Source organism: Centruroides vittatus, unplaced genomic scaffold (genome assembly GCF_030686945.1).
Source record: "Centruroides vittatus isolate TY-2023 unplaced genomic scaffold, ASM3068694v2 contig_796, whole genome shotgun sequence".
NCBI classification, from domain to species: Eukaryota; Metazoa; Arthropoda; class Arachnida; order Scorpiones; family Buthidae; genus Centruroides; species Centruroides vittatus.
Genome location: NW_027122513.1, coordinates 517,248 through 752,387, shown reverse-complemented (window position 1 = coordinate 752,387; position 235,140 = coordinate 517,248). Strand labels below are relative to the sequence as shown.

At 28.6% G+C, this 235,140-nt stretch overlaps 3 protein-coding genes across 8 annotated transcripts; 2 read left to right on the top strand and 1 right to left on the bottom strand.

Moving 5' to 3' along the window:
• Positions 1–2,472: 2,472 nt before the first annotated feature.
• Positions 2,473–3,435, bottom strand: LOC136981815 (uncharacterized; the record flags this gene model as incomplete). The annotated part of the gene is made up of 1 exon (XM_067278186.1): positions 2,473–3,435. A coding segment is annotated over exon 1 (963 nt), but the record flags the coding sequence as incomplete, so codon positions are not given.
• Positions 3,436–3,722: 287 nt separating this feature from the next.
• LOC136981814 (uncharacterized) lies at positions 3,723–6,941 on the top strand. The gene is made up of 2 exons (XM_067278185.1): positions 3,723–5,011; positions 6,890–6,941. The coding sequence occupies exons 1-2, from the start codon at positions 3,723–3,725 to the stop codon at positions 6,939–6,941; spliced, it is 1,341 nt and encodes a 446-aa protein (XP_067134286.1).
• Positions 6,942–22,294: 15,353 nt separating this feature from the next.
• On the top strand, positions 22,295–213,495 carry LOC136981825 (neurexin 1-like). Of its 6 annotated transcripts, XM_067278199.1 has the most exons (20): positions 22,314–22,415; positions 51,465–51,568; positions 69,170–69,999; positions 166,845–167,155; positions 167,234–167,260; positions 184,327–184,485; positions 185,120–185,272; positions 191,933–192,230; positions 193,443–193,778; positions 200,403–200,620; positions 200,827–200,935; positions 204,157–204,353; positions 204,428–205,001; positions 206,906–207,025; positions 208,210–208,388; positions 208,457–208,628; positions 209,381–209,631; positions 209,710–209,815; positions 211,826–212,480; positions 212,929–213,495. In XM_067278199.1, coding segments are annotated over exons 3-20 (4,599 nt in total). In that variant the 5' UTR covers positions 22,314–22,415; positions 51,465–51,568; positions 69,170–69,266; the 3' UTR covers positions 212,930–213,495. The 6 variants fall into 6 exon arrangements, with proteins under 6 accessions (XP_067134296.1, XP_067134297.1, XP_067134300.1 ...); XM_067278200.1 differs by lacking the exon at positions 212,929–213,495 and having other exon boundaries at positions 209,710–209,806; positions 211,826–212,548; XM_067278194.1 differs by lacking the exon at positions 212,929–213,495 and having other exon boundaries at positions 211,826–212,548.
• The last annotated feature ends 21,645 nt before the right edge of the window (positions 213,496–235,140 follow it).

Below are 235,140 nucleotides of genomic sequence, written 5' to 3'. Positions count from 1 at the left end.
TGAGAGAAATATACTTTACCGGAGTTAAGAACACTTTCACCCGGAGACTCGACACCTTTTCCGGAAGTGACCCAAGGAGCTTGTCTGCCGAGACGTGATCTCTAGCTCGTCGAGAGCGACAACGTATTATGACTCCCGATTGTGACGGCGACCCGGACGTGACACACGCTTTCTTCACAGGGGTTTGGAAAGGATGGACGAAGATAAACGGAATCGAGCGATGTCGCTACGCTTGCATTATCGCGATCAGCTGTTGATGAGGATTGTGAGCTTCACGGTTAAGGGTATGGTTAGGTTAGGGGCTACGACTAATCCAGAGTAAAGATCGGTTCGTTCTGCACTAACTAAAGGGTCATAAATATTGATGAGAACCATGAGGTCACCAAGCGTTGTTATGCGTGGCTGTTGATGAAAAAAAGAGTGTCTGATAACAGGTAAAAAACATCTTACACATCTGTAAGGTTATATAATAAGAATAATGAAAAATCACAATTTACACTCTTAATTCTTTTTTCACTAAGTACCTCTAAATTATGTTAAACACGTTTATCAGAGAGATAATGAGAGACATTGGAGTTAAGGCTTGAGAAATTTCTTCTCACCTTCCCAAACTTTACACAAAATACATTATAAGCGGGAATAAAGGACAAAAGTGGACATGTGAATATTTTTCGAAATCTTCGATGGTAAGAACTCTTTCGTTTCATTTTTTAACACATCTTATTCTCGTATCGTAATTTACTGTTTTTTCTGTTTATAGACATTCCGAATACGTTCTTCGATCACACACACACACAGACACAACATCACTGTAGCACGAAGATATAACACCGTTTAACCTTTACTCGAATTCTCGCACTCACGCACTTACACGTCAAGCGCCACGTTCTGTGTAATTCGACACAATGAAACAACCCGAACACTCGCTTCCCACAAATCCAACCCCTGGGTCCTCGTCCCGGGAAGTGGAAACGCCAATTTTAAATATTAAAAGACTAAATTGGCGGCCGAAGGGGCTCTGGTATCACACATCTTGCATGGATTAAATAGAATTTCAGACATTAGCATCAATAATCGTTTTGTGATAAATTTTTCTGTTAAATTTACTGTGGTAAGAAATTATCTGCGCACAAATCTCGCTCGTATTTTAGTACTGTTAACTCTTACCTAAGATTATTAATTAATGCAAAAATCAGTTTTTCAGGCAACCTTCCTTCTCCGATTTTGCGATTGTCCAATGACAATCACGGAATGTAATGAAATCGTATTATGAGAAAAAATAATAAAATCGTTTTATTATTAATTAATAATTATTTTTGTTGTACTTAAGAAAATATTAAATATTAAAAAGTATTAGTGTTTGTAAAGTTAAATAAGATTAAACTAACGAAAATCAATGTGATGGAGAGATACGACGCGCTTCTATATCGATGACGTAATACACGTAACTGAGGAGCGAACGAAAAGAACCAAGTTGAATTAAGTTGGAAAAAAGAGGGTGCATCATAATCGAGAAAATTCTAGTATTGTATTAATCTTTAAAATATCAGTATTAAATCTGTCATAAAATCACGATGATTTATGTTAATCCTGTTATCCTATAAGAATAAAATACAATATCAATATAGCTCTATCGTTGAAAAAATTCGCTTATTTTTGCCCACTTCGAGTTTTGCTTAGTGGAAATGGATAAAAAGTGCGCAAAATACGTACGGGAATGCGGTATTACAGCACCACTTGTCTAAAAGACCACTTTTTGAAGGAACCGTGGGTGGTCGCTATAGACAGGTTTTACTGTAGTCATAAAATTACCCAACATTAAAGGAAAATAAAATAGAAATAAATTAAAAATATCACAAAGCACTCAGCAAAATATACATATGCATACACTTAACACCTTATTCTTGCCGAGAAATATAAATTTAAATTTATTTAAAACAAACAAACGTTTTCAGCCTGATTCACAGGCCATCTTCAGGTTTAGAATACATTTGAATTAAAAATTCTATCATTGGAACACAAAATTCAAATTCAAAAATAATAAGATACATTTAAACAAAAAAATTAATTAAATAGACAACATAAATACCAATAAAACTAAAATATATAAACATGCAAGAAACGAATATATAAGTATTAATAAATGCAATATTAAGACATTCAATAAAACTGCTATAACTATTGGTTAGAGCCCTTATTAAACTTCCTAACCATGAACTTCCACGCAGAGGGTAGACTTTCTGCGTCCCTCGCATTTAGACAGCCTTCTTGTAATCTACTCCTATAAATCTGCAACTTTTCTGCTGTCAATGCCAAAGATGGAGAAGATAAAGGGTTTATGATGGTCGCCTCATTCCATTTAACTATAGCTCCTGGCGCTTGCGCCATTTGGGACAAAATTGTTGCATTAGACCTCTTTCTGATGTTATAACTATGCTCCTTGATTCTAAGCCCTAAACTTCTAGTGGTTACTCCAATGTAGTCTTTTTTAACGCCCAATTGCATGTTCTCATATGGAATTTTATAAACTCCTGCTTTCTCCTCTGATTTTATACCATCCTTATCATTCCTGAGGATTTTGTATAAATTAGGCGCCCTTTTTAAAAGCATTCTCGAACCTTTTTTGTGTGCAATCTCCTTCATGACTGCATTCATACTTTCATTATACGTAAATTTTACGTTTCTATTAGGAGCATTTTTAAAAAACCTTTTTTCGATGTTGGCTTCATATTTCCTAATTATTCCCAGAATCGTACTTTTTTGGTAACCTAGGGCCTTGGCTACGTCTATTATTCTATTTAATTCTTTCCTCCTGTCTTGTACTCTTTCACAATACAAAAATGCTCTTCTTATTAAAGCTCTGAAAGCCGCAATTTTATATTTATACGGATCCTTGGATTGGGAGGGAATATACAAAGGGCTGTGTGATGGTTTAATAAAAACGTTAGTGGACAGGTGGCCTTTTTTGAATGTAATATCAATGTCGAGAAAATGCAGATTCAAGGAACTCTTCTGTTCCAATCTTAAAGTAAGGCCATCACTGTTATCGTTGATCTTATCCAAAAAATCCTTGATTCTGCTGTTATTTCTCCATAATATAAATAAGTCATCAACGTATCTGCTAAAATACATGATATCATCCTTAAAATCATGAAAAACTCTTCTTTCCAGCCTTCGAACCACCAATTCACATAGGATCCCTGAAAGCGGGCTTCCCATAGGGACCCCTCTTCTCTGTCTGTAGACCTGTCCATTAAAAGCGAAGCAAGATTCACGGCAGACCAAACTAGCCAAACTCTCTACTTCTTCAGTATAATTAAGCAATTCTGAGTTATTACAGTATAAGAAGTCCAATAGCGCCTCCTCACACGATTCTATCCTAACCGACGGATACATGCTCTCATAGTCGAAAACAGTTGCAACTTCATCCTCCATTAACGCTAGAAGTACCAGGAAGGATCAGGAAGCTCCTAGAAAAAGGCCCAAATTTTGTTCCAGTGGAGGCTATGAATTGGGAAACCTCAGTACAGGAAATTGAAAGGGGCATTGTTGGGCTAGACGATTTAGAGAAAGAGTACTTCAGATGGAAAGCAGTCCTTAACGACAGGCAGAGGGACCGAAAGCAAGATATTGGAGGTAGTGATATCCGGCTCACTAAGAATTGATGAAGGCAGAATGAATTGGTGTTGACTAGGGCCGATAAAAGTAAGCAACTAGTCATCATGAAAAGGCGTACATATAACGAAGCACTAATGGATTATATCGAAAAGACAGAATGTGAAAAGATCAACAGCAATTTTATTGGAAGCTTGGATAGAAAGGTCAGAAAACTAGAGGTCTCTAAACTTTCCAAGGTTTTGCCTTTTCTCAAGAAGTGTAGGAACCCTAGGCCTGGAACACCTAGGTTATTTGCTTTCGCTAAGGTGCATAAAACCGGTAAAGAAATAAGACCTGTAGTAGAGAAATGCAGGGGTCCCACGTTTGTGTTAGAGAAGAAGTTGCATGAGTATTTATCATCGCAGCTGGACACAGATACTCTAGTTGCACGTGATCCTATGAAAGTGGTTAAAGATCTACAGAATATAGCGTTAATGGAGGATGAAGTTGCAACTGTTTTCGACTATGAGAGCATGTATCCGTCGGTTAGGATAGAATCGTGTGAGGAGGCGCTATTGGACTTCTTATACTGTAATAACTCAGAATTGCTTAATTATACTGAGGAAGTAGAGAATTTGGCTAGTTTGGTCTGCCGTGAATCTTGCTTCGCTTTTAATGGGCAGGTCTACAGACAGAGAAGAGGGGTCCCTATGGGAAGCCCGCTTTCAGGGATCCTATGTGAATTGGTGGTGCGAAGGCTGGAAAGAAGAGTTTTTCATGATTTTAAGGATGATATCATGTATTTTAGCAGATACGTTGATGACTTATTTATATTATGGAGAAATAACAGCAGAATCAAGGATTTTTTGGATAAGATCAACGATAACAGTGATGGCCTTACTTTAAGATTGGAACAGAAGAGTTCCTTGAATCTGCATTTTCTCGACATTGATATTACATTCAAAAAAGGCCACCTGTCCACTAACGTTTTTATTAAACCATCACACAGCCCTTTGTATATTCCCTCCCAATCCAAGGATCCGTATAAATATAAAATTGCGGCTTTCAGAGCTTTAATAAGAAGAGCTTTTTTGTATTGTGAAAGAGTACAAGACAGGAGGAAAGAAATAAATAGAATAATAGACGTAGCCAAGGCCCTAGGTTACCAAAAAAGTACGATTCTGGGAATAATTAGGAAATATGAAGCCAACATCGAAAAAAGGTTTTTTAAAAATGCTCCCAATAGAAGCGTAAAATTTACGTATAATGAAAGTATGAATGCAGTCATGAAGGAGATTGCACACAAAAAAGGTTCGAGAATGCTTTTAAAAAGGGCGCCTAATTTATACAAAATCCTCAGGAATGATAAAGATGGTATAAAATCAGAAGAGAAAGCAGGAGTTTATAAAATTCCGTATGAGAACATGCAATTGGGCGTTAAAAAAGACTACATTGGAGTAACCACTAGAAGTTTAGGGCTTAGAATCAAGGAGCATAGTTATAACATCAGAAAGAGGTCTAATGCAACAATTTTGTCCCAAATGGCGCAAGCGCCAGGAGCTATAGTTAAATGGAATGAGGCGACCATCATAAACCCTTTATCTTCTCCATCTTTGGCATTGACAGCAGAAAAGTTGCAGATTTATAGGAGTAGATTACAAGAAGGCTGTCTAAATGCGAGGGACGCAGAAAGTCTACCCTCTGCGTGGAAGTTCATGGTTAGGAAGTTTAACAAGGGCTCTAACCAATAGTTATAGCGGTTTTATTGAATGTCTTAGTATTACATTTATTAATACTTATATATTCGTTTCTTGCATGTTTATATATTTTTATGTTTTAGTTTTATTGGTATTTATGTTGTCTATTTAATTTTTTGTTTAAATGTTTCTTATTAATTTTGAATTTGAATTTTGTGTTCCAATGATAGAATTTTTAATTCAAATGTATTCTAAACCTGAAGATGGCCTGTGAATCAGGCTGAAAACGTTTGTTTGTTTTAAATAAATTTATATTTCTCGGCAAGAATAAGGTGTTAAGTGCATGCATATGAAATAAATTAAAATTGAAAAGTTATTTTAATTGTTCTTATATTAACTTTAAAAAGTTAAGATTTTTGTTAGTTTTGCGTCAGGGAAGATGATTTTAAGTTTTATACACACCATACTTGAGACTGCATACCTAACAGTAAATATAAGAAACTAAGGGTGGAGTTATAAACACCGTAACGTAACCGTATCCTGATCGGATCCCAAATAACTATTTGGAATCCGATCAGGAAGGCTGTAAAGCCGAATTCTTTTTCTTCTCATGCATTAGACTATTGCGGCCGATTTACTGTTTCTCTTCAAGATCGTTTACTTAGAAGACGTAGGAGAGTAACTCTCCTACGTCTTCTCATCCTCCTCCTTCCTGCTTTCCTTCTTGTTGCCAATTTTTAATCTGTTTCATTATTTTTCTATTTGTCATTCTATCGATATATTCAAGCCATTTCATTTTCCTCTTTGATGTTCAATCATTTATTGTCTATATGTTACATTTCTTTCTCAGATCATCATTTCTTATTTTATTCAATCGTGTTTTGTTTAATACTTCACTCAATATTATCATTTCACAAGTGTTTAACCACCCAACAATCCGATATTGTAGAAAATACGAGAAATAAACCGAAATAATTAGAGAAAAAGAAAAAAAAAATTAAAAATGCACGCGTATTACTGCGACTTTCTCCAACTTTTCCCGTTTAACAATTAGAGTGCCGCCAAACAGAAGCAGTTATCTCTAGGAAGAAAACGAAAAGGGATTATAATGGAAGTTCTGTATCTATATTTTGACCCCGGTAAGACCATTCTACAATTTGCTATAGTCATTCCTGCTATAATCGGCTTAGCTACATCCTCAACTAAGACCGACTTTGATTTGTTAACTCCTTTTCCGTTTAGGGTAGTCAGAAATTTCAGGATTTAGAATTTATTATTACTATTTATTACTCTTGGGACACTAAGAGGGCCTTTTAATCATACCCATTCGTGGTTCAGCCCATTTCACAATGGAGGCGCCGTGTGGGTGAGAGTCGGGAATAGACACATTCAGAACACTTTCTGTGAAAAATTGTCTGAATTCGATCTCAGGTCTCCCAGCGATGATGAAATTCTTCATTATTACAAAAAGAAAATGTTTCAAGTATAAAATCTGAATTTGGTGTTCAGAATTTAATTAAAATGCAGAATTCAGTATATATACACGTATATATAAATTTATTTTTAAGATTTTAGACTTAAGATTTCAATTTTAGCAAAAACTTAGGAAAAAATATCCATTCTGAAATGAGATTAATAGCTTTTTAATTATGTAAAAATTTCAATTATTAAATTTTCTCAAAATAAAAATTTCTTGGCCAATGAAATTTCAATTGATAACGCGAGTATTTTGGATGACGTAGTTGATTTCGTTGTTGCTTTCTTCAGGAGTTCTAGATGCTTCGCTTTGATCGTATTCGCTGAATCTGTCACGTGGAGTAGAGTCAGCTTTCTGTCGATAATACCTTTCATCAGTCATTTTTCTTCTGTCGTTATTGAAAGAGAGAAATTTTACTTCTTCTTTGGGAGGAGCCGAGGGAGCAATGTTACTGGGCATTCCTTTTTGTACATTTCGATCCTTTCGTAAATCATCCTGCTGACGCGATCTTCCTCCACTCGAACATCCTGTGCAATTTCCAAATTTTACTACCAAAACTTGTTCGTCTTCAGGATAACTGTTTAATTCCGAATACGGTCGCGCGATCAACATTTTATCTTGATATCCCGGAAAATTGTTAGCAAAGCTGCAACACGGATGAAGGATTAGAGGATTTTCTGCTGTTCCCAATCGACCGGATTCTTTGCCCATTCTTCTTCGATTATCATCTTTGATGGTTCTCGTCTTTCTAATATATATTTGTTCATCATCCGAGTCGTCAATTTGTGATTGCCTATTTTTATAAATAGTACGATTCTGAATAATTTCGCAGTCGCGTGCCTCAGAACAGCGATCTTCGATTTCACGACTGGGTTTTGCAATGAGCAGTTGTTCTGCTCTTTCGATCTTCTTCGGACCCGTTTTCGTTCGCGGATGTCTGACCAAAATTGTTGCTTCGTATTCGTCTTCCGAATAAGATTCGCTCTCGGAAGGAGATGATTCTTCGACTATTTGAGTCATCTCTTTATAAATTTGGGTCGAAGATATTTTTCGAGAGATTGGTTCCTGTTTTCTCGATGCCATTTTTTCGAACTACGTGTGAATTTTTCTACCTGTGTTTTTACAAAATCCTGTATCGAATGCTGATGGAATCGATTCCAGGCTATTGTAGATTCTTTTTTAATTAAATTCGTTTGTGTTGTAACAATGCGAATTTTGAGTTGCTTATTATTTGATTTTTATTGTTTTGATTAATTTGTTAATTTTTAGTAAAATAATCGACCGAGCGTTGAGTGGCAGCATACCGCTCTGGAGGATCCGAGATTAATGTTGTGTAGTCAGAGTCGGAGTCATCGGAGTCAGATGCTTTTGGGCGGAGTAGGAGTCGGTAAAATTCTTTCGACTCCGGCAACTCCGACTTCGAAGTTTGGTATTGGTAAAATGTGAAGTAACAAAAATACTTTTTAATTAATTAGTATTTAAAGAAATTTCTTAGAAAACGGACATTTCGATAAATTTAGATATCAAAATAATATTAATCCACAAAGGCCATTTTATATCTAAATGTTATGCGTATCTCATGCAACATGCTCTATACTTCCAGAAATAGCTTTTATTAATTTAAGGCCCATCAGCGGCCGAGTGGATAGAACCATTGAAACAGTAAAAGTTACATATACTGTAATACAGTATCGCGGTCGACACACGTTTCCGTTTGAGAGTTTAAAGTCACAGGATTTAGCCATTACAATGTCGTCTGCACTTCAAAATCCTACATTTGGTATTACTCAGATAGCAATGGTTTCTCTAATATTTATTTAAAAAAATCTGTATACTATACAAGTATTGACACTTGTATAGTATACAGATTTATCTCGTATACTATACAAGATCTGTATACTATACAAGACACTTGTATAGTATACAGATACACAATCGTAAAGTTGACACTTTACGATTGTGACACTAATTAGAATGGTGTTATACCGTTGTTTGACTCTATTCATCTAGTATCTAACATTTAGTGATTTGTATTTCTGTATGTTGATCAATGTCCACAGAAAAAATAAATAAGTAAAACATAACATTTTTGTGAATTTGTTAGTGATTCCGTTTTCATAAAATAAATCATTCAATCATTTTTTGACAAAAGAATTTTTCCAATTAGAGTTCTGTAAACTGTTTCTAATTTTACATCCCCTGTAAATCTTGCTCCACCTTTCAGTTCCCCCGTATATATTGTAGTATCCATCGAAAAAAATTCTGTGAATATACAAAAATTTGTATGCAAAAGTTTCGTGACATTTTGTTATCGATAACAATAATAAAAACTCTTGTTTATTTAATTTGTTCTTTTATTATACGTATATTAAAATTTGTAGTATTTAGTAATGTGTTTATATTTAGTAAATAATATTAATTGTTTAGTATACCCATGTGATCAAAAAGCATCGAGAATGGTTCAATAATACGCAATATTTGAATTTATTCATTAAAATTTATTTCGTCTCCTTCAAAGTGACCCTCCTTACTTATGCCAACTTTTTCCAATACTCAAAATCGTTTCCGTGAAACCCCTTCAGGACTCGTAGCGAATTTAGTTTTATGCCATCAATCGATTCAAAACGACAACCACAAGGCAGAAATTTTAATCGAGGAACCAGGAAAAAGTCACATGATACCAAATCGTGTAAACGGAGCTCACGGAACCGTATTTGCTGAATTTTTGACCAAACATTCACGAACAACAACAGCATTTTGAGCAGATACATTATCGTGGTACAAAATCCACCAGTTTTCTCGCCACAAATGACACGCAAACTACGCAAAACACTTAAATAATATCTTTTGTTGACAATTTGGCCAGTCGGAAGGAATTCATGATGCACGCACGATACGACAGTGATATCGAAGAAACGACAGCACGATACGACAGTGATATCCAGAGACGATATCGAAGAAAACAGTCAACACGACCTTGAGTTTTGACTGACTTTGACGGTCTAGCTTCACTCTTTCGAGCTTGAATGGAGCTCGAAAGCTGGAGTGCGAATATATAATAAAGATCAATTGACTGTTGAGCTGTTTCGGTGTCAAAAGCGTAGATCCATGTTTCATCACCCGTAATTATGCGCCAAGAGCGATTCGCCTCGAGAAATCATTTCCTCGGCCACTCGAACACGTTGTTCTTTCCGGAAAAAAATTCAACGTTTTCGGGACAACTTTGCAAGCCAAATGATTTTCTAAAATTCAAAATCCAAATGATACTGGAACATGTTTAATAATGTCCCTAATTGTTAAACGACGATCGTTGAGCGCAAAATCTCTGACTAGAGCGACGTGTGTTCGTCAGCTGAAGTGGATGGTCTACCAAAGCGTGGTTCATCTTCGACGCGTTCTCTGCCTTCCTTGAACATCTTGTACCATTCGAAAGGCTTTTTGCAACATTTCCAACGTTTTTTAGCAGTAGTTCCTTTGCGAAAACAAAATTTAATGTACGTTCTTTGATCAATTACACTCGACGTTTTGAAAAATCGCTGGTGCAAAATTCTTTACACACAAGATATGCGTGTAAAGATTTTTTATGTCAACTGTGGCGACGAAACTTTTTCAGCTAACTTGTAAGTCGTAATCGAAAGTTTTAATCACCGCCAAGCACAAACTGCGCGTCTAAAGAATCCATATACTGTCCCAGCAGCAACTCAACGATCGGTTTTTTAGGACAATTAGTCGTCAAAGAACCGATTACACCACTCACAAATAGAATAAGACGACGTGGCACCAGCTGGCCTCTACAGTAATGCAACTTCTTTTGTTTATACCGCGATGACACAACTCTGAAGGAATTGTAGTACCCTCACTCGGTGTGAAATCCATCATTTTGTGTAGTTTCAATGATAGTGTATCTATATATTCGCACTCCAGCAAATCGGGAGTGCTGCCATTGTTTCTCTCTCGCTTCCAAGATTTAGAGTACAGTAAATTTTGAATTAAAAGTTCGTCGTAAGCTGCATATATTTTGAGGGTAGTTATATGTTTATTAAGTAAAGCCGTGGTCTGTGTGTGTGTGTGTGTGTGTGTTGTGTGTGTGTGTGTGTGTCAGAATTTATTAAAATAGTTGACAATTTCTTAGGAAATGAAAAAGATTTTACGTTTTCCACATAAACCGTTATAAATTATATCCCTACAAACAAGATTTTAAAAAACGCAGGAAAAATAAGCTTTTTTTTCTGTATTTATTTATTTAATACAAGAAAAACATAATTATTTCTGCATTAAAAAAAAAATTGAAAAACACCCAAAACGACTTTCGGCATTTCTGTTAATATTATTTTTCTTTGGCTTGTTTTTTGTTGTAGATGCTGATCTGAAGTTTTAATTAATTACTTAAAAGCCCAGATACTTACAACATGCACGAATAATATATTTTTTTTTTTTGTGTATAAATTATCAAAAAATCATAAAAATTAATGTCTGAACGACTTTAAATTCTGAAACTTTAAATGAATGTAAAATTCATTTTGGTGATTTGATATTTATTAATTTGAATTAAAATGTGGAAAACTGACATTAATTCGTGTAAGGTTCTAATTTTTATTAATTGGCATCATTTATATTTATCGGATATTGATGACATCCTTTTTCTTTTTAAATATTTAATAGACTAACAGAAGAGGAAAAAACACGTGCAGATGGCTAATATTAGTAAATGTATTAGATAGGATTATCTTTTATTCAGATAAGATGTACTAGATCTGGCTGAGAGATAGATACATTTTTAATAAAGATATGTTAGTTTTTCCAGTGATACTTAGGTGAAACTCTATCCAATGGGAACAGACTTTTATATAAATAAATCTGTGATAATACATGACCAATGTCGATTTCTATGTCTTTCTTTCTTACAATTTTCTTCATCAGAAATTTTGTTTAATTTTTACGTCTTTAGTTTTCTTATTCTTTTAGTATCCATTGTTTTTAATCGTGGATAAAATCCTCACACTAAAATTACTTAAATTAAATATTTCATATAGCCTATATTTAATAATTAATTACCAAATATTATTATTTATAAAATTTTTATAAATTAATCATTTAATTAGATTGGAATTTTTAAAAGGAAAACTTTAATTTTTAATTACATTTAGTGTTTAAAGTCTCTCGCAGAGGGCACCACGTTCTATGTATAGACGACATACACAATACATTCTTGTAGAAAACGAAAGCAGTGAAAGTGCTAATTTGTGTTTATTGGAAATGACAGGAAAATGCCCAAAGCGACTTTCAGATAATATTGACTTTGTCTCTTTCATCGAAAGCTTTCATTTGATAAAAGTGTAATTAAACACCGGTCACAAGTGATTCGGAAGCAAAAATCCCCGGGGATGCTCGTCTGGCAAAATACTCTGTCTAATTCTCAATACAACTATTCTATTTCACTATTAATAGCTATTATTCGATAGCAAAAGTTTTCTAATTCAATGATATCGTTATTTTTCTAAATTTTCACACTACAAAAATGTTCAAGTTCAAATATAATTTAAGGTTTTTTCTTTAAAAAAATACTTATATAGAATTCCTCCCAAAAAGTATCAAAACAAACACGATATAAAAACACAAAAATAATTATATTATAGTGTCCATTCATTAACATTGCAAACAAACCGAGGAACACAAGCTAAATGAACGTGTTTACTTCGGTTATTTGCTGCATTAATAAGCGTAAACACAAGCATTGTCTAGAAGATTTTCCTGTGAAATACGTGCATTAACGTCTAAACAATCAGGGAGACACGCACAATAATACCGTAAGAAAACAACATAGCGCGAGCATCGATATCACGAAATATAATAAATACGCGTATCGATAATACAAAACAAATTACAAAGATAGCTTATACACATACCACGAATAGTTGGAGTGACACACGCTGTACCTCCACATCACAAACTAATTAGGGAGAGCATTCGAGGATTTTTTTTACCTATTTAGTTTACAATATGAATTATAATAACATCGCTAATAATGATACGATACCATTATTGATGTCGTAAACCAAATTTATTAAACTATTTCTCCATCCAGTGCATGTTTGCGAAATTGCGCGGTTTAATACTCTCTTAGTATTCTTCAACACCGCAATTTGTAATAAAAGAAGATAAAAGGAAAAGCGAAATTACGATTAGAAGTGTTAGATAAACGCACTCCTTTGACACATTTAGTGCAATCGTTGCCATTTAGAGGAAAATTAAAAGATAATTTAATATCGAAGTTGATTTTTTTCTTCCTGCGCTTGATCGAATTTAGCTGGGTGTAAAAAATCTAATAATAATAACACAAGAAATAATCTGCCCGAACGAATTATGGGATATCTCAATCAAAAAGTGCAACCCTCTTTCTCGCGGCCACACAATTACATCTATTGTTTTCTTCTGTAATTTGTTAAGGAAAGTAATCAATATATCAAAAATCTCATTCGCATCAATATGCAAATTTTCATTCTTGAAAGAAAGATCTTTTAATGTGTAAAGATTTTATTTTGTTTTTATTAATTAATTATATTATATGCCATAATCTCTCGTAATCTCATCTCTTATATTTTTTTTATGTTTAGATTTAATATCCTTTCATTAATAATTTTTATTGTTTAACATCGGAATAATTTAATAATTGTAAAATTTAGTAATTTGATTGTCTAGTAAGGCTATAAGTCAACGTAATGTTTTCGAAGGTTCGTTAATTATTTTAAAATTTTAATTAATGGAAAGCGAGAAATCGTATAATTTATATCTTGAAATGTTGAGATTATTTAATTATAAATTTGAAATTTATGTTATACGTCTCTTGTGCAAAAATAATTATTAAAGAATCGTAAAGTAATCAGGCAAACATTACATTACAATATGTTTAATATAATTTTCGCCAGTTCCATAATACGACAAAATAAGTCAGAAATTTAAAAATATTGGTAAAAAGTATTGAATTAATAGACATTTTTATACTTCCAAAAGTTTTATTATGTCGGCGCCTTCCTGAAAATATAAATATGAATAAAATAAATAAATACATAAAATGAGCATCGTCTTCTACCAATTCGATTCTTGGTCTCGTCCATAATTTCACAATTCAGTCAAAAAGTTCAAAGTTAGAATATAAGTCTATTCAATTCTTTACTTAAAAGAAGCTATTTTCCACCCAGAAACACCTTTTGTTAGAAGATTGCTCAAGTTTTTCTCTACTCTCTGCCAAATTTTTATTAAAAATTCGCTTAAAAAATTTACAAATATGGATGCCTTCAAAATTTTTTAAGTGGAACCGGATGCATAAAAACGTTTTTATAGTAAATCTATATAATTTAATACATAGTTGATAAATGTAATAATTCATGTTGAATATATAAATTATATAATACTGCGTATGTATACAATACATTTATATATAATTACGGGGAGAGCGTGGATCAGACGTTATAGCATCGTCTTTCCATGTAAAGGTTTGAGTTCGTCGTTCAAGAATTGCTTACTACGTTCTGTCTTATTCGATTTTGGTACACTCGACCTGTTGTCAAATGATTAGTGGAACAATTCGACGGATAAAAAACTCCATTTTAATATCGTTCACTGAAATAAAAATCTTTCGACCATTTTTATTCGTAGCCTACCGATTAATATTGCTGTGTTGTGTGTGTTTAGTTAGCTGAAATACATCTGCTTAAGTCCTGTTGCTATTTACAAATTTATTTACTATAGAATTTACATACAGGAGATATATATTACCAAATATCTTATTTAATATAATACTGTATCAATATATTTAATTTATCTTCATATCTGATATAATACGAAAACTGCAATATATATGAATATCACATAATTTGAATTGAATTTTATATTATGTTTACTTCCTGTACTATTATCTCTCTAGCAAGAGGAATTTACGTTGATTCTTTGTTAGAGAAGGAAGGAAGTGGTTCATATGCCACGAAATAACTAATTATCTGGTTAATATATGAATGAGTAATAAAATACAAGTTTAATGTTATTATCAAGCTTCTATATTGGCTTTTAAACTGAGGACTTTTAGGGGAATATTTTCAATTAGACACCAAGAGACTTTTTCGGGTGTTTTCCTTAAATATGCCTTAGAAGTCAATATAGAAGCTCGATAAGATGAAATTTCAAAAGAGGGAGAAGAAATATAAATATAGTCAATGAATATATCATATGAAATATAAGCGTAATTGCACCCCAAAAATAAAATAAACAACACAAATTTTTGGTTTAATTGAAATTTTTTTTCTTTTAAGACGATTTGTTATTTAGCACTTTCATAATTCTTGTTTATAAGTTATTTAAACAACCGAATAGATAATTGATATTTTTTCGAGAAACGAACTAGCTTCAGCTGTTTTTCTTATTTAATTCTCACATTTGGATTCGAGAAATATATTTAACGAAATGAAAGTTATTCTCGATTCCACGTTCAATAAATTTGTATTTAAAGACGAAATCATCTTCCATCTGGCTTTTCTCTGTTACAAATAACAAAATATTGGAGTTGAATATTCTTTTATGCGAATTCGGGATAATGTTTCTGAAAACATTGTCTCGAATTTTCGCGCATTGTTAATTTCGCTAAAGAGACACGAGAAGTCAAACTCGCCATTTTTCATCGACGATTTGCTACAGGTTCTCTCTTCTTTCCAGTTTAGACGCCTTCGGGAATTATTTTTCTTCCTCCTCTTAATGGTCCCTATCCAATTTTACGCCTGCATTGCTCAACAAGTGAAAGAGAGATTCCGAGACATTCCACCTGATCCGAGTCCTCCCTGCAGACTATTATGGATGAACGTATACCTTTTAATCGGATGCGATGGAGAAGAAACTTCCTCCATCCCTCAGATTGAAGCTATAGACTCCAATCACCTATTCGGCGGTTCGAGTCTTTTTCCTCTCGTTTGCTGATTCGAAAATTCCAACGGGAAAAGCTTCAACTATAATAATTTAGTTAAAGTTTTATCTAACAGAATTTACAGAAGTTTGAATTAACTGTAATTTTTTTGTTTTTCCTCGTCGACATCGTAACTTAATCATTAATTAATGCTGTTTAAAGATTTATTTCTAAACTCCATCGTAGTAAGTGTCATAGACTGATTGGTACGCTTGGAAATGGAGTCGGTCGATGTGATTCTGAAGGAATAACACGACGATTTGCAGGAACATAAATCATTCGGCCGTGTCGAGTTTCGGAAGTGTAGTGGGTGGCGATGTTTATGTCGTTCTGGCAATCTCCCCCAGGGATTGGGCAGGTGACGACGTCAGCTGGTTGTGTCGACGGACAGAAAGAACAGTCGAAGCTCCTCCGGGGTTTGCAAGCGATTGTCATACGCACGTGGTTTGTTACCAAACATTTCCTTGGTCTGTCACGAGTTTTGACGCCCGCGGTGTTCTACGGATAACAACAACCGCCTAAGCAATCAACCGGCCGGAAATAGCTGACAATCTGCCTTGTTGCAACACAAAACGAAAGAATTTCATTCATTATTTTACCTCTTCGATGTTTGTGTTTATGCTAATTCTCTTGTTTATACTTTTTTTTTCGCGTGTCAGAATTTCAGTCGCAAATGACTTTTATGATAAATCGATCTTAACAACGAAAAGCGAAAATAATGGCACAGTCCATCAAAACTTATCATTTTTTTATCTCCGATTGACAAGCTACTTTTATCGATATTCCTATAAAAATTATTTAAAACGTTTAACATTTAATCATTTCAGTTAATTATTGTATAGAAACGAAAAATAATTTGATTAAAAACTAAACTTTTATTCTTTTATTGACTGCCAAAAACATTAACAGTAAACAATTATTCAGTTTAGTACTGTAAGCAATACGCTTAATCAGCAAGTAAATTTAAGCAAGGATGTTTTTTAAATGTAAAATGGATTTCTATTTTTTTAAAAATCAGCTTAAACGCTTATATTTTTGTTAAACAGTTTCTTTACAAACCGAAACGAAAATATTTTTGCATTATTTATTAAACGGTATTTTTTTTGTACTGTTTTATAAACAAATGAAAACAATTATAATCCAAGATTATAGTCGAAAAGGAAGAAGGAAAAAAAAATTCCATGCTTTGTTTACGAAAACTTTTCAAGTTTTAAAAATAATATTTTTGCTGTAAAACCGATCAAAGAATGCGCATCTTGTAAAGTATAACCGTATCAAATTTGCATGAAAATGAAAGAGTTTCGATTTTTATCTTGAATAATAATAAAGTATTTATAAACGTTTAAAAGAAATCTAATTATTTTTAATATAACAGATTATGAATATAATAAAAGTTTAAAACTCGAATATTTTGTCTTCTTTCCCTTCACATTTGCCATTCAGTTTTTACTTTTTTGTGTATTTATTTTCAGACTTTTAATTTCTAACAATTTATCCTATATTTTCTCGGATTTTTACAGATATTTAAAGTATGGGAATAAAAGTTTAAAAAGGAAAAAAAACTTATAAGAGGAGCCTCATTAAAAAGAGAGAAGTAAAAAGTGAAATGATTATCCTGTAGGCAAATTACTATTATTTTATAAATGATTTAGTTTTGCTGAATGATTATAGAATCACTTAATAACGATCTATTATCTTAATTCCTCAGACGTTTATTAATACGTTATGAAGAGCAATTGATATGTCACACGTATCCATCAACGCCATATGTTGGACTAAGCGTGTTAACTGACTACAAAAGTGATAGTTTATCATTCTGCATTTGTCGTATTTAGTATTTCTTTCGTTTTAATACGAAAAGATATCTCTTCTTTTGACTCGTATATTCAATTATTACACAATGTAAAACGTTATATAACGCACGATTTGATTAATATACACTTTTGACATTCTTATAAATTATTATTCGAATATTCGTTGGTAAATTTTTCTCTCGTTAAGAATAATTTTCTCATTTACAAATTAGAAACAGATTTTTGTTTCTATAGCAAATTCGATTGGGTTCATAATTACTGTTAGTTTGATATTGTACGCGAAGTGTGATGCATTCTCGTGAGATTTTCCATTCCGTCTTCCGCATCGAGTAAATTAAAGTGTCAGAAATGTTAATTGAAGTGGACGATGTGTTATCAAGCGCAAAATCGCAACTATGCTTTGACGACTACTGCAATTTTACTATTGAAATCTTCGATCTGACTGACAGACAGACTCGAATATCGTACTCCTTTGTTCCCGTATCTACTTACGTTGAACGTAAACATATTCTATAACCTCTATCTTTTAATTTTAAAATAATCGAATTTATATAAATACATTTCTGTTGATATTATTTACTTTTTATTATTGACATTTTAATTTTTCAAAAAGAAAACCAAGGCAATTTATGTTGTTTATTTTTTTTAGTAGAGAGAAGAAAGGAAAAATAAGAAAATGGAGTTTATAAAATGATGAAAGTGCAGTATGGAAAGGACAATCAATGTTTAAAATTACTGATAATGCTAAATATTTGCTCATAACTTTCTCGGAAACGAATAATTCGTGATAAATGTCACTAAACGTTTTCCTTACTTCGAAGAATGTGGAAATTTAATAACCAAAAATTTAATTTGAATAACAAATTTACTGAATTATATTTAATAGAAATAATTTTTTTTTGCCTTTAGTTTATCCATTGAAAATTCCATTTAATTTAATAAAAGTTGAATATGAGTTTAATCTGGAATAGACGGAGGTTTGCATAAGGTGAAGGACCTTTCATTAATGCCGTTTTTAAAAGAATAGAAAATGAATGTAGCAATTTAGTTGGCGAAACGAAAGTGTTAATGCAATTCTTTAATAATTTACATAAATCTTGCAGTTCATTACACGTGATATAAGAAAATTCTGAAAATTGTCGAATAACTGTACTACTATTTACTGATTTTATACCTGGTACCTGCTCCGAAATACGGAATTATTTGTTATAAAACTCTACTTTAACGCGTGTTTCTAAGACCTTAAATACATTTTATGTACGCAACATCGAGCACGTTTCGATTTTCAGATTCTTAGAAGATTCAACAAAAGAAATTAAACGTAAACTATAAATAACTCTTTCGAGAACGAGAATAAATCAACCACATACCTTATTATATTTTGTAATTTCGTTTTGTTTGTCGAATCGATGCTTTAGTGATCCATTCGCAAAGGTTCCATAAAACTGCCCGCTCGCAATCTTACAACTTTTTTCAATTATGTCTGTCCTATCAACTCTGACTAATCAATTATTTACAACCTCCAGTGGTTTGACCAATCATAAACCTCGCTTATAGTGGCGAGAAGTATTTGTAACGTCTGCTTTTGCTTCGTCGTACCGATCAAATTTTATGGATTTCAACGGCAACAAATAGAAAGAAAAGTCGACATGGGAGTAAATAAATAAATAAATAAAAATTTCCTGATGCTCGAACTATAATTAAGACGGGGAGGGGAGGGGGAAAAATAATATTTCTTTAAGTTTGAATGTTATTTTTTGATGTAGATATCCGGAAATTATTTTTGATATTTAAAGGAGGTTTATAAAAATAAACGATGATCATTTTTGAAAATTTAATCTCAATTTGTTATTTTAGAAATTGTAATTTTCGTAAATTTAATTCTAAAAAAGGGTATTAAAGAAGGAGAAGGGAGAGGGGGAGGAAAAGATGAGAAAGGAACTATTACGAAGACGATCATTAAACAATAGGGGATACTTATACTTTGGTTAACTATTAAGAATAACAGGGATTGTATGACGTCGGCATAAACCTAATTACTTTAGAGACGTCTAATCAATGGTCCGGAACAGATAAGGCGAACGAGTAACCTCGGGAAAAGTCTCAAAGGTTATATGCTTCTTAATCCCATATTCCTGGCGGAGCGAAACTTTCTTTTCTAATGTCAACTTCAATCTTAGAATTTTTGTCCACTTTACGATGTTCCATTTTGCCATTAATTATCACTCACCCGATTGCACATGCAATGAATCAGGTTGGTATGCAATCTTACGTCATTTATTCACTCCACTGCTTCGGCAATGAATCACGTTTCCTTATGTCACTCGCACTTCGCGAGAGCAATGAATCACTTTTAACTTACGAAAAGATTCCAATGGATTTTTATTAATAGAATTCGATGCTTTCAATAAATTCGAAGTCATGTGAGTCTTAACTTTTCCCTTTCTCTCTGGCGAATTTATGTTCGACGACAGTTTTTGACCGGAAATTTCGTTTCTGTACGTGTTTACTTTAATTGAAACTCCTTTGTAAACTACTCGATAGCATCTAATGAAGCTTGGATGCAAGAATTAAGTCTGCAGAGACGTTATTTGTCTGCGAATCTTTGTTTGACGGCGCAGATACGTGAGTGCTTCCTGCACATCACTCTCATCCCTTTCCACTTCCGCCTAATAAGCCGTACTGGATCGAGAGCGTCTCTGATTTCCGGTATTGGCCCGACTAACTAGATTTTCCATTGCGTCAACAATGCATTTCCATCCACGTTGGATTACGTAAGATACAAAATTCGACCTCATACAAAATTACAAAGGAGACAGAAAACACTCTTCTAGATTAATTACTCGATTTCGTGCAGCGTTAGAAACCTTAATATTATTAAAATAAGAAGAAAAAGGAGGAAAACTTTTCATATTAGAAGAAATGAAAGTTTTCTTCTCAGTCGTCATCACCTGATTGCTTTCAACCACCGAAATTCAATTCTCCGTTTGGAAGTGGGAAAAAATTGAAGAAGTTTTTCTTTCTCTCGCCAGTGTTTGTTATTGAAATCACTTTTAATGTTTTTCATTCTTTCGTTCAATTGATCATTTCATTAATAGAATCTCAAATTGATCAATCTTTTCTTATAGATTCGGTTGGAGAATGCGTTATGAGTTATATAAAGCTACAAATATTTGCAGTACAAGCTACAACCAGAGGTGCCTTTGGCATACAATTTTTTCCCACTATATTTTTGCAAACATTTACATTTAGACAGGATTCTTTTTCTTCCAGTGATAATAAGTTTCTCTATAAACTTATATCTATACGAATTTTCATATATAGAAGAGCAAAATAGCTTTCTTTCTTTCTCGTATAGTTCGAGGAAGAATTTTTATTTTTTTCCTCCTGTAAAAAATATCAATAAAGATCTGCTTAAGAGTGAAATCCTTAACAGAGAACCAGATTCACCAGTAATTATTAGTAAAATATTTGTAAAATTCCGTTCATTACGTAATATTTGGAAACATCGATAACTGTTGCATAGTTAGGAAGCTAAACTGATTAAGTACCATTCTGAGCAGAACTTAAACTGACAGTTGATTGATCGATGGATTATTAGACAAATTTCATCCTGCTCTTTCGTTAAAAAAAAAATATACCTAACGGCTTCATAACGATCTATCGATGATTCGTGTCAGGATTCCCAGGCAGTTATAAGAGAATGATTCAATCAATTAATCAATGAATCCATAGCTAAATAACTATATGGAGAGAAAAGTAAACATTACTTACAAACTAAATTTATAGTAATTCAGATAGAAATATATTATCTGATGTAATGTGGTATTAGAAAGACGATCTGCGAAACGAAAGCTACAGTAAGAGCTTAGACTTTCGTTCTAATGAACAGATAAGGGGCAACTTTAACAATTTTTTTTTCAATTGTTAAGATTTGAGTTTTGTTCTTGTCCAATCCTCTTAAAATAGTCGAAAGAATCTTATGTAAGGCAGAGATCATCCTCTTTGTCGTCGGCTTAGTTTGTGCTCCAACAACGATCGCTTACTGTTTCTTAGTTTCCTTGTTCGGAGCTCACTAAATACACCAACCAGCACAATAAACAAGCCAAATACACACACACAACAATAAAATGATAATGCACAAACGTGAACAAATCTACACAAAGCGTGTTAATTTCCTACTCTATAATACAATCGACTGATAACCGAGATAAAAATGTCTCTTCTTAACAATAAAATAAAGCGTATTTATTAAATTCTATCGATAAATTAAAGAAAATATATAAAATTAAAAATTTTTTAAAACCCTATTTAAATTATTTTCGATAATTATAAAATTATAAAGTAAATCTTAACAAAACGTATAAAATGTAAAATGTTTTTAATATAGATACAAGCTTTCAGATCCAGTAATGTATGGAAAATTAATTTAAACAAAATAATAAATATTTATAAGAATATAAAAAGTATTTATTAATAATATATATATATAAATAGTTTCTAATTTCGGTAAACACAATAAATTATATCAATTTAATAAGAAGATATTTGAATTTTTTAGACGAAGGGAATCAGCACAAGATGTCTAGTAATGATATGTTGTGTATTTTCCTTAGTAATCTCGAGAGATGACTGGTTTAATATCATTAATTTTCTAGAGAGAGATAACCTTTTTGGAAACGATAGACGATTGGCGTGTTAAGAGATGGCGCTAAGAGTACGAAATGTACATATGTACGGATCGATCAGGTAGTAGCCAAGAGAAAGCACAGACCAGAGATGCCATTCAGTGGTGAGCTGTGAGACAGCCTCGTATGCATTCTTATTGAAGAGGATAGTGACATCCACTCTATCGGCTGACCAGATGTGACAACACACAGGTAAGTTTCCATAAGTTCTGGAAAAATTTTACAAACCAAAATAATTATCAAATATTCTATCATTTTTTCCTTCTCTTTATAAAAGCATAAAATTGCTTTTTATATTATAGAATTACTTACTTTTATTTTTTTTAAAGAAAATTTAGTGGGACAAGAATTAAAAAAAATACACACAAATGATGCTAATTATGATAAATGTTTATAATACAGTTTCGTTTCTCGAACACTTTTATAAAAGAAATGACATTTTTTCTTCGAAAAATAATAAAATTTGAAATTTGAATTTCTTCAAAATTCAAGAATTTCAATACAGAAATTTCAAAATGTTTCTTATTAAATTCAACCAAAAGAATTTTAAAAAAATCAATTGGGATGTTTTAATTAACAGAACATTTGAAATACTTTAGTTTTTCTAATTTAGTAATTTACTTGTTAGGTTAGATATTATAGAAGATAGTCGTAATGAATTGTTCTCACACCGCTAGATGGCGTCCGTAATGGTAATCGAACCCGGTATTTCCGCTCCAACAAATTTAATTTTAATTGATTTGCCAATTGTCATTCAAAATCCGTTTGAATGGCTTCTACACCAGACGATTTTATTATTGCAACAATGATTATCGAATGGCGATGATCTTTAACTAGTGTTGTACCGACTTGTATAAAGGAAGAAAAAAGTGTGCTCCTTTCTTTTTCACAGAGTAATTGCCAGAATTTGTAATTACATTTACTACTTTATAGAAAGTATAATAAGCAGTTTATATTTGGCAGAGTGTATCACCTTTAAAAGAAACTTACTACATTAAAGTTCTCATAAAAGAGTTGGTATGCAATAAATGTGCTTATGTATGTATGTGTATATATGTATATATATATATATATATATAAGGAACACATTCCTGCCAACAAGAATTTCACTTTTCCGGATGCAGAAGAGCCTGTCTCCCGTTGCTATAGCAACGATATTTTCAAGAATGCAGAAAAATACCTCTCTATGTTCGCGCTAATTTGAATACTTAAACGTCTCGAGGAGAATAGAAAGATTTCCTACGATAGTTGATCAACTGTTGATTCTCTCCTCTTTACTTTATTTGTATATGAGCATTAAAATGCAGTATGCCAGGGTAAAATTCTTTTTCGGGGATAGACCGATAGATTAAGTGGAAGATGTATTAGCGCATAAGGTTTAATACTTTGTCATCGAGTATCAAACTCGATAAAAAGACGTCGAAAGTTGGCGTTGCCCACGTGAACGTGACAGTTTTCGTGACAATAATGCGCCTGATCGATTTAGCTACTTGACAATGTAAAGATTCCCTATACATTATTTGTTCGCTTCGTATAAAGTCACATTGTCTCGCTTGTTTACAGTGTCGTTGCCTGGTAAACGATGCCAATTTTTTCTTTCTTTTACGTACTGAAATTTCTGGTTGTAATAAATTTTCAAAAAGAAAAAAACATATCTTCAATTGGTTTAAACTAGACGTCTGTTCTACATAATTGCTACAACAAACATTCGTGCCAGATTTAATGTTTACTATATGTAACGATATTAACATCGTTACGGATACAGGAGAAGTAATTTACGTAATAGAGCCATAAAAAATAGCATCAGTCCTTTTCTTAATATTTCAATGACAGTTTCTTTTATTTCATCCATATGTTGTACAAATAACTAAATCTGTCAAATTATATCATAGATCATAAGTTCGAACGATGTTCCTTCCTCGTTCCATGAAATGTGGCGTTCGATAATTACTTTTCTGTATCAGTCATTTATCAAAAGCAGCACAAGCTCTCAAACTTTTCTCTGCATCTGTATCGGTAATTTGTTCACAAAACAACAAAGTTGTTGCAAGAAAAATTGTTACTTTTAAGAGTCAATTTGTTCTGGGTTGTATTTCTTTCGTGGAGCCAACCCGCTCGTGTATTACGTGAGAGAATGTATATATAACTCAAAGTACGGCAAGAATCATCGGATGAAACTTACGCTTTCGTGAAAAAGCAGGAAAATAGGTCGAGATGGAAAGAAATTGATCGTCGTTCTTCTTTTCTTTTCCACATAGATACAACAATCCTTGACCAGAGAAGGAAATGCACTACTCCACTTTCCTATTCACTCAAGATTTTCTCCGTATTGCAATTTTACTTCTAATAAGAAACGTTTCGCTAGGTAGATATTATATATATTATATATATATATATATATATATATATATATATATATATATATATATTCTTTTATATTCCAATTTTTATTTTATATTTCTGTATTTGGAAAAGCAAAAGAAAACCGCAATTTAAGTAGGAAGGTTTCTTAACAATGTAGTAAAAAAAAAAGAAGAGGAGGCATGGAAATCAAGTCTGAGCAATTAGGAGGTAGCTAGGCGGTGCTGTGACATGGTTGGTGACGTCTCGGCATCATTAGGAAAGCTGCACCCGGCGTTAGACTTAATGACCAATGGTCGGCTAGTCAGTGCTTAACTGCACCATTCACTCGAAACCACGGAATGCGCTCCGTGCCGAGAACAGACCGACTTTTGTTTCTCAAACAGTTTATCTATAATCACAATGATATTTTAATGGCAGACTTAAATCTCCTTCAGAAAAATGTTGGAAACGATAGAGGAAATGCCTTCGCGCTTTCCGATTAACGAAGAGTTACTCTGTACGGGTACAGTTAAACCTTTAATTATCGAAAATTTACGCGGTCGACTGTATTTATCTTTGTACACTATTAAAGACAAACATTATCGCCCTCAGAAATGGCTAGAATGGCAAATATCTCGCATGTAAAAATTATATGTTTGCATGTTCTCCTGACTGTACCATTTATAACAAGGTCGTTAAGCTAAACACGGAATACAACTGAAATACGTGCCGCAACTATATTTTAGGTCACAAAATGTGATCAATTTTGTCCATTTTCTATCCGGAATTTCCAATATCGGTCTTTAATAATTGAGTCGAAAGTATTCATTTTTATAGCTCTTTTGTGTGTTTTAAATAAGAGGAAATATAAAGTAAGTTAGAATTGCTCAATTTAAAAATTTTATTAGTAGAGGAAAAAATATTGGAAAAATCTTTTTAATATTAAAACAGTTCGACGAATCGCTCCTAGGATTTTATTTTGAAATAGTTTCATTAAATTTAACCAAAAGTTTTATTCAGTTCTGTCATTTTTCCTCGTAAAATTCCCTCCCCTTTCCTATATAAATGTACGTAAAAGACGGGGCGTAGTCTTCGAAAAATAATCTGAACTCTGACCCGTTTCTGTCAATAAAATATGAAGTTAACAGAGCGAGCACTCAAACAGACGGTCAGAGATAATGAAGCGAAATGTCCACTTCCGAGCACATTATCCTGATTACCGACAAACTTAATGTAATAGGAACGAATTGTTGAATTTTATATTTAACTGAGAAAAGGAAAGCGAGAAGAATAGAAAATGCACTTTTTTAATAATCGGTGGCCATTGATCCCGCTAAGAAAATTGAAAAAATATACACATAGAAAATCTAAAAGTGGAAATCTTAGCAAGCTTTATCCATAAATAAATGTTGATTAACAAAAAAGCTTTAGCATCACCGGAAAAAAAAAAATACATCATAAAATGAAACAGTAAAGATCCTTGCGCCTGTAATGGTGTCTTTGCCTCAGAATTCAAATGCATTGTCGTGAAATCATCTTAGCAACAAATTTAGAATCGAAAGCAAGCATTAACATGCCACTTTATGATTGTGAGTTATTGTTATACCAAATCGTAAAATATATATTTTATTTAAAATAACCATAAAAATTTCATCGGATTTTACATAAATATATATATATATAAAATTCCATTAGTTATCTTATCCATTAACTTCCGCTGCCGATTTTTAAGGACTGTATTAAATTTCTTTAAAATAACAGAATTAATGAGATATATGCAAAAATATATTGCAGTTTTATTATTTTTATATTTTTTTAACATTCTAAATTTCTAAATTTTATATTAATTTTTCATTATTTTTTTCTTCACATTTCGACAGAAAAAGTATTAAATATTCTTTATTTATAATAAGGACATAACTACAATTAAAGTTTTCAGATATTTCTAGAATATATATTTTATATATATGGGAAATTGACAGATCCTTATTACTTTTTTTCGATAAAAATTCTACTGAAACCTTTTGTTGCATGAAAGCTACCTAAAAAAGAAAAGAAAAAAAATCAAATGAAACATATAATTTTCATAATAAATATAGCATTCGTGTAACTGAGTGAAGATATTCTTCTCTGAACAGGTATTAAATAACGTCGAGTACAATTGAACTATATAAATGAATATTATTTTGGGAGATTATAAAAACCGAAACTCAGAACTTAGACGAGTCACGCACATCATAAACAGAAAATCGATGCCCCTTGAGGTCATATCTGTCATTGTTACAGTTGTCCACAACGTCCAATCAGATAAATGAAAGATTCGTCTGTGTTGTTCGTTTTTGCTAACTTGGTCAACTCCATCACCTGTAGAATTTCCAAGTATAATTTTTGACAAGCGAATAGGTCTTACAGCAGAAAGTACTCTTCCAATGGCAATGTTCAAACGTTGCTGAAGTTTTTAATACCTATTTCATCTTTCTTGATGTGTTTATAAGTTGTTTTATCTGGAAAACTCGACTATGTCACGAAATATGTTTTGAAGAACATAGAGATTATATAATATTCGGGAATTTAAACTATATTATTTTTTCAGAGCTTAAACTGTTCGTTTTAAAACAGTATATTTTATGAAATATTTATTATTTCTCGACATTGTAGTTGCAAATTTTATTTATAATAATTGAAAATTCAACTTTTGATAGAAGATAACATTTACAAAACTGAAATATTTTTATTGTTTTTAACTCTTGCTTGTTAATAATAATGAAATTCGTAAAATGACTATGTAAATTCGCTCGAAAAGTTTTCAATTTTGTTTTAAGATTCTTGTTATATTCTTAATGAAACTTCTGAAATTGATATATATATAATGTTATAAGTTTCTCTATTGGCAGGCAAAAATTTAAAAGAAACGAGCAGTTATTTATTGTGACATCGTCTCAATGCCAGGTTGCAATTTTTAATCCTATTTTTAATTTATTTAATTTAAAATATATACTCTCCACTTCAAATTAGTAGTGACTTGCCCCTGTACATCATACTTTTCCTTTGACAATACAGGCGTGCCAGATTGCAGCCTGATATATATAAAATATATATCAAAATTTAAATTATATAAATTTGCACAGTTTGCCAAAATTTACAGATTAATTCTTATATTAATTTGCATTATATTATTAATTTACAATTACTCGAATTTAGAAAAATCATTTAAAAACTCCAATTTATGAAAAACATTATACAAAATATTTAAGAAAAATTTATCGCCTTATATATATGTATGTATTTTTTCCATTAGAATTCTGAGATAAAAATTAGTTTACGGAAGCCATTCTTGTTCCATTCCGAAGCTATACAAGTTGATGTTTATTTAATTATTGAAACTTATTTATTAACGACTAAGACTAAAATTTATAAGAATTCTTATAAGTTGTAAATGTAACACCAAAAGTGGTTTTTTTCCCCTACATAAAGACAGTTAAATTATTAAAAAATACTATTTATGCACAAGTTTCATATCAATCGCACGACATCACGACATTTTGCTTTGAAATTCGGATATTATTGCATGCAGAGAGATTTAATTATTAAACTGTCAGCAACGTTCCTTTGATCTATGTACTCTTAGGACCTTTTAATAAGTCATTTCTATCAATAGATGGTTTGAGAAGATCCCTTGTGTCCTGCAGCCATGCGGATCAGCGATCGACTGAGTGACACTTCTGCTCTATAGCTAACTATTGAAACATTCAGTTTGGGATATGCCGATATATAATTTTAATATTTATATAAATAGGTAAATTTCTGTCTTATCGTACAATTTTATTACTCTTGTAAACAATATAATTGTTTAAATGCTACTTTTAGGCGGTCTTTACAAGATAGAATCTATGTTACTATTTATAACGCAACCTTCGCAAAAATCGATTGTTCTTATTTTAATTTTTCCAATGAAAGTTAAATGAGTAAATATTACATAAAAGTGGTTATATGTATAAAATAATTTAAAGTGTGTAAAATTCAATATTTCTTCAATTTTCATAACTTTTATATAAATTTTTATAACTCAGGAATGAGTTATTATAGATGAAAAGTAGAGAAATATGGCATTGGAAATTCGGCGATTATCGTTTAGAAAATAAATTTATTTTTTCTATATTTTATGTATAATCTGGATAAAAAAATGGTTATAACTGATATCGAAGAAACTCGATAACCCAGTGGAAGAAGAGATATATGCAAAGATTCATGGCAAACTATGGATATTTGCGTACAGAAATTGGTAAATCAAGACTTATATCGAAGATAAACAAAGAGGACAAAAAGGATATTCGAACAAATGCTCCAATGGGAACCGGAGACGACAATCATGTGATTCATGGGGTTTGGCTCCTATCCAACGATGCGGACAATGTCACCTGAGAGATGAAATCCCCTCTTCCGAGAGAAAAGTGAGAAAAACTTCGTTTTCTAGTCTAAACTGGTTTTTGATATATTGCACCGATTTAAAAATCGATTGGATGAGTTATACGAATTGGAAATTTATTTTATATTCCCTGATATTTTTGCATCTAATCCTGTTCTAAGAAAAAATCTCCAGAGAAACTATTATGGAAGTTCATGTAGAATATGCAAAGAATGACAAAATTTCTTTCGAAACTTTAGATTTATTTTGATAAAGATAAATTATCGAGATGAAAAAGAAAAGTTTTCATTGGAATGCCATAAAACAGATTTATAATTGTTACTTGAGTTGAGCTAAATTAATTTACTTTTTAATCAGAATTTATGAATTTTACAATATTGGTTTATTGCCTTAGATATTTCAATTCTTCCCTATCAATAAAATGATCCACTCTTGTTGTCATGGTGACAGACTCCATCGTGGATGTCTCCACTCGGATACGGCGCCACTATCACAACTTTCCCGCTAAATAGAAGCAAAAAGAAGAAGAAGAAGAAACGGGATTTTTTTTTCACTTTTTCTAAATCCTTTGTTGCTATTTTTATAGCACCTGAAAGAATACCGATGCACGGCGCTTAATAATGGAAGTAATGATAATAAGGCTGATGAGCCAATAAAACGATAAAAACGGCCAACAGCGGATTTTCATTACTTCAAAATGATTTTTACAATATTAATCAAAATGTAAAGAATCCGAAGAATTTTAATGAATAGTACGTATCAATTTTTTTCCATAGTATCGCACGCGATAACCGATACGTAACTTACCTTATATTGTAAACAGAGATTGATTTTGTTATTTATACGGGATAATGATGACTATGATAATAATAATAATAGAGTATATTGGGCGTTTCTTCTTTTCTATAATTAGAACAGAAAGTTATCCTTCTTCAAAGACAAATAGTTACTTCGATAGAAAATGAATAATTCCATACGACATGGAGAATAAAAGAAGGAGTATAAGTCCATTCATCTCTCAAAAAGGCGACTTAAAGAGAGAAAATAATTGATTCGTTCTCCGATTATAGTTTCTGTTGAAGTTTTTTAGTCACTATTCTACTCCCACTGACCTTTCTTCTTTCTCTGGGATTAGTCTATTGACTATACGCCATAAATCAGGATTAGCGGAGTGGAAAAAAAAGAAAACACTCCTCCTACGTCCAAAAGTCAAAGTAAAAATTGCAATCTAGACACTCTTAAGTTTACACTTAATAATTCAATATACGATCCGCTTTCGATTGTCGAAAACTTTTCATACTGGCGATATTTTAGGCTATGGGGATTTCAGTCCGAACTTCTCATAGTTGTATTGTTAAGTCGTCGATGATTGCACTCGTCCCAAAGAGGATATAGAGTTTTGCCTCAAAGTTAGGAAACAGGCGACTAATTTGTCGATTGGAGTCTTGTCGAGAGGAGGAATGATGTTGCTCGTTGTTAAGGTTACTGCGCCGAATCTCTACTAATGATCCTCGCCAAGGGAACATCCCAGGCGTTTTTCTCTTGTCTGTGGTGACATTGTAATCAAATACATCCGATTAGCTTTGATGCCCTCCATAAAAAACTTTTAAAATTGTCTTGCCTTGAATAAGTGAAAATGATCAAGATCCCATTTTACTCGCTTTTTCCTACTCAAAAGAAAATTATCATCAACATTTCTCAATGCTAATATCAAGATTTACAAGTTTTATTTCTCCATTAATCAATTCCAAAATTTTAAATCGTTTAATCATAATCAGTCATTAACAGATTTTAAAATTTCGATTCCAATATCTTAATATTATTAATTTCATATTTTTAATGACATTTCAATTTTGTCGCTATCGTTATTCAATTTTTCTAACATTGACAGATGTAAACTTTATCAATTTTAATTTTAATTTAAAATATTGAATGTGATAGCCTGTATGTAATTAGAAAATTGGAAATTTGGCAGTTTAATAGTCGATATTTGTAAAAATCGATTTCAATAATTTATAATGGTGATATTTTTGACAGAAATATTCAGTTTTTGTGTAATTTAACAACTAAGTTTCAGTTAAAATTAAGTATATTTTGGGCTTTTAACGTTATGTTTTATTTATTTATGAGAAATGTTAAGAATCTTTTACACGAAAACATATTAATTTAAATGAAAAATCAATGATATTTTTGTTGAAATTTAGTAATTTCAAACTTAATATTTATATCGATTTTGATTGTTTACAATAATTCCGTCGGGCAAATAGAAGGGGCAGCAATTGTAAATAGATTTTTAATGTTTAAATCTTTTCATAAAATTTAAGTTTTAGTAGTTTAACAAGAGAGTAAAATAAAGGAATTCAGGATATATTTAAAAGATTTGTCTGTTTAGTAATTTCAAAATTAAATAAAACACTAATAGAAATGCCAGAAGCTATTTTTGTAAAACGAGTTAATTTAATCGATTAAGACACTTTGTTTATGTTTAAAAATTTAGCGAAACGATCAAAAAGTACATTTAGAAAGTAAGAAAATTACGATTTAAAAGATGTTTCCCTCTTCAACAAAGTATTCCGCAAAGTAAATTTTTTTATAGGAGCATCTGGCCAGATAAGACCAGATGTACGATAAGTGTGTCTATATGAGAGAGAATAGATTCGAAAGTGGGCCATAAAGGGGAATGTGCTGACGGTTAATTATCCGCTTCATCCGATAGGTAATTAAGGAAAGCGCTGTTCCGTGACGTCATACGTCATCCAGGATAGTTTTGCCGGACAGGCGCAGCAATTGAAAGCGTCAGAAACATCTGACGGACCAGAAAGGGTTCATTGCTTGGCACCACTCTTAGCTGGACTAAAACACTATGAGTAGTGTATTGATAAATGCAGTCCACGTAAACAAACCTCTATCTTTTTTTCCTGTAAACTGACTCGAACTTCGTGGTTCTAACTTATTTAAAAATTGTTTTCCTACCCCTCTCTTTTTCTCTCTACATTTTTTATGTGAATAGGATGATGGGAAGTGATGGCTATTATGGTAGACATTTCATTTCTTCCCGACTACTCTGGAGAGAAAAATTTTCGAAGTAGAAAATGTTCTCAATCAAAATGGGATCGATGTCATTGTCACATGATAGAAGGTCGCAAAGGAATTTCGAAACTTGGTACATTCGTCACGTGACGTCCAGTATTTCCTGTGAGATTCGAATGTTTCTCGGGATTCGGTAGATAGTGCGAGTTAAGCTATCATAAATCAAAATTATCGTTTTATCTAAGATCTTTCCAATAGAAGTAAGTCTCACTCCTCTTTTTTGAGAGAGACTAAAATAAAAAAATATATATATATATATATATATATATATCTAAACTTTCTTTAAGTGATTTTTCTTTTTCGTTATATTTTTCTTTACTAAACGATATATATATATTTTATATATTAAAAAATTAGCTTGAAAATAATAGAAATAATAGGGAAATTATTTTTCTCCGATCGGACTTTTTAAAGTCCGATGTTTAAAATGTAAATTATAAAATTAAAATTCTTTTTGGGAGTCAAATGATACAGAATTATATATTTTCCAATAGAAATTCCGTTATTGTTTCGACTGTCAAACGTCGCTCAATTTTCGTAATTACGAGTTTATCGGATAATTATTGGAAAATTGAAATGGTGAAGTTATTGGATAGAGATTTGGGATGCGGTGCGACACTTGTGGATTGAAGAAGAGAGAAAACAGTTGAAAGTCTGTATAAAGGAGCGTTCGGAAGAGAAAACCGTTTAAATTTACGGCCGGACGAGTAGAATGCCGTGCTTGACGATGTGTCGACCAACGATAAAACGAGAGAGTTAACCCATCCGCTAAGCCGTTATCTTGACTTTCTATCAAAACTCCGATCTTAACCCGTCACTCTAGCTTGATTTTACGGTCTGCTATACTGCAGGCTAGTTTGTTTATCTTCTTGCGAAGACCAAATGCAAGTTGCCTCTGACCCGCTAGTGAAAATCGTGCTGTTGCCTTGGTGATCATTGGCATTGCTCTCCATCTTCTCGCTTGCTTAGTTCCTCCTATAAAGCTGCCGTTTTTGCAATTAAGAGAGTTGCGATTCCGCATTTATTCAAATGAGCCATTCTGGATTATAAATGGCTTGTTGCATACGTTAGTTCAATAATTACTTGTTATTCTATTAATCCAGATAGCTAATTATATAAGATTTGAGTTTTTATTTACCGTAATTTCGATGATGTTTAACCGTAGAACAAAAAACATAATTAATATTTATCGATATTTTTGATAAATTTTTAAATATTATAATAAATTCGCGGAAGAACATGGAAAGAAAAACGCTAACAGATTAAAAATCTTTAGTTTTTAAGGATAAAAAGGACGAATTTATGAATATTAGAATTAATTCTGTTTGTTTATTTAATTTAATTCAAAAATATTTGAAATTAAATTAATTAAAATTTTAGTATATTAAATTAAGAAATGTAAACGGCAACGAAACATACAAAAATAAATTTTAATATTTAAAATTCCTGGACAAACAAATTTTTAAATTAATTTTATCATTATTTACATGAATGATGTTATAACTTTTTCGGTAAAAATTAAAACTAGAAGAGTTACATCAGAGCAATAACAACAGCAACAAAGATGTTAGAGAATAACAACAATTATACCGCGCAATAATAATAATAATAATAATAACAACAATATTTATACTAGAGCAACAATAACTGTTACTGTGTAAAACAAATGCTTCTATTTTAGAAAATTTTAATTATATTTTAGATTATTATGCTGATATTTCAGATTTATTTAATCTTTCCGTAATAAAAACTATAATAATTACCTCAAAACAGCAGCGTAGTTATGTTTATATTTGAGATGTAACATAACTTAATAAAGTTTTGGAGTAGAATTCATTAGAATAACAATAATAAATATATAACTATAACTATATAACTAACTAACTATATAACTAACTACTACTATATAACTAACTAACTATATAACTAACTACTATATAACTAACTAACTTTAATATCTATAACTTACTGAGCAATATCAGCAGCAGCAACAATGTACTAAACAATATTAACAATAGTAATAACAACAGCGTACAGAAACTGCAATAATCACCAAATTTACGCTTATGTTTTGTTAACTTTTTAATTGTTTAACAATTTTAAAGCTTGAAAAAAATGATAAATTGGTTTGAAAATGGGTCTTATTAATGTTTTGCATGAACATAAACATAAAATATTATCAAGCTCTTCTCTACGTCGGACATACAACAGCTGGACAATTGCTCGAACTGAATATATAAATGACAGATATGGGGTCTTGACTGTGACATAATACATCTGCAACAAGGATTTCGCTGAAACTGTCAGAAAGTTTGCGAAATTAGCATTCGTTAATTCATGCAAATGGTAGTCTGATTAAATTATATTTAAATCACATTTGAAACATTACAATTGTACATTCGCACGCTCTTAGCAATATTTAATCTTTTACTAATTGAGAATTTAGGAAGAAAAATAATAATAAAAAGCCGTATTATTGTATTTTTTATTATTCGGATAGAATGAAAACCTCTATTCAGAGATTAAAACTGAATTATAGAAAACATTCTCTAAAGATATACAACCGTTGTTAGGTTTTTATATATTTATGAAGAGTGCTTATGGTACGTTTTCTGTTTTTCTTAGCATTTTAGAAATTATATCGATACTTGTCTTGTGAGATTTACAAGCTTTCGAAAGGAAGTAGATATAAATTATCCAATTCGCCTATTTCATCTTTCATGCTACGCAAACAATATCTTACCTTTTCCTTATTTCCCTAATAAAAAATTTAAAAAAATAACCATAATTATTAAAAATGTAATGTTTTGTAATTATTAAAAATGTATAAATTAATTATTAAAAATGTAATGTTTTGTAATAATTTTCGATATTATTTTCTTTTATTATTATTATTATTATTATTATTATTTCTGTTTTGTCCTCTGGGAAAGACAGAAGAACGCCCATCCGGATGCACAGAATTCCTTCAGGACTACAGACTTAATTATTGCTTCCTGGATTTTCCGGATACGCTGCAGTTCAAAGCAGAAGAAAAAGAATGGCGAGAAGGACAAACAAAACAAAAAAATTAAATATTCTCTATTGTATACCACAATAATATTATTTTGCCGAGAAGAACAACAACAACAAAAAAATTACGAAATTCGACTAATAAAATATAAAATTCATCTATTATCAATTTATGAAGATGATGAAAGAAGTAAAAGGGAAGTTGGTGCAACGGTGCAATGCCATAAGAGATTGAAATATTGTAATAAGCCAGTTACATAAATGTCCAGACAATAAAAATTTCCATCCCTTTCTGATTTGTTGTCGGTCTTACATCGTTCTCGCCATTCCATAAAGCGTTCATAACTCGTCCCTACAATTGAAGAAGTCGACTACGAGCAAGAAGCAAGAAAGCTTTGCTTTTGTTGTCATAGCAACGTGGTTTTCGAATCCCCGTGGCGATGGATGCTGCAGAGTTTTCTTATCGTCTCTGTGCAGGAAACAGTCACAAATTGGACAACGTCTACCATATATGGTTCTCTATATGAGAATATCCTCCACCTGCGCTTGGCCAGATCCATTTTTCTAAAGCCATTAACTTTCATTTTCCTTTCTTTTAATTTTTATTTCCTATTTCAATAATATATATTGCATTAATATTACATTTTAAAATGAAAAGTAAATATTTGTATTAATATTTCATCACTAAAACGTTTAAAACGAATAATATTTGGCTAGTAATTTACATATATAGGTGGGATCTATCTAAGAACATTACGTCGAAAGAATAAAGAAAAAAATCTTCCGAAAAATTATCCATTTAATAATATAATAAAGTAGAAAATTCTATTAAATCAATAAATAATTATTTAATCATTCAAGAACTTTTCTCTTTAATAAAATGCAGGAAAAAATATTTTTAAAAAAATAATAATTCGTTTATCAATTTTTATTAAATTAAACAAATAAAATATTATTAAATCAAAAATTTCGATAGGATAATTAATTTTGATAAAAGAAATTTTTATTTTTTTGTTAAAGATAAATGATTTTTCTGCTTTATTATTACTTTTTCCCCCGAAAGAATCGCAACAATAATAATTCAAAGAGATAAAGTTCGAACAATTTTCCATTAGCATAAATTATTTTATATTTAGAATCGCATAGGATGTGTAACCATGAAATTAAATTGTAGAACAACGACGAAATTACGACTCGTTACGATGTGTTGATTATTAAATGCATCCGCAACCTTTGATGATACGGAATAAACTATTAATGCAGAAATTTCTGATAAAGTTTATTAAACCGTGCGACATTTTCCGATTTTCTTGCAATGTTTTTTAGAGTGATTTTAAAAAAAATAATAATAATAAAATAAAATTCTTGGGAGTATATGAATCAATACTCGTAACGTTCATATATTTATATATGGAAAAGAATCTAGAAAATTTTCTGAATGTTAAAATTTTTATGCAGTTTTTGATACATTATTCATTATACAAAACAGAATTTTTTTTAAAAAAAAGCGAGAAAAAGATATTGTAATTCGAGTGATTTAACTAGAAATGGTATGCTTTTTTTAAAAATCATTCTGCATAAAAATATTCGTTTTGCCTCATTAAATTAAGAAAAGCAATGAAAATTTCCATTTAAAGATATCCTGCAGAATTAATAAAATAAGAAACCGAGGTTTTTAAAGTTTAAAATCAATTTTACATCAATTCCAAAGAAAAAAATTCGTGTGTTTTTTGTACGTTTTATATGGAGAAAATATTGAGAATCTGAAAAGAATATTTTCAGTTTTAACCAATGGACGAAGAAAAATAAATTAATTTATAATAAACTCGGTACGAGAAAACAATAAAAAGAATGAAAAATCGGACACGTGATGCATATTTTATGTATCTGGTAGGTTGAAGTGGGATCACAAGGAACAAAATGGCCACAGGAGGACTTTCAGTTTTAGTCATCAAAATTTTCAATGAGAAAAGAGACAGACGAATGAATATTTGAATAAGAATCGTCACGTAAGCTTTGTGTTTTGGTATCTGTTCCCGTAGTGACGGTGGACCATAAATGTCACTGTGTGCTCCATCAGGTTTCTATAAGTGAGCAACACAGTCCAGATTCTGTATGATGGACGACTCGGCAGTGGCAGATGTTCCATGGATTTTATTGAGCAAATATTAACTAATTACAACTGGACATTGCGTGATGTTTAGTACAAACCGTCCCTACGTAACTTTATTTGTTCATGCAAAAATATAAAATTGTGAAAGTATATAAATATATAAAAATAAATATAGATGGGTGACTCGGTTCCAGTTTATATTTACGAAAGAACATTTAATATTTTTCACAATATTGATAGGAAAATATTATATATAATATTCGTAATTCTTTTTTTCATTTGATGAAAACGAAAAATTTCTCAATATAAATACACGCCAATGCATCATTTCTTAAAAGGATTTGTCATATGATGGCACGAAATGTCTACTTGGAAAAGAAGATGAAAAAAAACGATATCTAAAAACAACTCTTGCGAGTTTTTAAAGCAAAAATATTGATTAATTAAAATAGAAAAAGTTACATAAGTTATAATAAATATTCTCTAAAATACCGTTATGGTAAATTTAAATTTACACACGTCTTACCAGATTTATGCGCTTCGAATCGTTGAAAGATTGATAAAACTTGGTGTTAACGTCTTGTAAAAGATTGAATAAGATACTATTATACGATTTTTATTTACAGTTATTCTGTAAAACACCTCGTAATCCTTGTTATACGGTTTAGAATAACATAGAAAAGTCAAAATTTACTTTAAAGAGTGGTGTATCATTGCCAAGAAAACATCTATGTTGGAATGATTAATATTTTTTTCAGAAGCAGATGGTCTTTCTCAACACCGTGTTGTACAGAAACTGTGGAATAGTTTGTTCGGAGTTTTTTTCTTTTCTTTTTCGTATCGGAGGAAAAAATATATATATAGAAAAATCGTCTTTCAATTGCATCAACCAGATCTTCTTCAATTTCCTGTATTTGTCGCTCCCACAACAGAAATCTGGAATTGGATTGTTTCGATAATATATGAACTCGTTCTTTACATTTTTTTAAAGTGCAAAACATAGAATATAGCTTTATATTATTATAGTTTTACTAAATAGTGATTTTGGTTTTAACGCTTTTGTTCCGTAGCTTTAAACTTCTCTTTGATCTTTTTAAATGTAAAACAGTAAAAAACATAAATTGAACGGCATATAAAACGATTCTTATCTTGAACAGAGATGTTATAAATAATCTGAGTTAGGCACTTTCAATAAAACTTCTTCAGATCCTACATAAATTGCATCAGCGGTTCCTCTCCTGCAGAAAGAAATCATATAAATGGACTGGGAGTGCCAGGAAGTGGCACTTAATATTTACAGGATAAACTTGGTGTAAGGAAAAAAAATCAATTTTTATCGTAAAAAAGTTTCATATGTTTATAATCTTTAAAAAAATGATCATTTATTGTAATACTCTATTATATCGAGTTAAAGGTATTACGATTTAGTAGAATTTATTTATTTATACATTTATAAATGATTATTATTTAAAATTAGTAAGAAAGTGGATATTTGTGAAGCATTCCGCGTTTAAATTATACATTAAATCGATATTATTGCTTAATTAAGTAGGCAGTTTGATTACTGCTTATGAAGATTGCCGATGACTTGTCATAATTTATGAAAGAGTTTATGTGCCTTTGATCTGAGAGCCGTACTTTCTTTTGCTGTCCTAATATCGTATTTCCTATTAGCACATCCGGTTTGGAAATTCTCCAGAGATCTAAATTCCCGATTGCCTGACCATGCGACGGCACGGAGGAAGACATTCGTTTTTCTTTGACCCACGTTCATCACAATTTATCCCTTATATGACAATGAACGGCGATTCACCCAGCTTATCGATCATGAAGAAGGTCTTCCAATGAAAAAACGGAAAGTTCTAGATGTCTCTCGATAAATTTTAGTGAGATATTCACGCAACTTCGTCACGATTTATCGTTACGGAATCGAAAACTCTATCGGAAACATTAGCAAAAAGAAGAGAAAAATATTATGCGATCGTTAGATCATCAATCAAGAAATTGAATCCTAAGCATAGTTATTTTTATCAATTTAATCGATACAGATTTTTTTTACTTGAGTTACAACGCTTTCAACAAATTATAGCAAGCACTTAATAATACATCATTTGTAATTATAATAACTATGAAAATACGTTTATGCAATAAATTTACACCGTAGAAACTATTAAAAAAAACATGAAATAAAACTCAATCTAGTTACATTTCTGTTTTTCTAACTACAAATGTAATTGTGCCGAGGGTAGGGTTATATTATGACAACGTTTTACTTAATTCAATAATAATAATGTCACAGGTAACTTTATAAAGATAAAAATTCAACCATTGAAATCTATGCGCTTTTACAACATTAAGTATTCAAGTTTGAAAGCAAGTATTTTTAGTGGGAAACGCCCTCGGCGATGCCATCTGTCAGTTAGCTACTCGAAACAAGTTTTGAATTTTAAATGAATGCAAGTTTGTAGCACTATTCAGTTAAAATACGTTGCGTGTCTGAGGATTCTGAAGATGAAATCTCTTTCTTCATCTTCTTCCTCTTTTTTTTCCATCTTTATCATCATTTTCTCCAGTTCAAAATTTCGTGAATATAACTAAACGATGATGATTTTACAAGTTGTAATTTTCAGATTTCTGTACATGCTCATTTTTTATGTTATATCTTGTCTTAATATAAGGTGTGGAAACATAAATTCTTATCTTTATTACACGATGAAGATCATAAAAATTTTTTTTTCATATGAATAAATTATAACGAATTATAATGATATTTTTATAAATTCTAAATATTACGCTGCTTGAATATATCAAAAATAATATTTAAATATAAATTTAAATATTTAATAAAAATTTAAACAGGAAAAATAAACGATGTGAAAATGTGAACTTATTTCTCTTTAATTTTACTGAAAAAAAGGGTAAAAATGTTTATTTTATTGCTTTTAAATTTATTGTTTCCTTTATTTGTACGAATTTTTTTTATGTACAAATTAAATTTAAATTTTTCTCATTTAAAAACGAGAAAAATTTAAAGTTCCTCTTTACTCGATGGTTAAGCAATTGATTAATAACAATAAAAAAGAACAGTAATGTGTATTGCTATTATTACGAATTTTCGTATTGCTATCGCAAAACAAAATGGCAATTATCATATTATCTTTTCTTAAATTGTTATTCTATTCCTTTTTTTTTAAATATTATTATTAAACATTTTCTTGTTCAGTTAAATGATAAAAATGAATGGAGAAGAGAAACGGAATGAAAAAAAACGAAGAGAAAACAAATAAATTATTTATTATCATGAATATTTTCTAAACTAGTTGTGCATTTGTTCTATATATTTTCAAAAATACTTTCAAAACAACTAGTTTTAAATTAAATAAAATTTATTGTTTAAACGAAGAATAAAACACAGAGAACGTATGAATACATCCGTTTCGTAATTAAGATTTACTCTTTCTGATGAAATTCTAAAGTAAACAATGTAAATAAAAACGATTCTTATGAAAAAAGTAGATAAAAACGGAGGAAAAAAGAGAGGAGTTCTAAAGGATGAAGTGGAAAAACTAGAACAACTGTTGAAGAAATCAATAGAAACGGTTCATATAGTCGAGGCTCATGTTTCAAATTAATGGTAATAAACATTATTATAATTTAGTTATTTTTAAAACGAGAAAAACAATTTATGTAGGAAAAAATGCACTTTTTTAATATTCTTCTTTTACATATAAAATATATGTAACATATAATATTTACAGTGTCACTGGCGTGGACTTAAGAATTTAAACTATTAGGGAAGACAGATGCGTGCCATAAAGGAAAAGAAGAAAAAATTCTACACGAGAGTAACGATCTAAAGAATTATTGGCTAAGAACCAAATAGATATGATTAAATTTAGAAAAATGACATAAATTTCCCTCTCGACTTTTTACCATTATTTCTGTAATTAAGTGACGAAAAAGATACATAAAAAGAAGAAGAAGAAAATTATATCTCTTAATAAATCTTGCATTTTACTCATTATGTTTTATGTGTGTTCAGAGCGGTGCGAGATTGAAATTAAATCAGGATTCCCATAAGGATAGGTTATTTTTTTATGAATTGTATGATACAGGAGGGAGTTAAAGTAAATTTTCTGAAACAAAAATTGGCTGCGAAACAAGACACAAAAAGAAAGAAAGAAAATTATTCAGAATGTCGAATGCTCTGTACGTTTAGAATCGCTAAATATATTTTCCTTCTTTTTCTTTCTCGATCGATTAAATTGATATTTAAAAGTATAAATGAATATCAATTTATTCATTTTTCTGAGATAAAAGATTGTAGCGGGAGGATTCATATTTATGTTGTGACAACTTGGTCTACTTACATCAATCCGTATTGAATAATCAAAATCATTTCCGTACATTAAGTTTACCTTCCGAAAACAGTGGATAATTACTCTTTTCTCGTTAACTGAATGTTAATTAAGCAGTAATTGTGTACTAATTGAAATACAATTAAGGAAGTACCTGACGAGACTCCACTTTTGAGTGCCCGATAAATCCTGTTCGATTCTCTAATTAGTAATACGTATATACATCAGTATTACATAAATTATTCAATGTTCTCCTTGGGTTTCCTCTTACCTACATATATCTAAACAATATAAATAAATATATATATGTTATCGAGTTGTCAAAAATGTCAGATTTTCTTTAGTTTCGGTACAGCATAGATTCACAATGTTATCATATATGTGCTGTGCAATATGCTGGAAATGTCATTTACTGCTGTCAGTGCCGCTTCTTTTCCAGATTTTATTGTCATGCAAGAAAACAATCCGATCAAGTGATAAAAAATTGATATATAGGTTTTGGCATTTGACACGTACTAGATACAGTTTGACTTAAAAAAAATGTTATTATTATTTTATAATGTAAAAATTTAAACCGTGTTAGTTTATGAATAATTTATGGTCATAAATAATAAATCCTTCATTGATGTGTGTAAAATTTTATCTTAATGTTTGTACAATTTTTCTAAAAATAATGATTTTCTTCAATATTTCTCTTACTAATTACAGAAATGAAGATGCAAATTGATGTTTTCATCGATTATTTTTATTGGATCGATTTTAAAAATTTCTTTCCTTATGTTTTTATCAATTTTTCAGGATTCAGGATATATTATACAGCTTATAATTGTTTAAACGTTATATTATTTCATGCCATTCCTTATAAATTTCCTAATAATTGCTCCTTATAGTATCAACCTATAGAAATCTTATATATAATCCTACGCATGAATCCTTCCTATTAATGCCCGAAATGTATAGAAAATAAGTTATAATCATTTAAATTATTTTATCAAAGCATACCGTTCCTTAGATATAAACTATTAAATTTATAACAAGATGTAAGGTATGGAATCGCCAAGACGCGCGATTCCCACCTGTTTGTTATAACGAACTGTCATAACGGAAAAGTCGTTAGGATCGGCCGTTGGAAACGACCGTTAGGAACTTCCGTGGGAAGAACCGTTAAGTTTCGAATCGTCAACCATCGGACGATTGGCCGGCGGGAAGTGACCGTTGGCGGCCGTTGCGGGAACATTCAAATTTGATTGGAGCAGGGTTCGAACGCCGTCGACTATTTAAGTTCGTATCGCGATCGGCTGGGATGGTGTGATCGTATCGGAGGTGATCGGATCGGATCAAGGGAGATCGTCGTTATCGAGGTGCTAACTAACTCTCTCGTTTGAAGTTACGTGTTTGTGTACGAACTTGTTCCTGACTCGGAGGTTTTGTTAATTACAAGTCTGTTTGTTCGTAAGGAGTTCTTTCGACGAATTTGTACGGGAATAGTCGGTTGTTGTTCAGACTAGTGTTTGTGCATAATTAATTGTAACTCTAATTTGGATTATTTTGTACATTTACTGTAAATATAAAATTTGTGTTTTTCGTCAAACCGACTGAGTGGGTTATTTTGAACATTACTGGCGCAGTCTCGACAGGATATTTTGGATACTTTGGATTACGTTGGATTATCCTGGATTATACTCCAAAGAATCGGAAGAACTGAGCTACGACAGAGAAGCAGACGGACGTACAGAACATCACCAGCAATTAGACCCAGGTAAATTTTTTTGTTTCTCGCTAGCACACAGAGATGCCTAGACGCGCGAAATCGCGGCAGCTAGAGGCTAGGGACTGGGAGGATGATGAGCAGGAAACGTCGCGTAGGACAAGCGGGTCAGGAGACGACCTCGAAGCTCTGAAGTTGCGGATCGAGCTCGCGAAAATCGAGGCGGCAAGCAAAGAGAGAATCGCAGAAATACAGTTAGAACGGGATAGGTTAGCACACGGGTCCCGGAATAGTGAGGACGGTCTCGGCAAAGCGAGTTTTGACGATTACGCCCGTAGGGTAAGGGGGGCTCTACCGAAGATGCCGGAGGAAGAAGAGGCAGTGCCTTCGTGGTTCCGCTTGGTAGAGGTAATCTTAGAGACTTATGAGGTTCCGGCGGAAGCACAGGGGAAGATAGTGCTGGGCGCATTGTCCGAAAAGTGTAGAGCGTCGCTGGCTAGATTGCCAGCGGAGAAAATTAAACATTACCCTTCCCTGAAGGAATTCGTCCTTGAGGAGCTGAGGCTCTCCCCCGCGGAATACTTAAAGGGGTTTAGGCGGGCAGCGCGCTTCCCAGAAGAAACGTGGCCGCAGTTTGCGTCGCGCCTGAAGGATTTATACGGTTACTACGTAGACAGTAGGGAGGTGCGGACGGTAGAGGACCTGGTAGAATTGACTGTGGCGGACCACCTAAAGACGCTATTGCCCCCCGAGGCGAGGAAATACGTCATACTGCAAGAAGGGAACGGGTGGAGCAAACCCGCGGTTCTAGCTAAGCATATAGAGAAATTTGCAGAAGCGACGGGCGGCGAACTAACGTTAGACAGGGAATCTGGACGGCAGCGGGAACAACAGGGGAAACCGTCAAGGGAATCGAAGCCCGTGACACGGGGCGCGCCCGAGCAACACACGAGGAATAGTTGTCACGTTTGCGGTAAAATGGGGCACTGGAGGAGGGACTGCCCCAAGCGGAAGCGGTCCAGCGAGCCGGACCGGGCGAGGTTAGCACCTGCAAACGAGCCATCCCGACCGAACGAACGTTTAGTGGCAAGAGTGACAACGTACGACCAACCGGAAGCCGACGATTCGCTACGCAGAGTTAAGTTGGCCTGTGGCGGAAGTTGTTTGTCAGCTATAGTCGACTCGGGAGCCGAAATTTCAGTTTTGAGGAAGTCAAGGGTACCAGCGGTGACAGAAACGAGGGGGAAGACACGGTTAGTGGGAGCCTTCGGTCACCAGGTAGAGGCAGGCTTAGCGTCAGTGCCGCTTGGATTGTGGGAGGAAGGACGCGAAGAAACGCCAGGATCGGCACGGGTGACGTGTGCGATCACCAATAGGTTAGGGAAAGCGACAGACGCCCTCTTAACGGAAAGGGACTTCCGAGCGCTGGTAGAAGCGAGAGAGAAAGCGGATTTCGAGGCAAGAAAAAGGGAATTAGCTGAGGAGCAGAGTATATTAAGTGCGGTAGTGGGGATGTTCATGGAAGCAAGCGAGGGGGTTAAACGAGAGCCGCCCGACGACAAAAACTGGGGGATGGTCATAGGACCGCTTGACCAGACACAAGAGCGGCAGCGGAGGGCGCAGTCTGAGCAAAATAAAGCAGGGGACGCGACTCCTATTGCGAGGAGATATTCCGGTAGCGAATCGGATAGCCGAAGCGAACGACCCGCCGCGAACAGGAAACTGGAGGGCGAGGACGCTGATGAAGGGAGGCCGGGAGTCAGAGCAGTAAAGAATGGGGTAGCTGGGACGCCTCAGGGTCAAAATTGTGGCGTCGGGGAAATAATCGACTTGGGAGATATCGGCCGGGAACCCGCGACTCAGTTGGCGCAACACGCCGATGACCAAAGACGAGCGATCGGGGAAACTAGCGAACCGCTGCTAGGGTTACCGAATACGACACGGGATGAACCTCTGGATGCTACGAAGGAGTGTTATTCCGTGGACGACTTGGCCGGATTGATTGGGCAACAGGCGAACGTGATCGTGGCGACAGTCACTCGGGTTCAAAGAAAACACAGCGGTGAAGAGACCCGGAGGTCTCGGGCCACGGCGGGCGCGGCCAGTGGCCAATCGGAACTACCCACACACGTGCTAAGTCCGGAGGGAGGCATATCGCCGGTCCGGAAAACGACGGACAACGGGCACAACCGAGCTCGCGGTAAGAAACCCAAATTCCGTGAGAAGGGCCGAGCGACATCTGGTGACCCACAAAACCGGATGACGCGCCGAAGGCGACGGGGACGACCTCCTCGTAGGGGGACCCGCGCGGATAGGTCTCGGGGATCCAAGGGGTCCTACACTATCGCGAGGCATCTCTGTGCGCGGGTTATAGCGAGTTTGCCCGGTTGTACCGGAGGTAAGGGTCAGTCCGCACGAACGGACATTTGTAAAATTGCTGAGTGTTGTTGGATCAAACAGGCTTGGGCTAAGCTCAGTTTGATCCTTGGCCGCGGAGGTGTAAGGTATGGAATCGCCAAGACGCGCGATTCCCACCTGTTTGTTATAACGAACTGTCATAACGGAAAAGTCGTTAGGATCGGCCGTTGGAAACGACCGTTAGGAACTTCCGTGGGAAGAACCGTTAAGTTTCGAATCGTCAACCATCGGACGATTGGCCGGCGGGAAGTGACCGTTGGCGGCCGTTGCGGGAACATTCAAATTTGATTGGAGCAGGGTTCGAACGCCGTCGACTATTTAAGTTCGTATCGCGATCGGCTGGGATGGTGTGATCGTATCGGAGGTGATCGGATCGGATCAAGGGAGATCGTCGTTATCGAGGTGCTAACTAACTCTCTCGTTTGAAGTTACGTGTTTGTGTACGAACTTGTTCCTGACTCGGAGGGTTTGTTAATTACAAGTCTGTTTGTTCGTAAGGAGTTCTTTCGACGAATTTGTACGGGAATAGTCGGTTGTTGTTCAGACTAGTGTTTGTGCATAATTAGTTGTAACTCTAATTTGGATTATTTTGTACATTTACTGTAAATATAAAATTTGTGTTTTTCGTAAAACCGACTGAGTGGTTATTTTGAACATTACTCAAGAATTACATCTACTGTACAATTTACGCTTTATATATGTTCGATTATAAAGGCACGTTATAGAATTTTTATATTGATTCTGTAAAAGTTTTATTAAAAAAATAAAATAAAATAAAAATATTTCGAGAAATTGAATTCTTTTAAATTTCCAGCAAGACTTATAGAACATTTAAAGTTTTATAAAAAGAGAGAAGAACCTCATCTAAAAATGTTTATTCTGAAAAAAGCAGATTAGAAAGTTATTTATGATAAAAATGCCTTTTGTAAGACTTCTTAGAGCGGAGTGCTTTACTTGTCATGGTCAAAAATGAAATCTGTTGGTTAGAATTTCGATCGATATTATTTTGTCCAAGGTAATGTGATTTCGGAGAAGGGTGTCCTTCACTTCTCCTTTGAATTCTTTGTGAGATGTTGGAAAAAAAGAAAAAAAAAAAAAACAGTTATCGCGCTAATAAAACATTCATGGCATGATTTGTTCTTGGTATTTTCAAAGTAAATAGTTTCGGAATAAAATGCTTAGAGATTATTATAAATAAAATCGGATAAATATTTGCTTTCTTTTAGTACATCCTATTTATTTTATTTCTATAAAAATTTCATTTTAAATATTTAATTCAGATTTTTATATTTTTACTTGGAAAATTTAGAAATTTTAATTGATTTTTCTTTTAAAAATGTATGCTGTACGTAAGTTTATATCTAGCTGTGAAAGGATTTTGATTGCAGTAAGCGTTAGAAGTATTGATAAGCGTTTCCGAAATGAAGTATAAAAGTAAAATATTGTCTCAAAGGATAAAGTATTCCATATCCTAACTAATATCCTCTTTGCAAACATTAGAAATCCAGAAATATACTTATAAACATATTTATTCTGAAAAGATAGGTAAGCATTGATAAGTCAAAAGGAATCCTTTCGGATTTTCAAAGCTTTGATATCAGTTAAAATGTATTTTGTTAAGAATACCCGAAAATAGCGATTTAAAAAGTTATATATAAATTTTCACTAAGATAAACTGGGCTTTCGATAAGCGTAAAATATATCTAAGTGTTAGGAAAACCCATTTTTTAAAGCATATTTGAAATGCTTAAAATTAAAATTTGACTTGTAAATATAAATTATATATATATTTTTTAAATTTATTAATGATTACTTTGCAACTTTACAATTATTTTGAAGTAAAAATAATTATTATTTGAATACATTTATAATTACTTAAGCAAATATAATTTCGTGAGTTTTATTTTATCGAATAAAATTGTATTCCTGTTTTAAAACAAAATATAATTCTTTTAATATGCTACAAACGTAACAAGAAAAAAGTAATGCTTTTAATTAAATTGCTTTCACCTCTATTTGTCTTTGGTGTCACCTTATCAGTCAGTCTGGTACCATAATTAATATTTGACTGTGAAATTCTCACACGCAATTTATATAAATTTAAAATAATATGCCTAAATATCTTTATTCATCGATTTCGATTACGTATTCACTTATCGATTAACTAAATTGTTATCAATTTTATAGCATTAATAAATTTAACTATTCATAAATTACACACCAAGCGTAGGATCTCAGACAAACTGTGCAAATAAAACTATAAAAGTTCATATAAAATTTTATATTTTATGCTTTATTATTTAGGAAAATTAACAATAATTAGCATATTTTCTAATTTATAGCAACATTTCAGATATTTTTTAATAAATAAATTTAATTTTTTACAATATTAAAAACTTACTTCTAATTCAAAATTTCAAAGATCGAGATCAGAACACACGTTAATTATTAAATATTAAATCTAGTTTATATAACATATATATATATTAATGCTTAAAATAATAAAATTTCTATTATATTATAATATAAAATTTTAATTAAAATAGATATGTATTATTTTTTATACACTTTTAAATGTATAAAAATGAATTTAGATGCATTAATTCTTTAAAAAATGATGATGAATGATAATGTATTTCATAAAATTTTTATTTAAAATTCTTTTACTCATAAATTTATTCGCTTGGAATCAATTTGATATATATATTTTATAAAATTTTATGTATTAATAACATTAAAGAATATTTAACGATAAATAATTTCCTAACTCAGAATTCGTAACTCAATTTTTTAAAATCAATAGTCCACGTTGCGTTACTAAAAAGAAATATATATATATATATATATATATATATCATTCATTGTCAGGTTATTTGGTATCTAAGGGTATTCCATATCACTCATACGTTATATTGATACAAATAGATTTCATGAGGAACAAATGATTGGAATCACGCAATATTTTTCGAAACTACATGCAATACATTACCTCTACAAATGATAAATAGAATTCAAATTTCTTCGCTCCTCTTCATTTTAGTGTCGTTAAAAATAGAAATTGATGTTTCTGATAAGGCAAAATATAAGTAAAAAAAGAGGAGAATTATGGAAGTGATTAGCAATCGTTCATTGCAGGTTATGATATTAGAGAAGGAGAAGTCGACGATCTTTTGGGAGAAGAAAGAACAAATAGGTTTAGTGAGATTGTAGATCTGAGAGATGGCCGAGTAATAGAGCACGTTAGGATCACTTCCAGACAGTAAATGTCACACAGTTGAGATATACTTTGTCTCAATTGTATCCTTTTCTCTTTGCATTTCGCTATTCTCTATCATCATTTATATTATTGCATTATATATCATTTTTCACAAAAGGAGTTGGAAATATGCTAATTGAGTCAAAGATCAAGGATGAATTACATAAGTCATTCGGTACCTCTCTTAATATAATTTACCAAAGACGTTAAATTAATGGCCGACAATCAAATAATTGTTTCCTGTAATATTTAATAACAACAGAATCATTTATAAATATCGATAATGCAAATGGAAAAGGATATTGTATTCACCACATAATTTTCTTAAAATATTTCCAATTGACATTTGGTAAAATTTACTTCCGTTTTCCTTTACTTTTTTAAAAATGTTTTTAAATTACCGAAACTAAAATAAATAAAAATGAATTTTATAAAGTTATTTTTGTTTTTAAGAAAAAGACAAAAAAAAATCTATTTTCGTATTTCATCACTCATAATTTAAGCCGGAATTTTGTTTTATTATTTAAAATAATAATTTACGTAAGTATATATATATAAAATAGGTAAAATACACTTATTGATTCACATTCTGTTCCTTGAAAATGATTTTAAAAGCAGCTGTCTAATTTTATTTCCAGTCGTAACTCCAGATAACATTTCTTGGAAACAACCTGATTTTACATAATGAGTCCACGTTTGCTATTTTCTGCTACTTTGTTATTAAACGAGGATATTTTAAATCGCATTCGGCCATTTTATAGCTTATTCGATGTTTATTTTATAACTCTTTCTCTCTGTTTTATTAAAATTAAATTTTTTCCAATTTTTTTAAACGTTTGACTTTAATCTAATCATTTTAATTTATTCAAAAATTCATTCCCGAACAACTTAAAAAAACTGAAGAAATTAAAATATTAATTATTATTGTGATTACTTTTTAATATCGAATATGAGGAAAAAAACAACAACATTAAAAATTCAATACGTGATGGGAGGGTGGAGAAATTAATTTGAAAGATAAAAAGCAATTTTGACGAGCTTCAAATATTTGTTTCTGTATCGAGTTTCTATTTAACAGGAGAAAAAAATATCGAATGTCCATTATCTTCTGACAAACCAAAAATGGAAAGAGTGACTTGGGATTGGTAAACTGCGTGTTTGGTTTGGACGTTGCTCTAATGAGGTCCATCGGGACTAAACTTAGTTTCGTCGAAGCAAAACGAATTCTGAGCAATACAGATAAGAAGCACGAAGTTTTCACGAATGACCGGTCCTACCAATCGATCATCAACGGGGACTTGATGTATTTGAAGAGTTAAGAGGGTGTGAAGATGCGAGCCGTCATTTCGTCAACCTTCAAACTTCCATCATTGACATTCCATCTCGACTTTTGCTTTCAAGATATAAATGCACTTCACACGATATCTACATGTAGGAAAAATCGATTTATAAGAAATCATACAGATTTCTCAGAAATTATCTTAATCTATTTCGATAATTACCCGATTTTAAATGATTATAATCGTTCGCTAAATGGGTGATGGTTGATCGAAGGAAAACCATAAATGACACATGCAGCTTCAAAAGACCTTTTCTGATTTTTTTAAATAACATATTGTACTAAAATTAAATTTTACGTAGTAAATATAGTATTTTATATGACATATATTCGTACTTTTAAATAGAGATTATTTGAAAAACATTTTTTTTTTAAATTATTAATTTTAGAAACAACAGCAAAACAATGAATGGCACAATTCTCATATTTAATCTTGTTTAAACAGAAAAACATACAAAGATAGAAATATTTAAACAATGTAATATGCGAAAAATCAAATTGCCAAATAATTTAATCGATATTAAGATATTATTTATTGATTCTAATCAATTTTTTTGCATTTTTAACACGATAAAATGCATTAAAAACTTTTAATTTTTATTAATTTATAGAGATATTAGATAGATATATTTCTGGATGTTATATCTCATGAACCGCTTGAAATATTCATCAATTTTTCTATTATATTCGATTATAGAGAAAGAACATCCATACTTCTATCGAATCAAATATACACAGTACTGTACGTGTTTTCATGGATGCAGAATATTGCTGTAAACGCATTTCTGAATAGAATTTTTATATTAAAAAATATATATAAAAAAAAAAAATTCTTTTTCGATATTTTCTGAACATTTTTTTTTTCAACATTAAGATCTTTATTTTAAATTTTACATGATTCTTTATAATATATAAACTTTTTTCTGTATTTATTATCATTGTCATTGTCAACGCTTGATCTTTTGAATTAGTATTATTGATAGATCTGTAACATCCGTCGTTACTTTTTAAATTTATTTAAAGGATAACCGAGATATAAAATATAAAATTTTCAAAGATGTAAAATGTTGCAGAATTTAATAATGATAATTTCAATAAATAGACGGAAGAAAATTGTTTTTATGATCGGTCATATATATTTTTTCTGTAAAAATAATCAAAAGCGATTGTGTTTTCAGTTTAATCACATTATCGTGGAAGTTGAGAGCCAAAAATAGAAGTGGATCAATAAAAGAGGGATGATGTGATTTCAGGTAGATCCTAACTGACAGGTGTGGAACAGGTGAGATACCTATAACTTGACTGTCGATTAACTTTGATAGGATTATGGTTTTATTATGTTTCTATATAAAAAAAAATATTTTGAACATTTCAGTGTTAAGCTACATCTAACTACGCGGCTCTAAATTATATAGACTACACTCGTACATAAGTACTTTGATGAATCCTACAGTCTACCGAGAACAATTGCAGTTTCGAAATGAAATACTTTTACTGAAACATGATCTAAATGCTTTAAATTTTTGCTTATCTTTCACATATCTTAATATGTAATATGAACACGTGTAGTATAATTTTGGTATGGCTAAATTTATACACTGTAAAACCACATATACATTTGTAACTGGGTTATTTGCGTGCTGGTATTTTTGCATGTATTCGTTTGATGTTTGAATCGTTTATGATTTGAATTATTAACGTTAAAACAGTTTATAAGTTTGTGAACAAAATTTAAAACAAGCATAAATAATTATAAGAAATTTTTTTTTAATGTTTAAGTTTAAATTATTTAATAGTTTTACTTGGATACTGTTCTACAATGTTTATTTGTCAAAAATTCCTACACGAAAAAAAGATGTATAAATAATTTTCAAAATATTATCAAATTAAAAAAAAACACCTTTAAAATCGTCGATTGCCTTCTTAAAAATCTTAAATACAATTAATAAGATTTATTCGTACATTCTTTGTTAAAATAAAAGCAAAAATATTGTTAATTTAATTTTTGAAACCAAATTTGCCGGAAACAATGGGCCGGCTTTTTTCGTGGACGAGCCAGTTAGCATATAAAATTATCTTTGTGGAGAGGCGGTTCTGTTAGGAATGCTCATTAACAGAGGAGAGTGTCAAACAGGTTCTTCTTTCTCTTCCTTTCTGGGATAATGCAAAGGAGCAAGAAGCGTAGAGCCTGGAGCCGAATGGCGATTATGATGCCATATACTCCGGTTGTCCGGGTATCAGTCGTCTATCATAAGTACTTCGGTTGCCGATTTTACAACTGACAGTTACGGCTGTTTTTTACGATCGAACTCCTACAACCCGTCTTAAGCCTAATTTCAGTTCCGAGTTAGAACGAGGATTATAGATGTCGAGAGGGAGTACTTTTATTACCCGGAGATTTTTCTTTTCCTTTTTGTGCCCCTGAGGTGTCGATAGTCTTTTCCAACTGTAATACTTTTATCCTGCTATGCTTCATCTAAAGAATCCTTAATGTTTCAAAAACTGTTCACCTTTCAAGGAATTTAGGCCTTATTTGTAGGTTTGTGTCTGATATTCTTATATATATATATATTGTGAAAATTGATTTTTTTTCTTTTACTCAACAATTGCACGTCTAAAAAATTTATTTTCCTCGGTAAATAATTGATTTTCTTATTTTATATATAAATTTTGATTAGTGCTTATAATTAAATTTTTATAAGCATTTAAAAAATCTATAAAATATTTTTCCTTATTTATTAATATAGATAATGTATTTATTTATTTATAGAAGGAGACAAATTATATAAATACTCAAGAAATGATGTGTGATTCTAAATTTTTAAATTGTTCTTTTAACCAATATAATATATTGACTACTGTTATAAATAATTTTCCTTCTACAACTACTTTATTTACTTACTTTTCGAAATAATTGTTTTAAACAATGTTTTGTAAATTTTAATTAGAAATGTAGATTAACTATAAGAAATTTAATTTATCGACATTCTTCTCTTTTATTCGATTCTCGCATTAAATAACAATCAAAATAAACATCTACACAGAAATTCCCTTAAATATAATACTGCACCTTTAATTTTATCTTACCACAAGAAAAAAAACAAACAAATTTAAATATATTTTACTGAAAAACGTTAAATACTTTCTTACAATTTCTATATAAATTTTTAAAAATATATATATTATAAAAATAATTAAAATAAATAGCGATCGAACTAAACATATTTATAAATTATTTTAAAACAAAATTCCTTCGTAAAATAGTTATAAAGTTATTGATTGCTGTGACCTTTACATAATTTTTTATTCTTGTAAAAATTATTTACACAATAAATCTGTATCAGAATTTTCTAAAATAAGAAATTCTTCATGGTATGAGGTACAGTACGTGTTTAGGAATTTTTTTTTAAAGGAAAAATCAATTTGTAAATACTCCACGTGTATATTAAATGAAATAATTTTAAAAATTACAGATAACAGGATATGAATAACTAATCAAGTTATGATTGATTCGTCAGTCTAAGATAATTTTACATGTAAAGTAACGGAATAAAGAATTAGTCTGAAATCTTTAAAATTTCATAGCTTACCTTTAAATATTACTAAATAAACGTCGTACTAGACTATAAATATTACATGCTTACAAAAAAAGAGATTAAAAAAGATTATTATCAACTATATATTATATTTTTATATTATATGATATCAAAAAATGCAATGAAAATAAAAAAATTTACCGAATAAAAATTTTTTAATATGTAAAGAAATTATATTTTAAATTTGCTTATTATGTATGTAATTTTGTTAAAAGTATACAATTTATATACATTTTTTCTCTCTTGAAAATGTCGAAAATAAGAATAAAGTTCACTAAAAATATTCTGTTTATTTGAATAAATTTTTAAAAAATATAAAAGGTATATTTGATAAAGGAAAATACAGTATAATAGGTCATAAAATATAAGTTACGTCAATATGAAAATATAATTTTTATTCACACATTTAAGGACTTAAAAATGTCTATGAATTCATGAAATTTCAAAAAAAAAAAAAAAAAAAAAAAAAAGTTTACACTGATCCAATAATTTTCTATGAATTTATTTTATCATAAAGAACTTTATAAGATCTATTCAAAGCAAAATTAATATTTATACATTAATAGGGACCAATAAAGTACACGATACCTTTAAACGTTTCTCTAACGACATCCATTATCTTTTTGTGGCAAAACTTTGGCAAAATATTCATCTATTCCATTCTTTAAACATATTATGAATTCACCAACATTGAATTACAAGCCGTTAAAGAATTTATAAGGAAATTTCCTGCAGTTACCATAAATTACGGGCAGAAACGAGATATCTTTATCGTGTGACCATAACTGTTACAAATCGGCTTCCCTTCGTACAGTCAATTATAACTCGGCCAAGTAAGCAATCATTTGAGAAAACAAAAGATAATATCGTATATAATGAGTGAATGGAAAGTGGAAATCATTTTTATGCTCCCCCTCGTTTAAAGACTAAAGAAAAATACACCATTAAGAAACTCATAAAGGGAATGAAGTGGTAGAAGCCTGTTAATAAAAAGCTTTGTAATAACTGAATATTGTAGATAAAAAGCTGTTTAGCTCTAAAAATATATATCTTAAACCATAAGGAATTTAATAGCAGTGCATGATCTCTGAGTTTGGTTATCGCTTCTTCTACCATGCATCATTTCTCTTTAAATATAACTTTGATAAGCATAAACATATACCTAAAAATAATTGTTCATTATTCTCACAAGATACTTTAAATTGTAAATTTTTTGGTCGACTTTAAACGATTAATGAAATACAAACTAATTCGATAACCGGCAAAGTCATTAATAAAAGTAAAGAAGCCCGTGTCCATTAAACACTGATCCATTAATTTAGCTGTCGATCGAGTAATTAGTCAACGTTTATCAGTCAAAGTCCATCTAAGTAGTCAGTTTGATTCGAGTTAGATTGCTTTCTCGGCTTTTTAAATGTTTAAGATATTAGTACAGAATATTAATTTAGAATAAATATACTAAAATCGATATTTTCGACGCCATCGTATTCTCATAACATGCATTGAAATGAAAAGAATAAGAAAGAACAGAAACGGGTTTCGTGTAACAGATACTTCTTTATTCAGGGAAAAAATCAATTAAAATAAATATACCGACAAAACGACGGCCGAGTTTTTTTAACAGTTTTTAGTGCTATAAGTAAGTCTTTTGTTCTAAGTATTCCTTGTGACGTATATTAACGTAAAATAACTGCATAGCTTCATTTATTATTATTCCAGCAATATCAATAAAAATAAACATTTGAATTCAGAACGTGAAACTACGGCGTTAAATTTGATTTCAATAAATTCTTTGTGAATTTGGTGCATTTCTTGTTTATTAATTTCGCACAAACATTTTGTAAATAGAATAAAATAACTAGTTTTTAAATAAGAAAATTTGATTTATGTTATTGATTTGCCTTTCAGTATTTCCTTTTTTTAACTTTATAAAACGCGATGTAATAATGATAGTTTGTCTAATTTTTACGTGTAATTTTTGCGAATAGAAATCGTTACCATGATCTTTGTGATGATAAAACATTTTGATTAACTCTGGTAAGAGATCGATAATTTAAAATTAGAGCAGTGATTTCGGAACATGTAGAAGTGGACCTTAGCATGAGTTAGTATCGACTGCTGGAGGAGAATCGATGACAAAGATTCGACATAGTTGGTCCGAGTGACAGCTAGTCAATGGAACCGAATAGAAAGAAAGAAACTGGAAGGAACCAACAAACAGATTTTCTCCAGACGAAGTTCTAAAGAACGTTTTCTTGGACAGATTCGAATACTTTTCTAGGAAATACGGTTATCATCGCGTCACAAACGTTCTGTTTTCAGAAAGATGCTTTTCAATCTGTCAATAATATTCTTTATAATGTAACACGGTCTAATTTTGTTTTTATTTTTTAATTTTCTTTATATATTGAAAATTTTTAAAATATTTTTATTACTTTATTCCGTATATAAAACGAAAATTTTCTGAAATAATTTGAAAGAAGAAAATTAATCTTTATGATTTTAATTACGAGAAATTAAGTAAAGTTACATTAAAAATTAATTAAAAAGTTTTCTTTAGCCGAAACATAAATAATTTTTAAATTAATTAAAAGAATGGTAAAGAAATATATTAAAGCATAAGAGTCTAGGTCTACGTATAGAGAAGATATATTCCCGTTTTGTATTTTATTAATCATCTCAATTCCCAGTTAATATTACGTAAGTAAAAGAATTATTGATTTATATAACTAAAGTATAATTTACTCGGATTACTACAAATGTTCGGATCCTTTATGTTGCTTTGATTCATTTACTAGTTTGAATTTGGATTTCGTCGATTAATCATTTTGAAGTATCGTTCTGTTTACTTTTTGTAGATTGCAGACAGGCTAAAGAATTGAAACTTCACTCTTGCCATTTCTGCAAACCACTTGTTTTCACCATACAATCTCTGCAATATTACAAACATATACATAATCAAAAAATAAATAGATGGAGAATCTACATGTCCAAATAAATGATGCTCATTCTGAGGACCTTAATCTTCTCAAAATTAATTTTTGATAATTCGCAAGAGTTTTCAGAACATTAGCAATGTTAAAATTATTTGTGAACAATTTTATATTGTTGTAAATAACTTTAATATTGTTGTAAAAAGATTACTTCCCCCCCTCTCTCTCAAGATGTATTTTGTTTACAACACATTGGCCGTAAATTCGTTATTAATTATTAGCATATTTAAACAATTTAATATTTTGCAACTTGAACACAAACTATATGGTGTATTTTCTCGGACACATGGCAAATTTCATCACTAAGTTTTCCTCAGTTGATTCTCCGTTTTACGTTTTAATAATAATAATTTAATATTTATTTATAATTAATATTTATCCTGGTTTCCGGATTTATATCTGAAAGTATTCCATTTGTTAGCTTTACTTGCAGTGTTGTTTTTGAACATTTTTATAGATTAATTATTTAAAGACAAAGTCCTTCCCAAAATAAGGAACCACCATTTATTGTGTTCTGGACATTACATTTTTGGCGACTGACCTTTCCTTTGAGGCTACTGTTTGGCGGCCAGTAGCCTCAAAGGAAAGGTCAGTCGCCAAAAATGTAATGTCCAGAACACAATAAATGGTGGTTCCTTATTTTGGGAAGGACTTTGTCTTCAAATAATTAATCATAATTATCGCCATCGACGAAGATTTACAAAAATATTTTTATAGAATAAGGGGTGTATTTTTTTATTTTTACCTCTTTCTGCACTGGGCACTAAGGATGGTTTTTTCATGTCCATCATGAATTCAGCCAGGCTCACAAAAGGCAGTGAGGTGGTGAGAGATGGAACTCGACATATTCGGGACAGAGCTTCCTTAAGGAGTTGCTAGTTCGGATTCGTTTCACTTGGTACGCCTTGATATAGTAATATGTATTAATATTATTTAATATATTGTCAAGAAGTTATCCATTCATTTTTTACGTGGGAAAATTTATTAAGAAAACAAATGTTTTGTATAATTCTGACGTCGTGGAAAGGTACACTTTAAATTTGAGACTAATTTATTAGTGTAAAAGATAAATTAACGCAACTCGCGAGTACCACTTTACCTTTTAACTGACTTCGAACGTCGCGTGTTGACAGTCGCGTAAAAAATGACTTAGTTTCTACCTTCATAAAAATGAAAAAATAAATAAAATTGTACGTAAATAACGTTATTAAATTGTATTTTGGTATATTAGTTAAAAGCAAGATAAAATATCTGATTTCTCAAACGAAAATATTTGCATATCTTTTTTCTGTTCTTCAAAGATATTCTGAAGTCATGCTGTTGACTCTTATTCGATATTTAAATATATTTCGTGTCACTATTTAAACCGTTTACTATTTAGAGGATAAAACGTGTTTCTAGTCGAAAAACCATTCCTTCTTAGATTGAATCGTGATATACAAGCCATTTTTTTTTTACCTTATCTCGAAGAGTTCTGGGATCACACTGTTGGCACTCATGCTGCACCTGTAGAGGTTTCATTATGCTATTTATACTGTATGCTTTTCTTTCTATAGAATGAAACTTCTTTCTGGTCTGAAAACTTTCCTTCGTAGATTGAACCCAAGATATATAAGAGCTATTTCCTATGTTATTTGGAGGTGTACTGGGATCAAATCGTTGGCATTCATGTAGCAGCTGCATAGATTCAATTTCACTATTTATCGATTCTTATTTAAGGAAAGAAACCCCTTTCTGACACGACGTAGATTGAGTCGAATTATATAAAGCTATAAAAAATTCTCATTCATTTCCTTCAATGAGGATCGTTTAAATATCAAAATAAAATATCTAACAATAAGGAATAAATTCCAATAGTGTGATCCCGAACATCTCCGGATAAAATGAAAAACGGTCCTAACTTACACCAAAGCACACTATGGTTGAGCTGTTTTTTCCGCCAAAATAGTTCAATTCTATAAATAGGGATTGGTTAAGCAATGAAATGGAGCCAGTAGAAACACAGCACGAGTGTTATCGATGTGATCCTAGAACACCTCCGGATAAAGTGGGAAACAGCATATATGTTCCCCACTCAATGTACTGAATGACGGTTTCTGTACAGAAGAAAATTTCATGTCCAAAATAGAAAATGGTTAAACCTTTTCTGGAGATATTTACGAAAGAAATATAACATTCAGATAATGGACAAACAAGCTAGGTAATAAATTAATAATTTGAAATAATAAGCTTAAGAAAATATAGATTTATATGAAAAAATAGATAAAAAAATATTGTAGCGTATGTAATGCAATGTCATTCAAGCAATGTAATTGTATTTTGAGTTATTACATCGAAGAAAAATAACTTTTATTTTAATATAATTAATTTTATGAAAGTTTAGTAAATAAATAATAAGATAAAATGTTTGTAATTTAAAAAATGCAAAAGCAGATTATACTTCTTTGGACGAAAAATGAACTGTCTTATGGATTATAGGGATTATCGTGGCCACCCAATAGGATATAGACATTTCATTTCGTTCATCCAATAATTATTTCAGATCTGTTACATTGATTGAGATGCTGCTATTTTTAAAACGGCCGGATGGCCGAGGCGGTTAAAGATAGTCTACCGTTCTGGGAAAACCTGGATCGAATCCGGGCGGATCCAAGGAATCCAAGAGATTTCTTGAATCCTGGCGAAATGAAAAATCCAAGTAAAATTCAAAGAATTTTCGAGAGGCAATCTGTTTTAAGTACTCGTATATTGGGCTCCTCCTTCATCACCCGGCCTTTCCCTTCTGGGTTGAATACCAGTAATGGATACGATTAAAAATGTCTTCTTAGTGCTCATAGGACGGAAAGAGTTAAAATGAAAAAGTGCATATTTTTTATGTAAATTTGAAGTCATTCTTCAGTTCAGCTTCTTCAGATTCTCATTGTAAAATTTGACAAATGACCTGAAATTAACGTAAAGGTGGCCACTATTCCAACTAAACGAACAGATTGCTATTAAACATCATTGCAAATATTTTTTCTTTATTATCTTCTCGGGTAAAAATTATTAAACGATATTTTAAATTTTCATATTTACTCCAAATTAATATGAAATTGTATTAAATAATAATTTAAAATGAAGTAAATAAATTAAAACAAATGATGTCATTCTAATTCGGTCTTGTGGTAAAATGGTGAATAATTACATTATCGTTTATATATATATAATAGACACTATCATTCTTATTTTAAATAAATATAATTATTTTGAAAACAAAAATATCGTACAGCAATATTAATGAAACTTCATTGGCAGCTGACGTTTAGCAGAAGAAAATAACTGTTTATTAGATATAACCTTTCATTGAAACGGTAAATATGGTTGAAAATAGATCCTGGCGAAGGAAAAATCCAAGTAAAATTCAAGGAATCTTCGAGGGGCAATCTGTTCCAAGTATGTCAGGCTCCTCCTTCATCACTTAATGATGCTTTAAAATTAACTCTAAATATGATCACACGAGAATCGATGCGCTCAAGGAGTGTTATTTGGCGGGAGAAGTTGTACTAATTATGCTATTTCATTCCAGTTTAGTTTCGGCCTTATACGAGTAATATAAACAGCTGCATACTATTATGCAAAAATAAAGTAAAGATTTTAAAATAGAATCTTTTAATAATGTTTTTCCCAATTTTTATACAATTTTACATAAATTCTTTTTCTATACCTTTCAAAACATCATGAAAAAAAAACGAATAATTACGAACTCAATGTTAGTTTTTTAATTATATATAATAATAAATTTAATTATTAAAATTTTTAAAGCTTAATATCAATAATATATATTAAATGCTAATTTATTTTTAATATCATGAAAAGTAAATTATAATTATAATTTTATTATTTATATGAAAAACATATAAAATGTTAAATAACAGTTTTATATATAAACGACGTATTTCGCTATATATTTTATTTGTTTCTGTAATAAATTATTGACGAATAAATATTAATTAATAATTTTTATTTTTCAATTTAGAAAATTTAACTTCTAGAATATATTATTCATTTAATTCATTGCGAAAGATTAGAATTTTCTGAAATTTTCTTCTTTCTTCATTTTAATAAGGGAATCATCGATCATAAACGAATTTAGATTATTAAATTAAAATATAAATTAGCATTCGAATTTTAAATTATTCTTATTTTTATAAAAGTAATCGGGGGATTACATCTAACTTATAGCATTTTTATTGTCAATTTTTCTTATGCTTATACTTTGCACAGAATCATTTGTCAATGTCTGGAAAAGATAGCAATTTCGAATGGTCATTCTTTGAAAAACGGCTTTTAAGTGTTTTATTCCATGTTATATTTTATTCTATATAATTTCTAATTTCTTTTTATTTGAATGTAATATTAATTGCAATTACATAAGAATCATTATTAAACTTCTTTGTGGTTTTTAACCGATTTTATTTTAATATTATATCAATACTTAATCGTTTTGTGTTAATATAAAATTTACGTCAATTTAAAAACTTTTCATAATAATTTATTACATTATTCAATTTGGAATGATTTTTTTTTTAAATTAAAACCTGAGCTGTTAATTGGCTTGAGATCGTTTCTATTAAGCAAAAATTTAATCAGTAAAATTAATGAATTTTTATCATAAATGAGCTTTTTCTAAAATTTATCATTATTGGTTTAAATTTTTACTGATTATTTAAATTTTCCAGTATTTTTTTATTTTTTGTAGCAACTTCTTGTCAGTTTTTCTTATAACTTTTATAATTATTCCCTGAAAAATTATTCTGTAATTATTAATTATCCTTTACGAAGTTTAAGATTATTAAAATTCTTAGATTTTAATTTAATCTTAAGAAAGAACAATTAATTCTTCTGTATTATTAACAAAGTTCAATTTTTATAATTGATTACTAAGACTTATTTATTGCACATTATCTTAAGCAATTATCTTAATAATCCAGTTTTACTTATCGATTATAGCATAATCAATTACTAATCCACTAGATTAATAATGGAGTTTGTTATTATTAATACAAGATTCTTAATACTTTATCAATTAACTAAACATAGAGAAATTATTCTCATAAACTTGAACATTTCTTTATAAGTTAAAAGATTAATTATAAAAATTTCTTAGAAACACTTTTTCCCATAATATTATTTCTACTGTATAAAATTCATTTTATAATATTAATTATATGCAATCGAATTTAGTGTTTACAATATTGGAATAAACAACTCAGTCATTATAGAAACGAACTTGGATTTTCCAAGCTTAAGAGAACTTGCAAGTTAATGAGAAGTTGTAATACTAGTTTGTTAAATTTATATTAAAATTCATTAACTTACGTGTATTCTTGTTTTTCTTAATATATATTTAATTTTCACATATTTTAAACGTTATCCTTTATTAAAATCGTGTAATATTTTTAAATATATTTTTTTATAGTTTAGAATGAAAAAATAGTAGAAACAGTAAAAAAAATTCTTAAAAAAATATTTAAAAACTCAACATTTCCTTTATTGTTTAATGGATTTTTAATCAAATATTTCAATTTAATCCAAGATATATTCTTGAAAAATGGACTAAACACAAGTAAAGTGGAAAAATGTTTTACTTGGGGAGTTTTTCTAGATAACAGAAAAGATTATTTTTTTTTTGGAAGCAAAGTTTTATCGACTATTGTATAGTCAAAGCCCGGGGCTTAAGAATTGATAGAGGTATGAAGAATAGTCGTTTATTGGAATCAATGCTCCAGTTTTGCCATCGTCGCGGCCAACCACAAAGAAGGGAAAAGTGCCTATTCACTTTAACATTTCCCGAATCAGGTGATATAGCAACTGTAATTACACAACAAAATTAATTAGTTTCAACTTCAAAGTTGTCTTATTTGCTTTATCTGATCAAAAAAGACACGATTCTCTAGCAAGAAGTGACTTTTTCTTCGCTCAGAAGATCCTTTTGTTCGAGTCGTGATGTTGAGCACACCCAACAGATGCCATTAACTCGTCTATCCACATCATATAACCTCACAAAAAAGCTGATTTTCTAACTACACAAACATTTAATAGAGCTATTTGTTGAAGACGTGACTCTTGACGAATCCGTCGATTTAGCAAGGAGGAAAAAAATGAGAGAGACGAGATCATATCATTTTTTCTGTAAAAATGTAAAAAATTATACAAAAATCGAGTAAACAGTTTCATCTTTCCAAATCATTTTTTAAATAATGAATTTACATTAAGTTCGTTTTTTTATTTTTTAAATAAAACATATATTTTTGATATCATTATTAAAAAATTATAGAGTAGAAATCTATTTAGGAACCCAGTAATTATTTACATATATTTGAATAATAAAAAAGTAGGTTTACATATAGCGTGCCACCTTTGCAGATTAAGATCTATTATTTAAAACTTAAACCATACAACTCACGAAAGGGTTTGTTCCGCTTCACAACCATCGATAGACGAAATTCTAAACAAATCTCGAGTTTCTTGGCAGCCATCCTTATGCAGAGCTAAATCTTTCCCAGAGGGGAAATATCTCATTGGAAAAGATATTTTTCTCACCTTCACTGCTGAACGATCAATGACACTTTCTTCAAACCTGTCGAATAACTCGAAATCCTAAGGATTATCACAGGAATCAAATCTATAGAAAGTCGTTATCTCTTAAAAGTCTAGACTTTCGTTATCAAATAACGTAGCAAAATAACACGTTTATTTCTGTCATTTTCATATGTTTATACGTGAAAATTAATCTATATTATACTTATTATAAAAATACATTGTATTTATCTTTAATAATAGAATCAATAAATATTTTAGTTTCTACACTAGACAACACAGACACAAAAATTATATTAATCTCTGGAGAGAGTAGAAAAGAGACGAAATTATGTTAAAATTTTGCTATAAATATAAATATTTGTCTGCAAAATATATAAATTATAATAGTGATTGGTAGAAAAGATAAAAGAACACGAAATTAGCTTATATCGCTATTTTTCATTTTGTTTTTAACGAATCATTTTAAGATAATCGTTTATCAAATTAACCGTTTAAAACTCTATTATATCTAATATCTTATTATAGACAACAATAAAATCCTGTAATCAATCTGTGCAAAAATATATTAGAAAATCCACAATGCTCTTTGTCCGTACTACTTAATTAATGCTATTCATTGGTATCCTCAGAATTATTTGCTTTTGGATTCCTTCTTAAAATAGCATCTATAAATTATCCAAATTAAATTAAATCGATTTAGAATATATAAAATGCTTTAGGAAAATTCTAGCTGCTTAGAAAAGTAATTTACAAACTCCGTGGAGATCATCAAGAGGATACCTTTTTTTCATTTATTTTTTAATTGCCTCCACTCAAATAATAGATAATAATTAAAATATATTTGTTCTATATTTAAATAATGTAAACAAAATATTTAATTTTTAAACGTGATAAACGACTCGACATTATATTTAATACGTAAATATTTATTAATACGGGTTAGTGTTACTAATTTTATATTTATATTAATTTATATTTACCTTTGATGCATCCGTAAATTTTACTCTTTGTCGGTATATTTTGAGGGTAAAGCTAATAATAATAATAATATGTTACTATTATTTATTCAAATTTGAATTTTCTCCATGATCATCTTCCAATATCATATTTGTTTATATTTATTCCTTTCATACATTTAATTTCTTTACATTATTTATTATTTATTTTATACTTTTCATTTGATTAATTTTAACTTTAGGACGATGTTTGGATTTTTTTATTTTTTTATTTTAGGAAGAAAGGGGATAAATTAAAGAGGGAAATAGAATGTATTTTTCTATGTTTATTCAAATAATGGGATTATTGATTTTGAAACGAAAGTTGAAATGGAAAACATATGCTTTCGGTTGTTTTATTCGAAACATTATAATAAGTTTTTAATGGCTTAACGATGGTCTTTCTCACCATTCCTATTAACCAAATTCTTCCAATACGACAGAATCGGGACAAATTCTGTTTCCTGTTCGGTTCTAATTGACTTTCCTTGTCAAGATGACTTATTACAGCTGCAACTAACGAAGGACAAATAGAAAAAATAATCACTTTAAAGGTAAATTGGTAGTATCTTCTTAAAAGTATGACAATAAAAAAAATTCAGTTTCTGTCTCCGTTCTAAATTTTTTTAACTACAAAATTGTATTATCGTGTATTGTTGCCTTGAATGACACGCTTAATTTCATTTGTTTTCATGTTTCAGTAGATTCGAATGAAAATCCTCGATACTTTTTCAAATTTCGAATTTTATAAATAGTTTTAGCATCTTTTGTCATGTGTTAAACACATCTTTTGTCATGTGTTTAAATCTTTATTAAGCGTTAATAATTCTATAAGTAGGAATATATTTAATTAATTAATATTTGATGACATTAAATTCTTTTCTTTTCATTTAAACGTAAGACATATTTTTTTTTGGTATTGAAAAAAAATATATTGTATAAAATGCCTAATTTTACACATAATTAATTGAAAAATTAATTAGCGTAAATTCCTCTTACCTCGTTTGTAACATTAAATTGCGTGAGGAAATGAATTTTGTTTATTGTTCTTATAGCGAGAATAGCAACAAAAATTGTAGCAAGAATATAAATTTAGCAAAATATCTGATGAATGATTACTTAAGTCTTAAACTTTATACATCTAGAAGAATTCTGTGTTCAAAACGATACACATCTTCACGTAACAATTCGAAACATGAGATTTTTATGTTCTGCAATATTAATAAATATATATTCATACTAAATCAACCGAGATAACATATCAATATATTTGTTTTATCTTGGATGATTTAATATTTCTTTTCTTTAAATAAATGTTATATTATCACGCTTTTATTTTTCGTAAAATATTTAAAAATAGCATGCTATTTTTTAAAAAATTTAACGAAAATTATTTTAAAAATATTTGCAATAATTAGTAGAAATTATTTTTAAAGTTTTTCAAAATAATTATCTTTTATGTTTTGATAAATTTTGCAATAATTAAAGTATTCTTTATAAAAAAATGATGATTTTTTTACCGTTTAAATTACTCTATTCTAAAACGCACGAAATTCGTGCGTTTAATAAAATATAATATTTTATTTATTATAATATATTTATAAAATATTTATAAATTTAAGTTTCTAAATTTCTTATAAACTTAAATTTTTAAATGCTCGTATTTATTATTATTTAAAAATCCGAAAAAAAAAGTTTCGACAGAACAGTGCTTATTAATTTCATTTTTATTTATTAATTTTTTTTATATTTGAGCTTATTTCTTATTTTAAAAAGTTTTCAGTTAATTAATTTGCTAAGCGATTAATATTATTTTTATCAAATTAACATTTAATAAGGCAAAATACACTCGAGGGTCTTATAATAATTAATTAATTGAATGAACCAGTCCAATATGACGCATCTAATTATTTTATAACTAAATCGTTATTATCTCTACATTTTTAAGCGATGAAATTAGTAAAATATAGTAACCTATCGATCGTATATAGTAGATTATAAAATAATGTAAAGATTTTTATAATTTAAATGAACTCTGTTTTCATTTTAAACGTCGTGTTTAGAAATTAAATTTGTATTTTCTAATGTCTCATAATTGTTAAATCCATCTAATGACTGTATCATTAAGGACATGCTATATTGTTACAAATTATTACTTAAAGATAGCGAAGTATAAACTTCATTAAGCAGGGTTAATTATTCAATATATAAACCATACACCAATGGAAAGAAATACTTTAAACATTTTATTCTTAATTATTTTCAATATTTTTTTTTGCGTGGAAAAAATATTTAATGCAGTGATTTAACCAACTACTTTAATAATTATTAACGTCATTGTAAAATACCAGTTTTGTTCTCTGTTCTTCCTGTTAACATGTTTTTATCTACCATTAACGATGATTTATTTCTTTAAGGATTGATATTCTACAAGGTAGTAACCTTTTATACTTTTCTCCTTTTTAAATCTAATTAATGGGTTATTTTCTTCCAAAAAAATTTATGTATATATATGCACATATTCATAATTTTTAGTTAATTTAAATTTTTTTAAATTAGTTAGAAAAACAATTGTGTCTGTATTTTAAATTAATTTATTTCGATTCTGATGAGGTTTTAAAATGAAATTTATTTCAATTTAAAAGAAACGTAAATTGAAATTGAATTTTTAATATAATTTTTTAGTAATATTTGCACGGTTTTTTCTATAAAGAATGGTTTGATATTTATGAAGTAATCGATTTAAAACTACTTATTTTATCAGATAAATCTAATTTAAATATTGGTATTTTTTACAACCAGAAAAACTTCTAAGAAATAACCGTTTGTTGATTTAATTTTTAATTCACATTTTTTCTTAAAAAAAAAGATAAAGAAGACAAATTTAAAATTTTAATAGAATGTGCATTATTTGCTTGTATGACTTTTAATAAATTTAGGATTAAAAATATATTATTACTTTATCTTGAGAAAAACAGATTTTATATAAAATAGAAAGTGAATAGTGGAGGCAAAAAATAACCGGAAAAAAAGAGGATAGCGGAAAAATATAAAATTTTGATATCCTGAGTGACATTGGAAAGTAAGAAGCGTGTTTGTATTAAATAGTGAGACTCAGTTGGACATTTGTCGACTGGTGAGTGCCGGTTAAGTCGTCTTGCGATGTCCACATTGAAATATGGAAAGTACTGAAGGATTTCAAATGCTTTGAGACGAGTGATATAAGGCGGAACAAGTAGAAAGTGGGGTCAATTTTTTACAAGTTGAGAGGTGACAACTCTTAAAATCCCCAAAGACGCAATTCTTTTGCTTTCGATGACAGCTTGTCGATCTGGTATTTTTATACCATATTGCATTAATATGAAATATAAAGCTTCTGGAAATGCTATACCATGAACAATTCGTCTCTTCAATTTTTATGAATCGACGTCCGAACGAGACCTCACATATATTTTCAATTCTCAGCTCTAACGTTATATGGAGATGTATGTACACGCCCAATCGTTTAGATTATCTTATATTTTATAAATCAAAGTTTGTTAAATAGTATTATATAAATAAAATGTAAACGTAATTTATTGAAGCAAAAGATACCTTTAAATTCTTAACTATAAATCCATAAATCTTATTGAATAGCGTGGAACATTTACCGCCATATTCTTTTTGGTTATATACTCATTAAAATCCCCAGTAGAGTAAGAATCTGAGGGATGAAAAAAAAAGAAAAAAATTCTAATTATCTGGCCCTCTACCAGGTGTCACGTCCATCGATTTCGCGCTCCGTCGAGCAAAGTACTATTCGCTACCACCCTTCAGTCTCTGCCACTTCAGTAATTATTCCTTTTTGAAAATTCAGCAAGAGTCAGTAGATAGTCGTTTCTGTCTACGTATCCGAAAACTTTATGAGAAACTTTCGAACAGAAAATTAACCAGCGATGTCCTGGTTAAATTTGATGGTCCGATTTAATCTTGGAAACAATCTTGTTTTGCGATTATACATAATTGAGAACATTTGTTATTGCGAAAGAGGAGAACTCGAATCGCATTTTGGATCATCTCTTCACTCTAGCTTTTCTTTCTTAAATTCTATTTTAGTTTTACCTATAAAACATTTTAATAAATTTTATTTAAATATATATATATATATATATATATTGCTGCGCATATTTATAAAAATTCATTATTGAAAGCAAGGAGAAATTTCACAAACGGAAAATAATTAGCTTGATTGTATCTGTTATATTTATCCGTAGTTATTAGCGATGCATTAATTGTAGCTTAATTCTTAACTGGTATAATTAATTAACAATAGCAGAATTTAATTTGAAAGTTAAAATTGGGAAAGCGCAGTTTTGCCATATTAGAGAAAATTCAAGATTAGTTTTCATACAAGGGAAGAATGACTTATTGTAAAATTCTAGATGAATTTTATCAAATCCTTTTTAATTTGTTTTGCTAAGGATTACTCGGTTATCCTTATTAGACACTCGTGAAAGTTCGGATTACGCCAGCAAAGTTTATCTTTAGTCGATATACAACTTAATCTTACTTAAAGGAAATGATATTTGCAATTCAATTATTTAATAAGATACAGAAAAATGTATTCTCTCGACAAAGAATCGTTTTATTTTTCGTAAAATAACACAAATTTATTATTATTAATTTAATTAATATATACGGCATTATAGCTAAATTTATTTTAATCATTTTATTTCAGATAAACTAATAGAGAATTATCTTAATTAAAGATGGAAGACAAAATGGGCTTTAGAAGTCCCCCGAAAGTGTTATGTCGAAAGACCAGATGAGTTGACATGGCTGAGGGCAGGTGGACTTGGCTCTGGACTCTGTTCCTGTGCCTCCTCCTGCAAGGTGATACCATAGCATTCGTCTTAGAGGGGTCTCCTTCTTCTTACGCGCGATTCAAGAAGTGGATCTCCGGTCTAAATGGTTCTCTATCCTTCGAATTTCAAACACAGGAACCTAACGGTTTGCTGTTATATACGGACGATGGCGGTGCCTTCGACTTTTTCGAGTTAAAACTGGTTGAAGGTACGTTGAGACTTCGTTTTAATCTCGGCGGTGGTGCTTCGATCATATCCGTGGGTAGAAATCTTCACGATGGACATTGGCACAGAGTGGAGATTATTCGCAACATAGAGGAAACCCAATTGAGAGTAGACGACGATACGCAGGGACGAATCTCTCGAGGACCCGAATATCATTTTGGTAATTATACGACCAACAGCTTTGTATATTTTGGTGGGATGCCTAGTTGGTATAGTTCGAAACCCAATCTACTTGCATTACCGTCAGTTTTATTCGAACCGACTTTTAAAGGAAGTATAAAAAATGTTGTGTATGCGAGTGAAGAGGGACTTGCCAAAGAACAAGACATGATTGAATTTAAAGGTGTCAGATCCAACCAGTTGGATGCCTGTGAACATCACGACCCCTGCCAACACGGGGGTATTTGTATAAGTACCGACAGCGGAGCTATCTGTGATTGCAGAGCTGTAGATTACGAAGGAAGTTTCTGCGAAAGAGGTAAGTTATTTGGCTTTTAATTATAAAACTTCAATTAAACTAAACATTCGGTTCCCGCACTTTTAAATTTGATACGAATAAATTCATTTCATACGTGAGAAGAGATGACTATCAATTCATTCAAATAATTTACTAAGAAATTTGATAACATGTAAGATAATTTTGGAGTTTACACAATGAAAAATATTTTAAAAATTAAACGAATTAGTAAATGTATATCGATTACAGTAGTAAAGAAACCAACTATCCTGAAAAAATTATTTTTAAAGTTAATTACTTTGAATTTGAATATTTAATTCATCATAAATCACGCAGCTTACGTGTCATGAAATATTAAATATTGACTTTAAACAAATAAAACTAATTGGACTTAATTCAATATTATTAAAATACTAAAGTTTTAATTAAGAAATATTACTTTTTAAAATAAAATAAAATAAATATACAAATCAAGATATTAATAGATAATAAAACCGATTAAAATGATAATAAATGTGACGATAAAACTATAATCTCAAATATCAAATATTTTGTCGCCATAAAAATGGCGACAAAACTTGAAAATTTTGAGTGCTGCTAAATGTCGGAATGATAAAAAAATAAAGAATTTCGATTGAAAAGAGATATGCGCGAGTTAGGAGAAAAGTACAAAAAAATAGAAATACGAGGTGTTTGGAAACGAACGTTATTTTCCTTTTAGAGACAACTTTCTTGACCACTAGACAATGACGTATATGTAACTGTATCTATAACTATCGATCTCTAACGGTTTCTTACCCGCAAAATCTAGCTGACAGGGATTTTCCAGACAGGTGGACATTTGTCACAAAGTCTCAGAAAAGACTACAACATCCATTGGAAATGTAAGAGTTGTCCATTATAAAGAAGACAAGGTTTAAGAAATGAATGTATCTTGCAATCTCTCTTCAGACATTTTCATAGCTACTTTCACTTTTTATCTTATTGTTATTAATTCTATTGTCTTAGATATAGCTTAAGTTTGTCTAAACAATTTAAATAATTATCTGACGTTAAAACTAAGGATTAATTCTCTTTAATAATGTTAAATTTTTCCTTAAACAAATATTAGATAATTAACTATTTAGGTTGTGGTTGATTTATTTTTTAAAACTGATAAGTTAGATGTTAAAGAGCGAGATACTTAACTGAAACTCGCATGTGCTCAATTAAGAATTTAATGAACTATTAAAGTAGTTTAAAAAACTTTATTACTAAACTTTTAATGTTGCGTGTTTACAATGTATTTTTTAAAAATTGTAGTTTTAATAAGTGAGAAATTTTTCTTCTCGGAAATTTTCAGACTGAATTAAAATTTTGTTGAAAATTTTTCGGGCTCGGTTTCAGAAATCTGTGTTAAACTTTAGCTATTTTTTCCCCATTTCCTTTCACAGACCTAAATCTCTGAATTGTTTCTTTTGTTAAATATACTAAAGTTTACTTTTTGGTAGGTTATAACAAAATTTTAAACATTTTTTTTTTTTTTTTTTTTTTTTTTTTGCTACAGCTGAATCATGAATTGTTTTCTTATATATCAAAATTCTAAATCCTTTTCCTTTTCTATGACTAACGTTAAAACTCTGAATAAATTTCTCTTTATCATTCACATAAATGGGATTATTCATAAGAATTTTTTTTCATTAATTTCGTTTTTTACTGCCGGAACTTATTTTAACCATTAATCACTTTGAAACTCATTTCTAACATTAATAATCTTTATTACAATTCTCCAAATGCTTTCATTAATTTTTTTGAAATCAATCCTATTTAATCATAACACGGATAAAATTCCCTTTATAAAATTAGATTGCAGATAATAATAAATACAGTTACACTATGTATAATGAGAGGATCGCATCGAAAGCTACTTCATCGTAATGAATATACTCGAATTATTGAATATTCGTTTCTGACGTGCTTCAATAACAATGAACTAGAGCCATCACGTTATTTTTAATGCTTCGATATTTCGTAAATCATCATTTTGTAGTTATTTATAACCAGTTATTTCTATTATTCGTCAACACGCCAATGATACTCCCAAAGGATAAGTACAATCTAACTGTTTCGTGATCGAGAACACCAACTCATCTACCTTTCACCTATATAAGCTTATACTTAAGTATACGACTGACTGATGTGTTTGTTTCTAGTTATATTCCTCGAATGAAATTCTGCATCGTTATTACTAAAAAATGATTTAATATAAAATACTCAAAACAATTTAAAATATCGAATTTTAGATACTTATTATAAAGAAAATTATTATAAAAAATGAATAGGCTTTCATTCAGTAAACAAAAAATACATATTTTTAACGTTTCAGTATTGCTTGAAATGGAAGATTACTATAATATATTTTAATAATTTATATTTTTGTCATGTTTGTATATTAAATTCCCATTCAATGGGTAGAAAATCAGGAAAGCCCATAATTCCCAAGCTCACCTAATATCCATCGTACCTTCTTGTCCACCTGGAAGAGATTCATTTTTCAAATGTCCTGACTGGAAATGCGTTTCTGACGACATAATCTTGTTCCCACCACCAATCCTTGCTTTGGAGAGTATCAAAAATGCATTCGATGACGTCAACCAACGATCGATGCTTAACCAAGAGGTCAGTAGTAGAGGCTCTTGCCAGCACCTGGCTTGCCACTCCACCCCATATTTCGTCCTTTCTCTTACTACACCCCTATTTACTAATACTATTAAATATAAACATGTTTTTGTCGAAGCTTTATTTTTTTTGAATATTTTAAACCAAACTTTAAATCGAAAATTTCATTTTGAACAATTTTATACAAGGTCGATTACTAATGTAAAAATATTGCTCAAAGAAATTAATTTCGCCATATCTGTTGATCAGTTATATAAAAATGAAGAAGAAATTATTACAATAAAGCAAAAACAACTGTAATTTCCTATAAACATACAAATACGCGTATTAAGCGTTTAATTGTTCTTAATAATCGCCGAATTTCCAAAATTAAATAGAAAATAATTTTGAGAAAAGACATAGCTTTTCTATATCGAAATATGCTAATAAATTGGTATAATAATTCTTTATAAATTATTATGTTTAATGGAAAAATATACTCTGACAACAATAATTTGATTTCTGGATATTTGATGAAATAGAGAAATTTGTAGTTAATACATTAACCAATTGCTGTAGCGTGAAACATAGAGAAATAGTTTTAATTTGCAGATTATCTAATAATAATTAGCAATGAAAATTTTCAAACGAAATAAATTGAATTTTCTAAACTGTTATAGCGCGTAATGCCACAAATATTCCCAGGATAACAGAAAGCCGATTTTAATCTATTTTAATCACTTAAGCTAAAGACATGTAACACCCGGACTGCGGTTTTCCAGTCCAGTTAATTCCTCAACAAATCCAAAATAGCGCTAACGAACCGGTCAGGAGGCTGCATCTACTCTTATCAGTGAGCATTGAGCGAAAGAATCCCCAACATCCCACGAGATCTGGCAAAACAAAAGAATGCAAGAAAACTGAAGAATCAATAAGAACCAGGGAAAAAGATTAGTTTTAACCGTATGGTTCTATTTCAGTGTGTGTGTGTCTGTAGTGTGTGTGTGCGTGCGTGCGTGTGTATGGGGGATGCTGGCTTCAGTCGATGTCCTTCCAAGCAGTATTTATGTCTAGATGATGTTCCGGTATACATTTAACGATCGTTACAGCAGTTAAGTCTAGCGCCGTCTCTTGTCAGCATTCCTCCAGGGAAACAGTTCCCGTAGGATGTTAGGATACGGTGTAAAGCTAAGAGGAAATCCAGTGGTTTGCATTTTAACCACTACATTTCAATTCTGGCATGTAACTTTTCTCTATTCTTTCCTTGCAAATATTTCCATGCTGTTTGATCTTATCATTCTTAGCCTATTAGAAGCTTTACTTTGAAAAAAAAATTAAAAAAACACGTTCGCTTTATAATTTAAACGTGTTACTAATATAACTTTAAATTTGAATATATGATAATATTTAATTCGTTTCTCTATTATTTTTAATGCAATTTGAATTGAATACCTTTTACGTTTCGACACTATCAACTTGATTACCGAGTTTCAAATATTAAATAAAACATTGAGAAGCTAAATTAATTTTAAACAATTAAAACCATATTAAATTTCTACATTAAACTTTTCTTTTATTATGAACAATCATCATTAAAATAAAATATGAAATTTTAATTATCATTCATACAGAAATAGCTCTCTGAAAGAATTTAATATTAACTCTCTTGATGATAATCTTTGAATTCTATTAAAAATATATCTAGCATCACATCTCGAAATTGCCTTTATGATATGAATTTTAAAGGGTACAAGATTCTTTTTAATAGAGGTGAGATAGGTTCAATTTAGATAGAGATTGATTGCAACGAGATCAGATATGCCTGACTAGAGATTTTCTTTCTGTAGTTATTCTTTCCCTAAACATTAAAAAATAATAGCAATATTAATAATTGTCTTCTGTTGGTTTTGAGATAAATAATTAAAATCATAAAGTCAAACGAAATATTAAAACTTCAGAATACTAATTAAATACAAGTTTTTTAAAGTAGCTATAAAGAAAGAAAATCATTCAAAATAATATTCTTTGATCCGGAATGTGGATTGTTTCTTCAAGGTAAACATGTTCATTAGTGATAACTTATCGCCTTTTTTCCCTATTCTAAATTTAATGCGAAGGAATGATAGTTATTTGAATAAGAAATTTGTTAAATTATCTGTTCTTAACTTAGTTATTTTTTAAAAAAATCGGACAAAAGAACAGGGAAAAAATAAATGAAAAGACTACCAAACAATACAAACTGACGTTTGAATGCTATCAAAGTTAAACTCATTAAAGTTTCTTCTGTAAATGTGCATTATTACCTTTTGTTTGAAACACTTTCTGAAATTGTCTGCTAAACATTTTCAGTATGTTGTGTGACTTGAAACCTTTCACGCTTCAATGATATAGAACAAAACTTATTGATATTTTTCACGATAACTAAGTTTGAAATAATAAAAATTGTGCGAAAACTTCCGAGAATTGTTGGGTAACTCTGTTAAGAAGTTCTTTAGACGTAAATGAATAGAGTTATGAAACACAATCTCCTTATGTGTACTAACTTCCAAACTTTATCGATCCGAATCAAATGAATGTTGACAGAGGACTGATTACTCACCGCAAGTTCGGTAAAAATTTTTAGGCAATCACCACTAATCTCAGACTGACATCATCCTGCATGGTGATTGATGATAGCAGTCGATGGATTTTTCTTTTCAGGCGTCGTAGGGTCACGTGTTTACATTGAGGCTTTTGTCAATGGACGATAATCTCGGACTAATTGTCAGGTCTTTGGAGAAAAATGATTTGTTGTTGCGATGGAGATATCAGAAAGGAGACGGCAAGAAAAACAAAGAATATCTCATTTAGCAGAAAATTTTACCAATGGCCAACGATTATTAATGACCAGTAAATATATTCTTAAATGCCCAAATTATTTTTCCATGAATTTATTTAGTAAAAAATTAATTTTGTATGAAACACGAGTCATCGGTTAGAGAAATCTATCACACTTCACTTACACAGCTTGAATAGATAATTCATTCATTTGTAATGATCTTATCCTCTAGGAGAATTATTTAATTAGTTATCGTTTTATAAACGCAATCCATGAATGGATTTCAATAAGCGGCATTGGCTAATTGTACCGAAAACATTGAGAGAATATCAGCACTTTTAAACAAATGCTAGAAATTTAATGATTTCATATCGATTTTAAATTAATATATATTTTGATTTAAGCTTATTTAGGTAAATTATCTCCAACGGATAATTTCGATAGGGTTCTGTCAGGCGAGTTGTTTTGCAGTACTCTTCTAGATGAGTTGAGACGATGAATGTCTGATGATCATTTTATTAATTGAAGCTATACTTGGAACACTTAGTAAATGATACATCTAATGTAATTATCCGGTAAAATAATTAAAGAATTGAATTTTACAAACTGGGAAGGAAGAAAATAATATTACTTCACTTAACGTTCTCTTTATTAATTCGAAAATGAATAATATTTTGATTCGAATTTCGGTAAGGAGTTACAAGGAAAAAGAAAACATAAAATTTCTTAAACACAATTTGAATACGTGTAAAAATTAATTTAAGCAAAACTTAAACGATTTATTAAAAGCCTGTGAAAGAACTTAAAATATAATCCCTGTGTGCTAAGTCACTAAGACATATTTTGTATTATATGGCACTATGTTGGTGAGATTCACATTTTTTTGGTCATAGGTCACCGTCTTGTTTGGTCTGCTACGTCTCTGTATGGCACGGTGTCTCCTCTCGTCCAGCTTTTATTCGTGTTACATATAACTGTATATTTCTGTGCATCGTTAAATTCATTTATTTGCTTCATTTTCCGACAAAGCCTTTTCTTTGAATGTTGATAATTATGCTTGAGTTATGTTTCTTAAATCGTATAATTTGATAAAATAAGGATATATCATATAGGAATATAATTTACAGAGATGGACAAATTAAGTTTTTCAAGTAGTCATTAGGCAAAATGTATTTTGGTCCAGACCCCTTTTCAGTTGAAGACTATTCTGTACGATGACACTGGATCTGTGTGCAAAGTCAAAAAGAAAATACAAATTTTATTTTCTCCATCTCTGTAAAATACATCACCGTATGCTCTCATTTTATCAAATTATATGATTTAAGAAACATAACGATTAAACAAGAAGGTTCAAGTATACGTTTGAGTTACGTTACAAATTAAGAATAATTAAAATATAAATCATGTATTTTTTTAAAATAAATACAAGCAGTGAATTAAATTTTCATTAGCATCAATTACCATTATAGTTAATATTTTGCTAGCGTACTAAAAGACAATTTTCAAATTATGCGACTGGTAAGGTCTCATTTAGTGTATAAAATTTCCAAGTTGAGATTTGAAAATTGTATTGCTGCAATGTCATATTATTTCAAACATGGCATCCATTTATAGAGAATACTTGGGGCTGTATTCTCTACTGAAATAGAAGACACGCCCGGAATATTGAGAATCAATAATGCCACAGAAAATTCACAAAAGAATAAAAGAAATAATACAAAACAAACAGGCTGGCTTTTTGTTAAATTTAAAATTTAAAACATTTAACATTCGGTTCGTTAACATTAAGGAAAAAACCACCAGAATTAAATTTTAATAAATAAATTTGATAATAGTCGAATAAATATTGGTAACTTGTAGGGGATGGTAATGAAATATAAGACAGTAAATTGTCTGAATGAAACAATGAAAGACCCAGTCTTGAAGTAGTCTCGAAGGATGTCGAGTAACAGTGTTATCAGATGCATGCAAATTGAAGCTTGAAGGATGAAGCCATAATGAACAAGAATAACACTTTTGCAAAGACGGGGAAAGAATATTATAAACGTTACTCTGACAATAATAAAATGGTAACGTTGCTACAACTTCTTTTCCTTTTTTTTTCTGAAGTGGATGAATTTTTTTTGGGGGTAGTGGAATAATTGAAATTTTAAAAATATAAGTAATGCCGATAAAAAAAATGTTCTCTCTCTTTTGATAAATTATCATCATTATAATTTTTGTTCTTGTACCGATGCTATTGACGTAGCTATCATTATCGTAATTGAATGTTAGGAAATTTCTATCGAATGCATCAATTAAGTTTAGAATATTAATCGTGGAATAACTGTTCTTATTTTCTTTTTAAGTAAAATAATCAAGGCAACAAATCGCTCAACAGTTGGAAAATATTAAGTCTGAATTGTTAAGATTCTATTCGTTTAGTAAGATTGAACAAGCACGTGAAGAGCTAATCAACTTTCGTTTCTTAAAAATTCTTAACTCGCTAGATAGAGGCTCGTTAAGGTTCATCATTTCTTTTTCTCACTAGCTTTTGCATAATTCATAAGTCCTACAATCTTCTCTTTATTTTCCAGCCTCTTACTACTACTTATTCATAAACTGGACACCAAACGTCGAAGAGAAAGAAACTTCTATTGTTGCTGCAGAATTGAAGTTGAATGACCTTTTGTAAATACACACTTTTTCTTCTTTTTGATTTCTCCCCCTTCCACGTGTCTTTGCAAGGATTACCGACACATTTTAAAAAATTCTTTTTATAAGACTTTCCGTATCTCTTGTAAACAAAACACAATTAAGAGTTTGAAAAATTTTAAAGTAGTAATATTATTTACTTTATTGAAGAACAATTTAATGTATATAAGTAAAAATTACTTAAAACATTCCAATTTATTCTTTAAAAATTAGAGCACAGACAAAATTTAATAAAACTTAAATTTTCATTTATTCTCTTTAATATTTATCATCAATTTTCTTGATTTAATATTAAAGAATTTAAAAATTTACGCTTATATGGAAGCGTAAATCTTAAAATTTATTCCTAAAAAGAATTAATAAAGTGATTGCGATTATTTAGAATGTTTTTAGTTGACTTAATTTGCATGAATATTTTATGTAATTAATATATGACTTTTTAGTGTTTTTAAAAAATATAAACACAGAAAAGTGCTTTCATTGATTTTTTTTAATTCAAAATTTCTTTATTTCTTTTCGAGATTAGGGAGCCAATATATTAGTGTTTTTCTTTTAAAATTTAAATTTTTTCTAGGAATAAACTTTTGAAATTTCTCTTCATAATAAAATGCGAATACTTTTATTCTTTATGAAAATTTCGTTCTGGAAATATTTTTGTTTGAAATTTATGTAAAATTTCCGATAAAGTTTCCTTTTTTTCTTGCTGTTATTTTGCCCTAAAAACTACTTTTAAAGTTTTTTTTAAAATAAATATAAATATATTTATTATAAATTCTAGATTTTTAAGAGCAATTTTATACACAATTAAACTACTTAATATATAATATTAAAATACTTTTAATGTATTAATTAATAAGAAAAATAAAGACTTAATCATTCTAATGCTTGATATTAATCAATAGTTTTAAAAAAATGATTTAATAATAAAAAAAGAAGATGCGTTTTCAACTTTCATCCTCAATTACTTCCAGTTTCTTTTGAAGAAATTAGCGTTTATGGTTTTAGTTATTAAAAACCATTTTATCACCCGAAAATTCAGACTTTCCTTAATTAAAAAAATGAAGATTAACCGAGAAAAAGAGCAAAAAAAAAGTGTATTTAATGGAGAAGAAGCTTCAGTTTTCTTCGAGTCGATACATCTTTTGTGAAGAGAAAAATCTTAATTAAAGTTTTAAACCTGTAAATAACCGCTTTAAGAGATTATAAAAATCTTCTAACATTTTTGCATATTATGAAAATCACTAAAAAGCATTCCTTGTTCTCAGTTTTTATTTGTTTTATCAGTTAAGATAGGAAACTTAATTAGATATATCTGTTAGTTGTTATTTATAATTTGAAGATTTTTGGACGGTTTCTTATATTTATATTAATTAATTTATCTTGAAGAAAGTCTTTAAATGTGTTAATTTTAGCACAGAAAAAGCGTTAAACTAGTTTCAAATCTAGTAATTAGAAAGAAAAATATAACTGACGCCTTTTTACATACAAATCTTTTTAAAATCTTTTTATCCAATTAGACATTAAGTTAATTTGATATAAGTTAAGTAGACAGAATACGCGTCTTGTAAATATTATAAAAAAGTAAATAAAACTTTATTAATTTTCTATAGAAAACCTTGAAGAGGTTACAAATGTTGAAAAGTAGTTTTGGATGAAAAACGTTCTTAACTCGAGATGAAAAGGAATTGAACCAAGTGATAAAAGATAATAAAACAATGATAAAGTCTATTTTATTTTTTCGAAACAATAAAAAAAACTTTTGGTAAAATTTATTAGTCTAGAAGAAAGATATAAAACCATTAAGGAACAAAATAGAACGAGTTAACTTTGATAATTTGATTATCGAACTTAAAAATACGTCGATAAAAGTATTCGAATAGGCTTTGGAGACAAAAGTTGATAGAATAATTTATAAGAAATCTCACATAAACTGAGAAGAAATTGTAGCCATTGCATGAAAAATGAATTAACAATATTTAATCATTATAAAAGCATTTTACTTTATTACAAAATCTGGTTACTGTATTCTTTTCCAAAGAGAAAAAGCATATTTTTAATATTAAAATTAATCTTCAAATTTATCAAATTGAATTATTTTATTCTTTTATTTTACATTTTAATTACATTAATTAAAATTTATACGATTTTATTCGTTTTAACAAAACAATGACACCGCAGAGAAATAAATTCTATTTAATTATATATTAAAATAAATTTTAAATAATTAAAATTTTCGTTTTATTTAAATGTCTACTTAAGAATACGTTTAGAATTTTTGCGTTTAATTTAGATATAATCAGTGAACATCTTATTTTTTCTTTTAATAATTTGATATAAATGTTTAAAATATATAAATGAATATATATGTACTTATAATCCTGTACCTTAAGCGCCTATAGCGTGAGTAGAGTGAAAATATCTAAGTTCCTAGAAACATTCGCGTGAGATACTAAAAAAAGCACTTTTCTTTAGGATTAGACTTTAAAAAAGAATTTAGATTTTAGCATTAATTAGAGAAAGAAGTTTTGAAGCGTCACGAAGAGAATCGTGATGCGTGTTATATATAAGCAGCTTATTCAAGAGACAGAAACTACAGATAATTCATTTTCTTCCAACAACGTTTTGATGGTCACTTAATGAATACCTCTTCGAAACAGATTTTGAGTACTAATGCAACTCATTTAAACCAAAAACTTTACAAAACTCGAAAACTGTCTTTTGTATTTAAGAATATCATTATTCAACTCCATGTATTCGAATTTCATGTCTCGCTTATCCTGTTATGACGGTGATATACTTTAAAATCTACATGAAAAATATAAAATTTAATCATGTTTCCCGCTCGTTATTTATGTACTGTACATATTTCTTAAATATAAATATGAATAAAATGATAGATTATGCACAGAACCACCATGAAGGAGCCCCTTAATGCTTCCTACCCCTAAATATATAAATTAATGTTATTTTTGTTAAGAAAAAAATAATAAAATCTTTAATACTGGTTTTTATTAATAAAGAAACATTTTATGTATTTCATTTGTTAAAAAAAAGGGTTCATTCTACCCAGTCTCCATACAAACTTTAATGGATTTGTAATCGTTATAATTTTGAATACTTTAAAGATTTATTCATATTTATTTAAATTTATTTAGCTTTTAAGACATAAAATTAATATTCCGGATATATTTCTAAACACATCTTAATAAAAAAATTTAAAATTATTATTTTAAATGTATTAAATTTGGTGATACTTTTTCAACATTTAATAGTGAAAATAATAAAAAAAATTATGTGAAAAATTCCATTTTATAATATGTATTTTTATGTTTAATCATATGACGTATTGAAGATTTACAGATATATAGAATATAATCCTGAGTAATATTTTATCAGGTTAAAATTTAAAATTGCTTCAATACATTTTAATATTCTTTCGGATACGCTATTGCGTTTTATTCAAGCCTTAGTTTAAACCAGCGGTTTCCAACCTTTTTCAATTAGCGTACTCCCCGTGGCATTTCCATCTTCCCAACGAGCAACGCATGCGCAAATCTCACACTGCATGTGTGTCGAGTGTCACCATTTTGAATTTTATTTTGACTCGGTCCCCTGAGTACTTACAAGTCTGGTTTTTTATATGCGCGCATGATATGGGCACCTAATACTCTGTGCCAAATTGCAACTTCTGATATGTACTCCTTCATACCTCTAAGCTGGTAACACAGCAGGCAGTACGATTTTATAAACAAGACAGTCTTGTCAATAAAAAATTAATAAAAATACTGAATAAATAATGAAAAAAAATTACCGCTTGTAGAGAAAATCTGGAGAAACTAGCTATGTCCTTTTCCTGGCTAACAATAAAAAAATACTTTTTCAAACAACACGTAGGGATATTGTTGAGAGATAATAATAATAACGATAACATACTCCACCATTAAAAGTCCGTAGCATAATCACTAATCACGCATAATGGTACCCCCATTACTACTGACCGACTGCGCGACATTTATTGATCTGTTGCATTGTACAGTACAATCGGTAGCATAAGTTTTTATTTCTATTTTTGCATTTTGAAATGTATAATAAAGTTTGTGATTGTTGCAAGGAACATTTTTTACCTAATAATTTTTTAATACTATTAATTTGTGATACATAATATAGGCCTATTATTTTTTCTGCCATAATAACTAACTTTTTTCTGTACCCCTAAACAACCTATCGCGTGTACCCGGGTTGGGAATCGCTGGTTTAAACGAAAGTTATAAAGAAAAAGCCGAATTTAAAGATATTTACTCAGAATTGCATCAATATATCAGGATCTACAGATGAAATATTTCTATGAGGAAGATTTTCAGTATTAACATCGCTCTAAAAATTCAAATTTCTATATTTTCTGTCTATGTACTCGTAGTTATTATATTTATGTCTTAACACGAAAAAATTTATGGTGAAAATTCCAATTTGAACGATATTTTGCCCATAACTGTATAAAAACGTATCGAATTCATAGATATAAAAATAAATTCCTGGATCGTTTTAAGATCTTAACAGTAGATAAGACGGTTTTTTTATTGGTGACAAATGACAGCACTAAGCTTTTTTTACGAGTTAAATTCCTTTAAAAGTTAAAAAGTTCAGGTAAAGCATTTAAATGCTTTTTTTTAAATTTCGAATAAATTTATTGGAATATTCATTAAATATTGATTATAAATAATAATTACACAATAAATTAAAAATTAATTTTAAATGATTTAATAGGGAAAAAAGGTACAAAAATGAAAAAAGTTAATGTCAAACGTCAAGATGATACTTTGTCATTTACATCTAGGAAAAATAAAATTAATATTTGCTATTTTTACAAATTAGATTACGTTTAATTATTATATTTTTCGGCTCAAGGTTTAGCATTAACTGTATTGTAATAAAATTAAAGAATTTTAAATAGCTCTTATAAATTAAGGATAAACTTTCGGTTTTCACAATTAAAACCAAACTTTTTACTTAATTATAATTAATTTTTCGATCGAAATTTGTTATTTTAGTGAGTGGAACATGTCGATAATTGTTTAAAAATTTGCAAGAGAAGCTATAAAGCTCCTTTGATGCAATTCGCATATAAATGACTTATTATGAACCTCTGGGAGTTTGTTACATTTGTTTTGCTTCTATTGTAGAACTTTACACATTATTAAACTATATCAAAATTCTAAACAAATTATTTATTTACCTTTCTGACATTTATCGTTTGATAATGCTTCTAAACAAAAACAATTTTTGTCTTCCTCGAGATTACGAATTTTGTGTTTGCTTGTTTATTTTTTTAAATTATTTAGTAATTTTCAGTTAGAATCGATCCCGAGAGACGTAGAAAGAAACAGAAAAACCTAAAAGTTATCTTGAACTTTTGTTTGTCTCGAGGTGTAAAATTCCTATCCCAGTGAACTATGAGGTCTGTGTAAACAATCAACTTCTACTTGATCTTCTTCTTTTTTATTTTCTGTAATTTTCTTTTCTCTGCTGTTATATTTTTAGACATTTTAAACATTTATTTATCTTATTTTTAAAAAATTTAACAGATTTTTAAGTGAGAAATTATTATATTTTATCTAAATTATCATGATATTTAAGTTTCTCTTTTTTCGGCTTCAATAAAGTAGAGTTTAGAAGATGTGAAATTGGATATAAACGATTTAAACGAGAATCTTATGTTGAAATAGCTACATTTATAAAAGAAAACACCATAAATAATAATAAACAAAAGTTGCAGCTCCATTAAAGAGAGACAGAAAGAGAGAGAAGCCTGGAATAGACAAACATCATAAAAGTCGAAAAGCAAGGTCGTAGGTCTGGAACCGTCGACTTTCTTATGACCAATCAACAATCTGGCCACCTTTAGCACTCCCGCACATCACCTGGTAGCCACACCAGTGACTGTTATAGCCTCTCACAGAGGATATAAAATACACTAAACAAGTTAGGCCCGAAGCGGATAATGAAGCTGGACCATCAATATAATGCTGCATACTGCATCTTCTTCTCATTATCAAGACTGGAATAAATAAATTTATAACAAATAAACTAACCGAGTGAACTTATACATGACAAAATGTAGAAAGTTTATCTCATCTCAAGTTATTGCTTGTTTAGAATACCTTTACGATAATACGAAGAATCTATAAATTCTCCATTTAAAATTTGTTATTACATGAAAATCTACATTTTAACATGTTATATTATAGTATATCATATATATATATATATAACGGTGAGAAGAAAACTGCACAAAGATAGCCTATTTTTATGTTCATTTGCAAGTAAAAAAAATTAAATCTGATCCTAACAAATGTGATTACCAATAACAAAAAGAGCCAGTAAGTTTTTATTAGCAAAAAAAATTACTTCAACGTTTACAAAAGTTACAATTATTGCAAAGACTGTTCGATGTTCGTCACTGACTCTCAAGAGGGTCGTTTCGGACCGCATTTTCAGTTAGCTTGCACCGTGCAATCACCTTTTACTCTTTATCTCGTCTCTCTCTGTACGACGAACAGGTTTCTTTACAATCGTTGGGCCTCTTTTATTTTTGTACTTCATTAAAGATGGAAGTTAATTCCATTGCAGCGTAGACATCCCTCGCGGGATTAATTATGTGGAAAACTTTTGACAAAATACTAACCATTTTCTAATAAATAATAAAATGAAGACGTCTCTCTCAGGAAGAAAGTGTCCCTCTTTAATAAAATTATCCTGGGTCAATTAATAAATGGATTTAAGTAAAATATTATTCAGGTATACTCGTTGAATCTGAATCACGCCTATGAAATTCAGATAGCTAGAAATTTAATTTAATTTTATTTAAAAATGCAAAATATAAAATATTATATTAATTAATTAAACAATAAAAATAGATTATTTCAGTTTCAAGTTTTGACGATTTATCTTTGTTTACTTGTGTATTAGAGAAAAATCATCAACTTAAAAATTTAATACATTCTTTTCTAACCTGTTTTTCAGCTTGATAGATCATTAAATTCGCATAATTACAATGTTCCAGAGAATATATAATGAAAACAGAACTTTAATTCTGAGAATAAGTAAATTATGGTAGCAAATTCCATTAGAGGATGTACAATAAAAAGAAGAGAAATAGCAGCATAGCTCTTCCTTTTCAATCGAATGAGTTCTGGCAGAAAGAGAGAGAGAGAAAAAGTCGACACTGCAGATGATGCTTGTCTGCTATTTCTTTATGGCTCACCATGTAATATGTAGAAGTGCTTGGAAAATACTAATCAGAACAAATCTGCACCCAGGAAAAAATATTCATTTGATCAATATTTCATACAATATAATATTAGAGTGGCAATGTATATAGATAAATGTTATTTCTATATTTATAATTATGAAGAAAAAAGTTTTCTAGATAAGCTTTAAGGAGAAATAAAGAATAAAAAACTCTTATCTTACAAAAATGACTTTGTTATAGATTTTAGCAAGGAAAATAGCGTATTTTGCCAGCAAAGAAATGCAACGTTCTTTTTATCGAACGATTAACGAAGAGCAAGTAACTGGCGTGAGAAAAATTGACGAAAATAACAGATGCACAAATCCAGATTCTATTTCTCAACCAACTAATGGCAGTCAATATTCTTTTGACTAGAAACTAGAAAGAGAGTTTTAAATTCGACATGGCCAATGCTTTTACTCTTTCTCTCTTTGATGTCTTTGGGCAGATTTCTAATTATACAAAGTTAAAAGTTAAGTAATTACATTTAAAGAAAATTTCGAAATTAAATTACAGCAAATATAACCGAATCGATTTAAAAACACAGGAAATGAATATATGTATATTTTTTCAAATTAGAATAAAAATTAAAATAGAAATAAAATGTTGATTATTTCAAAATCAAAATATCGAGGCTTTTTTATTTATAACTATATATATGTATAGTTATAAATAAAAAAGTAATCTTTAACAAAAGAAATAGCTTGATGAAGTGTCGTATCCAACTATAGCAATATAATGGAGCTATATATGAAAAATTTACAAGTATCGACATTGTAATAGTGCGGACGTTTGATATTTGAAAGACGTCCATTATATCAAACGTCCAATTGTTGAGAATTCTTTCTTTCTTCATACAGGTCATCTTGTAATTTATTCATTTGTTGTTCTGTATGAGGAAAATTTCTTGAAAGGTTTTTTATCGTCCTGAAACAGTTTTTGCTAATATTTTTTTAATTGAAGATTTCTTTCTATTAAAAATAAAACGCAATTAGAGCTTTATCTATTGGGATAATATTTAAATAATTCTGTCTCATTTGGCAATATAAAGTAATTTATTGTAAATATAATACACAATACACACAGTAATGTAACTAGGAAGGGATCCGGCTCCTCCTTATTACTCTTACTTTTATAAATAAGTTGTCTCCCTTATCTTTATAAACAAATATATTAAGAAAAGATCAAATAAGTACACGAAAAAGATTTGAGTGTGCATTTATACAACATATAATATGTATATACAATATATGAGTTTATTCGTCATTGTGGTTACATCTACAATGGTACAAGGATAAATATAGCTTTGCATGTTCTGACTCGGTCTTCCTAATATCGGTTCTAGTTAAACTACTGAATATACATAGAATACAATGCATAAGCCTGTACTGTACAATACGTAGAGACTTATTATATATGTAAGTAGCTACACAGTTTAGAACGTTGAATATAAATTTGCCATGTGAAAGTTAAAAGCAGATATGTCTTATGACTTGACTTTATAAAGAAAAAATTGTAATGTGTATAAACCATAAATTTAATATTTAAATTAAATAATTATACGATTTACATATTCTATTAATATTATATTTTACACCCACATAAAGTCTATTTTTAATCTTTAATATTAATTTTCTAAAAATGATTTTTTAAACATTAATTTCTCGTTTCTAACAACTAGAAATCCGAATCTACTGGATTTTACGATTTTTACAAAAAGTAAATAAAATTTTATAGTTTGTAAGGTAGTAGAAAAGAGCTATAAATAAATAAATATAATATATATATATATATATATACACACTTTATAAGTTTTGGTAAATGTTAAAAGTTCAAAATTAAAATATATTCTATTCATATTTAAAAAAAATAAGTTATAGGTAGTATCTTTGAGACTGAAAAGTTGTATAAATCTGCATTAAGATAGAAATTTTGAATGCAACTTTTAGAAATCTGTAGTTGTACAGTATCTAAGACTTTTGAATGGTTTAGATGTTGAATGAATTCTAGAGTTATATTTATAAGGAATAAAATACGTTTATGGAGCCAACATTAGTCATCCTATATATGGAATATTTAAATCTGTTATGCCGAATTTATTTTATTTAAATGTCTATATTTTTTACAGTATAAAAAATTTAAAATTGAAATATTTATAAGAGATTTTATTCCATTCTGTAGAAAGGTTGCTTCTTTTTCGATCTTAAAGAATTTTCTTGGATTATAATTGTTATTTCTCTGTTATTAAAAACTAACATAACATTATGCTTGCGGGTATATTTGCAATAATTATTTTGGCGTTCGATAGGGATCTTGGTGGCAGATACTCAGCACGATAGAGAGATCCTTGACAGATCTATTGGTTAAAAGCTATTCAGCCGAATTGGCAAAATAAAAACTTAGTTTTAACTGCTCGGAAATGTCACGCGTCATATCCGGAGAGGCAGTAAAAAGGTCTTCTACAACAGTTATCTTTATCAGCAAAAATTCTTCTCTCACACTTCAAGTCACGCCTTGTGCAGTTCGTTAGAATTCTCGGCGATCGGATGAGTAGGTGGCTGTAAGAACTGTCCTAAGACCAAATCAATCGATGTTGGAACATTCAGGCAAACACGTCAAAGAAGCGCTGACTCGGTGAAAACTCCAAAAGAGAAGAACTTCAGTAATTGCTTACGTTGTGGGGTATTCATGAAGGAACCGCTAGACCCCAACTTCTTTAGCAGCATCCTTTTCCAATCTTTCCAAAAACCTTTAAATATTCATGTATTGGCGTTTTGTTTATCTTTGGGGTACCTCTCTATTGATTCTTCTTTCGCTCCGTAGAAGGTCATCAACCTTTTAAGATGGATTTTGCTAACGGTTTCACTTTTATGATAAAAAAATAAAAAGAAAAAAATTATTTTATTCACTGAGATTACTACTTTAGAAACATTCTACAAAATTAACTTGTTTTTATTTTAATCAATTAATCTGAACGGCATTTTCGTAGAAGAAAAAGAATGTCTTTGCTCCCATCCTTCAAACTCATTTGAATTCATCAAGATATAAAGGATAGATTATGCAGCAAACAGAACATAATGCATTATGAATTCCTGATGCCCGTTTTTTCTCTATTCTGTTAGCAATTTGGATATATTTTTTTAATTCGCGGCAAGATCTAAGCCAGTTAGAATAGAAAAACTGTAGTTTTTCGATATAAAAACGATGTTTATGATAAAGTATTAATAGAAGTTATTATCACTGTACTAAGGTGACGTGCAAAAAACTAAATAAAAAAAATAATGCATCTTAGAAGGTAATTATATTGCAGTAAAAGATTGTCGAAAATTTTATTTTTGGAAGATGTCAAGAAATGTCAAGAAATTGCTTTACTTAAACGGACCTGCTTAAAGGATAAATTTACAAATTAACTCAAAGAATACTATTAAAAATTAAAGCTCCACTTGACTAATGGATGATGAAGATGAGGTATACTCGAAAATAAGGAGAATAATTTATCTTAAACAGTAATTATAACGCTTTTTTCGTAAATTGATGAAGTCCTAAATTATTTAACTTATTTTAATTTTTTAAACGTCGCTTTTAATTTTTAGATTACTCAAAAATTTGTGTTTATTTTTAAAATTTAAATTACCGATGTAACGATAACGCTTTGAAGTCCAATTAATTTACCGTTGTGAATACTTAATGCGAGTTAAATGCTACAAAATATTCGTAGTTACATATTTTATTGTAAATTATTATAAAAGTATTTTTCGATCAACTTTAATTATTTTTATTCGTAATTATTTTAGAAATAGTTTAATAAGAATAGAAATTGCTAAATATTGTTCTATCAAAAATTATTCAGTAGTATATCTATAAATCAGATTTTAAAAATATAAAATTCGTATCTTAATCTTCTTGGTTTTAAAGATGATATCGAGTGTTAATTGCTGTAAAAGACGATTTCCGATTTATGATAAGTTCTGGCTATCCATCTCAAACGATAATTGCTGCATTCAACAGTAGTTACTTTCTTAAGTTGAAAAGTTTTGATGGAAGCGATTGACTTTGAGGAAAAGAATTGGTTTGAAGCACACGTAGTTAGGACCAAGCAGCTGCTGCGCTTATTGTACTCTTCACCACTCTTGATTGGCAAAAGGGGTTCTTCACTTTTTTAGCTTTTCCATTCAACTCGGGAACTGTGTTTAATTTAAAATCACAACGCCTTGCCTTTTGCTAACTAACCACTCCTTTCGTTATTCCTATTCTTTTTTTTCCCTTCTACTGATCGATTTTTCTTTTTCAGCCACATCTGTTCTCCTTCTTCAACGTCCATTAAACCAAACCTAGCGAAAAAGAACTAAGAATATTTAATTTTTCCGAAAAGGGTCTACTTCTAGCACCTGGTTGCCACCACTTGAATTAGTTCTTCAGAAACAAAAAAGATGCTGACAATGGGTTCTTTCTTTCCACTCATTCGCAGTTTGTTCTTTTCCTCTTTTTCAAAAGAACAACTCGAAATATGTGTAATAACTCTCGCAAAAGTTCAGGATTTAAACATTTTTTTCCTCCTTCATTTTCCTTTTCCTCCGGTTTCCGCACTCGAATTTTATTAATTTGAAAGAGAGGGGAATGAAAAAATTAAAAATATTATTTGATACGAAATAATAGAGAAAGAATTTCAATCTTTGGAAAGTTTTATTTTTTTTATTCTTTCCGAATTTTAATAATAAAATTTTTTCCATTAATAAATAAAATTAAATTTCACTTTAATAATACATTTTATGCGCATTTTAATATATTTTAAATACGCTTAAAGAACGGGTTTTGTATAGTAAATTTGCAGATAATTAGCAACTGAGCAATGTTTAATTGTGTCTTGTCATTTAATCATCACCTCGTTGACGATTGGACAGTTGGCCATCTTTTAACGAGTCCCGAGTCGCGAGGTTATTTAACCGATGACACTTCTACATAGAACATACGAATCAGTGTTAGATCTGTGCTAGACATTGTTTAAGCTAATGACTCTCCGAGGAATTCTACATTACCTCTACCCATTCAATTATCAAATATAACCATTTAGAACCTTTACAATAACTTTCTTAAACTTTGTAATTGTTTCACTTTCTAACTTAATTTATATCTTTAATTAAAAAGAAGATACGGAAAGTAGTAGTTTATCTGTGAATACGTTGGATTTTATGCTGAATGTAAGAAGAAGAAAAAGAGGAAAAAATTTACCATCGTACCTCAGGGGTTGGTCTAGTGCACGAAACAACAAGTTAGGGTATCCGGATGCCATCTGCAGTAGACATTTTTTCGATTGGTAGCGTGACAGCGCTTAAAGGCAGCGTGCTACAATCGATGAGAACGTTAGAAGTGGAGTTCTTGTAGACCCCGACGAGCTATTGACTCGAAGAAACGGGAATTGGGAACTAGAAATGCATCTCTGCACATACACTCTTTCTCATTGTCGTCACTAAAATGGATTCATTGTTGTAGGCTGACTCTTATTGGATTCACTTCAATGTCTCTTCTACGGGCATAGGAAAAAAAATCCTTTATTTTATCTCTATAATAACTTTCCGAGAACAAAATTCAATTGACTTAAAAATTTTAACCGTTGAGAAATGTTAACAAAGTAATAATTATGTAAAAAGCTCAAAGTATCTTCATTCATTTTACTGAATGTAAATATAAACAAGAGTAGATTTTTCTTGAATAATTATAGCCTACAAGATTATCCATTCAAGGTAAATTTAGCGTAATATATTCAAAGATTGATTTAAATTATAATTAAATTGCATACAAGCAGTAAAATTAATAATTAAAGAGTTATATATAAAAACATTTCAAAAATAAAACTGAAATAAGAAGATCTTAGGGTATTATTTTGGATCTTCTCATTTAAGTAATCAAAGAGAAATATAATATTTTTAATGAGAATTTCTGTACAATTTTAAAAATATAGTTATTAAAACAAAAATTTAAGAATCTAATTAAGAGAGTAAGCAAGACAGTTAATGGAAAAATTTGCTAATAAATATTGATTCTTAAGATAATTGAGTTCATAAATATCAATATTCATTAGAAATTTGCATATTTTAATCCCCTAAATTGCTTAAACTAAAAAAAGGGGGAGGGTATTAAAAATAAAAAGCAATAAAATAATTTATAATTCGGTGATTCTTTGAAAGAAAAATAAATCTTACAAACTCATCTTCAAATAAGATTATTTATCTGTCGTATAAATATTTAAAAATTGTTTTCTTACAATTTTCATTGTACAAAATTAAAAACTTCATCCTTTTACGTAATATGTACAATTAATTACTAATTAAATATGCTATAATCTAATGTTTATAAGATTATAATTAAGAATATAGCTTAAAAATAAAAATATGAAAACGGTTATTAACTTGTCATTAAGTAATATGATCAAAAATAGCGTATTAAAAGTTAGATTAATTTCCTTATTTTCACTATTAAAAAAATATAGAAAAAAATAATATTACATGCATCAGGGAATTTAATACAAAAAGCAAAGTCGTTACAATCGTTAATCTTCGTTTAAATCTTTTCCAAAAATTAAACGCATGAAGAAATATTTATTAATAACAATTTAGTGTAAGAAATATTTATCCACTTTAATTTAATATGTTTAATCGTAATAAATATACGTTTATGTTTAATGTTAGAGTTTTAAAGAGCAGCAATACGTTAGGAGCGATGTTGAGCCATTTCACATGGCTTAAACAAAATGCATGTGTTTTGGGTTTACAAAATGATGATAATTATTATTTATTTTAAATTAATATTTTCGTTTAAATAAATACATTCATTTTTACAAGAATAGCTCAAAATTTTCTTTATTCAAAAATTAACAAATCGTCACTAAATGTTTTTAATTTGTAATGAAATTTTGATGATAAAGTTGTAGAAATTTTTATTTATATAATTATTATTTTAAAATTTAAAAATTTCTGTTATTAATACAGAATTAATATATAAAACTTTTGATGGATTATTATTTTTGCTATATAAAATGGTTCTCAATGTTTTTGAAAATTCGCATATCTTAGAAAGGCATCGATTCAACAAGTTGTAAAATAAGAAAAAATTCCTTGATCCCAACCAAATCAATGTGAGCACTTTGGTTTTAGGGCGTATTTCCATTAACTGCACTTTAGAAGATACTTTAAACTTCCCGAAATGCCGGATATTTTTGATAGAATTCGTGTTCTTGTAGATTTTTCGGGAATTGTAAGTACTGATCTGTGTATGTGCATGTGCAATCGATTTTTAAAAATATGATAAAATGTCATATTTCGTTGAAAAACTCGAGACTTATCTAGAAAATGGTCTTAGGCAAATATTTAGGAGATTGATGGACGTAATCTTGCATATTGATTATAATTCATCGTTTTCTCCATAAAGTCTACTAGTCCCAACATAGTCTGATAATCTTTGAACAAAATGTTACTGCAACAAAAAAATAATTTTTATATTAAAAACATATTTAACATACATTTGAATTATGTAATTTTTATTGCAAATGATGAAATAAATAGAGAAAATCATATCAAAAAGTCACAAACTACTTTTGAATTATATGATATTAATCATATTTTTTCGATGATATAATGGAAATATAACTGATAAATTTATTAATGCCATCAACAGTAGAAGAAATTAATTTGAAACTAACGTATTTTTCTATGTATTTTTTTTTATTAACTGCAATAAACCTACGAACCATATCCGTTGACTGTGTACAAATTGAATTTTAAGAGCTTCAATAAAGATTCTAGCAAGGACTGTAGGCTATAGTTGAGATAGCATTTTTAAATAAGGTTACAGGAATTAAATCAGAGCCAACAACTTTTGTATAGATGAGATTTATAGTATTTTTGTATGTCTACAAATAAAAGTGGGGATGGAAGAGTATATCTGCCTTTATTAAATTTTTTTCCTAAAATCATATAGGAAGCGATTTACTGTTTCAAATTTAATTTTGAAACCCGATCAAAACACAAACTAAAACAGATGACTTTATTTATAAAGTATATAAATTTGAATAATTTAGAAATTTAAATATTTTAATGTCCTGAAATTATTTTTAAGATACATTTTCTATCAAAATTTATTTCGTAAACATGTTGATGAGAGATTTTAGCGAAGTGCAAAATGTAATTTTTCTTCAAAAGCTGTCTACATGATAAATGCCGTAAATTCGTAATGGACTCCAGTCGTGTCGACATCGAATAACATTTATTTGACAAATATTGAGCGAATCTACGACAAAATCTGGATAATGTTTGGTTAGATTTAATGAATTACAAAGATAAGTAAATGAATAGTTACGAAAGATACCTATCACGTTAAAAAGATATGAAAGTACAAGGAACGAGACAACCCAGCTGTATTAATAATTTGGTGACATCTACTATTGGTAAATCAATATTTTCTCGACTTATTTAATAACTTTCTCCTAATAAATGTTTAATTTTATTATCCAGATGTATATTTATGACTTTACACAATAGATAAACTCGAATTATCGCAATCGTAAGTGAATATATTCAAATATTTATCTTTAAGAGTATCAGCTAAGCTGAAAAAAATTTTTATATTAAAAAGTGAATGGTATTATAATTTCTCACTTGAAAGTTGACATTAAAGAAAGGAATAAAAATTGAAAACAGCTTTATTTACATGAGCTGCTGCTACCTGTTATAAGCATCGATTGGATGAAAGGATAAAATTTATAGTAGTTACTGTAATACGATCTATTTTTCAATGATAATTATCCAATTTTTTTACATTTCTGTCTTTTAAATTTTAATTTTATTAACTATGTAAAATTTTAAATTTGACACTATGTAATTATATATAGGCCTATAAATATATACTAAACTATAGGCTTATACTTTAAATTCTGAAAATATTTTCGATGCTATTACCGATTTACAATAAAAATGTTTAAAGGTTGAGTATAGAGATTATTAAAACATTATTTTATACGATTTAATATTGTTCAAATAATATAATCGTCATATATTCAACCATTGAATCCGCTTTAGGATAGAGTTCGAATTCCTCAATAATTCTTCCATTATTTTCTATGCTTTTTTCTATGCATTGCAAGAAAAGTTTTAATCTCATTATTCTATCTTTCATACGAAAATTTTCTAGGTCTTTTCTTATGTCGATTTAATAAGACTCACAGAATAATTAGGGTTCAACTTAACAATTCAATACTTTGATTAAGTATATCAAGTACAAAATAAGATGCCAGTGAAAAAATTATTTTTTTATTATTAAATATAACATAAAAACAAGACTTTAGCTAGTTAAACTAACATTAATATTAGACTTAAGACAGTTAATTTAATATTAAGCAAACCGTAAAATATTTCTAGTGATACTTGATAATTTTTTAAAATATTTTTTTCTGTCTTAGCTCATAAGATAATCATTTTTTTTTTCTTTACGAGATTCATTTTTCCTCGTCACCTGTTTTCAAAATAACATTTTTTTGTTTTTTTTTGTATGGGTCGAAGCAATGTCTATTTTAATTTTCTAAATCATTAATTTTCTCACTGTACCGAATTTTTATCACATGAAAGTAAATACGTATAATTTAAAACGGAAGAATATTTATGGGAAATTTAAAAAATAATGGCAAGGATCGAAGAAAATTTTAATACTTAATCTAATGCATTCAAAAAAATTTTAAATGCAAATATATTTTTAAAATTTCTGAATTAACTTATGAAATTCAAAGTGATTTATAAATTACAAAGTACTTTCTATTTTTATATTTTCTTTGTTATCGATAATTATAAAAAAGCAACGTACATTTTCTTCCAGGAAATTTTTGAATCTAAGATCTTATCACTCTTATTGAAAAGGATGAATAATCTTGTCATTTTAATAGAGTAATTCAATCGTCTTGTGACTCTATATCTAATCTGTCATTAAGAAATGAGTCCAGTACGCCCAGAATCTAGCTACTTTTTCTTTTCTTTTTTTAGTAGAATTTGTTCAAATACTTTCTTAAGATACCTGTCAAAACCAATCTCTGTGTTATTATCTCCAACAACTGTTTGTCCGGTAGCAACTTTCTGTCAAATCCTCGACCTGATTGCTTCTTTCAATTGTCTCGAAATAACTAGAGTTATGTTTCCACTAAACATTTCTTCAGAAAACATTTTATTCCAATGGTTACTTTTTCTAATCAATGGTAGTTGCTTTCTACTAATCACTATCTTCTAGTTATTACTCGTAACTTGAAAACCTACTTATTACAGATGAGTTATTCTACTTACTTTTTCTTTTATTTTTTAACATTAAAGTTACTTAATGTTGGTGGATTCTACCAAATAGTATTAGTCACATAAATACTTGAAATATTTTACATTTGTCGCTTTATTTATTTTATTTTTATTTTTTTACTTTTCTGAAAGGAAACGAAACGTATACAGTTTAAAATTTTGTTTTATCTTTCTATTGATGTCTGGTAATGTATTTTTTTAGTTTCTCCATGAAATAAATATATAAAAAAGCGATATAATGTACTATTCAATATAGTAAAATTCTTTTACATCATAAATTCTGTAAGGATACTGAATATTTCAAACTATGTGGATATAAAGCTATTATATTGAGGATGTTTACTCACAGCAGTAAAAATTTTCGGAGAATGGTTTCAAAACCATAATCAATATAACTATATTCTAGCGAATTTAATATCTACTACTATTGAAATGATATTAATCACCTATCCTCCTCTATCGTGTTAATTTATATGACAACATTAACAAAATATCTTTGTTATTTCTTAGTTTATATATTGTTTGATTACTTAATTATTAAGTTAGATACCGTATAGAATCCTAGATTAGTTGTTATAAGGTTTCCTACAATATCAAAGTGGAATTCAAGTCGAACAACTTGGGATCTTAACAATACTCTCATCAGCTTGGACTACTACTAGTTGGAGTTTCTGCTAAATTAGTTGAAATTCGATTTAGCAGGTAAATTACATTTATGGTAATTTATTTACATTTAATTCAATTATCACAAGTTATCAAGAGATTTTAATTACTGGATGTAACTGTCAAACTCGTCTTGTGTGATATAATCCCAAGATGGGTTGTTGACTAGAAAGATACATTTGAAAATAAAGGACGAAGTAAAATCTAAATATATTTATTTATTTATTACATAAATCTGAAACTAATACAATTTATAAAAAAAGTATTATGTTAACGATTTTTGATGTAGCAATACATAATAATGCCTCGTCGTGTCATATTTTGCTTCTCTTTCGATACTTCTTTCCTTTTTTTTAAAATGAATTTTTTAAGTTTACTTTCTTCAAAAATCCATTATAAAATACGCTGTATTAAAATTTGTTTATACAAAGTATAAATTTTAAAATCTATTCAAAAATAATAATAATTGATATCGATCTCATGAGACTATCAAGTGGAATAAATCGTTTAAAGCGTCTTCTTATATAAAAATTTATTTTTTAAAACATCTAAACTTAAAACTTATTTAAATAATAGATTTTGGAATATGTAATAAAGTAACTTAGATATTTTTATACGTCTATATTGATAAATTGATAGACTTAACTGATAAGGTGCCAAGTTTTGTGAATTTGATAGAATTCGAGCATCATTTACACGATAATCTTTTCAAAATCGGATTATAAATTATTAAATAGAGTTAAAGAACTGGTTTATAAGACGTTTTTATCTTATAGGAGATCATTTCGAGACAATTCCTCGACTCTATATTCTACAGATTGAGTCGTAACCAATCGAAAAAGAATTATGAAGTAGTGAATTACGTCAGATACACGAAACAAAAATTTTAAAATCTGTTATAACAATTCTCTATTTTTATTTAAACATCGCTGTTTCTCTATCAACTGCAATTATAAATTTATCGGATTACATTATTCAATATTTGTCTTAATATATTATGTTTAAGAGAAGGAAAAAATTGTAAAAAGCTTTAAGTTTATTTACTTATGAGACATTTAAATATTTAAATTTTATTAAAATAAATCTGAACAAAAATTAATATATATATATATTTTTCTTCAAGACACTTTTTAAATTTGATTTTATGATACTTTTTTATTCTATTGGAAAAATATGGATAACAAATACCACGATATTGTAGCTGAACAGTAACGCTCCAGGGTAGGAAGAGAAGTAAAAATATGAATAAACATGATTTTAAACATGCAATATTTTAAAATTCTGCTAACAGAAAAATTAATTTTCTTCATACAAAAATATATATTAGAGTCTGATTATAATTATAAGTTAATGAAATTTAATTTAATAATTTTATTAGGTTTTTCTCTGTTATTAAGTAATAATTAATTTATATATAAATTTAAAATTTATCTAATATTTTTTTCAGGAATTGAAACTATAAAACTCTGTTCACGTTTCTTTCACTATAGAGTGACGGGGGGAAAGCATCAGCAATATATCACCGGGAAAATATTCTTATTCAAAACCATAAGTGAATAATTATGCATAGATATCAATGTCAAACATTTAAAATTTCCAATTTTTGTATACGTATATATTTCACGAATGGAATAAAAGATAGAATAAGTATAATTCAACTCTATTGTATTTGTATCTCATGTCTATTCATTTCACGGGGATAGTCTGGATAGCAGAATACATTTTACATTTATGCGATCATGCGTTGTAACATGTCCATTGCATTCTCTTCACGTCTTTCGAACACACTTTTAACATGGAAATACTATACATTTGGATCTATCTACGTATTGGATGCGGTGCTTGCTTCTTGGATTCAAGTTTTAAATATATATACGTCTATTTAGCATTTAGGTTCCATTTACTTGATTCGTTCCCCCTTTTCTTTTAATTTTTTTTTTAGTTTATATTTCGGTTTTAAACAAATTGAAATAACACAGGAGAGTCGAACATTTTGTTTCCTCGGAGATTACTCACTCGACAGAGTGGATAATGCTCTACCAATTTCCCGAAAACTTTAGATTATAATTAAACGTAATTCCTTGGAGGGCAGAGAATCTTGACGACAATTAAAATCTCTTTTCTCGTTAGAAGTCAAAGTTTCCGTTTTGAAGTTACGGAAAGTGTCCCAGGGCATCGTATGACGTAAGAGAACAGGAAATAACCGCCCGTTCACCATTTACTTGGTGCATTTGATCGATTATACGCTCCGGGTCGCGTGAGAAACCCGGTGAGTGAGCGAACGGGGAATTTTAGTCGAGGTCCCGCCAGGTAAAATTAAAGATTCGAACACACTAATGGACTATTAAAGAAGATAAACCGTTGCAAATGTTAATATTAACAAAATCGTTTTCGCTTCCACGATACTATTTTGTCAACTATCAACTCCGAATCGCGTAATTAAGAAAGTAACGACTTCATTACGCTTTGATATCTATCCAATTTTACACTTACCTCGATAACTTTATATCGCAAGATAATAATATAGATAACTTTTTTAAAAAAAAAGTGGTGCCTTCGAAGTGTTTTAAATGAATTTACTTCGTGTTCGATCATTTGGAGATTAATAAAATAAATGATTGAGTAGAAGAGGTACAGTACAGTACGTAATATAATTAATTCATTTTTCGCTTAAAAACAAACCCCACAAATAAAAAAAAAACATGTAAACGCTTTTAGAACAAACAATGGGACACGCATCGGCCTTTAATATATGTGAGGCGACGTTGTTTGTCTGTTTTCCAATTTTCGTGTTTTATACATTGCCGACGTGACTTATCATCTCGTCAGATGGCGCTGTCATCTCTTGCGGTAACGATTTTGCAGAAATGGCGACGCTTAAGTGACGATCGGGACTCTCCCATCGATCCTATTGACACTGCTTCCAGGTGTCGCTGCTATCGGTAGCGACATCTGCTAGTTTGCCGACAGGGTGTACATTGATCACACATCTCTTCCAATCTATAGTCTTCGAAAATCAGCTTCTTTCAGCAATATCACATAGCAAATATATCGGATTTCTATGAAATTTTCCATCTTATTTAACTTGCACCGACCTCCGATATTTTTCTATACATAAGGAATTTTTCTTTTTCTCTTGCCAATCGTGCTAAGAAATTTCAATTATTTAGCTTTTGTATAATAAAACCAACTCGAAAATTTATATTTTATTTACCTAATATTTCTATTTTATCGTAATTACTTTGCTATAAATAAGAATAATTATTGAATAATGTATAAGTAATAAGCCATTAATAATGGATATATGAATAATACATAAGTAGTAAACAAAAATTTTATCTTCAAGATTTATTAATTCTTGGTTCGGTACTCGGTGAATCTCTGTAACCTTATCACAATTGTTGATGGTTTTTTTTGTAAAGTTTTATCAATTTTCATTGTTTTTTTAATTAATTATAAATATTTTATTTTTCTACAACTCCCCACTTTCGTAGTTTGCCCAATAAAATAAAATTATTTATTCAGAAAGTTACAAAAAGAATCTTAAAACCAGGATATTGTATTAAGTAAATAAAATTTTTTTTGAAGAATTTTAAAATAATTTAAATTAAAATTAATCCTGATATTAAAAATATATATTATCCTTAATATTTTATTTAATTTTATTTGCTACGCCATTTTTTAAATTGTTTGCACTTCGAAGTATCATCGTTCATAATTAAAAATTAACATATACATATGAATATATACATTATACTGTATATATAAATAATGTAACAAAAATTTCCGTACAAGAATATTTTTTTAATCCTTTTGTTTTCTTTTAAATTTGTTTTTATTGCATTGTGCAAAAAGATATTCTTTCACGCAATAACTAGAGGCAAAGTTCGAATTTATACATCAATATTTTTCTACGTTAATGTTTGCATAATTCAATATCGTGAGGGTTTTTAATACACCCTCCATTTTTTCCCCTTATTTCGTTCTATAAACAATTAGTAATTGTTGTATTTGTTTTTCTATTTTATTTAACCTCCCTAGGGAAATTCGAGACCGTGTTTAATTGTGTTGGGTCTATAAAATATTTGGAAAATCTAATACAACTTTAAGAGTTGATATTAACTTTTATACGCTTTGGAATTGGAATTCAGAAAACTCATTCAAAAATATTTTTATTATTTATATCGAGATTGAATTTTTTAATTGTGATTAGAGTATCAAAAGATTGATTTAATTTTCAGGAATATACTCTAAAAATTAAATAAAACCAGTCATTTTTGTATGTTTTTAATTTGAATTTTACAAACCTTAGCAAATCGTTATTCATTGCATAAAATTCCTTAAAGCCTAAATAGGTCTGCAAGTAACAATAGTACAGTAGTTCTATATATCTTGATTTAACATTGTTTACGTCCTGCAAATTATATATGAGGGCAAGTTTTTTTACTCAAATTATTTAACAAGTGTAATATTTTTTTACATTTATTGTATTCGGTCTGGATGAAATATTTTTTCAATTATAGTTAATAGAACAAACATGCTTAATTTGAGTTTAAATATTTTTTTATGTTTTAAATAAAATAAAATACGGAATAACTTTACACAATATATAAGTAAATATAGATATAGTATAAAGATATATATATGAAAAAATGGAGCATAGTGAAAGCCATCGATTGTGTCATAATTGTCCTCATAGCGGAACGGGTGACAAGTCAAACACTGTCTTATATTTGCTCAGCACTTGTAAGGTAGATGTGAGTGGTCCCATACATCTCCTTGTGTAATTGGTTGTGCAGAAAAGACAGAAGAAGCATATTGCAAACGGACAATCTGGCTACCATTGCTCACCTTTATTGAAAGAGTAAAGTTAATATATATATAAATGCAACAGAATTTTATAAAATTATCACCAATAGCTAATGTTATTTCAATTAGAATAGCATGTATTAATATACAATAAATACAATTTTAATGAATCTTATAAAAATACACAAATACAATAATGTTTGTATTTGTATAAATAATTTGACGAATAAAAAAATTTAAATATTTATTTTAACATCTTTCATTCATAATAAATTAAAAATCAAATATTTATTGTGTGTTTATGCAACTTATGCAGTTTAAATATATTTATTTTCGTTTCACTAAATATAAAATATTTGTATCGTCTATAGAAAAGGGGTATTGAATATAAGACATTTAGATACATTTTATAAGTTTTATACCAAGAAATGTATCTTTTCATTCGATATAGAGAAAACCGATTTTATTTTTTTATCTAGTATATCCATTTATAAGTAAAAAAAGAAGACTTGCATCTAAACAAAATACTATACAAATCCTGTATTGATTTTGTTCTTTCATCCATGTTATTTCAACAACCTATTAAATAAAACTATCGCCTATTCAATACGCCCAAACAAATAGAACACTCTTTATTGATTAACATGTTTTGTATCATTACCCATAAGAACCATTGTGCAGTTTCCTTCCATTAAACCAAGAAAAAATTATCCTTTGTATCTAGTAAGGGTGTGTCTGATACAACTTTGAATTTTGAAACTTAACGTTATTTGCCATATTATAATGCAGGTATATATGTAAGAACTTCCTCGAATCGTGATTATTTTAGCAAAAACTTTTATAATAATAATAATAATAATAGGTCAACTTATCATGAAATTAACTTAAATGGAGTAAAAATTGAAGTTTCGGTAGAAACTTTAGCTTTATTATAAAGTAATTTTATATATATATAAGTTCGAATGATTTTCTGTATAAATTATTATTATCGTGATTATTTTTCAATCTATAAAATAGATGGAATACCTTAAACGAATTTGTAAACTTTCGGCATTTCGGGATGGATATACGAGATGAAGAATTGGAAGTGGGAGATAGAAAATCCAATTGTTTCTTACGGAAGTGATAAAGGAAAAATCTAATGTCTGGATGAAGCGATGTTTGATTTGAAGTGTGGACACGCTCTACATGGATATTCTTCTTGGTTCTGGGAATTCTCGAAGTCAATTTCCTTCCTTATCGGAAATGATATTACGTTCTAACTGAAAAAAATTTTTTTCTTATTTTTCTCTCCCATTCAATTAAATTTTTCTTTTTTCTGGTCGCTACTGATTGCAAATATTTGTGAAAAACTTGGAAATTTAATCCAGATATTAAATTTATGAGTCACACTCTAGTAAAATATTTTTGCAACTTTTCCTCCATTTATTTATTTAAAAAAACTCCTTATCTTTGTATAATATTCTAAAAATTCCGAATGCTATATTTTATCATTACCACGTTGAAAAATCTATAAAATGAATCATTTCTCAACCAGAACGGCGGCGAAACAAATCCTTAGAGTAATAACATGTAAAAGTGATTTTAACACTTTCTCGGCGGTGGGATTCATCCGACGAACTTTTATTAATTTTAGCAATAAAAATAGGTAATTACAAACAATACTCGCTTCACTGGACCAAAATAAGCAATAATACGAATGAGCAGAACAAGGTTTGCGAGCGAGAAATGACAAAATTAGATTAATTATCATAATGAATATTATACATCATTCGTAACTATATTTACTCCTGTTACTCACTTTTATGATTACCGAATTTACAGTGTTTACGTTATAAACTATGATAAACATTCTAGTTGAAAGTAAATAAAATTAGTTAATTGACGAATGTTAAATAGGTAGAAAGTATATTCTCTTAAATATAAGATAAATCGGCTACAGTTAACTACATCGTATCTCTGACTTTTCAATTTTAATACAACATTTTTATTAAAAAGATTTAAATTTCTATCAGGGCTTGAAAATATTATTCAAAGAAATAATTCTCATGCAATTTGGTACTCATTGCCTAGTTCAAGTGAGTCTTTTCTTGAAGTTTCTCTCTTGCTTTAGTTCTCGCCATCTTGATGATTGAAGACTTCAGCCGATCATCCGTCACTGTCTTCATGCTATTGGAAAACGCTTATTTCTCTACACAAGACGAAAACATTGGAGAAACCAGTTCTTTTGAGCGAAACACCCAACTAATTGTCTTCTTTCTGTAATATATCCCACGTGGAAACTTTTAAGAAATTCTTTACAAGTCCAATGAAAATATACATTAGTGCCTTTCTTCTATCCTTTTTTATCTCAATTTTTTTTTCTCAAATAACTTTTATAATTGTTTCATTTTATATTTTATAAATCTATAAAAATTTTGTCTTTTTATTAATGTATACATATATATTTTATTTTGGAAAATGAATTACTATTCTTGTTCGATATTTAATATTTATATAATTATATTTTCTGCGATATTATTATTATTATTTGAAATAAAGATATAATACTGCAAACATTAAATTTATTATAAAATGTAAATAAATATGAAGAGAAAATGTAACTTTTATTAACGGAAATTTATATCGAATTTTTAAATTTTATTAAGAATTTTAAAACGATTTATATTACTTAAAATTTTTGAGTACGAGTAAATTTAATAAATATAATAACAATTAATTCTAGACATTTAATTTCATTAGCAACAAGACACGGCTAGAAGAAAACTCATTTATCTATTCTTGTATAAAATTCATTATAGATACAAAGCGGAATCTGCAACATCATAATTAAACTTCAAGAGAAAATTTAAGAATTCCTACAATGTTTAAGTTAAGAAAAAGAAAAAAATCTAGTAAAGTAAAAGGGGGAAAAAAAAGAGGATAGAAAAATTCGCATTACTAACGCCATTATTTTAATGCTACGGCTATTAATTATCTATATATTGGCAGCAATCAAAAGCAAAATAATAGCCGTACGAATGTTTAAAAAGGGATAAACGACGTTAACTTTAGCAGCAGCATTGAATGTCCAAACAATTTTTCACTTTATACAGTTTACGCGATAAGAAGAGTAAAATCATTCAAAAAAGCGTACAAGCGTAACATGTTGGAGGAATAAAGAAGCCTGTTTACGATATTACTACCTCTTAATAAGTCTCTATGTTAAACAGACTATTCGTTCCAGAAAGTAATCTATTTATATTTGTCTTTCTTATCTTGCGTGCTCTGCAAAGGATATAGACCATAATAACTTAACCCGCATCGATCCCTTTAGTCTGGAAGTCGTGATCGTTAGCATATCGAAAATAATGATTGGCCACTGTTTCTATCGATTAATATGAATGTTTACTAAATCGATTAACCCTTTAAAAAACGCAAAGTTTAAAACTCGCTGTTGGAGCTAACCTATTTATCACATTAAATTTTATACGGCTTAAGATTTTTATTAGTGGGAATTACAAGCACTTAATCCGTATATGAATTAGTTAAATTAGTATATCATAGTAACCTCTCATAACATCTGGATGTATAAATGGTTAACAAAATGAAGTTATAACATAGTTAGATGTAATTAATTAGTAGAGTAATAACACAATGGACAGTATTTAGATATTATTCATTACAATTTGTATAGGTCGATTTAGCAATTAAGTGCTTTATGTGCGATATGGTGTAACAGCGTATAGTAAACTTGTTACGGATGTTTATAAAATTCAATTAAATATTTATTCTATATGGTTGTTTTCGCTAGATAATTTTATGTCTATCGGAGCATGATCGTTTGAACGGTAATGACACATTAACTTTTGTGCAGTTTTCATGCTTGGCTTTACCATACTGGAAATATAGCCAGCAGCCTGACGAAAACTACCTCCCTTCAACATCTTTTATATGAAATTCCATCGGGAGCACATCGTGGCCTCTAGAATCTTTGTAACAATTTTTCTCAATCAGGAATATACCGATCCAAACGCATTTTAGCTAAATCACCCTCCTCGTTTATCTTCATCTTCATGTGTATGTCCAATGTCTCCTATATTTCCTCCATTTTCGATTGATCAATAGACATTATCTGAAATTATTATTAGTTTTTTTGTTTTCTTTAAAATGTATTTATTTTTTTATATGTAATATTGACGATAATAAAGTTCTTAAAATTAAAAACGCAAGTTGGATAATAAAAATTAATTTTTTATTAAATAAAATTTTAAAAAAATTATATCGAGTCGTTCCGGATAATTTATATTTTAAATACTTTTTAAGTAGATGACTCTATTCCGGTTTTAATTAATTATTTTTGCTACGAGCTAGGATGAGAAGAAATTTCGAAAATAAATTAGGTTTATTCTTTCTCAAAAATAAAAATAAAAATAAAAAAATAAGTAATGAAAATGAGTACGTTAAAAAATTATGATAATTATTATTATTAATTATATTTTTAATTTTTTAAAAAGATAAATAGCTTAGAGGCATCCATTATTTTTTAAAGTTAATTATTATTAAAGGGATCATTAAAACAAGCAGATCGCTTCGACATTTTTAACTATGTTTTTCCTTTTTTAATAGCTTCTTTCGGTATAAACTGCGTTAGAAATTTAATGAAAATTACAATCAAGATGCTTTCCGAATGAAAGAAAAAAAAATAAATAAATTTCTTCTATAGGAAAACAGAAAAAAGCATGTCCTAACCGATTTTTATTCTTTAGAAAAATCTTGCAACGTCAGCTTCGGGTCGTTAAGTGTAACAAGCTTCGTCTTTGCGGGTGTCCAGCCAATTAAAACCCTAACAAATTGATCCAAATCTGATGAATAACGAAACTTTCACAAACTGTTGATTTTAGCAATTTAATCTAAACGATCTGCAACATTATCAGATTTTCAAGAAGCCGATAATGTTTCTGTTTTAAACCATTATACAAGAAAATAAAAACCTTATACAAAAAAGCATAATGCATATCAGACGGAAACTTCATAGAAATTATAATTAATAAAATTTAAAATTTAAAACCTAAACAAAAACAAAATTTAATGAAAAATACAATTTCAAGTACAGTATATAATTTTATAATTTATTTTTTAATTTACAAAAATACAAAAAGTTTTAATTAATTATACTTGTCTTTTTAGTTTATATTAAATTCTAAAATTCTCGTAAAAGAAACTACATTTGGAAAATTGATTCAATAATTTTCCTTTATATCCGGCATTAGAGGAAATGTATATATATATATATATATAATAAAACAACTGTCACACGAAAGGACCAAGATATGTGGATATGTTTGCCGTCATTCTCTATGAATGAAGGAAATAACGAAATGGAATGTTGACGGAAATAACGAAACCTTATCTCTGGCTTGGTCCGAAGGATTTGCTCAGCTGCAAAGTCGAGTATCTTCTGTTATCATGGGTATTCCACCTGTTTCTCTATTCGGTATGTGTTTCCTCAGATGCGAGTGCTCTTGGCGTTATCTTTGAAAAGTTTCCATTCTATACTTAAACTACTTTGGTGCCATCGATTTACTATTTCATGTATTTTCATACCTTCTATGAGCGAAAGTGCTTCTTTTAGATTGTTAGTGACATAGAAGAGACACTTTATTTTGTACTAAAATGTAATTTATCTAATTATATAAATCGTAGATCCTACCGAAAGCAATTTGAAGGTTCTTAGTTCGGAACAACTCTTAAACGGAATCCAGAGCGGGTTTATAAATTCTTACGAAATCTTAGCTTAGCAAAGGATAAAAAATACATTAAATAAACACGATCTTGTCAGTAATAATAATTTTATCATCCAGTTAATAACGATATTTTCAATTGTTTGTAAGTGATAATCTTATCATTTATGAATTTGTTTGATGAAAGAATATTTTTAAAGAAAGAATGGCTGATAAGAAAATGAAAAGAAAAGAAAAGTTAACGTCTTTTATCTGAGTTTCTGAAAGAGATAACATTATGCTTATAAAGTGTAAAATGTTAAATTCGAAACGAGGAAAAGCTTTTATTTAGGTTTATCGCGAATAGATACTCGTTTTTTACTTAAAGAAAAAAGAAAGATAAAAAAATTATTTTCTAGAAGAATATCTAAGAGAATTTAAAGAACATTGAAAAGAATGTCTTCGTACGTAAAAAATTAACATTTCTCTTTATTTTTCTCTATTTGCTTTTGTCATCTATTTGCATGCATCACCTGGCAAGAAATATGCGATTTAGATTCCATTTTGTTCTTTTCTTTCACCGCGATTCTATTGCAGAATAACACCTTTGTTATACTAAGCCTCGGAAAGAAATAAATACTCCTTTTATTAAATGAAAAAAAAGGAAGAAAAAATATAAACTTTATCAATACATATCTAATTTTGCAAAATAATTTATTAATTGAAACTAATTCTTAAAAGAAAAGGAATTATGTTTTCCTTCTATGTATTTACAGATTAAAAATATGTATATTGCAAATAGTCTGAGAAAGGAAAGTATGCAGTGTATATGAAAAATATTATAGTAAACAAACTGTGATTTTTTCCAAGATTTATTTGACTTTTAATGCACCATCTGAGGCCAAAATGGAAAAGAGTAAGATTACTTCTGATAAATTTCTGTCATGTTTTGCATTTTAAAATAAAAGAAACAGTTACTTTCTTTTTACAAAACATTGGAGCAAGAAACAAACATTAAAGCAGAACAAACTGTTTTCTGACAGGATGGAATATTTGATCAACTACTGCAAACAAAAGTGCTGCGAATATTCTTTCGAGAACCATTCAATTTCCTACATTTTTTTTTTCTTTACGTTTTTTCCATTCTTCCTCCTCTTTCTCTTACCATTGGTTGGACGCATGCGTATCGAATACTGATGAATTTGTAATCTTATCACTAGTTGAATTTTTCTCTTAACCGTAGGTTAACCAAAATCTTAACCCGAGTTAAAATAAAAACCGTCCATCAATTAATTCGGATTAGCAGCGTAATGGTTTCTCGCTCTTCTCTGCTCGATGTTTAAGAACTTTATCATTTTGCAGACGATAAGACTTTTGATGAATGGCTTGATTTTGGCAAATCTCCATTCTTTGATATCTACATTACCGTGTAGGATCTAGTAAATGTTTAAATAAAATTCCTATCCGACACTTTAACGATTTACGATATCAAGTATTTTGTATAGAAACCATAAATACGCACGTAGGCTTATATCTAAAATAGAAAAATAATGTTTTTTCATCGAGTCGAAAAAATATTATTGAATTTAAAATAGAATAAATCGACTGACATTGATATTTTTACATATTATTTTCATTTACAACTGGAAATATTATTTTTTGAATAATTTTACAAGCGACTTTAAACGAGAACAAAATAAAATGATATTAAATTATAATATTCTTTATAACACCTTTTCATTTCTAATCTAGTTTCTTTTTATGTAAAATAATGTTTAAATTTAATATAAATAATTGTTAATTATATTTTTGCTTATTAAAAAACTAATTTTGATTTAGTTTACATTTAAATATTAACAAATTCAGAATTGTAACTAAATTAATTTCGTGATTTAAATGTGTTTTTTCCTTTTGATTTTTATCTTTTAAGATAAAATAATTATTACTCTTATCAACCTTTATTTTATTTTTTTTATTTCTTAATTAAATTTTCTTAATTCTTTGAACGAAAAAAATATTTGCTAAAAATTAAATTTGTGTTTTTTTAAGAATAAGATGTATAGAAAATACCATTAATAATGTTTAATTAATAAAAATAATTATTTATAGATCATTTCTTCAAATTGCCAATTTAAAATAACATTTACTGCGAAGAACACTTTCGTTTCAAAATGTATTTATTATGAATTTTAGAAGATATTCGCTTTAATTACTATCTTGGATTTGTCTCGGTTCTGTAATCACAGTAGGTCTTTTATGTAGATTTAATATGGACAATACACTTATTTTGTTAATAAATATGCAGAATCAAGTAAGTGCAACATTAAGGAACTGAGGTAATATCTTGTATGAGTGATGTTAATTCGAAAATTGTTGCTCTTTCTCAAATCTCTTTTGAGGGTTTTTTTTATTTTTTGGTTTGATTAAGACCAATTCTCCGTTCTTACAATTCGTTTACCATTACTTAAACATAATTCTCTTCCATCTTTGGTAAGCGGAGGAAACGTTTCGCCTCTACAACCATTACCGCCGTTCCCCGCATCAATGTACTGTACAACAGAATAAGCGATGCTCCTCTCTATGGAGATTACACGTCCATTTTCTTATGTCCTTCGGTCCAAAGACAGACGGCCATCAACGTGATAACATCCTGGTAAGTGAATTAACTGTATACATTTTCGATTCACTAGTAGGATAATGTTTGAAGCGTAGCAGGCGGTCGGGCATATGTCGAAGAATCTAGCAAAAGACATTAGCTTTGATAGCCTCATCTCGGTGGATGCTGTAATGCCTTTTTTTTTTAAAGTGACATTTCTCTCCTTTGTGAAGTATTTCGACAGTCGAGGTAACGTTCATTTTGTTCTCGTTAGCTCTCGGCAACACGTGACCTATCATTACGAGGATGCTTCATTGTATCGAAATTTGTCCTCTCATACTTGCATCGTGATTATGAAGTTCTTTATTTTCTGTGCGTGTAATTTACATGTTCTTATCTGCCATCTTTATTCGTAGTAAATTGAAATGCAAATTCTTCTTCTCTCGGGTTTATTTCTCATTTCGGTTTACTTCGATTTGCTCTGTTGATTGGATTAAGTTAAATGATTTATTTATCAGTATTTGTATCTAGACGTGATTATAAATGGATCTCGGAATGGTTAATTGAACTTGATAGCTTCTATTTACCATCATTAAATTTGTCTATAAGAATTCTCCTCTCTAAAACACACAACAAGTCTGTTGAAAAAGTAACGTTAATGAACTGAAAATAACACAAGATTTTATACGTTATTAATATATTCATCTGATTAGTTTATGGCCGGGGTGTCATTTTAATAATAATAAAAAAAGTAAAAGAGAAACTAAAATAAAAGAAAGAATTTTTCTCTGATATTATTAGCATAGTCTTATGTATTCTATTTTTGCTATGAGGAGATTAATTGTCGGAATTAATAAATCTGAAAGCATTCAAGTGAACATGATTAATGAAAAGGCTGCTTTTGAAGTTGTGTCTAATCAATTAGAACTGTTCTCACCTGATCTATGAATAAAGTATGCGTACAATACCTTATCCAGGTCGGTATTATTGTTTGCAATTCGAGAGATTAAAATTGAAAATAAAAACAGTTGCTAACATCGATCCTTGAAACTGAAGATGAAAACTTTTTTACAAATTAGAAACAAATCAATTATATAAAGTGAATATAGAAAAAATATAATAATCTTAAGGAATAATAGAAAAAGAATTTGATTGAAAAAGTTCCCGTGAACGTAAATACAGTTCTGTGATATATATATAGAAATCGACAGCATTAAAGATTTTAAAGAAGGTTGCCTTAAATAAATTCAATATAATCTTCTTTCCATATGTTTATTTCTTAAAATAGTTTTTTGAAAGAATCTTCATAAATTTCATTAATGCCTCATTCACATTAATTTAACTTATATTTCAGATAAGAAGACGAGATAAACTTTTCCAAATTTCTCACAATTCGGCTGTGTTCATTCTGTATATTATTTTCAAGATTGTAATGAAAATAATAATATTTTATCTTTATTGATTGTAGCCTATGCATAAAGTGTAATAAATATTTAGTTACAAGATCTAGTTTATAAATGACTGAAAATCATACAAATCGTTCGAAACACAAATGGAAAGTTAGAAATTTAAAATATACTTGAATTAAAATCGACTATTGTTTACCGTACAATATTTTACGATAAAAGATAATAAACATAAGCCAAATTTATAGTCCTGAATTTATCTAAATAGGTTATAATCTAGAATCATATCAAGAAATATAAGTATCGATTTCATTTCGTTAACTGCGAGAATGGTTTGCAGAGCTAATTTACGTTCATGGTTTCGTTAGAGAGATCTCACATCGAGATAAATTCTGATGTCGTACATCAAAACCTATAAACTCTTTGCTGGGTTCCGATAGAGACTTAGGAAATGTTCATAGTTCACTTATCGTAGTTCCGATGCCACAGAATAATAAATTATACAATGCAATCATTTAAACTGCAGAAATCAGTTTAAAAAAATTAAAAAGTTTAATCAGCGTAATCAACTCAAATAATATTCTAACGACTTATTCATATAAAAGTTTATCTCTGAACTTTCTTAACTTTTAAATTGATTGAAATGATTTTGTAAACTTTATTATGTTGGAAATGATTCATAGATCTCAATAATTTGTATATCTCCTTTGATCTGTTTGCTTTATGAGCAACTTTTAAGGACTAACTAGATGATTAGTTTGTATAAGCTTTGTTTCGATTCATCAGAAGTATGGCTCCTTAAGATTTCGTGTTTATTGGTTTTCTCGTTAAAACATGTTTTGAAGAAGATTTGAAGTTAATGAAGTGCTTCATTCAATTACTGCTTATTTTATTATTCCCATCCTTGAAAAATTTGCAAATATTCACATTAACTAATAAATTAATAGAAATAATTTAAGTAAATAATTTTAATTTTTTTTTATTTATTTATTAAGAATTCTTTAAATTTGTTGAAATTAAACTTTTTCAGTTTAAATTTTAACGTCGAAATTTTCAATTTTTAAAATATAAATTAAGTAAATTCTTATGACATACGACATTATTCTTAATTAGAAGTATGTAATGCAGATAAATCTAAGAGTAAAAATGAAACATGATTAATTTTATTAAAATTAATGTATGAAAAATAATAACTGATTTATCAGAAATTAGTAAATAAATTAAGATAACGTAATAACTGAATTATATATCCTACAGTAGCTGTATTTTTGTTCAATGTGTTAAATTAGTCATTTCTATTAAGTAAATTGTTTGTTATACATTGCATCTTACAAACTTAAATAATAATTTAAATGTAATTTTTAAATAATTTTCTTAATTTATATGATTTAAATTACTAATATTGAAATCACCAGTTTTCATTTACTGTCGCAAATAAAGATTAATTTAATGCAAATGAGGATTTAGGATTAAAATTAATCTGAGTTTATGATTTCTCATATCTGACTTTTGAGTTTTATAAATAATTGTCATTTTTTCATCCATGTGTATATAGATGAACTGTGGGAAGAATAGCTTTCCTCATTAAGCCAACCTAATGAGTAGTTTTTGAGTCTTTAATGATAGCAAAAGTAACAAAAGATATATAAGAGAGAGAATGAGATAATTTCTCTTTCACTTTTTCTGTGGTTCCACTTCTATTTGTCATATATAAATCTTGTCCTTTATAGGAAAAATATATTAAGTATTTTATAAATCATTAAAAACCAACGTTTCTTATCATTTTATATTTATAACAATTTGATGAAAGGGTTGAAAAGGTTAATATTAATTCTATTTATTTACAGAAAATTCAAAATAAAAGCTAAAGATTTCAAGAAATCACTTAAATATCTCAACAGAAAGTACTTAAACAGTTACTATTCGAAATTCGAATCACTATAAGCATGCCAGGCAGAAACAGGCAATCACAATCGTGTTTAAAGCTTTCACTGACTTGACTAACACATTACGTTTGCAATGTGAATGGAAGGATTAGTTTTATTGGGTTCCAAGTGGTCGCTTTATGACTCTAACCGTTAACTCTTAAGACCTATCTAACGTGTCCTGGAGGATTAGCACGCGACTGCTTCTTAGAGAATGTCAAATTTCGTTTGATGTTAATTTTAGAAGTTTGCAAAGAAAAAAAACAATTCACTTTTTATTGAACCTAAGAAATTCGATTTTTCCTTATCGCAAAAAAAAATATATTCAAAATAAAAAACATTCAAAAAGTTTTAAATAACTTGTATCTTCTTATAGAAACATTTTTAAGGAATAAAAATCACGAGTTTGCATATTTTTAAGAAAAATGGGATAAACACCGAAAGAAACTCTCGTATTTAAGTTTCAATTTGGATCAAGCACTGTTATAAAAGGGTGTAAGATAGAAAATATCATTTGAAGGTTTTATCAAAGAGTCTTATAAGGAATTCCAAGGATGTACTGCTGATAAGCAATATAACCGATATCTTGGGAACCCCAAATTATGTGGTTATAACAACATGAGCGTCTTCGTATGAAAGCTTTTATTTCGTTTTTTTTTCTATTTTTGTTTAGATCGATACAACGGAGCAATCTTTGCCTTATTTATTGATTTTTTTCGTATGCTATCAGTTTAGTATTTATAAATTTCCTAGAAATTTATTTCAGTTTATCAGTATTACTTTTTTGCAACTTTAAGTTCTTAAGTTCAAGCTTAATCTGATCAAAATATATATTGGTATTGGTAATGTTTAAAAGATAACTACTCTTAAAATAATATTTTTAGTATCGTAAAAATCAATGCTTTTTCAAGTGTATAACAGTTACTGATTTTCATAATTTTTAATACTTGAATAATTTGACTTCTATATATTCATACAATTTGCATATTAAGTTTTCTCTATCTTACATTAAATAATTTGTATTTATAATGTTTTTTTTTAATTATAATAATCGATACTATGAATTATTTTCTTGATCCCAACAAATTCATTTTATATTTAGCTTTATATAATGTTAAGTAAATCTTAAAAAATTAAAAATAATATTTTTATTTAAATTTGTACATACTTTAGCTGAAAAAAGTAATTTTATATAAAAAGACGTTTATTGTATTTACAATTATTAATACTTTAGTTATGTAAATCTTTCAGAAAAAAATAAATTCGAATTTGTTTTTAATATTTATCAATAATTTATTTTGATTAGGTTAATGTTACCTATGGTTCCAAGATGGCGGCTCGTCTGATTCCAGCAAGGAAACAGTGGGGACGCACGTTCTAACCTAACCTAACCTATTCTAATAATTTTGTTGGTAATAATTATGGTAATTTATTAGAGTAGGTTAGGTTAGGTTAGGTTAGAACGTGCGTCCCCACTGTTTCCCTTCTTCTATTTGCTGGAGTCAGAGATGAGCCGCCATCTTGGAACCATAGGTAACATTAACCTTTGATGATTTTACTAAACAAAATTAAATAAAAAATATTCGTTTACTAAATAAAAGAAAAGTTATACTTTTATTTGATTTATTTATTTTCAGTTTAAAATATTTTATTTCGTAAACAAATTAAAGAAACGATATGTAATATATTTCCTAACACTGTTTAATCTGTTAAAGGCTACACTAAACAACTAAAAGCTATTAAATTCGTCATAATGTAATACCGTAGAAAAGAAGTAAATAATCGTAAATAACTTATTTAATCAAAATTTGGAGAAAAATTTATACAATTTATTATGCTTTAAACTAATTTTTTGAGACGATTTAAGTAAAGATCTTTTTTTAAGACTGTAATTATTAAAAATTGATTTTAAAGTTGTTAATTTTTTTCATAATGTGTCTTGTTTATTTATGAAAACATAAATATGATCATTAAATAATGTGGAAATAAGGAATAAATATGAAGTAAGGGATGAAAATGTGTTAAGAAATAAGCATTTAATTTTCCATTTATAAAGTTAATATTTATTTTAAAAATTTGATAAAAATAATTTTTTGTACAATATATAAATTTAGGCATCTCTATTATAAAATATTTACAATATTAATTTAAAGTTTGTTTATATAGCTCTTTTCAGCCTTTTAGAAAAAGGAAACATGCGCAAAATTCTCTATATTTATTAAAATAATAAAAAAAAACACTGATTTTCAACAAAGTTTATGGTAATACCCTCCGTTTAATAACGTTTTCCTATCCAAATATTAGTAAACTCTATTAAACATTGCAAAATATTTGCACATTATCCAAATACAATCTTTTTATCTTAAAAGTTCTTTATTTTTTTTTAAGACTCTATATGTATATTTTTGCAAACTTAATGTTATTTAGAGAGCAACTCTTAGTCTATATACATAATTTTTTAAGATAAAATTAGATATAATGTAAAGTTTTTTTACTTATATTTTAAAACATTTAGTTAAAAAATAAAATATAAATTTAATAAAACAATTACTTGAAATATTTGCTTCGCCTTTATATTTTAAAAGAGCTTTATAAACGTAATTATATTTGCAAATGTCGGCATATTAATAATTCTAAAATTAATATTTAAAACTTGTTAAAATTACCAATCGAAATATTATTTTTAAAGATTTATTTTACGCATTGGCGGAGACGAAAATGGGAATAATTGTATTGAATTGTTTATTCTCATTCAAATTCATTAGGAATTTTACGTAAATTTAAACATCATAATCTCTGGAAAATCATTTCTTGTCAATTATAGATACGAGAGATCTATAATCAGTAAATGCAACAATTGGCATTCATAAATGAGTGCAAGCGTATTATTATTATCATATGGCATAAGTGATTTATTATATTAATAGGATTCTTGCCTGTGTATATTTGATAAGCATATGTCTAACATTCCTGTAGGCCGTGCTCCGTGTGATGAATGATCAAAGCAACTCCTACTGATGAGATTGATGCTGCGATTTTTCAAAACAGAACAGAAATGATGTAATATATAAACTGCATTTTTTCTTGAAAAATTCTATGATATATTAATATTTAAACCAAATTTAATGAGAGATTTTACCAGTAACATTTGTTGACATTCGTCATTAAAGTCGACTCGCTCGACCGCATGGAATTTGTGTTGATGCTTGCATACATACAAATAACGTTAACAATGTAAATCCAGTTTAATATTTACATAACAGTAACGATTATATCGTTTCTACTCAGCAATAAATCTTTTTTGCTTCAATTTTTCTTCCTTTTTTTCCATGGACATGACATTTCTTTATTACATATAAGCTTAGAATAAAAATTACTTTATGCTATTTCCGTTCGGAAAACTTTATTTTAAACGATAGATAATATTTTTAAAAATTTTTAAACAGTTTAATAACAAAATTCTAGAAATATTTTGCATTAAATAAGGATTTAATCGTCTAAAAAATAAAAAAAAATTCTAATATTTTAATTTTAGAAATACTTTTCGTAGAAAATGAATAATCTTAAAATAAAATATTCTTAATTAAAACATTTATTTATAATATTTTTAAATTAAAATATGTATACGTTCACTTAATACTAGAATGCATTATAATGGCTACAGTTATGTTATTCATAAATTAAACTTTAAGTTGAAAATTAATTACGAAATATTTGAGTTCAGAACTTGATAAAAATAAATAAAAAATTATCTATTAAATTATAAAATTATGTAATTTGTCTGCTATGTGGAATACATTTAATTTTTCTCATATTTGTAAATTATATAAAATATATTAGCAAACGTTTACAGTTTATCGATTATTTAATTAAAATGAATAATTAGACATTAAAATTATGCATTTAAATAATTGGAATGTATTATGCATATAATTTATTCATAATTAAATTTAATTTATCTGAATTTAAAATTAATCTGGAATATTAAAGTTATTTAATTTTATATTTTTGATGTCTAAAAACAGAAATTATTTAATTTATTACGAATTATTTTATTTTTTTAAATTAATACTTTAAACATTTTTAGTGTAATTTCTTTTAGAAATTGAATTTTTTATGTTTCTTTTTAATATATAAACTGCATAAAAAAATTAAATAAACCGCCTTCAATTACTTAAAATTGGAATATATATATATATATACAGTATAATATTTAATTATATGAATAAAATAAATTAATAATTAAATTCAATCGGAAAACTAAATAATTATTTAAAATTGTTGAGAATTGTTTGCATTTTACGGTATTTTGCGATGTTCGTCGTTGAATTCTAAATTCATACGACGTTTAAAAGTGATGTAAAGCTACAGTTAATCTTCACCAATTGCTATAAATGACAAAATTAATCTATATTACGAAATATAACTTATTATTATCATAACAATCTTAAACAATTAGTTTAATTTAATTAGAATAAAACTTATTGGATTGTTTGATTTAATTTCATAAATTTCTCTCGAATTTATTAAAATTTAATTAAATTCATTTTTCTCTCGCTTTATTTTGCATTTTAAACATATATTTTAATTGGTTTCGGGTATAATTATAAGCAAATTTTTGTAGGTAGAAAAATATCCTTCTATCTATACATACAGACATACAGTACAGTAAGATATATAGTAGATTCGTAATGTATATTAGGAAAAATTCTATACTCATTATATTAATTGAATATAACTTACTTTTATGTTAGACACGTTAGAAAGTCAGAATTAAAGATAATTATATGTATTCTTTTGGCCTTATTATTGTGATCGGAATTATAGAAGAATAAATTATTTATTTTTTCTTTCGCTTATTTACTTCTTTTTTATTAGAAGCGGTAGAGTTTGATATAATTATGCACTGGTGATAAAGTTTAGTTCACTTAGCAGTATTTATTGTGATAATGGAATATAATTAATTATGTTTCTATTCGTGGAGAATTCCGGTGATATAGAATACTTATAATCCATATAAGCAGTGCTTTTTCTATAGATAGCGCGATAATTATATCTCCATATTACAGTAATTCTGCTAAGTGAGTTAAATTTATTCAAGTATATAATTAATTGTCGGCAAAATAGTAAGATGAAAGTAAATTTATTATTTGTTCTTATCTGAAATTTTAATTAATTATCAAATTGAAAAGTTTTATACAATATTTCTGGCTTGAACGGTGTTACTTATTCTGCAAAATTACACCACACAATTCGCACGCACTACGTACCAGATTATATTATAAAATGGAATACAAAAAAATAAACCATTCTTTTCTTCAAAAGTAATCATCAGTCAAGCAAAGGATTTCATTTAACTGGATATTCCCATTCTTCAATTTTTATCCTTACGAATTTATATAGTCTGAGAGCAAAGTCAAATTTTTCGACGTTCAAAAGAAGTTCTTGATCAAACCTATAAGAACTGTAACGTTTGAATTTAATTCAATGTCAGAATTCTGTATTCAAGAAAATATATATATAGAAGAATTCTATATAAATCTCTTTTTTCCATCAGATAATATTTTAGCAATATTTTGGATTTGAGACTGCTGAAAATAACCTGAGAAAGCGGCATTGTCAAACGATGATTTGCTTTCAGATTCTGTTTGTTTAACTTAATTTACCACAGAGTGCAAATTCTAAAAGAAATCTCTGTGGAAAATGCTTAAATTAAGTAGCAGCGCGAATAAATCGTAGCAGTTTTTGAAGAACCAACAGCGTAGAGAAAGAGAATTCGTTGAATATGAATGAAAAGAATAAAACACAAGTATCAGAATTAAAATTCTTATTAGTAAACAAAACGGTACATTCAAAACTTACAATAGGCATAAATTACAAGATTTAGAAATGAAAAATGGAGTTAATAAAAATAACCAAAACTCAAATTTGCAATATAAAATTTAATATTAGAAAACATTGTTTAATTTAAAATGGCCACACATCCAAATAAAACGTTGTAAAAAAAATGCGTATAAAACGTTAGCTTGTCATTCTCCATTAATTATAATGTCAAAATTGTTTTTTTTTTCTCTTAAACTTATCGAATAACATCTCCCATCAATAATTAAAATACATTTAAGAATATTTTAAAACGTGATAAACAGCATTCGAACGATAGAAAAAAAATATTATTTTTCTCAACATTCTTTCAATGAATATTACAGAAAGCAGCTTAATCTTATTTATAATCCTGTAAAGTCAAGAAAGACCTTAATTAGTTTCTAGACAACTTAATTAGAAAATCACAATTCTAAAGAATAAAACTGTTTTAATCGCATTCAATCTTTTATCGGTTTAAAGATTTCTTATAAAATCAATGCGGCTTTATTCCCGTATTTAACTTTAAATATTAACTTTATTTTCCTGCAATACAACGAAATGAAATAATATATTTGGTTTCATTTTAATATAATCGATTAATTACATAAATATTTATTAATAAATCTTTATTTAGAATTTTAAATCGGAAGCGATGCTTGTTATTTTTGAATTAGTTATAAGGTTAATTCAAATTCTTAACAATATGCAAATTTCATTATTCTCTTATCTAAATAAGCTTATTTCTTTCTTTCTTTCTTTTATTTTTCATCGAATTGTAACGTTATTATTTTTTTATTTCAACGTTTTAAAAATTTAATTAGTGAAGACAATTGTATTCTTCGTTTTTAAAGAGAAAATTATCATTAAAATGTATAATATTTATTTACATTTTTTTATTTGTGAGTTTATACGATTTCATTTAGTTAGAAACACTTACAGGTTATATATATTTTAAACGAGTAATCACAATTATTGTGTTTGATTTGTATCATAAGTAGTGTGGATACGAGTGTAAATATGCTAATATTTTAAATAAAAAATTATAGTTTTATTATTTATCAAACATTTTAAAATTATCTTTATCTTATACATTTTAAAGCAAATATTTTGTCAATAAACACTTCTTAAATTGCCTAATTTAGCATCCAAGTTTACGAGAGAATCGACTAAAGTATCCAAATAAATAAATAAGCATTTAATGTGCATATTTTTTGAAATATGCAGAAAATTTACAGAATTTTAATTCTTATTCATTTCTGTTTACATAATTTATTTAGACAAAATATTGTTTTCGTGAAAGATTCATGTTTAGATGTTTGAAGTAACTTATCTTAAACATGGCTCAATTGGATTTAACCGATGTGTGTGTGTCTACACGTTTGTGCATATAATTGGTTGAATTATAATTGTAGAAAAATGATATTCTAAACATATAATTTACGTGTTGTTTATACTTATATTAATAAAGTACATAAAATAATAAATAATTTAACAAATAGCTTTAAAATTTCGAAATCGTAATAACACTTTCTGTTTAGTTTACTTAAATAGTAATTAGATTTTATTTTATTTAAAATAATTGGTAAATTTTGTTTAACTTTACAACTTTACATTGATTTAATTTACACATAAATAATTAAATTTTTATATATTATTGCAATTTTCTTATTTTTGGTACCAAATTTACTAACAAAGTATGAGAATTTGAAGAATAAATTCTGTAAATTGAGTATTCTTTGAGCATTTTTATCTTTTAAATATTGTCATAGCCAATGAATTAAGTCGATAAAAGTTTTGCAAGTACCGAATAACTTCTTTAATGAAAACTAAATCAGAATGACCGAGATGTTAACCTCAAATTATTTGATGATGCTGTGCTCGCTTACAAAATGAAGTGCATTACATCTACGGGCCTTTTTCCTTCAGATTAAACTAGTTGACTAGCTAGTTGCAACTATTACAGGTCATGAAGAGGTAGTCGGGGATCGGATTTCGGCTATATAAGCACGTAGTATAAGTCAACAACCATACTTTGTGCAGCCAATATGACGATTTAACAGTACGGTTAACGACGACATTTTCATGTTTCTCTCTAGTAATAGTTATTGTTATAACCCAAGGTGGAAGGAGAACAATAAAGCTACCAGGATAAGCTTTAGTGCTATGAAATAAGGTAACACCGTCTTATAAAGCAACCTACTTCTATTATATTGCTGTCGAAGTATCAAAATCCTGATTGTGCCAGAACGTAACAAGTAGAGATAATTTACGTAATTTGAAAAAAATTCTTATCTGTTTAATTTGGATTTAACTCAATGCTTTGAATTATATAATAAATATTAAACGATTTAACTAGATTAGGTTATATTTTTAAGCTAAAGTTTCAGAACTCGTGCGATTATCTCGATCATTTCTCTCTTTTATTTGAGAATAGATCGATAGCCGAGCAAGATTATTTCTTGATTATCAATATTCAATCTTTATTCTGCAAATCGATGTGTATCTATACTTCTATTGGAATCATAATTGACTGAAGTAAGTTATCTGGCAAATCAAGTCTGCAAGTAAGTTCTAAAGAAGTTCGTTTTTCTTTTGTTTTAAAAAGCCTTTTTCTAACAGAATGAGCTAAATCTCAAGTTTTTAATTCGTATCGTATTTTTACTCAATAGTTTTGTTTATTTCTAATAAAAATTTATTAATGATAGAAAAAAGTTTGTTACATGACAATGAATGAAGTTTGCAAGCAGCTGACAAATTGTTCTGAAAAAGTCGAGGGTAAATTGAGCGTAAATTAGATTCCAAACATAACTTCCGGAATAGTCATCAAGAAGTTTCAATTTATCGAGACTAGAGATCCAAGTAGAGGTTAAAGTTGTTAGAAGTGGGAAAGTATGTCATGGATCCACTCTTACGGTGTACTGTACCTTAAATGATACAGCGAAACAAAAGAATACTTAGGACAACGAAAGTTGTCGTATGCTTTCTTGGATGCGGTAATGTTGAGTAAATCCCCAAGGATAGCTGCAACCAATGTCGTCTTCACGGTCGAGTGCACTGGTCTAGTATAATCTGGTTAGAGAGCCAAGGCTTTGCTTCTCTGTTGAATTCTATTCGTGTTTTATGTTGTTGTCTTACTCCTTCTTACAGCTATTGGATTGTTTATCATTTTTCTTTTCTATATGCTAGTCTTTTTAAGATATAGTTATTTTTTATGTTTATTGTTTGTTTATATTCTCTTTGTTTCTTAATGTGATTCGTTCTCTCGTGTTGAAAATTCGTGTAAATTGAAGTATATTCGAAAATTTTTACTTCTTATAAGAAATTGAAATAGTTTTAGTAACACTTTATATCAATTCAGATTCTTTAATTGAATTATAACCTCAATCTTTTACTAAGAACATCTGAAGGTGCTAGCGAAGTTTATCTTGCTACATCTTGTTTTGCTTGTCTGTTTTTACAAGCCTGTTAATTGGCTTCACTGTCTGGGTTTATATTTCGTATATTTTTGTTTCATTATATGTCCTTTCATCTTTAATTTGCTTAACATTTCTATATGCGGTTTTCTTTAATTAAAAATTCTTTTAAATATGCTAAAGAAATATATATTTTTAAAAATTTATGTAAATTAAACCGACTTTTATCATTTTTAAAATTAAATTGCGTTAATTATAAATACTAGTGGTGATCCAGAATAGCTTAACCATCGGTTCTATTAAGATATTTCATAATTTTAAAAATGTTTTTAATAAATTAATTAAAACATTGAAAATATTGTTTACCAATGTCTCGAACCCTGGCGAAGTGAAATTAAATATCCGTATACAAACTGAAACAAAACGATAAATAGAAAGTCTTTTGAGAATATTCAAATGAACATATCGACAAAGGACGGTTAACCAAACAAATCAGATAAGATACAAAAAGAATATTATAATCAATAATCATAGACGAGGGAAAGAGAAAAGGGGGAAAGCAGTCTGAAGGACGTACCACTCTCGAAACAACTCTTCCAAGAATTCAGTCAACAATAAAAGATCTATCTGCAGCTGGTTTGCTTTATTGTATCCTTGTGTCACTCTCAAAATAAATAGAGATAAGCCATTGTCAACACAAATTAAAGGCATTCCGACATCGAAGGGTTAGAAAGATATGAATGTTTGCACTATATAAATACAAATTGTCTAGTGCAGTATCTACAGAGACTATTCTTGATAATATGCTTTATAACCGTGATGGAAAAACATAATTGAATTTAAGTAAAAGTTGTTACGTTCACTTTCTAATGATATTTTTCTATGAAAAGAGTAAACTTTGTATTGCAAAAATTATTTTTCGTTTCGGTTGAAGTCAAGTTTTCTTTGTATTATTGGGAATATTTTTCTTAACGAAAGCTTGAACATAAGTTAATTCGATAGTGAATTTTCAGTTTTGAAATGAGTTAAGTCTGAATTAATCCAAACAAAATTTTAATAGATAAATTGATAAGTAAAATGCCTTCGTTACAAAAACTTGTTTGTATGTTTCTATGATTACCTCGTACAAATCTGAGATTTTTTTTAATAATTATGATTCTGCGATAAAAAATATATATTGTATTTATGCTAAAAAGAAGCTAAGCTTGAGTTATATAAACGGGTAAACGGATAAAATTACATAATAAGGTTAGAAAAATCTTCGGAAATCGGATTTAAGAAAGAGTATCTAAAAGTTATTTTTTTGGCAGAATAAGAAAGATGAAAGTTAAGAGAGAAATGGAAGAACATTTCTAGATCACATTCGTTGATTTCGATGACAGAAATCCGCTCGAAATGACTTTTTCCTGTTTCTAGAACTAAAGATGTGTTGGAGAACTTTGGCCTCAGTAATGATGCCATTACAGTGATCTGTGCAAAGACATCACCTTTGACACATAAAAAAGGAGAATTTCTCATTAACCATATCGAAATAAAACCAAACGTCTCCATCATCTACAGTGCTCAATGAGAAATTGTCAAATATAACTGCGAAGTTTAGGAGAGCATTATGCTGCTTAGTTATTAATAATGTTGATTAGTGTCATAAATTAAAATACAGTACATCCTGTAAATCTAGAATGTGTTTATTTTGCATTAGCATTTAATTTCATCGCATGAGAAAGTTTGATGATTAAACATTAAATATCATATTAATAAATAAATTTTTTTTCCTATAAAGATAGAAATAAATATAAATTTATGTTAAAGACGAATATAACGAAAAATTATTCAATATTTATTTTCAATTTCACGTTTAAACATAAATGCGAATTAACCATTTTGATAAGTATCTCATTATTTATTCACACGGTTGACATATTACAATATTCATATGTCATAGCTACAGTTTTCCATAGATTATAAAGTTATTAATCACTTTAGAAGCAATAAATGCGAAATGTACTCCGTGAACTAGAAAAGATGACCTTAAATTGCGAATTAATCTTCTTTTATGACGTAATCGGGTGGGGTAAATCAAATCATGCCAAATTAGAAATATATTTTAGCATAGAAAAATAATTAACAGTTTAATTAAAACTTCAATAAACAATTTAAATTATATTCTAAGTAGTTACGCGAATATCGTTTAAAAATTTATCTATATTATAGTATAAAATTTGTATATTTAATATATTCGGTTTTGTACGATATTAGAGTATATATATATATATTTTAATGCTGATTTAAATTTTATATTAAGGAAACATTAAAAGTTGTTCCAACATTTTGGCAAGACGTGTGTAATCTTAAATGATTTACTGTATTACTCCATTGATATATACACGTATAAAAGAATTGTCATTTTAGATTATCGAAGAAAAAGTCATTGAGACAGAAACTCTCATTTTCTCTCAAATAGACGACACCTTTTCTAAATAGACCTATGTGTAAGGTAAGACAATTCGCTTCTTCTTTTTTTTATCACACTTAAGCTATCTTATTTGTCGCACAAACTCGCGTACGACGTCAATGTCATTAAAAAAAAGAAAGGCATAAAATTTATGACAGTAATTAGTTGACTATTTTAATGATGTAGTTACAAGTTCGTTTAGTTTGTCGTCTTTTCAGCTGCTCTTCAGACACGAAAAGATTATTCGAGCGTATTTGGTGATGAAGATAAATGACATTTTGCTTTTGCATCACCCCCTTCTACCATCTTTTTTTTTAATACTTTCCTTCTACCACTCTCCTTATCTTTCGAACATTTTTAATTTACATATTCTGGTCGATGACGAGGAAAACTATTAAGTTCTCTTAAAAAATTACGACATAAATACCATATTTTAACTATTTATATATTAATTTAACGAGGTTTAGATATGAAATTTTATTATTTTAGATTATTTTAAAACAGAAAAACCCAAGTTTACATTTAACGAGACTCGTTCATTAAAATCAGATTATGCCAGGGAATGGGAATAAAGAGAAGAATGACAGCGATTCTGATTGTAAAAAAGAGATTTAAAATATGAAATATATATCAAAAAGTATAAGTATGACTCGGGGCGAATATAAATTCTAAGATAGAATAAAGTTAGATGAGCAGATTCTTATACAAATTTCAAGAATGATGCATCATTTCTGAACAGAATTAATTTCTAAGTAGCGAGTTGCTATCGATAACTTGGAAGAAAATATTTAACAATGTTTATTCAAATTTATATTTTACAAACTTTGAACAATTTTTTAAAGTATTTTCAGCGAAGAAATGTATAATATTCAGCAATATATTCATTGCCATGTAAATATCAGTACTATACAAACAAATGCATAGTGGCATATCCTGGAGTCATCTTAAAGAGGAAGTTAGTGCATAAAATTTTTTTTTTTAGATAAATATAAAGGAGATATACATATATAATTTACTTTTTCTTTACTTAACCATCGGAAAATCACAAATTTTTAGTTCAGAGCACTTGTAATCTCTATTTTCTTTATATGATAAAGTAAATTCTGTTGTCAATTATATAATTTATAGAAGTTAATTATTGTCTGTTCGCCATCAAAATTTATAAATTGTTTTATAATGCTCCAAAATTAAATAACAGAATTAATTAACTTTTTTAAAAAAACTAAACAGTTTAGATATTAGAAAAATAAAAAGAGATAATCATTTTTTTGGAGAAATCGAAGTAATTATGGCTGGAAACTTTATTTTTCAAGTAGATAAAGGTATAAAATTTTTACGAGCGATAAGGAATTTGGTTATGTATAATTTATCGTATAATTATCAAATATTTTCTTCTTGGAAACTCAATTTTTCCCGAAGATAAAATGAGGAGGAAATTTAAGTAGGTTGAAAGGGAATGGGCATAGGAAAAGTTCGATTTAGAGGATAGATTGTGACAAAATGACTTTGAACCGAAAGCGCGAAGCATTTGTCACACAGAAGTTGCTTGTAAGCCTATTCTTCCGATATCATCTAAACGGTTCCTTTCTTTCCATTTTCGGCATCCATCAAACGACATATGCTTTGACATTATCTGGAAATTAGAATGACGAATGTTACTTGCACTGACCATCCTTCAATCTTTACTCTCTTCAATATAACATCGAAAACATCAGACCTTTGTCTTCAAATCGAATACATGTTTTTATTACGTATTAATATAGTTTTTTCTATATTTTGCACCTTTTCAAATTTAAAAAGAAGGGGGAAAAACTGGGCAAAACTTCCACCAAACGGTCGAAGTTTAATCATATAAAGTGCATTTTTCTTTCTTCATATTTTTTCATCTAAATATTCTAGTTTTTATATTTTATAACAGATTTAGAAATTCTATTTTTAAACTGATTTAGAAGCGCTTATTTCTTTTAACCGTTTCCTTTTTTTTAAAGCAAATCATTTCTGTTTCGGTTTTACGTCTAAAATGGAAATTCCCGTCGGAAATTTGAATCTCTGCAAAAGACAAAAATAATATAGTTGTCTGGTTTTAAAATTGATTTATAATGTAAAGTTATACAGAAAATAATTCATTTTGTGATGATCAATCTTTAGTTTTTCTTACTCATTATTAAAATAATTTCAGAAAAGAGTCTGAAAATATATATATATATATATGTATATATTTTTCTTTTCAATTTAAGCTTACTACTTGATTTATTCTCTGAAATAATAGTTTATTTTTAAAAATATTTGGACGGTATAAATTTTTAATAATTCTGTCTGCAAAGTTTATTTCTTTTTCTTGTTTTCTACGGAAACATTTCATTACAAGTTTTTCTTTTAAAAAAATGTATATAAATTTTATTTTTCTGTTCTAATAATGCAATAAATATCAATTTTTATGAAATTCAAACATACGTTTTTAAGCAAAATTCAAATAAATAACGCTTCAATAATAAATTAATTTATTAAAAAAATCAATTAAGCTTACTTAATATATTAAAAAACGTGTTTTTTTATACATTAATATATTAATTATGTTTATGTAATTTGTTTAAAACACGATACGTTTATGTATGTAAGTTATAAATTACGATATATTATCGATTATTTTCATTTAACTTGTAGAAAATGATACGTTTCTGTGGAAAAAATTCATCTCGTTTGCTCTTATACAAAAAGAGATCACGTAATATTAATACTTACATACTGAAGTCCATAGAAAAAAAATTAATATAATATGGTTTCTAGCTTGCACACACGGTAAACATAAACATAAAAGAGGAAGAAATGATATATTGTATAGACCTATAATTTATACGTGAAATATCATTTTTCATGTGGACGAAAAGTGATATTTTGTAAATTTATCATGCCACGACATAATTTTCGAGATCTAAATATGTATGGCATAGAAAAATACCAGAAAAATCGTTACATTTATATACTTAAATTGCATAATAACCAAATGTTTATTGATAAATTTTTATCTTTATTCAATTTTCACAAAGTAAACTAGCGTATTTTAAATATTTTATAAGAAAAATTATCGTGTAAAAGCGTATTTTTTTATCTTTCTGGCACAAGGCAAACACGCGTATAAACGATTAAACATTTTTACATAGAGGCTTTAAATAACCCGTTTGAGTAATTAATTAAAAGCCGAATAAAAAGCAGAGTTGTAATTTAAATCGTTCCGGCTTTTATACACGACAAAAAAGTGGATATTTGTGCACAGCAGTAGCAGCTCCCTAAGGGTGAAGACGTAGGAGTATGGAGGTTAAACGGACCTCGGCGGTTAGTCTTCCTGCTCTCTTTTTAGACCTTAAGTGACGGATTGTAGCGTCATTAAAATCTCATCGATCAGTTGGGTCCGGTCACATGACTCGAATCTTGGCTCAAGGTTGGTTCTGATGGAAACCACTCGGCATCACGTTGAGAACCGCTGGGTTATTATAAGAATAAACGGACCACCGCCGGGGCGTCAATATACTTGATGGCTTTTGAATCGAATGGAGATTACCAGGAAAATTATCAAACGTCTCTTTTCTAAAATTAATTATAAAATTTCTTACGAATTTTAAGCATTAAACAAACTATTATTATTATTATTATTATTTATTCGGTGCGCTCGAAAACCTAAGCAATATATTAAATTCCAAACGAGATATAAAAAAAACCGCAAAAGATGACTTACAAAACATTTTTAAGGATTTCTTTCTCCATTTATTATCATTGCTGTAAATTTTTTTCTATTTTCTTTTTCACTTTAGCTGGATTGTAAATCTTAAGATGTGGTTGCTAGGATACGTTCCTTTTATTGTGCTCTGGTGACAACTGACCTGTCCGATTTTCGACGTGTGCGCACCAAAAAATATTGTTTTTTTTTCGTTTCTTTGTAGATGCACAAAACTTTCGCTCGGTTTGTCTTGTCTGAGATATTCTTCGATGTTTCATTTATCTTTGGACTAAATATTTCTTCTTGTCAGGTATTTTATTCAGCATAAAACACTATATATATATAAACGTACGAAAAAATATAGAGTTTAAATTTTATATCATTTTAATCATTTTTCATATAATTTTCCAGATGTTTGAACGTTATAATGCTAATAATATTATTTGTAATATTAAAATGTTTCCAAATTTTTTCACGTTAATTTGATTAATTTAATTACTTTTGAAATATAACTTTGCTGTGTTTTCTAATCAATAATACATACAGTATTCAAATAAATGTAAGTAGAGTCATTGAGACGTTCAGATAAAGTCAATTATACGTATTGACTAAATGTTTTTATATGATTAATTAGTCTAATCGACGTTTTTATACGTAAAATAATAATAATAAAAAAACTTTTTCAAAAATTTTTCTTTGATAAAGTAGCTTTGTTGTATTTTAGGAGTTTCACACTAATTGGCGTTTAGAGTTTTGTAGTTTTCTAAACCCTAAACATAATGAACATCATTCGTTCTGAAGTCTACTTCTTGGAATTTACGAATCCATCAACTTGTAAAACTTATAATGAACGTGACTGTTGTAAAAGGTATCAGAGACAATCTTGGATGACTCTCTTACAGAAGCAAACAACATACGAGTAATTAAGTTTGTTAGTTTGCTTGTAGCGTTTTCAAGAAGCGGCATTTTAAGTACTTTTTCAATCTTTATCGATAACAGATCTCTTTCCTTATTTCCCTTCCCCTATGCCATTTTCATTTTTTTTTCTAAAATTAAAAAAATATATATATATTCTAAAATTAATAAACTTATTGCTTCTCTTCTTCGATCATTTTTAATTGATTTTTCTAATCAAAAAATATAATCCAAGATTCGAATGTCATTTAAACAGCTTTAATTATAAATTAGAAATTGCATTATGGCAACAATAATTTAATTAGTAAATTAAACACGAATCTCATTTTAATACTCGATACATTCAACTTCGTTAAATTTTAAACCATTTTAATTATTTTCTAATTATCTCTCTTCGATTTTTGAAGGTTTTTAAAGGGAAGAACACTGTAAAAAGTATTCTTTCATAATAATAAAATATTCTTAAATTTTTCTTCTCTTCTTTTAATGTTAATCTGATTAATTTAAACATTTCCTAATTGCTTCAAGTATGAAAACAAGATTAAAATAATAAATAGCTCCAGGATGTAAGGATGTTATTAAATATTCCATCTAGGCAATATCCAGTTAATGTTGGCCAATATTTTAATATCGAATACGAAGAATTATTGTTACTTTATTACTTTTTTTGTAAATTATAATGATAAAACCTGGCCACAGATTATTTCTTTACATACTTAATTTATTAATTGAATATGTTGAGTAAATAATATTTCATTAGGTGCTAATGAAGATAAATCATTGGAATGAACAGAAATAGCTCATTTACTAAATGTAATATGATTAAAAATCAATTTTTTTAAAATCATTTTTTAATTTTCTGCCGGTTCTTTATAATTATTGCAGTTGCTTAATCGTTTCCAATAATGAATAGGAATTAATTCCTTTTATAAAAAATATAGTTATAATACGAAAGAATATATGCTACCGAAATACATTTAGTAAGACTGATATAAAATTAATTAACTGGAAATACGCTATAGTGTTACAATGAATGTTTAATCAATTTTAACGTAGTTAACTAAATACAAATTAGTTAAATATGTAATAGTTAAAATAATAGAATATTATGTAAATTATATGTTAAATATTTCAAAAATATATCTTTTAAATTAGTATTCAGATGTATGAGTATTTTAAAGATGGTTTTAATAGTTAAAGTAAACACTATTTAAAAAAAAATAACCAAGAAGAGCAGCTTTAAAATGTAGCTTGAAGGGGAGAAAAATAATTACTGTATTTATTCCTTGAAACAGCGCAAAATAAAATTGCAAGTAGCCTAATGATAAATGATTTTACAATTGGTGTCATTTTTTAATAAATAGGAAAACTGAATAAATTTTATCTGAAGTAATTATTGGTTATTATAAAAACGATGATGAAAGATAACATAACTTAATTTTACAAGGCTGGACCTAAGTACAGTACATACAGAAAAGAGTGTAGTATATCTTATTATTTTTTTGTTATTTTTCTCTAAATTGAAGTTAATTTTCTGTTAGAGATAAAATTTCGTCGTTATTCTCAAGAAAATTGAGTCCTACTCCTAAAAAGTCGCGAGTTTCCTAAACGAATTCCAACCTTTCAAGGCATTAAGAGAATTTCTTATTGAGTGATTATTCGACCAGGACAAGAATCTGCCTTTCAATACGTGGTAGAATATTCCATTCAGGAATTTATTCCTTACAAAAACATTAGGAAATATTCTGTACTTAATAAGTGCAGTTTATGTTTACAGAGTTTGCTACACGTAAAAATTAATTTTGAACGTTCTACGTAAATTTACAAAGTAATACATCGAGCACAATAGTGATTACTAAAGAACTAGAAATAACAAATCCATCGGTTCTCCGTCCCTATTTTAGTTTTTGGCAAAAAAATCAAAAGGAAAAAATTAGTTTAAATTAACTGTATTATCTCAATACAAAATTATACGTCCCCGAAAGAAAAATCCTTTGCATTGAGGATGAGTTTCAGGGAAATATTTATTTCAATTAATCGTGAAATGTAATGCAATAAATCGCAATTTTATGATATTTTTTAAAGAATAAAGATCGTTGCAATAATGATTTACCTACTCCATAAAAACATTCAAAAATGAGAATATTTTTGCACTATAAATAGGGTCTATCAATATTTTACAAATATTTCGCATTTATCCATTTCTCATATCCAAATAAAATTGTAGAAGACTTTATAAAGATGGCCACGCACCACCAGAAGATTTATGTTTGACGGTGTTGACAACTAGAAGTATATAACAGAAGCAATTTGATAATGTTTTCTCAAAAGCAAAGATTTACTTTATACTTTCATAAAGACTGAGAAAATTCAAAATATTTGTTTTTGGAAAACAAACATTTAATGAACTATAACAATTCGTCTTATATTTATTTACAGTGTATAATTTAAATATAACTTTAAAAAAAACGATTTTTTAATGATGTTTTATAGGCAACATACACTGCTCAAGTTAAGAATTAGGTATCAAAGATTTAATTTTCGACATTAATTTTAATTATAAATAAATATATTACTTTTTTTTGCTGTATTTTGTAATTATTGTTAAATAAATTTACAAGAGTATGATGAATCTAAAAAATGGTCTAATAATCGGATATTTATATAATTAATTTTAATTAATATGCGGAACTTTTTCCTGGTAAATTTATTTTATATTCATACATTTACCAATTCTTTAAAATCGTAAAGAAATATAATTTATTAGTCTTTTGTGTGTTAATTTTACTGTTTTTACTTATATATACAATAATAAGACCGCATTTAAATGAAATATTTGAAGAATTATAAGCTTGAATTAAAATAAAATACCTTAAATATCAATATATTTATAGAGTTTTCAGTTATAAAATATAAACTAAAATTGTTATAGTTTACCCATATTGTTTTGAAATTTTATATAAAGCAGATAGATTTATATTTTTATTTTTCTTCCACGATAATCTCTTTCAAGTTGCACAATTTTTACAAAATATAAAATTTAAAAAAAACATACTGAAGTAAATATTTAAGTGATTAAAAACTTTTTAAAGTCTAGATATATGTTTTAAAATATATATATATTTTATAAGAAAGAGAAAAATGATCTGCATCGAGCTTTATGATTGATAACAAGAACAGTTTCTTTTTACAAGTTAACAAATCTAAAGTGTTATAATTGCAGAAAAAATCACTTAGAAAACAATATCTCTCTTTCCAATTCTTGTTTGATCGTTACTAAAAGAAACCAATTTTCGAGCTTTATTATATAAAAAAAATTCTCCAATTTTATATAAAAAAAGAGAGACTAGAATAGAGAAAAAGAAGAGGGTTGTGGATAGTTTCGGAACAAAATATCATCGACTACTCAAAGTAATAATAGAGATTGGAGGCACATTAGCCGTCGACCAGGAAAATCCATATGAAGAAAAGAAGCAATGTTTCAACAAAGTTATTCTGTTCATATTTATGAAAATATGAAAACAGTGGATCGAGAGATGATGCGGAAACTATTAAAACCATAGCGTTTAGATAAATATTCCATCTCATCCGGATTATTTTTTTCTCCTATCGAGATAACTAATAACGGTTCTTGGTATGATTTATTCTTGTCTGCATATAACCGAGATTGATCGACTTCATCCATAATATAATATAAAAATTGTCGTCTTAATTTTAATTTTTTTTTTTATTTTATAAAATTTTAAAGTCGTTTTAAGCCATTAATATACATTTTCTGAATTGAATTGCTGCCTAAAAGTGATAAACTTAAAATTTTTCTTTCCTTATCTTATCTTGGCTTTGATTTCCTGTAAAAATGTTTGTCCGATGGAAAGTAAATAATTTATAATAAGAATAAATTCTGCATTTTATATATATAATTCAATTATAATTTCAATTTTAAATTTTGAAAAATGGAGAACATATTTTAAATTATGATACAAAACACCACTTTGTTTAATGAAGAATAATTATAACAGGTATAGACCGAATGTAAACAATGTATTAGATAATTATTTTTTCTAGCTAATTTGTTGGTATTCTCTTTAGGAGAAGTAGAGTTGTGTGCATTTATTGTTGATAGAGATCGAGCTCATCTTTACGTAAAGATTCCCAATAGTCTCCAACGGACCATTGTTTTCTTGCATAAAATATTCTTATTTAATCTTTCAGAAAAGACATTGCTATCAATAGTAAGTTAGAGCAATAAGATATACGATGTATTTAACAGAAAGAATTAATGATGATGTCAACAGTCGATAATTTATGTGATTCTAAACGGTTTAGCATAATCTATTCATATCTTTGATTACATTAAACAGCTAGCTAAATCGTAAGGTGCGTAGCAAAATTATAACGCTAATATATTAAAATAAGGAATTAAAGTTAGTAGAATTACAAAAATATAGATTTATTTACGAATAAGAACCTCTTGAAGTGCGATCAAGAAAATCCAGACTTCGGTATAGGACAATTTAGGATGCTTAAATGTTTTTAAATTCTGCATTTGAATCTTTTAGCATAAGTTCTGCAATATAAAATTATAGTGTAAATTAGACAAATTTTTTATAATATATTTATCAGAATGTTTGTTAAAAATTTATAAGAAAAGGGATTTTAAAAGAAATTTTTGGAGGAGAAACCGATAAATTGGAAAATTAAAACTTCTATTTCTCAGTTTATTAGTTTACAGAAACTAAGATGGAGCTAACGATTGACAAAAAGCAGCAGCAGTCCGACAACTTATGTTGGAAACAAGTCAAGTCCAGATGAACAAGTCTGTCTTAACACTACCTTCAACCCAGCCTCTTCTAACTTGCAGTCCAAGTACCACTCTTGCTGATTTTGCTGTTGGAGTTAATCTTAACATGTTTACTGCTCTGAACGGCAGGAGGCGGAGTGCGTCGCGCTGTTTCACCCGTCCTCCCTTGTTAACGTTGCCAACTCGTTAGTTGTTCCTTGCCAACATTTTTTTTCTTTCTTTCTCTTTCTTTGTCTATCGACCTTTTTATGTTTGTTACTCTTTAGATGTGGTTTGACACTTGAGGTCAACGATCTTTCCTTGTTTAATTCAACTGTTTAATCGATATAAACAAATCTTATTTAGACTTATAGAATCTGTTCTGATTTATAAAATGTCATAATCTAATACACTTCCATCGGACTAGAGTTTCTTTAAATAAATTATACTTATTGTAATGATAGAGTGTACAAGAAGACCAAGAATTGGATACGGATCATTATCGGAGAATTTAATAAAATAAATTAAAATTTTTCAGTGAAAATAAAATTTACGGTAAAAATTTAAATTTGTGGTCATATATCGGCGTGGAAAACAATTCTTCTGCCACCGTAGAGATCCAGATCGGAATCCACAGGGAATTCGAAAACGAATAAGGGATTCGTTCCTCAATCCACAATGGTCAATCCTCATCACGTATCAAGTCAAAACGTAAACCGGATAGCTTATTGTGCTCTATAAAGTCTAAAAAATCTCATTTTTCCCTAAAAAAGTAAATTCAATATGAGAATTTAAATTTTTTGAAAGAAATTTTTAAATTAAATTATTCCTTTTGCAGTTTAAGAATGATAAAGCTTATAAATAAAGAAAACTGTTAGACAATTACAGTTTTTTAGTTTCTCCTAAGCAATTTTTTATCCATTTTAAGACAATATAGCAAGAAGAAATTTTTCTTAATGGAGAAACGAAAGTGCAATCAACACAATCAGCAACAAATGAAACTTCCAGATATCTTCTCTCCTCAACTGTGAAGTCTGATACATGTTGTCGATTAAGTCTAAACGACTATCCAGAATGGGAACTGTAGAAAAACAGGTTGACCCGTGTTTTTTATTTTTATACGACATGTTCTTTTAAGTTACACCTATAAAATATAGATAAGAAGTGCACACTTTTTTTCAGATTGAAACTTATCTAGAGAAGGATGAGATCAGGAAATTATTTAAAATGGCGCAACGATAACGACGAGGGGAGGGAATAAATTTAGAACTCCTGACTTTCGATCGAGATACCTGTAAAAGACAAGACCAAGAGAAAAAATGTTCTTATGGAGGTTTGTCCCACTTGCTAATCGACTAACGCCGCATCCATCTTAGAGTTTCTGGTATTGACGTCAACAGCCAGTTTCTCGTCTAGAGGGTTCTCAATCATTTTTAGAGTACTTTACTCTAGGTAACAAAAAACTAATCTGAACTGAAAATATCCACATGAATTCGTATAAAATGGGATAACAATATACTAAGCTTAATACAAATCCCAATATCTCCAAGATATCCCGAAGACGAGAAAAGAGATGTAAATATTAAAATATTGAAGTAAGAAGTGTAAAGTTTGTTCGTACATTAAAACTATCTTTTTTTCTTTTTGCTTGAAAACTTTTTCGTTTAAATTTACCCGATACCCGGTAGATTAAATGAACGTTAGATATTACCGATTTGTCCTAAGATGGTTGAAATCGTGGCAACAACGCTCCCGTCAACCAGAAAACCCTATTACTCTCAGCTCACTTCACTTCATCCTGTTTATCGATTGGTTAATGCTTCGCATCGTACTGTTATTGTTTTTCAAATGAAATCCCTCAATTTTTCCATCCTTTTGTCCAGTGTCGGTATTATCTAGTGTCTGTTAGATATATAATTAAGCACTTGAAGAGATCCCTACTGACGTACACAAAGTTGTCATCGAGTTAGCTTGTTAAGAACGACTGTTTTATTTATTTGATCTCCATTCTACAGAAACACTATATATATATATATATAATTCGGAATTCATCTCAGAAATATCGCCAAGTTTTTAATGAATCGTAAATTTTGTCTTAAAATCTTGAATTAATTAATGTAATGAAAATATTTAATTTGAATTTTATTAATTAAATAATTCCATGCTTTTAATACTTAAACACTTTTTATATATTCATTTCTTTTGTTATTTTTTTTTTAAATTCTCGGGAAAAATTACTGGAGAGAAATAACGATCAATGAAAGATTTAATATTTATTTAAAATTCTTTCAACAATGCATTAACTTATCTGTAAATTTTTGGGCGAAGTAATCTTTGAATTTATTTGTAATTTAAGATTAAAAAAAATTATAGAAATGCATTTATTAATTTTTCAATTTTGTTTAAGTTTTCTAAATTTATTAATTCTCATATTTTTAAAGAAAAAGTTTTCATATTTAAACATATTCCTAAAGAATATTTTTAAGTTGAAAATCAGAAAAATTATTAATTAAAAATAAATATAAATTCTAAAAATGTGTGTTTATAAATTTAATTTAAAAATATTTTGGGGTTGAATTCAAGATTTTGTAAAACGAGTTTGCATTCATGTTATTTCAACATAGAAAACCAAAAAATACATTTTTCTTCTTTTCATATGTTTACCTTTTCTTAACAATTCAGCATCTAAACCTCTGAATTCTTATTATTCCACATCTTCAGTTCCATGTTTCCCAATACAAGTTCAGTATATTGTTTGTATTTCTTATTCTTGGTTACAAACATCTCCACCTGTCAGGGATCATCTTTATTCGAGTATATCTTGACCTTCTCTGAATATACATGTCATTATTATAGAATTTTTCGTATTCTTCCATTTGAAACTATTGGGGATCCAAACTTTCTAAGAGTTTTCTTTAAAACATTCGATTGTATAGACACAGATAAGTATTATAGATACGAGAGTAGCAAGAAAACCACTAAAAATTCCACCATTAGGTTTTTCTATTTTGGAAAATTATATTTTATAAAACTTAGATTATTTTTATAGTGTATTTATTTAAAAATATATATATAAATTTTAATGTAACTTATTATATTTAAACTTATTTTTTACGGTAATTCAATCTCGGTTATTAACTTTACAATTTGGTGTAAGGAATTGAACATTTCCCTTTTCATCTTTTTGATTTATTTAGTAAATAGAATTTTTTTTAAAAAAATTACACAAATAACGTTGGAAAATTGCTTTATATAGGAAACATATACAAGCTTAAATATTTTTATTTTATATATAAATCACTGTTAAACATTAAAAAAAAAGATCAAATAAAATTCAAATTGTTACTTCATCTACGATCAGAGGTTATATCTTACTATTTTCTATTTAGTTTTCTCTTGAGAAAGAATCTTGTACACTTTTTTCCTGTGTTTCGCAATTGAATGCTTCGAAAACACTTTTTTTAATGGCATCTGAAGTTTTTTAAACTATAGACTTTTTCTTAAATTACTGAAAAAAAAGAATTTTATTTTTCAACGAAAAGAGAAAAACTCTAACTAAATTTTCGAAGGGAGCAAAAACAAAATGTTCTTACATTTATAATTCTTAATCTCTTATCAAATTTAGACCATAAATCGTGGATTGAGAAATTTATAATAAATCTGAATCCTGCTTCAATTTGTTATCGTTGTCTTTTCTTCTTTCTTTTTTTTTCATTTAAAGTATTATCAACGAAACGAGAGAATTGTCAGCTTCGTACTTTATCGAGTTTTGTTACTGTTCTAATTATCTAAATTGCTAAACAAATTTTCTCTTTGTTATCTTATTCGAATAAAAAAAAAGTAGTCCAGTAAATAGCGCAACACTAATGCAATTGCTAATAAAATATCTAACAAAAGAAAACTAATGAAATAGCTTATACATTATATCATCTATTATTTACTTAATTTTCTATCCATAATTTATTCATTATCGTTACGAAAATGCCGAATATTTGACGGAAATAAAATACAATGTAATGTACAGTACAGTACGTTATATTGAATATGAGTTTAAATTTATTCAAATTTTATTGGTTAATGCAAAACAAGTTAATGAAATCGATCAAAATTCTCACCCAGAATCAATAGCAAGAGATTTAATAACATTATTATTTCTTTAAATATAAATACAGTTTATATATATATATTTAACTTCGTTTATCCGTTTAGCGAGAGAAATGCCATTCAAACGGGAGATGAAATTAGGAAACGGGTCTTACGTAGCATTATCTTTTGCATTTTTAAAATTTTAACGAATATCAAATGCGATAATTTTATTTATTTAAAATTCCACATTTCGAGAAGAATTCTCATAACGTTGAGATTATTTTTTATTAATAAATCGCCCGTCTGTGAATTATAAAAGTTGAATTTTTTCATATTTTTTTACGTGGAAATTTCTCTTTCAAATCTTCTAAACTCTAAAAAATTCAATAAATCTCTTCATTTTGATTGCTCGATGTTTAAATTTAAAATAACCAATAACACGTTGGGAATATTTATTAAATGAATAATAAAGAAGAGAAAAATATAAGAATTAAAACTTGTATTAATTTTATAAAAATTCGAATTGAAATGAAAATAATCCCTAATTATTTTTGTGTATTTATTGTATAACGCGCGACTTTAAGAACAACGTTATAAACTATTAATTATGCCTAATTTTTAAAAATTAATCTTATCAACTCGAATTATGACATTAAAAAGTCAAATTTAAATAATTAATTAATGGATTTGCTTACTCGTTTGATATTATTCCAGAATTAGATTTAATTTACTTAATGAAATATTCCACGTAATTTTAATAAGCAGAAAACGAAAAAAAAATATGAATCATTTTTATAAAATTTTATCGATTAATAAATTAATTTAACTTTAAAGAATATTTAAAATTTGCTATTTATAGAAAAATAGAAAATATTTTTCACTCGTTCTTCCGTTTTCTTAATTATTGTTTATCTATGAATGGCGAGAAAACCGCAAATTTCCTAATCGAACGTTATTCAAGGAAATCAAATTTTGCTATTCTAGGAATATTTATTATTAAATTCATTTAATATTAAATATGTTCTTCAAAGCTGTATCTTATCTTTTATTTTCGACTTTGTTTCACGTTAAAACAAAGAGGAAGTGGACAACGTTACGTGATGGAAAAGGTGAATGCTCATTTCTGGATCTTTGCCAAAATAGCAAATTTTTTGACACAGAGGAATGTATTTAGTTTCCATTCAAAAACCCAAGAAGAAAAGAAAGAAAGAAAAAGAAGATAAAAAAAAAAGAAATCTGCGCCTTTTCCAACTTTCGTTTCGGATCAATTTGTTCTTTCAATCGGATCGAAAATTCGGTCGCAATTACTAGAAAAGATTCTTTTTTAAAAAAAACTCAGAAACAGAAGCTAAATAATATCATCGTGTCTTGCATTTTTTCCCTTAAATCTGTCCACCATTAAGTCGTTATGATTTTTATGTTTTTCTTTCTAGTTTGTTGATAGTTACAGGAAAATTTCTTTAATTGGAAAGACTTAAAAAAATCTTTATTTATAATGATTTTAAAATAATTTTAATACTTGTTTTTTTCTTAAAGAAAATCAAAATATATATATTTATATTTTATAACGGTTTAATTTTGATTCTGTCCAATGATTTTATCAGGAAAATATAGGTCACTTACAAGGTTTTATATTTGCAATGTTGAATTTTATATGAATTTCTAACTCTATTTCGAACAATTTAAAATATTTTTTTTTCGTATTTTTATGAAAACCTGAAAATTTATTCTATTCGAAATGTATCCGAGTTATATCAAATTTTTCAACGTTTACAAAGTTCTATAATATTCTTCCAGAATAATATCAAAGTTTTCACATCTTCTTAACTTAATCTTGATCTATTGGGTTAAAAATTTCTATGTACTCGTATATATATTTCAAATCTTATCGAAAAAATGCGATATATTATCATTTCTTTAATATGTGAATGAGATAAATTTATTTTTATAGAAATATTTTAATTATTTGTAAGCGCAGCTTTGTGTTATTCCGTAAAAAATTACTATTTTTCCGCTGTTAAAGATTTATTTTTTTATTTTGCTTTGCTTTAGCTTCTTAGTTAATATCTCTAGTAAAAAATAACGACGATAATCTGTTAAAAGTATCTCTCGATTTGTAACAACAATCATTTGTTTGATTAATTAGAAGTGTCTTATCCGCAGAAATCATTCTTGTTATCGTGCTCACACCTTAATGGATTAGTCATGTCCGATTCCCTAATCATCAGTTTGTGGCTACTCCGAACTATCAAATGTTTGCCAAATGTATCTTATAATAGCTATGGTTCCTTTTACTCGATGCTTGTTTCCGCTCTTCAGAAAAGATTACTGCATTAAAAAGTATACTTTGTGCACAACTTCTACAAATTAAAATCTTAAATTAATTCACTAGTCGAATTCGTAATTTAGTTTCGATGTTTAATCTGTCTTTACTGGCGAATTTTGATATGGGGAAATTGGATAATTGATAAATCAAAAAGGAAATAGGAGTAAAATGTGATAAAAGTAGAAATCTTTATATCACGTGATGCCTTCCTCGCCCCGTTTTGTCGGGAAAACTGCCAGTTGTGTACACACTATGCGAGTTTTAATTATTTCGCTTAGTGTGAAATTAAATTTTCTGCAATTAAACAATGACCTGCTGCTTGCCTGTGTTGCTGTACGCCATTCCACTATATTCCATTTTTGAATTTGACATGTATCACCTCAAAAATCCCATAACTTTGTGTTAAGTTTAAGTGCATTGATTATACGATTCTCGGCGATTTAAAAACAATTTATAAAGTACAACTTTCCATGAAAATAACACACTTACAAATTTAAAATAAAGAATTATGCCAAAAAATATTTTCAAATAAATAAATTCTACGTAATTAGTTTATAATTTTCTATTAATTATATCTTTATAATTACAAATCTGAATCCAATATCTCTTAGAATTATAAGTATTTCTGTTGAATTGTGTAAGATTTTTTAAAAATAAAATAACGAATAAAACAAGAGTATAGTTTTATGTACGATAGAGTTTTTATAGATTATAAACTATAATTTTGCGTGTTCCACCCTTGCAATATGTATAAATAAATAAGACATTCCGTCTATGTAACTTTATAGTTGTAGAAATAATTAATAACTTAAGCAATTCTAGTCGTATATATATTGTAAAATACATTAATTTTTAAATACAAAAATCCGCATAAATATTAATCCACTAACTTTACTCAAATTAATCCAAAATTCATGTAAATTTAATATGTATATTACTCAATATAGAAGTAAGGTATAGGTTTTTTTACACTTATTTTATTGATGAATACACAACTGAGTTGGAACTTAAATATGAGATAGGTTGGATTTTTATGGAAAAACTTACATATTTTGTTTTAATTTATTATTTATTAACGACTTTTATGTCTCGATATGCCATCAGCATGATTGTAAAAGTTGGGTCGAGTATCCGATTTCTTGTCTTGTCAACAGATCTTTCAACATAAATTTTATATAGAATTTCAAGAGCTATGCATTTAAAAACTAAAAATTTAATCGTGTTAAAAATGTAATGTTTCGTCTCCATACTAAAATATGTTTTGTTTAAGCAAATATCAATTCTTTTCATTTTAAATAAAAAAAAATTATTTTATAATTATTCAAGTAATTATATACATGGAATGTAATTAAAATCATAAACCTTATTTTAATAATAATTATTAAAATGTATATATATATTTATGACATTTAACTTTTTAAGGTATAAAAACAAATTTAATTTATGAATTTTAATATAATAATGTAATAAAAATTTTGAAAAATTATATTTATTTAATTAAAAATTTGAATATTAAAATCAAATATATTCCTTTTACAAACAGAGAGATTTTAATATTCTAATTTTTAATTAAATAAATATAATTTTTCAAAATATTTATTATATTATGATATTAAAATTCATAAATTAAATTTGTTTTTATATCTTAATTAAATGCCTATAAAACTAAAATATATAATAGACTATATATATATATAATATATATATATATATATATATATATATATATATATATAATTAATATTAAATAAAAATAATTTTCGAAAAGTTTCAAATAAATGAATTAAAACTGTTAAAGTTTTCCAATATGATTTTAAAGATATTTTATTCATTTATTTGCAGTAAGTTTTGTCGTTTGATACGAAAGGTGTCGTTAAAAGATAGGAAGATAATATGTAATTTGTTGTTTTGTTTTAAATATTTATACTAGAAATGCACTAATTTTAGTTAGAATATTATAAACTCAATTTGCTGCCAGAAACCAAGAAAGTGAAGTGCAAACTAAATAGCTCTCTTCTACTTAGTATAATCTTTGACTTATATAATACATCATGTCTTTAATATAGCAGAACAAATCATACAATATATTCAGAACATTAAAACTATTAAATTAAAACTTCTCTCAGTTGGAAATATCTTTGGAAACCTTCCTACTCTTAAAATATATACGTTCTACTAGGTAATTTACGTATTAAACTTTCCAAATGGATGTAAAGTAACGTAACATTTACCGCATATGTATAGCTTTGACCGAGTGTTGTTGACGTCTCTCTATGTCAACAACATGTATCTGGTTTGCATTAACCGACAAATACTGCTTTTCTATTCTCTCTGAGGAAAATGAGATGCTGTCTATTACGCCAAAATACATAAATTACGTATCTGAGCAGATCTACATAGCTTTGAAATTCAATGAAAACAAAATTTTTCTTCTTCTTAATCAATTTTTGTTTATTTAGATCGAAATATTGATTGAATTAATCTATTAATGATCCAGTGAAATAAACAAGAAAGTTCTCTTTGGTAATTTCTTTAATAGAGGCTATAAATTATTGCTCTGTACTTAACTGATGTCTACTACTTCTACAAAAGTTAAGTTTACGTGATAAAAACAATTTTTATTGCATTTTTGTCACCACTTAAAAGTGGAGACAAAGAAAAGAAAGGTGTAGCAATAGGTTACGCCTCAGAGAAGGTGATAAATAACAACCCTAGGAATTTTTAATTCTCCCAGGAATGTAGAGCATTTATATGATTAATAGAAGCCTATATGTATACATACATATATATATGTGTTATATAGTACAAGCAATTTTTTGATTCAAAATTATATATAATTTTTAAATTACAAAGATTGGAGTTTATATTATCGTAAATCAAAAGTAAATACGTAGTCTTAAAAGACAAAAATCAATTAATTTTCTATTATAATCACGCTATTATCAATTTAGTAAATTTTCGTGGCTTAGTAATGAAAACAGTCAATTCTTCATTCTTTTGTAATCTCCGGCAATTACATTAAACACGAGATATTCAGAAAATAACTAATTACTAACCACTTGAAGCTTTAATGAAAGGTCATGCACAAAAGTAGCGAGCTTTTCAGGTTTTTCTTTGCTATTTGTAGGAACACGATATCGAAAATGTTCATTGTGTGATAAACGAAATAGCGTGGGAATTGGCATATGTTACGATGAATCTAATATGTAACAATAATTACAACATATACTTTTTAATAAGTTACAACAGAGTAAATGTTTTTCATGTTCAAATTAATGCAGAGTATTGCTTAGAACCGCCTTAAATATAAACTATTAAATATCTCTTACTGTATAAAAATCATTGATATGGAGGATACTGTTATAAATATCATTAATATAACATAATGCAATCTCTTCTAAGTTTAAAACGTATTATTTAAAATAGCAATTACTATTCTAGCCCGTTCTGATAATTAAAGCATTTTGTTTATGTATTAAATTGAGATATTTATCTATGTATTTTAGCTGCATACTGTCAATTATATGTATAAGTATAGTGGCAATTTTAACAATAATACAAATTAGGTTATTTTTATTTTTGTACTTCCTGCTTTATTCTATGAACGATAATAGTAAAGCCTCATTCGACTGTCCAAGAATATAGTAAAAATACGTTAGAGATGAAAATATTGGCTACAGAAAATCTAATGACCGGTGAAGAAGAGCAATATTTTGTGTTTTAAAATAGAGTTGGTCCAGAATGACCCGATCACCTGCATAAAATCTCACAGGTGGATGACGGTTTGATTTTCTCAACTCGAACGTAACCGTAGCAGAAGTGTTGATTGTGAGGACGGAAATCGATCAAAATTGAGAGAGTCTAGAGAATCGCCAGATGTCCAAGACATTGTATGTTCTCTCCTAGGTAACGCCCTCTTACTCCTCCTCTTTCGACGTGGCATTTCCCAGGAATATTTTCGACAAAAATGGCAGTTGCGACATCGAAAGTTCACTAGTTGATTGTGTTAGGGGACTGCGATACGTGACAAAGTTGGTTACGTTTATAATTGCTAATTCAATATGGATGTACCGTTAATCAATACACGAACTTTCTAGTTACGTAGAGTGAAGCTTGAACAATAGTCGTGTATAAAATTAATCGACTTTTGCTGTTAAAAATGATTCCTATAGATTGTAGTAACTTTATTTTTAGAGTTTATGATGTAGTATGGATTTCCACGCTTTAATATTTATTTCGAATATGAAACTCGAGAACGAAGAAAATAACACAAAAAATACGGAAGATGCATTCTTTCTTACACCCAAAAGTAATAAATAGAATCGTCGAAGTGAAATCGATTCAATTACGAATTTCATATGAAAATTGTTACTAATTTATCCTTAACCTTCTGTTGGATCTTCCGTTCGTCTTTCTACTTTAATTATAGAAACTTTGAAACAGCTACTTATTATATTTAATTAACAATAATTAAATATGGGTAAGTATTATATTCTTTACATAGCTTTACGTTATCTACAGTTAAGCAGCTTATGATCTATCAAGCGACATAATCTAAGAGGATATCGGACTTTCCTCTAAGATTTGAAATTGTGCAGATGACCTGTAAATAAAGTCAAATTAAAAAGAGAACCAAGTATGTCAGTCTTATCGATGATCTTTTCTATAATTAAATCACTTTTAACTTAAAATTAAAATAGATGAAGACAATGTTTTGATAATCAATATTATAGTTTAACTATGATATTTTATCCCATTATTTATCTTTCTAACGATTAAAAAATAATTTGAAAAATTATTGTAAGTGCTGGATATCTATTAATATACTGTGTATATAAAATAGAATGTCTGCCTGTCTGTTCTCCATACATCTCTAAACCCTGTTGCAAATTCTTTATATTTACTCACTATGACCCCGAGGAAAATTAAAATAGTTCGTGCATATCTGCTAGTTTATAATGTTTTAAGTACAAAACCAATAAAACGTTTTGAAAATTGTAAAATTATTCAAGATAAAATAATGCTATTTATTCTAACATTTGTATTATTTATAATATAAAGTTAATTTAAAACATTTTATTCACTTAAATAAAATATTTTGATAATAATGAAAGTTAATATAATTAATATTTCAACATCAAAATACATTTCTGATAAATATGGAAGAAACATATTTATTTCGTCGAGTAAACAAAAGACTTTTCATAATAATCATAATGTACGATGAAACACAGTTTAAATTTATAATTATGTTTCATTATAATAATGTTATATAATAAACATTATTTATTAAGATTCGAATGCGAAACTTTTTCTCATTGTGTGTAATTTTTCGTGAAATAATTTCATATTATAATCATGTAACCTTAAAAGGAAATTATGTTTTCTTAAAAGTCACCCATGTTGAATTAAAGCGAAATATTCTTCTTATTTATTAAGCTGTATCTTATATATTAAATGAAATAAATATTTTCCATTTTATTTAAAATTCTAGAATTATTTTCAATACATTGATTGCAATTTTAAATGATTGTAACGAATTGAATTTCTTTGTAACTACAAAGGAATTGAAGAAAGTTGGCTAAACTTTCTTACTAAATAAAAGTCTAAGTAGTGAAATAAGCTTAAAGAGGTGGCACCATTTTCATGAGAATACCTCTGGGTGTTTCTAACCAAGTAATTCCATCAGGTCTGATTCGGTAAGTAATGAGAGAAAAAAAGAAGTTGTCTTGAGGTCATCATAAAGCCCAACATATAACAGTATAAACTATGAATCGATAGCTGTTTCCTTGCTTTAATAATAACAATAGCAGCTCCATTCGCTGGTATTAAATTCTTTCTTTTTTCTCTATTTTCCTGAACTCGTTACTACATCGCAAATAAATTTTCTTTTCTCGCCTATCTTATTAAACCTAAATAAACTTATTTGCTAATAAACCAATTTTAATTCTTTTCTCGCAATAAATCTTAAAAGAAATTATTTTTTAAATATTATTAGGAAAAATGTGTAAAATTATGTATCATTTAATTCTCTTAAAATTTTTAACGAAAGTTATTCAAATAATTCCGTTTGTCACGTTTCGACTCTTGACGTTTCCCTGAAACTTATGCTATTAGTGGTCTCTGGTGGAAAAATATTAAATGTATTAATTTTTATATATATATATATTTTAAAATTTAAATAATTTTTTTAATTATAAATATTTTAATAACTTAAATAATAAATAATTAAATGTTAAATAATTCAGAAAATTTATTAAATAAAAATTTAATATTTTTAAAATTCAAATCTTGAATGGTTAGGCTTATTATTTTAATACAGCGGAAATATACAACTTAAACAGTTGTTTTCCTTACAAATTACATAACGTTTAGCTATTGTTATGTTAGTAATTATGAAACCATACGCCATAGAACGTGAAGACAATCGCGTTACTAAAGATAAATAGGAATCTTTCAGTTTGTTAATTTCTGTGCACTAACAAATTAAAACCCAAGTAGTTGCAAGATTAATCAATTGAAATTAACGAAGGTACTCCTTAACTAATCAACATCTAGGTTCTAAAATAAATACCAAGAATCAGTTTTAGAATTTCCGGCACAATTCATTTGTCTTTCTATACGATTCTTATCGTTAACCTTTATGTCAACGCCAAGCTAATTTGCAGTAACCGAAACGCTTCTGGGTAATACGAGTAAAGATTTTGTTACAATCACCCACATAAAAGTTCGTGTTGAGAATCTAAAAGACAAAATGCCGCAACAAACTATTTGGTATTCATCCTTGAGTTTTACTCGGACACATATTATTTGGGTGTGTTAATTGTTTGCTTTTCATTGCTGCAATTAACTACGAATGGTCTTGTTGCTGACTTTAATCAAATATTTTGTTTCTGAATGCCAGGTTAATGCTAAGCATGCTACGTCTGATCAGAAAAAAGGAAAATAAAATTTTTCAAATGAATGTTTTGCTGTGTTTTCGAGTAAAGAAACCAGAATAATAGTAAATTTTAAAAGTTTCATTTAAGCAAATTTCGTTAAATATAAACAAAATTTTTAAAATAGAGTATTATTAATTTATAATTTATACAATAGAAAATTATATTATTTTTTTCTTTTTTATATTAAATTAAAGTGTGAATTTAAAATGTTGATGCAATAAAACAACTCAATTAATTTCTCCAGCAAAACTCTCCCTTCCGAAAGACCACATCTTTTCACAATAATCAGCAATAATTAATTAGATGCGTCGAATTCCTGTCATCGTTTGCACTAATTGTGACTCCAGTTTTGCGGATATGTTAATTGTAGCTAACCTTTATCTTGTTCTAACGCCATCAAAACAATGCACAAACCGCTTATCTTTAAACATTGACTCTAAACGCTTTCGATGAAATATCTTTTACAGGCATAAATTGATATACGTATCTTAACATATTATTTTGTTTCTTACGTTCATTGATTAGAGGAAACGTTAAGAGAAAGTTCAACAAACTTTTTCTCAACCTGTTTCCGTTCGATGACATTTTATGCTGGATTATGTGCAGCACTCTGCTGGAGGGGCGTTGTTTCCTTTATAGTTCCGTACGAGGAAAATGGTTGCTTGGCGTGTACCGTTTAACTTCTCACAAACAACATAAACGACTAGCGAGCTGTATGTATTGTTTCCATCATTTATTTCTTCTCCCGTACAAAAAGAAAAAAATATGAAAACGTTATAACATTCGCACGCGTGGTATTACGAGCGCCATTTTGAAATGATTAAAAAGAACTTTCGTTTATACTTTAAATTAACTTTTGATATAAATAACTCAAGCTTGTAATTAAACGTATGATTATCTGACGGAAGAATAGGTATGCTGTATTTTATTTTAACGAAAATACACGCACAAATTGAAATTTGATCCTTAAATAAACATGCTGGTAAGGTAGGTAATGAATACGGGTTAAAGAGATTTTCAACTTTTGCTCTTCCGCCGTCTTCAATCATTATTCGAAAGTAGAAAAACGTCACATTTACTGCATGCCGATAAATGTTTATATTTTTGACTTTCAAATAACATTATCCGAAGTGTAAAAGCGGAAATTGAAAATCTCTTTACGCCAACCGAAATGTTTCATTATATCAATTGGTTGAAATTTAACACCTTCACTTCCAATGTATATACGGTTAATTAAATTCCAAAATTAAATTAATTATTCCAATTAAGGTATATAGAGAACTTATTTAAATCACTTATTGGAACATAATATCATTTAATTATAGTATTTATTACTTTAAATCAGTTGGTTCAATTCTTTCTCGTAAACGTCCATTAAATCAGATAGCGGATAATGTTAATGTTATCGCTGGTTGTGTGAGGTAAATGGAATAAGTATACGAGTAAAACAATCTTTCTCCATGTAGCAATTCGACATTTGAACCGACCTAGCGTTTATTTAGGAGATAGTAAATCTCTACATCCAACGATTTCGGCATTTCAATTAACCTCATCGAACAGAATTTCTGGAGATGGGATTAACAGATTCTGGACACGATGCTAATTAATGGACAGTCGTAAAGCATTGCATCCCCAATATTCTCTGGTGGCTAAAAACAATGACCGCAGCAAGATTAATTTTAGTTGGTGGAAACAATCGAAACTTTCATCTCTAAGCCACGAGCAGTAACAATGAGAACAATCAAATTATTCTAACAATGCGTATTTCCTACATTTATGAGCAATTCCGATAGAATAATAGAAAGCAAAACCGATTTTTAACAAAAATTCTCCTATAAATGCATAATTATAAAGTATTTAACGCGTTTATACATCTACGCAATTGATTTTAATATTGATTTATGCCGTATAATTAATTAGTAAGCAATCGATATTGTTCAGTTTGAATTGTGATTAGTCTACTCTCGGTGTTTAAATAACTGAAGAAAAAGACTTTTTTTTGTTTTTTGTTTTTTTTAAATTGAATTTTCTTAAATAGTTTTATGTTTTAGCTGTAAGAAGTAGAAGATAATTAAAATTGCCAACTTGAGTGATAAGTCTCTTTTTGTTTTAATTAAAAATTTTCGATTATCATTTAGTTCTAAAGTCGTGAAAACTAAAAAATGCCAACTTTTAATCTAGACACGATTAATAAAAATTTAATAAAGAAATTTTATATTACAGTATCCTAAGAATTAAAACAGATTAGAGTAAAAAATCTAATCTAACAACAAAAATTAATATTTGAAAGAATAGAATTAAATAAACATGAATCAAAATTCAAAGCGATTTAAATAATTCCATCAAAAATTGTAAAAATAAAATTAAAGTTTGGGCAAATTGATTTTGTTTTTTTTAAAAATATTTCCTTATTTTAGGGGTGAGATGAAAGTATTTTCTCTTACAGAAGATTGACTTTAAGAGAAGTATGTTGCCAAGTAGTAACAAAGTTTTCTCTGATGCAGGAATCTGAGGATTGTAGCCCCAGTGGTCAATAACTAGTTAAATTTAAAATGAAAAACAAGAAAAAGAAGAAGACCTATTAGTATTTTACTCTTAAATTGATTTATGGGAACAAAACCACGAGGGATTGTTGTACAAGCTTAGCAATTTATCTTGAAGTTTTGCTTCTTTTTTATATTTTTTCCAGACTCATGAGCATCAAATTATTAATCTATTCCATTTTCCATTTTTATCTTTTTATCTTTGATTTGCTTAAAAGAATTGTGGGACATCTGCTTTTCATTTTAGAAACATGAATTGTGACAAATGGTGTCGTTAGGGATTCTTAGCAATGTCCCTTAGTAATGTGAATTTAATCATGGGTTTTTTTCTTTTTTACTTTTTTTTACTTCCACTCGATGAATTAATAAAATTGCGAGAAACTAAACATATGTTTTATTTAATATTCCCTTTAATCGTCTCAGCAGTCTCTCGAGGGTCAAAATATTTGTTATAATTCTCCTTTACAGACTATGAAATCTGTGATACCAAGTTTATAATTATTAAAAATAAAAAATAATAATAATAATAAAAAACTCTGCGTAAATTTAATGTTTGCTTTAATTATTGATTAATCGAATTTCAGAACTTAGCATAACCATGATTTATCAGTATCATAATATATTCATAACTAGAGTAATTTTTAAAGATTTATTTTGGCACGTGTTATTAATTAAGAAAGATATATCATCATTATTATTTTTAAACTTGGTTATTAATTATGTAAAACCAGTTTTAAAACTGGTATTAAATTAAGAATTCGGTATTAGGTTTTGTGTATTTCTTTACAGTTTTTTCGTGTTTTAATGATGTTTAAAGAGCGCGCGGTTTCGGCACGAAGATCAACTTTTAATTCCGGTTTTCTTCTTATTTGTGAGAAACATTACACCATAATCCATCAACAATCTTATTAAGCCAATGTTTCTCGACATCTTTTGGTCATCATGTTCCTGATATTAAACGCTATATCCACTTACGGAAGAATTTCCATCCGATCAAATTACTGGAAACAGGAAAGTTTTCCAAACCTGCCTTCAGGTCGGAGGGGGCAAGGAGAAGAAAATAATAATAAAAAAAACTTCTTGGGGATAAGATGCAGGTATCGGAATTAGATCAGGTAACATCTGCTGGTTCAAGATTAAGAACAGCATCTAAGTTCAAAAGTGAAGCCAGGTAGTCGCGCCTCTGGCTAAAATTTGATCAAAAATTCGACCCAAAAAATAAAAATTTAACAACAATCGAGTCTTAATCTTAACAGTAAAGTACTCACTTTAATGAAAATAATAATCATTTACTAGAGTTAAATGAAGGATTAATTTCTCTAAGAAGAAAAATAATCCGACTATAAACCACAAATTAACAGATAAATTCTTATTAACTAATATCTTTCAGCAATTATCGGTTTAAGATTTACTTTAAAAAAACACAATCCATCGTTTGCATTATTAATTAATTATGTCCCTAATAACTCTATTAAAAAGCACAAAGAATTTAAGTTAACATAATTAAGTATTAATGACCACGATTTTTAATTATTATTATTATTATTATGGTAATTGCCAATTTAATATTGTCTTATTATCATATATATTAACTTCACGAAGTACTATAAACATATTAATATATAATTACACTTAATTAAATTGAATATTTGAAAAATAATCTAAGAATTATTATAAATTTAATTGTACGCAATTTTATATTATATAATCTAATATCTTCATCAACATTATAATAAGTTATTTATCATAAGTTTTATTATTGAAGACGGATTTGGCAAGAAAAATTTGCAGACATTGATGTCTAATAATATATATTATTTTTAATGTGTAAATATTGCTAACTAATTCTATTTAATATTTAATTTAATACTTCGATAAATATGAATCAGAAACAAGACCAGACAACACTGTAAAATAGTAACAACAGATGCAGACATAAAAAAAAATTAATTTCCTGTTGTTTAAACATAATATAACTTTAATTAAATATAAATATTTAACATAAATAAAAATGATTTTTATGTTATTTTATGAATTTAATAATTAATTTAATTTAAAAAAAATATATATTTATTTTGATATTTTATTTTTCGGATACAGAAATTGCATTCTGTAGTGATTTTTGTTTTCATTTTTCTTTCTGATTGAATATCCATCCCTGGGTTTTTTCTTATTTTTTTCAAATTTCTTGATAGATATATAAGTTATTTTTATTACATTTTGAGGAATGAGGGAATTTTAAAATAAAATAAAACATATAAATTACATTAAAAATTTTGAATTTTTTTTATTTATTTATATTATTGAAGTAATGAATTGAATATTTCTTCTTTTTTTTAGAGTCGAATTTAAAAGTAACTTTAATAATTTAAATGTAGATTTAGCAAATTATCTATGAGCAAAAATGATTTTTTAGAATTTTTTATTTTAAATATTTAATCAATGTATTGATAATAACCCGGATAGGAACGAAAAACATAATAAATAATTGCAATTAATAAAAGATTTATCAAAATTACTAACAATTAATTTAACATTTAATACTTAAATTAATTAAAAAATTTGAAATGTAAACAATCGATGGAGGAATTTTGATTATATATTTTTTTAAGTTTAAAAATAATTAATAAGAGATTTCTACTAATCTTCTACTTGTTCAAATTGCAGAAATGAATAGTAAACAGCCCTAACATTTTATTTTTTTTCTTAAGAATGTTATGAGCTTGCTACTTTTTTTTTCCTTCAATATTTCAGCTTGTAGTTACAAATATAAATATTTACTGTAATAAATTATTAATCAGTATTCGACTTTCATACTTTTATACACATACCTTTTTTGTTGGCTGTTGTTTTTGAACTATCTGAATACTTACCTATGTTAAGAACTTGACTGAATGTTTGTTTGATGTATACAATTTTTAGATGCTATCTCACGCAGAAAATGAAATAGAATAAAGGAAAAAAATATATAATTTTTCTTTTTTTAACATTTTTACAGCATTTTCTAATACATAATTTAAGAATTTTAAAAAATATTATATACCAACACGCCGATAAATGTCTCTGTAACTAGAAAAGTCTTTCCACTGAAATATACAGCAAAATATTTTAATTTTTAAAATCGTTTACATCGCATTATTTAATTTTAATAAAAGATTTCCGTTGTTCAAATTACATTAAAATTCAATTTACATATTTAGGTGTAATGCAGAATTCATTAAAAGTAATGAATGCCGCAACATGTTTTAATAGATTAAAACAATGTGTTGTTTGATAATTATTCAATTTTTATATCTTTAAAAAATGGAATTAAATGTAATAAATTACAAAAAAGAATTTAGAGAAATGTAAGCTTGTTTAATGCCAAACTTAAACAAATAATCTGATCTGATTAATTCATTTGCATGCATACATATAGGTTCTTTATATATACCAAAAATTCATACATATGTACTGTAGATAAACGAATACGAACAATATTATATTTTATTTCATAATTTTTCTCTGCGTACGTACAGTACATAAATTTAAATATGTAAAGGATATTTACGCATGTGTGTAAATATCCTCTACATATCTATTGACAAAGTAATTGTACCGCACTGATAACAAGGAAATATTTAATGTTATAATGTTTTATTAATTAGCAAGAATCAATAAAAAATCGAGACGTTAAGTTAGTAAGAGAGAGAGATTGGAAAAGAAAAAGGGAAAGAGGGAGAGGAGAAGGAAGGGAGGAAAGAAAGAGAAAGCAACCTGTAGAACAAAATACAGTGACAAATATTACAGCTTCAATCTATTCCTATCTCGAGTCGGATTCTCTTATCATTCCTATCAGTGTTAATGGTCTTTTACCAGAGGCATCCCCTTGATAAACTGCAGTCATTATTTTGTTCTAGTCACCGAAATGAGGTTTATTTTTATGTCGTGTAAATGAGAATCTCTTCGCCATCATTCGACACGATAGCTTAACCAAATAATTAAGAAGTCTAAACAACATTTTCGTAGACAGTTGACATTTGATGAATAAACAGATAGCAAAAACACTATAAAAAATTATATCATTCGCTTGGCAATCAGTTTAAACACTTAATTTTTATTTTTCTCTCCTTTGTGGATTGTATATTTTATCTTTTTGGATGTGTAATTAGAATTTCTTCGAAATAATTATTGCAAAGTTTGACAGTTCCTTAATAGAAATGAATAGAAAGCGGTAGAAACAAACAGGGAAAAAAACCTGATTTGTCATCTGATGTAAATGGTTTTTGAGGTTTTATTATCTTTCTGCTGGAGAGTTGGTTGGCATTTTAGTTGGAGCACGAAATTCTAAATTATAATTGTTTCGTTCGATCGAATTTTTGACATGCTCTTTGTCGTTGATTTAAAATTTTCTGTTGGGTGTAATGCAGGAAACTCATCCACTATTGAAAGCGCGCATAGAACTCGTTTACAATATTGAAAATTCTCCTCTTACGCCCGGATGAATTTATTTATTACAAGCTCCGATACAATAAACTAATTAAAATATAATCGGAAAAAGAGAACATATCAAAGAAAAGGCATAAACAGAATCATTAACGAGTAAAGTAATGATATTTGTATACATATTTTTTGATTTTCTACTTCAGTAATATTAACTTATTTGGTTAAAGAAATACTCACGCCTAATACTTTTGATCAAAATTGTCTTAGAAATGTTAACATCTTATTGAACACAATAAAAATAATCGGATGAGTTGTTTTTCCTTCTTCTCTTTTGACAATAGAAATAAATAAAGAATAGTTAACGCGATAATACAGGATTTATGTTAACTGAAACAGAATTAATTTTCTTTTATCCTTTAAATTTTAATCATTTATACAAAGAGAAAATTTTGAAAAATTTTAACATTATTATAAACAATAATCGTTACTTTTGTAATATTTTGAATTTGTAAATTTAATATCTTTTTTAAATAATAAATATAAATAATTAAAAATTAAAGTTTAAAAATATTAAAGATGTGTTTAACTTGTTAAGATAACGTGATCAAATTCAAATATAACGTTTATAATTTTCGTTTTGGTATAAAACGAAAATTATTTGTTTAAGACAAATTAATTGTTTAAATATAATTAAAATAATTATTTGGACTTTTATCTCTCCGATATTATCTGAAAGAATTTCATAACTTGCAGAGAAGTGTCTAAAAATCAAATTTTGGCATCTGCCTCTTCAAATTCAGTTTAGAATTTAGTATTAAAGGAAATGCAGCGTGGACTGTCTTGAATTGAACTCTCGAATCGTACTATTTGAGGAGGGAAATAGTTGACTTTCAAATAAGACTCATGGATTTTCTGGTTTCGACAACAATGAATCTTTCAATTTTTCGTATTCGGTTCCTAATCTCCCTATTATAATACGACAATAATCATTTTTTTTCTAAAAAATTTGCATTTAGAACATAGAAAATAGACCGACGAAAACAAGAATAGTAAGCCAAGGTGTCGTTGTATAATTATTCTGCATTCACACTATAATATCTGAATTATATGTAGGCATACTGTACACACATTCAATCACAGTAACTTATACAAATTAAACATATGTTAACGCATAATTAATTTAATTCAGCAAGTGGAACAGAAACTATGGAAACAATAGAATCTATAGTTTCTGTTTATAGATGTTAAATTTAGTACGTAATCATTATAGTGATTTAAAATGTTTAGAGATTTTTGTAGATAACAAAAATTAAATTTTTCAGAAACTTTTAATAATTTAAGATCATAAAAATAAAATATTTCACGCGTATTAATAATGCTTAATAGAACAGCTATTATATTAAATGAAATTTCATTAAATTAACTGGTTATATATTTCCATACAAATTTTACATTAAAAAACAAAGATATAATATAAATTAAAAGAAGAAATAAATAAGAAAAATGCTTAAATGAATACTTAAAAAAGCTGAATGATGTTGAGTCTTAAGACAAACAATTACATTTAATTCATATTTAATGTCTTCCCTTTTAATTTCACTGTTTTGGTCATAAATGTTGCAGACAAATTTTGTCATTTTTCACGTTTTAGTAGTACGATGAATATTAGAAATGCGAATTATATTAATTTTCTTATATCATAATCTTCGTTCTTTTACAGACTTAATGTCATTTAGTTTGCTCATGTGCGACGTTAATTTTAATTAAAATAGCGTGATAGCACATCAGCAATTAAACAAATATATGCCACAGAAACATATGTTCACGCTAAATTTATTATTTATTCTTCATTTATAATGTTAATTCTGCATATCGCATGCTCTTTTGTTTTAATTTAATTATCAATTTATTTACATTTTGTTTTCGTTTTTTTAAATAAAATTATATTAAAATTTTCCAGTTAATTTTTTAATAGCATTACTAAAATGTTCATTTCGTATATTTTCTTTAACATGTTGTTTTACTGTTTTCATTTCTCTTAATGTAGACGTTTCCCTATAAACTTATTTACGAAGAACATCCACACCCAACATAAAAGTCACTACTACCTGACATTAAAAAATGAAAAACAATGAATAAAAATACAAAGTGTGACTTGTATAAATCCCCTCTAGTTTTTTTTTAATACGAATTTCACATTACAAGGAAAATTAAATTTAGAAAAAGCGCAAAGAGCAGCATTGAAAAAGCATATATATACTTTTCTTTTTCAGATGTGATTAAATTTTCCTCTTTTTTTTTTCTTTTTTGAATTATAGAAACAAACCATTTTCTCTTTTATTACCACTCTGCTAACATAATCGGAATAAAACACGAACATGGCTAGCGAATTCACATCAATGCGTTAGAATGTTTCTCTTCCAACATATTTTATATTGTAGAGAAATGTAAATTATGAGTTCCATAAACATCGTTGAGCAAGAAGATAGAGAGCAGTCTTTATGCATGAATAACCGCAACGATAAAAATTCACTCTACTTAATCCATAGCGTCAACAACATTCATTAATTCAAACGTATACATAACTATTGGGGGATTAAACGTAACGACCGATATGTGTATTTTTTAAAAGACAAATTACAATTTTAAATCTTTATATTATATTAATTAATTACAAGTGATAATAAGTCGATAGTTAACAATTAATTTATTAACAAAGTTTCGATAATATTTTAATTCCTGGTATGTGTAGTACAAGGACAATAATCTCCATTCATTTACAGCAAGCAGATTACATGCTATACTGTCTTATCAGTCTGTAATTATGAATTAGACCACAATCCACTTACACATTAAGGTAGGAGGAATAACAGATTAAAGATTCCAGTTTATTCGAAGTTTATAATAAAGTTTATAATGTTAAATAAGCAGGTAATTTATTTAAAAATATAAGAATAAACTGTATAAATTTTGTCGTAATTAAGAATTTTATATTAAGCTGTAAAGATATAAATATATGTTTAAGAATTTTTGGAAATATAAAATATAACTTTATCGTTGGAATAAAACTGAGAGCATTGGTTTTGAAAGTGGCACATCGCACGCCATTTTCAAAAGCTAAACATCTTTAAGGTGCGACTTTTGGGTGACATTTCGATAAGAAAAACATGGCTCGAGGATAAAAATATTTCAAAAAAGACATTCGTAAATGCATTGGAAGCAAATATTATTTAAGGAAAAATTCTATACATTTTTTCCTTTTTTTTAAAAAAAAATATAGAAATTTAATTTGAAAAATGTTTACTTTCACGACTTTTCGAGTTTTTATATGGAAAATTATGTTTGAAAAGACCAACAAAATCGGAATTTTAATAGTATATAAAATTTTATTTTATAAAATATAATATTTAAATAAATAATATTTTTATCATTTAAAATCGATATTAATAAATAATAAATAATATTATAATTCAGAACTTGATAAATTCAATTTATTGTTTTAAAATACACAAAATAAGAAGTAGCTCAGGGTAGGTTCTAATTAAGTTGGATGAGTAAATTAAGAAGAATAAATACTTAAAATATTTATAACTTTTATAAAATAATTATTAGATCTCTTTAAAAAAGAAATTATTTATTTAATGATATAACTTAATAGAAACGTAAAAATATTAATATTTACAAAAGATTCTCTATATCAAAACATATGAAAAAAGCAGTTAAATTTGACGGTGAAGAATCGTAATTTTGTCTTGTTTTAACTGTCATCACACCCGGGAATGTTCAGCCCTATAGTTAAGTAACTGGAACAATAATTCGGTGTTATTCCCCGGAGAAAATCTGTCTAGAACAAGACACGGCAAAATGGGCCAAGAAGATTACTCCGGCGTCGGAAATGACGCAATAACGGTGAACCGGATATCGCGTTGGGATCCCTACCAAAATGTCGTGAGTACCGCATCGACAGTGATAGTGGACCACTGGGACTCTGTTCCATCCAAGCGGTGACACGTCCGCAAAGTTACAGTATCGTGTTACGAGACAAAGAATTTCGCTTCAAATGATGGCAGAGAGGTAAAAGAAAACGTCTTCGTTCTTCTATTGCTCCTTTTCCACCATCAAACGATGACCCACAATCGTTGCAACATCACCAAAAACTCCAGCTTATCCCATAACATAATATATATATATATGTATAAGTATGCATAACATGGTTCCTATCCTGCCACATCCCTACTGACATATTAATAAGTTAGATTTCCTATGCATTAATGCTTATAACTCGATCTATATACACTCTAATTAACTCCATTAATAATCGTATCTATAATTTTGGATATAAGCTAAAATTATCCTCATCATTAAATAATATAAAATACGAAGAAAATTATCATTAATTATCGATCACATTATATTGTCGTCAATAATTAAGTAATGATGATATTATATATTGCGACTATGAAAAAATAATTTTTTTTCTTCACAAAACAAATGACTTTTTAATGAACTTTAGATTCTAAGCAGAATTTTATTCAAATTTGATAAACTTGGGGAAAAAAAGAATAAAAGAGAATTTTTAAAATTATCTTTACTGGAAACATTCGCTCTCAAACGTAATTAAGAGGTTAGCTGAAGATAAAAAAAAATAAATGTAGGCTCATACATAAAATTAAAATTATTAAATTTCTATAAATATTTCAAAATCGAATATAAAAATAAATTTGTTTTGAAAGTACAAGTAATTTTTCTCCAAAGATAAAAATTGTTTTAATTGCTTGCGACATTATTACCTTGTAGACAAATTAGCTTTTTTCGGTGCAGAAGAAGCCATCATTAGTATTAATTACGATTAATTGATAGAATTTCATTCGTGTTCTCTATTCCTTTCATTTCCAAGATAAAAGCTAATGAAATTAATCAAACTGATGTTGTTACTTTCCAACTAATGAATTATTTAAAGTGGAAAAAAACATAATTTTGAAACAGTTTATTACTTAATTTTTTACATGAAATATTATTATTTTTCCACTATAAATAATAATAAATATCTTCTTAAAAATTTTGCTCTAATTTAAATATCTTTTCTTTTTTTTAAATCTTTATATATTGCAATACATTTATTTTTCGGTTTTAGCTTCACTTCTGTCGATCGAAAAGCTGGAAGCATAATAAAATATTACATAAAACAAGAAATAATTCGAATATATGCGGATTTATTTTTCGTTTGTGAAACGACATTAAACTTTTTAAATTTTTAAAAATAAACTCTTATCTTTTGCGGTTTTTGTATATGGATAAAATATTTAATGCGACAGTTTTTTAAATATTTAAGAGATTCGATGAAGATTTTCTATTCTTAGATTTCTACAGAAGTCAAATTTTTCAGAAAAATAGATTAAATGGAAATCTTTTTCCTAAGATAAAATATTTAGCCTACGATTATACACAGTTTAAAGGCTGAATGCCTGAAATGAGTAGTAGAACTAGACCAGGAAGAAAGGGAATCTTTAAACAATTTTTATTGAAAAAAATGGGAATTTTTTATTACTAATTCTAAATATTTGAATGAATCGATACAATATACTAGGAAATGTGAAATGTCACTCCTCGCAATAACATTAAAACGAAGAAAGAAAATCATAATAACGCATACATAATGCATACAGTAATGATTTAAAGTGAATTTTACTTAAAATGTAATCAATGTTATATTATTTTTTTCGATTTTAACTGCAAAATTAATAAGATTAGAAAATATTACAGCGCATCAATAAAATTTAATGGAAAAAAGTCATTCCATCATTCTACACGAAAATGAACTAACAGAAACGTCCCATTACTCAATAGAGGAAACAGGAAAACACTGAAAGGAAGAAAGAACTCTAGAGAAATTTCGCTAGAATTTGTTTAGAAGAGGCGATAACTTGTGAGCACTTTATCATAGATAAACGAGGAAAACAGAAGAGTAAATCTTGATCCACGAAATGGTTCATACCTCGAATGGCCAATTAGTACAAAATTCTACGGATATCGAATTGAAAAATTTAAGCAGAAAATGGACGAGTATATTTAAAAAAATAGCAGGGATGGATAACAAAGAACGTGTTGAACGAAGAATTTTAAATATTGACGGATTTGTTATTGAGAATGTTATAATCTAATTGAAGCTAATCTGAATAGTTCTAAGCAAATAGACTGCTATCCACGTGGAGAAGCCTAGAGGGATTGGTGCTTAGCAATCGAATGCTTCTGCCAAAACCAAGGCACGGTGATCAAAAGCTATTTACGGTGTTCCACAGTCGGTTGTCCCAATGGAGTTACTTTGGAGCCTCCAGCATTCAATCAGCTTGCCTCTGTAATGGAATCTTCGTTTCCCAGAACGGATAGAAACCTTTCTTTATCCCGTTCGACTTTTCTTGTATGCTTCTTTTCTAGATCTGTCTATCGTAATAGTTTCAGCTTTTCTATTTAGATAAAAAAAAAGAGAATATTCTTGCTCTAGAAGAAAATAAGCGTGGGCTTTTTGTAAAATGACAATTTCGACTCCGCCTCTTCTCTTCGAAATCTAATAAAAGATGAAAAATTTCACACGGTTCCGTCATCCCAGCTTTCATTTAAACGCTTCCAAATTGCATCCAAAATAGTTTAATTCGTTTAATTATCATAGAAATATTATAAGCATTAATTTTAGTTTAATTATTTTTCTTGTGTAACTGCAATTATAACAATTAATAAATTTGATTATGAAGGCTTAAAATGAAACTATAAAAGTTATTATTATTATTCTTTTAAACGACTTGTTCTCTTTTAATTGATAAAATTCCTGGATTAAAAATTAATAAATATAAAAGTTTAAAAATTTAAGCAGTTTTAATGCAAATCAGTTATTAATTTTCAATAGTATTTTATATATTTTTCTTTGAGATTGCCATGAAATTTTTTATATATATTAAAATAATGTTGCATAAACTATTAGTAATATTATTATTTAATTGCGTTGAAAAATTATTTGATTTTTATAGAAAAAATTGAACAAAATTTTAATATAATTAAAATAAGAAATTAATTTTGCATAGGTTTTTACAAACTTGGCTTCTTCTTTGATTATAAACTAATTAAATAACGTTATAAATATTAATATAATTAAATAAAAGCGCTCAGAATATTCAATAAAAGAACGGTATAAACATTTTAAAAAAGAAAAACAAGCATTTTTCTAATTCTCGCATACACCATTAATCTCTAAACTGCTTGTTTTTTAGATATTATTTCTTCTTTTAAACTGTAAATAATAGAAATTTTGATCATGTAATATAAACCCTTATTGTTTATCTTTAAAAGACAATTTTTTAATGAAATTTAAATATGTAAACATATTAAAACTCAGTGTGAATCAGTCAGTTTCAATGAAACGACTGCAGGTGTTCAGTTATAACTGTTGTAAAAATAACCGTAAAATATATCTGTTAACTATCCTGTAATTTAAATTTATTTTAAAATTGTTTAAGTTTATTATATTATTTTCTCGATTAAATCACTTCCATTTTAAATGAAAAAACAAAGAAAATGATATTGTTTGTAAATCATATGACACGTAAACGGGAATTTAGTTACAAATTTTCTTATTATCTCTCTGTTGAAATTTAATATTATAAAGTTTCTATATTTGATTCTAATCTGAGGACTTATCACACCTTTTGGGGAATGTTTTCAATTGAACACCAAGAGAGGTTTTTAGGTGTTCAATTGAAAACATTCCCCAAAAGGTGTGATAAGTCCTCAGATTAGAATCAAATATGGGAATTAATTTGTCATTTATATGCGTTAATTTACTAAATATCAAATTTGAGACACAAATTATTTTAAAATGTTCTTAGAATTATCTGCGAAATACATTGAAATATCTGATCAAAGAGCGAGTTGAAATACAGTACGATAAAATTATGTTATTATCGATTGGATGAACAAATTTATAATTGGAAACAATTATATATTGTACCTCTGTTCTAACCAATTTCTGTTAAAACAACCATATCTTCAATCTCTCTTAGTCTAGATATATTGATGCTTTGACTCGTTGTCTTTTATAATATTACAATTAATGCTTATGTTTAGTTTGCTTAGATGCAGACAAGATAAACAACAGTTGATTCTATATATAAGGATAAAAATAGGGAAGAAAAAGGTATTTTGTTACTAGCAACACCACAAAAATTTTAACTTTTCTTTTCAGGTTCGTTGAATAATGTAAATATTTTAATAGATACTTAAATATTGGCACGATTTTTAGTTAATTACAAACGGGAATAGTCTATTTACAATGGTTCATTTTGTTCGAGTTTAGCCATTAAGTGAATTATAAAGCATTCTTTGTCGCCTGTAGCTTCTATTTAATCAGAATTAAAAGCTTACATGTTCTTGTTAAACTTGCGATCATAAAATATCTCCGCTTTACATCGGTACTTGCAGCAAATTAATAGAGCGAATTGAGATCGCCTCCATCAACTTTTACAACTTAACTTCTCTTCAAGAATTTTTGTTTACCGACTCGTCTCGATTAATTGCAGTTGGACATTTTATCCATTACGTGATTACTCACAGACCGGAAGCTGCGGTCCAATTCCGTCATACAATCGCAGGAAGTCCATTGTTTCCCTCGACCGAGTGGCGAAATAAAACCACCCTTGGCAATTAATTCCCGGATTCAAATAGTTACAGCAACCGGGTTCGTTCTTCGATCATAAAATGGGACATAACTCCTTATTCCTGTAGAAAACTCGTTTTTTCCACTCGCATTATCTGCTTAAATGGTATTTTCAGCATCCCAAACCTTCTTATCTTGAGATGAATGACCGACTCGTAATAGATGAATGCCTAACTATAATCGAGAGCGTAAATCACTGAAATTCTAATAACTCAATTAAAATAAGCTTAGAAAGGCAAATGTTTTATCATTTTAAGTACAGTACGTACTACTCTTTGCTTCCAACACTTCTTACTCTTATTTTTGTTTAAAGCAGATGAGAAGGAAAAAAATCCTAGATTAAATTTTCCTCAACTAATAGTCCTGAATGTATCCTTGGGTATGATTTTAGTAATTTTAAATGTAAGTCATCAATTAAATTTAATAAATGATTTTAAGTTTAATAATTGATCTACTACATAAAGTCTTCTTGTTTTGCATGTACTGTCTTTGCATTATTATGTATAATGCAGTTTAGTCAGGTTTGTTTCTATTTGGTAGCTTTAATTAATTCAAAATTATTGAAAAATATTAATAATAATTTATATACGAACTATATGAAATTTTTAATTGATTTAGTTTCATAAATAAAGTAAATATTTTGAATTCTTTAAGAATACACACACATATATAGAGAGAGTATACGTATAGAAAGCTTATAAAATATTTCCAAACATTACATTTAATCTTTATTATTTATTAATATAATCAATAGACTTGCGTTTAAAATTATAATAAAACTGCAAATAAACTATAAATATAAATAAGGTAATAAATATTAAATTTAATAGAATTTCAAAAATATTTTTAACTCATTTATTCAAATCTTAAGTAGAATAGGCAAACATGAAAATTAACATTGGGGAATTACGTTATGTAATATTTATTTTTAATTTTAATAAAGTAGAGAAAATTATTTGCAGAAAACATTTAAATAGAACTCATTTTCAATCATCCGTACTCCTTATAAACATGTTTTTCAGTGAAAAACTTTATCAATAATTTCCTGTATCAATCGATACGTTCAGTTATGGATCTCGTACTGATAATATATAAAATGCACAGTATAGAAATTATAGCGTGAAAAATATTATATATTATCAATCTGAAACACATATTTTGAAGCGCATATTGTCATTTCAATAACATGTCATCACACTACGTGTAAAACATTATTATAGTGTTTATACGACTACGACTACATTGCTCTGCAATAATATAGTATTAAAAATATTAATAGAACTAAATTTATTATTTGTAATAATAAATTTACAAATTTTTAAATATTAAAGTATAAAATAAATATTATTAACAAAACAATTATTTCGTTTATTCGTAAACACTTATAAAAATGTTATTAAAATATTGAAATTATTAGATTTAATCTTTGCTTAATGTATAACCCAAAAATACGTTTTAATTATACACTTTCTTGCGAGTGTATTTAAAATTCAAATTTGCATTGTGTTCATTATGATATTTTATTTAATTTTAACTTATAACTTTTTGTTGTAATGGCTTATCTATTTGTATCTTAATCTTGCTCTCAAACTTTATAAAATTCTCTTTGAATTTTGGTCCACTTACACCAAAATCTAGAATAAATCCACCTGTAACAAAGGTCAGGAAATATTATCATATTCTATATTGTTTTTTTCTTGTTTTAATTGAAGAGTTTTTGTTACATGTCTTTTCTCTAATGCCCGCACTTCACCAGATTATTATACTGTACAGTGTACATGTTTTTATAAAAACTCTTAAAAATAAATCGTAAAAATCATCGAAAAATTTTATGGTATTTTATAGCAGAGTCTAATCGAAATCATTCGTTTCGATCGGCAAAATTCAATTGTTTCGTTCAATTAAATTACATAATTTCTTAGATACTTGAATGTATTCAAAACAAAAATCACAAATATTACTAAATTTTAGGGAATTATGTTTGAAAACTTCAATTATAAATGAATAAAAATATTCATATAGCCAGAAAATTTCTTTTAGTTGAATAATTGAGCTGCAATTTGAAAATTGCAGACCTACATTCTCACTGTCGCTTGCCTGTTTGTCATTCGTTAATCTCGAGAACGGAATTAGATATACGAAAATCGAGGACAGATATAGAAAGCTTAGGGGCCGAAGATCCTAATTATATACGAAATTTCCGGTCTGGACCGGAAGTCACGTGATTTTTTAAAATTAAATATAATTAAAATTGCATTGTAACAATGTCACAATAGATAAATGCTCGTTACGCTTTATTTTTACTTTCCTTAATAATTCTGCTCCGGTTTTTTTTTCTAGCAAACAAGACGTATGACATATTTAAACTCAGTGTGACTTTTCAATGCCTTAGACCATACTTAGTAGAAAAGCAAGGGAAACTACTATCTTATTCAATCATCATCATCACCTTCAAAGTGTATGGCGGGAATTACATTAAGCAACACGTTTAATATGACTCTGGAGAATAGAAAACGGTAGTAGAGCGAAAATCAGTCTTCAATCGAGCAATTTTTATCTGGAAGTTGAGCCGCTTGACTCCTCGTAGGCTAGCTACTCTTAGGTAGAAATCTAGGCACGATAATTAGATGTGCTCCACCTTACTTAATGGATCTTTACCGAACTGTTGGGGTGGAGAATGTCTATTACTGTCATTATCTTGCTGATAGATCGCCCATACAGATGACACTCGATGTCTGGACAGCGTCCTGTCGGTGTTAATATAGTCGACCAGGCATCTACGTATCCATTAACGGAGTCATTAGAGAGGATTAGCTGTACGGGAGTTAGTTAGGGGGACTTTTGTCGTTAAGTTTTTCCATATGTACGACTAATTAAGCATAGTCGACTCACCCGCAGGCATCCCATTCGCTGCTAATTCATCTGATAGTGGTTATATTTTTAAAGTTTAGTGCGTGCCGATGAAGATAATGTTTTTACTCACTTAGACATTTAATGAAAAAACTCTTTTTTCTCATTAGCGTTTTCTAGATAGTTACGAAAATGTCGAGTAGATAGATATTGACGAAGAAACTTCTCGAACGTACGCATTTTTTAGTATTTTTTCAGAAGTTCGTTAAGTATTAAATCTAATTAAACTCGAGTGTTTATTAAAGTAGCGGTTTTTAGAAGTTTTCCAAGAGTTTTCATGATTGATAGTCGATTTGAAATAAAAGTCTCCGTTAAGATTTTCAAAAGAAAAACTTTGACGTTTAAAGCTTCCTTTGCTAATTAAAAATGATAAAAACTCACTAAAGAAAATTTAATTGATCTCTATAGTTGTTAAATTTGTCAATAATGTTTTCAATGAGTTTTTTCCGCTCTTTTTTGAAATTTCTTCGGATCACGCATGTATTCACTGGCTTGTTTCCGAATTTAGGAGGAGGGACTCTGCGTAACTTAATAAATCAGTTAACTAGTGATGCTGTTATTAGGAAATAAGTACCATGGATAAATAATATATATCTTTGAGAAAGAGAAAGATATGTTTCTAACCGTAACAGATGATTGGGCAATGAACCATTGAACAACTAATAGACCAGCGAGAGTAAAGAGTGAGACGTTACTGTTATCATTAGTTCTTTTATCAGATTTATGAACCTTTTCTAACCATTGATTGAAAACGAAACGAATTACAGGTTAATATTGAGACTATTTTTCATCATAAAATGCGATTTTTTATGAACGTATTTAATTTCTCCTTTCGGATAATCGAAATTGCTGGAGCGAAACTAATAAAATATATATATAGAAAAAAGTAAATTAAATGTATGGTTTGTAATTTAATATGATTATTTTTCAGAAAAACCTCCATCGGAAGCCACTTTCAGAGGGACAGAGTTTCTATCTTACGATCTGAGATCAACTGGAGGAGAAGCCATCATCAGTTCCAGCGACGAGATATCTTTATATTTTAAGACGAGACAACCACTTGGCATGATGTTTCATACGGGACACAACGACGACTTTTTGAGCTTGAGTCTGAGAGATGGAGGAATCGTATTGACGGTAAATCTTGGATCTGGTTCCTTAGAAAAAACTGTTCGACCCGCTAAAGTCAGGTTCGATGACAATCAATGGCACAAAGTTTTGGTTCATCGAAAAGTCCGAGAGGTAATTTTTCATACGAATGCATTTAAAGTACACTTAATAATTTATAAATCATTCTTATAAGATCATATATCATTTCAGATTACAAGAGCCACTAGTTTTTGTCACGTGAGTTTTGATTCGTATATTTTCATAGAGAAATAGAGATTTATATTACTAAAACTTTTAAATAAAACTTAAAAGATTATTTATCTAAATTTATAATTTGTAAAGATATTTAATGAAAAATTTCATTAAAAATCTATATGTAAAAACTAATTCGTAATCAGTTTAGTCAAGTTTTTGATAAAGAAATTTAATGTCATTTAATCGAAATTGTTAATAACATTTTACTGCTTTTCTACGGAATTTTACAGAAAACCATATTTTATTTTAAAATTAAAACGTTCAAATTATCTCGATCTTGAAAGATCTTGACGGAAAAAAAGTCGTATTATTTAATAAAACACTCGCTAAACGAGTAATTTTAATAAAATTTATTCAAATAAATCATGGCTAAATGTAAATCTGCAATTTTCTTATTTAAAATATAAATACTTCTTGTAAAAATATCGAAAGATAAAATTTAATTTTTAAATTATTTTTGATTTTAAAGCAATTTAATTTTCATATTTTTAGATAAGATTTAAATATATACAAGTAAAAAGTAAAGTAATAAAAAAGTTTTAACAAAGAGTTAATGAAAATATCACGTCTAGATATATTTCTTTCTTAATTCATTTTCTCTTTGAATTATTTATCAGGCTTTTGGAGTTTAATGTCATCAAACTTCAAATTTTCATAGGAAGAAGAAGAAAAGTTATTATCCGAATTTATTATCGAAAACTTTATTAATTCTCATCTTGTTATCCAATTTTTTTTCTTTCGATTTAAAAAAAACAAATTCTTCGTTTTATTTAAATAACATATATTAATTTTTTCTTTATTTTTAACGGTATAATGTTTCAAAATTTTCATACTTTGATAGAAATTTGAACTTGCCAAGGAACTGTGTAAATATTTAAATTGATTTCAAGCAAATATAAATAAATCATTTAATTTTTTTCTATTTTATTCTTCAAAAGTAATTTAGATTGTTTATAAAATCGATTTTTTTACATTAAAAACTAAAAAAAATTAATTTTTTTTCGCTGTTCAAATAATTAATAATAATAATATAACCGGTTATAGATCGTTTTATTGATAAATATTGAAAAATATATCGAGTAAGATACTTAACGTTGGTCTTTATGCATTTTCTTGTTTATAAATACAATAAATCCGCACTAAAGCGGATTACCGGAAACATTTTTTTTTTCCTATCTTCGTCCCCACGACAACCAAGATTAATGACCCGATGTCCTTAGGTCACCAGTTTACTTTATCTTTTCTGAAGAGCTTTCTTTTTCTTCCCTTTATCTATTCTAATTCCGATTTTCAGAAATATCTGAAATATCTGACATTTTGCGATTAAGAGGTAAAGAGAAATAGTTTCGTGATGTTGTATAAAGTTCTTTAAATTTTTTTTTTCTTCTCCAATTCTCATTTTCTTTCTAAACGATTAGAAGTTTGTTTTGATAAATGATTGCTACAACTTTTTTCTGCAATTACGAAATATGCTTTGGTTGGTTTCTCCATTATAACGCTTCATTAAATTTTTAAACTTCACTTATTCTTAAGTTTGAACCTTTTCTATAAAATTTTAATATATAAAAAAAATTTTTTAATGAAATCGTATTTATGCCTAATTGAATTATATTCCTATCCTTTTAAACTTCATTTATTATTCATCTCCCTATTAGTATAAAGACGTGGAGTGGTTGAAACTTTATTCTTTAATATAAAATCTGATAATATCATAGTTTTTACTATATTAAATGTTTGTTTAAAACTAGGATTTTGAATCTGGTAGTAAGCAATCTTCCAGGAATCACTCGATTTATCCGGGAAGTCGATAATTTAATAGTTGTTTGGAGAGTCTATAGACAAATGTTACTCTTTATTATATTTAAAAATACTATATAATTGAATAATACTATAGAATAATCTTGATTTATGTTTACAAAAATATAAAAAATTAAATAGGAATTAATAATTAATTAATTTGTAATTTATTCTTATTTTGCGTAAGCATAGAAGAGGGTCTCGTACTTAATTTAATTTTGGAAAGGGGAAGACAAGCGAAAAAGGCCAAGAACTCCTATTTTAAAGATATTTTCAGTAATTTTGTATAAAATCGAATAATTTAATTTAGTTAGAAAATAAATAAATAAACAATTTTTATATATATTTTTAAAATTAAACATTCGATTTACAGTTTTAACAATGATGCAGATTTATGAGCTATCAATTAATTTATGCTTATTTAATCCTCTTGCGAATAATTATAACAATCTTCTGTAATAAGAAAACAATTCTATGCAATTTATTTTCACGATAAAAGTAAAGTTTAGTTACTATTTTAATGATTTATTACTGTCTTTTAATCTCTCTTCGTAGTTCTAACATTTTCTTATTTGATAATTTTATTTGACTTTAAAAATTAGCTTCTTTGTCGATTTATGACTATATTTAAGCACCTTACATAATTAATTTATTATATTTTTATACAATTTTATATCTAAAAGGGTCTTAAAAAAACGTATTTTATAATCGCGCTTATAGCTATAATTTTAACGGTAATAAAATGTATTTTGATTATACATTATTTCACTTTAAATTAATCTATCAAAATGATTATTTTTTAATTAATTTTCTTGAAAGTTTGGCCATTGTGATCTCGAGATTTTACAATTGTAATTTGCTTGTAACTATACTTATGGTAATGGTAAAGATGCTGAATATGAATCACGCAATTGTAATGATATGAGAATTGTATGCCTTGACGTTTTAATAAATATTTCTCTTAGTTGGCATATCATTCAGACGCTCACAATCACATTTCAGTAAACCTGGAGATCGTCACGTAATTCATCTGTTTTAAGTTATTACTCAAAACGATATCTATAATCTGGCAAACCTATCTGCCTTGATGGCAAGAATAAGCTTTTTTATTTTATTTTTTATCCTCATCTTATCTTCTTTTCTCGTCCTACTTCAATTTCAGTAACGACGTTGATATTTGGAAACGTTAAAAAATTAAGAAATATTGCTCTGGCTGTCTTCAACATCCTGGTCTTTCTCAGGCCTGAAAAAAACGATAAAAATTTGTTGTTCTGTTGATTGCTTTGTTTTTCCAATTGTAATAAGAAGTTTCGATATAAAAAAAAATTGTAAAATTTAAAATTCTTAAGCAATTTTTAAATATCAATTTAATGTAATTTAAAGAAGAAAATAATTAATTGAAAATTCTAATTCACTAAATGATTTCTACTTCTTTCAACTCGTCGGAATGACATTTATACAAAAGTTTTAACATACGATAATGTTTTAGCTATTATTATAATTAATTACGTTTAGTTAATTTTCCATAAAACTATGCAAATAATGCGATTATAGTTACAATGAATAGTACCAACTAGGAAGATATTTAAACGAAAATCCCAGCAAGAATGTTTCTCTTTCAAACAATGATGTAATGCTGCGAAGCGTGATTTGCAGGCGTCATAAGTGTAAACGTGATATATACTTTTGATATAGCGCCAGAACAAATGAGCAAGACTCGTGTTTAATATCCGTCGACCTCAGATAATATCAAAGAGAAAGAGTTATCTCTACATTTATGCGTTGGAGACTCCTTTCTCATAAATCTTCAGTTTTGAAACTTACAGCTTACAAATCAATTAGCTTGTCTGACATTCTTTACCTTTTCTTCCATAGAAAAAGAAAGAAAAAAAATATATTTATTTCTACTTATAACCGATCGATTCGTAAGTCGTTAAGATATTATTTAAGGTATTTTTCTTGCTGTACACACGATTTATTTCGAAGAAGTAATTATTACTGATATTAAATGTAACATATTGTATCATTTATTGATTTTACGTTTAAGGCCAATATTACAGCGTATTGACTTTTATGCTTATATATATATTAGACATAATCGAAGTTATTGAAGCTATTTATCAAATGTTATCAACACTTTTTCCACTTACGAAAGCAGGTGTTACTTTAATCAATATATTAATCGGAATATATTTTATTGAGATTTATTACCATAATCTGATTTAACCTTATGTAAATTTTAAAGTTAATCCATAAAAAAACAATTAAAACTTGCGAATTTTTAATTAAAATTAACTATTGATAAAAGATTATTATGCAAGAATTTTCTTTAGTAATTTCTACTTTTTTTATAAAATTCTGAAAAATTTAATATTTAATGTTAGAACCGAGCTTGAAGGCTATTTATACGCTTCATAAATTTAACTTGTTAAGTAATTTTAATCATATTTAGACCAACAATAACTCTTTTATTAAACTCAATTTAGAAGCGAATGTGAATGTTTGCTTTTTCTGATTACATTCCATTCGATTAAAAAAACCTTGAATTTTTTAAAAAAATTTAAATTTAATTAATTTCATTCTTGTACGTTGATAAAATTTTAAATGTAAGAAAAATTGAGATTCTGACGATTATTTTTGCATCGGTAATGCGGTGGTTAACTTAGTATGTTTGTTGTGGAATGCATAAGACATCATTGTTCATTACTATAGTCGACTGAATCAGGCTGTCGTGACAAACGGGTGGAATTGGACAGAAGCACGTCTCTCTCTCTCTGCTCGTGACGTGTTTGAAGTGCAAATTACACGTCATGTCATACTACATACAAGTTGTCACGCGGGTGGGGATGCGATGTCTCGGAATAGGGCATGGGAAGTAATGGAGCGTGGGATATGGCAGAACACGTGTGTTTGAAGCCCTCATAATGGTTGAAACCTCTACTATAGAAGCGCTGTCAAAACGTGGTTTGATTTTTAATTGCTCCAATGTTTCTAACGTGTGATAGGCGTTAAAAAGTTTTGATAAGTTTCAAACATTTTCTATAGTCGAAAATATCCGGATACGAGCCGAAATAATAACACTTCCTGTTTCTTTTTTTTATACGACGATAAAAGTTAACATCACGTTTTTAAACATCGTTACGGTGTTATTGAACATGGCTTTTTTATTAAAAAAATACAATGAGAGTAAAAGCGACAACTGCTCGTCTGTAGAAAGCGAACAAATATATAAAAGAATTGTTATCATTTTACAGTAAACGTTCGAAATACGTTTATAAAATTAAAATATATTTCAAAAAAGTGAGATAAGAATCTAATATGAAAAATAAACAAAATTCTGTATAAAAGAAAAGAAAAAGTAAAGAGCAGAACATAAATAAAAACGTTTGGAAATATTAAAAAGAGGAAGGAAAAAAATATATTTATTTAAAATTCATGGCAAACACATCAAGTTAAATCAAAATTTGGTTTGATATGCAGATTTACATCCGACATCAATTTGATGCGAGAGAAGGAAAGAAACGCGAGATAAAAATGCATACAACCATGTTTATTTCCAGGAGTATTTTCTGTAGTAAGCTAATAAATTAAAGAAAGCTTCCTCCGGGATGACTGGCAGGCTGCTGCACTCCAAACTCCGTGATACCATTTGTCTTTGCAGATTGATGAGTTGACCGTGTCAGTAGCGAACGCATCACCTAGCGAGCTGTTGTTGGCTTTTTTTTATCAATGGCCAACAAACTAAAGCTAAAGTAATTAAGACGGCAATAGCGCTCTACTAATAACTACCAACTGCTGAGACCATATATCTTTATCTAAACCTTAAAATATTGTTTAAACATGAAGGAAACGTCTGTCAACATTTGTTTTATTCAAATAGTGACAATTTAATAAAAGTTTTCTAGATTTAAATGTTTATTTTTCCGTCTGGGGAGTTTACCTTGATTAAATATCATATTAAATCCAGCAAAGAGTAATTAAAATAACTTAACGAAGAATTATTCTTCTAATGTGTGTATATATGAATAACTGAAAATTAAATTTTCCATTATAAAATGTAAATATAGAGTTTACACACGTATATGATAATTATAATTGAAAGAAAAGTTTAGTTAATTATTTAAAAACATTTATGATAATTAAAATAAATGCTTTGAATAAATGAAAATTTACATGAAAATTTAATTATGTTCTTCGTGATTCCTTATATTTTTCAATAATAGCCAATCCTACGAAGCATTAAAGGTGTTATATTGTGAGAACCTCCCTTTTCATTCACGCCCCATCATTAGAAAGCACAGATAACATGCGTGCAAGAAGTCAATATTTCAAATGTCTGAAATGCTGCAGATTTAGAATTAAGGAATTTATCTTAAAAGAAGGAAAAAATATGCAGAAAAAATATATTTAATATACTACTATCAATTATTTTGCAAATTATTTAGCAAATTTTATTACCGAATTTCTCCGTACTTGTCCAAATTGATGGACGTATATTTTATCCATTCGATGTTATAAATGAGAAAACTACTCACTTTATGATCTTTCTTATGGAATAAATTCTGGGATATTGCAATATTGTATCATTTATATATAATGATACAATATTATACTACTCACACATGAATATAAATTGATTCGTATGATGATAATTCGATAGAGTTCATGCCACCTAATCATAGTTTATATATCTATGAATATAGAATTAAATTAAGTTTTTTAATGGAAATTTATAACTATTCGGAATAATTTTAAAACGAATTCGAAAATAATTTAGTATATGTTTATTAATTATGCGTATAATTTACTTCGCGTTTCTGATATTGGAACTTTGTTACTGATGATAATGATACCCAATTCTTTAAATTTTATAGACTCCTGGAACAAGTGAAAATCATTTGGTTTTAGTAGAATACATGTCTCAAAATATAAACATGCAGGCAAAATAGATATTCATGCATTTGATTTTACTTTTTAAAATAAAATAAGGACATTTTTTCATTAAATTATTAGTTTATAGTCGAGACTAGACGTAGCAAGAACTAAAGGAAACATTCGAAAAGTGAAAAAATAATGTATGATTCGTGTTAATGACAATTAAATTAGTTTGAACAATTAATTAAGAGGCAATTAAGAATAAATATTTTATTTGCATATTTTCTATGAGTTTAAGCTAAATTATCATGTATTAGATTTGAATAAAATAATAAAACATGCTGACGATTTAGTACAATCGTAATACTTTCCATAGAAGTAAATGTGAAATGAAAAAAATAAGAATATTTGGTCAGATTTATGAATTTCATAATAATTTACTTAATGATAACAAAATTAATTAAAACTGCAACTGATTATCGTTTCTGAGATGTCTTTCAGATATTTAAAAATTAATTATTACGTTATTTTCAAATGAAAACTTCAAATTAAGATACATGTTAAGATTTACGGAAACAATTTTTTGTACAGATTCTCAAAAATATTTAAGTGTTTAAAATTATTCTATAAATATCTTAGATTAATTTTTTCTAAATTAATATTTTATCTGCACCTTTTATCGAAATAAAATCGAATATCTGTAAGCCAAAGCAACGTTTTTCTTCAAATAACAAAATTAAATGACACTACTTTTACATGTTTAAACCGAAACTTATCTTGATTATTTTCGAATTATTATGAACAGTAAATATAAAATTTACTGTTAAATTTATTTTTTTTCTGGTTGTTTAAGTAAAATTCGCTGTTAAGCACTTGTCTCTCACATGCATATCTACTACGAAGCATATTTATGCTTTCGTGTAAAGCATATCAATTTGTAGTAAAGCTTCTTTACAGTTATGTTTAAATTGCAGAGGTCGTTTCCCAGACAAAATCTAGAACGGATCATCAAAACCGAATAATTTTATGTTATTTCCAGCTGTTCTCTGCGTTATAAAATTTGGAGAATTTTAGAATTAACCTTACTTGCTTTACTTGTTAGTAAGTTTAAGTTTAAATCTTGCATATTTTAAATTTATTTATATAAAACTGTCGTTACTATAATTTCATTACGTTAAAAAGAAGAAAAAAAAGAAAGCAAAAGCTTTGATTTCTCTTCCAAAACAAATTCGTTTTAATTGAAGATCTTATATTTATTATTTAAGCCGAAAGCGCTGGTTCTGCTTAAAACATAAAAATACTTTCCCTATTCGATAAATAATTAAAATATTTACTAGCCTAGAGTATATACAAAATTGAAGTATGTTTTTGAAATAACAATATTGTTACTCTAGCCATTAATCATTCATTATAATTTTTAAACTTAAAACACATAACATTTCTTTTTTTTTAATCTATTAATTTAATAGAAATTTAGGAGAGAAAGTTTGATATAAAATTTTTAATTTTTAATCTATTTTATTTGTACTTGTCATTTTTTACGATTCTTAGAGAAACTTTTATATCTCCGATAATGTTCTTGCTTGGAATGGCATTTCGACAATTACATTTACCATGATTAAAATATAAATCTGAGTTGAATAATGATAATGTAACATTTGTTTTATTTTATCCTTCTTAAAGTTTTATTTTAAGTTTCTTTAGAATAATCAAATAAAAATAGACATTCATTTATTCTCTAACCGATTTAATTTATCATTCACTACAGATATTTTTCCTATTCATCTACATAAATATTCTGTTTATTAAAATCGCATTCGGATGCTTAATAGAGTTGCTAACAAAATCGATTTATTTTTCTGTATTTTTAAACGAAGCAAAATGCTATTTAATTTTACATTTTTGACAATAACCAGACTGGTTCTGTTTGCTGTAAAACTTCATTTTGATTTTCCTTCAGAAATTCTTCTTTTCGAATCTTTTCTTACCCCAGGGAAACAAACTATACTGACAATCACAGATAAAAATGCTAAAAGGAGCGCAATCTGATTTATAAAGTTAATTATCTTCGTGAATTTCTGTTTTAATCTAATGTTCTACTTATTCTTTTGACTTTAAAAGTGATCGAACTTTAATCGCCACTATTGAAGTTTTATATATAATTGTTTAAAAATTCTCATATAAAAATTACGTATAATTTTTAATAAGTTGAAGATAAGCTAGTTGCAATTAATTAAATAAAGTAAAAATCTTTAAATCTACAGTACTTCGTTTAATTTAGTAAGTCGAGTATGAAGTATTTAGTTAGATTTTCATCTATTTTTAATGTAAATTCTCTCAAGGATTTTAAACATCTCTTGTAATCTCTAAAGTCGGATTACTTTTCTTTTTTTTTATCTAGAAAATCCTTTCTAACAATACTCTGGACGTTCTCATCATCTTTACCCTTTCTGGAAAGAACACAAAAAATAATTAAAAGATCCTTTCATTAATTGGATGCGGCTTAGAAATAATTGCAGCGGAACAAAGAGTGGTTCTTGTACTTCCTATGACCTACCTTCCGTTGCCATGGTGATTCCAAGATACTAATGAAGGCAAGAATACTGAACAAGTAACAAGCGACACAATCTCTTCTTTTGTCTACAATCGCTTATTTCTACAATTTCCTTTTTATTTTTCGCCTTTTTCTTTCCTTTTTTTATTTTCGAGTCTACTCGAATTTCTACGTATGAGAAATGCCCCGAGATATTTTTAGTCGTTTATTTTTATTATTTTTTTTCTTTCTCCTATGACTCATTGTATTTTTTTCTGAATACATTTCTTCTTCTATTTTTACAAGAACGATTAAAAATAAAATAAGCCATATAACTGTTGCAATAACCGAAAGTTATCGAATTCTAATTTTAAAAATTGTAAAGCGTGCTTCTCCTTCAGGGAAGACAGTTATGTAAGGAAGCCTAACAAAAAGGGGCTCTGCGATAAAACAATTTTAAACCAGGGAAAAAAGCGTGTCTATTTTTAGATAGTCACTTAAAGCTTACAATTTCTCCTTCTGTCAACTGTTTAAAAATTTAATATAAATCATCGCCTTTCGTTCTTCGGTTTCTTTGACATCCATTTATTACTGTTTAACCTCTTTCTGAGCTGCGGTGTATCTTTTATCCAAGTTTTCGCCATCAAGCATCTAACGCTTGACAAGTGTTGACAAATTCGACACAAAAGATGGATTTTTGTGGGATAAACGATAGAAACATAAAAAAAATCTAATTTTGTAACAAAAATGTCCTTTATAGGCTACAAATGATGAACCTAATACAAGTAATAAATTGATACGAAAAGTTTTTCTTAAAATAAAAATCTGTTAATTAACTTTAAAGATTTATAAATATAAAATTAATTTTATGCTATTGTTTTTATACTTTTTCTATATTTATTTCTTTGCCTATTATTTATCTATTATCTATTATCTATTTATCTATTATTCTTTATCTATTTTTTTTTTTTTTTTTGGTTGATTTTCTGGACGATATTGATGTTGATTTTTCTTCATCAACTGAAGTAAATCTTGATTGATTTTCTTTTATTTATAAACAGAATGTAACGCTTTTACGATTTATTGAAAGGAACAGATTCTATTGAAAGAGTACTAAAGTCGAAACTCTCCTGTTTATATCGAATAGATTTTGGTTCCTGTCAAATTTAGAAAAGATTGATGCGATTTGAATTTTACTATTGATCGATTTTAGTATCAGATTCGATTTTCTCGCGTCAAAACAAAATCAATGTAGAATCGAGAAAAATTAAAGTGATAACTTTAACGTATAAAAATAAACTAAAGAAAAAAAAATTCTCTATAAAAACTGAAATTCCGATAATATAACCATTTAATGATATTTTAAAGCTTGAGTTCCTCCCAAATTTAAAAATGATTTGATCATTATTGCTAATGCTATACCAATTTATTATATAAAAACTTTATTCATTGATTTTATTATGTATAAAACTTTTACGATTATTATTTCTAGAAGCAAAAGAAATTTAAACATCGAAAAGAAAAATGATCAATAATTAATTATTATCGATGTGTACCTTAATCAAAAATTACCTTTATTTAAAATATATTTTTATAAAGATTTTAAATTACGAATTAAGTGTAGATGGAAGAAGATTTGATAATTGCTTATTATAATTTTTAAAATAGTTTTTGCTATTTTAAACTACAAGATGGTTTATAGTTGTTATATTTAAAGATTTTTTCCCCAAATAGATTAAATTCTGTATCCATCTGTAACGGTTGTTTTGCGTGATTTGGTCGCTTTTCCTTCACATTTCAGGATATGTCGTGTTATTCCAGAGAGAGAAAGATGCCGGAAACTCGACGTTGTCCTAGAAACGCTAAGAATTGAGGAAATGAACACTCCAATACTAAGTTCGTTCGGAATAACAGAGTTCGGAGCACATACTAAATAAAAATCAATCAAAATCAATATATTTGCTGTCACATAATCTATGTAAACAACTATACATCATCATAATCAATCGGTATGAGTTTATATGAGGCCTGTATGCCTATATTTTGGTATTGTCAGTTTGTATGTATCGTGCGTGATATTATGAGAATAGAAAAGCCACAATTACGTGGCATTCCTGGCGTGCTTAGCTGAGAAATAACCCTTCCTGTCACGTGATTCGAGTGAGTTATTCTTTATCTTGCTTTTTTTTATATCAGTGAACAATTTTACTGTCGAATATATGCTTTTCTTGAAGATAGAAACGAATGTTTTCGAACTGAATTTCTTCGTTACATAATACGAGTTAAATTCTAAAACATAATGAGTTGAATCTTAATGAAAGTTAGATGCCACGTATAATACTTTTTATAAACCTGTAAATGTTGAAAATATAGCGTTAACTAAAAAATATAGAAATATATAAAAGAAGATAGGCTAGTAGAGGAGGCAATGGAAAATAAAGGCGATTTAGACACGCTCCGAGTACTTTCTTCGGGCGTTTATCTAAATCTGATGTCTCTCGAGACTTAAGGAAGATGCAGGCGAAGAGGTGGCGATGCCATGCCTCACCGAATAAACCCCTAAAACAGGAATGATGACGAACGAAGATTCGTGCAAAGATCGATCAACTATCCGACCATAAACATTAAGAAATCAATTTTTGGTCTCGAGGAGTTTAAAAACACATCCGGTAAATAAAATTTTCTTCGATTAATAGTACAGAGCGCATTATCCTCTGCAGTACATGCTATAAATTTAGATGTACCGTAGTATATTGGGAAGTATTTCTGTATGTTTTATTTTCTGGGAAAGAGAATATAGATGTTGAAAATAGAATAAAAGAATAATTAAGATAGAGAGCGTGAAAGTGAATAAGTGTTTGTTTTTCTTTAGTACTATATGCCTATAAAAACGTATATTAAGTCTTGTATCGGGTATCGCGATTTGTGATTTTGGAGCGACGAAAATTGATCTAGGCCAAATGGCATCTTATCATACAACCTGCGATGAGTTTATGGCAGGACTAGAGAAATGGCCAACTACGTCGGAACATGCCTTAAGAGAAAGGACATAAAATACGACGTAAACAGAGATAGGAACAGTTGTTAAATGGGATTCTTTTTTCTTATTGTATTGGTTGCTGTTCTTTGGAGATTCCAATATGTCAAATGGAATAATATTGGAAATGCTCTCAAGAGAAGATTCTTTTAGAAAATATTGGTCTTTCGCTTTTGTTGTATGCTCTAGTCATGCATTTTCTTGAATATTATAAAAAATTTCGTGTCTGTTTTTACTTTTATATATATATAATCCAAAATAAATATCAAATATTTTATTTATAGAATAAAAGAATAAGTTTACAAACCGATAGAAACTACGTTTAATAAACATTTTTAAAAAGCAGGTGTATTTTTTACTATGACCAATTTAACGTCTGTAAATTGTTTATGTTTCGAATGACTTAACACATTAAAATAATTTATTTTTTCTTTTGAAAAACTGTTTCAAAATTTACCTTCTTATTAAAATAACATTAAATTTAGAGAAATTACATAGTCTAAGTATTCCAGATTGTATCAGAAACTTTCATTTATATAAGTGGAGGCAAAAAAAATGATTAGCTGGAATGACGAATGGGCATACTTTTTTAAAGGGTTAAGCGATTGTACTAAGAATTGCTTCGACAATACCAGAATTGGCCAATCTCTGGGTTAGATAACCGAGTTTCCCGAGTGTCAGTACAGGCAATAAATCCACTCTAGGTAACTGCAGCACGTCTGATGCGTGATGTTGCTGCAGTAGCATCTACGAATGGAGTCGATCTAGCAGCTAGTCTGTCCAATCAGTCGAGTGGATCTGTCTGGCTGAATTCTGAAATACACGGATCTGTAATGCGTTCTTCACTCGCACTCAACCCCTACTGAAAGAGAGTTCCATTCTTTCATATTCTATGCAGTATCCATCGAATTCGTATTAAACTCTCTTCAAATTTTCGAATTAACATAGAATATTGGTAGCTAATAAATAAGTTAAGTAATTCATTAATTATGTAAATTAAATAATCGATGGCTTTTTTGATAAGTGGTCATATTTTAAATCGAATCGCCATCGAATAGTAAGCGGATTCTAACCTATAAATAGGTTTTTTCCGATCAGTATTTTTGATGAGATTGCATGCAAAATCGCTAGCGAAGAAACGGTAAGGTAGTTTGATTCATCATTAACGATAAATCAGACATTATTGCATTCGATTTGTCCAGATTGTTCTCTGGCGAAGTATGTGGTAGGAGCAGATAGAAGATAATGTTCGTATCGAGAGATGTTTCAATTCGGAAGAGAAAATGCGCAGATGTCGTGCATTTTTTACTAAAATAAAATATCTTCTTTGTAATGAATAAGTACTTGCAATATGTAAATTATACAAATAATCCGTCCAGATATATAAGCTATTCTTTTTCTCTTTTCTATCAATTTTTTAAAGAAGGAATGAGTTGTAGCAGTGATTTTCTTTTTAATTTTTGAAATAAGTAGAAAATCTTTACTTTCAGATTTAGAAATAATTATTTTTCTTTAATAAAATTTTAGACAAAGAGAAAAATTTTGAAATATTTAAAAAGTTTCGATTTTGCTTTATATTACAAAATATTAATATAGAATTATATAAAAAAATATCGAAAATAATCAATACGATAAGTAATATCGAGTAATAAATATAAATAGATTCCATATAATAATAATAGTAATAATAATAATAAAATATAAAAATTAATGTATGTAATATTTAAAAAAAATACTAAAAACACTTAAAATAATACAATAAATGTTTTATAGAACATATAAAAATTATTACGACTTATATTACCGTTTTTATGTTCTTGTATCAGATATCAAAGTGCATAATTTTTGTTAAAATATCTTATTTTATTGACATATATATATATATAGTATATGTTTTTCTATACTTTTAATTAATTAATAGCGTAGATAACATGTTTTATTAACTTAAATTGAAGTAAATGATTCTTACATCTCTTAAAATGATAATAAGAACTATTTTTAAGCTAGATACTATTATAAAATATATATATTTAGAGATTGTACAAATTCTCCTCTTCTTATCTCCACTCAACCGGACGGGGATTCGATCAACCGTTAAGAATCCGTCCCGTTCACAACCAATACAATTCGAATCGTTTTTACGACAAACTACTCGTACTCCCATCCATGAATAGTTTTCATCCATCACAACGTTCCTTAACTCTTCTGATTTAGAAAGTGCTTTAAACTGACAAGTTACAGATCAGAGAAGCGGTTATTTTTATACTCGTCCATTGGATTTGCGGTCGAAATTTCGTCAAAATTGTAAAAAATATATGTATACCCATCATAAAAAAAGACAGAGATACAAGTTGGCAAAATGCCCAATGCCATGCATGAACATGAAACGATAGAGTTGGATCTATCAAATGAGCTTCGAGAAGAAGAATATCGTCGCTCGATATTACGAATTATCTTATTTTTTATGTTGAAATTATGAATAATTTTGAACTCGGAAGAGACAACTTCCTTTCAGTAACGACTTTATTACAACTTTTAATTGATACAAATGTGATTTATGCAATTGCAATGGAGGTTAATTTTCTCATCTTTAGCAATTTCGTATAGCTAATAGCGAATTAATTCGAAACTTTTCTCTTTTTTTTCTCTATGGAAAAAGTTATAAACCTTTATCATACTAAGCCAAACTCTTAGGGTTTCCGTTTATATAAAGGTAAGAAACGTAAATCTCCTGCGGGACAGAGAACGGAAGAAAATTGGTTGGAAAAAGTTGAAGCGGAATCCAGTAACTCGGAATAATAGTAGTAGGATGGTAGTAAACACCCAAGTAGCCCGACCTGTTTGGTAATCCTGGTTCGACATCCCACCAGGAACTGTGGGTAATTGGAAAACGCGAAGTAACTACTCAGCATTACTGCTGGCGTAATAAGTATCGGATAAAACTTATAGCAAACTTGATTTACTTGGATTTTATGACCCACTAACTCCTGAAAGATTTATTGGCATTTTGACTATATTCGGTTTAACGATTTCTTCAGTATTTAAACTTCTCTACCGCTTCAAAGTAAGGATGAAACGATTCATGTCCCACTTATCTCAAATATTTTGTTAAGATGAATTAATGAAGTTTGTTTATAGAAAAAAGTAAAAATATTTCTGTATATATATATACAGAAATATTTCAACCGCTTATATATATATATATATATATATATATATATATATATATATATATACCGATGAATAAAGGAAAATTTATGGTTTAAAATAAAAGTTATGGTTGCTTTATTACGAAAAATCCACATCGAAACAACGGTCACGCGAAATCTTGCACTTGAAGCACAAAAATGAATGCCTTTGGGACAGGAAAACGAACCAGATGGCCAGACTATTTTTAGGTAACGAACTGGCCAAACTCAACCAACTCACGTCTCTTAGTGAGGAACGGAGAGAGGTTATTGTAACTTAAGTCTCTTGGATATCGTTCCATTTGGCCCGGAGAGATTTAGGGGGTTCGATAATTTGTCCTCTGGCGAAATTTTTTAAGTTGTTAAACTCGTAAATGTTAAAGACACCGTTTGGTTTGTGTCTCTGACATATATAATCTTTTGTTCTGCAGTCTTAAAGGCTTCTCTTTTATATCTACAATCCTGCTGAATACTAAACAAGTAATTCACCAATTGATCAGAGTAAGATAAAAGTCATCCTCTTGTGTATCTTTTCTAACTCAAACTACTAAAACACGAAGTTAAAATAATAAATAATAAAAAACCGAATTTAACTTTAACTTTTTCCTTTCCTTTTTTTTATAGAAATTGCATATGCATCGGGGGAAAGGGAAAGTATTTTCGATTGATTTTTACGCCAACTCAATTTATATTGATGAAATATAATTTGCGGAACTTTTGCTTGTGTTAAATAAACTCATGAGTCGATCGAAAGCTTCAGTAAAATAAGAAAATACGAAAGACGAATTGAGTTGGTGAAAGTCGTATAAGAGTAGAATTTTGAAGATTGGCTGCTGGATCCAAAATTCTGTCATTGATGGCAGCTGACGTTCTTTCTTTAGTGTTGGCTCAGGTGACTGACAACAAGATGGAACAGGAGTTTGTCAGATCTTTCTTCTTTTCTTTGTTATGAACTTACCCTTGGATGACATTGCCTACATTCGAATTGACTTTTATTCAAAAGGCTAAAAATATCTTTAGAAATAACTGAATTTTGAAACATTTAAATTAATTAAATATATTATTTTTCTTTATACATTTTGAATTTTATCGATTGGCAAAATTAATTCCGATCGTAATCATGATCGTTATCATCAAACTTTTCACTTATAAATCAAAAAGTTTCTATCAAAACTCGAAAAGAATGTAGTAGATAATACATAAGATATAGAAAATTTTAAAATTTTAAAGCTTTTAACCTTATCCAAGATTTACTACTTGATTAAAACTTGTTGAAGTTTCGTTTAACTATTTATTAAAGGCATTTAAAGTAACCTCATAAATTTTATAAAAATGGAAAAATGTTACATTTAAAAATGATGTATTTTTCTCTCATGAATTTATGCATTATCTAAACCTATAAATGTTTTTAAAATTCTTTCCATAAAGTATCGAAGCATCAAGTGGAGTATTTCTCAGTTGATATTGGATTATTTAGTATTTTAACTCGTAAATTTTATCATAATTAATACAAAAAAGTCTTTAATAATCATCACCTGTCGTAAATTTCCATTTTATATTTCAAAATTAATGTAAAAATTCCAGTCAAATTTTATACGTATGTTTTATATCTTTGCAGTTTTCTATAACCGTCGACGGAGTGTATACAGAAAGAGGTTCAACTGCAGGAACCTTTTCTTTATTAGCTAGCAGCGTGTTGAATATAGGAGGAAGCAGCCCTATATCAGGCCCTACGGGATTCAAAGGAAGAAACAACTTCATAGGCTGCTTACGTAAGGTATTGTATGAATTTTTTCCTAAGTTCCGAATTTATACCGGTACTTTTTTAATACCAATAATAAAATAAAACGTCGAAAATAAAAATATCTTATACTTTTTACAAGTTTCTTCTGAAATTCTCTTGTTAAACTCGACAGTTTCTTCTTATCTCTCAACAACAACAACGACAGTAATAAAAGCAATTTATTTAATTAAAATCTGGTTTTAAAATTTATAACTTAGTGAAAATTTAATTAATATGTATGTAGATATAATTCATTAATTTTACGCAAACGTATATCATAAAAAAATTATTTACTCGTCGCAAACAGATTATCATAATTAGAAGTAAGCCATTTACTAAAATATTTTGAACAGAGATGGTATTTTGTGGAAGAGATTCGTTTACATTCACGTGGTATTTTATAGAATTTTCCATTTTCAAGCTTCAATCAGCTTGAATTCGCTCCTACTGAACTACTTGAAATTCCCAATCGCATTTCTATGTTTATTCAATATTATTGAACAGAATCTGTTCGGTTTGTTTATGGATTCGACCGCTTTACTTAAGATACCATTTTTCAATTCATGAATGTTTTATGGAGACGACGGCATTAATACTCTCTCTATATCCAATTTTTTTCTATTTGTAGGTGGAATTCGTGGCAGACAGTCTAACTTTAGATCTGATCGAGCTGGCCAGGACTGGAAACAAACTCATAGTTCTCCATGGCAACCTGCATTTCTTGTGTCAGGAGGTTGAAGCTGCTGATCCGATCACATTCACAACCAAGGAATCTTTCCTGGTACAGTTGATATCCTTTCCTGTATACACTTGTTACGAGAGCTATTTTATATTATTTTTCTAAGAAATTCTTTACGTTTTTATATTTCAAGCTGCAAAATCTGTTTTTCAAATATGTTTTGACTTATTTAAAACACGCTAAAGTCTCTGGAAACTAGATCTTTAGTAACTTAAGACAAACGTAAAGCACCTGTTATTTTGAATTTTCTTTATGATTTAAAAGTATTTTTAAACTGTCACCTTGACAACTTATTTATTATGATGATCCAAACTTTTTAAACCGTATTTTAAATTTAAACCTGATTTTCTTAAAAAGTAATTTTCTGCATGTAAATTGACTTACAGTAAAGATTGTTACAAAAAAAAACTTCTTTTCTCTTAAATCGAAATTCAGATTGCGAAAACTAAATGAATAAACAGAGGGACAATGAAAATTCATAAACTCGAATTGTGCTATCCAAATTGAGTTTTGGAAATAATTTGGAATAAACATTTTAAAACTTTTAGATGAGAGCGTGTTTGATTTTCATTTAATTTTTCTCATTGAAGAAGACGACAAAAAAAAATAACTCTATAAGATATAAGCATTTATTTCCTTTCGATTTACTGTCTCTTACATCAACACCCTTAAATAAAACGAGCAGAAACTCTCAAAGAAGCCAACAATTAAGGTTGATAAATAATGTCTCTGCCAGAACTATTTTTCGTCCAGCAGATAGATTTCATTAGTTACTAATTGCAGGCTTCTATCTTCCACCATACATCATTCTTTTACTTTTGTTTCCATGAATAATTAATTTACATTAAAATGGAAAAAACGAAAACAAAATCGTCTAGAATAATATCTAAAGAAATATAGTTCACAATATTTTATTGGGGAGTTTATTAATTATATTTTCTAATGTTTGAATCTCTTTTTTATTTAATTATATACGTTATTATTTTTAATTGTATTTTAAAAAATTTTTAATGATAAAGTTTAGGAAAATTTTAACAATAAATAAAAAGAAATTTAAGTAATATTAATTGAAAATGTAGAAAGAAGATGGAGGAATTTTCCTATTCATTTTCTATTTTAATTCTAACAAAATTTTCAAACAGAATTGTAAGAGTATCTATTTGGTAAATATCGTTCGTTATGTATTAGTTTACTTAAGTCATTTTAATCTCGTTATTCTAGTTGCTTTCATATTCCCAGACGTCTAACAAATAATTCAATTAAGAGCATCCTGTCACCGACGCCAGTGTGCAAAGTTTGGACAATGACGCTTTTCCTACAGAAAAGCCCTTCACTTTGTTAACTTTTAAAAATATTTTAAATAATAAATATACATATTTATAACTATAAGTGAGTAATTTGATGATATAACATCTGATCATACCAATTGGAAGGTGACTTGTTAACAAGCTCCCTCCCCATATTTTATACCCCTGAGGATGCTTTTTATAATTTTATTATTTAAAACTTCAAATATAATTTATTAAATATTTTATAAATATCGGTAGATTTTAATGAATTAAATTAAATTATGTTATTATAAAGATGGATAGATATACAAAAATCGATTTAAAAATTTTAACTCAGGATCTGTCAGTAAACAAATTTGGAAATTTTATCTCTTCGTATCTTATTTCTTCGGAAATTTCACTCGAATTAATTTCTCGCAAGGGACGTTTATGGTTTAAGTATTTATGAAATTATTAATTTATAGGTTTTATATCGTAAGCCAAATCAGACGTGTATTTTAGACATGGTTTTTTTTTAATTTCTCATTTTATTTTAAGTTCAGAAGGCTTTATCCTGGTAAATAAGAATTATTTTCTATTAAAATTATTATTATTAAACGAATGAATTATTATTATATTAAAATAATTTTGTACAATGTACTCTATTGCTTGTATAATATTCTATTTGCATCATGAGAAAGAACTACTCTATTAGATCTCGAGTCTGTTTAGAAATTTGTTTACTTAGAAGTCACATTTTATATATAATTAAATAAAAGCTTGTTCTGTGAGTTCATTAAATTAATCTAATTTCACAAAACGAAGTAAAAGACTGCACGAAATCATATTGTTTATTGTAAAATACCACGCGATTTTTATTTTAAAAAATTAATAACGCACAATGTATTGAAATTTCATTATAAAAACTAGATTAAATTTTTAACAATTCTTGGGATAAGAATAAAAGAATTTTAAATTTATATGAAAGAAACGTGGAGATGTTTTTCATAATATTCAGCATACAATGCACTTCGTTCTAAAGGTTTCTCTCTTGAGTGCAAATGATCAATAATGCTTAAGAAAAATTTCGTTGAGGTATTTTCAACTAAATAAAAGAAAAACATATATTTTATCATTCTTCTTTTAGTAGAATTAATACAAAATAAAAAGAATAAAACCACAGAAGACCATAACGAAAGAATAAAGAATGAAGAAATTTAATATTGCAACTATACTATACTAAGAAAACATTTGTTGACGAGAAAGACCTTCCAACCTACGTACAAGAAATTTTTTTTTATTTAAAGAAATATAAGAAACATATAGAAATATCCTAAAGGCATCCTTTCTAAAACTAAAATCACAAAAATAAACTTAAACTATTATATAAAGTATACACGAAATCATTTTTATCTTTCGAAAATTCACAATATTAAAAAATAAAAGTTAAAAAATATTGCAATCAGAATAACTTAACGATTATTAAATTGTACAACGAAACGACAATGACAATTAGTATTTTATTTATTTATTGTTTAATCAATACTTTTTGAGTGGATTTTTTAATTTGTTAATTTAGTCAATAATTAAAAAAGCGATTTTCTTCCTTCCAAAAAAGGCAAAAAAATGAAAAAAAAATAAATAAAATACAATGTCCATTTTCTTATTCTGTCATTATTTAAACTGAGAAACGTGTTTCTAAATGGTTTTTACATTAGAAAACTTTTATATTTCTACTAACTTTCCCCATAATTCTTTTATTTCTCTCTGATATTAAATTTAAGATGGCATTCTAAAATTAACTGGCTCCTGTAAAACAAGAAGAGAAAAAACAATTTCGTGGAGATTTTTAAATTAAAAGAACGTTCAGCATAAAGGATAACTTACCATTAAAACAAATTATAACTTTTAATATAAATTATAAACGATTTTATTAATTTAATTTAAATTTGTTTCTGGCTTTCTTTTTTGCTTTAGAATAAATCTACAATTAAGGAGCATTATACAGTATTTATTTAAAAATAGAATTTTTTAAATTGAGTCATTTATATTATTTATGGTATAAAATGGCAATCACACGAGCATGATTTATAGTAATAACGTTTAATAACAGATTAAATTAAATGCGATTAACTTTCAGGGGTGTGGCCCTAAGCTGTAACATATAACGGGACCTTCACCTCCACTAAATAATGATACGTGCAAAAATATGAGGCCCTAAGCTGAAGCTTGTTTAGCTTACGTGTAAATCCGGCCCTATTAACAGATTTTTTTAATAAAATAAAATAAATCTCTTATTATTTGATAAAAGTTTTGTCACTGTTGATAAAAATGAGTTTTAAATAACGATATTTAATCCTTAAAAAATCCTTATTGCATTAAAATTTAAACTTAATATCGATGTAATTCTAGATTTAGAAGCAATAAAAACGAATTTTTATAACTTTTTTTGTATTGTTTTAGGAGTATTATTGCTTCGAATTACATATTTTTGTCGAAAATTTGAATATATATTCGTAATTTAAATCTGCGATAACAGAAATATTTTCCTATTTTATTTTTGACATTTTCAGCCTTTCTATTAAAAATATTAGGACAGAATAGAAACAAAAAATGACAGATGAGAAAATTGTTTCAAAAATAATCAAATAAAGTTATATAAATTTCATACCTAAACAAAGATTTAAATAAGCATCTAAGGAAAAAATATATATAAAAATCATGTTTGAAATCCTTTTTATTGCAAATTCCTTATCTAATTTATTGCAAAATTAGAAGTAAATTCTAATTTTTTTCAGTAGAAACTTAAAAAAAATCTAATATATAATTTTTTCGTTCTTTCACTTTTAAATTTATTCTCACAAGCAATAATTTCATTCAACTAAAAATTCAATAATTGAAAAATTTTCTTTTCTTTTAGTATTTATATAAAAGCATTCATCGCTGGTTAATTTTTATATAATTTTTTGCACGAAACTTAATTGTTCTAACAATTTAATTCTGTCAAAAAATTCTTATTTATAATTAAAATGGAACAGATTTATGGACGTGAAATTTTTAAATTTCATCTTGGATTTATTGGAATTTAATTTCTAGAAAATGTTATAGATATATTTTATTCTTTAGTGGAATGATCGTAGTCGAAATACTGAAAATGTCTCGGTAATATCGAAATTTTTCGATATTACAAAGACATTTAGACTGGATGTCGAGAGATTCGAGTGCCTATGAGAAAATCTACTGGTGGAGAAGCCATAGATTAAAAGTGATGTAAGAGTGCAGTTGAAGTGTTAAGTCGACTGGAACGATGAAATTTCTCTCGGGGTTATGGGTTTCAATGATCTCGATACCGTTGAGATCCGGTTTATTGCCTTCACTGTTGTGACCCAATATCGTCACCTAGCAGATGGTTGATAGACAGCTATTCACTTCTTCCCAACTTAGATCTGCCTCAAACAAGTTCTGCTTTTGTGATAAAGTTGCTATATATATTGACTACCTAGTCTACAGAGATTGCCATTGATTTTGTTATAGCTTATACATAAACGTCGTCTAACAAAAATTAACGATTTATTAATATTGAACTTCGAAAGGTTTCAATGCCAGATTCAACGTTGTTTACAGTATTTGATTTTACACTGATTTTTTACATTGTATTGTTTACAGTATTTGATTTTACACTGATTTTTTACATTGTATTGTTTACAGTATTTGATTTTACACTGATTTTTTACATTGTATTGTTTACAGTATTTGATTTTACACTGATTTTTTACATTGTATTGTTTACAGTATTTGATTTTACACTGATTTTTTACATTGTATTGTTTACAGTATTTGATTTTACACTGATTTTTTACATTGTATTGTTTACAGTATTTGATTTTACACTGATTTTTTACATTGTATTGTTTACAGTATTTGATTTTACACTGATTTTTTACATTGTATTGTTTACAGTATTTGATTTTACACTGATTTTTTACATTGTATTGTTTACAGTATTTGATTTTACACTGATTTTTTACATTGTATTGTTTACAGTATTTGATTTTACACTGATTTTTTACATTGTATTGTTTACAGTATTTGATTTTACACTGATTTTTTACATTGTATTGTTTACAGTATTTGATTTTACACTGATTTTTTACATTGTATTGTTTACAGTATTTGATTTTACACTGATTTTTTACATTGTATTGTTTACAGTATTTGATTTTACACTGATTTTTTACATTGTATTGTTTACAGTATTTGATTTCACGTTGCTTTTTTCCTTTAAGCGACATTCTCATGTTTTTTCGTTTATGAAGCTAATTTCCGAAAATTTATTAAAAGAAAAAAAGATAATAATCATATAATTGAAATTTTATATAAAATCTCTTTAGTTGTAATTATGAAAAATAAAAATAATATTAGAGATTTTTAATGTTAGCAATAAAAATAAGAATATTGTTAATAAACATTACTAAAATGGTTATCTTTAGCAATCCAAATAAAATATTAACCTATTACTTTTACTTTCCTTAATTACAGAAACTCGTTTCTCTTTATCTTAATTTAGGAAGATGTTTAAGTAATCAAAGATCTTACTAATATTCAAGTTTTAATAGCAAAAATTTTTATTCATTTCTCATTCAATTCGGGTCAGCTATCTTCTCTTCTAATCATAATTTACATGAACCAAAGACCATTTATATAAATGATAAATAATATAGATCACAACAAGATCTTATAAGACATTTTCCGTGATTGATAAACTTTGTGAAAGCTTATAATTTTCTTTACCTAATCTCTTAATCAATCAGGAGTTGTTATTTTTCTTGCCGAAGTTAATTTATATGAAGACAATTCATGAACTCCTGAGTTAAGTACCAGTCCTTTTTTTCCTTGTTTTAAATGTATTTTTAAGGACGGAAGAAAATCAATTTTGTATAACGAATAACAAAAAAATTTATTAAAATGTTTAATTAAATTTATCTTATTTACGTTCAAATAAAAATTCGTTTTTAAAATATTATTTTGATGTAAAACAACTTTTAAACATCTTAAATGTAATGCAATGAATGATGCATAAAAATACTTTATAATTGTTAAATTACAATGTGATGGAGCGTATAATATACATTTATTCGTAAAAACTATTTACTTTTTATGTGATTGTGAAAAAAAAATTCTGGTTAACTGATAACAAAGCCACGTGATCTTTTTCGTAACAATTCGTTTTGTTATTTCATCATTTATCGATATACGATAACTTACCGGTCGATAACCTTTTTTTAATGCATTTCTTCGCCTATATTTTGTTACGTTATGTTTAATATTTGCTTTTTATTAGTATAAACATTGTCTTAAAATTATTTTACCCATTATTATAAAGTGTTTTCGTTCCCAGAAGAGCATAATTCATAAGCATTTTTTCATCATCTAGGCTCTACCAAGTTGGGAAGCAGCGAGAGCTGGAAGCATTTCATTCAAGATCCGTACTAATGAACCTAATGGAGTCTTAATGTATAACAGTGGTGCCACTGCCCAAGGGGATTTTTTCGCTTTCGAGTTACTCGACGGACACGTGTTCTTGTTACTTAATCTTGGATCCGGTGCGGTCAAGGCAAAAGCCACTACAAGAAGAGTCGATGATGGTCAGTGGCATACTGTGTCATTAAGGAGAACAGGAAAGTCTGGTCGTGTAACCGTAGATGAATCTGCTGTAGACTTTATAACCCCAGGTAAGCGGTAAATTACCACTAAACTTCACTTGTAAAACAATAAATTACATAAGATCAAACTCGTTCATCTTTAAAATAAATTACTGTAATACCTATTTACTTAAATATACATTTATTTTTATATCAATTATCTTTAATGCTATGCAAATATAATTTACAGTTTTGTTAAGTTGTTCATCTTAAAATAATTAGATTTACTGATATATATATATTTTTCCTTTTTCTTCCTGGCACTAAGGAGCTTCATTAAAATTTAAAATTATCTCTTAATTATTTAAAAAAAGATCAAAGAAGTAACGGAAAACTGTTTGATAATTAAATTATTCAATTCAAGAAATGCTGTTGATAAAGAAAATGAAAATAAATGAAGAGTAAAATCATATTTAAGGAGCAATAACGGAAGTGAATTTTGATTGTAATGATTTTAATTCATTAAGTTCCAGAAATTCCTTAGGAATTTGAGTAAACACTGGAATTTCCAGTTTAAGATTTAGAAATAATTAAGAGGCACATTTAGTTATATTTATTGCTCAACTAAATAATAAGCTGATTTGAGGACGTAATGATGAGAATGGTACTCGATCCAAATTAATGTTGGCAAATTGAAGAATTATCAAAGATTCTAAATTTGTAATTCTCTAGAAAATATTATTTATTTTTTTAAAATTTTAACTTAATTAAGTTTTGAGGCAAATCGAATCACGAAAGTTTTAAAATTGACTGTTTAAAATTAATTTACTTCAGAAGTTACATTTAAAAAAAAACCTTAACAGTTTTTATATAATTTTTTAAAAAAATTCTTTTTAAAGTTTCATTATAAATTAATTAATTTTTTTAAAATTTTAGTTAAATAAATATTAAATAAAAACTTTTATATAAATTTTTGATTAAAGAAGATCGATTCTCATCTAAAAATTTCGTTTAAATGAATGGAAAATTGGACATTGAAACAGAAAATCGACACGATAAATAGCACTATATCAATGGAAACTAAGTATACTAATCTGAAACAGTTTCCTTGTCACGTTATTTTTTCATAAACGGGCGAAGCAAAAAAGATAGAAAAGGATGTCGTCGTGTAGAAAAGAAGTTTTGATCAACATCATTTTGCACTTTATGTTAACAAACTCTGTCGCTATATCGAGATAGTTACTTTGTATTCCTTCCTAGTTTTTGTACATTTTATTATTGTTAAAATATGTTTACTTACAGGTAACTCCAACCAGCTGGACTTGGAAGGAGCTCTTTACTTGGGAGGAGTGGGAGTCAGCGATCAAGGAATGTCTGTGCCTAGCGAACTGTGGTCGGGAATGTTGAGATATGGTTATGTGGGCTGCATGAGAGATTTGGTGGTTAATGGTAAAGCTGTAGATATCGCCGTATTCGCTAAAAAACAAGATTCCGGAAGCATCCGTCCCGCTTGTCACACTTCTCCTACTCAATGCGATAGTCAACCTTGCCTGAATGGAGGACATTGCGAGGAAGGTTGGAATCGCTTCATCTGTGATTGTTCCCATACTAGTTTTTCTGGTGCCGTCTGTGCCAAAGGTAATACGAACGTCCTTCTCTAACCATAAAAATCTATTAGTTAATTAGATTCTCTTTTATAATATTAGTAAATATCACGTTAATGAAAGTTTTAATAATTTAAATCATAATTTGAAAAATTCAACGCTAATTGTTTTAATAAATAGCATTAACACTATTTCAACGGTAATTTTGTTAATGTCAAACACTCCTTTTTTTTTTGCTTATTTTTGTCCGTTTAATTATTTAAAGTATAATTTGTTCGTGATGAATAATAGTTTGCAGAATTTAACCAAAAGAGTTGATTTTACATCGTATTTATCACGTTGTTTATCGGACAAAAAAAAAAATAAACAAAATAATTCATAAACCGCATACGAGTTTAATTCTATGTTTAATTAAATTCTGAAGGCATCTCTTGGCTGAACTTGTTCAGATTTTTTTATTATTATGGAAAGCAGCTGTTGCAAATCGTTAAATATCATAAGTACTTTCGCTGACATCAACCCAAATGATTGATTGAATTTACACTTGCGTATTATTTAAATGGAATCGAAACATTATCGATATGAATTTTTTTCTTTGTTTAATTTTAAAATATATTTGATAGGCGAGATTTTATAATCTAACTCGCAAATTAAATACTAATAACAAGATTAAAATCAACCGAGCTTTAATGGATTTATCAGATAAATCTTTAGAGTAGTTAAAATTAAACAAAATAATCTTTTATTCTCTCTAAAATATGTCAAAAATATAAATTAAAATTGGATTTTTTTTTAAATTAGCGATTGGCAGGCGCTAAACACGATATTATGCAATAAAACTAATTCAAAAGTATTAATACGTTTTAATTTTCTTTTCATCTATGCTCGATTTTCAGTTGCTCCTTCAATTTTATAATTGCACAGAACATAATTACATTATAAAAATTGGATTTATGTTATATCATACTAAAAGATATGAAACGTTCGATTTTATTTCTCAATTAATTTTATATATTTAAAAAAAGTTCTTAATGTTACCTTTACTCAGTGGCGTAGCGAGGGGGAGGGATGAAAGTAATAGTAACTATTCGTAATATATTATAGATATTTTAAGGTAGGTACTACATTCTATTATTATTTGTATTATATTCTTATTACGAGTAAATTCTATATATTATATTACTATATGTGTCTCTGGAGGGGGGGAGAGGGCGCCAATAAAGTGTCGTGCCCCGGGTGCCAGTTATGTTCGCTACGTCACTGCCTTTACTACCGACAAAACTAAATTTTATTATTTGATTCAGTCATTAAATATAAAAGAATTTTGTTAAATTAACGACGAATAACTCGTCTCGTGTTTTTTGCTGAAATTAAAAAATAAATTCGATAGAAATTAACTAGTTATATACATAATTTCGTTTTAATCTTGATTAAAATGATTGTTAAGTGAAATTATATATTAATAATATGATATTATAATAGTTTTATTGATAATTAAGTTAATAATTATAAAGATATTGATGTAACGATGCATTTTGGCACGATAACTCTTGGCTGGATAATAAGTAAATTTCCATCCTTTCGATATAATTTAGATCTGCGATTTTCTACGTTGTATCACTATCTGCTGAAGTAATTCTTGATAATATTACTTTGGATAAAATTGAACTCCTACTGTAATTCACTAAGTAATAAGACTACAAGCAATTTCTGTATCAGAAATTTTCATTCTAATCAACATCCCTCATCTTCTGAGCGTTTTGTTACGTACAAATTTATCGTTAGATATTTGACACAACTTTATGACACAAAAGTAATATTAGAAAACCTATCAGTTTTGATATCTAAATTCAAACTTGGTCTTCTCCCAAGAGAAAGTACTAACTTGGATAGGTCTTTTTCCCCTTCTTTTTGTCTACTTTGGCAGATTTTTTTGAGGTCCTCAAAGGGATAGAAATTGTTCCGGTAGTACAGAAATATTAAAAAAATATATATGGGGGAAAGAAGGCAGCAGATGGTAACTGTCTATTTTCTTGACCCTGTTCGGTCAATATGACGTAAGTTGATTGACAATGCCCAACTTTTTGGAAAGAGAATCTCCAACTGTATATGTCTGTCTCCCGGTAATGCCATTTGGGAAAATGTCGTTCAAAATTAGATGGCACACGTGCTACTCCCAGAGTGGAAGGGATGGAAAATGACGGTAACTATCGCCATCTGGTATAACTTCCATGAACTAATGGCCGTTGTTTATTATCGGAGAAATTTTCTCGTTAATGTATTTTCTGAAGTAACAAATCGCTCTATTTCCTTCAGAATTTTTACTTAATTATATGCAAAAAAGGAAAAAGAAAAGGGCATTAAAGTGCTTTCTTTTTGCGATAAGAAAGACACAATTAAAGAGAATCGACTAAACCATATTCTAAAATTTATGCTCTTATAATGCGAAGCGTAAGAAAGGACTTAAATTTTTTTTTTCTTTTTAAATATTTAAAACTAAATGCTTATAAATTTAACATATAAATGTAAAATTCTTAACGAATTTTTTACGTAATTTATAATAATTATTTATTTAAAAATAAAACTAGAACATTGCCATGATGTTATTACTTATGTTTTTTTATCGATTGAAAAATATTTTACTATAGAAAACTATTGAAATATATTTTTTGATATAAATCTTACAGCCCTGGAAATAGAAAACCATTTTATGATAGAATAATGGTACATTTGAAGGCCATTTTATGAAAGAAAAATGATACAATTGAGGGCCATTTTATGATAGAAAATAGAAGTTGAAAGATGTTACGTTACGTTACGTTACGAAATATCTTCGTTACTTTACGTTAGAAAAATGTAGCAAAAGTTTTATCGAATAAAAATATCTTATTGTAAAAATGGAAATTTATGATAATCTACGTAAAATTAATATTGAAAAATTGATATATAGTTGTTTTTAATATAAATCGAAACGTTTATAGAGAGAGAGAGAAAAAAAAATTCATATCACGATTTAACCTGTATGAAGGAGTAGGTCGACGTCTTTCATCAATCAACATCTAAAGATTTTGATATCGAAACTTTAAAAAAAAATGTTTGCTGAACCGCATGAAAGTTCTTCAAACGATAATTTGTTTATCTAAATATCGAAACTAATTTTTAACGGAATATTACATCAAACTTTAAGGCTAAGTTATATATAAACGATACACTTTCACGTTCTTGTCACGCATGAAATTTATGAATCTCCGAAAATAAAATACAGAATCGATCATCAACGGCTTGACGCACTTTTTACGAATCAACGGTAGAGTTTTCAGTAAGTTCTTGACAGAGAAATTTCCAAAAATACTATTTCATGCCAGACTAACTCGAAAGGTTTTTACTTGGCGATTTTTATCAATATGCAAAAAGAAAAACTAAAAGTAAAGGAGGAGGAAGAGGAAGGAGAGAAAAAAAGAAAGAAAAAAAGAAAAAAAAAACGAATTAACTTTCTTTCTCTCGATAGAAAATGCTTTTATAAGTTATGTAAATGCAAAGAGAAATTTTGCTTTGAGTGAGCAGATAGGTATCCCTTTCCTTAATTCGTTTCTCGCTCTGCTGATTATTGTCGAGTCAAATCTGAAGCGACGATGATTCTTCGACATTTTTACCAGATACCGAATATTAATAAATCTCCAATCCATTTAAAGCATGAGAGAAATAAATATTTAAACATATAATCTTTTATTTAAAACTCGATATAAATTTAACGCAAAAGTAGCGAATTACAAAAGCAAGGGAATGAATAGTTCTCCTTTTAAAATCTCGATTAATATTTTATTTTAAAAAGTATTTGGGATGTAGTAATTTGTTTCGGTTATTGTAATTTTTACTCGACGTGTTGTAGTAGTAAAAGGTCAATGAACTTTCTCCAATCTCTAACAAAATGACTTAAAACGTTCGCAGTCTTCCATAAAATGCGGAAATGGTATACTTATAATACTTAACGATATCGAATCACGCTCAAACCAATACTTAAAAAAAAAATTAAAGATGGCGCCTAGATTTAATCGATTCATTTGAAATTTAGCATTATCATACTCTTATATTCCGAAACCATTTTTCGGAGCCGGTCACGTGATGCAGTTTGGCACCAAAAATCAGAAAAGAATAGGAAGCTACCACGAGTCACGGTAAAGAAGCGTGGAATTGATCGGAATTCCAGTCAGAGATTCCGTGAAAACTAGATTTCCGCGTTGTTCGACCTGGAATTCCACTTATCTGAGTAATTTGCATGTCTAAGTCTCTTACAAATAGAGTAAGGACTGTTTCTCCACCCCGAAAAAAAAAAAATATATATATATATATATATATATTATAGAATAGTTTTATCTTCACTTATCGACTAGTTTATATCGAAAGAATACAAAATGTAAATAATGCAATTACTTCATGCAATTTTCATTATTATTTACGTAACAGGTTCGTCATTGAAGAATAATTTATAAATTAATTAATTATTAGTTAACTTTGAAAATTTTGAAAAGTAATTAATTATATTCCTATTAAAGTTTTAATAATTTGTAACTACAAAAAAAAAAAAGAAATATTTTATAAATATATACAATACTTTGAAAGTTAAATAGAACGATGCAGAAAATTAATTTCCTCAACTAGTCTACTCAACTTTAAAAATTATTATATTTTTATTATTATTATTTTTTTTTAGAACTTTATCCAATTATGTCCTAATTGATCAAAATTGGATCAAGTCTTAAAAATAAATTTTGATAATTCTGATAATGATAATAAATTATAATGAAATTAATTAAATTTTTCGAATTTATTTATCATCTTTCTTATAAATTTTTTTAAAATATATTCATATTAATTTATTAAATTAACGTTAAAACAGTTTATAATAATTTAACTTCAAGTTTAACTCTGAGCTAAATTAAATTAGATAATACATATAACTTTTCAAGATTTAAGTTATATGTATTATCTAACACGAAAGTTCAATATTTATACAATTAGATTTGAATTTTTTTCTAGTTTATAAATAGGATATTTACTTCTTGGCGTATCTATCAACGTAGTTTACGACTACCGGATCGAACCGGTTTTGGTAGTTTTTCTCAAATTTTCCATCTAAATTAGATCAGTTAACAACTAAGAAGTGTTACAATATGGCTGCAATTTTTCTATTTGTCAAAAACAGATTACAACAATAATAAATGTCATTCTTGTCAGACAGCTTGATGCAGCTTTTTTTTTTTTTTTTTTTTATATCGTTTACCACTACATCTATACAACATTAACAATGTTTTAGTTGTTTCCATACAATAATTTGTGTTAATGATTGCAAAAACAACCCGACAAGAATCTCTCGATTTTTTTTAGTTTTTTTTGAAAAATTTAAATTAGAAATAAAATAAAAAAACGGTAAAATCTGTTTTGATTTTTTTTAAAAAAATTAAGTAATTAAACATTTATACATCATAATTATATTCTTCATTAATGCAACTATGTTTTATGAAGAGTTTTTTTAAACATATTTTTTATTATTTAAAGCTAATTTAATTATTTAAAAAAGTTTGTAGTTAATAGACATGTAGCATCATTTGCGATTTGGGAATTTCCAATTTGAAAAAGTTAAAAACGAATTTTTTTTATGTATTCTAAGGTAATAATAATATTGAATTCGATCTTACAAGTAAGAATATATGCAATTTAAGTTTCTTTTTATAAGAGCGGAAAGAACTATTTATTTTTAAATAAAAAAAAAGACTAAATGATAGTGTAAAACATCATTTACGTAGTGGAATTTTCATGAAAGATCTGTCTCTTATAATATATTAAGCTTTTTACAAATCGGTTAGTGTTTTATAGAGGAATTCGACTATTTTGACTTTAAAATTTGAATTTGTTCAGTCAAACTAATGTTTTCGCTCATGAGGAAAATGTTTGTTATTACAGAAAAAGAAAATTTTTAAAATTTGGTCGTTGAACTTATCAGTCAAATAGAAATGAATTGTATTAAAAAATATTTATACGTTTCTTTGTTGAATGTCGTTTGCAGGAAACACGACATGACTGGCAAATACCTTGGAATCTTCATAATTTTATAGAGAAGTAATTAGAGGATAGAATTACATTAAAACTAATTACCGGGATTTAAGATTATTTAATATCTACATTTTAAAGTGAAAAGTATATAACGAATTTATTATGTAAACACCAGTTTAATAGAAGATTTTGAAATGATGTTACTACTTTGTTAAATAAAGTATAATTATTGTTTTTTTTTTGTTCAAAGAGAACTAACATATAAATTAGATATAATCTGATAAAATGCTTATGAATTTAATTTAATTCTCTTTATAAGACGTCTCTTAGAAATTAACTGTGTGGATTTATTGACTTATATCGGATTTATAAGTTTTATTTCGAGACAAGTCTCATAAAATATATATAAACAAACAAAGTAATAGTTTAATCAGATTAAAATTCAAACTATCAAAATCGTAAGAAATTATATTAATGGTTGTATCAGTTTTAGTATCGTAATTATAAGTTCTAAATTAAATATAATTCTAACAGTCGCGTGGAAACATAAAAAGATATTTTAAAAAGAATATTCTTGCGTAATAAAAGTGGAAATTTAAATTTACAGATGCAACCACCTTAAGTTTTGACGGTGGACAATTTATGAAGATTACAGTACCAGAAGGTTCCTATACACAAGCCGAAGACATCAGTCTTCGCTTCAGAACAACACGACCCAGTGGTCTTTTGATAGCCACCACCTCCGACAAGACCTCGGGTCATTTGATAGTTGCTTTGGAATCTGGAAGAGCTAAGGTTGTATTGAATGTTGGAGATGGCAACAAGGTACGTTAACCTCATCTACAAACATTATTTTCATCATTACTATTAATTTAATTCCGTAATTAGTTTACAAAACATAAAAGATTTTTCTAGCTTCCGCATAGCTTTTCAGTGAGTTTTCTTAAATATGTAATTGCGTAACTTGTTTAAATTACTCTTTAAAGCAATATTTAAAGTACCTTTTATACATAGTATTGTTTAATTTCTAGGTAGTTTACATTGGACAGGGATTAAATGATGATCAATGGCATACACTTCAAATTACGAGGAGAGGACAAAGCATGGAAGCTCGTGTTGACTCTGAATCCATTAGTCGAGGTAATCATTGAAGGATGATTAATTTGTATATAAAACATTAAACATTTTAAAACTTTACTAAGTAAGAAGTCTATTTAGAAAATTTTCATTCATTTCACTTATAGTTATTTTATAGCTTACACTTGAATAATTTTCAAAACGTAAACTTTCGATCTTTAATAAGGTTTTAAAACTAATATTAAACTTAATCAATAAACAAACAATGGAATGGTTTGATTATTTTATTAATTAAGTTTTATAAATTTTTTTGAACAGCATTTTAATAAACAGTCGTTCTTCACATAAAGATGAACATAATATATTCCTATGGATTAAAATAACAATAAACATCTCCATTCTATGATATATTCTAAATATAGGGTTTTAAGATGCAAATTAATAATCTGCGATGCTTTCGTCAACGTTAAATTCTCAATTAAATTATATTCTAGCAACTTGAAACGAAAACGTTTATTAAAGGGGGTGAGCTTTAATTTAAATAATTACACCACACGACATTCTTCAATTTGCTATAAAAACTTCGTCTCTACTTACAAATGCATTTTCTAAAATACGTTGCATTCAAACGAGAAAGAATCATTATTTAATCATTATATTTTTACAACAAACAAAAAATCTACTGTTCCATTTTTCAATTCGAATTTTAAATTTGATTTTTTATATTAAAAAAATATATATCAAACGTAATAAATTTAATTAGGCTATCTTTACTAAAACTACATTTGGAACAGTTAACGTAGAGAATTTTCCTCAATTAGTTTTCCTATCCATTAGTTAAATGCTTAATTAGTTAAATAAGTAACTAACATCGCTATACCACTAATAAATACAGAAGTTCCTGATCTGCCTTCATTTAAACAGTTACGTTCGCATAAGAAGCTGCTTCTCCCTCAATAAAGACTCTTAATTAAATCAAAGAAAATACTCCATTTATATTGTGCCATTTTCTACATAAATAATTTTTTTACGATTTTAAAATAATACTTTTTCTATTTTAAATATTTTATTTTTTAAATAATTAATATTTTAAAAAATCGACAGAAACTTTATCGTTCTAATGAATTATTATAGGATTACCTCTTAAGAATAATACAAAATCTTATAATTAAAACTGAAAGATTATAATAATCTTATTAAGTCGTTAACCAGATGGGAGGAGAATTATCCATTAAGAGTTTAAATTCAAATTGTTAGGAAGAAATCGTTTATTTCAAGTAAAATTTTCTCGAGTTTATGACATTATATTAGGCACCAAACAGAAGAAAAAATAAACATATTCTGCTAATTGCACGCTTTTGAAAACAGCTGGAACGAGAAAATCATTCCCATTATTGATAATAAAAATTTTATTTTCTTTGTAACTTATTATTATTTTATAAGTATACACTAAATCTGGGATATTAAAATCCAATGTTTTAATAAGGAGAATTTTCCATTTTCGCACGTTACTGGTATTTCTGACTACTGTAATGGAAGCATTGGATAAATGCAAATCTGCTTTTGATATAGACATACGTGTATCTAATTTTTAATTTCCAAATTTATCAATACATTATCTACGAATAACCATTTCAACTTTAAATAATACTGAAGATATATATATATAACGTTTTCAGTTCAATATCGTAAGAATTATAAATATTATATAAGATAATTTTACATATTTTGAGTGTAACATGTTAAAATGTTGTCAATAACGATAGTTACGAATATTTTATATATTTATTCACTTATTTATTTACACATGTTTCTGTTCTGCAACATACAAGAGACTCTTAGATATTGTTTTAATTATCTTATTTGACTTGTAAACGTAAAATGAATGCCTGAAACAAATTCAAATAAACGAAAAATAAATAAATTTATTTTATATTATTTTGAAACTTTCTGCATTGTAATAAAATTCTCTGGTTGTTGACATAACTACAATATCAATAAATATTGTTATGTATAATATAAATGAATGCATAAGTAATATATGATTATATAATGTCATTCGTGCATGATCTGTCTCTAAAAAAATTGTAAACACATAATAAATTTTCTATGAAAAATAGTTAGCCCTACTATTTTTATAGTCTCGGTGACCGTAAAAATCAATTCAGATGAATTAATAAAGGTTGTTGTTGAATAGAACGTATGGATAAAAGTTAAAATTCAAGTTGAATTTTTTACATTAGAAAGCCATTAATAATATTTATAGTCGTTATATATATATGTTTAGTCAATAAAACTATAATACTTGTAAGAAACTCTTTACGAGCTTTATGGTTGCTGCGGTTGAACAGTAACGATACTGCAAAAGCCACAATTTCTGTAATAAAGACACCAAAGAACTAAAGTAATAATTAAGTTTAATAATTAAAGTCATCGCGAGAGAAGAAAAAAAATTTGAAGAGATTGATTTAATTAATTTTTATTAAATTTATGTAAATACTCCATTCGTCTTTTGATTAAAATGCGTATCTTGCAAAAGAGGAAGAAGATAAATATCGATATTATCATCATCTCAACCGAAAAATTTTACTCGATAAGCCAAGAGAAGGATAAACTTCCTTTCTGACCAAGTCACGTGATTTTCTACTTGACCTTACAAATATCTAAGGGTCATCTGGGACTGCAAATCACGCTCTGGCGAATTGTACGTTAATTACGTGGCCCTAATTAGGACTAAGTCATTATTACGGGTGTCAGTAGAAATGATGGTAATCTGTAAAGATGCAGATATGAAGTACGACAGAAGCATTCGAGGCATTCTCATCAAAATTATCGTTTGTTTAAAAGCTGAATTAACGGATAGAGAGAGAGAATCTTGAAAATTAAAATCTCTAGTGACTTGGAATAAATTTTGTTGTAAATTTAAATGCTATTTAAACTTATAAAACTTTTATAATACGTATCAAAGATGTGTTTAATTTGACTTCTTAATTAATTTTAATATTTTTATAAATGGTAATGCGATTTTAACCGAGTTATACGCTGAGCCAAGTAAATATAATTATCAGAACAAGGATAAATATTATGTAAAATATGGGTTTTGCTCGAGTTTCCTGGATGTTTAATGAATTTATGTTTTGTGAAAAATTTCTAAATGGAGAAAGTTAGAAAATATATTCATAGTTTTAAAAAATAAGCCTAATTTAGTTTTATAACTGATTTAAAGAATTTATAAACGTTACTTTTTCAGGTTTTCTTTTCTCATTTTTATTCTATTTCTGCAGAGCTTACTGGACAAAAGATTACTTTGGATTTCCACTCCATGCACATTGGTGCTGTAGTTCCAGATAAAAGTGCCAATACAATTAGTACGAACTTTGTTAAAGATATACCCAATTTCGTTGGTCACATGCAGCATTTCATTTTTAACGGAAACCATTTTTTCGACATGGCACGAAACGGGCAAATGACAAATTCTCAGGTAGGTTAAGTATCTTTCATGTTCGAATGCATCAAATTCAATATAAATGCAAATATTTCTTACTCGTGTTTCAGGTGACGGCAAAATTTGGCAAGAAAGATCACATTGTTCACCATCCGGTGACCTTTAAATCAAAATACACTTTTATAGGATTACCTCAACTCAAAGCTTACGCATCGATGAATCTTTACTTCCAATTCAAAACTCTAGAACCCGGCGGGCTTTTGCTCTATAACGGTGGCAAGGGTCAAGATTTTTTAGCCATCGAGCTCGTCGACGGTCATCTTCATTATATATTCAATCTGGGAGACGGACCTCGTAGAGTTAGGTCCAACACCAGAAACACTTTGAACGATAATCACTGGCACGCTGTTACGATTGGTCGACCATTACTGAGGCAGCACACGTTAATGGTGGATGACATGATTGCAACTGTGACAAGTGCCGGTTCAAATATCCATTTGGATCTCGATGGACTCTTGTATCTAGGGGGAGTCCGGCGATCTATGTACACCTCGTTGCCTAAATTAATACAATCAAAACACGGTTTCGAAGGCTGCTTGGCATCTTTGGATTTGAACGGAGACATGTTGGATCTAAGTAAAGATGCTCTAATACCTAGCACATTAGTTTCGATGGGATGCGCCGGTGAGTACGATTTATTTTAATCGACATAAATTGTTAGCAAACCGATTAAACTGTTAATTATGATTAATTAAGGAATTATAAACACATCGCGCTTCGAATTTAAATTATATTATTTCTGGTCACGGTATCACTCCAAGCATTGTATCTTAAGTTCGCATTTACTCCGGGCTACGACATAACAGAGTCGAATAATTTCTGCGCTCGAGGCCAAGTTTAAAGGTTGTGCTCTTCACAATTTACTTCATTCTTGTGGGAGTTATAAGTTACGACATCATTGATTAGAGTAAGACTGTAGCGTCAGGAAGAAAGTAGAAGAAAGCACTTTTATTTACTGACTTTTCCCATCTAGAAATTGCATATTTTTATCATAGCGCATGTTTCGTATTGAAGTAAAACGAAAAAAGCCTCTCGAAATTGTAAATGTATTTCTATGTCAATAATCAATGGACTTGAATGGCATATAACGAGGTTCAGAAACAATACAGAAAATGTAATTATACTAAGAATTACTCATACAGAAAATTTAAAATTGCTACAGCATGCGTTTTTCATTAAATATCAGCATTTCTATTTTTTTGGATATTTACTTCTGTACCCATTTTTCAATTATGTTTGCCATTTCACGATTAAGATTGGTCACGAAAAATAATTTCCGTAAACTAATTAAAAAATGCCTTTTGTGTTGGTATTTGTGCCCTTGTCAGCTTTGCGCTGGAGGCAAATACCTCACTGGCTTTACCGTCGATCCGACTCTACGACATAATACGGACGAAAATAACGATAGTAATTGGAGGAGCCTAAGGTGAGTCTTCCGTCATACGTAAACTAACGACACATTTGAGACATTTTAAAGGAGAATCATTGCAGTCGGCCTGGCTGCAATGTAATTAAAGTTTGTTGTCAGTCCTTCATTACGTCTGGACGTAAATCAAACAACAAACCTTTCGTGACTCCCCGAGGAATATATTCGGTAATTATTGGATTTTCGTAGTTGACATAATGAAGTCTGTCTTCGTTTCTGCAGTCAATGAAAACGTCTTTATATATTTTATAAAGAGGTGACTCTCTTTTAAATGTCACCGGCCGTTAAAACTAGTGAAACATCCTATTAAGTAGAAGATAAATAGTATAAAGTATAAAGCATCAACTCTTTTGGTATTATCATTTTTATATGCCAGATGAAATTGTTTCTATCAATTTATATCTACTGTAAACAACGAATAGGCTTTCTTCCATTTAAAAATAATTCAAACCGAAGAGATAGATTCATTTCGAATTTTCCACACACGTCTCAATTGAATGGTTTCCTTAAAAATATTCAGTTTATCGTAAGATCTTTGTAAATTAGCAAACTGAAAATACATACAAAAACCGAATTAATTACCAAAGTGAGAATTGTAAAGCAAAAATTAGTTGCGAGTTACGATAAAAATATTTTCCATTGCTTAGTTTGATTAATATTTTATACAAGTGTATACTGTTCGCCTGTACATCGAGGAAAATCCCTCCAGGAATCCATGTTAAATTCACGAAATTGTAAAAACTAGAAAGAGAAAATTAGATTCTTAATAACTGTCAGGTCGTAAAACGCTAATATTTAGTTGTTAGTCATAAAAGATCGACTAACGTAAATGCAGTTAATAACATTTCATGTTTATAATTGCTAACGATCGTTCGCAAATCAAATGCAGACTTGCTAATGTTAATTTTTAAGATTAAACAAAGCTGTTTAGATTTTAAAATGTTTATTGGTTTCCTTTTTTTTCTTTTTTTTTTAATCGGTTGTTGCATGCGTAATGTAAACTTGTACTCAACCCGAAGTTTAAAGATATAAATGTCGTGTTCTTCTTAATATTTTTAGGATATGGGAGTTGATTTTTCGCAAAAATACTTTTTATTTCCAGGTCCTGTTACAAAATGTAGCAATACTGCTTGTGCTAATAGAGGTATTTGTGTGCAAATGTGGAATAGTTATACCTGCGATTGTGATATGACTTCTTTTACTGGACCAACGTGTTCTGATGGTAATTTTTCTTTCTTTTTTTGTAATGATTTTTGTGTTTCTGCTGTTTCTTATTACAAAAAGTTTTGATAAAACTAAAATGTTAAAATGTCGACTTAAGACTTTTTTTGGTAAATAAAAATAAATTTGTACAAACTAGACATTTAAAATATTTTCTTGTACATCAAAAGTAACATATATATTTAAACATGGAGTAAGCATAACGTAAAATTTATATATATATATATATAGGGCCTATTTATAAAAATAACATACTTTAAATATATTATTACAAATTTTAAACTTTTCTAATTGATAAAAATGTAATATTATTATTAATTTAAGATATAAAATAAAACGACCATTTTAATTTTAAAAATCAGGAATTTTTATCTCAAAGAAAAGTGAAGACAAAGTTTTTCTCTGGTTCTGTTGTTAAATTTAATTTACAAAGAAAAAAATTACCATTCCATAAAAAAAACTAATATTAAAATTTATATACACATATTGGTGATATTTAATTGAGTTTATATTAACTCTTAATAAAATTATTTTGCTTTTACATTAATTTATCTTCACGAATTCTTTCATCGGTTCGATTAATGTCAAATTATTTATAAATAATTTATTAATATGTAGATATTGACGAAAAAATATTAAAGTTTTGATTTCGTCTAAATTACCGATTTAATGAAATAATTAGATAGAAAGTTTTCTCGGTCGATAACAAGAAAATTAAAAATGAAATAATTCTAAAATTATGTTTTCTTCGCACGTTTGGTCCGGAAATTATAAATTTTTCTATTTTCTAACAAATTCCTTGATTAATAAATTTTTTATACGAATATTCTTTTTTTTTTCCTTTAAAAAAAATCTATATGTTTAATGATTAATGAGCTCGATCACTTCGTAAATGACACATAAATTAACGTTGATGAACATAGTTATAAAGTTGTCACTTATAAGGTTTACTAAGTAATTTAAAGTAATTCTAGCTTAACTTGTGATACAAAACCTTTAATTTAAATCGTCCATTATATAGCAGAATGTCATCGTTAGCTTAATTCCGATTATCACCTATGTAGAGCATTAAATATTATACTAAAAGCGGGATAATGGATTAATGTTGATTACTAATTAAATATTGATAATTACGGACTTGTAAGTTGAATTTTTATCATCCAAGTTTTTCTTTCCCACTTCTAGAGAGCATCGCTTACAGATTTGATCCCGGTGGTGGCTTAATTACTTTCACTTACCCCAAAGATAAGAGACCAGACACTAAAAGCGATTTACTAGCGCTGGGCATCATCACCATGACAGTCAATGCCGTATTGATGAGGATCGATAGTGGAAGCAGCAATGATTATATGGAGTTAGAAGTCGTAAGAATCTTTCTAAATATTTTAATTATCGCTTCCAACGTTTATTCTAATCACAGTTTTCCTAACAGGTCGACGGTAACGTCTTCATGGTCTATAATATGGGCACCGAAGATCATCCGATTGGAGAACTCAGCGTTAACGTTAATGACGGACAGTATCACGTGATCAGATTTACCAGATCCGGACCCAACTCGACCATCCAAGTCGATGATCATAACGTTAGAATTAAACATCCGAAAGGTAAATTATGTTCAATTGATCGATTCGGACTATTTTTTAATACCAGAGATGAAAATCCTGAAAATCTAAATATAAATTAAGAACGTCCTTCCTTCCCTCATAAAAATGAATGGTCGTATCTTGTATGCATTACCTATGATTAAACGGCAATAATGAAACTATTATATAACGTTATGAATAGCACAATGGCTTAGATGAATTACATTATATAGATGTACACATTGTTCGCAGTATTCTCGAACAATATTGGCTAGTAAATCTCAAAGCATCTGCTATATTCATTGAAGAGGCTCATCGCTACATCCAAGATATATATAGAAAGCAACTGTATAGATTCGATAGTCCGTTGCTTAAATAATGTACAGTACACATTGTTCATTATCCTCGTTAATTATGTTTTAATTTAATAATAATAATAATTGCCTTTTATTTTATAACGCTTTTGTTTCATTTTTGTAACGTTAAATGGAACCAATTCGATATTTTGATGAGGAAAAATGTATTTTATTCTTTGGATTCTGGTATATTCAGGATTCTAGACATCATCTCCAATATCAACCGGGAACATAACATTCTATACAACTGTATAAAAGAAGCGAACTATATATAGAGATAACAATAAAGAAGTTTTTTTTTCTTGGAGCGGCTCGATTTATTGACGGTCATCTGTTTTATATTCTTTTGATGTACTTTTGTGTTTTTAAATTTCTTAAATTATAAAAATAGAATAAAAAAAACCCTGTCGATTTTAGGAAGACAACTGACCATATTCAATAGTCATTCCAAAATCCAAGTTGGGGGCAAGAAGAATGGTCTCAAAGATAAAATAGAACGACCATTCCAAGGAGTGATTGCTGGATTGGTTTTCAATGGACTACGCATTTTAGATATGGCTGCTGAAAACGACCCTAGTGTAACTGTCGTAGGTGATGTAGAATTACTTGTATCACTTCCTCACGATTCTCATCAATCTAGTTTAGCACCAACGCCTCAAATGCAACAGGTTTGTCATTCGGGAATTTTACTTATTTTTAAAAACTTAAATTTTATTATTAATTATAATAGATTACGTCCTTTATAGCCTAAAGGCGATTCTATGTTAGAAGAAGAAGATCCTGTTTCTTCGGGAGGAGGCTCCGGATGCTGGGATGATGAAGATCGATGCAATTTCAATGAAGGTGGTTCTGGTCGGTTCTCTTAATGTTAGATATAAATTTCACATCATATTTTGCTTCGCAAGCAAAATATTTTAACAGAAAAAAGATGACTATAATAAATTAGCAGTCTGTTTTTCTTAGCTGGATCAAATCTATATTAAATTGAATTACAAGAGAGTGCGTATATCCTGAAGTTGGGAAAGTGAATATTGCATTCTAGGTTTATGTGTAAACACACATTTGTAATAATGGTTGCTAAAATTAGCTGAAGAGTCTCTCAATAGGACAGCTTTACATATCAAATTTTCCTTAAGTTTATAAATAATGCACGATCCAAATGTATTAATTGAAGCTAAAATTAAAGCATTTTTATTATTTGCAAAGTTGAGAAGTTTAAAACAAAAAGCAAATTCAACAAAAATTTAAATCATAATTAAAAAATGAAATTAAAAAGAATCATTATACAAATTCACTAAATTACAGATAGAAAAATGCTTTTTAGAAAATATTTTACTATCTATAATTCGCTATAATATTTGATCTTCCTTCCCTTTGTAGGATTTTATCACCTGCCAACTATTTATCGCAAAATTTTGATCTTTAAGAAAATTCTAAAAGAAATTACATATGAAAATTCTTTTACAGTTTCTAACTATCAAAACAACGAAAACCATTACACGAAGTCTTGAACAATCAGCGATAATAACGTTAAATTATTGTCCAGTAACGCTCATTTACTACGTTATAAATATTAAATTAATACTGGTAATTTGTCCAGGCTTCACGCCTGAGTTATTCGAGTTTTCTTCACGTGTCTAACCCCTAAATAGCGGCCACTTTCCCATAGCAAGTCCTCCCGGAAGGCACCCTCTTAGCAAATCGCCCTCTTGTTGCATTGCCTTATTAAACCAAACAAACATTAAATATTAAAATGTTTATATTTATTATTTTAATATTTATTGCTAAAATTTATAAATATATAAATTTTAATACATATAGTCAGTGTCGCCTTTAAAATTATACCCGAACGCGCTGATTAGTTAATGCAGAGTACCAAGATCGTATGGCCACCGAGTTCTCCTGACCTGAGTACATGTGACTTGTTGGAATGCCTAAAAGGATCGGTATACAAAAATAATCCCAGAACGAAAAGAACTGTAAGTAAAGATTTAAAAATGCACTACGAGCAATTACACCAGATACACTTCAATGGGTTTCCATATTGACGAGATGCGAAAGATACATCGAACGGGATTGAGGCCACTTCCAACTCTTATTGTAGTGACTATTTTATCTGTCTTTTGGCTTACATTAAATTATAATTTTACTACCTTATCTCTTACGCTTGCATTTCTTTCAACTATACATGCCATCCTGTATGTGTAAATCAATATACATATATTTTGCATATACGTATTATTTTGCAGTCGTAGTCGTGGGGTCGAGTGTAGAGTGAGCAAGACAAAAGAAAATTGGAGACCATATCCTCACTCGAACTCTACTTTATTCTTTATTGGTATTGTTAACCTTATTCCAAAAGGGATGAGATTAACAAAGTAAATTGCAAAAAAATATATACAAAGTTTACAAAAATTTAAAATATGTTATATATATATATGTTAAGTCAGATTAATCTACTTGATCAATTAGGATATTTTATTTTATTCAGTTTACATTTTGATGTAATTAATTTATCTATTAATTTTCTGACTAATAGAAAATTCTTTGGCTCTAATATTTAAAAATTTAAACGTTAATGTTAAATTTAACTATTTTTATATTTATTTTAAAACTAAATGAATTTTTCTATATTCTTTCGTCTAAACAAATAAAAATGTTTTATACTTTCATTAGGCTATATTATATTAGTTAAACTCTTAAGAGTATAAAAATAATTTAGAAATGTTCCTTAAAGTTCAGTATAAAGGAATTTTTCTAACGCATTTTTCAAGTTTTTTTCCTACAGAAAATGTAGTATAAATTTAAAAAATGCGATTTTTACTCCACAGACGTAATTGTTTGCATTCGATTTCATTGCAGGTGACGACTTAATCACTCCCGTCCATATCTTGCCCACGGGTAGTCCAACCAGTCTGGTAACGGATTCCGAAACCAATCTGGAAGATAAACTTTGCGACGACGAAGAAGAATTCTGTCCAGAAGGTTCTGGGTCGGGCGAAGTAGTAAATCCAATACCGACAGACGATTTAGTCGAGATAATAGACGCATCAAAACCACTTTATCCTACAGACGACACTTCGGAACAGGATCTGTCTTCCGTCATTAGACCTCAAGTACCTCACCAACCATCACCGTCAACCGTCCAAACAACACGATCTTCAAAAATTGAAGTTTACGGAGTACCCATCCCCCAAAATCCGGGAACGGGTCAGGAAGTTCATCGACCAAATCATAAAAGTAAAAGTTCGGCCGATAGTACGGCTCTGGTGATAGGTATCATAGCGGGTGTTCTTATTGGTATTGTTCTGGTTGCACTAATCGTTTATCGAATTAGAAATCGATCGGAAGGTTCTTACAAAATCGACGAAAGCAAGAACTATCAATTTGCAGCCGTTTCGGCTAGTCCATCCTTATTAAATGGACAGCAAGCACACATGAATGGTACGGTCAAAACTGGAGAGAAGGCCACAAGGAATCCAAATATTACTAAAGACGGTAAAGATCTTAAAGAGTGGTATGTGTGAGTGAATTCTTTATTTTGCGTGATAAACCTCGCGAACGTTATATATATACAGTATATATATATATATATATCTCAAGGTACTGCCAGACGTAATTAACGATCGGCCATTTTTAAGAATTGATCACTGTTAGTGATCGCCATTGAGATGTATGGCGATCATTTATCACTTTTACCTTAACAGGTAGAAAAATGCCAATCCAAAGGATTAATCGTCAAACTGCGATGAATTGTTCGCCGCTTTTTTTCTTTTTTCTTAAAAAAAAAGAAAAGCAAAATAAAAAAAAGTTGTTTTTCGATCATTTTTAGATGTGACGCAAAAACCCAAATGTTGCAGAGCATACATCATTCGCTGCTGCTGCAATTTCACAATATTGAAGGGGAAAATATTATATAGATTGATGAAAAATTTATTTGTAATTATTATCATTTTTTTCAACAGAACTGACTGTTTTTGTGAGGTAAACTAATATATTGTGTCGATTGGAAATTTATGAAGATCGATTCATCCTGAACAGGTTCTTATCCGTTTTATATATCACACATTTGTTTACGAAAACACCCGAAATCCAATTTTATGATCAATAATAGTGCATCACCATTGCAATATTTAGATCAGATTTTACACCCAGTTTATGGCCTAACCTTAGCTTATGCAACGTAAACGTACTTTAGAAACGTGTGGCGCCATCTGTCTCCTGATTTTTAAAGTAGTCGAGTATTGATGGAAAAGTTCTGAGTTCGAATCGCAAAGAAAAGAAGGAAAAAAAAAAAAAATTATAAATAAATGTAAAGCTGTAGGAATTAAATATTTTTGAAGATAACTACGAATGAATCACGTGATATCAATGAGAAGAAAGCCACGCATCCTCCCGACTTAATTTTTCGCGAATATCATCATCGGCCCTGTTTATACATTATGATTGCTCTACTGTACTTTATCAATCATTGTCGGGATCCTGGCAATAAAATGGTTAGGAAAATTGTGCAAATAAAACAATGAGAAAGATGTCTTTGCCTCTCTTTTAATCATTTTTATAATATAATATTAAGAAATCAATAATTAAGTTTGTGCATCGAATACATAAAAATATCATTTAACTAGTAAACAGCTAAATATAAATAAAGACGAAATTAGATATTTTACAAAATTGGTTTTAAATATTTTCAGAATTTGCAAATATTATTATTACTTGTCTTTTGTGAGCAAACAGGTTATTTTCAGATATAACATCATTCTCCTTTTCCATTTTCCTTAAAAGTTATATTTAAAAAAATAACTTTATTAAATTTTTAAATTTTCCATTAAATTACACTGGAATATCTTTTTTTAATCATCTAAAAATGTTTATATATAACTTAAAAAGCTTTTAATATGAAAAAACGAATTTAATTATTAATGCTTGCTTTTTATTTCTATATAAGTCATATAGAAAACAGATTAAATAATGATTTAAATTTATTACTAGGGTCATTCTAATGATTCGTTCATTCATAATCTGATGTAAGAGTAGAAAAGTAACATTATTGATATTTTCTTATCTACAGAGATGCTTTTTTTTACTCATTTGACCTTTACATACTCAAATATTGCCGCACACATACTCAAATATTGGATCTATTGAATAATCATTGATTCTTTTGAGGCTTAAGCTTCAATATTATTAAAACCAAAGTAGACATTTCTGTGTAATAATTCAATGCGACTAAATTTTTTTCTAGCGTGCATAACGTATAAGTTGTTTACGCCCAGTAATAGCTTATCTTTCATAACGTTATATCGATTTATCTAAGTATTATTTAGGGTTATAAGTATGTTTATCAAAACATAATGATTGTTTAATATAGTGGAAAAAAATACATTATTCTTATTTACAGACCTGTAATCTTGTCGTGGATGTTCCAAATTGATATTACACGAAATTGTAAATTACTGAAATTGCGTAGAATTATTGTACAGTTAATTATTTACAATCTTCACAAATTAATGACGAGAAAACAAATTTCATTCTCATTATTTAAATGTTTCTGTTATAAATGATGTAAACACATTTTATACAAATGCGATTCATTTGTCTTCGATAGCGGTAAATTTTTTGTCGAAAAGATATTATTTTAATAACTCCATTAATTTGCTATGAGACAATAAAGGATGTTAAAACTGTCAACCGATGGTTACTGAAGTAACTAGCAATTTAGATTAAAAATTAGTTTTGACTATAACCTCTTTACATGCGTTTAACACTGAATCTTTGTTGTGTATAAAACACAATTTAACCATTAAAGATTTACACTAAGTATTAAATTCATAAGAGTTTTGGTAAATGTTTTACAATACGTATAGAATTTTCAATAAAAGACATTATAAAATGTTTTCAGACAAAAATATATGTGTACAAAAATCTTCAATAAACGGAAATGCGTTGTCCTAGACGGCGTTCGATATGTTCAAGTTTTACGTAAAAAAGTAATCGAAAAAATATATAAAAAGTTGCTTTAATCAACTTGTTTATACCCATTTAATCAACTTTTATTTAACAGAGGCGTGCGTGCAATTATTTGAGACTGCTTAACGTCTAATAAAAAAACATTCAAACTTCAATTTAGATGAAAATTTGTACATTTTTCTTGTAGCTAATATATTTTTTTTGTAAAACTTAAATTTATTTGTAACTTTGCTACATAGATTAAATTTTGTTTGCATCACATATAAGATTATCTACTGCATAGTTTATGCTTGCTTTCATTATAAATTTTTGAAAATAGATTTATTATTTTTTTTCAAAAATAAAAATTTTAATAAAGAATACAATTTGAATAATTTATAATGGAAATAATTCTGTGTTATTGCAATTAACGACGAATTTTCTACACGATTTATTTTTATCCCGAATTAAAGTGACAAAACTGGTGACAAATTTCAGCTACTTTCGAAGTTCGTAAAATTCGAAATTATAACTCAGAAAGTTTCAATTTTAATGGATTAAAAGACAAAAAAAATTATGCAATTACTTTTTCTGGTTTTGCAGTTTGAGTTAAAAGGCGAAAGAAGAATATAATCGAATATTGTTGTTGTATTGATGTTTACTTACAAAGAAATCATAGTGGAATAGAAATGATTCTCCTCGGATTATACAATTATGCGAAGTCATTTTAAGTAATTTTTATGTTATTAATCTAACTTACATATTGTACATATTCACACGAATATCTTTCTGTGATTTTTATCATGTTTTCAGTGTACAAATGGTTATTCAAATTCAATTATACACCAGAAATGTAATTTAGTAAAAATTTTAGACGAAGATATATTTTTAAGCATGAGAATAAGAATAACATTCGGCATTGATCGCGATAATATAGAATATAATATAATCTATTGAATAAGATTTCATTGAAATCCAGAACTCTCTCGTTGTTGATAGTACCGAGAGACAGTCGCCGATACTCCAAGCAACGAATATAAAAATTGCAGCGAAGAAAGGATTGATTGATTTCAGTACATCAAAGGATCCTTATGTCTACTATTCAAAAACACAAAAACACAAAAACAGATTTTTTTTCTTTTTTCAGAAGAAGTTAAACAAAATAATTCGATATAGTTGCTGAAACTGATGTATCAAACTACAGCAAGTCCTCTTGGAAACTGCAACGTTAGGTGAAAACAACATATAATGAAACCAATTTTACAATAGGTTAAATAATATAAACAAAATATAATACGGTTAATATTATTCTAAACGGATCGTGTTTGCAACCTCCAGCATTTATATTCCACCTTATAGAGTCAATTTTACTGTTTACAAAGAAAATTGGACGACAATAATTGTAAATGATTACAAACTCACTTGTATCTTTCCTCGACCACGTTGTAACGAAAGGGCGTTAAGTGAGGACTTGCTGTATTTTAAAAACAAGTTGAACAAAACTTTGTTCTTGGATAGCAGGAGTATCAAACTATTTTGTTCAAATTTATCTGTTCTTGTTTTCATTTAATTTGCTAAAATTTTTTCCAAAGATTCAAAGTTTAGACCTATTGGTAAATTATCTGACAACAGATAACATATCATATCGACTAAATCGTTTTGTTTCGTGAAAATATATAATCTTTTTCGTAATTCTAGCATTTGTTTTGTTTCTTGCGTATCAATCTTCTGTCATCGTTCTTTTCACATTCGCATCATCTTACTGTCATATTTTCTTTTGAGTTTTCTTTGTCATGGTAACGAAGATAATATTTAATTAGCTGAACTGATTTCATTGAAATCGAATCAATAGCAAAATAACAAAATCTGATATAGATTAATTCATAGGCCTCTGTGTCCTTATTATGCAGTTTAGTATGTAAAATGTGTACTAGGACTTATTAATAGGAGATATTATACCGGTGATCTGGTTCTGCAAATTTAAGAAAACTAATCAGAAAAAACAGTCTTTAGTTTTCACCCGTTTTTATCTGATTAGTTTTCTTAAATTTGCAGAACCAGATCACCGGTATAATATGTCCTATTAATAAAATAAGTCTTAGTAGACATTTTACATACTAATCTGGTATATATTGTTTAAATATACAACTGGGAAGTACGGTACCTTTTATCACCGATATTAAATTCATTGAAAATCTAAATGTTTTAAGTACTGTACATGACTGAAAATCTTACACGTTTTGATTAAATTATGGTCGTAATATCAAATTAATTAGTAAAATTTTGGGCGTGTTCAATATCGTAAAGTTTTATACACTTCCGAAACATGAAAGATTCAATTTATGTAGTTAATTAAAAATTTATCTAAACTATGAAAAAATAAAGGTGCATTCGTTTTGTTAGAATAATTTGCTATATATTATAAGTCAGTTTGAAGTCATTTTATGCTTCCTCATTACAAAAAACACAGAAATTATCTGCATATCAAGATGTCATAAAAGTCTCAGCCTATTCCCAGAAAATGATCACCTTAAATTTCTAAACTTCGATGCTTTTACTCACGAATATCTAAATAGCTTTACATAAAATATTATAAGAATTACGTAAAAAAAAAATAAAACGTATAGTAGAATATAATAGATGACTAAATGGAAAAACTCATGGGAGCAGTAAAAAGAATACGACGAATAAAATTGATATCTGAGCAGTTTTGAGCGAAAAACATAAAGAAAAATAAAACTTTATAATAATAGAATGAACTTCAAAAATGTAAAGTTTCAAAATTTGATAGAGCTTACATTTTAAGTTTTCAAAACAAATCAAATGACGTTCCAAAAATTAAATCCTGCTTATGAGCTAGATTATATATGCACAAAGTAATAGGGACTAATTAATTTTGGTTGAAGAAAGTATAAATATTTTATAAATTATAATTTGCTTTTCTTACATGTTTAAATAAAAGTTTTTTGTGTTGAGAATTTACCATAATTCTCGGGATTCCATTTAATATCAGTCTTGTCTTTTTTATACTGATCGATTAAGTATTCTCACAATGTCAGTTGTGAATTCCATTAAACATACTTTTCTTTCTTTTTCTTTCTTGGAGCGTTTTTCCATTCAAGCATTTTTTTACTGGTTGTCTATTCGTTAAGTCATGAACAAGAAAACTTTGCAAAAAACTGTACTCTGTAAGCTTAATTCGTATGCAATTTATATGTCGAAAAATGGATATTTAATTGAAGAACTTTCAAAAATCTAACAAAATATGAAAATAAAATGTCAGTTATTTATAATATATTCCAATATAATTAAATCATATTTTATTTCAATTAAAGAGGATGAGGTTGTCTTGCTATATTTTGATGATCACACAACACTGTCAAAAGTATACACATTTATTTCGTTAAATTATTTTATTTTATTCAAGAGCAGAATTCAAGAAAACGACACCAGAAAATGATATATTTCGAGCAAAAGATTATTTATTTTTGAGTACAAATATTAAGATAGATAGCCTATCACGTAAACGTATACAATCCCTTCACTCCATTCAAGTCAATATTTATTTCAGTTTTTATTTTGGTTTTTTTATTTCAATAAGTGCTATATAGAGGTTCTAGATGCAAATATTTTTTCCAATAAACTATATATATATATATATATATATTAGTATATATACGTTCTAGAAAAAGACATTCTATAATTAAAATGTAATTTGTATTGTACAGTATATGTTCTGTACTGTACATTGCGTTTTAATTATAGAATGTTGATAATAAATATTCCAAAAATTCTATTTTTGGAATTAAATTCTATTTGTATTTAATTAAAAACTGTTTACTCTCATAAAAATACATTGATGGGAGAGAATATAAATAAATCACATTTAATACATATAACCTGTATACAGATTATTTAATAAAATAAGTGATAATCAGAGTCCTAGTTATGGGGACTATGAGATGGTAAGCCCCCTCAGCTTAGTTGGCAGTGCCTATATGCAATATAGCCTATATCAACGGTTCTCAACCTGTGGGTCGCGACCCCTTTGAGGTCGAACGATCTTTTCACAGAGGTCGCCTAAGACCATCGAAAAACAGACATTTCCGATGGTCTTAAGAACCGAGATACTGCTCCTCTATCCGTTTCCAGGCAAGTCCGCCCACATACGAGTACCCGGAATGATAACATCATCGCGCCAACCCCATCACATACACCCTGTACAAATACAGGTGTATGTGACAGGGTTGACGCCATAATGTACTTATGCGGACCAGTTACACATGTGTAGAGAGCAGCTACTAGGTAGAAAGCAGCAGTATTGAAGATAAAACGACGCTTCATGAATTATAATTACTGTGGTTGATGTAAATGTTGCCCGCTTGTGATAGTAACAGGTATGTAAAAAAATAACACAGAGAATGGTAAATCATAGGAAACTTTAATGAACTCTATTGACTGAATTGTATCATCTTTTGTATTATTAAAGCTATTATTATATATTATTTTCATTAGCAAACCATCCCATGACAATGGATCGTGTAGAGAAGAACGTTAAGAAAAGAAAGTATAGTGAGGATTTTTTACAGTATTGTTTTACCTCAATAATTACAGCAGGAACTGAGAAACCGCAATGTGTTATTTGTTGTGAGCTTCGTGATGAACTAAAAACGTTTTTTAATCAGAAAGCAAGACCGTAGTTCGAAGCACTTTTCAGTGATAAAAGTAAACTGCAGAAAATAGCTTAGTTGACGCCTTTGACATCTTGTGACATCTGTTGCCAAATGCAACAGGTCTCCATTTGTCTGAAAAGATCCGGTAATTCCAAATGAAACTTTAGCTTTGGCAAAAAGATTGAATGAAAATAAAATCTACATGTTACCTACCTTATCTGCTTTCTTTGAGGAACATGAAATTGAACCAGATAAAAGGATTACGATGATAATTTCTGTAAAAGAACACTTGCACATTTGCAGACGAAATTTTATCATACTTTCCAAATCTTCCTGACACCCCATTTGCACTTGCCAAAAGCCATTCACAGTCAAAGTTGAAGATGTTCCTGAGACAGTACAAGAGGAGTTCATTGAATTTATTAACAGCGATGCAGCGAGAACTGATTTCTCTACAATGCCAGTTACAAAATTCTGGATCAAGTGTTTGCAGTCATATCCTGTTCTGTCTGAGACTGTGTCGCGCCTTCTTCCATTTCCAACAACATATCTTTGTGATACAGGGTTTTCCAGCTTGTTGGTTATCAAGTCTGAATACAGAAGTAGACTTGTCGAGGAAGATGATCTTCGTTGTGCTCTTGCAAAGATTACCCCGAGAATTTCTGATCTGGTGAGAAAGAAGCAATCTCAACCATTACACTGTCGTTGGCTTTTACGCATACTGTCGCAAAATATAGCAATGTAGTTTACTGTCGTTATATTAAGACTGTTACCCATGCTACACCATGCTTCAAGACAAAATTTCATTTATTTGTAATTAGAAATAAATATTTCACAATATACTGTTTTTGTGATTGATCACTATGCTTTAATTATGTTCAATTTGTAACAATGAAAAAACGTCCTTCATATCAAATATATACATTACGATTCATAACAGTAGCAAAATTACAGTTATGAAGTAGCAACGAAAATAATTTTACGGTTCGGGGTCACCACAACACGGAAAACTGCATTAAAGGGTCACGGCATTAGGAAGGTTGAGAACCACTGGCCTATATAATATATGCTTCCGCTTTCATCACGTAAACTTAGGCTATTGTTATGTTTTTTTACACTTGAACTGTAGCTAATAGACATGGAACTGTATGGACTATACAGGCTGGAAAGGAGAAAAATACCCATTAGCATGCATATCTAGGATTTTGAAAATATGGGTGCTGCTCAAGACAGATTTGGACAGGACAAGGCATGTGCCCCTTGTCGTTTTTGGAGAACGTTACCTTAGAATCACTTCAGTTACCTAATCTTACTTAATTGAATTCATATGATATGTATTATTACATTTATTTTCATTGTAAAGTAACAAAACTGCAGCACCATCTAGAAACGCTTCTGAAAACACCAGCCAAAATTTTTTAGCTTGCTCCTGTAGCCCCAATGATTTACTCTCGAGTTCAGGAAGGTTTTTTCCAGGTTTTAGGTTTTTTCCGCTCTCAGAGTACTAAAAGGCCAACCCAGGAAGTTTTATAATTAGCTCGAATAATTTAAAAAATTTTCAGAGTATGTCTCTATTCATTAATTCAATTTTAAAAAATATAAAACTTTAATCGAATTATTTTAAATAAAATTCTATAAATGTATATTCGAAGCAAATCCTTGTTGATCAGAATAAATTTAACTGATCAGTTTTAATAAAAGTGAAACGGTTAATTACAGCACTCGCTATTTTATCCATTCAAGAAAGAAAATTCTGAAAATTAAAATTCTGTTAAGGGATTTTTCTGAGGCATTGAATATCACCCACTTTATTTTTTAAAATCCTTTTTGAAATAGGGAATATTGTGGTTATTTATATAAAAATTTATAAATATGTAACTATTTCTTAACACAGATATTGTTATAATAAACATTTAAACATTCAAATGTAAGTTAGTAATTTTGTTTTCAACAGATTCAGTGCTAGATTTAAGAGATAGTTTCGAGTTATACATAAAACAAGGTCCCCACAGATTTACTTACATTTTCCTACTTCACAAAAGTATTTTTTAGTACATGGAAAAATTTTAATATTCCCTTTCCCGGACAGGAAATATTAAAGGTTTTAGACTTATTGAAAATATCTATCAGAGACGTTTTTATGATACATTTCACAAAATTACAATTTACAATAAAAAAGTATAAAATGAATATCAAGCCTTACTTTTTATATCTAATCATAATACATCAAAAGGTTTTAAAATACCCATCTAGACACTATGAAACATTAACTATCTATGAAGTACTTATGTTAAGTACTAGTTAGTTAATATATCAATAGATAATTCTAATTTATTACTCTCCCGGCTGTTATATATATCAGAGGAAAAGTATGAAGTTCAGTCAAAAAATTACTCTCCAAAATTTTTACATTTTTACCTTGAAACGTCGAGAAATGCAAAAAAAAACATTCGGGATTTTTTTGTATGTATGTATGTTTGCGTGTATATGGGGGACACGATTTTGTTTACGAGTTTGAAGCTTAACTCCTGTGTCTTTTGTCAAAAATTTCTGAAATTTTGCAAGGAGGATTGTGTATTAGGGATTAGCGCTATTAAAATTTGCTGGTTAAAAGTCGACGGGGTGGGCGATAGAGGTGGTTATGTGTCATATCTCGAGTAGGATCGGACTTAACGAAGATTTTACTCATTAGCATTTACAATTTTTATTTTTATTTTTATAAAACTTATGCCTATTCTCAAAATTAAGCTTTTTATAATAATTAATTATAGAAAATGTTTTTAAAAATAAAATATCGTAACAGATGGTGCCACACACAGTTTTAAAAATATAGATATATAGGAAAACAGTAAAAGCAGATTCAACTATAAACGGATTAAGCGACAATTTATGACTGTTTCCTTCATTATCGAGATGCTTCAAATCGTTTTATGAATTCATACCTGAATTTAAAATTATTTAAACCTACTATACATTATCTAAGGTAATGTATAGTAGGTTTAAATAATTTTAAATTCAAAATGTTGCATTTGTAGCTACGTATGGCCTTGAAATACTTCGCTAAGTATCTTGACTACATTGTCATATCTATTATTATTATTAAAATAAAATGCTTATTAAACTCCTTTATTTAACTTGCTTTGTATCGTCCTGAAATCTTGCAATTCGTATTTCATCCACTTCTAATCAAGAAGTCTGAAACTTTGAAAACATGCCTGTGATAATGAATTTTAATAATGTTTTAGGGAGTGGCCCCATTCCGAAATCCAGTAAACACAACTAAATATAGAATATAATCATGATGGGTGTGTGTGAATGCACTGTAGTGATGTACAATGTTTGGTAGGGTGGTTATACCCCATCATCATATCCTCAATCTAAAAAGAAAAAAGATCAATAAAAGCGTTTTTAAAACAATTTTTTAAATATATTAAAGTATAGTTTTAATAGTAACGTAAAAATGTTTTTGTAATTAATAAAGATCACTTTAACTACGCGCTATGGAACCTTAAACGTTAAATTTTCGATTAAAATCACCGTATCTATAAATCTGCCGTTGGAAAAAGATATTTAACAAAATAGATATTTAATCTAAAAATTTATAAAATTCGGATAACATTTTATAGGCAATGTCTTTTCTACAGCACTCCAGAGTAGTGGTTTCCAAAATTTAAATAATTCACATTATAGTTTCCATTTAAAAGGATAGAATAAAAGTTTGATACGTGCTTCTTGTCCTTAGTTACTTATATATTACTCCTTTGTCCACTTTGGACTTTCTTGTGAACTAGGACTTGTTATACCAGGAAAGAGAATCACATAATTTCAAATTAAAACACCTTTGTGTGATTCTCTTCCCTCGGTATAATAAGTCCTAGTTCGCCAAAAAGTCCAAGGTGGACAAAGGCAAGATAAAATAAAAGTTAATAAAAATAAGTAAAAATATCTAAAATTCTAATAGATGAAACATCTTTTAATATTTATTTGAAATTAAATCTTCCAAATATAAAATCAGTAATATCTGCTGAAAATCAAGAATACACTAAAAACCTTTGACGGCATCAACTTTCATTAGAAGCTACTCAACCGTCGTTAAAAAGTCAGTGTTAAAAATGTCCGAAACACAACACTTGTTTCGTGCCTGGCCACAGCTGGAACTATCGAACCAATCACAAGTGTTATGTTTGAAATATTTTAAACAGACATTTTTAACGACGGCTGAGCAACATCTAATGAGAGGTTGACGCTGTCAAAGGTTTTTAGTGTGTTCCTGATTTTCAGCGCATATTACGGCTAGTCTTATTTTCGGAATTTTTAATTTCAAATAAACTAAAAAATATATATTTTATAATCATACAGAAAAATAAATACATAACGATGTATTTAAATATGTTTCATACCTATTGAATAAGTAATACCCTTTAAATCTGAAATACTTCGTATGTATTAAATTGTTGTTTACTCTATTTATAATCTTATCTTTTGAGTTTCAATTTGAAAAAAAAAATTTAGACCTATAAATTTCCATTGTTGTCCGTCCATATGTCTATCCTTCCTTAATCTTGAGAACAGAGTTAGATAGATGAAAGACGAAACCAGATATGGAAAGCTTAGAGGCACGAGGCCCATCGGAAGTCGTGTTATTTTAATTCAAAAAATTTTCTCTGAAAAGAATTAAATAGATGACCTGTACGATTTTATTGCTAGCAAGAAAGTATAACGTACAGGGGCAACACACTACTAACTTGAGGCGGAGAGAATATATTTTAAATTAAATTAATTAAAAATGGGATTAAAAATTGCAGCCTGACTTGTGACGCTGTCACAATAAATAATTGCTCGTTTTAAAAAGGCTTTTTCTTAATAGAATGTGGTATACTCCAAGTTTTAAATTCATATCATATTATACTCAATAGTTTTCTGTATAGAATTTTGTTTATTTCTAATAAAAATTTATTAATTGTAGTATACAATATATGATGATAATAATTGACGTTACATAATTAACATAGATAGCGCGTAGCGATTATCTACCAGATATATAATAACTTCATTAAACTATATGAGATTAATATCTTTCTGTAATACGAGAGTCACTACTTCATTGATTAAATATAAAACCAATAGTTCTCTTTCTACAGACCCTACTTAATTAATTAAATTTGACTTTATTTAATCGAAAACATTTAATGAATTAACTATTTTCACAACATCAGTTGTATTAGCAAATGTATTTTAATAAACCAGCAACGAGTTGCTCAACTATTTGTAGCCCTATGAATTTTGTTTCATGGTATTCTCTCCAGTTAAAAATCCAGCAACGAGTTGTATAACTTTCCTATCAACATTTAAAATTGTATGTGGCGCCATCTATTATCATATTTTATTTTTAAAACTTTTTATATTTTTAACTATTATAAAATGGCGAAAACCTTAATTTTGGAGATAGAGATGAGTTTTATAAAAAATTGTAAATGCTAGTAACGAGTAAAATCATCATTAAGTCCGACTCTAATGGAGATATCACAACCCCCATTATCTCCCCATCCATTTGACTTTAACCCACAAAATTTAATAGCCTCAACCTCCCTGCAAAATTTCAGAAATTTTCGACAAAATCACAGGAGTTATTAAGTTTCAAACAGGATGAACAAAATCGTACTACACACACATACACACACTAACGTCCATGCATACAGAAATTGTCCCGAATTTTTTACCCAAGTCCAAAAATATGAAAATCTTGGGAAGAGTCGTTTTTTCACCGATCGCCATACTTTCTCTCTGTTATATATAACAGCCGGAAAAGTAAAAATGCAATGCAATCAAATCTTTGATACTCGTGATTTATCTGTTGATTATCTTTACATTGATAAATACAGACTTGATATTGTCCAATTTGAGTAAAATATTAATATTTGTTTTCTGCGAATGAATGCGTTAAAAGATATTTTTCTAGATTTAACAAATGAATTGTAAATTCTTAAAGTTTGTCATTTCATAATTTTTTTAGCGGACACTAGTGGCCGAATGGATATAGGCTAACTGCTGAACACTGTTAATTGGTCGCGGGTTCACCAACGAGCTGGCCACGTAAAGTTTTCCGAGTTTTCTTCATTTGTCTAACATCTAAATAAGGACCGTTTTCCCATGAAAAGTCCTCCGGAAGGGTACCTCCCCCTTGGCAGATCGTCCAAATATTGCATCTTCTAATTGCACCAATACATCCAATTCATTTATATTTATGTCATTTATACCGAAATTGGAACGTAAGTAAATTTGAAGTCGATTCCAAGTCTTGTTCGTAGCATCCTGTATTTCTTGCTAATGATTATAAAGATCTTCTAATCCATGTTTAAAACAATTATTGTCTACTATAACTCAGTATGTCCATTTTGCATCTGATAGCGTCATGCATCGATATTTAGTCTAGGTTAGAGCACCTACATGTACCAAGCAGCCTCGTAAGCCATTCTTAATTCATTTATTGCGTTAATAACCGCATAGAATGCGCATGCTGTCGTAGTTTTCGTCGAAGAAATAGTATTCTACGCCGTTTATTTTTTCGAAATATGCTTTGCTTTCCACGTATTTGTAGTATGCCTAATAGACTTACTGGAATACATTATTTTAAATACTTAAGGGAACATTTAGAAGAAAACGACAAACGAACTGTAGAATGAATTTATTAGATACATATTCTCATCTATAAGGTGTTTATAGGTGCTTGATTATTGAAAGTTTCCTCATCTTCATAATATAAATTGTTATAATTCTACAATAGTACTTAATTTATTCCTGTATTTATTCGAATACGCACGTGTTTTTATATAATATACATGTCGAAATTCCTCCTACTTGGGGGAAGATGGACAGGATTAAGGCTTACTGTGAAGAACTCGGCTTCTATTTATACTATTTTACATGCGGTTTTTTGCATTTTTAATTGCGTTTTAATAGGTTACGTCAACAGAATATACACTAAAAAGGGATTTTTCGATATTTCCTTACGGGGGAGAGGGACAGGAATAAGGCTTACTGTGAAGAACTCGGCTTCTATTTATACTATTTTACATGCGATTTTTTGATTGCGTTTTAATAGGATACGTCAAGAGAATGTACACTAAGAAGGGATTTTTTGAAATTTCCCCCACGGGGGAAGTGTTACACATTTATAATAGACACATTTTGAGCCACAACAACGCGTGGCCGGGTCAGCTAGTCATCTATAAATAACATTAATGATCAAATTTAGTTTTAAAGAACGTCTGAAGAATAGTTAAAAAGTAATTTTTTAATTTTAAGTTCAAACTATGTATAGGCCTGACTATAATGTTTAGGGGTTATACCAATTTAAACATATTCCAAATCTATTAAGTTAAAAAGATGACGTAAATTACTGTACTTGGGATAATTTGTATTCTCTGGCCTTATACATAACACTATCGAATCATGTTATAATGAGCTTGGTAATTAATAAAGCGATCGTTTAACCATTTTTTTTTAATTCAAAAGAACATCTTTGAAAATTAAGACGTTTTAATAAATTAAGCTAATGAAAAAAATCTGTATTTTTATCTGTAAGTTTTATTATCTAGGATTATAACAAATAATATTGAATTATTGAAGTGTGATAAAGTTTTACATTGATGATGACGATGATAAAACTTCTTTCACATGAACAAGCTGGTGATCATGGAATCTATCAATCTCTTCCTCTGTTATTCATCGTTTTCTTCTAATTTTTCCATTAAATATCGAAAATATGCTTTCTATCTGTTCCGGTAGATCTATTGCTACAAATTCGTGAAAAGCAATACATATTTTGATAGAATATTTGAATATGCTATAAAATACAATTTTATTTGACGAAAACACGACATATGCATTCTCTGCGGTGGTTAACGCAGCCCATAGATCGAATTTACATTGACTAATCAAAAATGGCTGATGAGCCTTCTCAGTACATCTAGGTGCTCTAGTCTAGTTATCCATTGGCTACGCCGTATGGATAACTAGACTAGAGCACCTAGATGCTGATTCGTGAGATCGTGGCTCATTTGTATGAATCACGCCCCATAACATGTTTTGAAATGTCGCATTCTATAATATTTCGAAAGGTAAATATAGGATTCAAGTTCGATCGAATCAATACAGATTTGTTCAGCAAATTACTCAGAGAATTTCGCAGCAAAAGAGGCAAAATCCTATTCTGACCTGTTTTTATATTTTATCGTAAATTTTTTAAAAAATCGTCAAAAATTTCTTAAGAATCTCAAATTAGCACGAGTCTTAGCTTGGATCGTACTGAATTAGGCTATATTTATTAGACCTTATAATCCAACCAAATCCCAAATAATTTTAACTAAAAGTTTTTTAAACTGTAACATGTTAATACTTTGTATAACCTTGTTGCTTTTCAACACAATATTATTTTGTTACAGTATTCAGGAATAATAATCTAAATAATCGAAGTATTTAATGCACGTACCCGAGGCTCTGATACATGCAAGTTCTTTCAAATAAGATCTTCAAAATTTTTCATGGATGAACGGTATACATGATCCCATTTCTCGTTAACCAATCGTCACATTATAGTCTGGTCTAACACATGACTCTATCGGTTTCATACGTTAGACCAGACTATAATGAGTTAGACCAGATTATTAAAAGAGCTTTCTTACTGTTAAATCAGTTGCAATGAGTATTTTTATGAGTATTTATTTAATTAACTTGAATAAATTTAAACTATTATATTTATCTGAATGTAATGATTTATTGATTAAGTTAATTTCATGCAGTGGCGGATCCGGAAGTAGCCAAAGAGAAACTAATTCACAAATTAATAATTATCTTTAACATGTGCACGACGATTGTATTATGGATGGTCCGGTAAACCATATTTGCCAGCATAAATGTTTTTTAAAAACAAGGTTTTGAAGTATTAACAAAAAAATTCTATTATTTATTTATTTTTCAATGGAAGCGCTTAATCTCTAAAACCCTACTCAGATAAGCAGATACTCTTGTATCTGCTACCGATTATACGTAAAAGATTCATTTCTTTTGTCAGGACAGTACAAGTATACAATTTTCATGCCAATATGACGTGCTTCCCACATTTTATAAAGAGAAAGTGCAAAATTAACATCAAATTGATACATGATTATACATATTTTTTACCTGAAAAATCCACCTAAAATGTGACGGAAATGTCAAAATGCCAAACTGATGAATCTAGTAAATTATTTTTCTTGTAAAGTTTAAATTTTTGACTTTTAAAAAACATTGACAAGTCATTATAATTCGATCATAACTGTATAAAGCATATAACTGTAATAAAGAAATCAATACTTATGCTCAATCAGTTTTGAAATTTGTAAAACTTGAAAAAGTGGAAAATATCGCTGTACCTAATTTAAAACTTCTGTTTAAAGTTTTACTATTAAAATTACTTTGTTTTAATTTTTACTTATTTTTATAAAATGAATTTTCATACGATAAATCACATTGTCATATTTTTTAGCAAAAATTCTAAAAGAGTTTGAACAGTTGAAACATTATTAATGATGAAGTAAGATAAAACTAATAAAACTTCAAAATTACAAAATTAAAAACATCAAAAAATAAAAACAAAACTCAATATTATGTACAGTACAGTAGCCTAACGAGAAATTTGTCTCTTAAGCAAAATACGGTAAAGATGCAGTCCATTAATTACTTTTATCAGTTTTTAAGCCTTTTTTCACCTCCCTCCGACCTTGTTTGTACAATGATGTACTTTCGGCAAATACCTACACTTTAGTTATGTGTACAACAGTTCCTAAACACCAGAACGAACACACACAAAAAATAATAAATATTTTTCTTATATAATTAAAAATTATTCTCACATTTATAACGTTCCGTAAAAAACAGACCCAGGGCCTGTCTGGGCCTTACTATGTCACGGGCCCTTAAATTCCTGAAACTTTAAAAAATTATATAAAATTGAAAATAAATTCAAAACATTTGAAAAAATCGTAACGGATGGAAAATCACAAAAGAATTTAATATAAATTCGAAAAAAAAAATTAGCAAAAAATTACCGCGAAAAAAATTCACGTACTGTATAAACAATTTTGTGACAATAAAAAAAGATTTTTTCTTTACTAGACGTAACTGTTTAAAAATTTTTTTTCCAAAACGGAAACGAGAAAACGCGTGGGAAAATTCTCAAAAATTTTCCACGCTTCTCCACAACTAAGTTGTAGCTCCACGTCTGACTGTTCCACTGTTAAGAGGTTAAGTGTTATTTAACTGAGCTTAATTCTAGTCATACTACTGTTACTATGAAATTTTTGATAATTGTATTAATAACTAAGTCTTAGATTAAGTCGTTCATGTATTTCTTAGTAAGGTATTGCATTTTTGTTTCTTCTCCATTTCCATGTTTCAATTCTTATAAGTAAGGCTCATTTTGCAATATAGTGTTCTACAAAGCTCTTGGTTTTAAATCTGATATCTATTCAGTCCGGTAAGTGAGAACAAAAATATGAAATTCAAGATAAGGCAAGAGGACACTTTTGCAGTTCGTTCAATCGAAAATTTTATTTGTAAAATTCCTTCAATATTTATACATACAGTATGTCCCGGCTAAAAAAAACTTTTTTATTAAATATATGATTTTTATAAGTGTGCATGCCGCCACCACAGGACACTTGGTAACGTTTTACATGTTGAGTCGAAGAAGTAGACGTCTGGCTAGAGTTTCTCATTTCCCGGTCCCGGGAAATGAGAAACTCTAGCCTTGTATCGGTATATCACAAATTGTACTGTTTAATTAAACTTTGTCTATGACTATAGTTTAAACTTCACTCACTACATTCCATTTTATTTAACGTATGACGACTTTAATAACGTTGACAGTACGATAAACAAATGACAAATGTGCTATTCTTCGGATCGGACGAAAAGGCTAACGTTGTGTATGAAAAAAAAATCATTCATTTATAAGTAACCGTAACAGTGGCGTAGCGTGAGTGTCAGCCGCCCGGGGCGGAGGAAAATTTCGCTCCCCTTAAATAAAATACGGGGAATCCCTGCAAGTCAGTACAGACGGTGTTGTCAGTCGCTACAATGAGCAAGATGTCTTTATTATACATTCATTTAAAGTGGTTTCCAACCTTTTCTAGGATGCGGAACACTTTTGTGAGCAATTTTCTTTAGCGGAACACTTACCTAAGTTAATATGAAATACATAAGCTTGTCATCAGTTATTTTATTAGAATTGAGCAGTTATAATTCAAAATCTCTACTCATATTATTAACGCCAATTCTAAGACAGGAAAAAATATACCTAAATAACTTTAATGGGAAACTTGTGTCTGATGTTTTTTACATATTTCATTCAGTTTTTATCATTGCCTTTATCTTATTCGAAACAGTAGTACGTACACTCCATAAGTACGAGTCGTACATATATATTTAAGTTTATGAAAATTTTATGATTTTAATTTTTTGATATTCGGCGGCTCGAATACGATTGTACACTTTCCGATTTGCGACTAAATCTGCGGAACACTTGGGAGATGCTTACGGAACACCAGTGTTCCGCGGAACACCGGTTGAAAACCACTGATTTAAAGAAAGGGGATTCCCCAGTTTCTTCCCAGAATAAGTAATGAAAAATTCCGTGCTCATTTCAATCGGTCCGAATCGTAGATGCGACAAAAATATGAAATGAAATGGTTCAAATTTTTACAAGATATTATTATTATATATTGTGAAAAAATGCCGCGCCCTAAAAGTGCCGTTTCCACTACGCTACGCCACTGAACCGTAACCTAAAAATTTAACTTATTTTCATTTTGAACTAATACAAATTAAGAATAAAGCTTTTGTAATTTGTAACTATGACCAGAAAATACCACAAATCGAGTCCAGCCATTGGTGTTGTTCGCCATAGCGGCATAATTTCGAACTAATGCTCGCTTATAGAAAACCACAGGTTAATCTGTGACAGCAACGCTCCAAAACAAAACAAAGTTTCTTGCAGTTTCTAGAAGAATGCGGATGAACCATCCTTTCGGCTATTTCATACACCGTCAAATTAACGTCATTTGGCTGCATTTTGAACTTAAATCCAGCTTAATAAAGTTGAAATAGATTTCGCCTTAGGGCAATAAGACAAAATTTAGGGTATTTTTAGGAAAAGGAAACTGAGTTCGTAGCGTAAATTTTTCTGTTTGGGCTTGACACAAAAACACAATTGTGGTGATACGCTTCTAATGTTCCGTCTGCAGCAGTTTAAAACCTGAAGACATGGGTTGTCATTGTCCTTCGTCATAGCCGACAAAAACGTATCAAGAAACGTTTGACACACCCATATGTGCAGCCAACAACTTACCGACTACAGTGACCGGTTAAAAGACGCAAACGTGCAGCAGCAGGACACATATATGAGACTTTTGAAAAATTAATTTCGTCGAGACATTGTGCATTTTAAATGCCCGTCGTAAAGATCAAAATAAAAAGTTGTCGTACAAATCAATGTAAATGGACAGCAATCGTAAACTCGATTATACATGGCGCACGACGAGCTTACCACTGGCAACCCGCTCATAGAATTTACATAGAGAAATTACACTCCGAATATCTCAACCTTTAGGATAAAATTTCAAAATTCCAGCTTCGTCATGACATTGACCTTGACAGGTTGTACTGTACATATTTGCAAAAAGTCGTGTTTAATGGTCGTGGGATTGTTTTGAACTTCGATCACAGACAGAACATTTTCTGAGTTATGAAGAGTTCCGCTTAATTAAATTTTAGAAAATAGAACATTATAAAATTAAATACTACAGATTTGAACAACAGTTGAAACAGTAATGAATGAAGTAACTGTTCCAATCTGGCAAAAGCTGTTTCTCAATATAATTACAGCTTGATCTGGCTATCTTCACTTGTTCTCATACACCAGCGGTGGCAAATTTATGGTACGCGTGCCAAAGTGGCATGTTGGGATAAACTTCTTTTTAAAACTCTTTCCGCCCTGTGGTCACTAAGGGGGCCTCTTTTACCAATCCCATTATGGGTTCGGCCAAGCTCATAATGGGTCGGCCGGCTGGTGACATATCTGCACGGACCACCATCTGAAAAATTCCTGGAACTTCTTGGTAGGTTGTCACCTTGACCATTCGGCCATCTGGTCGTCTGGATAATCATCTGGCACGTAATGTGTCAAACGATTTCGGTTTATCATCTAATCATTTTTTTTTTTTTCAATCAGCTTCTTTACATTTATTCTAATTAAAGCATTTTCATTTTATTTCATTAAATATTATTATTCAAAGTCTAAAACTTCGGCAGGCATAAATATTTTTAAAGTAAATTATGTTCGCTATACGGCAAACAGACTCAAAAGGATTCGCCATCCCGGTCATACATTTTGTGTATAGACATTAAAAGTGGAAATTCTTTGATACTTCTTTCCTTTCCCTTTGTTTTGATCAAATTGGAATGGATACTTTTTCTATTCGTTAAGTCAGATAAAAATGAATGCTCTGTTATTTACTTCCTGGTCTTTAGTTTTTTCCCGTTGTCTCTATATGGAAATATCATTACAATAGAATTTTATTTTTATTTTGTCTCATTGAAATTTACAAAAGTTAATATGTAGGTACACTAATACCAAATAGTGAATCTGTAGAAATTTTTGTCTACAAACTTATAATTTTGTAAATTTTTAAGAATAACATTTCTACATTTTTGTAATTACACAACTATAATGATTCCCCGTCCCCTCACCACCCGGTCGCCCCATTGTGGGCCTGGCCGAACCCATAATGGGCCTACTAATAGAGGCCCTCTTAGTGCCCACAGGGCAAAAAGAGTTAAAAAAAAAACTATAATGATTTGAATTTTTGTAATTGTCTGCAATATAATGAAAATAGGAATTTGAAGTTACATTAAGTAATCGTAAATATTAGTAAGTTGTAATAAATAATTTCTCGCCTTTTTTCAATTTGACTATTATTTCAAAAATATATCAAAAATTACATAAATTCGGTTTAGTATCTTTGAACAGAAAACATTGTATTAATACAGTAAGATAATAAAGTATTGGATTACCTCTGATAATATAAATCAGAAAGGCAAAAAACAAAGTTCTAAGGCCAGGAACCCACATGCGTAAAATTGTGTGGCAGAAAACTGAATCAGAAATCAGCTTTCAGTTCAGTTTCTGTTTTACGCTTTTATGCCAGAACACACATACGTAAAAATTCTGGCCGAATAGGAAACACCACTGCCACCAACAGTGCTAATTTTATTAACTTTTTCCTGTCATATAGGCTATCTATCTATCCCTTTGTACCTTCCATTTTTTTTCCACTTCCTCTGCTATAATATGGAAAATTTAAATTAATAGACTTACATTCCGAATTCAAATAAAGAACGTGTGATCTAAATACTAGGCCTATATATCGATTTTACAAGACCTACCTGTTGTTTGAAATTTTGCACTTACAGCCATCCATAAACGTTGTTTAAATAGTGTCTTTATGCATGACACTGATGTCGTCGAACGGATTCGATAAACCCCTGTATTTCATTTATTTTTTGTTTTTTCGAGACCGTCACAATTGTACGGTTAACTCTCGTTGCCGCCATTGTTAGAACAAAAAGCACGTGTCTACTTTGACGTCACAGAAAAGACTTCTCTTTATTGGAGGAATTTTGGCGTAAAAAGTAGAGACACGCTCTACTCTATTTTCAGTTCTGTTTCAGCCAAAATTTCAGAAAAATTTTTACGTTTTCTGTTTTATACCAGATTTTACGCTGAATTTTACGCATGTGTGTTCCTGGCCTAACAGACAGTAATCATTAGTTCACTTTTCACAGTTTCCTTGACGACCCACTACTACTATTCTATTGGTTTCGTGAGTTTAGCCAGGTCTGCAATGGGACATCTGGGTGATGAGGGAGGGATTTGATGTATCCAGGAAGAACCACCCGGAGAAATTATTGAAGTTTTTCGACCCGTCCGGACTTATTCTCACTGTCCCCAGAGCATTAGAATGACACCTTAATCACTTGGCCATTCAGTCATCTGTTTGAAAGTTTTAATAATTTTCTTAATCAAGATCACAAAATTGTTATAAAAATATACTTGCTTTCTTCAGGACAGAACAAATTTTATCGGCGAACGTTGAATTCTATGAAATCAACGTTCAAATCGCACTGTCTCCAAGTACAACACGATGGATAGCTTAGCATTTTTTTTTAACTCTTTCCGCCCTGCGGGCACTAAGAAGGCCTCTTTTAGTAGGCCCATTATGGGTTCGGCCAGGCCCACAATGGGGCGACCGGGTGGTGAGGGACGGGGCCCGACATATCCGAACGGACCACGGGTCGAAAAATCCCCAGGAATTTTTCGACCCGTTCGGATTCGATCCCGGGTCCCCCAGAGCGGTAGGCTGCCACCTTAACCGCTCGGCCATCCGGCCACGGTGGCTTAACATTGAAAACTGTGTTCATGGTATTAAATTATATTTTCCCAATGGCCGATTATTT

Excerpts from the sequence above, each read along its gene's own strand:
- LOC136981825 (XM_067278195.1), top strand. The coding sequence starts at position 69,267 with ATGGCTGAGGGCAGGTGGACTTGGCTCTGGACTCTGTTCCTGTGCCTC. Across the intron at positions 184,486-185,119 it reads TCATAGGCTGCTTACGTAAG|GTGGAATTCGTGGCAGACAG; the intron begins GTATTGTATGAA and ends TTCTATTTGTAG. Across the intron at positions 192,231-193,442 it reads TGTAGACTTTATAACCCCAG|GTAACTCCAACCAGCTGGAC; the intron begins GTAAGCGGTAAA and ends GTTTACTTACAG.
- LOC136981814 (XM_067278185.1), top strand. The coding sequence starts at position 3,723 with ATGAAAAGGCGTACATATAACGAAGCACTAATGGATTATATCGAAAAG. Across the intron at positions 5,012-6,889 it reads GCAGGAGTTTATAAAATTCC|CAAAAACTTAGGAAAAAATA; the intron begins GTATGAGAACAT and ends TTTCAATTTTAG.